This window comes from Lepidochelys kempii, chromosome 10, assembly GCF_965140285.1.
Source record: "Lepidochelys kempii isolate rLepKem1 chromosome 10, rLepKem1.hap1, whole genome shotgun sequence".
In the NCBI taxonomy this organism is placed as follows: domain Eukaryota; kingdom Metazoa; phylum Chordata; order Testudines; family Cheloniidae; genus Lepidochelys; species Lepidochelys kempii.
The window spans coordinates 68,928,226-69,195,411 of NC_136389.1; the positions used below are offsets into that span (position 1 = coordinate 68,928,226).

General features: G+C 42.7%; 3 protein-coding genes across 13 annotated transcripts; all 3 read right to left on the reverse strand.

Annotated features, from left to right (window-relative positions):
- Positions 1–2,874: 2,874 nt before the first annotated feature.
- On the reverse strand, positions 2,875–70,706 carry CEMIP (cell migration inducing hyaluronidase 1). 3 transcript variants are annotated; one of them, XM_073304101.2, is made up of 28 exons: positions 70,624–70,706; positions 67,390–67,542; positions 66,561–66,699; positions 64,215–64,451; positions 62,638–62,817; positions 56,913–56,983; positions 55,703–55,798; positions 54,938–55,059; positions 52,455–52,596; positions 51,191–51,382; positions 40,771–40,946; positions 39,792–40,001; positions 33,324–33,529; positions 31,520–31,589; positions 30,544–30,672; positions 29,173–29,258; positions 24,875–25,006; positions 22,775–22,810; positions 22,512–22,667; positions 20,870–21,050; positions 18,767–18,982; positions 17,851–18,062; positions 17,217–17,402; positions 15,958–16,162; positions 14,869–14,955; positions 14,383–14,540; positions 9,780–9,880; positions 2,875–7,667 (listed from the first exon to the last, which is right to left on the reverse strand). In XM_073304101.2, the coding sequence occupies exons 1-28, from the start codon at positions 70,679–70,681 to the stop codon at positions 7,540–7,542; spliced, it is 4,065 nt and encodes a 1,354-aa protein (XP_073160202.1). In that variant the 5' UTR covers positions 70,682–70,706; the 3' UTR covers positions 2,875–7,539. The 3 variants fall into 3 exon arrangements, with proteins under 3 accessions (XP_073160202.1, XP_073160203.1, XP_078710794.1); XM_073304102.2 differs by having other exon boundaries at positions 67,390–67,539; positions 70,624–70,705; XM_078854668.1 differs by lacking the exon at positions 70,624–70,706 and having other exon boundaries at positions 64,215–64,446; positions 67,390–67,479.
- LOC140895014 (cell surface hyaluronidase CEMIP2) lies at positions 70,671–155,212 on the reverse strand. 7 transcript variants are annotated; one of them, XM_073304091.2, is made up of 25 exons: positions 155,161–155,212; positions 154,309–154,592; positions 150,063–150,566; positions 144,290–144,430; positions 143,295–143,850; positions 142,333–142,502; positions 141,876–142,064; positions 141,338–141,507; positions 140,000–140,209; positions 135,859–136,064; positions 134,132–134,201; positions 133,300–133,428; positions 132,071–132,156; positions 130,526–130,657; positions 130,367–130,402; positions 129,303–129,455; positions 126,545–126,722; positions 120,251–120,466; positions 110,646–110,854; positions 96,804–96,986; positions 92,871–93,087; positions 89,872–89,973; positions 86,741–86,901; positions 84,710–84,819; positions 80,986–81,360 (listed from the first exon to the last, which is right to left on the reverse strand). In XM_073304091.2, the coding sequence occupies exons 2-25, from the start codon at positions 154,496–154,498 to the stop codon at positions 81,206–81,208; spliced, it is 4,473 nt and encodes a 1,490-aa protein (XP_073160192.1). In that variant the 5' UTR covers positions 154,499–154,592; positions 155,161–155,212; the 3' UTR covers positions 80,986–81,205. The 7 variants fall into 7 exon arrangements, with proteins under 7 accessions (XP_073160201.1, XP_073160192.1, XP_073160195.1 ...); XM_073304094.2 differs by lacking the exon at positions 154,309–154,592; XM_073304092.2 differs by lacking the exon at positions 96,804–96,986.
- A 3,200-nt stretch (positions 155,213–158,412) lies between these two features.
- ABHD17C (abhydrolase domain containing 17C, depalmitoylase) lies at positions 158,413–210,290 on the reverse strand. 3 transcript variants are annotated; one of them, XM_073304104.2, is made up of 4 exons: positions 209,289–210,288; positions 198,015–198,047; positions 165,521–165,700; positions 158,413–159,916 (listed from the first exon to the last, which is right to left on the reverse strand). In XM_073304104.2, the coding sequence occupies exons 1-4, from the start codon at positions 209,846–209,848 to the stop codon at positions 159,697–159,699; spliced, it is 993 nt and encodes a 330-aa protein (XP_073160205.1). In that variant the 5' UTR covers positions 209,849–210,288; the 3' UTR covers positions 158,413–159,696. The 3 variants fall into 3 exon arrangements, with proteins under 3 accessions (XP_073160205.1, XP_073160206.1, XP_073160207.1); XM_073304106.2 differs by lacking the exon at positions 158,413–159,916 and adding an exon at positions 159,928–164,667 and having other exon boundaries at positions 209,289–210,290; XM_073304105.2 differs by lacking the exon at positions 198,015–198,047 and having other exon boundaries at positions 209,289–210,286.
- Between the last annotated feature and the right edge of the window lie 56,896 nt (positions 210,291–267,186).

Genomic DNA, 267,186 nt, shown 5'->3' on the forward strand with positions numbered 1-267,186 from the left:
ACCGCAGGTGAGAGCGGGATTGCCTATGTGTTGATATGGCAACGCTACCGCACCCGAGGACCCACCTGCACTGGGGGAATTCTCCAATGGCTGGTTAACTTGGAGTTAGTGCTGCACGGTGACCCAGCTGGCTTCATCTGTGACCTTAAGTGATGGGCAGCTGCAGATATACCCCCAAAGCTGCTGCCAGAGGTAAGGCTTTCCATAGCCATTTCAAAACTAGGCCTAATGGCCCCGAGTCAGCAAAGCACATGCTTAATTTTAGCGGCACTGTGCACGGACTTAAAATAAATCACTTACCCAACTGTTAGGTAGTACTGGGGCCACTGAGCCGGCACCGGTGCGCCTGACCCAGGCTAGTCACCCATTGATTTCAGGGAGTAGATGCCAGAGTGCAGGACTGGGCCCAGTGTTTAGGCTGGACTGATGCATAAAGGTTAGCAAATTACAGAGGGTCCTACAAACCCAGCTGAGGAAGGGGCCGCATTGCCCCAGGGGCGGGGGCACAAGCATGTGAATGCTTCATCCTTGCACCAGGGTGAAGTACCAGCTCTTTCCCCAGTGCAGCGTACGCCCAGGCACGGAAGACTGCTGTCGGTCGCAGGGAAGAGGGGGTGACCCCGGGGTGCGGGGGCAGTGGCAGAAGGGCACAATAGGCCCTGAGACCTGTGGCAGAGCAGCAGCTCTAGCCAGAAAGCAGGACAGGGGCCCAGCGAGCCCCTGCTGCCTGCCAGGCACTTACCCTGACCCCACCCTCTCTGCAGGGAGCGTAGAGCAGCCAGCCCAGAATGCTCCTACCCATTACACAGGGATCCAGACACCTCCAGGTCCATGAGCCCACCGCCCTGCTGAGCCGCTGCTGCCTCCAGCCACCACCAACTGGGACAGGTGCTGCCCCCCGCTGCAGTCACCCGGAAAATGACCCCTGCCACTGCCTCCCCCTCCCCAGCCTCCCTTGGCTATCCTAGTGCTGTCCTCTGCCCCTTGCTCGCTCCCCGGCTCTCCCTCTGTGTGCTAGCAGAGCTTAGCATTCACCCTGCTCGTCCTCAGCCAGGCTTTGCAATCCAAAGGGCGAGAGAGATCTTGCCTCATTGGGGTTGGCTGTTGACTTTGGAAAGACGTTTGTGTCAGTTCCCACCCCCCTTTTGCCCTGGTTAAACCCTGTTGCAACCATTTGAGTTTTTCCTTTCCAAGCCCGAGGAGGAAAATCTCTCACTGTGCCTGCCCTGTTTGGTGTGTGCCATGCAAGTCACTGCATGTGAAAGGGAAAGCAAAGGGACTGCCACTCTAGCCCTCCTCCAGTTCTGATATTTGGTTCTCCCCGATCACTTGCTGCCAAGCCCGAGGGAATGTATTCTCCTCCCTCTCATTCGCCAGGGTATGCGTATGTACTTTGTAGCATCACATGATGAACATACCGTTTGCTATGTAGGCTTGGCAGAATTAATTTTCTTAAATATAATTTTGTCAGATAATGTCTGTGTGTTGGCAACACACCATACCATGCCACTCTCACTTTTGCACTGCTGCTGGGAGCAACGCTGCCTTCAGAGCTGCGGGCCTGGCTAGCAGCTGCCTCTCTCCAGCTGCCCCGCCTGTGCTTAATTTGTGCCACGGCTTGCCGGAGCAGAGCCACAGCCCCTCTTTCATTACTAAGTAAGCACAGCCCCCACTTCCCCTCTCTCTGAAATGGGCTTTTTTTGAAAGGCAGTGCTGGGTTTTTTTCCCCGCATGAGATGCGGGATGATGGTGGCACATGTTCGGGGGGGAGGGAGGATATGAGGGCAGGGACAGGAGCAGAGGGGCAGAAGACAGGGAGGGAGGGGACAGGAGCTGCAGAAGGGGGAGGATAGGAGCAGGATTTGGGGCATGAGCAGAAGCTGGGGACAGTGGTACAAGCAGCGAGAGGGGGATGGGGAAAGAAGGGTGTGTAGCCTACCGGACAAGAGACTCTCCCCCACCCGCCACACCTGGAATGGAACCCATTCTTCCAAAGTCTCAATGTTCCTTTGTTGTCCAGAAAATAGCTTTGAAACCCACTGGCAAGTTGCGTGGCTCCGTCTCTCTCTATGTGACAGGTCCACATAGAAGAGAACAGTCCTCTACTGCTACTCATTGCTCAGTTAGCTCACGTGGCAGAGGATAGTGCTGTAGCTTTAAAAAAGCCCATACCTGCTGGTGGCACATGTGGCAGTCAGTATCATTCTCCATGATGAATTTAAGTTTTTAAAAAAACATAGGGGATTACAATAGTCACCATCAAGTTTATCTTAACATGTTGCATTTTTTTCCTCAGCAGAAGTCTTATGGCTTCAGTGTTGCCTTTGATCTCATCTTCAATTTGTTGCATGTAACCGATTTGGAGATTTCACACAGATCATTGATTTCAACCAGGAGTGAGTTTGTAGCTGCCTTGCCTGAATCGCTTACGAGGATGATACCATGTCCTTTAAAATGCTAATTACTATCATGAGACTTGGATGTGTGCTTGGATGTTGGAAATACTGATTTCCTGCCACCAAAATCTCATTTTAGGAATGCTGCCTTTTAGAGAGACAGTTTGTTTGGCTCAACCCCACAATGGAAAATGTAACAAGCAAATATAATGATTGCCCTGATTATCAGAACCTCATAGGGATACATGGCTACTCATGAAAAAAATAAAACCAGGACTTTTTTTCTGCTGTATACTCACACACATTTCACGAATGTAAAAAATAATTGTCACCTAAAGTACTCTAGGTGCGGGTTAACAGCTCTTCTAGAACAAGCAAACAGCATGGTGTGAACAAACAGGCACACAGTCAAGAAGATATGTAAACAAATACCAGTTCACTGCCATAAAGTTATAATGAAGAGTACAAGAGACAGTAATAATTTGGCATTGAATATTTATTCTGATAAACCTTTTTGTATTCCAAACTACTACATATTAATTCTGTTGTAAGCAAAAACTTTTGGAATGAATCTTCCAAAAGCTTCTGTCAGCATAAACTAGACAGTCAATGCATTGCCACATTCTGTGGACATAACTTTCAAGTGCAAAGCAGATTATCTGAAAAGACATATTTCCAACCTCCTTAACAGCTTGGACAATGCTAAAATCCAGTAACAGGTCTTCAAATCTCTGCAAATTTAGTTCTCATAGTGCCTTTGTAATAAATAAATAGAAAATATATCTTTTTCATTTTGAAGTCTATAGGAAAATGTACAAAACACTATACATCTAATTCCGAAAAAGGACCAGCTATTTCGGCAACAGGTAAAACAAGCATTTGAACTGATGCACCCCCACCCCAAAATTGCCCTAATGACGACAACTGTATATGTAGGCTAATGTAAAAATATTTGCAGCAATTAAACCTTATAGACAGGATATTTGCAGTTTGTGAATGGACAGTTTAAAGAATGTACAAGCTACAAGGAGTCAGTCAACTCACTACTTGCAGAGGAACACATGTACAACTTCTAGAATCCACAAATATTTAAAAAATGATATATCAGAACTATTGGTTGGTGATATTAGGCCAAATTCTACCATCAGTTCCATGCACTTAACTCCCATTGAGTCAATGGGAGCTGCTTGCATTTCAGGAGAGAATCTGGCCTATTACGCCATGCCATGTTCTCTGTCTAGGCTTAACAAGTTGCAGTGATCCTATCCTAAGTATTTACAGAGTAAGATCCATCCCCTTCCCCCAGAATAGGCTCATGTGACTAATCCTTGCATGACCGAACAAAATGGACTTTTTTTTTCCTGGATAAGATGTGATTTAAAAAACAAGCATATTTCCTAGAGCCAAGTCTTATGATTTCACCCTGAGAATTCCAAAAATTTTGAAAATTAGAAGCTACACTTCAGTACAAATGCAACTTGCCTTTTTGTATTAGTTAAACAAAGTACTCAACTCCTGCTCCATTGGGTTTGATTGTACTGAGTCTACAGGTGCTTAGCTCCTCCAATATAAAGACCTAGTCGGCTAGAATAGCAAAGGGCAAAAACAGGATGTTTTTGAAAAACCAGATCCAAACCCAGAGGTGTTTTGATCCTGGTTCCTCTCCTAAAACCTTCAGATTTTTTTTTTCTGGTCTTGGCCCATTTCTAGTATTTTTCATTCATCGTATCGTACGTATGATCTGCTAATACAGAGCAATAGATGCAGTTGTACCTACAGGACAGCCTCGATTATGGGAATGTTGTGGAGGACACTGAATCCATTCAGATAGCCAGGGTTCTGACTAATCAAGGATTTTTAAATGTAATTACTAGACCTAAGGGATAGGATCCTGTTTTGGCTAACAGGGAGTTTCAGATAAATGAGATTTGTATAATCGAGGTTGAACTGTAAGTGAGACTAATCTTTTTTAAGGAATAGTTGTGATCTGGGGGGTGGAAAGGACCCAAATCATCATAAGACATTGGCAGAGAAATGTATATTGCTTGAGAGCTATGCCCTTTCACATTGCATCCAGTGGAATTGGCCCAAATGGCACGAATGGTTTAGAGAGGACATTCCTTTGCTTGAATGAGAAATCCTTCATTAATAGACTGTAAAGAAGCCAGGGAAAAGGAAAATAACCCTGGATCCTTTTAAAAAATGCAACACTTGAAATTCCGCTAATGGAAAACAGTATATAAAAACAGTATAGAAAAAAGCAATTCCAGTTTTAAAACCCAGGAAGGGCTGGAGAGGCACATACCTACAATAGAGCCTGAACATCACTCATAACTGACTCACACAGCAACCTGGTCTGAAAACAGTGCCAGAAAGGTCTTGTGGAATTCAACAGCTGCACAGTGACAGCATGTGCAATGACACACAGATTCATGGCTGCTTCATCCCAATCCAGAGCTGACACTTTAGATACAGTGAAAAAAAAGAGACACTCGGAAAAAAAGACGACGACCGATTTAAAAAGAAACCAACAATGGTTTTCCGGGGGGTAGTGGAGAGGAGGGAAACATAGCTGCTCTGGCATAGGGACAATTTGCCTATTTCAAGAAGCCACTTTTTTTCCGGAAAGTTACCCGAATAACAGAAGCCACTTGAGACACCTGCATGACATCTTTGGGAAACACACAGCAGTTCATCATGTGCATTTCTGAACAATATACAGTGTTTTTATAAGGTTAAGATAAATTTCCCAGCTTAATGAAGTGTGCTGGCAAGCAGCTCTGGTGTATGCTCAGCTTAGCTCATCATCCATTTTTTAAAACTTAGAATGTTATGTTTTGAAGGAAAGGGGGCAGAAAATGTGCAAGATTACATTATCTGGGGAGGAGGGGTGTCTTCTGGGAAGCACAATTGAATCCTCACCCTTGATTAGGGATGGAGTAAGATGACTCCCCAGCATTCCCTGCCTGGGAGCGAGAGACCCAAGTGTGGATCCTCTCGGTAGCGTGTCATGTAGGCACAACCAGTCCATTGGGCTGGCCCTGAAGATTTATATTTGAAGGAATGTATGGGAAAGTCTGAGTAAGTGTGTAGTCCTTGGCTGTCAGGTCTTTTCCACCAGTCTGTGGCTGCTTGCCTGGGAAAAAACACAGAATCATGACAACAGCTATTTAAAAGCATAACCATGGGAATGCCAGTTGTTGGTTATGGGATTGATCAGAAATAGCAGGTTTCATTATGACCATATTTGGTTTGTACATGTGACCTTAAGAGCACCCCAACGCCAGAAGACAAGGGGTGCCCTGGTTTCTAGTTGTGAGCCTCCACTGGCCTAACCAGATCAGTGTACCCCAATTTACTGTATCTACAAGGTGCCATGTAAGATGATATGGGCAAACTGGTAACAAGTTGGCCATTAATATTATTGCTGGTGCATGGATGCACGATGTATGAAAACGTATAAATGTGTGCTGGAAATATGTTCTTAAAACATGCTTGGCAGGTAGGGCATAAGTCATCCCACCCTTGACAAAGGAACATAGTCCCAGCCTGCACAAATGTGTCTCCAATGTCAATTGAGCCAAGAGAGACAATGGAAGTACATTTACAAAAAAGGTAAACAAAGCCATCAAACTAGTGAGTTGAGGAAATAGCCACTTAACTATCATGACAGGAGGAGGAGACTGCAAAAATGAACATGGTCTAAGCTCCTGAACATGGACACAGCAAGCTGAGCCCTCAAGCGGGCTTCCTGACTTTGAAAACAAAGATAAAACTTTGAGGAGATAAGCAGAGAGAAAAAGTCTTTTTGGCATCCTTCATCTGAAGAGACGAAGAAATGAAGTGCTTTGAGCTCTGTGTTGGTTCGGGGCTAAGAACTGGGCAGCCATGCTGGAAGAACAACCATGGTGAGAAAACTACTTTGAACAAGAGACTCTAGTTTAAGCTAGGTTTTAGTCTTAGAAGGGTATTTTTCCTTTTGTTTGTAGCCATTTCGGTCCCAGTTCTGTCTACTTGGTATCACTTCAATATCACTTCCTTGTTAATAAACTTAATCTTGTTTTAGTACACCACCATCTCAGTGCAGCGTTTCAAACTGACGAGTAAAATCCTCCACCACACTAACAGGCTGGTGCTGCATACGGTTTTGCCAAAGGAGTAACAAACTTGATAAGGTTTGGTGAATGCTACAGAGAGAGGGGCTGAGCACTGCAGGGGAGACTGTTTTGAGTAGGCTCAGGACAGAAGAGGCTGTTGGTGTCCCCCTGCAAGGAGTAATCAAGCAGGTGGAAGCCAGGGTGAGATCACTGAGCTCTGTGCAGGCTGCTGGTGTCAGAGTTCTGAGCCACAGCTGCATAGCACAGAAGCACCCAGGGTTACAGGGCAGGTGGTGACAACCCCTTCTTGGTCTGGGTGAACCCCAAAGCATCACAATGTGTTAAATCACTCTTATGCCATTTCTTTCCCCACTATGTACCATCAGCTGAAATGTGATAACTCCCCTGTGGTTCAGCATGTACAATTTAGTCTCAGGATTCTGCAGCAGTTTGACAGAATAGTGCAGAAGGTTTCAAATAAATTCTCATTGTTTGACCATGTTTTGTAGCTTTTAGATACTGACTATAATTTATGGATTTCTGATCCAAATTTTCAGCCAGCCTCTGAATTTGCATTCCTGGTTTTGTGCGAGCAGCTGATTGCACTCTCAAAAACAGCAGAGTGTGGAAGCAATCAGTCCCATGGGAAAATTCCGAGCCTTGTATGGCAATTAGATTTAACATTCATACTCGAGAGGCTCACAAGAGATGTAGAGGCAGAACATGACCAGGCCATGTAAAAGGCACTGACACCCTTCCCCCCACTATTTGAAAACAGTTTTGCCCCAGATATTAGCTTAGAAAATAAAGGTAAATCTGGTATCAGCAAGCAGATCAATAGGGCAGGATCAAACAAGATGTGCAGCACAAGGAATGCTGTTTGTCACATGTGGCCATCTACCCACTTGCAATAAAGCTTTCTTCATGTACAGCAACAAAGAAATGCTACATCTCTGGAGAGCTGTGGCATGGTGCCTATTGTGAGCAGTCAGTAGTCCTTTTCTATTGGGGCAGTGCTAACAGCAGGAAGGCAAAGCATGGTGTCCTCATAATTTCATTTTCTTCACCACAGGGATTGGCACAACTTGATAGATTTTAGCTGCATCCTCCTCGGTGATCAGTTTCACCCAAACTGGTCGAAAGCTGCCTTTGAATCCGACAAAAGCCATTTTATCTGAAAACCAACAGCAATAAATTGTAGTGTAGCTGACTGCAAACAAGTGGAAGTACTTTAGATTCCAAGGTCAGAGGAAACAATTGAGATCATTTAGTCTGGCCTCCTCTATAACACAGGCCATAGAACACCCCCAGAATAATTCCTACAGCAGATCTTGTAGGAAAACATCCAACCTTGATTTTAAAAATGTCAGTGATGGAGAATCCACCATGACCTTTGGTAAATTGTTCCAATGGTTAATTACTCTCATTAAATGTATGCCTTATTTCCAATTTGCATTTGTCTAGTTTCAACTTCCAGCCATTGGATAGTGTTATACCTTTCTCTGCTAGACTGAGGAGCTCATTGTTAAATATTTGTTCCCCATGTAGATACTTCTAGCCTGTAACCAAGTCACCCCTTAAACTTCTCTTTGTTTTCATGCCACTCACACACATGCAAACTTCATGGAGCTAACCACTACGCACTCTACTTGTGTTAAAGAGGGTGCTCTGGCTCTAAAATTTTCTGTTGTACTTGTTGGATGTTTGTAAGGTCATACTCTGCTGTGTGTCATGTGAGCTATTATCAGTTAATTAATTAATGCAGAGAAGAACACCACAGTGTTGAAAGGTCCTGTTTTTGACATTTTCCAAATAAAATGGTTCAACATTTAGCTTTGAAACAATCCTTTGTTTCACATTTTGTATGAAATTATGTGTTATAATCTAATACACATTTTGAAAGTCAGAATTAAAATGAATGGCCCAAAATATCACTTTTCAGAATTGTCCTTTGCAGAGAATTTTGAAATTTTTAGTTTTCATTCCTATCTTAAACAAAGGCAAATTTGAAAATCTTGAAATTCTTTGCAAAACAAAACTTCTGTCCTCCACACAGCTCTGCTCACAATGACTTGTTTTAGCCAAAACAACATGGTAAATTTGGTTCTTGATAAACTGGAACCTCACAATTAGGTCGAAACCAATTGGACTCTTCCTCGGTCTGCAGATGCACTCTGATCTTTTTGAACCATCTTGTATGTAATGGTTCTGGCTGGAGACTCCACTTTCAGCTCTTACTGGTTCCTTTATCTCAAAGAAAATACTTGCTAAAGTTACAGTAGCTTCCAATGGTAAACTGTCTGGGGTTGGTGCGCACCTTGATGCAATGTAAATAGGTGCAATTCCAGAGCAGATATCGATCAACAATTTTTCAATGACAATATTATATAGTCAGTTACAGACACATTGGATGCTGGGGCTAGGTGTGGTAGTTTGAATATATGATTTCTCTCTGAACCAATGGTCCTCTTAAAGGAAATCATTAGTGGAATCAGAGGACTAGAGAAGTTAGAGATGGCTCTGGCACCTCTTTTCCATCTCCCATGAAGTAAGTTCTCTACTTTCTCTAAAACTATGTCATTACTTTTGGGAACAGCCTTTAGCAATGGTCATTGCTGTGACAGTGTGCAGAGACATATTGCCTTAGAAAGGATGTACTTTCAGGAGGGAACTCAAAGCAATTCTGTGTTAATCGTAGCACTGTACGCACAGAATATTGTTAGGTAGATAGGGAAGGAGTAGGCACGCGCAAGCAAAGCAGGGGGAAGTTTGGAGGATTAAATAAGCCTTTGTTTAAAATAGTTGTTTAGTATTGCTGATACTTGGCACTCTGGTTTAACAGTTTGGATGTTTAGGAGACCCCTGGACACACTCAGATGGTCTTTAATTTGGTGTTTTCACTCCCCACCGCTTGGAAGGGTGCTATCTGGGCACTTTTTCCAAGAAGGGAACCAAAATGCACTGCCTTCTCTATAGCTGCTGTGGATGCCATCTTAGCATCCATGCAGCACCAGGATATTGTAAGAGTGTGGCTTCTCCTTATGCCATATCCCCCAATGATAGATATCACAGTGAGCCTGGGTGACAGGAATCCTGAGGTCTTTCCCAAACTGTCCTCAAGGAGGGAGGTCTGCATCTCTCTCACCAACACGAGTCCAGTTGAGAAGCACAGTGCCCACTCATTTGTGCAAGGTCAGTTTACTAGCAGGAGTTGATATATTAAAGGTTTTTAACTTGTCAGGTAAACAAATCAAAAGTTTGTATTTACGTTTTTAAAATTCCTTACCTTTTAACTTAAAACCCTTCTCAACTCCAAGTTTTTCCAGTACTTTAGTCCAAGGTCCTTTTGAAATGAATCTGCCTTTGGATGCCATCACCACTATAGAACTAAAGAAAACAAAGCCATTTATAAACATATGAATAGTTAAACCTTTATCACTTGTCTGATTTAAACATTGGTGTCTGCCATCAGTGTGACACCAATGCGAACCAGGTCATCAATGTTCTCCAATGTCTTAGCCACATATTCACTTTTCCATATATGAAAAATCAATTAGGAAGCATATTTAATTTGCTCATTTTACACTGAGTTTCTAGAGCGGTTTATATTTTCAAAATCAGCATTTCTATCACATGCCACTCAGTGAGTGGAATGTACTTCATCTGGGATGCACTAAGCAATTCTCAATTAACTCTTTGTTTTCATATCAGCAACAGACTAAATCTCAAATAAATTCACCTCCCTGGAATCTGTGCAGAGGGTCTGACAATTTTCCTTCTCTTTGACTGCACGTTTGATGCAAAGTGCATTATTAGTGTCCTTATAAATAGTATGTGTCTTCCAAAAGTCCTGGGGTGCTTTATAAACTCAGACTGAAGTACAAATGATGTATGGCTCAGGGATCAGATCATTTTATCTATCACAAATCTGCAGCGATCTCTGAGGTAAAATTCAGCAACTGTCTAAGCAACACTATAAAATAGGTTAGGGCAGAAGGTGAAGAAAAATCCCCTATCACATTGAACCTGGAAGGGGCATTCTGTAGACAGAACCATCCAAGCTGAAGTATAGGCAGGTTAATGAGATTAGCACCCCTATTCTTCTGCAAGGTGCCCAGACCTCTCCAGTGACTGCACCAAGAAATCCTGACCCGATTGAAGAAAATGGGAGTGACTTCAATGAGGCACAGATGCAGCCCCATTGTGTTACAGTAGTACAAACTGTCACTATAATTAGCCACCCAAGAATTCCTTGTTTTTCCAGATATTACTACATAGAATGCAACTGCTGTGCCGCTGAATGGACTAGCTACATCTTAACATAACAATTCCATTAAAATCCATTGTAATGGGATAATGGCAATATAGCAATTCCAAGGAAAAACCAGGAACAAAAGGGTTAATAGTCACTAAGGCCTGATCTCCACCTAAAACTTGAAAAATTCACACTATTGAGAGATGTAGTTAGGCCAACCTAAGCCCTGGTGTAGACACCGTTGGAAGAATTCTTCCATCAACCTAGCTACTATCTCTCAAGTGGGTGGATTAATTACAGCAATGTAAAAACCTCTTCCATCACTGTAGAAAGTGTCTACACTACAGTGCATCATACCTGTGCCATTGTAGTATAGACAAACCTTTAGTCTGTTTTTAGCTTAAACCTCAGATGTTACGTTTAATACTTGCACTGTTAGAAAACTAATTGGGTTTACAGCATGTATTTAGTTACATTCTTGATCGGATATTAGATTTTTTTTCTTTCACTTTACTAAAAAATCATTTATTTCAGCTAAGCCTTTCCTGTCTTGGAGCTTTCAAAAAATAGCTTCGACTTGTTCCATCTATTTGCTTTGGGAAACTCATCACAAAAGTATGAACATACACAAAATATGATACTTGACCTGCAGTAAATTCCCAGAGTGAACTAATAGGCTCTGTCATTCCAGGAAAAAAAAAACTATTAAAAATGTATAATTCAAACAGATTCATCACAGCAGACCCCATTTTTCTTTCCTGGATAAATGGTATGTTTAACAGCTATAGCTGAAATGTCTGGCCATTTCCAGAAAGCAGGTAGGAGAATGGAGTAAAGGGCTAAGAGAACATTTCAGAAGAGCAGGAGAATAATCCAAGGTTACTACCCTATGCAAAATTAGGATCTGTGAGGTGCTAGTTGCTCTTCACTCCTATTGACTTCCATGGGAATTGAGGGCTCAGCAGGTCCAAAGATCATGTTCATAGACCTTGCCCCCCCCCACAGTTGTACTGCTTTAATTTAATCCTGGGGGAATTCTGCACCACTGCACATGCACAGAATTCATGTCCCCTGCAGATTTCTTTGCTTCCCTGCAGAAAAATGACTTTGACAGAGAAGCAAAGGGAAGCTACAAAAACAGTCACACACAACTCCCTAGCAACCCAGGTACAACATTTCAGGCACCCAGAGCAGCTGGCAGAGAGGTAAATCACTGTGGGGCTGGGGATACTCCAGCCAGTGGCTCCTACCCTGAGCCAGGATTAGCTGCTAGTCCTGGCTGGGCTGAAGGCAGGAGAGGATGGGACTTCCTCTTCCCCTGCAAGGAGTGGCTTGGGCTGTGTCAGACCCACCCCCAGAAACCTCCCCCAGCTGCAGGAAGCTCAGCATCCTCCCCTGCTTCCTCCCCACATCACTCCTCAGCTGTGGGGAGAGGGGAGCTGCTCCCCCATCCACCCAACCTCCCATACTGAGAGACCCCTGACAAGCCTCACCCGGCACATCTACAACCCCCCTAGCCCTCCATACCCGAACCTCACGCCACTGAACCTCAACCCCTGCATCTGGAGCCCCCCTGAACCCAGACCCCTGCCCCCACACCCAAACCACCCCCACTGAGTTCCCTGTACTCAAACCCCAACACTGATACCCCACCCCCTGCATTACTCTGAGCCCCCACATCCAGACTCCCACCCCACTGACAGCCAACTAGCTGCACCCAGACCCCCATCCCACCGAGCCCCACTCCCCCAGAAGTCAGAAACTCCTGTTGAGACCCCCACACCCAGACCCCTCTGCTGAACCCCAACTACCTTCACCTGGAAGCCGCTGAAGAGTACCATTGCCCCTGCACTCGGAACCCCACAAACGAGCCTCTGTGGGGAAAACACCACAGTGGCCCAAAACAGTAGCCTTTAATTTCAGATACTACACAAAAACGAGGAGGTTAGTTAAACAGAAAATAAAAGGTAGAGCACCAAAAGTAAAATCCCTGCAAGCTGCATAGAAACATTTTAAAGACACCATAATAGAGGCTCAACTTAAATGTATACCCCAAATTAAAAAAAACAAAGCAAGAGAACCAAAAAAGAGCCACAGTCGCTAAACAAAGTAAGAGAAGCAGTGAGAGGCAAAAAGGCATCCTTTAAAAAGTGTAAGTTAAATCCTAGTGAGGAAAATAGAAAGGAGCATAAACTCTGGCAAATTAAGTATAAAAATATAATTAGGAAGGCCAAAAGAATTTGAAGAACAGCTATCTAAGGACTCAAAAAGTAATAGCAAAAAATTTTTAAGTACATCAGAAGCAGGAAGCCTGCTAAACAACCAGTGGGGCCACTGGATAATCAAGATGCTAAAAGAGCACTCAAGGACAATAAGGTCATTGTGGAGAAACTAAATTAATTCTTTGCATTGGTCTTCATGGTTGAGGATGTGAGGGAAATTCCCAAACCTGAGTCACTCTTTTTAGGTGACAGATCTGAGGAACTGTCCCATATTGTTCCAAAACCTCCTCTAAGGACACCTCAGATTCATAAACTAAACAGTAGTAAGTCACCAGGACTAGATGGTATTCATCCAAGAGTTCTGATGGCACTCAAATGTGAAACTGCAGAATTACTAACTGTAGTCTGTAACCTATCATTTAAATCAGCTTCTGTACCAAATGATTGGAGGATAGCTAATGTGACACCAATTTTTAAAAAGGGCTCCAGAGGTGATCCTGGCAATTACAGGCCAATAAGCTTGACTTCAGTACTGGCAAACTGGTTGAAACTATAGTAAAGAACAAAATTGTCAGACACATAGATGAACATAACTTGTTGGGGAAGAGACAACATGGTTTTTGTAAAGGGAAATCATGCCTCACCAATCTACTAGAATTCTTTGAGGGGGTCAAAAAGTATGTAAACAAGGGGGATCCAGTGGATACAGTGTACTTAGATTTTCAGACCTACTTTGACAAGATCCCTCACAAATGGCTCTTAAGCAAAGTAAGGTGTTATGGGATAAGAGGGAAGGTTCTCTCATGGATCAGTAACTTGATAAAAGGTAAGAATAAATGCCTCTGACAACAATTACATGTATTAATACTCTACAAACCAATATGAGCAGAGAAGACAATCCTTAATTTAAGAAGCACTGATATGGTTTCTATTAGTATTTCAGGCTGGCTAGACTACTGTGCTCCAGGATACAGCTGCTCAGAACATATGTTTGGTACTCAGTCTAGTTTCATTGCTCTGGATCTCTGGCTAGCATGCTTACAGAAATCAAAACACACTGCACATGTGTTTAGGGATGGAACACATGCACGTAGCATGCATATAGTTCTCATCAGATGCCACTGATAAAATAACAGATTACTCCGGCAATATGAAAACAGATTAGGAGCACTGTGGTGTAGGAACTGATCATGAATATTTTTTCACAGGTTTACCATGCATGCCTTAGAGCTACTTTGAAACTCAGCATTTGGATTCTGATGAGGTTGATACTGAACCATGTCATGGAACAGGACAATTAAGATTTTGTAACTCTAAGCCATATCACGTGACCTGGGCTAAGAAAAGGGGTCAGTGTTTCAGCAACACTCCTGTGTGCTAAAGTTTTATTACACACTGGATTACTCACTCACTTGTTTTTGATGTTGGTGACATAATTGTCTATCTGCGTTGGGATTCCCTGTAGAATAGGGTTTTTGAAACTTATTTGGTCAACAATTTTTCCATGCTTCCCATCAATCACAACTACTTGGATACCATCATCAGTGAGGAAAAACTTCTTACCATCAACCTGCAGAAAAGAAAAAACTCTTGATGTGCCAAAGAAATCCAAGTTCATAACAGTTAACTGTACAAAGCTTCATGATTGTGGCATGGCAGCATTGAACTGCCCTTTGCTTCAAGGAATAGGATTCCCTATCTCCTACCTTGGATCAACTTGAATCTTTGCCTATTATGTTGTAGTACTACTCATTTTCATAAGAGACATAGCCTGAATGAACCTAATTCCTAATAACCATCAGTGGTAGTTTTCTCCGTAAATTCTGGGTGAAACCCCAGAATCTTAACCTATGTATTTTTAAAAGTCCAACAAATGTGGTTGAGAAGGAACCGCTTACCTCAATGTATGCAAAGTCATCCCTGAGGTGGAAGTATCTGGTCTTGAAGGTTTCTACTTTCAGCTCTAGGAAATGGTCCTTATTCTTCTGCTCAAAAATAGAAAACTGTGTTTACCACTTTTGTACGTTCCCCAAATGCTATTTATTTTAAACCAAGAGCTTCCTAGCAGTTTAATCAACAATAAAAAAGTACCTAATATGTTGACACTTGCCAAATTACATTGTTTAAGAAAGCTGGGAAAAATCTTAACCTCTGAGCTGATCCTGTCAACATTTAAATGTTGCTAGTTTCACAACAAGGACATTTTTGTTTTGTGCAGTGATCTGTAGTTCATTGAGGCTTTGATCCTACATGCCTGATCCAAGTGAGAAAGGTCAAAAAGGGCTGGGTTGGGCACAGAACATGAATCTGTCTTTCAGCACAATCCTTGATGTGCAAATGTCCATGTCGCTATTTTCATCCCCGCAGCCTGAGCTCTGTGAGCCTGAGTCAATTGACCTGGGCTCTGAGACTTAGTGCCATGGGTTTTCCTTTGCAGAATAGGCATACCCTTAGCTATGCATTCCCCCCTCTGGCATGGCTTCTGCTATTAGGCAGGCATGGCTGGCAGCCATGCAGCAGAACTCTCATCAGAGCAGGATCAAGTTCTCCTGAGCAACCTGTTGCCCTGCTCATCGCTTTGTGTGTTATGTTTCTGTGCACAGCACTCCATGCTTGACCATTAGGAGATCAAATTCTTACTGTGAAATGCAGTCTTCAGTACCCCAGAGCTATCCCCATTGCCCCATGAGTATCCAGCACCTATCCCTAGAAGGAAGGCATATCGTATCGAAAAGTAACGGTTAGGGAACACCTGCTGCAGCTTTATGTTTCTCTTCCTTTTATGAATCTCGGTTTTCTGTACTAGCTGGTGGCTGGTTTAGGTTGCTTTACACTTCTGGACCATTCAGGAAGTTATGCCCAGGGTAGAGTAGTTCTTATAGAGAGGGTCTCCACAGCTACGTGGAAGGATGCATGATAAAGCTTGTAAATTTACAAGCAAACAGAACAGCGGTAATGGAAATGTAGTAGCAACCAAGGTACTTTACCAGTAGTGAGTTAGAGAGCTTCTTAGGCATTGGCACATCTACCACTGGAGTTTCTGTGTATTTTGGATAGGCCACGGCTTCACAGTCACTGATTCCGGCCTTCTTTGGGATCACAGCTTTGATCCTTATTCTCTCACAGCCTTGGACTGAGCAGAAGGCAAATTTCTCCTTCTCATTCTGGGCTTTGAGTTTCAGAAACAGCAGCCTGCAGACCGAGGGTGACAATGCACTAGTCATGGGATGTTACACACCAAAACGAATAGGTCCAGGTTATAATAGAGTACATCTCGGTGCTTCGTGATAACAAATATGTAAGACAGCCATCCTAGACTGATGCTAATAGAATATTTATACCACATCACACCTTGTCTACTTACATAGCTCTAGAGGTCCGTAATTTTTACATAAATCAGTGTGTGAATATATATTTTTATTCAGAGGGGGGAGGATATTCCCTGTGAATCAGGGGTGGAGGGATAGGAGGGAGAGCAAAAGGGAGTTACTGTAATGAGAATGGAAGTTGGGGGGCAGGGGAAGGTGGGCAGCCCATCCAGGCTGGGAAGGGCCTTCGCGGTAGCTCTGACGGCCATTCCTACAGCAGTTCCTCCATGTCTGGTGCCCTGCACTCCCCCCCAAGGAGTTCTTCCTGCTCCCCAGTGGTCAGTCCAATCTCATGCCCCACAGCCACTCCAGTCCCTCCTCCATGAGATATTGTGGGGATGGAAACATAGATCCACGTAGATATCCCGAACATATCCATTGAGGGAGCGCTAGCCTCCCTGTATTTATTATAAATATACATCACTTTCTCTCTCTCTATATATAAAAAGCAGCCTCAATTTCCTATAAGAAAGAGTCCTATCTCCCAAGGGGTAAATTCGCCCTGTTCAAATCCATTAGGCAGCTATGCATCAAATATTTTTGATGCTCATAAATGATTGTGGTTTAAGATTCCTAGATCAAATTTTTGAAATGAGAAGGGTTTTATGCTTTTTGTTTAGTGTAACTTCAGTGCTATGAACTGGGTCCTCGTTCTGCTTCTCCTTTTACCCTGCTGTGCATTCATTTGGCACTGGGAGCCATCGGAGGCAAGTGGCTGTGGCTGGGAGCACACGAATGAGTGGCAGCCACCATGAGTCAGAAGGAAACGAAAAGTTGATCAGGTCTCAAGGAATCTGTTTGTTGGTCTGGGCCAAACCACTTTCTGGTTCATATGGCTCTCTCATATCTGTCTAGTTGACCAAGAGCTATTTCCTTACCCAGTGTCCTCATCCCAGTAATAGTATCCCTTGTTAGGATATCGGTACTCCAATTTGTCCATCTGCAAGGTCCTATAGAAGGTCCCAGTTTTGTATGTTTTCTTCAAGAGACGATTGTGGATGTCTGAGAGAATGGAAAATGTTGTCCCTTTAGGATAACACAACCCTAGCTGGATCCAGTCATTCCTAAAATAGCAAAGAGCCACATTATAACAAATAATAGACACATGACTATGACTTTCCTGGGCACGTCATCAGCCAAGTTAAATAGTTCCCTCTGAAATGTAACAATTTTTTCCTGGCTGGTCAACATAATTTAGCCTTTAAGAGAACATCTATGTGCTACTTAAGCAATATGGGCTACACTCATCCCTGATCTAACACCATTGGCATCTATTCACCAGGGATTAATTTGATCCTAGGCATCTAAAAAAAAAATGTATCCGGGGGGACATAAGTAATCATGACAAATTAAAAGATGGGGCAGTTCAGAGTGGTCCTCATGGAATAATGATGTCAACCCGGAAAGAATGCCTCATGATTATTTCAGTAACATCACTCTTTAACCATTTACAGCTAACTTACTGGGTTGGGACACTACTTTCATGGGGTAGGGTTTGGAGGGATCACTCACTTGTTGAAGTTGATGAGCCATATAGCCAGTTCCTCAGGTGCGGTCTTGTCCCAATGGATAGTATAACCTTTCTGCAGCGTTATAACTGGTTGATACTGCTGGTAAGGAGAACTTTTGCTTAAAGCCCCCTCCAAGTAGAGTGGATGACTGTGGTAGTCATTTTTGATTATTTTCATTCTCAGGGTGGCTGACTTGTAGGCCTGGATGTATATCTAGATTAGGGAAACAGTCACAATCGGTTTAATAAGATAGATGGCTACAAATTGGCTTTAAGTATGTTACTCTGAGAACAGTTGCGGTACTTAAAATACTTAAAGCTAAAAAAAGTCACTGCACATAGAGAGTGAAGGACTGGTTCTAGGCAGTGGTACCAGGTGCTTTTGTGGGAGAAAGAATAGTTTTGTGGTTAAGTCACAGGAACGGAAGTTAGGAGATCCAGATTCTATCTGGCCTCTACAAGAGACTTCCTATGAGACTGTGGGTAAGTCACCTAACTCAGCTGTGACACAATTTCCTCCATAAAAATGGGGAAAATAACACTTCCCTACCTTAGAGTCAGTCTGTGAAACTTAATTTATGAATGCTTCTGACATGCTTGGAGATCTTTGGATGGAAGTTGCTACAGAAGTGCAGTGTTCTTTTCATTGTTTCATATTCATGGTCTAAATTTTTTAAGTGCCTCTGAAAATGTGCCATAATATTGACAGGCAAACTCATCTCTGCGTGTAAAACCATTCAGGCAGATGCACTGCCAAATGCTATGACACCCTGAGTGTCCTATAAAAGTGCATATTTCCGAGTTCAAGATGACGTTAAGCCCTACCTTACTGGGAAATTTAAAATAGCTATAAACCAATCACCTTCTATTCCTGTACTCCCAATGCAATGCCAGTGAAGTAATGTGAATTCTTTGTACCTGTGCATAGTGCCCACTGCAGATGGCACCTCTCCAGTCTGGCACATCAATACAGTCTGGGTGTTTGATCAACCAGTTATCTTCCTTTATAAGGTATGAGCCGGGATATTCTGACACAGAGCCATCTACATCATGAAAAACTGATGTTTTATCACCATCCATATTCAGGTCATTGAACCAGGGTCCAGGTTCACCAAAGAACACTCTTGAGGTAATCTAAACAGAACAGTGACATATATTTACATACCAGAGGAGCAATTCACTGCTTAGCATTTTAAGTGAAGGACAATTCTGTGGTTGTTGGAATGGCTTGAATTGTTTGATTTTAACAAGCACTGTAAAATAGTTTGGACAAGAAGCTGCATTTGGATTTGCTAGTCACTGTAGGGATGGGGAAACTTAATTGTACATTAGGGCCAATGTTTTTAAAAAATGGCCATTGATTTTGGGTGCCTCAGTTTTTGTGTCCTCAACTTGAGACATCTTAGATCTGGTTTTCAGAAGCTCTGAGCACCCACAACTCCAGCCGAAGTCAATGGAGCTTCTAGGTGCTCAGCACCTGTGGAAGGAAATCAGGCTCTGAATAAGTCAGGCTGGGTGCCCCCCAAAAAGGAGCACCCAAAATCCGTGGCCACTTTTGGCAGTGTTGGTCTTGTCATCTAGCAGGAATGTCAGTGACATTTGCTAGAATATTTGAGTTGCCCCTTCCTTGTCTACATACTGCATGCATGGTCAGTGCTTGAGGCTAAAGCAGAGCTAAATCATGCACAGCAAAAGTCTGCTTGGTCATAAGCCCTTTCCTGTTGACCATGAACGGAAAAGGTAGAGGACAAAACCACCAGCATGCTACTCCTGGCCTCCATCCTGGGGTGTGGGGTTCACATTTTGGAGGGAGGTTCAGGGAAGTTTTTATTTTATCTGACCCTGTTCATGTGTTCCTACTACTTCTTCATTTTTTTTAAATTTGTATGTTACATAAAGTTGCACTTACACTGGGAACAATCAGCGGACTCCCAGGGGACGTGGCTGCTTAAGTGACTTCTGACCAGTGGTTCTTATCCAAGTTAAATAAATTGAATGTCAAAAACCAGCCTGATGCAATGTGGCTGAGGCTGGGTTGGACACTTAGGGAGATTTTTTTTCTCCCTACCAGACAGTTGGCCAAGGATTTTTAATCAGCTTCTCTCATGAAATTTTAGCATATCTGGTATTTAGTAAACACGAGGCAATCAAAATCATTCGTTCAATACACAGATGTCGGTAAATAGAGTTGCAAGGCTTGTTAAGTGGATTACACAGCTGCTAGGTACATTTCATCAGGAAGAGGGACGCTCTCAGGAGCAGCAGGCATATATTTGTAAAAGCAGATGCAAAAATACCTGTCACACTCTTTCTCACCCGGGTTAGTTCTAACTAATTACTTGGTTAGGTTCAAACAAGCACTCAAAAGTTCACGTGCTTATTCAAAGCAGATCGGAAGCTTTTTAGCTCAATTCTGCTCTGATTTACATTTGGGGGAACTGATGTCAATGGAATTACCAGATGTAAATAAGAACAGAATTCAACCTTGATTCTGCTCACAGGCATGTTTCTTGGTATTTCTTCCTTCTGATTGGGCTGGAACTTTTATAAGAACAGCCTTTCTATTCACACAGGGCTGGCACTTCAACATCTTACCCCAGCTGGAACCAAAGGAGCCTTACTTTCTTTTCACCTATACTGGTTTTATTCTATTAATTTCAGTAGGATTACTCCTTGTACATGGGAATGGAATCAGGCCTATGGTAGTGCAGAGGCTCACAGCAATAGAAATGCTATTTATTTATATGTGAAACAAACTTTTGGGGAAATAGGTCTGGTTCTGGTTTGCTCTGAGTTTGTGAGAAAGTTGGGCTTGTTTATTTTTTTTTATCCAAACCAGTTTTCTTATCCCTAATTTATACCTAATTTGCTAAAAAGGTGGCAATCACTGGGACTAGGTTGTTAGGTTTCCAATTCTGATGTTGGTTTTTCCCAGTGGCCATTTCCCTGGATCACATTTTTCACCATCACACTCAAGTCCAAAACCAAATGACCAGGAGCCCATTTTAAGGAATAACTCACGGGAACGTCTTCAAATAGAATGTCTGTGACATTGTTATTGGGGCAGCTCTGCCAGGCGTTGTTGAGCCGGAATGCCAGGGCACTTGTGTGGCGACCATCCAGTGCAGCAAACTTGCGAAATGTACAGTTTTGGACATTGACTGGCCCATCATAGAACTGAATCCCTCGAATTGGAAAATTCCTAAAACATAGTTGAAAAATAGAGAGAGAGGGAGATCTGGTCAGATATGCCTACGGTAACTCATCAGTCTGTATCTTCAATAATGGATAGCTACATGATGCTTGCTGTGTAGCGGACATTATTGTGCCCAGCCAGCAGGATAACTCTGAGTTAGTGCTGCTTTTGTTTTAGCCTGTGTAATCCTTCAGTTCTTCGGTCAAGGTCTCTCGTGTCTAAGCGGATCATCTTTATCTGTACTCCTAAAGGCAAGGAACATTGGATAATGCCAAGGCATTGACCTAAAAAGAAAAAATTCATGCTGCAGTCACAAACAAGTTCTGCAGCAGCCGCAAAACCTGTAACCGATCAGATCTGCACTCCTCATTCTGAATCACTGCAGGGCTGAAATCCCAAGGCAGCTTTCATAGGAGCATGGAGATAAGCCGTCTGGCATAAATAAAATAAAAACTGGCTTTTAAAGAAGCAAAATACTGTTGCACTGTCTAGGATACAGTTTTAAGGTAGCTGGCACACTCGAGAGCACATTAAACCAGAGATCGTTTAGATACCAGTGGAAAGGTAGAGAAGACACATGCTTTTTCACATTCTGATTTGGGGGACTGTGATGTTTTAACCCTTTAACAGGCTTGGATAAAACATGTCAAAGATTGCTCATAATAAACAAGACCACAATCCCTTACTCACATGAGTGGTCCTTCCTCACACAAGAATTTCCCATTCAAGTGAGTGCTCCTTGCCTTTGGGAGCTCTTACACACAACTTCCACTGAAGACAAAGGACTGTAGAACAGGGTACTAAAAACATCATCTCACTGTTGGTGTAGAGGATAGGCCTACTGTGCCTCCATTGACAAGCAGAATTGGGGAATGCCATGCAGAAAGATATGGCATTCAAGCTCTTTGTGCACTGGAGGCTTCTCTTGGGGTGGTTACGTTTTTAAAAACAACAAGAATTTGCATTTGCAAAACCAACTCAGAGCACTAAGACCACGGACAAAGTCACCCGCAAAATTCACAGGCAGCTTGTAAAACATTTAACAAGGGCACAAAGATCATGCGAACCCAGCAGCAACTCTGCTTGGTCCAAAGCCTGGGCAGGGGTCCTGAAAGATTTCCTTGGTGACTGGCAGCTGATACGGGTGGAGATTGCTGCATTGCCCGATCCTTGCTGACTACATGTACACAGCTGAAAAGCCTGCCAAGTTAGCAAACTCTTCCTCTACTTTAGCCATCCCCCCAGCCCAGTTCACGAAGCGGGTATTGATGCTGTTCTGGCAGCCTGCAAGCACATGCCTGCCAGCAGCAGCTGCACAATGAGGACCTTGGGAACAAGAGACATGAAACAAAATCCTCTGTGTATAATTTCTTCAGTTTAAATTACACCAAATAGTGCTGAAAAAATATGTAAAATGAAACAAACAGAAGGGATGGGAACTGTTCACTTGTGCAGGGCAAAACTTACTGGCCTATGGGGAGAGTCCTTCCACTGTGATCCAGGCCTCCGGGCCCCCAAATGTGGTTGTCCATGGTCTCTGTCCCCACGTTTTTACTCTCACCGACAAACAGGCTGTTCTTTATTTCTTGCTTTGAACCATCGTCATGTGGGAAAGTTCCACCGCTAGGAGAGGCGAGACTGTATGTTAAAGGGGTTGCTTATGGCAAACTCTGTCTTGGAATCATAGGCAAAAGTAGGAGGATGGCAAACTAGGAATGAATAATGCTTACCTTGCCAAGGTCAGGCCAATGCCATTGTCAGCAAACCTGCAATGAGAGAAAAGAGTGGGGAGATGCTTCACAAGCAACAATACAGAGCCTTTGCTTTCCCAAAGATAGGCAATGCCAAACTGAGATATTAAAATCCTTACTGGTTTGGATACGGAAAAAGAGGGCTGGGGTTAATTAACAAAATTAAGCTCCCTTATGTTAAGTGGAGGGTGGGGCCAACTAAAAGCTTTAGCAATTTCATTCATATTGCAGTTTGTGAAAAAAAGTTTTCTAGCATGGCTCATAAGGTGTATAGCTCAAGTGTAGTGGTAGTTTGATAGATCCTTAACTGGGATTATATCCTGCCATTGTAGGGGGAAGGATTTACTTATTGGATAGTGATCAGTCTTTCCCCCCACCTCCATCTCTGTCTACCATGATCCTTTCAAAGTTATTTAAGGAGGTCCTGTTTGTCTCTCACAAACTATTTTCTGTTATTTAATAATCCTCTGCCTTACACACATTTCCCCCTCATGTAGCTCTGTGTTTATTACTCAAGTCATATAGCCTTTCTATGCAGTAGCTTAAAAAGGGGGTAGAAGGCTCTGGCTTCTGTTTCATCAGTGATCAGATCCAGATTAGAAAGAGACCTGAATCAAAACTTTGGATCAAAATGCTACTGAGCTTCGGTGAGATTCAAACTCCAAATCTGGACCTGGATCTTAATTTTACAAATGGTTCCTATTTTTATAACGGGTCAAACCAGAATGCCAGTTCCAAACACTCCCAAACTTTGAGGATGATGGAATCCAGACGCAGAGATTAATGTTATAGTCTGAGCCCGTCTCTACTGTATACTGACACAAACACCACAGTTACGACTTGGTGCTAGGATTTAAACAGTCATGCACAAGACAAAAATCAATGTAAAGCTAGGAACAGAACAAAAGCAATCTCCTTGACTGAGTCAGTAGGTGGTAGTATATTACATGCTATCTACTTTTCATTTATGATTCTTACAGCCCCATGAAACGTGCATTGTAGTTTATGTACTGCATGCCACATTAACGTTTGTTTTGTTAATGTAATGCATAGGTCTTACTGTAGCAACAGAAATGAAAATTAACTCTGTGATTATGGCAATGAAAACAAGTTACAGTTTGAAGATTGCAGCCTCAGATGCACTCAAAAGGACACTGCCAAAACCTGATAAGATGGAGAAATTTGTGCAGTATGTAGAAACTATGGTATCTCAGTAATGAATGCAAATGTCGAAATAACATGCAACTAATCTGAAAAGACAGGAATGTTAAACATTTCTGGCTAACACAGTCCATAAAGACAAATAAGAAGGCTTGATATTATATTTCTGTCCATTCTGACCTACTTTCATTCTTGCGAATCTCACTGAGTCACTAAGGCCAGTTTATAGCCAGTGGTCACTTTAAAAGGCTTGGATTATTCTAAAGTAAGGCAGTTTTTGCAGGCAAATGGATACCACATACGGATAGACAATTGTACTAGCGTACCCTGTAAACTAGCTTTTTACTTTTTTGCCTTGGTTAATTGAGGTTGCTATCAAGATACTGGATCAGAAGAGTATCCCAAGTTCCCAAGTGCAAAGAGAGAGTCTGTTCTGAGCAGCACAGGAAACTACTTTCAAAGAGCATACAATGTGCATTTTCCCAATTCCTCTCCCTTCCTCCTGTGATGCATAGTTTTGTGTCTGCTTCCTTGGTACTGGCTTATTCAGCACAACACTGAACCACATAAAACTGAACCATGACCTAAGCTTAGCCATGGAGGCTGGTTAAACTTATGGGTTTTTTTGTTTATTTTAAGCTCTTCATTTTTCACATAGAATGGTTTATTTGAGTCCATTTTTGCTGCCGCTTTGAAAATCTGGACAAAGTCACACTCAAAAACAATTCAACAGACTCTTTGCTTTGGACAAAACAGGGTTTGTTTGTGTAAAATAATGCCTGTGTTTTCTTAATGTTTCATTTTTATTTTAATCATGACCATATGCAAGGTGCAAAGCGATATAAATAGTCTAACCACAACTATGCTTGCCATAAACTAGGAGTTGAACTTCTAGGGTTGAAATAAGGCAAAACTCACTGGCAGCCATCCAGCCATACATCTCCACCCCTCAGCCAGGCCCCATGATCCTGGTTCTTGTACGCAATAAAGTGCTCAATTATCGCAGGTTCCCTAGGCTTTAAAGGGTCAGCGTCTTTGTGCGGACTGTATCTGTAAACACAAGAAGAGCAGAAACTTGTCAGTGGAAGGCAGTCTACCCCAGGGAGATTCGACTGCTGTACTGACTTGTTAAACATTTGGTGGGATTATTTCTGCTAAACACAGGAATTGCCAGGCTGGATCAGACCAATGGACCATCCAGTCCTGTAGCCTCTCTCTGACAGTGGCCAGTACCAGTTACCAGGAATGTGCAAGAAATGCTCCAATAGTCAGTCGTGAAATAACCTTGTCCCAGGAAAAGTTTTCTTCCTTGAGTTAAATGTTCGTTTATGTCCTGAAGCATGACATTGTATCCTTTCTAAAACTCTTGGGGTTATTTAAAATCCTCCCTACTATAACTCTAAATATTCTTATTATCCATACCAATGTCCAATTCTTTTCTTTTAATCTTGCTCAACTCTTGGCCACATGTATATATTGTGGCAGCGAGTTCCGCAGGCTAACTGCACATTGTGTGGAAGCATTTTGAGGAGACCATGATGACATCTTTGCTGCCCCTACCATATGTCACCCAGGCCACTAATAATGAGATTTATTAGCTCACAAGCTCTCACATATGATGAAATGATGGCCTGGTGAACACGGAGGAAAAAGGCAGAGATAAATGGAAACGGCAGTAAAGCATTTCCACAGTTGCTGTCTGTCAGCCTGCACTTGGGTGACAGCATCTGTGCAAGCCTGGATAGAAAGATGTTAAGTTGGGTGACAAGGTGGGTCAGGTAATATCTTTTACTGTACCAACTTCTGTGTAGCTGGAAAGCTCATCTCTCTCACCAACACAAGTTGGTCCAATAAGAGATATTACCTCCTCCACCTTGTCTTTCTAATATCTTGGGACTGACATGGCAACGACGACACTGCATGTTGGGGTGTCATTTATTCCTGCTCTTCGGGGGCAACTCTCCTTATCATTACTAAGTGTCTTCTGTCAAATACAATGCAGTTCAGAAAAACCTGGCAGATTAGCATCCCCGTCGGTGCCAGCAATGGGCAGCACCGAGATTAAAATTCATGGGTCAGAAATGGGGAGCGAGGCCAGGCTGTCAAATCATTAACAGATATTCAACAGCATTTTGTTTCACTTAATAAGCCATCACATCAACCTAAATTGAGCATAATGATCATAAGGTTCCAGCAAATGAACATCACTTCGCCAGCTTCATCATTATGAAGTCACTTGGTATTCATGATGAAAGCACAGATCCTGGTGAATTCATGAGACGCTAACAAACATTCACTTTGGGATGGATTTGGTCTCATTTACACCAGTGTATGTCATAAAAACATAAGAACGGCCATACTGGGTCAGACCAAAAGTCCATCCAGCCCCGTATCCTGTCTACCAACAGTGGCCAATGCCAGGTGCCCCAGAGGGAGTGAACCTAACAGGTAATGATCTCTCTCCTGCCATCCATCTCCACCCTCTGACAAACAGAGGCTAAGGATACCATTCCTTACCCATCCCAGCTAATAGCCATAAAAGGACTTAATCCCCATGAATTTATCCAGTTCTCTTTTAAACCCTGTTATAGTCCTAGCCTTCACAACCTCCTCAGGCAAGCAGTTCCACAGGTTGACTGTGCGCTGAGTGAAGAAGAACTTCCTTTTATTTGTTTTAAACCTGCTGCCCATTAATTTCATTTGGTGGCCCCTAGTTCTTATATTATGGGAACAAGTAAATAACTTTTCCTTATTCACTTTCTCCGCACCACTCATGATTTTATATACCTCTATCATATCCCTCCTTACTCTCCTCTTTTCCAAGCTGAAAAGGCCTAGCCTCTTTAATCTCTCCTCATATCGGACCCATTCCAAACCCCTAATCATTTTAGTTGCCCTTTTCTGAACCTTTTCTAATGCCAGTATATCTTTTTTGAGATGAGGGGACCACATCTGTACGCAGTATTCAAGATGTGGGCGTACCATGGATTTATATAAGGGCAATAAGATATTCTCTATCCCTTTCTTAATGATTCCTAACATCCCGTTTGCTTTTTTGACTGCTGCTGCACACTGCTTGGACGTCTTCAGAGAACTATCCACGATGACTCCAAGATCTTTCTCCTGATTAGTTGTAGCTAAATTAGCCCCCCATCATATTGTATGTATAGTTGGGGTTATTTTTTCCAAATGTGCATTACTTTACATTTATCCACATTAAATTTCATTTGCCATTTTGCTGCCCAATCACTTAGTTTTGTGAGATCTTTTTGAAACTCTTCACTGTCTGCTTTGGTCTTAACTATCTTGAGCAGTTCAATATCATCTGAAAACTTTGCCACCTCACTGTTTACCCCTTTCTCCAGATCATTTATGAACAAGTTGAATAGGATTGGTCCTAGGACTGACCCCTGGGGAACACCACTAGTTACCCCTCTCCATTCTGAAAATTTACCATTTCTTCCTACCCTTTGGAATAACTTTCTTGGAAGTGGGAGTTAGCATGGATTTATACTTCTGTAACCGAAAGCAGAATATGAAGTTAATGGAGTTATTCTCAATTTACAACAGTTCTACGCAGCACAGAATCTGTCCCAGGACATCTGATGGTCATTCAGCAACACTCTTTAATTGCTCAGCTTTTAGGGCTCATTCCAGCCTCCAAATTGGAAGGCACAAACTTTTTGGAATCAGCTCCTGTGCATATATGCCACAGCCAGTTTTCCAAGGCACATATTCTGGTATATGAAGAGGCAATATCAAACTCTCTGCTGTAGATGCTTACTGCAGCAATGGAGGGGGTTCTTCTGTCGTTATAGTAAATCCACCTCTCTGAGAGGCAGTAGTTAGGTCAACCAAGAATTATTCTGTAGACCTAGCACGGTCTACACTGGGGTTTAGGTCAGCTTTTCTCTCTTCCCCCCTCCTCAATTTTTTCACATCCCTGAGCGACATAACTCGGGTACCTTAACTTTCTAGTGTAGAACAGTTCTCAGTAGAATTCTGAGGTATTGTCAGGGGTTTTAAAACAATCATCCTAATGGGTTGAGCTTACACTCCTCACCAACGGTCTTGTAAAATCAACTACTCTGGTTGTACCTGGCTGTGTGGGAAGTAGGAGGAGTGGTAGATACGGTGGCAGGTAGGGATAGGATACAGAGGGACCTAGACAAATTGGAGGATTGGGCCAAAAGAAATCTGATGAAGTTCAACAAGGATAAGTGCAGGGTCCTGCACTTAGGATGGAAGAATCCAATGCACCGCTACAGACTAAGGACCAAATGGCTAGGCAGCAGTTCTGTGGAAAAGGACCTAGGGGTGACAGTGGACGAGAAGCTGGATATGAGTCAACAGTGTGCCCTTGTTGCCAAGAAGGCCAATGCCATTTTGGGATATATTAGTAGGGGCATAGCCAGCAGATTGAGGGACGTGATCGTTCCCCTCTATTTGACATTGGTGAGGCCTCATCTGGAGTACTGTGTCCAGTTTTGGGCCCCACACTACAAGAAGGATGTGGAAAAATTGGAGAGAGTCCAGCGAAGGGCAACAAAAATGATTAGGGGTCTGGAACACATGACTTATGAGGAGAGGCTGAGGGAACTGGGATTGTTTAGTCTGCAGAAGAGAAGAATGAGGGGGGATTTGATAGCTGCTTTCAACTACCTGAGAGGTGGTTCCAAAGAGGATGGTTCTAGACTATTCTCAGTGGTAGAAGAGGACAGGACAAGGAGTAATGGTCTCAAGTTGCAGTGGGGGAGATTTAGGTTGGATATTAGGAAAAACTTTTTCACTAGGAGGGTGGCGAAACACTGGAATGCGTTACCTAGGGAGGTGGTAGAATCTCCTTCCTTAGAAGTTTTTAAGGTCAGGCTTGACAAAGCCCTGGCTGGGATGATTTAATTGGGGATTGGTCCTGCTTTGAGCAGGGGATTGGACTAGATGACCTCCTGAGGTCCCTTCCAACCCTGATATTCTATGATTCTAAGTACCAAACCCACCAATGAGATTCATGGAGAGTGTCGGACTGCAACGGTACAGGTAGGCCACACCCCATCAATGGCAAGGAGAAAGTGGAGCCTTTTGCTCATTAAGAACTTTATACAACACCTACTGACAACAATGAAGACATTCCCATTGACTTCAGGGGGAGCAGGATCCAGCCCTCAAACTGCGTTATACACATAACTTTCCAAATAAAACCATGGACAGTGCATTACCTCCCAGAAATCAGTGTCAGGAAAGGTCTTTTGTCCTTAGCAGATGCTGGTGTGGTTTTGACTCCATTATCAATGATCATGCCAGCCTGAGGAGGAAAAGAAACTTTGTGATGTATTTATGCACTTTAAAATTATGACGTAGTTTAAAGTTTCTGAGCCAAATTTTCAGCTGTTGTAAAACACCAGGTTTTTTTTTTTTTGAAGTCAAAGGCATTATCCTAATTTACACCAGCTGAGGATCTAGCCTTCTACATTTAAAACACTACCTAGACCAAACACCAGTGAAAGATGGTGCAGCATTTAAAGTACATGGCAAAGATTTCTGAGACGGATCAGAATTTTTGTTAAACTTGTCCTGATCATTTAAGCAAAACGTCACTCTCTTCAAAGTCACTAGCTCTCTCTGACTTGGGTACCAATCCAGGTGCCTTATGCTTTTGGAGAATCTTTAGCTAACAACATGGCTCTCCAGAAAAATATTTGTATTTCTTTAGAGTTGTTACCACTCCAGTTGAAGATGAATTGAAATACCAGCCCCTTGCTAAGTAAAAATCCATTCCCATTGATACTCAAGAAACCTGGCTGCGAAATCCTGCCCAGAAGTGCTGCTCCTAGAAGACGTGCATCTGAAAATTGTGTCATAGTATCAGCCACTCGTTGTGTCCTATAATGCATCATTTCAGCATGGACCACTTTCAAGGTTACTGGTTCTGCAAGTGGCATGAGAAACAGGAGGACTGTCCACTCTACCACCTTCTGTCTGCAGCCCCTTAAAAAGCCCCTTGTGTTTTCCAGCACCTGTTCAGCTCATCTAACTAGCCAATTACATACATGCTGCAATCTAAAGACATTCAGTAATAGATGAACGCTCAGGAGCTCAGTGTACAGTTTCCCAGGGTAGTATGTTTGGGCTGAATAAGTAAACAGATTTAGGAAGTGATTAGACTGATCTTATATTATTTTATGTACCAGATGCTATTTGATCAATGGCTAATACAGGCAGCAGTGATCTATAATCAGGCAAGCTGCCAAAAGATGCGGCTAAGGGCACCATTTTAGAAGAGCGAAAACAGACAGATGACCTGGTAGAAAGGAGTGAAAGTAAGATCCTCTTATCTCCCAACGTCCCATGAGAAATTTTAGCCTTTAGCTCAAGAATAGTAAAGTGAATCCAATGTAAACAGAATCTGTAATTCTATTATCCCAGCAAACAAGCCACTTTGTTTGTAGATACAAATGCAGAAAATTAGTTTGCAATTGCTTATAGTGAATCAGAAATCACAGCACTTAATAGCTTGCAGACTCAGAAAGCTGGAGAGATCAAGTGGTGTTTTTAGACAGGAAGATAGTTTTCATTGCGTGCAGACTCACTCGGTAGTTGGAATGTGCCCGATTGTTGTAGAATTTTCCCATTGGAATGTGCTCAGTGTAGCCTGGAGAATACATTCCTTCTGAGGGGCCTGTAGGCACATGGTGAAAAACAAACCAAAACCCTGTTTCCTGCAAAAGGGAATACACAGCGTGAGCCTTCACTTGAACTTTACAGGTCTACATTAGTACGGGGGCTTACCAGGAAATAATGCAAGGTGAAAGCCAGCAGATTTCAGGACACATAACAGTAGCTGGTATTGCCCTGTATCTATATACAAAAGACCCCCCCCTCCCACACACACACATATATGAAAGCAGTTAGGGCCAGCATTTTCAGGGCACCTCAAGTTAGCCTCCAACATCCATACTGAGGCACCTAAATGTAAACTGGCCTGACTTTCAGATGTGCTGAGCACCCACAAACCCTACTTATATCATTGAGAGCTTCAGGTGCTCAGCACCTTTGAAAAATCAGGCCACTGATTTAGGTGCCCAAAATTGAGATAGATGCCTACATTTAAGCCTGGAGATTTGGAAACTTTGGGCCAAATACTTTAGTTTGTTTATTTTGTAATTGAAAAAAATAAAAGACAATTGAGCTGAGTTAGAATTTCTGTAGATTTGCCATTAGGATGGATTTAAATGTCACAGCCCTACATACCATTCATGTACTGGGCTTAGGACTGTGCCTGTCCCCATTGTGGTCAATAGGAGCTTCGCCATTGACCTAATGGAATAGGAGGGTTCGGTCTTTAATTTATACTGGCTCTGGTTTGGGAATTTTGTTAAAAGTAATCCAGATCTGCAAGCCTGAACTACAGCAAATGACCAGAAGTGGGGAAGTGAAGGCGAGGGAGATTGCATTTGAAACACTAGCTGCATCAATGGCCTGAGCAGTGGAAACAGCGAGAACCAAAAGTTGCAGGGCTACTACAGTTGCTCTGAATTTTCCCAAAGAAGAAACCTTTATACTCACTTCGGATCCTGCAGCTGCACAGTTTATAAGGTTGTTATGTGGATTGGCCATCCAGAAGGTGGACACAGCACTGCAGATGGGGAACAAAGATGACCATGAAAATGACACCTGAAGCGCACACAAAGGAGTTAGCATTCCAGTGCATACAGTACAGGCAGGTCAGATCACAGAGCAGATAAGCTCCTGCCCTACGGGGTGTAGCAACTGGGGTTTCTTTTTGTCTCATCATATCACAGCTGTTACCATCATCTGCAGATGCAGCAAAATGGTCTTAGCTTTAAAGACCTCAGGAATTAAATGAAGAATTTCTACTGAAATCCCAAACCTGGTGTGAAGCTGTTAGCTGTCAATTATATTTCATGATAAGGTGAATGTGTCATAGACAAGAAAAGCCCTACAATGGGGCTCCAGGTTCCCTGGAGACTGGTTTAGCCAGGGATTTGACAAAGTGTTTCTATGGGCTTTTCATAGCAACCCCCTAGCATCTGCTCTTTCCACATGCTACTGTGCTTCACTACCATCCCCCACTGGCTTCTCAATCCATGGCCAGATTCTCATATCCATCCTTAGGCTGAATATTCCCACTGAAATCAATAGGACTATTCACAGAGTAAGGTACAAGGAAACATGGGTAAAAGTGGACAGAATCTGGCCCTATAATTTTATTTTAAAAATTCAGTAAGAAGCTGGAAGGAAAAAAAAAAGAAAGAAAAAAAAAGAGAGTTAGCCCTCTGATGTCACAAGGCCTACAACTTGCTGTTAGCTAGTCGTAGTTACCAGTGAAACCCTAGCTCCAGACTGTGTGCATTGATTGTGGGGGGTTCATGTTTCTCCTATACTTCACCTAAGTCTGTCTTTACAGAGTAATGAGATAAACTGCAAAAAGAATGAGATAAACTGCAAAAAGAACTCTTGCTAAATCCTTTTCAACCACTACCGAGATCCATCCCATAAATCTGCCCCTGTTGAGGTTTTGTGGATCTGAAAAGACATATTAGAGGATTGGATCTTGCAAGATGGGAGATGAGGTTGCTTAGCACCTTCTAGTTGGCACTCAGCGGTTTGCCAGGCTGGGCTTAGAGTTTGCCTCAAATAGAAACGGGCTTTAAGAACTTTCATGCACTCACTTATGTACGGATTAGTAGTCGGGACTCTATGCTTAGGCAATCTTTGATATTCCATAGTCATGTTCAAAGGTCTTGCTGAACTACATTGAATTCAACTCTTTGGTTTGAGTTTACTCCCTGTACAGTATATGCCAAGTGGATGCAAAATACAACTGTTGGGACAGATTCTGCCACCCTTCCTCACGTTGAGTAGTACCCTTACTCCACAAGGAATTCCGTTGTAATCAATGGGAGTAGTTGCAGAATAAAGTACAACTCAATATGAATAAAGATGGCAGAGTCTGTCCCATTCTGAATTTAATAGCATTTTATACACACATATTGGTGGTATAAATGAGATGCAAGGCAATGCAGTGTCAGGGCCATTTGTCTTCATATTGCACTTTGAAAGGGATGCATGCAATAATATCTGTGATAACAAGCACTTTAGTTGACCTTACACTAAAAATACTAAGCAAAATTATACCCTGCATGTGTAAATGTATAAATAGCATGGAAACATCCTGCAGACACAGCCACCCTATCTTTTTGAGCACATGGCCCATATTCCTGAAAGCAGCGTACTTAACTATATACACCCAATCCTGTGTTTCATGGATAAAAAAAAAAAGTCAAATCCTACAAGGCAAGGGAAAAAAAAACAAACAAACAAAAAACAAAAAAGATTTCCCACTTACTTGCAATCCTGCCTGGGTTTGGGGATGTACCCAGGGTATGCCCCTTCTGTAATCATCTTGCACATTTTACTGTCTCGGTCAGATGGCAGGAGAGTGCTAGGTTTAACGAGCAGTCCAAGGCAGTGATCAAATGTGTTGCGTTCCTCTGGCCCATCCTCAGTAAAGAAGCAGTGTCCCAGGGTGTTGTAGCCCACAACATCCTTAATCTGCATGTACAAAAATGGAGCTGCATTCAGTTTTAGTTTTCTAGCCACTTAGAGATAATAAATAATAAATAATAATAATAATGCTATTAATTATTATTATTTTACTGTGGAGACTCAGTCAGAGGCCAGGACCCTATTGTATCAGGAGCTGTACAAACACATTCAGCATAAAGACGGTCCTTGCCCCAATGAATTTACATACTAAGTGACAGTGTAAGCTTTTAAGATTTAATTAGAATTTGCCATTTCATATGAAATGCTAATCACACTCTGCTGTAATCTGCATGTTGAGCAAGTGATAATATCATAATAAAAGACAAAAGACGAAGAGACAGGAATGGGGGGGACGGGGACATCATATGTTTAAGCCACATCTGGGCTTATTCATCTTTGTGCAGTTACACAAACAGCAAAGTTGATGGACTAAAATGTATCCCCTGAAGTGAAAAAAAAATATTTTTCTAGGCTATCAGAGATGCTGCTAGTTGTTTACTGGACAGGCTGGATTGTTTTAAGTCTGACCTGACCCTTTTTCCAACTGATGACAAGAGCTTTACTTGAAATTGAAACAAGCCAGCTGGTGTTAATCAGCGTAGCTCCATTGAAAACCCTGCAGTTCACATGTAGTTCACATTGCAGCCTTATTGTCTCTCACAAAGCTATTCTGATTTACCCCAGTTGAAGATCTGAGGTAAAATTTTCAGAAGCAAGTAAATGACTTAGGAGCCTAAAACCAGGCCAGGGTGGGAAACAACATTTCCGTTTCATGGAAAATGTTGAGGTTTCAGAAATGGTTTTTGTTCTGATGTGGAACAAACTTGAGACCTTTCAAAGTTCTTTGTGAACAGTGCAAGAGATTTCTAGAACACTCAACAACCAGGTGATTAGAAAACTCCCGTGGGATGTGGCAGACCCAAGGTCAAATCCCTGCTCTCAATCTCCGGCCCAATGAATACTCATTTGTCTACATAAAGTGGAGCAGCTCAAACAGAAGACACTGAAATGAATTCTGGAGAGTGGAATGGGAGACCCAGGCTCAAGTATCTGTTCTGCCAGATTTAGAGCAGGTATTCGAACATAGTTCTCCCACATGTCAGGTGAGTACCTTAACCCCTGGGCTATTGATTATTCTGGGGTTGCCATCTCTAGCCAGATATTCCACCCTGGATGTGAGAAACCTTCCTGATGAGATTTGTGTGGAAACCAAGACATTTCAACTAAAAAGTTCGGTTTAGACAAAACAGTTTTTCCAGTAGGAAGAAGTTTTGCAATCAGCAAAGAAAACAATCAGCAAAAAAACTTTGCAATCAGCTCTACCTAAGACCCATTTTCAGAACTGATTTAGGCTCTTGGAAGTCCAAGTTCCATTGGCTTGGAATGAGACTTGGGCTCCTAAATACCTATGTCACTTTTGATAATGGATGTAGGCACTTTTGAAGTGTTCTCTGATCTTTATCTCAGAGGTTACAGCCAAGGGGAATCAATTTCCAGGGCTGAACTTGAAATGGTTAAATATATACACTCAGACAGAATACTGCCAGATCTATTTCACACTGCCATCTGCAAACACATGTATTATGCATAAACCATGGTCCAGTGTAAATATTCAAGCCTCTGAACACAAATCATCACAGTAAATTAAACTGTTAAAATGACATGCAGTGCAATACATTCTATTAAATTACTTCTCCGAAATTTGCTGCTAACTCTCTCGATTCAATTAGATAGCCATGCAAGTCTGACACCATCAGTATTTCAGTGTAAAATGAGTGTGCTGCGCTATTTTAATAATCCCATCTTGAAAAGCATGAAATTTGCAAGCCTTGCAATTAGAAACACCTATTGGATACTAGAACATCTCTTGAAGATGGTTCATTTTCCTGAAGAGCATCACCACACCTTTACCTCAGCAAGGCCTTTAGTCACAGGGATGCCAAAACTGCAACTGACCAGCTGTGTAAATCTATTCTTTTCCCTGAGCACACTGGCAGTTCTTTAGAGATACATATACGTTGTTTCTGGACCGGTTAGCTGCTGAAAGCTGACAAGTGACATCTCAGACAATTCCTCAGCTACCTGCTGCACCAATTCATTATGCCAGTGAACTCTGGAACTAGATCTGTATTGGTGCAATACATCAGGACTGAAAAGCGAAAAATTGAGGTATTACTTAGAAAATGGCTAGGGAGCAAATCTCTGTATAGATTCAGTACCATTGTAGAAAACATCTGCCAGTAATGTAAGAGGGAAGCCAATATATTGGCACAGGTTGGAATGCTGTACTGTATCATCTCCTTTGGCAGATATCCTCATGTAGGATTGTGGCTCTGGGGCCAGATCCTCAGCTGGTGTAAGTCAGAATAGCTCCACTGAAGTCAAAAAGTAGCTACACTGATTTACACCAGCTGATTTACTTTCCACCCTTTACTTGATTAATTATCTTTCCTATTTCTGGCCCCTGGGATTACTCAGACTGGAAACGGACAAATGTGGAACTGTTTCGTTTTCAGATTCTCATGCACTATCACAGTGCTGAAAAGTTTGGGAACTGCTGGACAGGGTTTATTTGTTAAAAAAATGCATTGGGGGAAAAATTAAATTTCACAGAAACATTACAATTAGTCTATACGCTTATTTTAACTGTAATATGTGGCTAGATTTGACAGTGCCCTTTTAAATAAAGCAATTGCCCTGTAGCGCAGTTGGATTACTGAGAGCAGATATCACTATAGCAGTTAGAGAACACTGCTGCTTATCCCCAGCAGCACAGCTCTTTCAAGTTCTGGCAGACAGTTTAATCAGCCTTCATTTAATGTTCATCTTTGATAACAACTTCCATTTCAGCCTACACATTATGGGCCAGTTCAGGGGCTCTGACCAGGGTGTAAGTAGCAGCAGAATTTGATCAATGGGGTTGCAGTGGTATAATGGAGAGGGAAAGTTGGCCAGCGTATTGCAGCAATCATGGACATTTTCAATTACGTAATTACGGCAACAAGGCCATTTCAAGCAGTTTGGTTTGAGAAGGGCCATCTATGCCCTTAAAGTGAACATATGCTTGTGGACAAGCATAGAACATGTTTGGTTCGAGCCAACCATAGCTATTTATTTATTGTCCAGAGACAGGCTTTCAGCATCAGTGTGTAAATGCACAGGAAGACAACTCTGCCACCAGGAGCAAACAGTGACATCTGTTTATTTTTTACCTCTAATATTTTATAGCGTTAACATTTCTGAGCCTGCTGCCAAGAGTGCTAAAAGCAAAATAATTTGTGACACTAGTAACCTGAGAGCCCAGTGAGGAGCCTGTATAGCCCTTAGCTATAGGCCTGTGAGTTGTCCCGTTGAAACCAATGGAAATACTGGAAGTCAGTGGGACCACTCGCATACCTAAAGATAAGCATCTGATCAAGTGCTTTGCTGGTTTGAGGCCTAATATTCCAGCAAATTTTGTGTGTCTGTGTGTGTGTGTGTGTCTCTACTAAGAGGCTAGTTCACTCAAAGATCACCAAGGCAACTGGTCTCCTGGCAGGTTATTCCTTGGATCTATCTGCTCACAGAGGCATTGAATGATATGTGAGGAGAACTTAGCTAACTTAAATAAATGGTGCCCAGATACTACAGTGAAGACCATCTTAGAAGTACATGTAATAACAACAGTACTTTCCTCATTGGAGATTTGGCTTGTTTTTGCGACTTCACGTAGTATCTCAAGGGGGAAAGGAAACTAGATTTCATAGCAGAAGAACGTGCTGCAGGATCAGCTAAGGAGGAATTGCTCGGGGTATACGTCCAATTATAGGTAATAAGATTGAATGCATTTTTAATTGAAATGAACTACATCTGTGTAGTTTATCAAACTTTTAGAAATCCTCTTTTTGATGCAGTGGGCCAAACAGCTAGACTGCACAGCATGGAATTTATTTCACTGGGCATTTCATTTCAACAAAGGGCAACAAACATGCAGCTGAAATCAAATGTGTAAAATCAATTTTTTGGTGGTAATGAGTGTAGATTAGTAAATTATACATTTTTAAAAGTAAAACAATAAACGGATTAAATTATCAATGTAGTTTTTTTTTATTATTATAGTTGCATCTCTCTTTTAGTGGAGGTTTCTTTTAAATAACTTGCCATGGAACAAACTCCAAGGCCCCTCAAAGAATTGCAGTTGTTGAGTTACACCACCAGAATTAAGCAGTTTTCTTCAATCATATCAGCCTGTCTGCATTTCATCATTGCTGTCTTGGCTGGAAAAGCCTGAGAACAGGGATCCTTACAGTATTTTCTAGTCACAATGACATGGTTTTCATTTGGAAAAGGCACAAGGGACTGAAAATTTCCAAATACCCAGTATAAATCCACCCAGCTGACCCGTGAAATACCACTTTCTGGGTATTTGGTTTGGCAGTAAGAGCAAGCATCAATAAATCAAGACACAGGGTTTAAAATTAGAATCAGAGCTGAGGTTTTAGTCAGCCCTCCGCTAATCAACAGCTGTGCAACCGCCTCATAGCTAGAGGATGTGTTTAGGGTGCCATTATTAGGAACCTTCTCATTACTTGACAAAAAGACTCCTGGCAATTCTCCTCTTCCAGGCTGTTTTTTACTTACATTCTTAGCTACACTGAGCTGCTACATGGATGGCTTTAAATTGGAAAGCAGTCATACATCTCCGGATGCCTAATACAATTTAGATAAGGTAAAGAAGAACAGATTTTTCAGAAACCAAGTTGACAGCAGATTTTAGGATCCCTTTGAATACAAAATAAGGGATGAAAAATGTTGAGCTTGAACACTGCAAGCTCTTACAATGGTTCAATGAAAAGTTAGTGCAGGTGTTTTTAAAATACCAGTGATATACTGGGAGAATTCCTAGTGCTCAATTACCATCATTTGACACAGCCAGTGGCGTGGCATGCTGGTGGTCTCATATTAAAACACTGATCTCTTATGCACAGGGTTGAGATCTTGGCTGGTTAGAGACCTGTTAAAAACACTTTTGTATGTTGGCTCCAATTCTTTTTTTCACATGTGGTGCCAACACAGGAAAAATGTGGGATTTCCGAGGAGCTAACAGGCATGTTGAGGCCACTGTTTTGGATTGATGCTTGGGAAAAGTTGAGAAGTCAGTCCTGATGTTTGTTACATGCTTTTAAAAGCTTTGCTTTCAAAACACATTTCTGAACCTTTTCTGAACGTGGGCCAAGGTTTCTCTTTCTCACATTCACAAAAGGAATGTATATGGTGGTTAGTTATATGGTTTCAGTACTAACGTCCAAATTGGATATCTAGGCCCAAGGCCAAAAAGTACACAAGCACTTGGGTGGAGTGGACATGGGGTCCTAGCTCTAATTTCTAACATGCACGGCTTGCAAAATATTCTTAAAAACAACAGAACGTTAAAGTTGATGAACACACTAAAGGAAAATGTGATCAACAGAACCTGTGTCTATTTGAGAAGGCACTAAGATGACTAACATAACATAGCCATCGGAGCTAGCATAACAATGATACAGAATGTGTGCATTTGCTGATCAAAGCCTTTCTGAATTAAACTCAGCTCCAGTCCACATACTGTTCATGCCCCCAAGAAAGCAGAACCGATGGAGTCTTATGAAAATGTGAGAAGTTTTTCATTGTGTTCTTTATTCTGAAGTAGAGTGAGTGCCCAGGGGTGCAGGGAGTTTACTGCTGTCACTATGTGCTCTCCTGTATTGTAATTTACCTGATAAATAGCTGTTGTACTATAGGAAACCTACAGGATTACCTTAGTGTTCTGACAAACAGTTCGGTTAAATCAGAGGTCTCTGACTGCTTGTGTTGTGAATGGGAATTTCAAACAAAAGTTCTTATTAGCAAATTGAAGTAACCTTAGCTCTGGTGATTACCTTCTTTAGCAGTAAACTATTTGTTTATAGATAGATTCAACAACCCATTATAGATGGGATTGTCTGCAGGAATCTCTGAATACAATGGCATTGTGAAAGCCCTGTCAGCTCTGAGTCCCGTATAAAATTTGGCCCCTGGTTTTACATTCTTATGTTGGATTTGTGTTTTAGACACATGTTGAAATATATTCATATCACTCAATAAATCCGGGGCAAAAGAGAAGAGCATTTGGTCTAACTCTATAATTCTATCAGTAATCAGACTTGTTTCAGGGGCCTCAGAATCATTTTCATGATATTAGGGACAGCAAATGGGCTGGATCAAAAGACATCTTGATCAGGAAGGCAGTCATCAAACCGCTGTTTCTTACCAGCAAGCCATTGGAGCCGTGGACTGTGACACAGCGCGAGAAGGTGTGGTGAATGGAGACGCCCTTCACATAGGATGGAGGGTGGTAGCCTCCCTTCTCATCCACATCCCCAGCCAAGTGGAAGTGAATTGGATAGTGTCCCATTCTCTGCTGGCCCATGTGTTTCAATTCTAAACCTTCAATATGGGCAGCTTTAAAACCAAGACCAATCTGCAGAACAAATAAAACACTAGTCAAGTGGCCATAGGAACATCTGGTGGCTTGTTTCATATTATTCACTGTTGCATGCAGTGTTGTTGTAGCTGTGTCTGTCCCAGGATACTAGAGAGACAAGGGGGTGGTGGTGAGGTAATATCATTTATTGGACCAACTTCTGTTGGCGAGAGAGACAAGCTTTCGAGCTTACACAGACCTCTTCTTCAAGCACTGTGTAAGCTCAAAAGCTTGCCACTCTCCCCATCGGAAGTTGGTCCAATAAAATATATTACCTCACCCCTCTGGTCTCTCTGTTTTATATTAGTCAGGCAGAGCAAGTCTTAGACTATGATGGTTGACAGAGGGGGTAAACCATTGCACAGCAGATGCTTCCTAGTTTGCAAACTCAGGCAAAGCTGTTTGCATTTAATGCTTTTCATAAAGCAATTGTGCTAGATTTAATCCTGTGGGAAGATGGGCTTGAACTGAAGCCCCAGATCTGAGCACTACCAAACCCTAAGGAAGCTGGATTTTGGATCTAAACTCTGCAGCCTGTGAGTGCTGAGCCCCAGCCAGTCTAGCAAGGTAATGTTTGAATGGGTGTGGGGGAGCCCTGCGAAGAAAAGAGAAGCAGGAGGTGAATCCATGGTCTACTCTAGGAGGGACTTGTTTATGTTGCAGGCCTCGACTCACCGGATGTGCCCTGCCATGTCATGGCCCCCTTACTAGGTGAATGTTGTTTGGCTCTGTGTAGAAGGGTATCAGTAAAGGACTTATACAATACCTTGATGTGTCCGCCAAAGGTGTCAAAATCAAAGAAGGTGCATAAACCATTGCTATAGTCATAGCATTGCCTCTCCATCTCGCCCATCACCACTATGTTTTGGCTTAGCAGCCCTACTTCTGCCCTCATGTCCACTCCGTCGATCACTTCTCCTGTGTGAAGGTAGGCTGCTCTCCCTAAGGGAACAAGATACATTTCCATGTTTATTCTGTAAACACCGCATATACCAGCTGACTAACTGCTGGTGGGGGCTGGGGCAGTAACGAACTAAGCACCTGAGTCCACAAAAGCTGTCGGCAGGCACCTCAAGGCTGGGGAAGCCCAGAGCACAAGAGTCACAAAGGCCGATGGAGATATCCTCTACAGAGGATGTAGGGTTTGTGGGGTTTGTTTGAGTCACTTCAGTAGGCCTTAAAGTAACAGCTGCTGTTAACTGTGTCCCAATCTCGCCACCTTCAAGAGAGACTCTACAGTAACCTAAAAAGAAAAATTTTTACACTGCCTGGACCACAGCTAGGTTTGTATGTAGCCTGATGCATCGGGAAAAGTTTAGCTGCAAGCGACAAGGTGTCTATTGAATGCTGGGAATCCTTCCACTGTATCAGCACAGAATTAGTTTTTCATAGCTGTATCTATAATTATGGGACATGGGAAAGACTCGGGGTGTATGACATGGCTCCTGGGCCACGGCTGGCCAAATTCCACAGAAACCAGTAGGTGCTTTACGCTACCTTCATCAGGAGCAGACTGGGCCACTCTGTGCAGAAATCCTGAATAAACCGCAGCGTGTGAGCATCCCAGCTGCTAATCCAACGGATGGGCTAGAAGAACCCACATGTGGTTTCCAAGCCACTTGACCAATGTAAATGCTGATCTACTGGCCCTTCCCTCAGCCCACACTCAATGCTTCCTTCTGTGCCAGCTTCGTCCGAACTGGTGGGGAGCTCTGCACGCAGAAGTGCGGTGGCCCCCCTGCCGGGCCATGCTGCACCTAACTACCTTGAGGGTTCAAAAAATTAAAAGAAAGACTTGCGTGGGCTGGCCAGAAGGGGCTGAATTCCAGCCACCATGAACAACAAGAAAGCAAAATAATCTCAGCACTGTAATTTCATTAAAACATATGCATGATGCACTTCTTCCTGGCTCAGCTCGCTTGAAGAAAAAGCGGGAAAGGCTTATTTGACTGACTACATTTCACATTATTCCAGTAAAAATAGGGAATAAACTCGTTCAGTAAACACTGTGCTATAAAGAATGTTACACTGGCATATATTTCATTTCAGCAGAGACCTACACAGCAGTTAGTAGAAACAAAGGGCAGGCTTGATGCTGAGAGATCTCTGAGAGGCACTTTCTGTTTGAGCAGAACCATCATGCAGGAAGAGGAGTTTTAAAAAATATTGACATGGCCTCTTTTTAAATGAAACAGGATGTTCTCACTCAATAGTAAAGATAAATAGACACCAGTTTGATACAGGTTATCCTCCTTTGGCCTTCCAGTGGGAGGTAACGTGGTTTAGGGGATAAGGCACTGTGCTGGGAGCAAGGAGAGTTACATTCTTTTCTGGCTCTGACACTGGCTAAATTACTTGCATTTCTCTCTGCCCCAGTTTCCCCATCTGTAAAGCACCTTGAAGTCCTTGGATGAAAAGTGCTAAGCTATTACACAGAAGCATTAGAATGACAGACACAGGACAGGCTTCCTGACTATCAGAAGAAGGGCATCTTTTACCCACTATGTCTAGTAACTTTATTAATCTTCTAATGAAGAATGGGACCAACTACACACTGTTCAGAGGAAAAAGGAAGTGTAGACGAACACTGAGAGGGACTAATTCTTTGACGGGATGTTAGCCAAGAAAGAAAGGAACCACCTTCACCCTTCAGTTATTACCCCCTTCAAATCTGCATCATAGTGGTAGTCCTACATGTGGAACAGATTAGCCCATTTGTAGTGCTCCTTGAGTCAGCTGGAAGGGTTGCTCAATAATAAACTAAGGTAATTCCTCCACCCTTGTGATGAATGTGCTGCTTCTACAGTGTTCTCAGACTATATAGACCAGGATTAAGGGCCCAAGCTTGGACCCAAGCCTCAGTTCTCTTTTGTTGTCACAAGGCCATGGGCTGAGTGTTTTCTTGCATATGATCAGTCTGGGACCCACTAGCCTCACAAGATCACTCAGCTGGAGCAGGAACACCCTAACTGAAAAGGGGTGTTACTGCCCTTGTTTGTGCACATCAGACAATGCACAGACCTGTCACTGTCCCCTGCACAAGGAGACTATATGGTGGATGGTTGAGACCCTGCAAATCCATGGATCCCCTTGATTTCTTGAATTCTATTTTCAGTTATCTCCCATAATTGGCCTCTCCCTTACTCACTGAAACAAAGAAGTTCAGATAATCATAAGAACATCTGATTTTGAACAGCAGCTCTTGGATTTGCAGCACTGCAATTAAAACAGACAGTTTTATTATTTGAGAGAGCGTTGAGCTCTAGAATAATAAATGGCATGATTGCATGTATTTAATACCAGCACAGACATGCACAAAATTTAAGCACTGACAAGAATGTTAAATATTCACTAACCAGCTTCTAAATAGAACTTTGTTGGGTGTATGCTTTTGCTCACTTGACTTGATGTGAGATAAGAAAATTTCCTTGAGTCTCTCTTTTTAAAATGTAAGTGTATTTCACATAATAGTTCTAAAATGGTGCCTTTAATGGGCTGTTGAAAAACAACAACAAACCACTTCTTGTAACAGCAGCCAGAACTTCAAACTCCCCTTTAACAATGTAATAGTAGGGCTATACTGCAGGAAAGGTAGGCCTGCTTCATGGAGGAGACTACTGCTCCAAAGTCCTCATGTACTGTAAATTCTATGTGGAAAACAAAGCTAGGCACAGAGTAATTGGGGGGGAGGGATAGCTCAGTGGTTTGAGCATTGGCCTGCTAAACCCAGGGTTGTGAGTTCAATCCTTGAGGGGGCCATATAGGGATCTGGGGCAAAAATTGGAGATTGGTCCTGCTTTAAGCAGGGGCTTGGACTAGATGACCGCCTGAGGTCCCTTCCAACCCTGATATTCTATGATAATGGGGGCTTTACTGCTGGTTCCCATTAAATGCTTGGTATGCAAGCAGCTCATGGGGCACATTCAGAGACAGCTGTGAAAGAAATCTGCTTGAGAGTTCACAAGGAGACAAGAACGTCTCCCTCTATAGCACTGTAAATTGAGTTTGAAATTAAGTTGTTGCTTATAGCCGGCCTGCTGAGAGTTGCTAGCTAGAGGTAGGCAGATGGTGGACAAGTGACATGTGTGACACCTGCCATAGGAAAGCCCAGTGTCAGTGACTTGCAAACCAGTTCCACTGTCGTTTGGTAAGAAGAGAGAGAACTTTGCTGCTTTGAATATTATAGCATAGTCTTTATTGTTTGAACACCAGAGCTGTTTTTGTGATTGTCCAAAAATTAGCAAAGCCAGATGCAAAGCAGTTTACAATCAGTTTTCATGGGCTCCGTATTGCTGGCATCACTTACAGAGGGATGTCAAGTATCAGCTAGATGACTGTCACCAATAGCACTCAGCAGCTGAGCCGTATTATTTTCATAACCAGAGCGATGTGGTCAGTCACATTGCATCTCTATGTAATAGGCCAGTGTGGCAGAATAAAAAACTCGCTTGATTTATCATGTGCCATCATGCTAGAGAATTAAACTAACAAAATACAAATATACACAGAAATAAATCACTTTAGTCTGTGTGTCTATCTAACTGAGGCCCTCCCCGGTTTGGCAGAGCAGCTGCTTAAGTCCATCCCTACTCAGCAAAGCAATTAATCACAAACTTAAAATTAAATGTGTGCTTAAATTCCATTAAAGGATTTAAGCACATTCTTAAAGGCAAACATGTGCTTTGGTGAACAGGCATGGCTTGCTGTATCAGGGCCAGACAGAAGCCAAAGTAGAACTGCAAATCAGAACCACTCTAAATTCTATGGAGGTTCATATTCAGAGCTTCGTATCAGAACATAACCCTCAAGCTTTGATTCTGGGTTCGAATCAAAACCAGAAGGAACCTGGGGATCAGATTTTTTTAATGTATTTTTAGGCACCTAGTGGGATTTTCAAAAGTACCTTGGCACCTAACTCCCAATGGGATCTTTAGGGGCCTAGATATTATTGACAATCTGGCCCTAAGTCATTTTTGAAAACGGCATTTTTGGCTCCTACATCACGTAGGTGCTTTTGAAAATTGTACCCCTAATCTGATAGAAACACCGCAGCCTCAGACAGACAGTGTCTGATCTGTCTGCCTGTTTTTTCCATTTGGGTCTCTCCATCAACCTCTCTATTGGTAAAATCCATACTTCACTGATGTACATATTGCCATTTTTGGCTATTTAAATTAACCAATATTCAAATTAAATTCATTTTCATAGATTTTGTTTTTTGGGGGGGGATTAAAGTCTCCCTGGTTTTCAGTTTTTTGGGGAAAACCCCCCACCACTGGCACCATGGAATATTTAAATTCTCCATTTTTCTAGCATTCAAGCAAAGCATCTACAACCACAACATTAGCTACAGTCTGTTCTAATGTGGCTGAAAGCCTTTCCCCACTTATCACGTTTTATAATCATCCAGATGTGAAAGGATTGTCATTTCTTTCAGAACAATATTAAAAATTGACTTCCTCTAGATCTGCATTCTACGCCCTCCCAGAGATTTTAGTTCTCAAGGCTGCTCCTGGCCGTTTCTTCTCTCAGACAAAATATTTGTTTGTTTTTTTTAAACGTCTAAACTTGCACATATCCTGGGCCTGATCCAAAGCCAGGCTGAAGTCAGCGGAACAGCTCCCATTGATTGCTACGTCATTTAAGCTGTGCCTACACTTGGAGCAAGGGGTGCAGTTCCCAGCTCAAGCAGACATGCGCTCACCGAGCTAGAGTGCTACAAATAGTAACAGAGCTGTGTTAGCACAGGCAGTGGGGAGCGGTAGCACCCGTTAGCCGCCCCATTACGCGCCCAGGGGGTTCAGGCAGACTTGTACTCGGGGCAGCTAGCCTGGGCCGCTGCTTGCTGTGCCGTGGCTACACTACTATTTTTAGTTTGCTGGCTCAGTAGGAGCCAGTGTGAGTATGTCTACTTGAGCTGGGAAATCACACCCCTAGCTCCAAGGGTAGACACAGCCATAAAACAAATGCTGCCCACCATCTTGCCTATTGGATCCACATTTTCTTTATCTTGCTTATGTTTAATGGCAAACAAACGCTCTTTCCTGCTATCCATCTTCCTACAGAATCCTCATTGGTCTGCAATAGATTGATGGGGTTTCCCATTTTTATTCTGGCTGTAGCTGGCCAGCTGAGAATTCACCTGAACCACACACCCAGAATGCAGCCACTTAATTGGTTTTACGAGAGAGCCTGACAAATTTATGAGTGGGATTGTAGGATGGAATTGCCTGTGCTGGGAAGGGGCAGGGCTCAGTAGCCCTGCGGGTCTCTTACGGTTCATGTCTTATGTTCCTAAAATCTCAGGCTTCTGGGTTTCAGCTGTCCATGTGCATGGGTCAGAAAGGGATCCTCCCCTCCCCACACCCAGTGTATCTGTTCTGTTTTTTAAATCTCCTTCCTCTGAAGCATCCGAGATGGCCACAGCTGGCACTGGGACAGTGCTGCGAGGTCAGTGCTTAATTTGTAATGAGAGAGAGAGAGAGAGAGAGAGGGGTGCCTGGGCTCAAGCAATTTTTTTTTTTTTTTTTTTTTTTTACACTTTCATAACAGATGTGGCAAGCCCAGAGGTGCCAAGCCTAGAGACACTGGGGCTCAGCTGTGGCAAGCCCTCGCACCAATCAAGCGCTGTGTGAGGTGGTGCAGAGAATTCGCTCTCTCAGGTTCTGGATTGGATGGTTCTTCCTCAACCTGTTCAGGGTCTAATTGATCATCATATTCGGCGTTGGGGAGGAATTTTCCCCCTAGTCAGATTGGCAGTGACCTTGCATTTTTTCCCCCCATCCTCTGCAATGTGGGGCCTGGATCATCTGGGAATCTCTCACTTAATCAGTTCCCTGACATTGCAGGGGCCTCTGGCACTGGTGCACCTCAGAGCCTTCTATTCCCTGCCAGTGGCACACAATAATTTAGTCTCCTGAGGGTTGTAATAAATTGGATTAATTTCCATTGTTGGGTTAAGTGTGCAGGTGCTCATCTCATTGCCTGTAATTGTTCATTAGTACTTTCTGCTCTAGCTAATAAATCTGACAGGGTAGTTCTTCCTATAAATATTAGGATTTTTCCCCTGCACTTGTCCATGACCCAATATGCCTCCCTCTTGAGGGCAGCCTGCGTTTTTCTAATTCCCCTTGACACTTGCACCTGGCATTGGGAGTGTGCGGTGGAAAAGATAGAGTTTTGATTGAGAAATATTAAAGAATTTCTCCCTCTCCCCCATTTCTAAAAATCAAACCTTTCCCACCCTTTTTGAAATGCTGCGTTAACATTTATTTAGGGTGTTTTATTTACACATGCTGCCAGACAATGGCCAGGACTAGAGGAAGAAGCATTAAAAGAAGGCTGGAAAGGGCCTTTTTTGTGATGTTTCCTGCCTGACCCAAAGCAGACCATGCCAGAAATCCTACAAGAAACATGGTCTCCTGAGGTTTCCAAGCTAAACGGTGCACATCTGTAGAAGGTATGGAGAGTTTAAAATCAGCACCTAAACTTTTGGGTGCATATAATAAACCTGGACATCAACTCTCCATTGCCCTGCACTTTGTGCAGTCGTTCACAGGGCAAAGCTAGTACTAAGTGCTACCAAAACAAGAAAGGTAGCATTTTACACTCTTTGCCATGGTATAAATATTTGCAGTGGAGAATCCAGCTCAACACCTTTTGAGGAGATGGCTGAATCTGGCATATTTTAGAAGACAAGAGATCAAGAATTTTCCTACTAGCTTAGTGTAGAAGAGATCAATAAGCCAACTCACATGGAGGAGCTGGAATGGAGAAATTGTCCCCACATCTGTTCTTAGCTAAGTTCCTAATTCTAAAGCTTTTCTCACATATTTTAGCATTGCCAGGTAGCAAACTCAGTAACGCTCCACAATTATTCAGTCTCAGCAGCTGTACCAGTTGGATTCCAGATGTGTGTGTGATGCAGTTGTAATCACAGATTTACTAATGGGTGGGATAATTTGAATTATTAGGCCAACCACAAGTAGGGTATTTTTTTAAAATCATGCTTTATCAAGTACAGTATATGCACAAAAGGTTGTTTCATTATGTATATCCCATCCATGGTTAAACTTATCAGCATAGTTAGTAACTTCATATACAGCCACAAAAAGATACAGATAAGACTGGTTTCCTGGGGAAAACCACAAGAAATACTTGATCTTTCATCCTATCCTACTGTAATAACACAACCCTTCCTTCCTCCTTCTCTCCCTCCTCTGATTTGCACCATGTTCCCCCAGTTTTGCAGAGTCCAGAGATAAAACATCAAACAGTTTTAATCAATGCCCTCACAGAAAATAATCTAGACATAAAAATGACAAGTGAAGACAGTTAAAGGAGGAGGGAGGGGGAAGGAGTTCCATTTCAATAAATGACCATTTTACTGGGACTGGTGACCTCTGAGTTTGAGCCTCATGGAAGTAACAACTTTGAAATCAATACAACTACTCACCTGAGTAAGTAAGCGTTTGCAAGAATGGTTCCTTAGGTGCCTGCTTTAGCTATTTTGGCTGGAATTTTCAAAGGACCATAAGAGTTAGCCAACTCCCATTGGACTTCAATAGGATTTGGGTGCCTACCTAATTCCCTTAGGCTCTTTTAAAAATCTCAGCCTTAGTGCTCTAATATTCATCTTTTTACTGCTACTTAAGCCACTTCTAGTCAGTAAAGCAAGTGTGATTTCTCAGCAGGAAGTGTCAAATAGTCTATAAGTTGGCTAACTAGTTTAAATTATCTGGCAAAATATCCAAAGCTGTATCTGTTAAAACATTAGAACATTGATGATAATTAGACTTTTGCTCTGCCAAATGGATGTTCCACAAAAATCCTTACAGCATGAGGATTTTTTTTTTTGCCATATTGTTAAATGGACACTTGAGTAGTTTAGTCCTGTTTAGTTTATGTTTAGTTAAAAAAAGAAGAGAAAAATGAAACAACCCCAACAAACCAAACTGGTTAAAGAGGACAAAACCTATTATCAGTAAAACTATTTTTATAATCGTTTGTTATTTCCAATGGGCAGATTTTTGGAGCTCTCAACTTGATTGTATACAGGACACTCCCTTGACCTACTTGTCTTCTTGTGAGGATGGAGGAGATTTCAATCTTTCACATTATTCCCTTCAACTAGACTGAACTATGTCAGTCATGCAGGATTCTTCCATTTTATTTTTAGTGTGTGGGATTTTGCTACAAGAAAGTTGGATGCAGTTATTATTGGGTCAAATTGTGCCCTGACTTATATAACCAGTGAAATCCCATTGACGTCAATGGAGTTGCAGGGATGTAAGGGGGTGGGGGGGGGCGGACTTTGGCCCCAGTGTGTGTCATCTGTGGTAATAAAAAGGGATGTCCAAATTCTCCTAACAACTAATTGGAAACATAGAGCACAAATACTTTAAGTATTTCCACTTAGATCTCTACTTGAAATCACATGGCTTCTTTTTTTCCTGTCTGTTCACTTTCCTAATATTAAACTCAATGGAAATGGTTGTAGAAGATGAATCTAAATTATAAAAATTTTAGAGATCCAGGAAGATACAAGGAGAGTCTTAGAAATGTAGTAATCTATGGTCTTCATTTTTATTGACTATTTTCCAAGATTGTTCTCACAATGTACATTTGTACCATTGATGCAGTTTTTCCAATAGCTCAAGTGTTTCACGAGAATAATATTCGGTTGGTAGCTGTGTTCTCTGGGAGAGTGCTTGTCATCTTAAGTCATAAGACTATGATGAATTCAAAGTCAGAATAATATTTTTTTTGGCTTAACCAGTATCCCTCTTTTTCCTGGTTGAACAATGAATGACTAGAGTCCTTCCAAAAAACCAGTGCAGGAGGAAACACTTGTATCCTTCAGAAAGGGCTGCATCAAAGATAATGGTGCATGAAGTAGTTAATGTTGCAGAGCTAAGCAAACTGTCTGGTGCACTGATTGTTCTAAGTTGGAATATGTTTTCTCAAAATGAAGTTACATTAAGTGTATGTTAAAAATCTCTCCTCAGATTAATCTGACTCACCATTCTTATCTCTTATTTAAACGCTGGCAGTTCATTGGCAATGTAACATGTCTGAATTACCACCATAAGCAATCAGCTACGGTGCATATTTTATATGAATTTTTGTTGTTGTAAAGGACAGTACTGGAAAGTCCTCCACCTACTGACAGAATGGGTAGCTAATGCACTATTTCTCCATACTGCCCATCAATGTACCAAAACCAAGTTCTGGAAGGAAAAAAGAAGGACCTCACAGATTCAGGGGAAGATTTAAAAGCCATTTGTGGTTTTGGAAAAATCTCTCCCTGACATCTTTGCCTCTCTACTGAAATGGACAATAAAGGGGTCGCTTTGTGGTGGCTGTATTTTTTTAACTGGATTTAGAACAAAGACCATTGAAGAACAATTAGACAGCAATGATTTTTCACCGCCTGCAGCCTGTTCTAGATTTGAGCTAGTCCTCCTGAAGAGAGAAAAAACCAACAAAACTTTGTATCTTATTATCGCTACACCCATCTTCCTATTTCATCTGTCTCAGATCAATTCACTCAGCATTCTACAGCAACTCTGGTTTACTCAAGCATTGTGGTTTGAGATTCTATGGCTGGTCATGTGACTGTAGGGATCTATAGTTAACACATCTCCACTGTGGCATGTGCTCTATATATAGATACTAAAAACAGATGGTTTTAACAGAGTAGTATTTCATAAATGTGATGCTGTGTTTCTGCCTAAATATATCTGCATGGCATAAATAACCAGCTCTACAATAATACAGAACCCTAAAAATCTCATGACCTGCTCCTCTTCTCCTTTTGGTAAGAAAGGACTTCATCCTATGCTTTTCAGAAGGTGATCCTCTTGTAGAGTATGTGCATCCCTCAAATCCTACAAACTCAGGCCTGCCCTGCAAAGTGCTTGGGAGATAAGATCAAGAGCAGGATGCTAGGGAAGAAAGATGGAAAATCCACAGATAAACCAGAAGGCACTATCATCACTTACAGATGTCAGGTGATTTTCAGATAGCAAAAGGTACAGATTTCACAATAGCATCAACAAACTGAAGGCCAAATTCAGCTCTCATTCACATCTCTGCAACACCTTTGATTTAAATGGAGCTGCTTGGGTATGAAGGAGAGAAGAATGTGCCCATAGTAACATGTGAATGACAAGATAAATCCTCACCTGATACTTTGACCTCATTAGGCCCACAGGCTCTGCATGGCAAGACTTGGAATTCTTCCGCCTGGTACATGGAATAATCCGTACTGGCAACAACAAGTCTATCTCCAGCCTTCCATGATCGTGCATCATCTGCCAGCTTCAAGATTGTGCTGTTCACATTGGTATCAATGGTTACAGTAAGCTTTGGTCTCACTAGGAAGCAAAAAAGGGGATGGCAGAGAATTCAGCTCACTGAACCTTAAATTGTCCGCTAACTTTTCTGGGCATTTTTGTTACCAACAAAATTTAGCAGTTTACTGATCCAACACATATGATACAGCTATCCCAAGTATGGTCTTGGTTGGGTTTGATTTGTGAAATCAAAAACAAACAAAAAAGGCCTATTCATTAGTTATTGGCAAGTGTATTTTCACTAGCCATTTAACTAAATTTAAATGTAGCCCTTAGTGGCTCCAACTTACCACTCACTTAGCTCCAGGAGTTAGTGTTGCTCTGCACTGTTATTTACAGTAGCAATAAACCTCCCAAAAGTGGTCTTTAACATAATGACTGTTTTTCCCCCAACGAAGATAACTGCATTCCATCTTTATCTCCCTACTAAATGATTGTTAAAGAATCACATGTAATGACCAGTATGAGGGCAGGTTGCTAAATGAATAATTGTAAAAGAAAAAATTACTTTGAAAAACATGTTGCTTCCCAACAGCATTAGCAGGAAACAGTCTCCTCGCTTGCTGAAGGAATAATCCTGCCCCATCTTGAAATGCTTTAGAAAGCATGGAGATTGTTACAGGTCTTGCCAAGTATCTGTACAGTATTACTGGGTTTTGGTGACACCATCACATCATTCCACTTAGTGCTCAAGAATCTCTCTTGAGATACTCTACTGAAGACTTGTCTGGGCTCACCCCAATATCCTAGCCAAACCTCAGCTTGAGGAACTACACTGGACCAAATTCAGTTCTACAGTAAGTAGAGGTTACTCCCATTGACATTAGTAGGAGGTGCTCCACCAGGTCTGGTTTGGCCCATCCTGTCTACCTGTGGCTAAGTGCTCAGAGAGGGGAACTCAGGGGACCAAAGAATGCAACACAGAAAGCAAAGAATGCAACACAGAAATCAAAGGGTTTCCCAAGCGAATTATTGTGTTTGGTATCAGATTTCTGCTTCCTATAAAATAGCCAGCTCAGGAGGAGGAAAATTCAAAATGGGATTTCTGCTCTGAATGACATGGCAGATGGACATTAAAAAGTGAGTCACATACCAGGTTTGCCACACAGGAACCGCACTCGGTAATTTTGGCAGCCTTCGTCTGTCTGATCCTTACCATGGCACATAAACCTATAATCGTGTCCGCTTTTGTAGAAAACCTCAGTTGTTAAATTGGCTCCAGAAAGTGTAGCTGCCTAGGATGAGAATAGAAATGCACATGGGGTGGGCATTAAAACATGAATGGCGTTCACACCCTCTTACTCTCTCTGTGCATGGAATGAGGGTGATCACTTAGCATTAAGATGATGCACAATGATCATGTAATAAAACAGGATGAATGATCATGGGTAGAATCCATTTATACATTCTAGTTGGTTCATGCACAATAGCTTTTTATATGCAGACCACATGGATTTATCACTAAGTGAATCGTGTCACTCCCACATCTATATTAGGACTCAGAGTTGTTTTTTTTTTGGAAACAGTACTCTGAGCTTTGCTAACCCCGCCTTGTTTCCCTTGATTTTAGATCTCACTAGTTTGAGGTCAGATTCAAACTCTGAATGCAGATGGATGGGGCCAAACAAACTCATGGCTTTCAAGCATCTTAACTTTGCTCATTTCATTACCTGGGGCCTGATTGTGTCTGTTCCTTGCAGGAGAAATTGGTGGGAGTTTTCTCTCTCTCCCTTGCAAGGGCCCAGGATAGTTGCTATCTCTATACTCAGGGATCATGAGGAATCCTCCCCCATTCACTCTGAGGTCACAAATTGCCCCAAGGGGGCAAGAGGAGATGGGCCTCTGCTCTCCCACATGCAAACCAGCCTGTGGAGCTGGCTGGGCATGCTGGAAGGGGATCAAGTTACACCACCCCAAGGGTGGATTCAACATGTCCAGCATGCATTCCTCCTGGGGCAGTGCAGTCCATCCCATCCCCCTCGCAAGACTGGGATTCAGTACCACAGTCTAGACCTCAGGTTTGCAACCCTTCTTGCCACTGCATAAAAATGCTATGCATTGCATAGGACCAGCCAAATAACCTTCATTTTAAAAAGGCACTAGGCTCTTAAAGGAGTCACCATCTAAATTAGGGGTCTGATCCTGCAACTCCTACTCACTCATAGGCACGCTCACTGCAATCAATGGGAAATGTGCCCCTGGCTACAAAATTTCTTGTTCTATTTTGATTCTTCTTGTGCTTAGCATCGTTGGGGCAGGGTAGTTTGATTCTTCGATATCCTCAGTTGGCGTGAACTGATGAAGTCAATGGGCTACATGGATTTACATCAGCCGAGGATTTAGACGCTCATGATTTATAACTTTTCAGTAACAGAAAAATATTGCGTTTCTTGTTTCACTTTTAATACATATGAACATGAACAAAAGCAACTATTAGTTAAATTAGTATCTGGTCTAGTGGCTCTTGTGTTCTGAACTGAAATCCCTCTTCCAACGCATGAACAAAAGCTGAAACGCATGTGGAGTCAGTTTTACCATTGACCTGGCAAGTAATTATGGAACAGTTTTTCCCCCCCTCATTGTTCACTATGAGATTAAATTGAAGACTCAGTCCTGGAAGCCCTTGTTCATACAGGCAATCCTCATTGCATGAGTAGTTCAATTAAATTTAATGCAACTATTCTTGTGAGCAAGGGCTACCCAGGTGAGTAAGAGTTTGCTGGATCCATTCCTAGATGCCTTAATGCTCAAGTCAACCCTGTAAAAACCCCACAGTACCAATCATTTTATGGTCTTCTGTTAAGCAGCACTTGAGCTGCAGAATTTTATCCACTGGACATTTAAGTATGCAGCAGGAATTTGCCAATAAAAGCAATTTTTCCTTCACACATTAAGTAGCTTTTGCAGTCATAACAAGGTGTATGTTTTCCCCTCAACATGTGCATTCGAGGATTTGATTACATGTTTCACACTGAATGGAATTCAGACTTCTACAAAAGAAAAAACAATGGACTTGAAAAAAATGACTGCAAGCCCAAAGACATTTTCCCCCATAACCTAATGCAATCTGTGGTTTTAATGTTATGGTCACATTTTGTGCTTAATTTTTCAGACAGCTTCCATTCTAAGGCCCTTTTAGACCCTTGGAAAATTTACATCCCTCTCTTTCCCCCCAACCCCCTCTTAATCTTCCTATAGGAAACTACATATTTTGTGGACAGCATAAATGGTCCAATTCTACAAACCTTCCTCACACCAGTAGTCCTATTGACTGACCTGGGACTGGTTGTGTGAATAAGGATTGCAAGATCAGACTCAGAATGAGGAATATAGTTTCTCGGTCTTATAAGCCTCCCATTAGTGTTAAACATTTGCCAGCATTGTGGCCAGTCTATATGCAAGAGCATGAAGAGACGTCTAGAAACTAAATGCATTCACAGCTCACAACACTGTCACCAAGAAGGCCTAAGGTCTACTAGAACCTTCTTGACTTTGATGCTGCAGTTGGTTGCTTACTATACTGCTATTGCACATCAGGCAAGCTAATCTATAGGGAAAATGGGGAGTTTGTCCTACCTGGATAGCAAGGGGATGACTACAGATTTTGCCTGGGTTTGCTGCTCTGAGGTCAGAAAGTTTCTCCGTGTCTTTGGATCTTGCCTTTTTGGGCTTCTCAAACCACTCTGTCCATTCTATATCTGGAGACAAACAGGAAAGGCCATTTTATAGAAAGCCATGCTTAATGCAGCAAAAATGCACCTACCAGAATTTAGTCTCAAATACCATTAACAAATTTCTTCAATAACTGCCTAGTTCCTCGTTCTCCTTGCCAGTCTGGCAGCTGCTTTACTGATGCTATGAAGTGTAGCAAGGCAAGGGAGCATGGAGTTATTTAAAAACTACATGGTTTGAGTATGTAGCATGAGCATTTCTAACAGCTATGGAACTTGAATTGTGCCCTTCTCCCTCGAGCCCTCTGTATGTATTCAAGTCAGCTTGCAATCAGCTGCTGTTTGTTACAATGAATGAAACACCATTCTGACAAGCGGTGACCACATAATCAAAAGAAAAGGAGGACACATGTTGGTTTGATCTTAACACGTGGACGGTCACATTCAATGCAAAAAAGAAAGGATTCAAATTAGAGAGAGTCTTATAGGGCTTGGAAATAGAGAGGCTGCTTATGTTCTTGTTTGGATTAAAAGGCAACCTTAACAGATATCAGACCGTCTTTTTCTAAACAAAGGAATGGTGATTGGTGTGATAAAAAGGAATATTTCAAAAAGCGATCAGCACGGTTTAAGCTCTGTCACTCTGCTAGCACACAAACAGAGGTCTCACCTTGAACCCACTCACTGGTTGAAGACACATTAAAATGCTCTCCATTCTCAGCCTGGAATAGTTTGAATACTTTGGCCACAGCTGATCCTTTGTGTCCTGTAAAACAATTAATAACAATTTCATGGCTCGCAAGTGACAGAAGCTAAGACTTAATAGGCAATGGAGCAAGCCTGTGGTTGTGTCTCTTGGGAGACCAGAGCAGATTCAGTAATTGCCTGCAAAATGTCTAGCAAAATTGTTCTGTCTGCTCTTGGAATGATTTTTCAGACTCTTTCCTTCTGCTCAGACTTTGCCTTTGTAGAGGAGGAATTCTCAAAAAAAAGTGAATTAAGGAAATCATGGTTTTTGTTTTATTTTGCATTTTTTGTTTGCTAGTTTACATTGTGACAAACCAGGTCATTATCTTTATTTAGACAATATTGTACTATGGTATTCCACAGCAAATAGCCTCAAAAACTAGTATAGGTTGAAAGGTTTTGACTATCATGGTACAATATCATGTCTTAGATTTTCATCTCATGTTAATGGAGATAAATCAGGTGTCAGAGTAGCAGCCGTGTTCGTCTGTATCTGCAAAAAGAAAAGGAGGACTTGTGGCACCTTAGAGACTAACCCATTTATTTGAGCGTAAGCTTTCGTGAGCTATAGCTCACTTCATCGGATGCATTCAGCGGAAAATACAGTGGGGAGACTTATATACACAGAGAACATGAAACAATAGGTGTTACCATACAGACTGTAAGGAGAGTGATCAGGTAAGGTGAGCTATTACCAGCAGGAGAGCGGGGGCTGGGGGGGGGGAACCTTTTGTAGTGATTTAGATGGAGATAAATCAGTGGAACTATGTCAAAAAGGTGGATAGATAATTTGGCTTCAATGGAGCTATACTGGTATATACTAGCTGAGAATCTGGTCCTGTATGTCTGTGTACGAGTGGCCTGTGTCAGATCCCATCCAGCTGCATCACAGCATGGGGATAATGTAAGGGGGCAAGACTCCTGTTCACAGCTTCAATGTAGTGTAGTGTCAGACAGTACAAACGTCAAGGAACAAGTTTATCCCTTATGTAATTACACAGACTTCCATGGAATTATACCAGGGAGGAACTTGCCCAGGCAATTCCAAGCAAGTATTTGTTTCATTTAGGGGACTGGACTAGATGACCTCCTGAGGTCTCTTCCAACCCTGATAGTCTAGGATTCTGCATTACCTAGATATTCCATGTGGTCTTCAACCGAAGAGGAAGGGTTTCCTTTTACTGTAATAAAGCTCCAAGGATGCCTGAGAAATCAAAATGAGAAATGATCATATTATTTCATCTGGCACTTGTATGCATCATTTGTTTTCTCCTCCCTGGTGCACCATCTTCAAAACAGACAGATTTATGAGACACTGCAGTTTGTTTTACACTGACAATATCTTAACACTTTCTATTTCTTTGCTAAATATGCAACAAGAGAAATGAGGTTCAAAAGACAAATATCTCATTGAAATAATTAATCATAGCGTTGTATAAATGTCACCAGTGGACTTCACTTTTTATGGACTATCTAAAGAGGCTTTTGTGTGGTAGCAAAATGGGACACTGGCAATGTCTCTGGGTGGCTGCAAAGGCTCCCCCCTCCCCCCACAAAAGAACTTTAAAACAGCTAAATTTGGTTAAGCAAATTGAATGTGTGCTGAAATGTTGTAGGTCAGGTTTCAGCCTGTAGTGAGCTGTGGGGATTTATAAAGGACTCTGTTTTATTGATTTTCTGGCAAAAACTGCTATCAAAGGTGCATAGATATGCTACGAGAATATATTTTCTTCACTTCAAAACTGATCAGGAATGGGGGTTTATGAGCCACGATCACTGGTTCAGCTCCAGCCCCAGGTCAGCAATAAGTGGAGTTTGTTACTATCTGATGGTCACAGGTGGAATCCGTCCGTATCTACTAGAGAGTTATCAGCAAGGCTAGAAACACTAGCATGTGAACTGAACTGGTCTGGGGAATAGAGTAAATTGCCCTCTCACCTTTGGAGATGGACCCTCAAGAGAAGGGCACTAATGGGTCAGAGCAGGGAGTTTTGTCTTACTGCTGCCTGTGATTTAGTGTTATGTGACTAAATAGACATCAGCCATGAATGTTATTAATCACATGCATCACAACAGAACAACAAGGGCATTGTGGGACTCTCTCTATAGTTGAGAGGCCCCAACATTTAGCAAATAAAAACCCATTTAGAGAAATCCTCTGTCTCTTGGCAAAACTTCCACTGATTTCAGTAAAGTCAGGACTTTATGCTAGGAGTCCAAGCCAGTACCTCACACATTGCATTTGATGGTAACTGGAATGTAGGTGTCTTTAAAACCAGCCCTCAGGCTTCTATGGAAAATATATATGGACGCTAAGAGCCAATTATCAAAAACACACTAGGTATTACCAGCCATCTCACCTTTATTAGGGCTCAATCCTGTTCCCATTGAAGTCACTGACTAAATTCCCCTGAACTTCAGCAGGAGCAGACTCTTAGTAGGCATAGTCCCATGGTGAGAATAGGGGTGACATATACACCCTGTTAATCTAAAGAAAATGGCTTCTCACAAATCAAGGCAGCTCCAGCTGCTCATCAGTGGCCTGACCACAGGACAGACCCTGGGGAAGCTGCAAAGCTGCCAGCACAACTGCCTGAGGCATCTGCCAGGGAGCCAGATGCTCCTGCTGGAAACTTTCCTGCACACAGAGTGCCAAAGGCATTGGAGTGCTGTGATCTCCATCCAAAAGAGAAAGAGGGATGGGATGGTGGAAGAAATGACACTTGATCACTCAGCAGGCAGGACGGACTCCCCTCCCCACTTCCTTTTTTTTTTTTTTTTTTTTGGTTAAAAATAAAAATAAAAACAAATGACAAAAATATGATTAAAAAATAAACAAGGCCAAGAGCATTCAAAAATATATTTCAGAACAGTTCAGTTTGTTCTTAAACTAATATTTGCACCCGTTTCATTCTTTCCAGTATTTGGTTCCCCGCGTTCGTTTATGGTTAACAGCATGGTTAAGCCAGTTCATCCTAATGCATGTGGCCACACGTAACATGTCCTCATGGTGTGAAATGTGAGGACTGAATTTCACTCTTTTACACCTGTATGAGCCCAGAGTAGCACCTCCGATGCCAGTGTGAGGTTCTGATCAGAACAACTGTCAGCAGCTAGTGCTGAAAGACTGTCTTGATTGATTTTTTGTTTTTTTAAAAAGCTCAGTATTTAAAGGGCACATTCATTTCTCATTGAGACAAGGAAGGGGAAGCTCTTCTATTCATTCTGACTTTTCTGGATTCAGCAAATGGGCAACGGGAACAGACATTGTGAGCCAGATGCTCAGCTGGTGTAAGTCATCATTCCTTTGACTTTAATGGAGCAATGCTGATTTATGGCAGCTCAGGACCTGGTTTAGCGTGACAGAAGTGGGAGACAGATGGTTTCTTGCTATCTATCAATATCCCTGTGTAGCCCGCAGTACAAGAAAATTACCCAGGCAGTGACGGAGTAACCTGACTCATTTGGCACTTTCAAAAATGTGAAACAAATATATCTGACCCAAAAATTACTAGCTGGGGTTGCACCAGTTATTGTCTCAGCAACAGTCGCAAGCTGTCATCAGCAATGGACATGGTGCTGTGCAGATCTGGCACACAGGTGTTTGATTTAGTATTGTCAGCCCGTCATCAAGCCAACAGATGTTTTAGGGTGATCAGAAAGAGAGAGCAAATCAATCCACTGCCCATTGTCTGACTCCTCTTCTGCAGTGTAGTTTAGAGGGTGGATATATAATCTAGCAAATTGCCCAGAGTAATTTTTACAAAGCTACAGTTCTTTATAATGTCCAGAACGAGCAGGGACTTTTTAACCTTTGACAGGCCCTTACTTTAGCAGTACTAAAAATGTGCTTAAGTGTACAGTGCACTGAAAATCACTAACTCTACTACAGAGTAAAAACCCAACACAAGGCAGCGTGGCATTCAGACTTCCTTGATGATTATGTAGCTGTTGATATGCAGTATCCAGGCAGAGGTTCAAAAAGGACAACAAAAACAACATCCAGTCCCTTTCCCTCACTATCGACTGCACTGCAGAGGAGAAAGGGGTCAGATAGGATGATCTTGGTTATTATCGGATTCTGGTACAAATATATATTTGCAGTTGAGTTTCTGCTCAGAGTAGAGATGGGTCCAAGCTGTAGAATTCAGAACCAAATGAGGGTGTTCCAGTTCAGGCTGGTGTAGAGAAAAGAGCCAGTCACGCAGATTGGGATCTGGTTCTGAATAAAGCGTCAAGTTAACTCATTCCCTTCCTCCCCCTTTGGCCTCTTTGGCCTGCAAAAAAACCCTTTCACTCCCCACTCACACCTTTAACCCTTCCCACAATCCACTACATATACTAACTGCTTACGCAGGTGTTTTCCGGGGGTGGGGGTGGGGTGGGGAGGCCATTATATTGTAACAAAGGCATCCCCAGGCTTCAGGGTGTTTGTGGGTAATTTGTTATTTGTGGACCAAACCTTGCAATCCTTAACTCAGACAAAAAACTCAGAACAGTGGCCTCAGTAAATAATGACTTCAATTGGAATTTTGCCTGAGTAAGGATTTCAGGCTTTGCTAGTTTATAATTTGGAACAGAGAATCTTTGCTAGTTTGTTATCCTGATCTATTTTTAAAATAACATTTTCAAAAAAGTGCCTAAGTTAGGTGTTTAACTCCCATTGAAAAAGTGTGAGGTTTTTAAAGATGTAGACAGGTGCCTAGTGGGTTTTGTCTACCTCTTTAGACACCCAATACTTTTATAAATCTGACCCCAAGTGACACAGGAGACCAAAAAAAGTCATTGGGGACTTCAGAGGTGATGTTTTCAAAAGTGGCGGACGCACCTAACTAGTACACAGGGATGTGAGTATTTTTACAAACCTGTATGTTACACAGTGGTGGTCACTGTGTAACATACATAAAAGGGCCAACATTTGCCAAAAATTATTACATCATAATACCCAAGATGTCACCTTCATTTCCGGTCAAGAAGAAGAGGTGCATTCTCCCCACACACTCTCCAGATTTTTGCACTTGCTCAAAATTACATATGTAAATGGAACTGCGGGGGGACTGTGGCCAGACAACTTTTAGTGGTTCTATACTAAATCAGTAAGGCTGCTGCCTGAGTGGGCCGGAGCAGCACTCTGGCTGTGAGGTCACACCACCACTGAAATTTGACCTGGCTGCTCCTCTATACAGACAGAACTGTGGCCAGGCCAAATTTCAGTGAGTGGCATTGCAGGCGGGTGCACAGGGTCACAACGCCACTCAAATTTGGCTTGGCCACCCCCTTATCCAGATGGAAGGGCATCCATGCCAACTGATGTTGCAATGTGGTGCACGGGGAGTCTGTTCCTGTGGGGTGGAGTGCAGGGGAGCCTGCTGAGAACTTGACTCCTGGCAGCACTGACTCATGCAATGTGTGGGTAAGAGGGGGAGACTCCCCAGCCAAGGGAAATCCAGGGTCCCTGTGCAGGGGACAAGTGGGCACTGGAATGAGTTCCAGCCAGTGGGGCAGGGGGCTGGAGTGGGGAAAGGAGAAGTTGCCCTCTTACCCAAGAAATATCTGGGTTGGCACCACTGTTTCCTCTTCTAAAATATAGAAGAATGCTGCAGTAGCTCAAGTAGCAGCATGGCAAGTGTTAACTTTTTGATGGCAACTGCTAGTTCATGGCAGAGCTGAGTCATAACACGATGAATCAGATTCTCTAGGCATTCCCATTGTAAGTCCCTATTGTAAAGGAGCTGGAAATGAACATTAAAATGCCAGTGTTGGATAAAAATACTAGAAGCAGTTTCACAAAAGTATGAAAAAAAAATCTTTTCTCCCTGTTGCAGGACTGGAAAAAAGATGTAGGATTTTCAAAGTCTCTTTCTGTGTCTCAAAACTAGAATTACAGAACCAGAAATCTGGCAGGCCATTGGGCCATCACATGGACTCTGGGTATCTGGGAGGAAATACGGGGGTTTTTGTTTGTTCAGTTTGTCCTGTTTTTGCCGATGAGGTTATTTCATTCGGAATTCTCAACCCAGAGCATCCAAGTCCCTATAACAGATAAGGGACTCTCACGGCTAAGTTTCCTTATATACCACACTGAACATGTTCTCCATCTGCAGGTTCCTAATTGTCGCACACATGCTCACAACGATTGGCCTTTGGCTCCGTTTTTGAAGGATTTTTAAAAAATGGTCCACATTGACCCTTCCGGACTGGACATAGACCATGACCTATTGGGTAACAGGCACTTTTTAAAAAAGTGCCTAAATGCAGAGCAGCATGATAAACTAGGACTCCAACTGGGCAAATACGGATTTAGAGAATATGCATTGTGTGTGCCAACATATACTGTATAGTGGCCAAAGGAGTTTTACAGTCTACAGAGTAAATATAATGCATACTAAATTATGTGCTGCAGAAATCCCAAATATACATTTGCTTAGATAAAAAAAAAATATTTTCCAGAATGTCTATGTATTTAGCCAGGGCTATATGGCTGTTACATATCGTTCTCTTGGGTAAACAAACTTCAGGGCTAGTGTATCTACAGTACACTGGATATATTTTATACATACATCTTAAATCCCTAGGGTATGGCATGGAAACAAACAAGAATGGATAACTTATGGGGTTATCATGGAAAAATACATGCCTTTTAACGTGAATCATGTGTTACTCCTCAATCTCCTAATAAAAATGCCCAATATAGACACTGAATGCATCTTAGGCTATTTAATTAACTGCTAAAAGTTCGCACAGAAAAAAGGAAAACTTTTCACAGCGTGAAAGAATGCTGTGCCTTTGAGGGAGTGGAATTATCTGGGTACATGAAAAGCATAATAAGGGCTCTGTGCTGGCAGAACAGGCACATACCTAAACCCAAGATGGAGGAAATGCTTGCTGCCCAGTTTGGTCATTGCTTTCCTGGCCGAGTCATCCAAGTTTCTAGACCCTTCATCATTCACCGCTACTGACAGGATCATGCCATTGTCAATTGCTCTCAAATACTGGGCAAGACGGGCACTTTCCCCTTTCAGTTTGTAGGTATCGAACCTAAACGGAAAGAAAAGAAGCATTTACACCAGGGAGCAGCACACTACAGGTATTCTATAGGAGATCTACAGGTTTGTATTGCTAAAGATATCATCCCTTGCAAAAGTGCTACTTAATAGTATAGTGAAATGGAATGATGATTATACTGGTTTGGTTTAAAAGAATACATTATGGTTTTCCATAAAACTAATTCAGAGAATTGCTTAAGATCTAGATAATGAAACAGCAAAACTGTAACAATAATGGTCTCGTTTGAGAAATAGTGGCAGGTGAAAAAAGTAAGAAAATAGGTAAGTATGTAGGAAGAGAGAATAAACATTTTTTTCTTCCTTACGGATATAATTTCTAGGATGGTGTTTTGTTTTTGTTGGGTGCTTTTTGTTTGCTCGATTGTTTTTTATCCTAATTAAACAAACAAAGCGTGCCACTCTGAGTAATACATTATTTATTGTGCAGTCATTTCCTTTTGTGACACTGTATTAGAAATAAGATGCATGCCTGCATTTTAAAAAAAAAAACTAGCTCTCAGACAAAACCCCCGACAATCAGCAGTTCTTCATAAACATTTTTAAAGCTTCAAGTACTTAAAACTGTTAATTGTCTTAATTTGTGGTAACATTTTCGTAGAGAAGGGACCCAGTTTGATTGAAGTGAACACAATGAAAAATGCATCACTTATTTTTGGTGTAAGACTACAGTGCTGCTTCAGTTGGAATTCAGCCAACAACTCTGCATCCCCTTTGAAGTCAAAGAGAGGTTTGTCTGAGGCAATTCTTCAGGACCTGGTTTGGATACTAGTTAGCTTAGATTGTAAACTTGCTAGGTTCCAATCCATCTTTTTGTTCTGTGTTTTACAGCTCTCAGCACAATAGGGTCCTGGTTCACGACTAAGGTTCCTAGGAACTACCACAAAAAGAAATAAACAATGATTTTGTATGTAATAAATCTAGTACTTGCTAATGACCCATAAGAAAGGAAGTTTCTGGGTAAACTGCTGAGGGCTTTGGAGCTGTGCTCTGGCTCCATTCCAGCTCCAGGCAAAAACCTGCAGCTCCACTGTTCCAGAGCTGCTCTGCGCTCTAGCTCCGGGCTCCGCTCCAAAGCCCTGGGTATAACTGTCTTTGAACCACATTAAAGGCCCGATCCTGCAAGGTGCTGAGCACCATCTACTCTTGCTGACTTTGCAGGGAGTTGAAGTCAATCATCATCTTGAAGGATTGGGCCCTACTTTGGTTATGGAGCCTATGGAATTGAGAAGAGCTATAGTGAGGCATACAATGAGACCTACATAAATATGTCACTGGAAATTGCCTTTGCCAGTCTTGGATCTGATGGTGATGCTGCTTTCAAGGTAATGTCAAAAGTTCCCAGGTACTGATGGCTCTAAACTGACTCACCGATCTGAATGGATGACTGCCCCTGTCTTTGGGTCAATAACATGGACAATGACACCTCGATGGCCCCAGCTTCTCTCAAAGTAGTAGCCACCTTCTTCCATTCCACCAGGGTGAAGAGTCTTGTTTAAAAAAGTCCAGGACAACTTTTTCTCACCATGGATCTCAAGGGTTCCACCTCGACTGACCCCAATATATTTTTGGCCAAACTCAGCATCTGGCTGGATGTCTTCATCTGCTCTGTAGGGTAAAAAATACACACATATATGAATCAGAATATTTTACCATCAAGCCAACAAGAAGCCTCCCACCAAGTGCTGGTACTGCCCAACAGGAGAGGAAGCAACATGGTTTAGAATGTATTTCTTTCAAGAGATCCTAAGGAATGCAAAATGCTGGGACTCTATAGAAAATAAATTCTTTGTCTGAAATACCACTAACAACAGGGGTCAGAGACAATTTAGGACAGACATGGCAGCTGACTCATCATCACTACTTTGTTGTTCTTTTAGATTACTATCTACATTCCACTACTACATTTGGAGGCTTGTCGACACACAAAAGTTGTACTGGTAGGAAAGCAGTACAACACACCTCTTGTGGATACAGTTATATTGGTATAAATGGGCTTACACAAGGATAGCTTTTCCCATATGGGAAGGGGAATATGCTATGCTGGTATAGCTGCATGCATACTAGAGGTTGTAACTGTAGAACTTTTTTTTTAAAAAACGCAAACCACATCCCTAGCTGAAGTAGTTACATCAGTACAAAAGTGGTGTATCAACCAGGCCTGAGTGAATAGAAAGTAATATTGACCAACTTGAAACGTTAGAGCACTTTGCACAAAAGTGAAGAGTACTTCTTTGACCGAGTTACCTCTTGTGACACTATGCCCCATATTCTTCATCGAGATATTATATGACATGAATATGGCATAACTAAGATATGTTGTATGCGAGATGGATCATGTGAGGTATCATTGGAAAGGTTATGATGTACTGACTATGATTATCCTATTTGTATGCATGTATCATTTCTGTATCTGAAATTAAGAATATTGCCTATGTAACAACTACAACTGTGTTTACACCTGGGGAACGCCCACCAGACAGTAGGCAATCAGCCTGGATGTGCCATTAGGGAGAACAATAGGACTCTGAAGATCTCCCACCTTCCTGAGAAGCTTCCTGGGATGCTGCTTTGACACTGCAGGGTCATGTGATCATGTCACCTGGTACTGGACCCCATCTTGACCCACTAGTATTTTTCCACTAATAGTGGTGGGGACCTAACGGGGAAAACCAAAGGATTCCCACCATATGTGAGTCCCATTTAAGGTAGGGAAGTGAGTTAATCTAGGTTGGTTCTTCAGTAAAGACCTGCCTAAAAGAACTGCTGGAAAACTCCTAAAACTGATCTGGGGAAGAAAGGACTGGACTCAGGCTAGAAGGTGTCAGGCCTGTGAAAGGAATATCTGGAGTTCTAAACTGCAAGCAAGATCAGTCTGTCTGTAAGAAACTCTGCAACCTGCTTAAAACATTTAGGGTGAGAAATTACTACTTGAAGCGAGTTTCTTTAGTGTATTGAGCTTAGTTTGCGTGTTTGCTTTATTTGCTCAGTAATCTGCTTTGATCGGTTTGCTATGCCTTATAATCGCTTAAAATCTATCCTTTGTAGTTAGTAAATTTGTTTTTGGTTTCTATAAACCAGTTTGTGCAATTCATAACTGGGGGCAAAAAGCTGTGCAGATCTTCCTCCACACTGAGGGACGGAGACACTTTCACGAGCTTAAACTGTACAGTTTTCTGTGCAGCACAAGACAATACAAATTTGGGTTTACACTCCAGAGTGGGTGTGCACTTGAGTGCTGGGCAATTCCTGAGCTACATCAGGGTGTCTGTCTGTGTCTCTGCGTCTCTCCCTCCCTTCTCCCCCCGTCCCATTTAGGCATGAACATTTTCAGACCAAGGTAACTGCAAGAAAATAATGGAAATGTGGGGCCTTTTTCCTGGGACTTTAAAATATTTGAAAGAATGGATAGGCTACAAAAATCTCTTGAGCAAGACAGCTAATGAGATCAATTGATTGTGAAATATGTGGCAGTTTTGTGATGTGTCAAACAGGACTCAAAACCAGGTCCCAAAGTTTCTCTTTTGTTTTGTAAAGTTAATCATCTCAATAGGCTAAGAAGCCTCCCACAAAGCATTGTTTGCATGGGTGATTTATGTTTAATGTCAGTGAAATTTTAATTGCGATTATTATTTTGTATCTCTGCATTGTGAAATGGAACATGTAATATAGAGATCTAGCACTAAATTAGGGGATTCATGTTCTTTAGGTACATACCGCCCATATAAGATGACCACCACGTTACTTTGGTATGGACATAGCTCACTGCCAATATGTAGTTCTCCTCCATTTTCAATCAATATATGTCGAGTTCGCAAAACTATAGGCTGTGTATTGTCCTTAATTACCAGCTTTCCTAAGGAAAAAATAATGGTATGAAGTTTTAAAACACAGCAAGTCATCAGAGTTAGTGGTGCGACTGTGCAAAAAGCAGGGCCAGCTTTCCCAGTTACATGAGAGAGAAATGCCAAACATATTCCCCAAAACTGCTTTAGGGCCAGATCCTAAAGTATTTATTTGGCTTTTACTCAGGCAAACTCACTGAAGTCAGTGGAGTTTTGCATGGAGAAGGACTGAATAGGAGACTGCATGAGGATTTATGAGTTAATGCTCAATAAAAGCGGTTAATGCTAGCAGTCATCAGCAACAAAATAGGATACCGTCCTTCCAGACAAAGAGTAAACACATATCTGACTTGTCCTGAGATCCTAAGACTAGCGTTGCTTCATTAGGACATTATCTGTACAGCAAATTACTAGGATAGGGTTTACAAAGGAAACTGCAGGACTAGAACTACTAAGCAAGTTGATGTACTTTTGTCAATTCTCCAGAGAGGACAAACAAGCTACTCTTAGTTGCCCAGAGTGGATATCATCCCTACCACCACCCACCCTGGTATGAAACTGAACTGGCATTATCCAATATTTGCTCTAACTCAGAGCACCCTGCAGGAAGCTGTCCCTGTACCAATATGTGCTGATCTAAGTAGACCTAATGGAGAGTCCTCATCCCCTGCCTTGGGTCTCAGGCTGGCAGAAGGATTTACCTCCATCTGTAATGTGGATAGAGTGGACGGTTGCAGAGGAAGAGAGAAGGAGCTTCCTCCCTTTGCAGATTTCAATGTGTTGATCTTCATCGTGACCAGCATTCCAGGGTTCCAGCTCAGGATCCTGATCAGGACATGCTGAGGCTGCTTCTGCTGATAGAGATGAAGGGAGATAAAATTATCTTGGCTTCACTCAAGAAAGAAAATGCCACATCTATGCCCTTGACACTGTCATGCTCGATAAGTTACATTCGAAGAGGATGCCTCTTCCCTGAAATGCAAAGATGTTCCACCTTGATTGGGCTGTATTTGGGTTATGATAAAGGGAAAATGAACGATATCTTTGGGAACATGCTATGCTGGACTCAAAGCACAAAAAACACCTTACTACCCTGCACAGCAAAACATCACTGGTCCCACCGCATCAAGACAGTGGTAGAGAAAAGGGGAGGATTTTGCCCTTAATGTTACAGCTCTGCCTGTCAATGTCCAGCTATAATGTGGGCAGTCTGTCACGAGCTGCACAAAGGTGTCTGCTCTAGGGAGCAAATGAAAAAGGAGAAAAGACCCAACCTGAACAGTCACCTAAACACAAGCTAATGCCAAAACAGTACCTGTGAGTTCTGGTAAACTTAAAGGGGAAAAAAGCCATACATTTCTACAGTCTTTGCTCCTCAGCTGGGACGGGAAGCATGAGTGGTTTAAATACCATAACAAGATAGTTCTCAGGGAGATTCAAGTCTGGCCAAAGCCAGGAAGAGCTAGAAATCTCATGAGAGAATGGTTGGCTTCATTATATCTTTCAGAAAAAAAGAGAAGGATCCACCCACTCAAGAGTTGCACATCATTGGTCTCCACACACATACCTCTCAACTGTGCTCATGTACCAAATCCAAGGGCATCTCATCTTACAAGATAAAATATTTCTCTGCTTTAATCTTACCCAACACATTAGCCCCACATCTACTCTAGTTCAACAAGAGAGGGGTGTGTGTGAGAATATTTCATGACTGTTACAAACTTCCTAATTAAAGAAGATTGAGGACAACGGGGAGTTTGAACAATGAACCCTTTCCCATCAATGGGAGTTGCAGGTTCTCATCAGCTCTTGGTACTTTGCCCAGTGCGATTCACATGTTGTTCTTTCCCTTTTAAAAAAAAAAATGCAACTCTGTTGGGGTAATAGGTCAATCTGCAAGACCACAGAATATCTAGGACAATGGGTATGGGGTGAAATCCTAGTCCCACTGAAGTCAATGGCAAATCTCAAGGGGTTCAGGACTTCTTGCAAGGCATCTAGACCAATGAGAAGGTCTTTGTTTTTGTAATGGATACAAATACATTCCAACTGATGGACAAAGCAGCCAGTGTGGATCAGTTTTAAGACTCTCTCACTGTCAAGATGTTTTAGTGCTGACATCAAGAAATATTGTCACAATTAGGGAGCTATATATTCTGTATTCTTTTGCCACTAGAAAACCAGAAGGACAATTAGAATTTTGTAACATCCTGAACAAAATCTGTCCATCTGCATTCAGTTTCCTGTTAGATTCCAAATCAACTCCAACTCTTAATTAAAACAATAGAAGTAGATCAGCCATTGGTTTGGTGTCTCTTAAGGACATCCTCTATTGAGATTCCAAAGGGCCAGTTACCCAGGGTAGCAAGTGACATTTCATGTGTGCAACATGTGTCCTGGATCTACAGGAGTTCTTTGACTTGATCACTGCATTTCTATGTAAAGAATGCCAATAATTGTTGAGCAGTGATTCAAATACTGAAAAATATCCAGGGCTCAAATCAGTTATGTGCACCAGTTTCAAACTGGAGTGATATCAATGGTATTCCTCCTGATTTACACTGGAGAAGAAAAGATCAGAATCAGGCTCCCGATCTCTACTGGCAGACATGTAGAATCAATAAGAGTAGACTGAAAAAGATAAATAATTCAGGTGGTAAATGGAACTTGCATTGTAACCAGATGCCTGAAAACAACACTAATTTGAATAGACAACAGTCAAAAGAAATGATCAAGGATTCTACGAAGGACAAGAATTGGAAGTGTGCTCACATCAAGATTATAAAAATCAGTCACAGACACTGACATTTGAGTCAAATTTAAAAGGTATAAACTTCCAAACAGGCTAAGTTGGATGGGTAGAAGTCAGCTCATTATTATTTGTTTATCGTGGGTGTTTTTCCAACATTCAAGAAAAGATGACGCCAGACCTGAGGAATTCATAGTCTAACGACAGGCAGAGAAGTAGACAGAAGTTAGGGGGAGGGGATTTACTCTTATGACTTGGATTTAAATTAGCAAAAGCCAGGATCATTCAGAGTTAAAGGTCCAAGCTCCTTTCTTAACCCATTCATTCCAGGAGCAGTGCAGAAACTCTACAGTCCAATCCTAGTTTGTGTTCTCCAGCAAGACATCCATTGTCAGCCACAGAAGGACTGAAACAGCTAAAGAGTTAACTGGCTCTCTAGTACCCATTTACTGCATCACAGATGAAATTTCAGACTTATCTATGAATCTCCTGGTCTTTTTGCACTCAGATGCCAGCTCCCCTTCAGGGCACTCTGCAGAATTAGCTAAGTTTTCTTTTGTGCCTAAAATTCCCTAAGCACAGCAATGACAGTGTACCTCATGTTGTTGCTTAATGATAGCTTTGGGGGTTAAATTGGGGGGTGGGGGGGACTAAAAAAAGTCAAACAAATCCACCATACATAGAATAGAGAGAAAAGTACAGTGAGGAGAGAAGTAGCTTGGAGAGGCTGAACATAATGCATGAAATGCTTTTGCTTTTACCAGCAAGACCCAGAGAAGGACTGAGGAAGCATCATGGGACAGGATGGCTTTTTAGCTCTCCCCATAATTTCTGGTGTTCTATCTGTGAGGGCAGAGCTAGGACAATGCAATAAAAGGCTCAAAGCACGTCTCAGAACAACAGCTCTTGGGCTATTTTATAAACTTGTCTTATTCAGCTTCTTCACTTCACATAGCATTTTCAACTGCTTAGTAGTTTCCCCCTTTGCCTTTAACAAAGCTGCTCTAAATTAGGGAGGCTGGGGAACTTGGGAAATGGATTCTGTTATGTATTTCCGCACATTGCTCGTGCTAGAAACTCCCTGCAGACACTGGATTAAGGGCTGAAAAGACACCTGACCTACAGCTGCACTTTCCCGAGTTACAAATACTGTTATTTATATACTGTCTGTTGGGTGGAAACTTACCTGTGCGTACAAGAGAGATCACAAATAGAAGAGAAAAAAAACTGATGACCAGGTCCATCCTGGGAAGGGAGGCTGCTTTCGATATTCTTAGTTCTGTGGAGACCTGTGACAAAGAACGCCACGGCAGGAATTAGATCGTTGTCAACTCAAGTATATTTTATGCAAAAAGTTACACATGACACAGAGAAAGGGTTACATCCAGTTTTCTGACTAAGCAGGCCTTCACTTTTAACCCTTCCTGACTTGTTAGAGAAGAAAAGAACACACACACCCCCAACCCCACCCCCACCCCCCCAACATATTCCCCTTTGTTAGGTTTAATATTCAGATATTCAAACATGTACACAGAAGGAAATCACAACATGGGACAGGAAACTTCTTAGGAATGCAGTATAAAACACATATGGTATCAGGACAGTGGATGACCGCATACTCACATGTGCAAACAAAAAAACAAAAAGCCAACCCTCTCCTCCCTCCCAAATAAAAACACTTAGGATCAAATTCAGAGTGGCCTCAACGTGAGTACCCCAAACTGTATGCCTGTGTTCTGGGTGTGAACTTTTGGCAATCATGTTCTGTGCATCCCAAAATTCTGACCTGTGCTCAGTTGCTGTTTTGAATCTGCACCTTCTGGACTTTTGGGTGCTCAGTCACTCCAAATTGCAGTTCTGGGAGCAAAGCTAAAGGCTGCTTTTAGAGATTTCTCCCCTGAAGACCTAGCTTCAGTGTCATGAAATTTAGATTTGGAGTGGGCTGGAGCGCTGTCCTTAAGTAATCCCACTGTGTCTAGGATTACTGTGATTACAGCCCATATGCGAACGGGTCTGATTATGCAACTCTGCTTCATGGTGGTGAGAGTTCATGGATATGAATATTCCCCTGGAGGTCAAGGGTTATGTACTTCTGTGTATACGAATGTAAAATGTTCACTCGTGTGTATTTGTAAATTTGTTTAAAATTCGTATTATTTATCCAGTACAGTATTTGGAGCCGTTACATTTCATTATGCAATTCTGTAGTGATGGACTTTTAAAGAAACTTGTTTTTAATCCATATGGCCATATAATGGTTATAACATAATACGGAGTCAGCATATGATGAGACAGATTGTTATATCCATAGGGTCTTCTACATGTCAACACACACCAGTTTAGGCTCCTCTTTGTATTTACAGATGTTTGCTTTTAAAGTCACTGATAGCTGTGAGAGCATCTTGAGGGCAGTCTCTTCAAACACAATGTTTGGTTGCAAATAAGACCATTAGGTTCTTTTCCAAATTAAATAAACCTCCCTATGCAGACACAAGGAACCTGTTCATATTGCAAAGTAATGGAGTGTCAAATGTTTGTTTAGAAAAATTGCATTGGTTTGGAGTTAAACAGGTAAAAGCAATAAAAGAAAAAAACTCCGGGGAGCTCCAATTTCTTACCTAAGAAAACTTCAATTATTGTATTTATCCTCTTATAATTAAAAAACCCAAGATTTAGTCTGGAACAAATTCCACAGCAGAAATAAATACAGGAGGTGTCCGCGCCGTGCATGTAAATGGTACAATTTTAATTAAAACTATTTACCCAAAATGTATTGCCATGAAATTTAGGGCATTTTATTAAAAAGTAGCATTACAACCAAATTTGTCAAGAAACATCAACAGAAAATACGTTTGCTTGTACAGTTGTAGAGCACAGTGGCATTAGGATTGCTGGTCACATGGCTCATGCCCACTGCGTGAAAGCAACATTCTATCCATGTGACAATACAGACAGCATGCCACATGATACTCAGTGCTAAAAAGGATATTGCAGGATAGTAGAGAAAAAGCAATATACATAGTAATAGTAAACCTTCCTCCATGCCCCCCCCCAAAAAATAAATGCCATTTTCATCAAAATGCTTTGAAGAACATGCCAACTTTGACAAAATTTTGTTAAAAAGATTAGATGAAGCATTTCAATAATGTTGAAACATCCTGTTTAGGTATTTTCAGTATCAAACACACACTTTGATTTCTCATTTCAAAATGACTTTTCCAAACGAAATAGTGTTTTTATATAAAAACAGTTTGAAGAAAGTTAAATAGTCAGAATTAAAGTGCAATGTTTCCGTTTTATCAAAACGATGCCCCAGGTGTCTAAAAAACCATGACATTTTTCAGAATTTCATTTTTCTGGAAATTAAAAAAAATTCACTCTGTTTTGGAACTGGTGAAATTTCAAAATCATGGAATTTGCTGCAAAATGGGAAATCTATTATCTGCCTAGCTCTACTCAGTAATGGCTTAATCTCTGAATGATGTACATTTTCAGCGAGTAGTAACCATTCAAGGATTGGGGTCAGAACTAAGCAGCACGTGTCTGACCATTTAACAGTGTCAACATTTTATAAGCCAACAATGTCATAGTAAGTGTTATTGAAGTACAACAGCAACCATTAAAAAGTCAACATTTGCCCACTGTTATGACACAATCGGATTTGAAGTAGGGTAGTTATTCTCTATTTTAAGTAGAGGCACAAACTGTGCTGCTGGGATACCGCGGTAGAGCAGTACATGGGAAAGCTGTTTTGTAATGATGACAGACACAGTTTTGTTTGAAGGCATATACTTTCTAAAATGAATGGTTTGGTCTTTCATTTATAGCACATTGGTTAGGTACAAAAAGGTATGAATTTTGACAGTGATAGGGTGCACTTTCTATCTCATTATTGGGTAGTAAAGAAACTTCTTTGCTAGAATGCAGGGACAGTTGTCACTTCCTGTGACCATTGCTTCCTTTGGAGACAACAGCTATGGGTTACTGCCAGCCAGTGCCAAATGGCTTTGTCCTCAAGCTTGTGCAACATGGTGTAGACTAAAAAAAAAACAAAACCCCAACATAGATATTTTTGGAAGGTGCCACTTTTGTATTGGACCCAAATAATTTCTACAGAATCTAAACTGCGGTGGTTAAAACAAGCTCTTTCCTGTTTTCTGGCTAAATGGAAGGGGGGGGGGCTCAGTTCAGGTCCCCGTGTTCACTATCACGGTTAGTATGAAAGGGCATCCTTGTTGGATGTCTCAGAGAGGCCAAGGAGAACGAATTCTGCTCCCACTACGAGGAGTACCTCTGCTGGGCCAGATTTGAGTTATACTGACAGAGCCATGTGGGAAAAATACAGTTCCTGTTCTGGGGATACACAGAAGATCTCAGGTTCTGTGGGTGTCAGTTCAACACCCTTCACAAGTGCTAGAGTCAAACAATACAAAAAAAAAATTTAAGAAGAGGAAAAATGTCTCTTTTCATGACCTTCCGTGATGGAGGGTTTCAGAATAGTGCCTGCTACAAAACAGGTTGTTTTGTTAGCTTAGAGTCATGTGGGGATAAAGCAATCAAGCTACATCTTACTTGAACAGATGCCATATTATTAAGTTCAACTATGATGTAATAATTTCTGTCAACAAATGGCCATATATATTGAAATGCTCTGTGTGTAAGGGCTGTGAAAGAATCCTAAATAAATCTTTAATGTTTCTCAAACTCCATCCGCAAATTCTCTGCTGGGTGAGAAAAGCTTTTTTGCTTAGCTGTTAAAAGCCACCTGGCAATTGAGAGTGGGATTCATATCCCTAAGTCTGGCAAGACACACTCTTTGGAAGGCTCCAACAGCCGGGAATCATTTCAAAAAGAGTGAATATTAGCAGACAATGCTAAAAGTAGATACAGGAAGCCATTAGTCAGTCCTTAGACGGCTGCTACTGCAGGTGTCAATGGTCATAATGCACTAGAAAGCATTAAAGGATTCTGTAAAAAGCAGCCCCCTGATCTAGCTAGTTCCTTGTAGTTTTATGCTGAAGCAGACAGAGAACAGATGGTGCTGGGGGAAAAATGTAAACATACATTTAAAGACAGCTTGAGATTTTAAAAATTTCATAATGAAATCATAAGTGTGGGCTCCCTAAAGTTCCTCAGTCAGTGGGGTGGGGGTAGGGGAGGGAAGAATTACTCTTCTCCTCACTGGTACATCTCGTGGTTGTCACGGTAATAGCCCAATCTGACTGATGACTGCAAATAACATTGCAAGCCATTTCACATTAGAGGTCTTTAGTGCTATTAAATGGGTAACAATGTAGAGGGACATGCTCAGTTGAAAGAAGCCTGTAATCTCCACAGTGACTGGAAAGTGGAAAATGGGCAGAAATGGCAAGCATTTAAACAGGAGAGCTCCATTTCTTTTCTGTCCTCTCACAGTATAAGGGATAGGATGCTGGACTGGGACTCAGGAGATTGGGGTTAAATTTCTGACTCAGTAACGGATTTCCTACATGATCCTGGGCAAGTCACTTGGTCTCTCTGTATCTCAGTTCCCCTCTGTAAAATGGGGATAAAGGACAGTTCCCTTCCCCATTGGGGTATTGTGAGGATAGTATTCATTACTGATTATGAGATATTCAGATTATTACTGAAGTGCTGAAGCCACAGAAGTACCAAGACAGGTAGATCGTTATTTAGTAGCCTAGACACCATAGCCAAGATTTTCCAAAGTGACTCATGATTATGGATACCTCAGATTCTGGGAGCCAATACAATACACCTTGAATGGGGCTGACCTTTAGAATGTGAGCCCTCAACACTTTCTGAAAATGAAGCTCCTTTAGGGTGTCTCAAGTTAGGCATCCAAAAATGGCTGGGGACACCTGAAGTCACTAGTAGTCACTGATGGAAATGTTGGCCTATGGGCCAGAGCCTTCTCACACTGAAGTCGAGGAAGAACCTTTATAAACTAGAATGGAAAATGGACATGGGAAAGTAGATAGCTATTCTGAAAACTTGAGCTTTCATTATACTTAGGAAAGATTAGTCTGAGCCCATATTTAGATTTCAGTGCTGTTGGTGACCAGTTCAAAAGTGCATTGGAAGCGTCCTTGTTCCTATGCAAAGTGCTATGGGCTGATGAGGAAACTGATTTCTGAGGAAGGAATGGGAGGTTTAATTAGCGCCCATGCAGTCCTTTTATTCCCATCACACTTGTGATGAGTTCACATTCCCTATGCTGAGAGAATATTGCTCTGTGCCTGTAACAGGCCATTTCACATCTTAACTCAAGCTGGGAAAACTGACTTGACAAGTATATTTGGCTTTCTTCACCTTGGATGTGTCCACCTTTCTTTACACTGACGTTCCTGAACTAGGGTGAACCATTGCACACCTGGCTGCTAGTACATTTCTGTAGTTATTTAAAAGCCTTGATCCAGCCCTGTCACCATGCAAACAGATATCCAGGGATTTCCAATTCAAATGTTTGCACAACCTTAGCCCCAGTGACATAAATGCATCATTAAATCTTAAATGGTACTGTACATGCATTTGATGTTGTTTTTGCCATCTGCACATTAGCCAGATTTTTGTGGTGAGGCAAGGGAAAAGGGAACCAAGAAAGATGATGCTCTGGAAGTAGAATAGTTGAAGTAATCATTCTTTACAATGGTCTTAATACTGGAGCCTGAAACAGAACCTGACCGCTCTCTCTGAGCCTGGATTCCCTATCAATTTATCTAACATTTTCCTCTACTGGGAAGGGGATTTAGTCAAGTTCCTCTCTATGCAATACTTGCTGCAAGTTTTCATTCTTATTCCTCCAGGCAGATCCTGGGGAGGTGCTGAGTGCTTTTATCTCCTACCAATTTCAGTGGAAGTTGAAGGAGCTCAGCACTTCGTAGACTCAGACCTGCAGGCCTCAAAAGTTTTGGGTAGCATTTTTCAAAACACCTAGGTCATTTAGAAGCCTAAGTGATTTAGGCATGAAGGAGGCTACATCTCAAAAAGTCAACGAGACTTTGGTGATTTAAAATTTGTTATCCTTTGCCAGTAAAGGAGAAGGAAAAGCCTTTGTGGATTACTCAGGAAGATGGCCAGTTGTCTCAGACTGGCAACGGGTGGCATCCTGTAACGTGCATATTGGCTGCATTTGGAGGTGGGTGCATTTACCCATTTGCTAAGATGCAGCCTAGCATTTTTTGCAAACACTGCTAAGTGCCCTGGACCAAATGGGGCCAAGATTTGAAGAGCTCTAAGCCAGTGTCTCCATTTGCACCTGCACACTCATCTACGCAGTTTTTAGCACCTGCGTCACTGACATTCAGAAGCAGCTTTTGAAACATTGGTCTCTAGTATCCTGAGTGTCCAGGTAGAAATAGTGTTCTTTGTTGAATGGTCATTGTTTTGGGGGTCTCTTTTACCCTGACTAGAAGGAAAGTGTTTCCAGCAGCCCAATGGGATGGTCACACACCACTACCCAGGGTTCTGCACTGGGACACATTTTTCTTTTGTGGCACTTTACTCTGTGTGTCTGGCTCACCTTAACTTCTCGCCCATTTCTCTTGGACACTTGCCACTTGGCTTAATTTTGGGAGGAAAGGTATTCTTCAGAAGGCTGGGTACACGACTCTTTTCCCCAGCTTCTCCTTCACCAGTTGTTAGCCTCAGACTGGGTTTAGGACTCAATAAATCATAGAATATCGGGGTTAGAAGGGACCTCAGGAGGTCATCTAATCCAACCCCCTGCTCAAAACAGGACCAATCACCAGTTTTTGCCCCATATCCCTAAATGGCCCCCTCAAGGATTGAACTCACAACCCTGGGTTTAGCAGGCCAAAGCTCAAACCACTGAGCTATCCCTCCCCCCGACTCTGCGTTATACTACTAGGATTCAGGATCTGGACCCGTCTGATATGATCAAATACATCTCCAGGACAATAAAGAGCACAAACCATCAGTGATTTGCTCCAGTGTGGGGGCTCAAACTCATAGCCAATTAGCTCTTGCTCTTATGGCCTCAGAAAACAGAATTATGTTATAACGGGAGGTTCAAAAGGACTTAACAGTGCTGCTTGGAGGGTTCAGTCCCCATCTTATTTCGGTTTTTATAGAACAAGCACCCCGTCATATAGAGCTTGATCCTGCTTCCTTTTTCTCCAGTGGCCCATAAAGTTCATCACTTCACTTTGTACATTATCTTTTGAACCTCACTGAGGTCTTCCTCAGTCTGGCTAATGATCCAGAAAAAAAAAAACAAAAAACAAAACACCAGAACAAAACACGGTTACCTGTTTTGGCAACAAATCCACATTCCACTCCTCTCCTCAGGCAGTTTCTCTCTGATCACCTCAGGTCTCCTACCTCATAGGCTCAAGGGATCAAGTCACTCAGAGTGCTCTGAATCACATCAGCTCTGTAGCACAATGGCTTGGTCCCATGTCAGTGGCATGGTGTTACTGGACAGCGAGCGGGCAAGCCATTCATCAGAGAGCAAGAATCTAGCCAACAAAACACTCACCTCAACATGTAAAAACCTTTTTGGTTGTTTCAGCTGTGAGGTCTTCAAAGCACAGAATAGATATTAGTAATGCAGCCCTCACCTCCCTGGCCAAAATAACTTGTGCACATGTATCAAAAATTCAAAAAGGAGAAACAAAGCTGTAGTGTGGAATATGGGTCTACCCAGTGAAATAAGGCTTAGCGTTAATATGCAAGACTCCCATTACTTAATATACTGAGGAAAGAAGTGGAGTTAATTCTATAGAAGGACTAGTAAAAACTTAGCCTCATAGAATTTATTTTGGATAAATTGGTATCTATTGACATGGATTTATACACACACTTTATAGACATTACATTCACATATATGTATAAAATTTTTATACATGTAGTATAAAAACAATGTCAACATCTATGCATTAACATTTCTGATAAGACTGACTCCATGTGAGTCAGAATTTCACTCACCTCCTTCAGTCTCAGTCAAGGGAGATGCCAAAGCAAGACGAAGTCATGATCACCACATAAGGGAAGAGTTTGAAGTCCCTTGGTCTGGCCTTTCATTCTGAACTATCTTCCCTTCCATTCAGTCTGTTAGACCCCCTCATTGAAGCTGAAATTGTCACACAGCTAGACAGACAATTAACTGTTTCAATGGGGCTGAGAAACATGCTGCATCTTTGCTAAGTCTTTCTATCCAACCTAGGCATCATCTGGGCCAACAGGACAGGAGCTTGTATACCATGGTGATGAAGATAATATAAACAGATAAACAACCTATACTTCAACTGTGTGTCACTAATAAGACAAAAATTACTGTTCATTGACAAACACCTGCTGATACAGCAAGTCCCATTTTCCCCACTGAATTATGGGAAAGCTCTTGCTGCTCTCACTCAATGCACTCATTCTGCTCCACAACAGATCAAGTGCTTCATTCATACCACTGAACCACATCATATGCGTTTAAAAAACCCCACCCATGCTGAGTGCATCTTCACATCTCTAGAAAACACCTAAATTGTGTCCATCAACTGCAGTGACAGAGCTTCATTTGGAAAAGATCAAATGGGAATGAGAAGCGATTCTGCTGCTTGCACCTAGGATGCATTTAAGTTCTTACTACAGTATTTAGGCCACTGGATGTCAGTTCTCTGATCTGAGCTGAGGATCACAGGATCTTTAATTCACAATAAGGACATATTACTCGAACAGTTTTATCTGTAATTGAAATTTTTCCATATATCTATTTATCTATCTTTCCTGGGAATTTAGTGTTGATTGACAGCTGAGGAGACCAGCACTCTCTATCCATACAGCAAAGATAACAGTATTGCAACCTTCCCCATCACTGACCTGCCAATGATCTGGAACTAGAAGGATAACCCCCAGGGATGAGAAAATATTCTGGATGATGACACAATCCATTAGTTCTTGGCCTCAGCCAAAACTGCTAACAAAGTTGTTAATTAGTGCTAGTTGTATTGCTGATTGTTCTACGAACAACTGCCTCCTAGAAAACGCACGGAGGAACAAATCATTTTATAAACAAAGAAAAAGAAATCAAATAAAAGTTATTGATTTATTTTTTGGGGTGCAAAGGTTATCAAAAGAATCCCCTGGCACCTAACTCTCCATGCACTCTGCGGTACGTAGACACAGGAAACACTAACTTCAGTTTAAAATGATAAAAGCCCTTGTCCAGCTTTTGACATCCAGTACAGTGTAAAAATCTCAGATAAGTCCATTCCCTCAACCCCTCAGTAATAACACGAACAAAATCATCATGTCATTTGTTTACACTGCACGTTTACTCTAGTCAGTAGCTGACCCAGGAGTCTTTAGGTGAAGTCCTAGGCCCCCTGACGTTAATGGGTGTTTTGCCATTGACTTCAAATGGGAGCAGGATTTTACCTTTTCCCCTTCTCCCAAATAATATCCTTTCCTTGTTGCATCCACACACCTGCTGTTCAAATCAGGCCCATCACCAAGATCAGTGAAGCACCTAGAATGTGTCCTTAATTAGAGGTCTAATATCCTGAAGGATTTTGGAGAACATTTTACAGACAATCCTGTCATTATTAGCAGTCAACCAAATCTAAATATGTTTCACATTTTAGTCCAATGTTTTTTTAAAATTCTCAGCATTTTGGATTGCTGCAACTGTCAAAACCAGATATTTACCTCCATGGTTTCAAAATGACCTCTCCTTTATTGTTATTATCGATAGCATAATGTTAACCAAAATTTCAGTGCAGCCACTACAGGATAAGTCAATAGCTGGTTGTCAATACCAGTTGTTCCCCACTTTCCAGTCAATGCTATTATGTCTTAATTACTGCAAGAAGCAGCAATTTAAAGAAAAAACACAGAGAAAGAGCCTGTATGTGCCAGCAGTGGCCCAGATACTCTGCCTTACTCAACCAAACTGCTATTGACATCAGCAGGAGAAAAGTCCATGTGAGTATCACCTGAGGAAGTTACCTTACCACACCAGGACAACTTCTCGATTCATATACTTGGGAGTCTTTAATCAAATTTTCTTACCAGTAGAGTAGACATGATTTTACCAGTCATTAGCTACAGATAGAAACAATTGCACAACAGTTGTATATAATAAGCCTGATGAGAAAGATGATATTATTAGAAGATTATTGGGAGTTTATCTGTTGATGTGCGTTGATTTTATTAACTTCAGTTCATCCAAGGAGCTGCGGGAGATGTTTTTTCTTGTTTGTTTTGAGTTGTGTTTTTAAAGCAGACCTAGATTTGAATGGAAGTCATTGGATTCTTGAGTACAAATTAAAGGCAGAATGAAGGGTAAGGGTTGCCTACCTCTGATGGGGTTCACTTCCTTCCCTGGATACTGTGAACTTTTCTTTGCCAAATTTCATTCCTGGCTTATATGCTTTTGAGGAGAAAATTTTCCCCTTTGGAATGCACCAGATTGTACCAAATGGCAGGTATGTTCTGGTTTCCTTGGGAAAAAGTAGCCTTTAACCATCTCCCAACCCAGCAAAACTATTCCATCCACACATTGCTTGAAAAAACAAAGCTTTACCCACAGTTTGTAAGATCAGAATATATTTATTAGTTGTATTTTTTACAAGTGAAAAAACATCAGCCCGATACAAACCCACAAAAACACCACCATCCAAAATTACACTGTGAGTTGTAGGATTTTCCTGGCTGATGTTAAGCCAACAACAATGTAGCAAGATTAAATTGTCTGATTTCCCTAGCCTTTCTGGAGTTGTTTTGGAAGTGGTTCAGATACAGAAAGAATCCTAAAACTCTGCAGAGTTAGCTGAACATTTGTATTCTCTCAACATCAAGGGAACATAATGCTGTAGAAAAGCAGCTTTCTGATTAGCAGCTTGGTTAAGGATTTTAATCCAGGAGGGTCTGGCCTGTCCTTTATATCCAAGCATAGCAAAACTCCCTGAAAAGGAGAGACAAAAGAGTGACCATCTGTATCACCGGGTTAAGGGAATAACCATTGTCATGACACACACTGCACAGATCAAGGAAACATTCTGGCCATTTCTTTGCTTGGATTACAGTAACATAATGTTTTATAAAACATAAGGAAGGATGAAGTAGGGTAACAATGCCTGAGATAAGCCACACTGAAGCAGGATTTTGATTGCACTGTCCTCAGGAATTTCAATTAACTGTGACGGAGGTCCCAGGTTTGAGGTAGTGGGACTATTGTTCTGTTTGTTTTTAAATGCTGTTATTTTTTCATATCTGACTGGATGAAAATGGCTAGGGAATTTTGAATCCTTATTTTATTAGGTTAGATCAGTTTTCTTGGCTATGCCTAAACTGTTGTTCCCTGTGTTGACTTCCCATAGGACTGTGCTGCACAGTCATATGTGGCTTTTTATTTTAATAATAGATTACATTTGTATGATACCTTCTGTTGTAAATGATCTCAAGGCTATTTGCCAACTATGGGCTCAATCCTACTCATGCAACAGGACTATTAATGTAAACACTTTTCATGTGAGTAAGAGTTGCAGTTCCAGGCAACAAGGTCCCAATCCGGTTCCTACTAAGGTGAATGGCAGTTTTGACAGTGGCTTCTGTGCCATCAGGATCAAACCACGTACATTTAGAGGAAATGTTTCAACCCTCATTCCCATATAATCACCTCTGGAGTGGATTGTGCACTGTTAAAATAGGGACCAGACATCATCAGAGTTGTTGAGTCAAATTCTGCATACAACTGAAGCATCGGGGGAATTTTAATAGAATTACCCAGATTCAACTTTGTCATGGACATCTGGTCAAACACCCTGGTGCTTCTGAAAAGCCAGTTCTTTGGTTTCTTATTTCATCCAAAAGAGAGCAGCAGCACACTGTCGCCTAGCATCATGCTAAAGTATCAGTTCATTACTGGCTCAAAGAATGCTACCAACCAAACTACCAGCACCTTCTGCTTCCTGCAGCAACATGGATTTTCATTAAGATAGGGGTATTCTGTGTGAGGCATTTCCCACTTCTTTCTACACCAAAGTAGTGATGCCAAGAGCCATGGTGGAGGACAGAATCATGCATGTAAAGTATGCTGAATGCAGCTGATCAGGAAGGGTTTTTAGATCCTAAGAAGACTACAAAAAGTTTTCAACTTTCTTCAAAAATGTCTGTTTTCATCAAAACACTGAAAACATTTGGTTTCTGCCAAAGACTGATTTTTTCAGTGTTTCAATGGCTAAAAAATGAAAATTACTTTCTGCAAAGTCAAAAAAAGAAAAAAACCACCAACGAAAAACAGCACAGCTGCTCAGTAACTAAAATGAGCACAAAGGCAAACCTGCCCTCCTTGATCTGAAGTGTATGCTCTCCACTCATTTTCAGGAGTAATATGAATGAGCTAACATGGCCACTTAAACCAGGCAGAATAAGTTTAAAATATTTTTTTTCTGGATAAGTTACTTCACTGCTGTAAACAGATGCCAAAAGAAAGAAGCGTGACTGAAAATACAGCCAACTCCACTTCTGACCTCTGCTTAAGAGGTATCAAACTGAATCACAGATGGCTGGCTGATTTTCTTATCAACTAAAGGAATTACTCCACAAAAGTGGTACTTAGCCAACCTTCTATTTTCCAGCAGGATTACTGTATGGAAATATGGCACAGCCAGTACAGTGTGCACATGGCTGCTACATTCACACTAAACCTTTGACAAGAATTTCAGCTAAAAGCAACAAGAGACAGGAAATTCAAGATTAAGTCTGTTGGTCTGGGGCACTACAGCATAATCAAGTACCTCTGATGTTCTTGGAGCTATGCAGTTCCTCAGCACTCGGTAGTGCTGGTAGGTACTCTGTTTCAAATTCCGTCCTTAGGTGAGTACGTGCAACTCCCTTTGAAGGGAAATTGTATGCACTTGAGGGCAGAATTTGATCTGGAGGACGGAAGTGCAGATGTAAATCTGGATGTCCCTTCATTTGATTGTTCTGCTCCCATGGAAGTCAATGGGAGTTTTATCTGCAGCAGCAGCAGGGTCCGGCATTAGCGCACTTTAAGAAGTTCTGACCTTGCTATGTTTTCTCAGTCTGAAGACAGCGGGTGTTTCGCCCGCCTAAGGACCAATTAATGGTATTAGGATTGTGCCACAGTTTTGTATCACTACATTCCCTCCCTCTCTTGTTTTAAAATCAATAAAGATCTTTGTAAAGGAGCAAAAAGGAAACTGTAGATGGGCCTGATTAAACCACAGATGCCAATGGAAAAAAAAATCCATTGACTGCAGTGAGCTTTGGATGAGGTCCCATCCCGGGAGGGCAACAAACTCTGGACAACCAACCAAAAGGCACTTCACCTTCTTTGCAGAAGAAGTCAATCCACTGACTGGAAACTGAAGTGGTAATGAGGGTGGAATAGGTACCCCAGCAAAGACAGTGCTAGCAACCACCATTACAGGGAATGATGGACAAACCCCTACTCCAGATTGCAATCTAGTTCAACCAAAATTATCTCAAGTTTTTTGGTCTGGAAATAAGCCTGGAAAAAAAAAAAACTTTTGAGATCTGGGTTTCTTTATCTCCCAGTCGGGTTGCGACTACAGTGAGAAAAGCCCTTCTTATGGTATTTTGGAATGTCTGCTTCTAGTCTTGGAAAGTGCAGAGCTGCAAGCACACACTAAAACCAATGAGCTCATTTCAGTTTTGAGAAAAAGGTTCAGCTTCTTATTTTTATCTGAACTGAAGGGGCACTTTATTATAGATTAGTTGATCACTGTAAAATTTCTTGCTACTGCAAATGATCTTGCAGGAAAAATCAAGTATAAGTAAGGTCATCCAAAACTGGTGATTCTCCCCCCCTCCCCCATCATGATCCACATTTTGCTCTCATCTGAATTTCATTTCAGGGTATTTTTCTTTTTATTAAACTTAACTTCATGGCTGTTTTTCCTCTGGAAAATGTTTGAATTTTAATGTTGGAGTCTATCCTTTTTCCAGTGGAAATGAATCTGTTTCTGAACAAATGGGGCTTCTTTTTGTTTTGTTTTTTGGAGTGAAAAGCGGACAAAATGTGGCTATTTATTGGTGAGATGGGTTCAGTTTTAGATTTGTAACAAGGGTAAAAATTCCTCAAATTTCCGCCTAGCTCTGAGGCTCAAGCTTTTCAACAATTTTCCTGAGATCATATTGGTATCTTTTATAGCACAGTATGTATTTATAAACTCAGAAGGTGGTGCTTGCACATTTTTGCTAGACAAATGCACTTTCAGTTTTAGTCAAAAAAGGCATGGCAGTGTAATTCACATAAATATAGTCACCTTTTTTGTGGAAGACAATAGGCTTTGCAGAACCTAACCTTGTAAAAACAGACATTTCGGAGCTTCCCATCATTTCTGAACCGTCTTTAGAGCACACAAGAACAACTGAGCTGAAAAGAAGGACAATTATTATAGCACAATATTCTTGCTAAGTGTCTGTTGGATCTTTATGCCCCAATTCAGGAAAGCACTTAAGCATATACTTAAGTCCCATTGACTTCAATCTCACATAACAAGGCTTAAAAGTTAAGCATATGCTCCAACGCTTTCCTGAATCAAGGCTTTACCTTGTCAATGTCACCTTCATTTCATTCTGAGCCAAAACAAAGCAAAAATGATTGAAAAAGCATACCCTACATAGGGTGTTGATATTTATCCCCAGGAAAAAATTCACTTGAAATAAAATATAGTCCCAAACTCACACACATTCATACCACCTGCATACTGCATCTGATTCTCAGTCAAGCCAGAGGCTGGCTTCTAACCTCACAGATGCAATTCTGAGCCCACAATGAATTGCACCTGCAATGAATTATCGGCACAGTTGGTAGCATTCAAGTGACTGACTAACTGTTTGTGCCTGTGAAATATGAACCCAGACCATGCATGTATCTATGTGGGTATGTGTGCGTAGATTATTTCATATATTCACATATAGATATGATGGGGTATCCACCCCACACAAGCTCTGGAGTGGTTATGGTGGCTACCTGGGCCAATTAACTCCTCAGTTAATTGGAGGAGCAGCCTGGGAGCAAGGATTAATTAGATAAGGCTCAGCTTGATGGGAAAAAGAGGGCATTTATAAAGCCTAATAGCTGACAGCAGCAGTCTGCAGTTGCTCCCTGGGAAAAGAGAGATGTGAGGGGCTGGCAAACCCAGAAAAGGAGGGAAAGCCAGAAGAGGCTTAGGGAGAGGCAGTAAGGTCCAGGAGGGACCAGATCCTGGCTGCTGAGTAGAGGGTCCGAGTTGGAACCTACTGTTCTACTCCTGAGGGTGGATCAGGGTTCTCCTACCAGCCACTGGGGAAGTGGCTCAGAGCAGGCAGTGGAGAACAGACTGCCTTGGACAGTTTGCATGGGAAGACTTTGATATCCCAGAAGGGAGGACCATAGTGACCTGGCCAGAGGGCCAAGTCGCAAAGAGGAAGCTGGAGTGAGTGGGGCTGCAGGGTGAGAGAGAATGATGGTACAGAGACCTTTAGAGGAGGGCACAGCACCTGGAAAGAGCTAATCCCCCGAAGGACCAGGAGGTGGCACCCCTAGCAGTGAGTGGCTCCTGTGACAACACACATGGGATAGCTCAGCAGCGTTTGTATCCATGGTCATGAACTGCTCAGAAATGCCTTGGAGTGAAAGTCTGTTTTCTGGTTATTTGACCTGCCTTTACCAGCAGCCAAGAATTTTTCTATAAATCTCTGCTGTTCCATGTTTATGTGGTGACACAGAAAACCACAAGGAATGTGGAACAGACACAGAGATGGTCCAGCTCCTTGCTGAAGCACATCTAAGGTAACAGAGCCGGCAGGTCAATTAACTGGCTTGCCCAAGAAAAGTCCTGCGGGAGAGTCTGGCACACCTCTGATTCTTCTCCATCAAAAAAAGCAAACAGCCAGCCACCAGCAAGAATAAACAAACTCTCCCCCTTTTCAGCAATGGAAAAAAAAAAAAAAATGAGTCATCCCCTGCCAGGAAATTGCTGCCGTTTCAGTTGGACACCAGAGTAAATGAATAAAACTGCAAATGTCATTGCAAAAGGCCTTATGTATCTCAGGGTGGAAAACAAACTGTTAACTTAAATGGAAGTGCCAGTTTTCCAGAAAATGTGTCTCCGTCTGCAGTCTGTGTAACCCTCTAAGAGAGCATAGTGGGTTTTTTTTTTAATTTTCTGGAGAAAATCTGATTTTTGGAAAAGCCTCAATTGGTCAGATTTCACCAGGCACAAGATCAGCTATGAAAAGTAGGTCGTTTTCCTCTTTGTCTATCACCCACATGTTGCTACATGAACTTAAAACTTTAACACCCTGCTTACCTCTCTTCTATAGATGTTTGAACATAATCAGTTATTGCACTGGCAGCATCTATAGCACTCACTGTGTCAAAGTGCCGCCTACTCACGACTGCTCCTGAACATGCGTCTAGCACCAAGAAGAATATCCCCTGGCTATTGAACAGGAAAATTTCATCATTTATCTGCAACCAAAATACAGGATAGGATTAGCTGAAACAGTCTGTGGACTAACAGGACCAGAGTTTAAAGCTGCCTATCTCCTGTGTTTTGTAATTCCCTTCTCACAGACAGGCGAGATCAAGCATTTATACTCCATAACACATTTATAATTAATATGTAAGAGGTACCAGCTCCTGAAGAGGTTTTTCATCACTGGAGATAATGAATAATAGTTTAACTTAAGTCTGGTGAGCTGTGTGCTATATGAAAATAGAGGTAGTCAGGGTCTGTGCCTCAAAGAGCCTCATTTCTAAATTAAAACAGTAGGAGTTGTGAAACACAATCCACTGGTGGTCATGTTTTCAGCCTACTTTTAATCAAGCCTCTGTTCACACAGGTGCATTTAAGGTCAGTTAGATGTCTCAGTACCTGGCTTTAAAAAATGATTCTCTCTCTGGACAAATGCAATTTTTTCAGTGGAAATTTGATTACTAAGAAATTTGTCAAACTGAAGTATTTTGATTGGGAAATGCTGCCGCCAGGCCTCATGGGAGTTGTAGTTCAGGTATCTCATGCTCCCGTTCTCCTCAATTAAATTCAGAACTAAGACTACTCCATATCATGGCGTGGTACTGAAGCTCATGTAGTTCTCCATCAGGGAGCTGTATAAACTATGGGTAAGGCTAAGATTTCGTCATGGGTATTTTTAGTAAAAGTCACGGACAGGTTGCAGGCAATAAACAACAATCCATGGAGGCCTGTGACCTGTCTGACTTTCACTAAGACTACTCTGGGGGAATGCTGCCAGGGCTTGCAATTGCTCCAGCCCAACGGGCTGCTCCAGCCCCAGCTGCTGTTCTGGAGGCCCTGGGGCTGGTCGCCAGTCCGCTATTCTGGCGGCTGCTGTTGCAACAGCCTCAGGGCTGACACCTCCCGCAGAAGGTCACAGAATCTGTGACCTCAGTGACAGAATTGTAACCTTAACTATGGGTGACCTTCGGTACTAATACCTTATGGAATTAGATACCTAGGCACACTGATGAAATGGAAGCATTAACTCTAAATTTCTTTGCTCCTTCAATGTTATTCTTAAAGTCAGGTTTAAAAACAATACAGCAAGTGCCTGATAGCTTTTATTAGGATTTCTGCATAAGAGGCATAACGTGGCATGAGGTGACTCTAGTGCTCAGATGGTTCAAAACCTTCTGGATGCTTATCACCATTATAGGGTTGCCAGTTTTGGTTGGACGTATTCCCGGAGATTTAACAACATGACAATATTTAATTAAAGATTAATCTTTGGTCTGGAGTCTCCAGGAATTAATCCTGCAGGGTTGGCAACCCTAATCACCAATGAGTTCAAATCTCATGCTTCTGATGTGTGCTCTCCAGGGAATACAGGCCCAAGGTGGATGCGCCTGGATATACATTGGCCAAAACCCAGCACAAAGACTGCTAGGGCTGCTTTTCCCTGCAACAGGATATTCGAAGTTAAGAGCACAGAGAGATTTCAGGGGTAGAAGGAGGAGGGAGTTCCAACAGGAAAAAAGAATTGGGAAAGGGCCACTGCAGGGTCACAGAATAAAAGGAAAGGCAAGGATAACACAGGGTCAAGGGTAGGAATTAATTGTGGGTCATGGAATGGTGGAGAGAAGCTGTTTAGGATGCTAATATGAACTGGGACTCTTCTGACACAAATCACAGATGAATGTGTCAGCTTCCTAGACCTGGGAGAGTTCATTTTGCCAAATTTGGAAACAGCAGGTTATAAATTAAGAACCACACTTGAGGGTTGAGTTTTGTTTGGTAAAACAAGAGTTCTGGACTGTTGCATAGCTTGTTCTTTTGGGTGTTTTCCCCCAATTCTCTAGGCCTTTAGAGAAGCAGGGCAAACAGGAATCCGTACTGTTTGCACAGCACTGCTTTCCATATACACGTTTTCACAATTAAATTTCCTTTGAAAAGTAATGGTTTGAATTAAAGCTTTGGAAAACTCTAAAGTTTTACGAAATGCCATTGGCTTCTCCCATCATCTCTAAGTAGGTCTGTGTGGGAACACCTGATACATACATACGTGCATTTTACAGTTCAGTACAGCTGGTGATGCAGCCTCAGTTAACTCATCCTTGCTTTTTTGGGGCAGGGGGACAGAGGAACCAATGCAGCGGACAATAAATCCCAGCTACTTTGAATCCATAAGAATGCCACACTGCCTGAGCTGGCATTCATTAGCAGTAACAGCATCTCAAATGCACAGGTACACTCTGACAGTACATACGCAAGCATACTGTCTAATGAGGAAAACTTTACAGCTATGCAGTCATATCTGTACATCTTTCAATCCCCAGAGTACTAAATAGAGCTGGGCATAATAGTTATACAATAATAATTTTGGGTCATAATGGAAAATTAAATTTTGAAAAATTTCTAGTAAAAAGTGAATTCAGTCTGGGTCAATTTTATTTTCATTTTCAATCATTTTAAAATGTTTAAAAATAAATTCAAAGTTAATTTTTAAATTTCAAGCTACATCAAAAGATTTCAGTTAAGAAATGTCAAAACATTTCCAATTAAACAATTCAGCAAAAACATGATTTTGTTAAGTGAATCTGCATTTAAAAAACAACCACTGAAAATGTGTGAAAATTTGCCCAGCTCTAAATGGTAATCTGCTTTATATTAGCTACAAAAGAGTGACCTGGGTTTTTGTTTTTACTTTCTCAAAAACAGAATGGTGGATTTTAATCCAATAAAAGTCTTCTTTATTAAGGCCCCCCAATACTGGTCCTATTACAGTCAGAACTCCCACTGATTTTATTTAGAGCCAAATGCTAGTCCCCATAATTATAAATAAGAGAAACAATGCATATGAATCTTCTAGTCTAGCTTCCCATTTCTATTGCTTTCACGGTCTTAAAGATTTTGCAGTAACTTTTACAGGAAAGGGAGTTTCCCTATTTAAATCACTAATTCAAGTCTGGTAGAAAGCATACCTTAATGAAAGCTGACTTCAAGTGACTCTGTATGTCAGCTCTACTGGGAGACTGGATCTGGATTCTTACATATTTGATTGAGGGTTTACTAGTGATAGCAACCTGTAATTATATGAAGGGAAGAAGCTTGGGGTGGGGGGGAAAAATAGCTCACAAACAATTGTTCATTAACAAAAAAAATTGTATCAACTGCCCATTCCATCCCCCACGCACCCCTGGAAAGCTATCCTACAAATACTCCAAAGTGTATATTTTTGCAGGTTATGAACCTTAATCACAAACAATGTAAAGCTCATTAAACATAATGACATAACAATGGCCATACTGGGTCAGACCAAAGGTCCATCCAGCCCAGTATCCTGTCTGCCTACAGCGGCCAATGCCCGGTGTCCTAGAGGGAGTGAACCTAACAAGTGATTTCTCTCCTGCCATCCATCTCCACTCTCTGACAAACAGAGGCTAGGGACACCATTCCTTACCCATCCTGGCTAATAGCCATTAATGGACTTAACCTGCATGAATTTATCCATTTAGCTAGATAAGAAGAGATTAGGATAAAAATGATAAGAGTTACTCAAAATCAATCTAAATTGAGAGCAAATACCTCCAAATACAGGATTGTCAGTGCCTAGATACCATGGTTATACTTGCCTAAACTCCAGTTCTTTCTTACCCTCTCATCCTCCTGTATGGAAACTTGGTGCAGAATAAGAATGCATTTAGAAAACTGATCATTTGTTGCTGAAGGATATGCAAAGGGGAGTGGACTGATTCAATAATCTAACCCTCCGCTGTTTTATTTGTTTTTCATTCTGATTCATCTCTTATGTCCAGCACCATATGTGTCTGACTTTTATTGACAAGAGGCCTGATTCCACCATTCTCATACCTATTAATTAGTGCAATTCTGTAAGCAGCCCCACTGATTTCAATGGCACTCATTGCAGAGTAAGCATAAGAGCACATGCTTAATTTTACTTATGTGAGTAAAAGGTACTAAAACTGAATGGAAAAATGGGACAATTTTCAAACATTTTGAATGCCAATGGGGGGGGGGCAACTCTGGTAAAAGGAAGGGCAAAAAACAACTCAATCACTATTGTAAAAATGTCATCCTTTGTTAATTTTCAGTGTTGATAATGTCATTACCTTTGAATTTTGCAAATTCTAGATCCATTTAAAAAGATAAGCACATGCATAGGTGTTTGCAGGGTCATGGTATGAGGAACTACTTAGTGTGAACCTAAAGATGCCACAGAAAGTAGAATTGAGTTACTGTACATTTTTTGGCTACACTATTAAATGTTTAAGTAAGGCATAGCCATCCAGATTGCATCTTATGTTTAGATCACATATTGAGCCTCTGAATGTTTCATTAGAAACAGTCAGTTCTACAGGTACCATTCACGAACGGAAGAGGTTTTTCCAGGAATCAGATCACGTAACAATGATTAGCCAACATGGTGATTAGTGTCCTGGAATTACCACCTTCTGGAAGGGATATTTCCAAAAGATCTAGAAAACCACAATGTCCTCTGATCTGCGTGGAGTGCCCCTGCATTAATTAATTCAGGGAAGTCCTACGGACTGTTATACAGGCGATCAGACTAGATTGTGACAATGGGCCCTTCTGGCTTCATAATCTATGAACTGGTCTGCTTGGCTGATTCTGAAATTAATTGCATTGTATTTTTGAATCAGGATACTTGATTCATGTATACTAGAATCATATACTTCTCTTGGGCAATAGTCATTTTTCAAAAGACTTTCATCACATTAGCTAATAACTGACTACATGACATTGTCTTCATCTTAGTGTTAAGGATGCACATGCCTTGTTTGTGCATTATAGACTAGATTCTGCTCTCAGTTACACTAGTGTGAATCTGGGATGACTTCACAGGATGTACAGTGGTGTAAATCCAAAGTAAGTGAGATCAGAATTTGCATGGCTATTAATTTATTTAAAATACAGATAGACTATGATCATCATGCCTCAGCTTGAAGAACAGCAAAAATATATATTGTACATTTAAATTCAAAGCTAAAATACAACTCAACAATCCCAGTGACAACTTGAGTTGCTACAAATATATGCTTCAGCTTCCAGTTAACGGACCTCAAAGAAGTTGTCTGTCTCTGCAGCATACTATAAAATGCTGTAGAAAACCAGACCCTCATACTATGCTATCCTACCTTCTGGTCATGTTCAGGAGCAGAGGGAATTGCCTAAGGGCCTTCCGCATACCTTGTGTAAATTACCTTCTTATAAAGATGCTGTAATGGTGCAGACTCACCCCTGCAGCGCCTCCTGCTGGTAGTCATCGGGAATTAGCTCCTCCAGCTACCAGAGCATCCTCTGCAGGCCAGTGATGTGCCTTACCGCCGGCCCCCGTGTCCCTTCCAGGGCCCAGTGCCCCTTTCTCTGGGGTGCTGCCTCCTTGGCAGTACCCCCACCTCTCAGGTTCTGGGTCTCCCCACCCAGGGGAACCCCCACCCTCTAACCCCACCTTGCCTCAGTCTGGGCTACTGCCAGACCCAACTTAGCCCCTTGTATCCGGGGCAGACTGTAGTATATACATCACTCATCGCAGGCAAGGGGGTTTTGGACCTGCTGCCTCTGCCTACCCATGGGCTGCCCCTCTGCAACCCTGCACCTATTCAGCCTGAGGCTTTCCAGGTCGGAGCTCCCAGCTCCTCTGGCCTTTCCTCAGCCCTGCTCTAATCTAGGTGTCCTGCTCAGCACCTTGCAGCCAAGCCCTTCTCCCTCTATTGGCAGAGAGAGACTGAGGGGCCAGCTGGGCCGGATTGAGCCACAGCTGCAGCTGCTCCCTTAATCAGCCTGGCTTTTTCCCCACAGCCCTGCCCTCTCCCAGGACTAGCCTCATCCTTGTCAGGGTCAGGGCCAGGGCCAGAGCAGGTAACTACCCTGCTACAGATGCTTACATTCTACAGAGGAAGTTCTGATTAGCATTGCAAAGTAGTAGTCAGTTCTGTACCTGTGGGGCCCCACACTGGCTGCAAGGCACAGTCAGTCGCTGAGACATTGAGTGCTGTGTAGCTGGTCTCCTGTTCTCCAAAAAAGGGTTAAGGGCACAACTCCAGGAATCCTTCGAGGACATACGTGTGACGATTTTAATGCGTTCACAGCCTCGCTGAGAGCAATAACTGTGCCCTCTTCGAGCTTCATGAGCTTGGAGGACGACAAATAGGTACCTAACAAATGAGACCATTACAAAACGAATGAAAGGATCAGAGCTACCCGGGGAGCCATCAGAGGAGTATCTGGCAAGAGACAGGATCTGTACTGCATGAAACTCCCCCTTGTAATGTTTTTCTGAGGAAAGTTACTTCAGCAACACCTTCATCCTCTTTAGTAACCCATAATACAGCACACACTATGGACAAACCAGCAAGTCAGGTTTTGCCTGGTCCCAGGGTGCTGGAACAGTTTGTTTAGTGGGGGCGCCGAGAGCCATTGAACCAAACTGTAAACCCTGCATATAATGGAAACCACTTCAAGCCAGGGGAGTGCAGTAGCACCGTAAGCACCCCTAGTTCCAGCACCTATGCCTGGTTCTGCACGAGGGTGCAAACAGCTCCTCGTCATGGGGACTTGGTGTGGAGGCCTGGAACAACTGCTGTCCTTATACTTGTGTAGAATTTGTACTCCAAGTGCATTACCACCAGACTGCCTAGAGGGAGCCAGCCACCACCCTTCCAAAGGGCTACCGGAGCTGGGCTGCATCTGGCCAGAGAATGGAGTAGCAGCCATGCTCTCGCTATAGTCCTGGAGGTATTGTGCCTGGCAGAGGACTCCAGCAGCTCCCACTGGGGCTCTCTGCCTGTGCATTGCCTCATACCAGACCATCCCTTCCAGGCAAAATTCATCTCAAAGTGGGCAGAAACAACACTTGGAGCAGCCACTGTACCAATTCTCTGACCCTTAGGCTCATTTTTCTAGCAGTTCTAAGTATGTTTTCCACTTTGTCTATTCTGTAGTTTAGGCTGGATTAAAATGACAAACAGCTCAGCTACAGTATCAGGAAAATACCTAAGCTTTATTGAAAAGGGTTCATTTTAATACTCCTTCTAGGCAAATGAAAACAAATAAGTACACTTGGTTCATCTCCAGAGATCTAGCACACATGGCTGAAAAGAGAAGGGGGAGCATCCCACAGATTATGAAATAAAAGCTAATAAAGCCTCCAAAAACTCAATGTCTATTTTCAGTCAGTCTAAAAAAAGCAAAGCTTCGCTAAATAAAAAACAAACAGCCCTATAGTTCCAGAACCAAGTCAGGTCAGGGCCCATCAATCTGCGTGTTCAAAGTTGAAAAGAACAGCAGGCAGCTCATGGCTGTCCCCTGAACACCCTCATGAGTAACTATTTTAGCATGCACTTCCCTGGTAAATAAACTGTTTGCATCATTTGGGTAACATGTTGTACAGATTGAAAGGGAGAACAAATGAGCAAATAATTATTTCACAGTTCCTATCATGAGAACACATTTATAGCATTGCTGAGTCCCACATGGCACAATATACACTCCAGGATTTGACTGGTTACATACAGTGTTTGAATGAATGACTATTTTCTGCTTTTATTTTAAAATCTGACATGTCTGACCTGACTTCAGTGTTCGTTGCATTGGTAGGTTAGGCACAATGGGCGATGCGTATGGCACACATTGTACCTTTTTTGCAAATATTTTAGCAGAACACTAAGCTGTGGTTTCTCTATTTTTCTTTAATGGAAGGTATTTAGGTCTTATTAATATTACTACTATGCATTATTTGTATGACAGTAGAACCCACAGGTCTTGAAAATCGCAGCCCCATTGTGCTGGTCATTATACCTGCACAGTAAGAGAGAGGTCTTGCCCGAAAGAGCTTACAATCTAAATAGACAAGACAAAGGATTATTTTCCCCATTTAATAGAGGGGCAACTGCATCAGAGCATAAATGACTTGTCCAAAGTCACACAGGAAGTCAGTGGCAGAGCTGGGCTTAGAATCTAGATCATCTGAGTCCCCCATCCAGTGTCTTAAGCACAAGACATGTCTATCCCAAGGATATTAGTTTAGCGGCTCGGAAGAGTTTCAGCAAAGTGGAGAAGGGTAAGGGAGGTTATAACATTTGGACTTGTGGAGATCCTGCATTTCCCTGTGATTCTTAATGCTGTTTCTGTTCACTGTTTTGTTTTTAATTCACTTTTTTTTTTGTTTTTGTTTCCCACAAGCACTGCTCTGCAAAATTCAATACTGGGGGCCTAATTCTGCTCTCACACATCTGTGAAACCTCTCACATACCTGTGAAACCCCACTGCCAGCCATGGGAGCCACACAGTTATAAACAGATGGGAGGATTTGGGCTCAGGAACACATTTCGACTGCCCCTAGATTTTCTTTTGAAAAAGATACCTGAGGGGCAACTCTGCCTCTTCTTTAAGGCTTGCCTCACACTATCAAAATGTGAGAATTATCCAGGGCTTCCCCTTTTTAACCAGCTCAGGCACACAGACTGTGAAAGGTAGTTCTAAGTCTCTCAGACACACTGCACTGGAATCACCACCCTATGATGGTCACCCACTCCAGATAGTCAGTTTGTTGAGGTGTGATGGCTTTTAATATGTATATCAACACAGTGACCACCACTCTAGTGATGTGGACACCAGTGTGGGGGATGTAGTCCACAGCATTTTCAAGGAGTCTGAAGCTTAGGGGAGAAAGAAGCAACTTTCTCAATGGGGGGGGGGGAAATCATTGAGCAGTAGAATTTCAGCACAATTTTTGTGTTCATGTTTTCCCTTTAATTTTGCTTTCATGAATGACAGTTCAAGGTCTCCCAGCCTGTCACAAAGATGCTCTTAATAACCCTGCATTTTATATACCTTTAATACAGACAATGGGCCAAACTGTGCTCTCTCTGACACAAGTGTAAATCTGGAACAACTCTTGACTTCCAAGAGGTTATTCCAAATTTACACCAGAGCATAGCTTGACCCCCAGTTTTAAATTTTCTTTTGGAAGAAGCACAAAAGGTTTGCAGAGTGAAGATGGAACAGGTATGGTGTCAGGCAGAGATATATACACTACTAGTGTCTGTCTTGTATCAGTCTGAGTAACCATTTAAAAATCACAATGATAATATTTATGTTTTGAGATCACTTGACTGTCAATTCCAGCAAAAGGCTAAAATATATTGCTTCTGCAGATAGCACCACAATAAATACAACTTGCAGACCTGGGCATTGGAGGTCAGATAAAATAAGACACCCACACACACCCTGAAACTTTGCCCAAAAGTCTAATCAAGATTAACTAGTTTAGAAGTTTGTAAATGCTTGGTTATCTTCTCTCCTTAATTTATATTTTCTGCACCCAGAATTCCCTTTTCCAACTGGAAGTGGGAGAGCCAAAATAGCACAAGACAGACTGTGCTGGCAGGATATAAGCTCAGAGAATGCAGATAAGCTTGTAAAATTTCTGGCTTGGGATTTGGTTCTTATTGGAATCAATGCCAAATTTTGAGAATCAAACGGCAGTAACTTAGTGCTGCCAAGTTCCGCCCAGAAGCTTGAGGAAGTTTTTTTGGAGGGTGATGGATGGCTGACAGGACTGATGCCATTCCCCCCCCCCCCGCCCCCATTTCAGTTTCCTACTCTTATTAACGATCCAACTTCCCGCTTCCTCACCCTAGTGATGCCCAGCTGCTCATCACCAATACATTCTTTACTCTCAGAAACATGATTGAAAGACATTAGAGTGAGGAGCCAAGCACTGAACACAGAGGGAGCAGGCCGCAATGGGAGATAAGGGAAGGCAGATGAGGGAGCAGGGTCCCTAATGTGGGATGCTCTTTCCTTAAGATGGCTGTCCTGGCAAGTCTTGGGGCCTGTGGTTAGGAGTCAGTTATACAGTCCCACTCACCCCAATGCACTGTCAAAGTAGAAGAGCCGCTCGCCTGTCCTGTTGAGCACGCTTGGCCAGGAAGGGGCTGCTAGGTAGTGTTTTACACTGTGCACTCTCCCCGTCTGCCGCTGGTAGACGTCTGCCACAATGGTGAAAACCGCCTCCTTGGGATAACATAATGCAACGTGCAGCCAGTCTCCTCTGTTGGCAAAATGGTACAAGGGAGAGGGGAAAGAAATAAAATATATGCTTGTAAGTGTTCAAGGACTTGAAAAGAAATGAGAAAAGGTCTCCTGCTGCAAGCCCGATATTCAAGGGGTAGAAAGTGTCTTTGTTTTCAACACCCCCTCCCCTTTTGAAAAAGCCCAGCCAAACTAACTTGTGCATTCACTTTGTTTGGAAGCAACTGCTTCTTTTCACTATGGGCCCAAGCCGAAGATCGCTATCTCCACAGGAAAGACTCCCATTGACTTCACTGGACTTTGAATTGGTCTCCAGAACTGCTTAAAAAATTTTTTTTTTTGCTCTCATCATCCAACATGGCCTGGAGACAGCAATTCTCCAAGGCTTTATTGGAGAACAGAATTTCTTTTCATGATGTCCAATTTCATCTCCTGAAGGGCCATTAGGCTTGGTTTTGTTCATCTAGCAGGAGGAGCCGGTTTCAAGCAGACATTTCAACAAGGGCATGGATACAGGAATTATATAGAAATCTCTGAGCTGAACCAGAGCCATCCTTTAAAGAGACTTGCTTCTTCCACTTTATAGCAAAGTTTATTATTGTGGTTTCCATTAAAATCCCTCTCTCCAATACTAAACTTATAATAAATAGGGCTGTAGTCAGAGGGTCTTTTAACTCCTGTCTTCCAGAATTTCAGCAATGTGCTGATGACAGCCAATTGAGAAGAATGCGAGTTGACATTACACCCTGGCTCTACCAGGGCTATTTCCACCGCCACTGTTGCTGAGAGGAAAACTGGTTCAAACCTGTAAACCTATGCTACAAGTAGCAGGGCCATGCAAAGTATTACAGTACAGTTCAGAAACTGACTGGGGAGAATTTTCCAGCAAATCATAACAAAGCTTGGTTTCCAGATGCATTTAGCCTAGAGAATTTTTTGTAGAACAAGAGAAAGAAGCTGAAAGTCACAGAAAGGTTACAGAAGAGGGGGCGGGGGAGACAGAAAAAAAAAAGTGTAGCTTTCATTGTTTCTGGTTCTCCTATTCAGTGTGCCACAAATAGGCATCTGAACCATTTCTGTGGTTAACTTTACTGATTGTCCCAAAGAGAAGATGGGATTCTGGGATTTCTGTCTGTTGATGTTTTAAATATTTTTAAGAATACTTGGATTCCTGTTTACAAGGTGGGATGTGGTTCAGAGACAGAGAAAACTCTGCATATCCTCCAGTGTCTTTTCAAGCACTAAATACAACTTTGGAGTAGAAACAAATTTATTATTCCACTCAGCTGCTCTTTGAGGGCCCTATGGCTTATACAGTGTAGAGTTGCCAGCTAGCCATGCAAATGTAACAGTAAATGGAGGCAAATGGATTTGGGTTGTGGAGTTCTGGGAATCTAAAAGCCAAGACTTTTGCTAAGTGTATCTGCATTAGCTGCACTGAAGGCAAAAGCCAATCCCATTGGCTCTGTTCAAGCTCCTCCTGGTTTTTCCATCTTGCTCTATGGGTTTAAAACGAACACACACCACACATTACAAGGTGGAATAGAGGGCAAGCTGTTCTAGAATAATAAACCACATTCCTATACACGAGCCCCATCAACCTGAGCCAAATACTGCCCTCTAGATTTTAAGCAACTCCAGCTGTGTCACAACTCAGCAAAACTGGAGACCAGAGATATTTTCAGACATATTGGCCTCCAACTAGAGGAGCTACACTAAAGCCATGTTCATGGAATATTTTTACGATAGTGTCCCAAGACACATAGCTGTTTCTTAAGGGTGATTCCCCCTCTCACCCCCCGTTGCATTGCTTTGGCACATTGGGTTCCCTGGAGATGCTGCCACAGAAATATCCTGACACCTCCTTGAAAGGCTGGGAACTGACTCTTGTGCAGTGTTACAGTCCCATGGGGAAGAAAAGCACTAAATACAAACAAGAAAGCGAAGGGGGAAGGAAGACACATGAGAGAACAGCTGAGACGGTTGAGTGTCCCCGGGCACATTGGAATATAATTGCTAAAGTCGTTTGCCAACATGACGGGGCTGACTGGATTTTGGGAAGAAATTTATTGAGGGCGAGATATCTTCATGAAAACAAACCTCTCTTTTGGAATGTTCTCACAGGCATACATAAGCCTTAAGGATATTACCACAACAAAGCATTGGAACAGGGAGAGGGAGAGGAAGAAAAGTCTGGAGTCGTCCGTCAAATATAAAAAACAAAAACAACTGATTAAATACATTTAAACAGCATGCAATAAAACAGCCTCTTATTTAATCCTAGTTTTGTTTTGTTTTTAATTCTCATGTTAGCTACTTGGGCTATTCTGTAAAGGGGGTGGGGTGGTTGTTTTGTAGGAGTCATTGGCAACTATCACCCAGACATTTTGCTTTGCTTGTCTGTGGCACCCAGGACAAGCAAAGCAGTGATAACAAGGGTATCAGAAGAGGATATGTAGGACCCTGCATTGCATTTGGTGAGCAGAAATTTACACTTTGATTTACAAGGTTAGAGCCCCCCTGCAACCATTGTCTGAACTGCAAGGGAAATGCAGCCTCCTGATACAGTGGCTGTAAACAATCAGACAAGATAGCTTAACGGGTCAGCAGAAGATTTAGGCTGTGATGACTGCACGCAAAAGAAAAGATGGGAGCTATTCCTACTCACTGTGGAGTGTTGAATGTAGGGAACCTTGTGGCTGGAACTTTAGCTGCAGGAAACCTTACTCTCTCCCCCCTTGTTTTTTGAGAGAGAGAGAAAGCAGTTAAATTATGGCTCCTCAGTGTTTCTGAACTTAAACCTCTCTGTTTGGACTCTCGTTTTCAGCTGGAGAAGTAACAGCTAGAACTCACAGATGGATCAAGCTAAATTTAGACTGGCATATATCTCTGAGCCAAACGGGCCATGTTCCACCTTTCCTAACATGTAAGCAATATCAGCTGGGATTTTCCAAAGCCACTAAGTGACCACTGAAAGCCAATATGGCTTGTGTTCCTCCATCACTTTTCTGATCTGCTCTGGTTATCATAAAGGGAAACATTTACAAATATTATCTTTTTATATCTGTAAAGGGATGCCACTGATTTTAATTCATCTTTTGGTACTTCACCTGCGAGAATTTGCAGTTTTAGACTCCCTCATGTTGAATGAAAGATCAAAATAAAAGGGGATGGTGATTAACAGACTGTACAAAAGGAAGTAGTGAAACCTGTACAAAAGGAAGTAGTGAAACTAACTGTAGATAAAATGCTGTCAAATGTAGAAAGTAAACAGATTTTTTTTTCTTTCAGTTATGGGGATTTACTTGTAACAATGGGTTAACAATTTTCAAGCAGAAAGTCTGATTTTTTTGGAGTTGACCCTTTAAAATGAAATTAAAATCAAATTCATATTTTAGAAGCTTTAATGAAAGAGAAAATAGCTGTGTTTACAACATTTACTAGTGACATTATTCCATTCATTCTCATAGTAGGGGATTTAAAAAAAAAAAACAAACTTTTTGGGAGGTCAGTTTCCTCTGTTTTTTCCCCAGACTTTTGGCACCTGAAGAAGCAAAGCTAAATAAGAACTGGTACAAAGTCAAGGTTTACTGAGTCCTACCAAATATTTTCAAATATTAAACTGAATATTTAAAATGTCTACTGGCACAGGCATATCTCAACACTGCAGCTTCTGCTCCTGTGTTACTGTCATTCAACAGTCCACACAGTGTGTTTCATGGGTTTTTTTTTAAATGAGTTTGCTTAGCACTGTTTATTTTCTCTTGGAAATGGCGGTCTTGTGACCCTTTTTTATTGCAATATTGACATTTGCTGTTCTGACTCCCCAAGTGAAGCAAAAATACCAAAATGTTTAAAAAGTTCTCTTCGCTGTTGCCAGCTGCTGAATTTTTTGATCAAATTTACAGGAAGCAACAAGGGGGAAATGGAAGAAGGAAAGAGAAGCGATTCAGAGATTTCCTGTTATTGGACACATGATAGATCTATAGTTTACTACTGTTGAGTCCCATAGTAATTCCAGCAAAAGCTGAACCTCCCTCTACAGCTGAGTCCAAAGCACAGCTCCAGAAGACCCAGAGGACTGCCTAAGGCCCCAAATGAAATACACAGAGGAAAAAGTTTGAAATATTCCCTTAGTACACACAAAGTATCTTATATTCACAGTTTCTAGATTTTGCATAACTGATGCCAGTAGTTTTTAGGAATAAACAAGGAAATACAGTAATGCCTGATTTTTGTGGCATGATGATAAATCTGCCTCTGAAGTGAGAATGGTATAACTTGGAGTGGTACAGACAAGAGGTTCGGCTAAAGTAAGTTTAACAGGAGCGTACATCTGCTTGCTGCCCCTCTCTTTGGGGGGAGGGATAGCTCAGGGGTTGGGGGGATGGATAGCTCAGGGGTTTGAGCACTGGCCTGCTAAACCCAGGGTTGTGAGTTCAATCCTTGAGGGGGCCATTAAGAGATCTGGGGCAAACATTGGGGACTGGTCCTGCTCTGAGCAGGGGGTTGGACTAGATGACCTCCTGAGGTCCCTTCCAACTCTGATATTCTATGATTCTCCTACAAAGCTCTTGCACCATATAGGTTTAGGTGGAACATTGCCCTCTAGAGGATGGAATGTCAGATCTGACCAACATGTGTTTGAACATGTCCCTGGGGCTATGTCTACAGTGCCCTTTCATCAGGAAAGCTTTGGTCGCTATGTCTACAGTGCACTTTCATCAGGAAAGCTTTGGTCGCTCAAGGGTGGCGGGAGTGGGGGGAGGGAGGGGAAAAAAAAACAACCCCCACACACGCACACCCCCTCGCCCCGCCTGACCAAAAAAAAAGTTTTACCCTCAAAAAGCACTGGTGTGGACAGTGCTTTGTCTGCGGGACAGCGTCTCCCACAGACAAAGCTACAGCCCCTCGTTAGGAGTGGTTTTATTTTGTCGGCAGGAGAACTCTGTCCTGCCAACAAAGAGTGGCTACACTGCATATCTTACAGCAGCATGGCATTAGCGGCAGAGCTGTGCCACTATAAGCTGCTCAGTGCAGACACAGCCATAGTTGTTGGCCTAAAGAGAACATAAGGAGCCCTGATACTGTCCTAGCTACTGGAGGTTCTAAAGGTGCAGAGTTCTGCCCCTGAAAACCACCATGAAGATTTTGTTGACATGACTTGTTCTATGGCTGACGACTATGAAATCTAGAAATCAAATCCTGATGTCACTGGTTTAAATCTGGAGTAACTCTACACCAGTGCAGAACAGAATGTGGCTAGAGAATTAGGCTATGTCTACACTTTTACTGATAAAAGTACTACTTTTGTCAGTCAGGCCTGTGGGAAAAAAAAAACAAAACACAAAACACACCCCTGACCGACATAAGTTTCACCGACAAAAGCACCGGTGTTGACAGCACTATGTCAGCAGGAGACGCTCTTCCGCAACATAGCTACCACCACTCGTTGGGGGTGGTTTAATTATGCTGGTGGGAGGGCTCTCTCCTGGCAACATAGAACAGCTATACGGGAGATCTTACAGCGGTGCAGCTGCAGCTATACTGCTGTAGGGTCTGTAGTGTAGACATAGCCTAAATATCAGAGGGAAAAAAATCCAATGGTTAGAGCTGCCTGCAGCACATGCTGGGAATTAATAAAGATTAACTGATTTCCAAAATATGAAAGTTAGGAGAATGGGAGATTTTTGCTCACTAGGTCAGTTTTCCCCAGTTTTCTTCAGTTCCAGTCCATTAAGCTACTCTGATTTAAAAATGGCCCTCTAATTCCCCACTCCCCCAAACCTATACAAGCACAATTAAATGTATTTTCAAAGCGTGTGGAAGGGCTTAGCAATTTGATTCCTATTCACATCAATAGGAAAATTTCAAATATAAATCCTCACGCACTCCTGTGAAAGTTAATATCCCAATGGGTAATACCAATCTCACAGAGAGAATTCTGAAGTGAATAAGACGAAAAAATGATCATACTCAAAGTTTTCATTCCATTTTAGCAGCAAATCCCAAGAGGTGCTCAGCATCTGCATTTCCCATTGACCTCAGTGAGAAGGCAGTTTGAGTGACCAGTTCACGTCTCCTAGGAGTCTTCAGATACAGTGAACTGTCTGGCTGCAGGCTCATTATCTGTCCACCAAAAGCTCACATTCAGCCAAGTTAACAACACAGCAGCCATCTCCTGAAGGCTAACTCCACTCCAGTGCTTGACTTGGAAAGGGGAGTGTGATGTATTCCCCACTCTCATGACTGGAAAAAAGGCTGAGAACAAACTGGAGAGTATCTTCACTGCCCCCCCTCCACCCCTCTCCCAGTTCAAACCCCTTACATTTCAGCAGACTGGCCTTGAGTCCCACTGGCTCACTAAAGCGGTCCATCCCACTCCTCTCAAATTTCTTTTTCAGGCTTTTTCTTCAGTTCCAGTCCATTAAGCACATTCAAGTCAAGTCCTCACAGGGACAAGACAGCTACCAGGCAAACAGCCAGCAATTTTCCTTTTCAAGGCCTTGTTAAGACTAGCCACTTCTGAAAACAACTCACTACAGTTCTAGTGACAAAGGGAGAGCATGTTACGTTACCAGAGCGGTGTGAACCAAACTTAAAATGGCCTTTCTGGAGGCTAAGAGAGCCTAAATTTGTGCATTATCTATGCAGAGATCGTTAATATTCACACACACAGTGTCATTTTCACATTTATGCCACTTTAGGCAAAGGGGGTTATATTTGAGGTCCAACAAATTAAAGCTCCAACCCTACTGGTGATAGCTAGTATGCATGGAGGAGGAGTTAGCACAGTATTTGGCTCATAGAACCTTACATTCAGACTAAAAAGAAATCCTGTAATATTAGGAGTTTCACTGACATCATATTTTTTCCTTAACACACTGGCTTTCTTGACAGTAACAATTTTTTTTCCCAATTTTCTCTCCTTAATTGGTTTATCCAGTACTGTATTACTATTTTTTCTGTGAACATGTCACATACACATATGGTGAGAACTAATCTGTGGGCCCTGTGAAATTCACAGTCACAAGACCCGCTGGTTTGGGGGAAGGGGAGAAAAGAAAAATCTCAGCTTCCAGTGGGTGAGAAAAGAAAAGTAACATGTCTAGCCCTTTTCCTCCTGGAGACAGCCTTGAAAATGAAACCCAAACTAAATCACTTGCTAGGATAGAAAAGAACAAGCAGCTGGGTTCTGCATCTGCAGTGGAAGGCTGGGGGTGGGGATGGATCTACAGATTGCCTGAGCCACACATTCTTTCCATAGGGTTATTACGTAAAATGGAGTCAGTCAAGAGTCACCTCGCGAACCTTCCCCAATATCTTCAGGCCAGCCCTGAGCATAGAAGTGGACAGGTTCGGGGACAGAGGGTGACAAAAGCTGTTTCACAGCTACTACAGCTTCACAGATGCTACTACAGTCGTATGTAACTACAGCTAAGCAACTCGCATTCCGAAGTTCCAGTAAACATCTCCGCTCCTTTCTTAACAGTAAAACAGCTCACTACAGCGCCAATCTATTTGTTTAGCCTAATGGATCAAAGATAAGTAAGAAAAATTATTTTTGAGACACAGGGAGTTTAAATATATTTACTAATGTTTATGTTATTTGGATAATTGAATTTGAGCTGGGATATAATCAGCATATTTAGGGCCAGATTTAGGATACCCTAACTCACATTTAATAGCACATTATTATTTATTATTTGTATCCTGGCTGCACTAGAGGCCCCAACCAGCCATCAGAGACTCATCGTGCTAATTACTGTATATATATATAAAAACAAAAAGATGGTTGCAGCCCTCAGGCTGCCAGTAGCAATTTGATTTGCAGAAAAGTTGTTTTCATCTGCCTGTATATTTATCAGTCCAGGTAATAATGGTAGAAGAAAAGTGTTGCTCATATACTAGTTAATATATAAAAGAATAAAACCACAACTTAAAAAAAGTCTCCATCAGCTTGGATGTTTGCAACAGGCTCATTCTAGCCTGGTCTTATTTTCTTTGTTTTCCTCCAGGTTGCATCACTGGTAAAGAATTTAATTGTACACAAGATAAGTAGCTACAAGCATGAATCATATTAAAAAAAAAAAAGCCGCTGTAGACAATAATCCCCTCAAAGTTGAAACCAGCTCATACAAAGCCAAATATTATTAGTGCCTTGGATTTTCATTTGGGGAACTGGAGAATATAGATAGTTTGCTTATACAGAAGGGCACATGATGATAATTGAGGTCATTTAGATCAAAACACTCATCCAGATCTCACTTTGCTAAACATGGAGAAAGTGGTAAAGTGCCACCTTTTCATCTAGAAGTTAGTAATGGGCCCAAATCAGAACCTCAAATTTGGGGCATGGAGAATGGTGGTGGGGGGGGGGGGTGTAGAGGAGATTTGAACCTACCTCTGTGGTTTGAGTTCTGGGTCAGATTCAAAATAACTCTTTTATCCCTGGTTTCTGTTCAGAAGATTTCAACGTTATTGAATATGATCACAAACCCTAGCTCTGGTACAGCCTGGAACCCGACCTTCAGACCCCAGTCTAATACAAATGAGAATCCTAACACGGCCGCCTGTGCCCATTTCTATAGAAATGTAAATATTCAGCCCTTCCCTATGCCAGTGTATGAGTGCAAAGAAAACATGAATACATCCAATTTCATTCACTTCCAATCAGAATAGTACAAAACCAAAGCTCTCCAGTCCTTCCCCACCACTAAAACCTTTGCAGAGGTGCAACGAAGTTCTGAGCACCTCCTGTGAAGTGCTGAGTACATCAGCTTCTATTGATTTCAGTGGGCACTTAGCAGCAGGCCATAAGACAGTACCGGTGAATAAAGCATTATGAAGACTGCCATGCGTGTTTCCACAGTCTGTGGCAGTAAGGCAGATCAGAGCATCTGCAGGGAGGTTTTGTGGGGGATTGTGATGATTTGACTATAAATGACCTCATCAATTTATTATGTCTGTCTTTTATTCAGATACACCCTGGTATTTCTCTCAGTCAGCTGAATCACAGCGGATGGGGGAAAAGTGTTTCTCTCTAAGCGTTAACAGACCAAGTACAGTGGTATTAGCTGGTGCTCATTAGTAATGCTGAAGTATAGCCTAATTGCTCTTGCTTTTCAGGCTATTTCCAGAGTACAATTTACCACATGATGCTTTAGACATTTACTTTGAGGTGATTTGAGCCCTCTTTAGATTTTCCTGATAACACAAATAAACCCTACTGATTTACTGCACTGCACCATGCATTTGATAATCATCTTTGCTTTAGCCTCTTCCAAGATTAGAGATTCTGCACACAGACAAAGGCTAGGTCATTAAATTGAAGGACTTTGACTACTGTATGAAGTGCCAATCTTTGGACCATTTCTCCAGAGTCTGAGAGGAGACACTTACCAAAGACACACAATGTTCCCTATAATCTCCACCTAGCTTTCCAGTTTCTCTCCCCCTCCCTTTCCCTCACCTAACAAGCTTCTCTATGGTTCTTTGTGCTTCACAAATGGATATTCATAATGAGCAGAGCCCTTAACCTAGTTTTTAATTTCCATCCCTCCATGAAGGACAAAAAAACCAAGGGAACATTGAAACAGCCTCGATGAAGAACATCGGCCAACAGTGAGATGAGACACATTGTGGAGGGGTCTTAGGTCTCCGTTCATGAAACTTTCACACACAATTTATGCTTGACAAGAACAGGCTTCAGAATATTTTGATAGGTTCTACAGGACTTTATTCCCTATAATTAAAATTCCAGTTGGTATTCTCTTTCTGTTCGTTGCCAAAATGTTTACAAGTTACCAGGTCCTATGTTAACAGTTTCAAGAGACCTCAATAGCACACCTTCATCTTATCCTTATAATAAAACTCACATCCATCTGACAACCCAATGCACTAGAAAAACAAACAAACAAACAAGTTCCTTTCTGAGCCAACCTGGACATGCGCACCACTAATTTAAAGCTCAGTCTGCAGACCTTAATGACTTGGTTTTCTATATCAAATCAACTGCCATACCCAATAAGTCACATGTACTTCTCACTGGAAAGGAAATCAGTTTTCTTCATGCAAAATGCCCGTACAAGAGTTTCCACAGCAGAGCCATAAATGCAGCAAGTGGTGGTTCGAGAGGTCAAGTTCGTGTTTGATTTCCTTAATCCCATTTTATTTCTTTTAGTGGAAACTGAAGGAATTTTGAGGGTGTGTGGGGGGTCACAATTACTGTAATCCTCACGTAACCATTGAAATCAGCACTGAATAGGTACATCCATGATATGCCTTCAGTTAGTCACAGATAAAAGGAAGGGCTCCTCTTAAATGCTTTTGCTCCAAATCGCATCCTAGATACATGCTTGTGCAGTGCTGCTAGACACACTGGGTTAGAGTCTCACCTGGAGTAAATTCACATTGACTCCAACTGAGGCATGTCAATTTACCCCTCTGGACCACCTAGTGAATTTCAGTGCTCCAGTCTTTTAAACCAGTGATACTTAGACTGAGGCTCAGGAGCTGCAAGTGGCTCTTTACTGTGTTTCCTGCCACTCACTGTGTGATTTAATTATTAGCCAATTGTAGAATACCTGGTCAGTCATTTTGCTCTGAGTACATTCATTCATTCATTCATTCATTCACACACACAAAATGAAACTATGAATCCACACTACTGTGGCTCTTTTGGGCAGTGTTGATCACTAATTTGGCTCCTGAACCACCGAGGTCTAAGTATCACTGTTTTAAACAGATGTTTGAATTAAATTTAAATTACCGCTGTTGGGATCTAACAGAACTTCTGGTGGCAATACAAGTATTCAGCATCACTATTAATCCAAATCCTGATACACATCCCACTGTCAAATTCTTTATTTCCCCCCTGACCTTCTTTTAGCCAACTCAAAATAGTTATTCCAGAAACACCAGTGCTGCCTAGCTGAAATATCAGTATCCCTGATATAGCTATCCACTGTTCTACCAATGCCAGGTAAAAATAATTTAATGATTTAATAAAGCTGCACTGCAATTATTACTCCCAAGACACTGCTATTAAGCTTATCAATCATTCTTCTTGGTTTTGCTCAATATGCAGTTTGTACATTCTTCACTACATCAAGAGTGTTCATTTTCTGGTTGATTATTCACAGTGCTGTGTGTTTAAAAAACACACACAAACAGGAAGACCTGTTAAGGCAGGTAGAAACTTCCCAAGGGGTCTAACTTGGATTGTCTCTATCTTGGTAATTTGTTGTTTCTTCCATTCCAAAAATAATAAGAATGCTGTGCTGAAGTAACTGTCACTTTGGAAATGCTTAAGAGACAATGTTTTTAATCAAAATTCTCTTTTCCCCTCAGTTACTTTGCCCTTCCATGAGAGCCTCTTTTCTCAGTGCTTCTCCTGTGCAGCCTAAACTCTTCATCATTCCCATTACATCATTTGAGTTCTTGCCCTACTTAGAGAATCTAATCTACTCAGAACAAACAGGGACTTGCTGCACTTGTTTCTTTCTAGACTCTTGCTAGTAAGTTTTATATGAAGCAAAATTGTGGTTTTCTTTCTATGTATTTCTTCAAACCAGACAGCTTTCCCCCATTCAAATGATTTGATTGTGGTTTTCTTGTTGTCTTTTGTGAAACCAACCACACTCTGTAGGGTTTTGATTATGTGATGCATTTATGTCCTGCCAGAATAAAGGCCCAGATCTCTGGCTGGGTTTTGTCAGAGACCCAGGGGCTGCTTATAAATTTGAATCTGTTTTAATACTGTGGGCCAGAGCCTGAGCTGGAGTAAAAACTGGCATGGCTTCCCTAGAGTCACAAGTTACACCAGCGGAGGATTTAGCTCTATAATTGCAAGGAAAATTACTTTTAAAATAGGAAAATAAATGACAGAACTAGGGCTTGTGTCCGCAGATGACATACTGACTTTTCTTCTCTGTGAAAGTACAAGACCTTGAAAACTCTTAGACATATTAATAGCTCCTCCATGGCAAGAGAGTGTGCAAGGTGTGACATGCATATACCCCCACCCCCCCAAGACCTATACCTTCACCTTCTCAGCACAGTCATGGGGGGAGGCTGCTGGGATTACAATGGAGCAGTTCATGCTGGGATACATGATCTCTATGAGCAGCATCTCCATGCTGGAGATTGGGAACGTCCTTCTCTGGCAGCAGCAATGAGCCATTTGGACAAAGCTACCAGCAGGTATTCAAAATGGATGTTGTTTGGGCAAAAGGATAAACACCTCTGCTGTATATGCATTGCCCCCCAAAGAAAAAAAAAGAAAATCTCACCCGTACCCAGGAGTTCCAAGGAACCAAAGCAGAGGCATGAAACAGATCTGCTTCAGAATGTCTGTCTGGTGGAATACCCACTGTACAGCGTCATATACATTTCCAGTGCTATCCACTGCATCAGGAATAAAAAAAAGATATAATCCTCCCCCTCGTACAATTCCATGGACATCAGTGGGGTTTCACATGTGTAACGAAGGGCAGAATTTGACCCACAAAATTTTCAGCACAAAAATTAAAGGAAACCAAACACCATTCAAAACGGAGCCAAAAGTGCTACCTTCAGCTAAAACTTTGCAATTTAACTGTCTTGGAAGAGCTGAGTTAGATATTCTCTATGGGCTCGATTTGCATAGGTATTTAGGCACCCCCTAAAGATGCAAAGACTGCTAACCTGCTTATGGACTTTTGAAAATCCCACTACATGCCTACCTACATCTTTGGCACCTAAATACTTTGGGACTCTTGCCCTATGTGATTAGGCAACATGTAATAATGCAAGGGTTTGTTTGCACAACTCTGCTCTTATCATCGTAACAGGACTCAAGAAGTCATGTGTGCTAAAGAACCTGTGTGTCAACTATAGGGTTTTCTATGCTGCTTATCACTATAGTACCTAAATATCTATTTTGACAATGTAAATAATGGGTATGCCTCACATATTGTGAGGCTCTCTCTCCTCTCAGTTACACCAGTGCCAATCAGGTGTAACTGCACTGAAGTGGATGGAAGCATGCCAATGTAAAACCCATATACATGTGATAAGAATCAGTCCCTTTACCCAATAGTCAAAACAGGAAAGATCTATTAAAAAAAAGGAACAACCTGCAGGGGAAAAATAAGTCTAAAGTGCATATGTCCCAGTTTTATATAGAGGAAGTGCAAGAAAAAATGGAAACTGGATCAGAATAGAGTTTTATCACCTTTGAAATATTTCAGCAGACTCCTGGTATTTTTAAACTTGATACAAATAAAGAATGAAATTGCAGTGTTTAGGACAGAGAAAATGCGACTCTCCATTCAAATACATTTCTACACTTTATATTTATGGGAAACAAATTGGGTGTGCAGCAACTAGAGTAAACAAATGAGAGAGCACATGAGGGCTCCTTTGGATCCGATTTCAGGGTCAGCAGGCCCGTTGTAAACTGGATTTTATTTCAGAACTTACTGGAAGGAGAAAAGTCTCTGCACATCAGAAAGGCTGCAGTAAAGTGAACACAGAGGCATTTGTTTGTAATTGTGTCCGTCATAAACAACTTACTGGAGCTTTCTCAGAAGTTGCTTATATTGTGCCAAAAGAAAATCAGCAGGACCCTGGAAAAGCATCGTAGTAATACTCATGTCAGAGACAGAACACTCTCAAAAGAAATCTTGGGTGGTACCTGTTGAAGTTGATTGGGTACAGAATGACATCCTCAGGTGCTCTCCCATCCCAATGAATGGTATAGGCCTGCTCCAGCATCACTACAGGTTGGTACTGTTGATATGGTACTCCTTTATTCACTCCCTGCAGCCTCAGGGGATGAGAGTGGTATGTTGCTCTGGCAATTGATAAGGTCAGATTCTCCGGACGTCTGGCCTGAATATAAAGCTGGGGGTGAAAAAAACAAACATACATTCATTAAGCCATCCGGGTCTCACCTTAACATGTGTGTTTGATCATCATTTCCTTTAAATGGCTTTTCTGAACGTTCCATCAGCACTTTCTGCAAGCCACTGAAGCATTTCTGACTCAAATAATGCAGTACATCAAAACCAGATTTTGTAGCTCTCTGCATGTCATTTCATGGTGTACAAAAGGACCAGAGCAGCAATGTTTACAACTCAAACTCTAAACGAAAAGGGGTGATTCAGAAAATATTACTAGGTGCTTATTTCCTTATAAATGCAAAACAATTACATTTTAAATGAAGGGCCACAGGCCTGATCCAAAGCCCACTGAGGTCCTTGGAAGTCTTTCATTGACTTCAATGAACTTTGGATCAGACCCACAATCTGTTGTGGAATCCACATCTCTATTCCACTCTTTTCACATTTCAAATTGTGTGTTGATCCACAGCACTATTCTTCTGCACTGAGCCTAACAGGTGTGCCCCTCCCTCACAGGGATCAGGATGTGGATTGCCTCAGCACACTCCTAAGAATGATACCTTAGAGACTAACAAATTTATTTGAGCCTAAGCTTTCATGAGCTACAGCTCACTTCATCGGCTCACGAAAGCTTAGGCTCAAATAAATTGGTTAGTTTCTAAGATGCCACAAGTCCTCCTTTTCTTTTTGCAAATACAGACTAACACGGCTGCTACTCTGAAACAACTCCTAAGAATGAATTTTTGCCCTGACACTAGCTTCAAGTGAAGGCCAATTTTTGTTGAAAAGCTATTTTAGCCTTTAGGTGGAACTCCTAATGTACAGCAGCCTTCCCATATCGGGAATACCAAGGTAGTAGCTGGATAGATGTATATTCAGATCTGCTAATGTAATGTTAGCACTTTAAAACATTGTGTAGTGCAGCCACACTCCCTGGAAGATTTAAAATAAATTGGGAGCAGCTTAGGACACATACAATCTTGCTTCACTATCTCATATACCAGTCAAAAGGAAAGTGCACCCATCTTCAGCTGACGAGCACTTTAAAATGTTAAAAAAAAAAAGCACACATGAATACGCTTCTGTTTCTACAAGAAAATTCATTTAGTACTACCTTTTCTAAAACAAAGATTTCACACTTTTAAGAAGAGCAAAATGGAGGCAGTCTTCTGTCAATAGCTTTTACTATCACTGGGGAGAATGTGAGGGGGCCAACAAAGACTAGTAGACAGAGCACTGGACTGGGAGTCAGAGACCTGGATACTGATCAAAGCTCTGCCATTAACCAACTGTGAGACCCGAGGTTCTTCACCTTTCTGTGCCTCTTTTCCCCTCCCATCTGTTCTCTGCTTTGTCTATTTAGACTGTAAGCTCTTCAAGGAAGGCAGGGACTGTCTCTTACTAGGAATATGTACATCATCAAGCACATCAAGGTCCTTATCTTATCTCTAGGTCCTAACAGAACAACAATAAAAATAATAATAATAATAATAATAATAATTCTTCAACAGAGAACCTAGTGTATTTAAAAGGAGTTGCTCCATGGACATGACACAGGCTACGTGAAGAACCATAGCCAAGAAGCTGGCTGTGGCCTGCACCTCACTTTTCTGTCTGGCATAACATACAGCTCAATATGTTGCAACCAGTTGCTGCTTCCGTCTTGGAATCTAACTTCTTGGTGACAACAAAATTGATTTGACAAGAGACAGTGGTGGGGTGTCCGGCACAGGGGTTATGTAACCTCTGGTCTGCTTTGTGGCATGATATTTTTGGAAGTGTCTCAGCTTGAGATTTCATGCCTGAGTGTCTATAGATAGACTCTGAGCTCCACAACAACAACAAAAAAGTGGCCTGATTTTCACTTGCAGGTCCTCTTGACTTCAATGAAGCTGAGGATACCCAGTGCCCCCGAAAATAAGACCACATTTGGTTAAGTGTATAACTATGGGTTTAGCAGCCTCACTGTAGGCACCTAAGTTTGAAAAAATTGGCCTAAAGTCACAAGAGATCATTCAAAAAAAAATTGATCCATAATTTTTAGACATTTGTCAAATCCTGCTCTCACTTACATTGACTTGGATAGGATTGCTCCAGAGTAATAGTAATTACACCCCTGGTCCTGGCGGTACATGACGTACCACTGGGGGCCGAGCACCTTTTAGGATCAGACCAAATATTAGAATTAACTCGTTCTCCCTCCCCCTCACTGTTGAAACCATAAATCGTATCATTTAGTAAAATAATTTCCCAAGTGAAGCACATTTGCTCACTCCTCTACGGCCCAAGGAAAAATGAATGGTTTTTAAATTCAAATGAAAGACTTCTTTTTAATTTATGAAACCAAAGAAAATCCACTTTCCCTTTACATACAAGCCCCAGATCAGGAGGTCAAAACAGTATTGATCACAGTCACTGCCACCAGATTGAAATTCTGTAGAACCCACACCACAGGAGGTCAGATTAGATTATCATAATGGGCCCTTCTAGCCTTAGAGTCTTTGAATTTGTGTATTATTCTTGAACTGAATGGTGTTTTTTCTGAAAAGGAATGTTGGAATCATGTCTGACGCTGCAAAATAATACTAGTCTAGACCTCTTTCTGCATGAAAGTCAGTAGTATTCATCATGTCATTCTAATCTTTATATTCCATGCTCTTTCCCCCTATCAAATACATGTCTCAGGCAATCAGATAATATTTAGGTAGTAGCTGAAGTGCACATATTGGAAAAATCAAAAATTAAGGTAACAAAATAAGCCTTCCAAACAATGAAATACATTCAAGGATAGGCAGAAAATCCTTACATTCCAGGACGGAAAAGAAAAGCATCCTAAATTCTTTAACTGCTGAAAAGAAGTCGTCAAGGGTTGTGAACTAGGCTGTCCACTGCACTTACTGTTAATGGGTTCAAGAAAGGATAGAAGAGTTTATAATATGTTCCAAAATACGTTCTTTATCATCTTGTGTCAGATAAGTTATCTGGCAGTAAAATTTTCTTAAATGTCTTGGGACAAAGTTATAGGCTTAACTAAAAGTATAATAATTACAGTTGCTTTATAAACACTGTATCATTCTCAAATAAAAATGCAAGCCTTGTGGTTAGCTACAAATATTTGTAAACTTACTTCATTTCCCATTCCAGCCAACACATGCAGGATTTCCAGAATTGTAATCAATTAACTTTTTAGCTACACAGGACAGAGTTTATATATGCTGGATACTTTGAAACTTGCCTGTTCATTTTTATTATTTAATTATCAAACGCTGAAAGTCCTCATCCAGCAATGAAATCCATGCAGACCGACCCTGGCACTAATGTGCAGTCCCACTGATGCCAACGGGGTTCAACACAGGTGTAGGGGACAGTCCATGGGGAGTTTATTGCAGCACGGGAGTTAAAGTCTCAGACTCTCAGTTGAGTCCTCTTTTTATCCACAAGACTGAATAAGAAGCCTCAAGGTAAGTTTCCCCATGCCACCCTGTCTGTGGACTTCATCCCTGACCTGGAGGGATAGATCACACCTAGGGAAAAGACGGGAGCTAAGGCTATGTCTACACTAGCACTTTTGTTGGTCAAGGGTGTGAACCCCCCCGGACTGACATAAGTTTCACCAACAAAAGTGCTGGTGTGGACAGTACTATGTCAGTGGGAGAAGCTCTCCTGCCAACACAGCTACTGCCGCTTGTGGGGGTGGTTTAATGATGCCGCTGGGAGAGCTCTCTCCCATCAGCATAGAGTGGCTAGATGGAAGACCTTACAGCGGTACAGCTGTGCTACTCAAAGGTCTGTAATGTAGACGTAACCTAAGTCTCTGCCTATTCAATCCCTGACTTTGCCGAGTCTGCCATCCAGGATGCTGATGAGCACTAGTTCCAGCGGTGATTTCATGATTTGGAAGCCTGCTCTCTGTGGACTGAACTTAGTCCATTTTATATAGCCCCAAAATAGCCAACAACAACTACTGCTACTTTTGGTTACTACTGAGCTGGCTGAAGTCAAAAGTCTACACAGCAACTAGACAGCCACTGCTGGGCCGTGCCAGCTGACTCACACTGCTGGAGTGGGGCTGTTTCCTTGCTGTGTAGGCTTCTGGGCTCAGGTTGGAGCTCAAGCCCCGGAACCCCGCCGCACCTCAAAAGGTTCTAGAGCCCAGGTTCCAGCTTGAGCCCGGAAGCCTACACAGCAAGGAAACAGCCCCACAGCCTGAGCTCTGCGAGGCGGAGTCAGCCGACATGGGCCAGCCCTGGGTTCTTCTTTGCCGTGTAGACATATCTGTAGACTGCATATCATTACCCAATGCAGCCAGTCTCCTGAAAACATGACACAGACACAGATATCTGCCTACTCTTCTTATAGTGTCATGACAGAGTCCCTTTCCTTTTCTTCAGTTCTTTATTCCAGGATATCTTTACTCTCAACTCTTGAAACTGAAAAAAAAATTTCCATACATTTCTGGAACAAGAACTTTGGTATATGTGAACTAATCATCTCTCTCCAAGGAGGAAGAAGAGACATAGCAAGAGAACTTTGTTCTAGAATAAAAGAAACCCAGCTTCCCTTTGCTCCAGCATATATGTTTACAGCTAACAAAAAAAACTAAAACAAACAAAAAAATCCAACAGCAGGAAGTGAAGTGGGCAAAATATTCTAAAATGTGAGGAGTGATGAGAGCCTGGTCTAGCACAAGGGGAAGAGGCAGCTATTTTGTAAGAAGAATCCTAAAGAGAATCTTATAATGACTCATTTAGCTGTGATTAACAGTCTAATCCAGAAGGATTTAGTCCCATCTCAATATACATTGAGAGATTATTGAGAAATTCTCTTTACAGCTCACGTTATTTATTATCCATCTGGGTAAAGAGTGTGAAGATAAGCAACATTCAAGGTGCACGTGCACACACACACACACACACACTAAATTCTTGACTTCTGGACTGAGGCAAGATCTGTTTCCTTTCTAATGATCTAATTCAGCCACTGTTTTTATTCCTGGTATAGTGCTGACTGATGGGTTTGGGCATCAAACCTCAATCCAAAGTTCAAAATTAAGGGCAAAACCTTGGGTCAGATCTAAGGTGCAGTTTTTCTTCAGACCCCATACACACCAGCTTTCCAGGATCATGCAACTTCCAAATGAAGGGCTATTTCCCTTGACAAGAATTTTAGTCTACGGAGGGAGTTATACAGCTTGCAATGGCCAGTGATACTGAAGACCTCAATATTCCTTTGGAAGATCTCTTTTTAGTTCCATAAAACATGCTGGGACAGATTCTGATACCTATTACACCAGCATGACTCCAGAGGTGCTTTGCTGAAGTCAGCAGAGTTATTCTGCATTTACACTGGTGTGTAACTGAGATCAGAATGGGATCCCTTAATTGAACCTTAAGACACAAACTAGCTTAGAAAGAGCTTGTTGGCTTTTCATTCCAAGGACTCAACCGTGGGCGGTTTTAAGCCTCCTCAAATCCCAATGATTCATATTGAGCCCTAATGGATTCTACAGACTTCTCTATCTCCTCAAAAAGCATCCTTTCCTAGCTTGGTTTAGAAAAATTCTGAGAGCAGCTACCTGCAATATTTCTTGGCTGCTTTATAGTGTATGCATTCAGGAATGATGATGGAAATATCAAAGTCATAACTGGATAACTAGGTTTTGAATAGGTCAGCAGATGCCAGTGGAAAAATATATATATAACTAATCAGAGGATGCAATAGCAAATATCCACTCTAGAATTGTGTTTGACAAAATAAAAGCATTAAGAGAGATGGAACGACTTCCTGCCTCTATTAGATGAGTACCCCAACAGAATGAAGAAAAATGTACCAAGTGAGGTGAATTTGTTAAAAATAAATAATTGCTCTAAATTTTTATAACAGGACATCTATTTTAGTGTAACCCATAAATTATACTGCCTCAACTCTGCTGCATTCCCCTATCTTTTAGTGCTTACATCAGAAAATAGCTTATTCTGCCAATTAGTAGTTTAAAAAAAAGGTTTCCCAGCTTCTTCTGATTAACTCCTCAGGTGCTGCTTGGAAGGCATGTGAGAAGAGAATAAAAACCTGGATTAAACTGCTCAGCTGAAGTCAGCGTGGCACTGGGCAGGCAGAACGTCTAACAATTTTAAAGCGCCCAAGTCACTCTTGGACCAACAGAATTTGAGTGTGTCCTAGAGACTCTGTAGGAAACTCAGAGTTGCCAACACTCATGATTTTATTGAGAGTCTTGTTAGGTTTGGTAGTTTTCTTAAACCCCTAGCTCATGGAATCATATTATTGGAGAAGCTTAGTTTTCATTAAAAACAGAAAGGAGGTTTCCAGCAGAGTAAAGCATGAAAACATTGACTCCGAAAGGCTCAAAACTTAGAAAGCAAATAAAAGACTCCAGCATTTTTTTTAATCTCATGATTTTTGAGCATGTGAAGTTGGCAATATTGGAAATGAAAGTGCTGGTGCTCCTCAGGGACCCCTGCTGGCAGCCCTCTCCAGGCAGCAATCTGAAACCAGGCCAAGGAAGGGGTTGTGATGCTGGCTGCTTACAGGTGGGAGTAAGGGAATCTAGGAACAAAGACAGCTCTGGAATTCACACAGCGATGCGTCAGGTAGGCTAGAGAAAAGCAACATGAGGGGAGAGAATCAGACCAGAGAACTCTCAGGAATGAAAAGCTTCCAGGTTGTCCTCAAAATCGGGTGAGTTAGAAATACTGCAGAAGGAATGGACTTTTCTATAGTATTTCCACTTCGGGTGCTCATCAAAGCCAAGGGGGGAAAAGCCAAACAAAAAAGCAGTGAACTGAACTATCAAAACTTTCTCAAAAAAATATTTGGCTTAAGCTCTGAAGGAAGGGTTTGGTTCATATTTCATATGACCTAGTTTGCCCGTCCCTAAGCTAAATACCTTCATCTCAGTTCAGCTGTGACTGAAATGGCACTTTCACCTGCTTATGCCATGGATGAATAGGATGTCCTGTCTTTGAGAGCTACGTGGGAGGGGAAAGAAAAGCACATTTTGTAATGGCGTTTCTAAGATTAAAGTAAACCAAAGGCCTCCTCATCTTTCTCCATGATTGGGTTCATTCTTTTACTCTTTTGCACTGAAATATATAGTGCCAGATTTAGCACACACAAATCATCAGACCCAGCAACTCTGGTGTTGCAGTAAAGTACTCAAATGGACTATTCTGCAAATTAAATCAGTTCCTATTATGTAGAACCAATGATCTTCGCTGCTTTCATTTCAGATTCATATCGATTTCCCCACCTAAGGGCTCATGAAGTGAAGCTTTTAGTATGTACTTTATTCACCCAACTGGATGCTGATTGGGTGAAAGGAGCTGGTAAAGGGACAGATCCCAGGGAAGTGAATGTTTATTATTGCCTGAACTCAGCCAAGGAAGGTTTCTATGGTGGAAAAACCACCTCACCCTGTAGAGTGCCATAATGGGAAGAAAAGTTCTCCTTTTCTTTTTGCGAATACAGACTAACACGGCTGCTACTCTGAAACCTGTCATAATGGGAAGAGTATAAATAGAAATAAAAATATAGATTCCAACTTGTTTATCATTCTGAATTTAACCCTGGAGTTACCAGAGATGGGGATGCCACTCACACACACACACAGAGTAAATCTGATTTATGGGGTTAATACATATGAGCCCAATCCTATTTCCACTGCAGTCAGCAACAAAAACTCACTGGACTTCAATGGGGCAAGATCAGGCTTATCCTTTGAAATAGCTCTGCTCCCCACTGACAAAACAAACCTGATTAATCAGTGCTGTATGGGGGCACCTCTAACACTGCACAGTCTTGAATAACTTCGGCAGATTTTGTTCTGGGCTACTGTACTTTGGCTGTCATCGTGATGACTAATGAATGCATGAGGAGACGTGCATGTGCAGTATTCTCCATCAGACATACAAGAATCTTCTTAAAGAAACATGTCCCCTCACAGTACATACTGTGGCCTGTAAGACCTTATTCCCAGCTCCCAAATATACTTTCCTGTCTTTTATATCCATCAGTTTATTTTGGGAGAGGGGAACACTAGGGGAGGCAGTCTTGATCACATTTTTTGATAATTCAAAATGAAGATATTCTGTCTGAAGAACAGGTCACTTTAATGAATGGCTCAGGCATTTTCAGTATAACTCTTCTTACGTATGGCATGTCTCTTTTGCCCTGTGCCACTGCAGAAATGAAGTGCCCATCTCCCCATAAGTACAGAGGAGAATATTACAGCTCCTTTCGAGAGCCACATCTCATCTTACGGGCTCAGATACCAGCTGTATAAACACAACCCACATCATGCCAGGTACATCTGCTGCCTCATGGTTCCATTTCTCATGTGATTGCAGAGCATCTAATAGTTGCCATGTAAATAATAAATATGACAACATTTGGGGTGACTAATGTGTTTTTAGTCAAAAGGGCCTAGGAATGCAAGAAACTAGTGATTTTCTCTCATAACCCATACATTTGTATTCACTGAAATGGCAATATAAAGCAAATTGCATTCTCTCATTTTCTCTTTAGGTCAAATATGATTAATACTACTACTTATCACAAAGACAGGCCTTCTTGTTTTCAGGGCTCTTTACAAATACTAACTAAATGAGCGTTTTAATCTTCCTATTATAGAAGCAAATAAGTACTACTAAGCCTCCGTTTATAGATAGGGAAATTGAAGTCAAGGGCCTAATTCTGGAGCCCCATTCACAAGGAGCAAGGGCTCCAGGATTGGGCATCATGTGAGACTAAGTGATTAAGTCAAGGCCTCTTAGACAGCTGGCTTCCAGTCCAAACCTGGCTTCCAACCTGGCTTCCAGTCCAAATCTAAACAAGTTTTACACATTATTAATGCCATGCTTTCCCTTAGTACCCTAGCTGGGTGTCACAGGACATACCAGGGTGTATATGCTCAGCATGAGGGCCCGGGCAAGATTTTCTACTAACTTTAAAGCAGGTTATATACTTTGCTGTATGGCTGTAAAAATATTCTCTAGAGGCGACAGAGGGGCATGGAGAGGTGGATAGAGAGTCTGCTTTCTTTTTCCCCAGATATTAAACAAAGCCCTGGTCTACATTACAGAATTACTACTGTATAACCAACATCACTCAGGGGTGTGAATAATCCACAGCCCTGAGTGACGTACTTATGCCAACCTAAGAGCTGGTGTAGATAGCGGGAGAGCTAATCTCCCGCTGACATAGCTACCTCCTCTCGCTACCTAAACCAGATCCACGGTACTAATGCTTGCAGCAAGACTGATCTGAAATATTGCACTGGGGACGGTAAAATGCTTCATTGCCACTAGTGCCCTGATTCAGACCATTAGTAAAAACACCCTCTCCCAACCGCTCCAGATCCATTACAATCTCCCAGTGTTACCTGTGCATATTTCCCACGGCATATCATTCCATTCCACCGTGGGACAGTAAGACATCCTGGATGACGAAGCAGGTAGTTGTCTGCCCTCCCTATGAAGGTGTCTGGATATCCCGTCACTGAACCATCCAGGTCATGGAAAATAGAAACTTTGTCACCATCATTATCGTTGTCTCCAAACCACTGGCCTGATCTGCCAAAAAACACCCTGAGTCCTACCTATAAGAGAGAGAGCCAAAAAAGAAGTTACTGGTGTAGCCATAACTGATTATTGGGGATAGATGGGACATACGTTAATATAGCTCAGTCAGGAACACTTTTAAACTAGAAAGTCCTATGGGTTCAAATCACCACACCTAGACTTAAGCTACTGAGGCATCCTGGATTTAGAAACAATTTTGACAGTATAAAGTTTATTTACTGGGATTTTTGTCTTCCCTTGTTTCTTAATGCTGAGGGATGTTTTCATGAAAACAGGATCTTTAGTTCTTAGAAGTTCATCTGCTCCTGCTGCTTACTCCTTGAAGTAATAAACAGAAGAATGTGACTGTAAGGGGATAAAGCGGCACTGGAAGCCTATGAAATGATTAAGGAACAACCATCCTCTACATGGAAATGTCAGGAAAGTACATTTTTAAAATGTTCCCACTTAATCTCATAAAACTGTGTGAAATAGCAGCTCTTTTCAAAATTCCCTTTTGTAGATATTCCAATATATTATTTGGACACGTCTTTTTGGAAAGCAGACAAAACAAAACAGAAGTTAAAACCTCAATTGCGCTCCCTATGCGTAACCCCAGTTTTTGAAATGGCTAAACAAAGCAAGAGCGTAAGGCCGGTTACAAAAATACAACAAAGCAGGGAACCTGCGGATGTTAAGCAAAAAGGCGTTGACTATTTTCGTGTCTGTAGAAAAAGCAAATTAATAGGTCACAAGGCGACAGTGAAGGTAAGTGTTTTAGGTCACGTATTTTTTGCTGAATCCCTGAGTAATAATGTGCGCTACACAAGACAATAGCGGCTTGATCATGCAGACCCAAGGAAGTAATCTTACTTCCATTAGTCCCATTGACTTTAATGGGACTACTCACATGAGTAAGAAATAATTACTCATTGAGCTAGGGTTTGCAGGTAAGGCAGCAAACCTACTATGGTCTTTGAAAGCTCAATTTTATAATGCCCACTGGATAAGAGCTTGCCAGTATCCTTACTCACATGAGAAGTCCTATTGTTTAAATGGGACTACTCAAAGGGGTAACAACTACTTGTATGAGTAAAGATTGCAGGAATGGGCCCTTAAACTATGTTTTATTTAGTCTAGGTTTTTCCTATTACTTTACAATCAAATCAGATCCTATAACCACTTTTCTTTCCTTCTCCTAGTCTAACTCCTAGCCTCTTACTGAATCAGTCCTTTAAAAAAACCCACCACCAACCAATCAAAACATACTGAATTTTAATCTTTGTTTTTGAGCAGTTTCAACTTTTTTCTTGTTTCCCCGCTGGAAACCTCTGCCAAAGGAGCTATTTGGCAAAGGAGAAGGATCCCGATGGGTACTTTTTTTGTAATATCTAAAAGAGGCAACATTAGTAAAATGTAAACATTATCCTGCAGTTCAAAGCTCTACTATAAATACCTTGCACCAATGCATTCCTGGGTTTAAATATGGACACTCCAATGGTAAGAGAAAAGAGGCCTCAAAACAAAGTACAGTGTGTACAGCTTCCATTTAATTAGCACACTAAGTTTTTCCAGACACAACACAGAAGGTTTTATTGTTTAAACCCTAATCTTTCTCAAAGTTTACAGGAGAATGAGAAATAAAATGGCTATTCTAAAAATTCAAATTAAAGGTTACACTAATGTTGACAAAAGAATCACTGCTAAACTTGTAAACTGGGAAATGGTCAGTATTAATTTATGACCCAACACTGGGAAATACCTTCTTTTGTACTGTAAAAAGATGTAGACACAGAAAGGCATCAGCTTCCAGATATAAAGTTTTGGGAACAGGGATAAAGGGCACAAGACTGATTTATCTCTAGCTGTCATGACTCTTACAGACTTTAGTGGGAACTCTGTCTAAGTGAAGACTATAGAAGTTGGACATCATTTTGAAGATCTTCACATACATATTTACTATTTAGAGTGATAAATTATATGGAATACATGGTGGGTGATAGGTATAAAGATCTCTTTACTCAGGGGTTTGGAATATTAGAATAGCAACTATAGGGAGATGGATTAGTAGGCGGAGGATGCAGTCACAGATATGTGACAAATTTAATCATCAAATGCCTCTCCAATTTATCACATGGATATCACCTCCACATATACAGTATACACACACACACACGAATGAACGAACATGCACCTACACACCCTTATAGAAAAGCCCTATAGGCTTCAACAGAAAATTGTATCTTTTCTATAGATTTTTGTTAAATTAACCAGTGGAATTGAAAAGGAATAGCATCTTTTCAACAGAATTCTATGGGATGGTGCAAAACACCTAGAAATAATATCCCTGTCTACTACGATCATCATCATCGTTGTCATAATCATTAATATTTTTACAGAAGTGGGTTGCCAGGGTACTAGGGAAATTTGTCAACCAGTGTGGACCTACCCCTGTTTTACAGTCACAACTCCAAACTCTCATTTTGAAGCAGAGATTAAAGGTCCTCATTCTGCAAACTGATCAGTGCAGGCAGACCCTGATACCCATGCAGAGCCCCCCTGAATTTACTGTAGCTTTAGAGGGTGGGGGTCCACCTGCATGGAGCAGCTTGCAGGACTGGGACCCAAATCAGGTAAGAAGGAACAATCTCTCTCGTATTACAGAAAAATGTGGCTGACAACATAAGGGATCAGTTTCTATGGGGTCTGATCCAAAGCCCATTGAACTCAGTGGAGTTGAGGGCTCAGTTCTGCTTCCTTTGGAGTCAACATAAAGATCCCACTGAAGTAAAGAGGCAACACATTTATCTTCCTGGTTTTTGTCTGGTTTTTTTGGATCTGGATTTGTCTGCTTGGATCCACCCTATCAGAATTGCGATTTTTAAAGTGCATGAAAACTTCTGTTTTGCCTGGCACTCAGGAAACACCATGGTAAGACGGAATAGTCTAAATATAAAGGCAACTGCTTATATTACGAAGTGCTCCCCTCTTATCTACATGAATTTTGCCAGCGTAAACTCCCTTTCAGCAATTGTGCGCAATAATGGGGAGTCATTAGGCTGGATCCAGGCCCCTCCTCCAAATATGACTCATCTGTGCACTTCCAGCAATGCAAAGAGACATAAAGCTGCCCTGAACAGGGAGCTGGGGATTCGCCTAGCATGGGCAAATCCATAGATGGTAAAGAGCTGACAGCCTGCTGTAAATGGGCCCAGCTCCATCTCTAAACTTCAGCTATTCCTGGGAGCTGGAAAAACCACCACAGGAGCCATTAACAGTCAAAATTAGAACATGCTCAGGGGACTGAACCAGTCCTGGGCTACCGAACGATCATTTGAGCTCAAATGGTGACATACCACCATCTGTCTCCCCCAGGAGCTGGCACAGCTCAGACAGACCCAAAGTCTGGGGCTGACATTTTTATTATTAATTAAAAAATTTTCCCTCATTTATGAATAGTCCAATGTAAAGCTTTCCTAGGAAACTATGCACAAACTCTGCATATGACCTAAAGATGATATTTCCTCCTACCGGTCTAGATTCTAGCTATGGGACATGGAGGGTATGTCTACACTGCAGCTGGGAGCAAATGTCCCAGCTGGGGAGTCACTTGCACTAGCAGGACCCAAGCTACTGTGCTAAAGACAGCAGCATGGATGTTCCAACTTGGGCTGGAACTCAGCCTCTCAGGCTTCAGTGTCCAGGTTGAAACATCCACATGGATATTTTTAGTCCACTAGTTCAAGTCCCACTAAAGCAAGTCTGTCTACTTGGGCAGGGAGGCTTGGTCCCAGCTGCAGTATAGATATGTCCACACAAACTAGGATGACCAGACAGCAAGTGTGAAAAATCGGGACACGGGGTGTGGGGTAATAGGAAAAAGACCCTAAAATCGGGACATCTGGTCACCCTAACACAAACCCATGGCACTACATGACCATCTGAATCTTGTGTAGGCAGAGGACCAATGACTGTTTTGAGGACTGCTTACAAAGTGCTATTAAAAGGCTTTGTTATTCATTTTATTATCTGTAAATGCACACATTTTCCTTCCCTCATATGCAAGCTTTGTGTTTGTCAACAGAAATGTAAATAAAATACTTTTGTAGAGTGTAATGTTTAGCTCTTCTGTTCCACTTAACAATTGTTTTTATATTGTAATTAAGCAAGACCTGACTAGTTTTATTATTTAGTCATCTAATCAGTGAGCTGATTAGCTTGAACAGTCAATATGATTATGCACCCAGCATGACTAATAGCTTTAATATCACTATGCAACTTGCATCTTCTGAAGTGACTGTAAAAATAAGCCATCCTTTAGGGAACTTTTCAAAATTAATAAAAAGAAGCCTAAATATGAAAATTAATAAACAGTTTAGGGGCGCTATGTTAATTATATGTTATCCAATAAAGCAATTGGCCACATAGCAATATGCAAGAAGCCCTTACAGTTTTACTTCAGGATCAGATGATCTGGATTCAATCTGGATAAAGCAGAATCGAAGTGAAAGGTGTTTTTATTGTTTACTGCTATGGCAGAGGTGGTTAACTTTTTCAATTTAATTTTATTTTTTTTAAAGCAAAGAGTTGGCAAAATATTAGAATAGTAAAGAGACATTTGTTGGGAATGGATAAACAGGAAGTAATTACTTGGATAATGTAACCAAATGTTTTATAATACACTTAGCATGTGTTATTTAAGCATGTTTGTCTTTAATTCAGATTGCAGCAGCATTTAATAACTCCTCTGAGAGGTTCTGCCTTGCAGACCTCAGATCTTAAAGGTGTTCCTGTAATAAACTGTCTCCCAGACCTGAAAAGGTGCAGTGACATTAAACAGGCTCAGAGACCTCAAAAGGTGCTACAACTTTACACATCTGCATTTTCAAATTTTTCCACAGGTAATGATTCACTAACGTGCCTGCAAACACATGCATTTGGAGTTAAAAAAAAAAAAAAAAAAAACCATCTGACAGCCCTTACTCAGGTTACATTCCCACTCTCCTCAGATCCACTGCAAGATCAGACCTGTGCATTTTATGTTTCCCTCTAAGCACACTCCTCACTCCATGCTGAATGTTGCATCCTCATTGTGGCTAGTTCTCCAGAGGGATGAAAAGAATGTACAACTAAATTATCCCTTACCCTCGTTCTGGCTTCAGGTGTGACATACATGGGTAAATACAGAGGTCTGATTTATTTAAATGCACAAGGATGAAGTGCACTATATTTTCACAAGAGCAACCACAGGAGTGACTGTGCTAACACAACCTTTACATAAAATATGCTCCTGTTGTGTGGATAAGGCGTGATGGAGGAAAGGCAGAAAACCTGCCTACTAAGCCAAAGAAAATGAGGTCTGTCAATATTAGAGCCGTGGAAACTTCCCTACAAACAAACCCAAACCTTGAGCTAAGGTTATAGAGGTTCATGAATCACACAGAGGGCCTGGGCCTTGTTATGGGCAGGCCTGGGCCTTGTTACGATCCCCGGAAGGAAGCCACCTGGAAGTCAGTAATTTTTCTTCATGGTTTCAGCCCAACCCAGGCAACTTGTAGTGATTTTGTGTGAGAGTTCGGTTCTGAGTTTTACGGGCTCAGATGAACCAAAAACCTCAAAAGCCAAACTTGAAGAGACGTGACTGCCACATGAATCCAAGAGAAAGGCTAGAACAGGTAAACCATTTTACAACTCCTGTCAGCACAAAAATATTGGAACTTATTCATCAGTCCTTACTCTGGCTCAATCATCATTGTGATCCACAGAACTTTCAGTGAAGACCCCAGGATCAGGCCCAAGGTTCTCTCTATGTATCTAAGAATTGTACTACAACTTTCTGGCACTCATGCTTGTTGAAGTTTGATTTGTGTGGCTCCCAAACACTGGGCCAGATCCTCAACTAGAGTAAATCAGCATAGCTCCGTTAAGGTGAATAGTGCTATGAATGACTTACGTCAGCTGAGATCTGGGCCTCTATGTTAACGACCAATGTAGATTTTGCATCTCTGGTCACCCAGAAGTAAGATGTCTCTTGAGTAAACCTCTCAGCACTGTTAAAGACTTTTGCAAGTCAGACAAGCTCAGACAAAACCCGCACTCCTATTTTTCTCACTTACGTTTCTCTCCATCTTGATCTGGGACACATTGTTCTGAGGGCTTATCTGCCAGGAATTCTTCATGAAGAAGCCGATGGCGCTTGAGTATCGGTCCGCAGTGGGAGTAAACTTTCTGAAAGTGCATTTCACCAACCTAACAGGCCCGTCATAAATCTGGAAGCCACGGATAGGGAACGTCCTATGGAAGTTTCAAAATGAACAGAAATCCATTTTAGACATGTGGGCTAGATCAGTGCTTTCCTCCAAAAGCACAGAAAGACACTACATTTGTATCTAGCAGTTACACCCTCTTCACGCTCCCTAAATCAAGATCACGCTGCTCTAGGCCATGAGGTGCTGAACAGCCTCATCCCCTTGTAAGAGGCACCCAGCTCTCCCCAGCTAAGGCTCAGAAGAGGAGCAGTGGTTAAGTGAGTGATCACAGAAACAAAATCCCAGTCCAGGGCAGGATCTGGCCTCACCCCACCTTATTGCCCCTTACAGCCAGTCAGCAGGGGCAAAACACCTTCAACAGCTTCGGTCAGAGAAATCCCAGGGACTGTAGGGTCAGTGTAGTGTCTCCTTTGCTACTTCTCCAGCCCAGCCATAGGCATAGCTGGGGGACTGTTATATCAGTCTGATCCCCCACCACTGTAATGGCCGCCACCAGCTGATTCGACTTAGAACAACTTGGATTTTCCTCTCCCCACAAGCTGCTTCAGGAATCACATGGTCATCCCCAAGAATATGGCCCATAACATTTTATAGTTGTAAGATTACATCTTCAGGGTTGGCCTGTGGAATATGGTCATGTTGCACAGGATGTCAAAAATCTAGAAGATGCCATTGGGGTCTCAAGTAAGTCTTGATCCCCCTTTTTTCCTGTTTACAGTACTGAATTCTGTGTTTGAATTCTGTACCCAGGTGCTGTTTGATTAATGAATGGCCTAAAGTACCTTCATAAAAGAGAACGAAGGGGGCCAGTAGATACATGTTTGCAATTAATTTGTTCAGAAACTTAGGTAAAGCTGGATTGCTCAAGCATCAGAAACAGGACGCACACGTGTACCCTCTTATCGATTATGGACTCCACAGCTGCATGCAGTGTTGTATTATATACAGGGAGATGCAAGAGTGAGATTCTCTCTCTTTGAATTTGACTGTAAGTGTCTAAAGCACCTACAGCCTGGGATAACCCACTAAATTAAAACATAAAAAAAAATAGCACCCTAGCATATAGTGCAATGGGAAATCAGAGGTACATGTGGTGGCCATGTGGGAAACCCTAGTCCTTGATCCAGAGCTTACTGAAACCAATGGGCTTTGGGTCAGGCCTTTACAATGCCAGTGCCTGTGCTGTAGCTATTCAGCAGATGGGACTAAATACGCTTTAGGGTTAGAATTGTATTTTATTTAAAGATGAGACATTGTGTCCGGTAGCAATAGTCCTTCTTTCCAGCTTCGCAGTTCCTACCAGTAAACACAGGTTATTAAAAGGTGAACTCTGAAATGCAATGGAGCATTCCAAAGAGTTGCCTGATAATAATAGTGGCTCTAATTATTCAGGGTGTTCTGCAGAGATTCAATTTCATAATAATAAGAGATTCCTGGCTATACAGGTCTAAGGGCTAATTGCATGCAAGGCATGTTATAACCAACCAGCAAATACTCCATCTATTGTTACTTGTTGCTTTTCTAAAACATTCCTTAATAGAGGTTTGTCATGAATGACAATTGTTTTGGAGTTTCTATTTGCTCAAGGTGTGAGAAATTGTAGAAATATGGGGGGGGGGGTGCACTGACTGTTGAAGGGGGGGCTGTTTGCCTGTAAAGGGAGCTAACTTACAGTCCCAGAAAGAGAAGAGAGATCCTGAGTGACTTTTCTTTGTCAAACTGGGTCATATGTTGTTTGGACAGAAAGGAAGTAAACATACACCCACTAGAAAAGGAAAATCAAGGAACTGGATACTATTTTTCTTTTGTTTGGGGACTTCAGTGGGAGCTTTGCCTGTGTCAGGAATGAAGAATCAGATGCTGACTCAGGAAAGGGTATGTCTATACTGCAATTAAATGCCTGCGTCTGGCCCACGTCAGCTGACTCCGGCTCAAGCTGCAGGGCTATAAAATTGCACTATAGATGGTTGGGCTTGGGCCTCCTCATGAGGTCCCAGAGCCCAAACATCTACACCAGACTTTTAGAGCCCCATAGTCTAAGCCCCATGAACCCAAGTTACCTGACACAGGCCAGCCACGGGTGTTTAATTGCAATGTAGACATACCCTAAGGGAGATCAAATATGCGCGCTAAAGTCTCTTTGGAGTTGGATGCGAAGGTGTACAGGCAGCCTTGTCTCCCCACCTCTTCACTTCAAATGGAAATTATCCAGCTTTGCCTCTGATGCCACACTGGCATGTCTGGGTGCAGAACAATATTTACAATTGAGTTAGTGTCCCACCAAGACAGCCAATCAGCCCGGACACTAGCTGTGATTGTAGCCCTAAAAAATAGTTCTTGGTTTCTTTCAAACTTTCTAATCCACTCTCCAGTGACTGATAAATTAGGCAGAAAAATTACATCAAAGACATCCAGTTGTTAAAGCTTTCACCGCATTTGTCTGGAGAATGGGTTTTATTTGGATATTCATTGGTTATGGCCTGTATAATAAATTTAAACAGGCATTTACATTACCCTTTAGTAGCCACATTCATTTCAAAGGCTTTTATTCTATCACATTTTTCTTATGCTAATATCAAGGGTAAATGCTAGATGAATAACCTACTTGTTTCTGGGTAGTGTTCTATATTCTCCATTTGCCCCTCTACCCCAGTAGCTGTTTTGTCCTCCCTGGGAGCCAATGTTGTTGCTTTCTCCGACAAAGATGGAATGTGCAACTTCCAGGCTGGAACCCTCATCTGTTGGGAAAGTTCCATCACTAGAATCAGACAAAGAAAAATGGAAGGTAACTATGTGACATAGTTCAAAAGAATAATTAAGGAATAATTTGAAAGAACTTTTTAATTGCACTTCTGAAACAGTCATTTTTAATCTGAAGAGATGCATCTGCAGGAATTAAAAAATAGTCTTTAGAAATCAGCAAGTTAGTATTAAACACCCGTAATAATGCTAATTCAGTGGTTCAGGCAACTACAGTTAGGTCTGATTTTTATATAGCCTCCTCCATCCTAAAGCATTTTACAAATCATGAGCCAAACTCTAGTTCAGAATTAGAAAGTTACAAATTCTTTGACAAGAGAAAAAAACAAAAAAAACCCCAGAGCCAGGGTCTGATCCAAAGCTCACAGAAGTCAATGGAAAGATTCCCATTGTCTGCGACTGGCTTTGGATTAGGCTCTTAAATCACATTTAATCTTGGAGAGGTTTCTGGTTTACAACAGAACAAACCTTTCCATTACCTGAAAGTAGTAGGAATGTGGTCAGAAGAACCACTCTACAACCACACCAAGGGCCTTTTCCTGCTACTTCTGCATGAAAATATACCAAAGGTATGGACATTTTTGGTCTTGCCTTGACTAGAATGAATACAAATCTCCTTAGCATACACCAGAATGTTTAGTCTAAGGGTTTAGAATCTACAGCCCAAAAGGAAATCAGACATTATGACATATTTCCCAGACATGATAAGGCAAAGAAATTGAAATGCCTTATTGCCATTTTCATTAATGGCTATTATGGGAGAGACCTGATGTGGTTTTGGAAGGACATGTGAGATTTTCTTGCATCTTAATGTGATCAGCAGGGAAGCTCTCCTCACCTTCCATTCTTTAACGTTTTAAATTGTGGAGAACCCTGAAAAACACAGCATATTGAGAGAAATGAAATTACCTAGCTAGAGTGAGTCCAATTCCATTGTCTGAAAACCTAGAAAAGAAGAAACACGAATGTGCAAATTACTAGGAATGTCTGATGTTAATTTGTCCTACAGATCCACTTATTATGTCAGTAACGAGCACAATGATATAAACTGTAATTACATTCACCTACCCACAGTTGCGGAAAATAATGTCACCACCTCTGGCCCAGGCCCCATGGTCGTTATTTTTAAAAGCGATGAGGCCATCAATTAAGGCAGGAACTCGTGGTTTTACAGGGTCAGCATCCTGATGTGGGCGGAACCTGAAGCAAGGAATCTAGTTATTATACCAGAGCAATGGGAAATAACCTTAAACACAGGAGGTCCTGTCAGTCACCGCTAATGGTTTCCACATACTGAACTGATGGGTTTAAAAGAAGTCATTTTGTTTCTATTTTCAGCTGAACTTATGTATTCTGGATCACATTCAAAACAATAGCTTCATTTTGGTACTGCATCTTATTGCAAGGCTAACACAGAATAAACATTAAGAGTGAAATTCTGGCTCCAGTGAAGTCAATGGAAAAGCACCCATTGATTTCAATGGAGCCAGGACTTCTCTCTCAGGATGGATTTTCAGAAGGATCTACTAGACTTAAGAGCACACAGTAACATTTTCAAAAGCACCTGTCACTTAGCTGCTTTTAGAAATTCTACCCACAAGCCCCATTGACTTTCAATGGGACTTATGTGCCTAAATCACTTTGGCACTTTGAAACTCCCACCCTGCAAGAACAAGATGCCAACTGAAGATAATTAAGTGATATACATGAGCTATCATTTCAGTCTTAAAGTGGGACTCCCATGTCTGAAAGCTTCACTAAGCATGAATCTATACGTTTTCCAATCACTTTCAGAATATTTCTTGCCACACTTGCTGATTACTGAACACTGCTGAGTTTGGGAGAAACAAAACAAAGCCCCTTATTCTTCCCCAGTCCATCTTCATATTCGGTTTCATCCTTCTGCAAACTCATTGGGCTGTATTGTCTCTTTTGCTTCCAGAATAAGGGGACCGAAGGAAGCCACAGAAAGGGGAAGTGTCACTTCTCCTGCATTGTGGTCCCTATCCTTCAACTCCATGGGAGACTATCAGTGCTCTGTGTAGCTCACAATGTACGCGTGAGGTGGGACTAGCCAGGACACAGCAGATGTCTCTGCAGCAGATGATCTCTGCAGCATTGCTCCGCATAAGCCCACAGGATTCTAGTGGTTAGCCAATGACATTAAGTACTCACTTTCCCTCTCTGTGACATGAATCCCTGGAAGTTTTTTTCCCCCTCATAAATGTATAGGCAAAAGGAGACACCCACGTGTGAAGATTATTGCAAATAGATTATGTAACCGATGGCGGAGATAGTGCCTATGATTTTGGGTACAAATTATGTTGTGAAATGGATTTTATCATCTAGATTTCAACTCAGTCATTGAGAAAAATAGTTAATTCCATTCTTTTCACGGACTCCTCTGCCAACATCTCAGAGCTCCAAGTACACGTTTAGTATTGTTAAGCAATCCTACAAATGATCAGCACACAGTTCTGAAATATTTGCCTCTTTATATCCCAGGTTGTGCGTCTATATTCCTAGGATGTTCCATCCATAACAAGGTCCAGCAACCTGCTGAGTATACTGCAGGGTTCTGAAAATACTTTTATCCATTCAGTATTTACTCACCTGGCATTATCTACAGTAAGATACTCTCGAGGATTTTCAGCACTAGCTTTTGTCGTCTTTACTCCTTTTCCTATAAACAAGCCAGCCTGAAAAATACGTAGGAGTTCAATTATTTGAACAAGGAGACCACACAGCACAAGCTAAAGAAGATCAAAGGGTATTATAAATGGAACACAAACATGGTGGCTGCCCATGCTAAAGGGACTGTAAGCCCTCTGCATGCCTGTGCTTTCCATCCCAAGTATTGGCCTCGGTGACATTTGGATGTTGTCATATTATTACAGTGGCCTTCGTGTAATACGTCAAAGTCAGGGCAGAATGCTACAGTGCTATGCCCTTTACATAGTCATTTAAGTTGGCTTCTGAGCCAGAGCAAAGAATTTAAACTGCCTCACGCCAGGAAATAAAGCATTCCTGCTGGCCCCGGGGAGACAATTTGAAAGAATAATGTTGCAGAGAGGGAACAGTGCTCCTGCTGAGAGGTAAGGCCTTAATTCCTCTTGGACTTGTAATTTCTCTACAATCAAAGAAGAACGTGACCCAGTGTAGTGAACTTAAAGATTGCAATGCAGTGTTATTGCAGAGATGAGCCAGCACATACGTGGATAGAGTAAGTTAAAGTTGTATGAAGTTCTCTTTATCTACTAAAGTATATCCTAATAAAACAAAAACGTCCCCAAGTTGATACAGTAATTTTTGCCTCCTCTCCATCTGGAATCCTGAGCAATAATGAAAAAAGGATTCTTATTTGTAGATTCAGTCTTTATGCCTACATTTAGGGAAAATATTTTCATGGAATTACCTTAAAGTGAGATTAAAGTTATCGCAATTATTTTGAAAAAAAAAAGTGGCAGATCAGGATTTGGCCCTACTCCAGCTATTTTGCAGGGCTCTGGCCACACCCCTCCAAACCCACCCACCCACTATTGCAGTAGAGAGTAACACTACATCTACTGCTATGTGCCCTATGTCTGTACAACATCTACTGCTGCATGCATTCCTCCATGCTGTGTGGCACAGAGCAGCATACTGCCCACAGTCTCAGTTTGTCCATCTGTACAATAGGAATAATATCACCCATGTACACTGCAGAGATGTTGAGACAACTGTTTAGTCAATGTTAAAACAGCACTATGAAAGTGTTTCTAGCCCATGCGATCTGAGAGCTACCTACAGTAAGTGCTAAATCTTATTACATTTGTGCAAATGTATGAAAATCTTTTACATGCCTTGAAATTAGAATGGACTCGGTTATTGTAAAATATCCCCAAGGGAGTGAACTCCGCCTGTGCCTCTGGGTATTGTCCCTCAGACTGTCCGGTTGGAACCCGGTGGAAGATGTACCATATCCCAACATCCTAAAACACAATAAACAGGTTGAGACTATGGGGCAGTTCAATAAATTCTCAGACTCTATAGTATTTAGCTTTGCCAGTGGCACCAACAAATTTTCAAAGAAACTTCTTACACAGCCTGCAAAATGAGCATGCACCACTTTGTGCATACAAAACCAACACATCTGTCTACACAAGCTTACTCCACTTGCATGTACAAGTGCTCGTCTGGGCACACACCTGTGGATTTTGCATGCACATAGATTGGGGGTATGAAGGAGAAGGGTAGATGAAATTTTGGCTTAGGGAACATGCCATTAATCATACACATGATTTGCATGTATAGCTGGGGTTCCAGTTTTATAAGAAACATTATTATTAAATACAGTGGTCACCACTAGAGTCAACATTTGCCAAAAAAAAAAAAAAAACACCCCCCCCCACACACACACTTTTTTCCTGTTTTACATAAGTGGAAACTCTGGTATGACATATCAATTCTGTGCACATGGATGATCTCTGGACACAAACAGAACGTTCCAGTTCACAAGCAGTCTTATTGTACCAGGCCAATAACTACCTAATTGCCTTTGGCCTTATGCAGCAATAGGCACCCAGATTCTATGATACATAAAAACGTGATGCCTTCCACACCAATGGCATCAGTAAGTGGTGCATGCATGTGGATTGAAGGTGATATATGGTCCTTGCTGTTTAATGATATTACCTGAGCACCAGCTGCTGCATTCTCTATCAAATTGTTGTTTGGGTTAGCAATCCAGAATGTGCTGACAGCCCTGAAAATGAAAAATAAAATAAAATTTAAAAAAGAAAACGATCCTAAGGAGTAACAAAACAGGAAGGGCTAAGCTTTTATAGCATTGCATTACATTTTAGCCACCACACTCCCTTTGATTTTAAAACTCCACAGGTACTTTTCATGAAAAATAAAAGCAATGATGTCAGACATGTTCATTTATGGAGCTACATACTGGAAGCTATATGAGACTATTCACAAAAATCTGTGCTCTGTTAAAAGCAAGTTAAGTAAACCTGAGGTCATTTTTTCAAGAATTTGCTAGGGTCAGAATTAAATAGCTATGGAAAATGTCTAAAAAATGACCTTCTGTTCCTCTATAGAACTTGGAGTGAGGGAGGAAGGTCTAACTCCCTACAGCTTTATGATCAGAAGGATACCAGAATAAGTATCCTGTGCAAGCTGCTAACAGATTATTAATGGGATTAAAGAGTGATACGAATTCCTTTGCTCAGATTAAGGACACTATCAAGCAGGAGGATTTATGGTGGCACAGACAAAAGCTAGTTATATTTATGCAATTATTGTTTAAGAAAATAACTTGCGATGGACAATATATACCACATGTAAGAGTTCTGTTAATTTTTTCCCCTATTTACTCATAGCATCTAATTTGATAATTTTTAATCAGAAAATTCTAACATACATTTATTTCTAAACCATCCTATTACATTTGTAGTGTATTCATGCTCATGGGAACAATCCTAAATCAACATGAATATCCTATTGGATCTGATGGTTTGCAGGAATGGCCCAGATACCTGCAATATAACTGTGCTAATCACAAAAGCAGCCTTAGTATACTCACAGGAGTAATCCCAATGAAGTCAATGGGATTACTTGTGTGAGTAAAAATTAGCAAGATGTGGTCCTTAAATTCTATCCTGGAAAAGTACCGGGTTCCTGGGCTAAACTACACTCTCATGAGCAACCCTAGCTGAGTCAATGGGATCATATTAGTACCCATATTACAATGGACCGTTTCTTCAGTTTGGAGGTGTACTCCAGCCACCAATAATAATGATTTTTTCCCCTCTGAGCAAAGTGCAACTAAACATGGCTAATTATAATTTATGCTAATCTTTACATTTGATCCCCTAATGTACTCATGTGCTAATGGCTAATTTACTCTAGACGCTATGATCCAAAGTCATCCATGGAGTCAAAAAAACTCCCTTTGAAGTAAATGGGATTTATGTCTGCTTATGCCAGGCTGAAGTGAGCCCGATTTATCAGACAGATTTCATGGAGCCTTGATTATCCCAATTAAAAAGGATTCAGAGACGAGCAAGATACTATATTGTGTTTTTCTCTCTCTCACACTAGAAAACTGTGACAGAAATGGAATTCAATAAATATTAATTGACTGAGATTCAGGTCTCTATTAGCAGAGACCTCCATGAGCCTTCACCCTCAACACACTTTACCTAGTAGCCAATATTTATTTAAAAAATAGAAAGTTACAGTAGAAGCTAAAATTTGTCACGATCCCAATAGCAGCATGTGTCAAACTTGGGAAAACAAACCCACTCTGTAAACACCTTAGTTTCACCTCAGTATCATAATTCAGTACTTTCAAGACCAGATGCAAGATGCTATATAAAAGTGAAGACCTATTATACTCATTTAGGGCTTACATGCAGTCGGTGCTTGGTATAGGTACATAATTCCCATAGACATTGCTACGCATTGCGAGGCACATGGCTTCATTGCGGTCTGAAGGCAAGATTGTTCCAGGCTTGGTAAGGAGACCCAAATTGTGGTAAAATGTATTGCGTTGCTCCAGCCCATCTTCAAGGAAAAAACAGTGACCCAAAGTATCATAGCCAATAGTATCTTTCACCTGAATCAATTATACAAAATGTGGGTTACATGTTAACTACGAACAAAGATGTGGTTTTTAATATTGATAAACTTCAAAAACCTTAAGGACCAATTTTGCCACCCTCACTCACACTGAACGGTACTTTCATCTGAGAGTAGTTCTGGAACTAAATCCAGAGTAAGGTATACTCAGTAAGGGTGAGCTAATTTGGCCCTTACTACATTCAGGGCCTGCTCTTCCTCACATTGCAGTCAACAGCAAAACTCCCATTAAACTTTAATTTGAGTAGGATCACATGCATAATTAATAGAAAATAATACAATTTTGATTTGAAACTGTACTGAAGTATATGTGAGAATATTTGATACAGAATTGTGGTATTTATCAGCATGACTGTGTTATTCATAGATACTCTAGATTTCTTTGAGATACTTCTCAATTTGGAGGGAGGAAAAGAGATTCAGTGTTTTACTGCAGAATAATTTACACTACTAAATTCAATAAGATGTTTTGCCTATATTCTCTGGTTATTAATTCTCTTAATATTTGCAGAAGTTGCAATCCATCTTCTCCACCTTCTTAAGATTAAGTGGACACGTGCACAAAAATATTTCATTAAAACATACTTTGACCGAAGGGACTTAGCATAATAAGCCTGCTTTGATGTACAGCATTAGTGAGGATTTCTAAAATTTGTCTTCATAACTGAAAATACTAAATCAGACCAGTTAAAATACGGAGTCTTTTTTGCCAAATCTTATTTGACAGGTTTCAATAAAACTTAAGCTAACGCTATACTTTAAATGGTGTCAGCACATTCGCTTGCTCCTTATACAAGCAAAAATTCCCACTGACATCAATTTGAGTAATGTCCATGTAAAGACTGCAAGACTAAATAATATGAACCTACTTGGTTTCCTTTAGGTACAGAGGGCTAGTTAAACCAGATACAGTATGTGAATCTGGGAAAAAAGGATGATTATCATTGTAAGTATACTTGTATTCAGTATTCATCTACTGTATACAAGTATACTTACAGTATATGAATCTGGAAAGTAATATGATAATTGTATGTTACACACGTATAACAATCTGTATGGGTATCGTATTGCCAATTCCCACTGGCATTCATTTTCCCCTGATAACTCTCTAAATTGGAATCAGCAGCTTTTGTATCTGTTTCAATGAGATGTCTAGAGAGCACTTAATATACAGGCAAACAAACAACAAAAAACCCCACTCATCTACTGGCTTCCAAAAACTGCAGTCCACTGAAAATATTCCCACTTAGAATTCAGGAACACATGCTCAGACTGAGAGGGTCAATTGCCACAAGCCTGACCAATCTAGAAGCAGTGGCACTGAGGAGTGTGCTGGTCAGTTCAGCCTTGCTAATAGAGACAGCTAAACCCATTTCTGAGCTAACAGCGTCACATGTCTTTGCCAACCTCCTAAGAATGGTAATGCTCTATCTAAATATGTCCTTTAGTGTGATGGGCAGGAGCAGTGCTGAGGATGCTTTCAATCAGCAGTGGGCTAAGGAATAAACACATAAGACCAAATACTCCTCTTTGGAAGAAAATAATGATCAACACTAAATCTCTCCATGCCAGAAAGACAGAATTTCAATTACATCCTTGGATTCTCATGGATCTGGCTAAGGGTTGCAAACCTGGATTTTAGAAACATGGTGAATGAGGAGCCAAAAGCTGGCCCTGGGTCTTATTTTATTTTTAATCCAGGTGCTGGCTTTAAAAAAAAAAAAAGAGAGAGAGAGAGAGAGAGAGAGAGAGAGAGACAGACAGACAGGAGCTCCCTAGTAACTTTCATATCTGAAAGGACACTGACCACCCACCTAACTGGGAATAGCACTGTTTAAAGATCATTTATATTTGCACTGAAAAAAAAATCAGGGTCAAAAGAAAATAGGCCAAAATTATGATTGCAGGACTGATTACCCTGGTGTAGCCATTAACATATATTACAGAGAGAAGCCAAAGGTTTGGAAAAGAAGTACTACCTATCACACTGTGATATTAGGGGTAGCAGACTGTTGTATGCTTAGGAATGAAACTCTGTCCACTCAGCAGCCTTGTGCTCCAGTAGTGTTTCCAATATCAGATAATTAGGATGCCTCCAAACACTGAATTATATATAGCTCAGCAATACAATATAAGTGACCTTCATGTACTGCAACTTTATACAGTAATGACTACAGGGTTCGGTGGCATGTGTCGTGCATGTCAGTGAAGCAGCAGGCATGTCACAACCTGCTTTTCAGCTGTGATAAGTAACCAAAACTGTGCTGCAAGGCTGCTGACTTGTGACATGGCACACACAAAGGCAGATATCTGAAGTGCCTTTCATCTCATTGACAAGTACACAGTTGTGCCACAAAATGCTGCATCCCACCTCATATTTTGTTAAGTGATCCAGTTTGTTCATTCACAGTAGCATAAAACTGGGGAAAAACCCTGTATCAAAGTTTCTCTGCTCTGAACTCTAAAGCATCACAACATAAGGCCAAATTAACATGCATATTATATAAACATATTACTCAGTTGTTCATACACTGAGATATATGTTCCCTGCTGAAATCTCAGATTGGTCTGAGAGGACTGGCTACAGATTTATTTTTAATTACTGCACTGCAACAAAATGATTTCATTCACAGATTCAGCTAGTACATTTATCTACTCATTGATTTGTGGACTCATTGCCTTTGCAAACCCATATGCTATCCCCTGCAGGACTAGATTTTGCATTTGAGTTTCTAATTTAGTTGACATATGTGGAATCTCATAGTCAGTAGGGAGCTGTCGGACTACACTTTTGACAAGTCTCAAGAGCACAAGTTGTTCCAGTTAGGTCAACATTAATTTATTCTCTGATTGTTCACCTGATTCAAAAGGTCTAATATAAATAAGTGATCATTTTGTGAGGAAGGAAAAGGAAGACACTACTTATTCCATCAACTTTTGGAGGTTCTGCCAACACAAACACTTAAGATATCAGGAAGTGACAATCAGCCCTTTTTGAAGGAGATCTGGACAATGCAAACAGATCCTCAGGCCCACAGAGGGTGCCTTCAGCCCCTTCCACACTTACAAGTACAGTACCAAACGGGCACATACTACAAAAGCAGTATGAATATATACCTGTGTTCTAGCTGGCAGCAGCTTTATGTACAGGGGCAAGAATAACGTTTCATGAAGAGTGCATATGGGTCATGGATAGATCAGGGTGGGGGAGGATTATGACTAAACACAGGTAACATGACCCATAAGTACTTCCCTGCCAGTGGGGCCTCACTTCAGCACACCATACCATTTCATGGGTGGGATACGGAGAACATGGAGATGCAGTGGAGAGGTTTCCTGAACAAATCTTGGCACTTTCTTTGTTGGGCACACATTTTCTGGTGAGCCCCTTTCCACAATGACCTCTGCCAGAGAGTTTGACCCAAAGCCAAAATTACCAAGCTTTGCTGGCTTTGCAGCGGGCATTTGGGCCCTTATTGCTCACATGTCTTTCCCCTTGACTTTATGAATATCTTTGGATTAGTCTAACATTGTTCCTGGTTTTAACTATAGCTCTTGATTGTATCTCTGTTGCAAATTCCAAGGTTGGTAACTTCACCATGTGTTTGATGAAGACAACAGTTACCTGGTGAAAGTTCCACGCTATCACAGATTGCTCAGAACAATCTCATCATGCTTAATTATAAACATAATATACAGAACTTGACATTTCTTTCGACTCGTAGGGCCACTACAATGTCAATTCTAAACTTGAATTATTTCAAGGTATCCACCCAACAGATGCACTAGAAAAAAGAGTCATGCTTCAAAATACTTAATTGTATGGTGTTCAAGCATCGCAGGACATATTACACATTTTTTAACATTCAGCAAAATAAAGGTAGTAGTTTGTCAGTAAAATGTATCTCTTACCAGAAGGCCATGTGTTCCATGTATGGCAACACACCTAGAGAAACAGTGGTGTATAGCCAGATTATCAAGGTAAGTAGGCGATTCATATCCTCCTTTCTCATCTACGTCTCCAGTCAAGTGAAAATGAACAGGATAGCTGCCTAGTATTTGCTGCCCCATGTTTTTTAATTCCACTCCTGCCATGTGAACGGAGGTAAAATTCCTTTGTATCTATTGAGACAAACATAGACCTAAGGAAAAAAAATTTGCAGTACAAGAGTGTGACAGCAAAAAAGAAACAAATTTTCAAACAAGTAACAAAGTGCTTGATCCTGCAAAGTGCTAATCTGCTCCATTGACTTCAGTATAGGATTAGGCCCAAAGGTTGCATCTTTCTACATATGACTCAACTTCCCAAATACCGAATGGGTAGTGGTGTCCAAAAGGAACAGTAATGAACCATTTATTCCTGGCAATATACACACTTATGCAATAGCTATAGAGAAAAAAAAATACTACTGCCAGCTAGCAAAGAGTCATATTTAACATCTTTATGGTGCCACTGAAAGTCTATATTTCCTGGTAGCTACATCTCGATCTAGCCCAGTAGCATTTCATTTTCTGCTTAGCCCCATTAATTTCACCACCTGACCTCACTGAGGCTACTCTGATTTACATCAGCTGGGGGTCCAGCCAGTTATTTTTAGGGGAGGGGGAAGAGAAAAACCTCTCCAAAAACCACAGTGGCCCAGACTGTGAGTGGGACCTGCGTGGCTGCACAGAGGTAAAGCTCTAGCATGATCCTTGTTCCCTTGAACAGCTGCCCAGGGGTCGCTCACAATAGTAGGCCTTGTGTTCTGGGAAACACAGGGAATGCTTGCTCCTGCTATCCTATAGAGATTAGGACACTGAAAATGAAGAGGGATATGAAGGTGGGGTCATGACCCACCTCACCACCACATGGGCCTGTGAAGCAGGGTTGATGCCCTGGGGGAAAGCAGTGAATAAAGCAAATTGTGCCTCTGGAGGGAGTAAAGTCTCCTTTTTGGGTAGTGTAACTTCATAATGACCCCTATGACTTACAAAAAACAAACTAACCCAGGGGAGGATAGAAGTGTATATTCAACCTTTATATTAGAGGTGAGCAAGAGGGTGTAATTTCATTGTGGATCAAGTTTTGCAAATAGCTCAATAACCTTTGTAGTATTCTCTCTCATTACACACAAATACATACTTGCTGTACCTGGGGAAAATATGTAACTGTCATTTTACATTACTCATGTATAAAGTTGGATAGTAAATAGATATCTGAAGTTGAGAGAGAGAGAGAGAGAGAGAGAGCGCGCGCAAGCCACTTACTTTAATCTGTCCTCCAAATGTGTCATAGGAGAAAAACTGGCATTGATTTTGTCCATAACAAGAGTCCTCCATTTCTCCTTGAATAAGTATATTTCTAGTCAGGAGACCAACTTCTGCCCTCATGTCTATGCCATCTACAACTTCCCCAATATGAAGATAAAGTGGGCTGCCTGTGAAAAAAAAATATTTAAATGTAACTAAGTTTATGACCCTCATTCACCACACAGTTCTAAACACATACACAAGTTTCTAACAAGATTCATTCAGTCATTTTACTTATAATGAATTTCCTGTGTGTTTCACAACTGTGAAGGGTCTGATTCTGCAAGTGCTGAGCACTTCTGTTGAAATCAATGAGCAACCAGCCAGCAAACACAGTTGAGTAGTCTCATTGCCTTCAGTGGGCAACACTCTTTTGTTTAAACTTATATGCCTAAAATATTTGCAGGACTGGGCCCCAATTTTGCAAACTTCAGCTAAAGAGGAGTTAAAAAGTGAAAATTTTTGCACAGAAATAGCTTAAGAACATATTTCATACCATCAATCTTCACTTGATTACTTTTACATTCAGGGCAAGGAAGGAGATTAAATTCTTCAGCTTGATGCATGGAATAGTCAGTGCTAGCAATGACTATCCTATCACCAGGTAACCAACTTGTAACCTCATCCACTAAGTTAAGAATTATGCCTCTGGACACTTTCACTCTAAATCCATTATGAGGAATCCCTAGGGAGAAGAGAAAAAAAAAACTAAGACAGTCAGAAGTTCTTTATGTTGTGTACCAGTGCATTTTGGATAATTGCAAAGAGTACCTACTCAACCAATTTTAATGAATTCAAGGTCTATATCCTTTTATGGGACATAAAGACTGTCCCCAATTGTTATTTCATGACAATGTTGGTCTATGATCCCCATGCATCTGACCAAGTTCTATAATATTAGTCTAAATTAGTTCAGATTTTAATGGCAAAAGAAAAAAAAGAATACACTACACCTTTTTCCCATCCACTGAAAGCAGTGACTCTAAAATGGATTCCTTCATAAGTTTGAAAATCTCTTCCTGCTGTTGCTAGCTCAGTTGTTCCATTCCCTGGATACGGTTTTGTATCTTCTGTTGTTGAAAACTGACCACCTCCAAGGATCCCAACCAGAGCCCAGGGCTGCCTGAGTAAGATCAAGAAGCGTCTGATCATATTGACAGAAATATACCCTGTACCCTACAACCTTGAAAGATCCTTTGTATGCAGAGTCCCTGTTACAGAAAGTATTCTTAAAATAAAGCAAGCCTGGATTCTATAATAGTCTCTTATACAGCTCCCTTAATGATGGTTTAATTTTATACACTAGTGGCTTGAAAAATATGAATGTTTCTATTTACAGAAGTTTGCTTGCTTTGATCTTATTAGTACACTAAGCACATGGGTATGAGTTTATATATAGTTTGATGATCATGCTTTTTAAAAGTAATGTTGAATTAGAAAACCCCTTTAGATGATAGGGAGTTACTATTACACTCTGGAGCTGACAGCTGTCAGCTGTTAGGAAAGAGGCCCAGGAGCTGTCCATGGTGGTGCTACAGGTTTCCAACGCCTTCCTGCCACATGTCCAATAATAAAAGCTCAGCCCTGGAACACATACACTCTCCACAAGGACATGAACACGGCGTCTGTCCGGACTGGAAAAGCCTGATCCGGGCACTAGAAAAGTTAGTTCTAGCCCGGTGTCCCCCCTCTCTTTGGCTGTCACACACTAGTGCAGACTGCCCGCAGAATCAGCAAACCTGGGGCTAGTTTGCGCTTAGCTTGTGTTGTGATCCCATGTGGGCACGTGGACTAGGCTACAGCAGATTAAATATTCTCTGCCCAGAGGGCGAGGAGTGAAGGTTTTGGGCTCGTGCAGGATTTCTGCACGGGACTGGAGCAAATCCCCACGCGAATACCCCCCCCCCCGTCTCACCTGTACCCCAGATGCAGGATGTGTTTGCTATGAAGAAGCTCCTTGAGGAGGAGTCGGGTCTCCAGAGTCAAACTCTTCGCTGCCGAGTCTCCTACTGCGGCTGCCACCACCTTGCCCGGAGCTTGGGTGGCCAGAAACTCCCGCAGCCGCCTGCTCTCATCGGCCAGCAGGTGCGTGTCAAAGCGACCAGCGGCCACCACCTGGGCGGTGTCCGCATCAATGATCCGGATGTTGAGGCCTCGGCTGCTCCAGCGCTTCTCGGACTGGTAGGATCCATAACGGAGCCCGCCCGCGTACAAGGTTTTGTCCAGCAGCGTCCAGGAGCGAGGTTTTCTGCCGTGTAACTCCAGGGTCCCCCCTCTGTCCACCCCGAGGAATTTCTCTCCGTAGCTCTCCACCTCCGGCCCCTCCTTGGCCTTCCCGTACAGCGAGATGGTGGCCCGGGAGCCGTAGGGGCACTGCTGGGAGCCAATGTGCAACGCCCCGCCATCCTGAATGAGGATGTAGCGGGCCCTTAAGGCGATGGGCTGCTGCCGATCTGCAAACACCAGCACCCCTGAAAGGGAAGTGGGGAGACTCGCACGTAACGCCAGAGACTCGTGCCCCGCCTTCCTGGCCACAGGGCAGCCTGGCTAGTAGGGCGCAAGCCCCCTTTGGCCACCGGCAGGCCCGGCGTGGCACACAGGATCATGGAGGCTGCAAGCGGACAGGACCATTACAGATCTCCCCGACATGCCAGGACATTGCTCTGATCCCCACCCCCCACATACAGACTACGGGAGACCTCGGGTTAGGCTCCGAGCCGGGGGGCGCCCAGGTTTAGCGTCCAGTGACCCACCCCCTTCCTGGAGGGGATCATCCCAGCGGGTCAGGCCCCTGCGATTCCCTGGGGGTGCCTGCTCCCTTCCCAGGCTCTGGCCATGCCCGGCTGCAGCTCTCCCCCCAGACAGGGCTCTGAGCGGCCGGCCAGGCTCGGGGGGAAGGCGCCTCCTTACCTCCGTCCTGAATGCGCAGCGAGTGGAGAGTCGCGGAGCTCTCCAGCCTCAGGGCCGCCCCGCTGCCGATGACCACGGAGCGGCTGCTGTTGTGCCCGGGACGCCAGGGAGCCAGGTGCGGGGCGCGCTCGGGACACCGGCCTGCAACACACAGGCGCACACGCCGGTTCAGTGCAGCCCGCCGCGCTCTGCCCGCAGCCCAGCTCCCAGCCCCGAGGATACGCACCTGTTGCGCTGGAGCTCGCAGGGGGCTCCGGTTCCCGAGGGGGCCGGGCCCAGGCGAGGAGGCGGGCCGGGAGCAGAGCCCTCGGCAGCAGGATGCCGCAGCACTGGCGAGACGCCCCCGGAGGCTCCTTGGTCGCTCTCGGACTCGTGCGCCCCGGGAGAGCAGCGGCTCCATCCGCCACAGCGGCCGGTCCTGGAGCCCTGCCCGGCTCGCGGCGGGGCTTTGCCGGCCCGAGCCCGGAGCAGCAGCAGCTGCTGCTGCTGCCCAGGACCGAGCATCCCCCAGGCGAAGGGGACGCCGGCCGGGATGGCCCCGCACGTGGCGATGGACGCTCCGAGCCCCGGAGAGAGACACACACACGCCGAGACACGTCATTCAAAGCCTTTTATTCCCACCGGGCCCCGCTCTCCGCCCCCCCCCCTCCCCCAAGGCGGCGCGCGCGCCTCTGCAGCCACCTGCGGAGTAAAGCGGCGCTGGGTAAACGCTTCCCCGCCCCGCAGGCACGTGGGCTCCGGCGCAGACACAGCGACGTCCCCCGGCAAAACCCGGCGCCGGCCCGAACCCGGCTCCGGCCCGGCCGCCGCGGGGCAGAGCCGCCAGAGGAACAACGGGCTCCGAGCCGCTTACCTATCCCCGGGTGCTATAGCCACAGCGGCTCGGCAGGGCTCCCTTCGCCGCTCTAAGGCGCGGGCAGTCCCCCCTCGGAGGCGCGGGGCTCGGCACCGGACCAGGGAGAGCCCGCGGGCGCTAAGGTGAAAGCTGCTCCTGAGCGCCGGGCTGCTTCTCCACTCCCCAGCCTCCCTATTTATAGCCCATCTCCCGGCCTCCGGCGCTGCCCCCTCTGTTTACAGCCGCGGAGCCGCTGGCTCCGCCCACCCCGGTGACGCCGTCTCCTCCTGGACCCGCCGTGCGGCTCCCCAGCTGCTGGCGCCCAGATGCAAGGAGCCGAGCCGAGCTCCCGCCGGCGAGCATCCATCCCCGCCTGGCCCGCCGGGGCCTCGAGGGGGCGCGCGCCGGGCATTCGCCGCGCACGTGGCTGGACCTGTCAGGCGGCTGGAAGGAAATCCCTGAAATCCCGGGGAGTGGGAGAGGGGTGCACAGTCCCTGTTAACCTCAGACTGTCCCCTACGGGTTGCAGCTGCAGCCTCTGCTACCTTCTGTGAGGTTCACACAGGTCTGGAGATCAACAGAGGGAACGGGGGACTTGGACTGCCTCTGTCCTTTGCAAAGTACAGTCTTCCCCTTACTGGGGGCATGAGCTATCTGGGGCCCCAGATCCTCGGCAGGGAGCTAAACTTTCTGCTGGGAAATTGGTAGAGGAGGTGAGCAGTAAAGGGAAAGCTGTTGCCAGGCACACAGGCTGGGAAATCCCAGTGCCCCAGACTACACGCTTAAGGAGTGAGGTGTGTTCCCCTTTCTACCCTAAGCAAAGGTTGTGGGCAAAGTAGCTGGAAATGCCTAGGACCAGATTTGGATGCCTAAGGATAATTTAGAGAGACAAGGTGGTGAGGTTATATCTTTTATTGGACCAATTTCTGTTGGTGAGAGAAAAGTTTTGGAGCTTACAGAAAGCTCTTCATTTGTCAATCTTGCAAAATCAGTCTAATTAAATCAGCCTCACCCTTTTCTCTGGGATGTGTAGCCGGAGGGCAGCTGGGAACAAGTATTTGTTTAAAGAACTCTGATGGGGAGGACTGAGAACAAGAATGCATGAAAATCACAGGAGGTAGGATACCACTGCTCTGAGGCTGAGACACCCATGGAGAGGTCATCTGTCCCACAACAGTCACTGTAATGCTATAAAAGTACCTTCAGGGGGTATTCCAACAAGTCTTGGGCCTGATCCAATGGGCTTTGGATCAGGTCCCTTGCTCTTAAATGGTCTGCTCCAGCTCCCATTGATTGCAGTAGTCTTTAGACTGGAGTAAAAAGTCCATTTCAGATTCCAATTTTTTTCTGAATCAAAGTTATCAGTATTTCTTATGCTGTTAAATGCAGCATGAAAGACCAGAGATTCTGCCAGGTGATGGATAAATATATTAAAGCACAGATTTGTGGCCACTGAGCTGATTCATTCCCTCATCAAATCCCACACTACCCATTTAAAAACTCTCACTCCAGAGGAGAGGGACAGCTGGAAGTGAGGAGGCAAATATACCAGCCACAGATACCACACAGAGCCTAGGCTAAAGGGGAGCCCACTGTGCAAAGCCATAAGTGCTGCTGATCACAAACAGCAAGGGAAGGGAGATACATTCATGTGCCATCATCCGGTCACACTGTTTCAATCTGTTGCCTCAATTTTATTCTGGGGCAAGATTTCTTCTGAGGGAGGGGTCAGGGCCAATTAAATTGTTTGTAGATCTCTGGAGTCTGAGTTCACCTGTTGTAAATGTGCAGAATTTCAGGTATAAGAGAACTAGAACTTATTTTCCATAGGCATTTATCCAAATGTCCGTTGCATCCCCGACTGTCTTATTCACCTTCAACTAAAATGTTCATTCTAGAGGAAAATAAAGGTTAATAGACTGGACCAAAATAAAAATAACAGGTTGAGAAATTATATTCAAGCTGTATGTATTATGCTAATACATCAATACTGGAACTAAATGTATTCAAGGCTTGGGTTATCACTAAATGAGACCCCCCCCCAGCCTGCACTTGCCTTTCGGTCCTATGCAACAGGATTTCAGTGGGACTGTTGCCAGAGGAAGAACTGCAGGCTCAGCCTTTAAATCTTTATCCGTATGCTTGCGGAGATCTCCAGATTCTTATATTATTTAAGTAATTTCCAAAAGCCCCCTCTCTCTCTCTCTCTCCCTCTCTCTCTGTGGTGTTAGTAGAAGCACAGCTATCGTGATTTGATCCTATTCCTGAGGAAAAGGTTGCCTTGAGGTGAGCAATTTAGAGGTAATTTTCTCCCAGCATTGAAAAGGTCCTAACTGGCATATGGGCAAAACTGTGGAACAAATTAGACTAGAAACATCTCTATGCTTTTCTAAGAATCCACTTCAGGCATATTTAGGAAAATGAGCTGAGGCGTATTACTATGCGAGAGCTGACACTGAAGAGGTGAAATGGGGCTGATTTCACCCTTGACAAACCTCATTTTCAGGATTATTTTTCTTTTTCAAATAAACTCCAATTAAAGTTTACACAATACTCTTCAACTACTCAAGATGCTTTCTCAACACAAGAACATTTCCAACCATGTGAACATCCTCACATCTGTCTCATCAGCCTTTCCTAGCGAAAGGACCTCATTTTGCTGTTACTGTTACACTTTTTTTTTTTAGGCTAATCAAAAACAAAATGGGTCATGCCGCTCTTTCCTAATGGACTCCCTGATATTAGGAAACTTTAATATTTCAAGCCCCAACATGTTGCAATAAATGTAATATTTTGCATGAAAATTTTATTTGGATTGACTGGGATCTAGTGAGGTCTCATTTAAAGGGAATGACAAAAAATAGCTGATTCATGACACAGACAATTTGACTAATAGTTTGTTCCCACAATGACCCTGACTTTCTTCTGGCAGTAGACACAAAATTCACACAGGAATAAAGGGATGGTACTTCCTGTGTAAGTGCTTTCCTCCCTGGTAAACTCCCTCTGTGAATGATATCCTGTTTCCTTAATACTGTGCAGAGGGTGGAAGGAAAAGCAGGGTCAGTTTTCACTAAGTAGTTCCCATGGCATAGTTTGAACAAAAGTACCCTACGTAAAGCAGTCCCTGTTTCTACAACACAACCCAGTCTGTCTACTTCAAATAAAAACTGGATGCTCAGGACTGTTTTCAAATGCATACACTACAGATACATATTAGCATAAATTATGTAAATAGTTTGGGCGATATATGTGTATGTATCTATGCATACACATTACATATATACATAGACACACATACATACAGAGAGAGAGGGAGAGGAGAGAGAGAGAGAATTAGTGTTTTGATCTCTATGTTGTTTTGAGATTCTTTTTTAATATTTCTTAATTACGTAGATATATAATTAGAAGCTACAGAAAAGCCAATAGACTGGTTTACCAGATAGGGATGGTAATTGAGATTTGTCCACATCTGGTTTTAAATTCTACCAACAGGGGTCACCCTTGCACATGATTAGCATACTCAGGTCCTAATATCTTTCAGATCATCTCTCAAGGGTCCTTTTCATGAACAATACTGAGTAAGTCTTATTCCAGGATTTGTACTGAATTAACTGCTTGCAAGGATCACTTAAACGACTATACTTGCTATGACTGCCAGTTTAGGCTGGAATGGATCAAAGCAGGAATCCGTTTCATATGAATTCATATATAATGTGACACTTTATCCTGAAAATGGATAACATGAGGCTCCGACTTATACGCCACCATTAAAACACAACATATTTTCAATAACTAAATATAAAACTTGCCTCTTCCCAACTGCAAATGCTACTGAGTATTCTGTGTTGATATTTGTTTTCTCAACAAAAGTTATATTACTTGCATCTCTCTGTAGGCAAATACATTCAGTTCAGTCTTGAGAAAATCAGAATACATCAAAGTATTTCAAATTTGTTCTAACGGCTTAAAACCTTTAGTACAACCTCCTCCAGAAATGCTTTGTATAATATACAACAAATTATTGTTAATTATTTGTATTAAAGTAGCACTCTGAGACCCGCAACAGAATTGGGGAGGTATTGTGCTGGACACTGCACAGCCAAAACATTCCCTTTAATGGTTCTTGACTTTCAGAGGTGGTCTTCTAACAGAATGGTACTCAACCTTTCCAGGCAACTGTACCAGTTAACCTGTCAGCCATTGACCTCTACATTCTGCATCCAGAATCTTTCTAGCATCCCTTACTCTGCAGCCAGCAAATTCTCCTTTCTCCTACCTACCTTAATAGGATCTCTTCCTACTAGATTTTGAACACCTTCATCTCCCTCTAAAGTCAATATGGAAATTCAGGTGATCAGCATTTCGCAGGAGATGCTTCGCAATGCACTTTGCAGGTTTGGGCATTTAGTGATGAACACTGGGTCAAGGCTTTGCAGGGCCGCAGTGAGACTCCTATAACCCTCTCCTACTGGATTCTGCACGATCCTGTCTGCTTGTAGCAAACTATCAGCACAGCAGGCCAGATTGCAGGAGGCTGGTTTACAGCAGCCCATGCTCCACTGTGGGTTATAGGTCAGACAAGGGAATGAGAAGCGGGCAGCAGTGCCAGAACAGAGGCAGAACGTCAAGCCTTTCATTGAGGGGCTGATCCTATAACCCCTGCCATTAACCCCACTGAAGCCGGTGAGTAAGCATTGCAGGATCTGGCCTTATGGTGCGGGAGTAAATGGAAAGAGGGGAGGAAGATGGGCAACCAAGTACTAATCAATGGCAAAAGTTGGAAGCACCAGCACTTAGAAGCCACCATTCTAACATGAATCCTTAAGCTCATCGGTGAAACAATTAAACATCATTGGTCACATGAGGCTGGTAAACATAGATGCAAGCAGAAAATGTCAAGAACACAGGAAACGTGCATTCTCCTTATATACCTACCGCTTTGTTTCACTTCCGACTTAAACAACAGTCTCCTTCTTTTAAGCATTTGCTTCTTTAGCAGCGAGAAGGCTTTGGATTGCTGGGCTTCAGCCAGTACTCCCATGTCGCTGAGGAGCTTAAGCACGCAGTATAGCAACAGTGGCTTCCGTTTGGATTGCAGCAGCTTGAGAGGGTTGATCTGAATTTTGGGTGGGTTGACTTCCTTATCACAGTTATGAAATCGAAAGATTCTCCAAGCATGTTTACGTCCAAAGGCATCCATAAAAACATATCTGTAAAGCTTAAGGAGCATGTCACAGGATACCTGCTCTTCTTTTGATTTCTGGGTCAGGTTCCGATTTGTTACCAACCTTCTTCTTTCCTCATGACTTACAAGAGCATTACTTCTAAGAAGGCTGGAGAGTTTATATGAACCAGGAGTCCCAGGGAGAATTTTCTTACTGTGAAATAGTCCTTCATAATCCATATCCCATAAAGAACAGTTGGGATTCAGGCTATTTTCTGAAATAATCATAAATACAGTAAAAACCTATTAGGCATAACGAGGGAGGAACATTTTTCCTCCTACCAGATTTATAAAAGTATACATTTAAGAATGTTTCACTGTATTACTGAATATATTTTGGTTTACTGCACCATAAATGTATTTTGTTAGGCTTACAGTATGTTTTAATAGCCAAATTAACAGACTTCAATGATGACTCATGTATTTTAGCTATTGGTGCTTTACTCTGGTCAAAGATTGTAATCTAAGAACCCATTTTGGGTATTTTCTGGTCTAAATTAGTATCTTACTTACGAACAAGAACTAGTGACCATGACAATGCATTCCGTTCTGTATAATGTCTGCAAGCAAACACCGTGGTATCTACTACAGACCCACAATTTGACCCACATCCACCACCCCCCGTTCCCTGTCCCCTGACCACCCCTGGACCCCTCACCCCTGACTGTCCCCTGCTGCCCCATCCAACCCCCACATGCATTGAGTGGCTTTGTGGTAGACTGGCCCTTTTTTTGACTTGGCTGAGAGGGGGGAAAGGCCCCTTTCACTCCCCCTGCTTAGCCTACTCAGCTCTTGGGCCCAGATCTGGGGCCTGATTCAACTCTCATTCAAGTAAATGGGAATCTTTACACAGACTTGAATGAGAGCTGGATAGGGCCCCTGCTGTAGAGTTCGCCCTTGCACTCTAGAACAGGGGTGGGCAAACTTTTTGGCCTGAGGGCCACATCTGGTTTCCAAAATTGTATGGAGGGCCAGTTAGGGGAGGCTGTGTCTCCCCAAACAGCCAGGCGTGGCGTGGCCTGGCCCCCACCTCCTATCTGACCCCTCCACTTCTCGCCCCCTGACAGCTCCCCTGGGACTTCTGCCCCATCCAAACCCCCTGTTCTCTGTCCCCTGATGGCTCCCCCCCCCCGGGACTCCTGCCCCATCCACCACCCTCTGTTCCCTGTCCCCTGACCACCCCTGGACGCCTCACCCCTGATTGTCCCCGGCCACCCCATCCAACCCCCACTCTCATTCCTGACTGCCCCCCTATCCACACCCCCAAGCTCCCCTGCCCTCTATCCAACCCCCCCTGCCCCCTTACCACGCTGCCTGGAGCACCGGGTCAGAACATGGCTCTGCAACTGCGCTGCCCGGCCCCCCAGAGCCTTGTGCCAGTGGCGTGGCATACTGAGGCTGCGGGGGAGGGAGATTAGTGGGGGAGCGGCTGGGGGCTAGCCTCCAGGGCCAGGAGCTCAGGGGCAGGACAGGAGGGTCCTGCGGGCTGGATGTGGCCCGCGGGCCATAGTTTGCCCAACTCTGCTCCAGAACGTTTTCCCAGTGCGTAAGTGGGCAGCATTCTGGCTCCACCCCACTATCCTCCACTTGCCAGATGCAAGGATCCAGCTTCACCTTTTCAAGAGCTGCAATCACTTAGGTCCAGATCCTCAATGGTATTTAGGTGCCCAATTCCCATTGAAATCTGTGGGAGTTTGGAGCATAAATACCTTTGAGAATCTGTGCACTACTTTCTCCCTGGAGCAATAGAGAGACAGTTGAGGAATCATGACTCCCTGAAACTTTCCAGGTTTGCTCCTGAGGCAGAGCAAGTTACATACCACCCTGTACTCCAGGCTGGGCCTAAAGGCTCAATCTAGCCCCCTAACAATAATAAATACAACAATTAAATGTAATTAAATTCCCCCTATACAATAAATAATACATCTTATCAGACTGAAAATCTCAGACACGATCACTGAAATAATTAAAAGGAATAAGAAAACTAAACCAACCAGCTGTGCCACCCCAAAGGCCTTTGAAATAGGATTTTAAATAATATCAAGATATAAACATGGAGCCTTCCTGATCCACAGTTTCCTTTCTGTTATGCTTTTGAAGGAAATGACAAGATTTTAAGGGGTTTTATGTTTACCAAAATGGTTCTGTCCTCTTGCATGTTTTAGAAGCTTCAAATGTGTTTGATTTGAAGATAATGGTTAACAGCTCATTGCTGGATGGATGGGTGGATGGCAACATTAAACTCAGCCAATCATCAGAAGGTTGACTTGCATGTAGTAATCCTATTAGTAAAAATTCTATAAAATTGTTGGGTTTTTTAAACTTCAAAAAAGCATATCCAGGGCCATAATTTCATAGCTGTGCTGAATAACCCTTTACTACACCATAGCTGTGATATGACTGTTTTATTAGGTGGTGGTGGGAATGTATAACTATCTCAGAATTATTATGTCATAATAGTAAACAACAATACTTTGCATTTCTATAGAATCTTTCATCTGGAGGATCTCAAAGCACTTAAAAACTTTGTTAAATTAAAGCTCACTACACCCCTGTGACATAGATGACTACTATGCCCATTTTACAGATGGGCAAACTGAAGTACAGGGAGGTTTGCCAAAGATTAGATGATAAAGTCAGTCACAGAGCCAGGAACAAAGAATTCAGCTGGGGCCTAACTATCCTATTAACTGTGTGCACAGCTCCCCCTGAAATCAAATGACTAGACAGTTAGTCCCTATGAGTCCTGAATCCAGCTTCCTGTTCTAACCAGTATGGCCTTGATCCAAAACTCACAGATGTAAATGGAAAGCCTCCCATTAACTTTAATGGGCTTTGGATCAAAACCTCTGGGACACTATCTAAATAGGTTGCATTCTGCAGCCATGACATCACACTTTGTAAACTTAAAATATTTCTGGTTTGGAGTTTTTTTAATGAAAACCCAAAAAGTGTTGGTAGAAAATGTTAGTCATTTTTCCCCATGGAAAACTCAAAACATTTCCTAACTATATGTACTAATAATAAGCAATATTTTGTTTTAAACAATACATATATCTGCTATCTTTTTCAAATGAACCTTGCACTATGTCATGTGTCTAAGCATCGGAGTTAAAGATAAAGTATTTACAACTGTGACTTTATCTTTATATTATAATTATTACCAGCAATCATCTGAAAGATAAACTAAAGATCCTATTAGGGGCCTGCTTGTAACTCAAAAAGGGAAGAAGCACCAACAGGGTTCGCTGTCTCCACTCAACAGAGATCCAGGACTGGAAGTGGAGGGGCAGAGGCGCATCGAGGGGCAGAGCTGTGTAATGGAAACTTGCACATGGCCTGTGTGTACACGCTTGAACCCAGCTAGTGCTCACTTTTGGGCTGGGGAGGGAAAAATGCAACTCAGATTCTGGAGAGAATAAAGGAGATAAATGTAAGCCAATACCAGCAAGAGAAACATCAAATAATAGTATTATATGTATTGGTCCTTCTCCCAGGGGCTACAGTAGTATGTGTTAAGGAGGTGGTATGGAATCAAACCACAACATTCTGATCTAGATGCTGATTTTGGACCCCCGGTGGCCCCGAATTGCAGGGGAAATGTGGATCTGAGGAAGTCCAGAAGAATTTCCAAACAGCAGGAAAGATGGGAGCGTGTACTCAACATGCTGGGGCAAAATGGACAGAACTCTGGGTTCTCTTGTTTTAAATGCCCAAGAACTGCTGATTCAGCACTTTTACAGGCCTCCGCTTGAAAGCCAGATAAAGCAAGCAGCTTTGCTGCTAGCACTGCCCATTGGAAAGCTTCTGCACCGTCCACGGCATTTGTAATTTGAGCTGCAAACTACTGGTCCTCATGTCACTCTAGCCAACCTCACGCGTCAGCTGCACCCAAATGCTACATTAACCAACCCACTGCGGAGCGCTTGCGGGAGCCCCAGACAACGTTTTACTAACTGTTTAAACTTGTCGCTTGAGAACCTGGGCAACGAGACAGGAGCAGCAGCAGGTTGGCAAGTACCAGGGCACGGGGGCTGGGTGCTGAGAGACGCACACCGCTGCTAGCTTTCTTCTTCGGGCGACGCTCAGATGCCCGCAGCCCCTCTGATCTGCTCTCCGGCTGCAGGGGGGCTGACCTTGAAGCCATGGCGGCAGGCGAGCTGGCAGTTCTGCTAATGGGAGGCGCTGCTGCATGAAGGGACGTGGAGGCGGGAGGGGCGCAGAGGCCTGGGATTTTAAACCTGCAACGAAGGGGAGATGGGTCTCCACCCGTTCGCGCTCTCCCCCACACAGCACAGCCGCTGTCCTCCCCTGCAGCCCCGCTCCCCCCTGCCGGGACTCCGCGCAGCACAAGCCCGGGCGGTGTTTGCGAGCGAGCACCGAGCGGGGGAACCAGAGAGCTCCGACGACCCCCAACGCACCAGCCCGGCCCGCAACCCACCAGCCTCCCGGGACTGCCCGGGGCCTTTGGGTGGCTGAGCCTCGCTCCTCTCCTCCGCCCAGCCGGGCACTCCGCTCTGCACCAAGACCCCTGGCTCGAGGAGGCGCTCTCCGCAGCGCCGGGCGCCGGGCTGGGGCGCGCACGATGCCCTCTGCAGTCCGCTTGGCACCTCCAGGCCACGTCTCAGCCCCGCAGCCCCAGCTGCGCTTAGCTCCCCTCTCCCGGCGGCGCCTAGGGGGACGGGGCTGCAGGGGGCAGCAGCCCGGTTCCTTGCCGCCGCGGCCCAGGGTAGGACTGGGAGCGCACGGAGCCGGGGCGAGCTCGGTGCTTGCCTGGTTTCCCCCCGGCCGCTGCTCTGCGCTTCTTACCTGGCAGCCCGGCTCCCGGGGACTCCCTTCCGCCCCCAGCCGCCTTCCCTGCCAACGCCTTCCCTGTCCAGAGCGCACGGGGCACAGTAGCCAATGCAAACCACTCACCCCCTGCCGAAAGCCACCCACCCCGCCAGGGCCCCTGCTGCGCCCCGAGCCGGCCCTGATGCAGCGGGCCGGCGCAGAGTGGCTGAAGCGAGGCGCAGAGAGGATGCACCACCAGGCACTTCAGGCCGGCCCTGGAGGTCCTATTCCCATCCCCCCCAAAAGTCTTCGGGAACGTGGAGTTGCCAGGCAGCAGCATAGGACCTCCCCCAGCCCCGGGCCTAGGTAGATCAAGAGCAAAGGTGCCTCGAGCTGTTATTTTCTAAGCTACGGCTGTTCAGAAAAGAGGCAGCAAGAAGCAGCGGAAGGAAGATGCTCCTAAAGCTGCCTTCAAGGGAAATCCAAAATGAAGGAGTTAGGTTCTCACTGAGACTGGCCAGTCCCCCACACCACACCTGGCTGGTAGAGAGACACCTCCACCTCCAAAATAAGGAATAGAAAGTGTTGCAGATCCAAAGCACTAATCTGAAAACAGAGTTTGGTGCTTATTTAGGGGGCTAACAAGTCAGTACCCCATGTAAGATTGCCCCGATTTAGGGGAAGGGCCTGGACAAATTCCAGCAGAAAGTAACAATCTCCCTAAGAGTAGAAGGTAAGTAATTAGCCTATAGCACAGTAGGTAATTAAGCAGTGGAAGGGGTATAACATAACAGATATACAGGGAAGAGTCTGAAAATTAAGGGATAGGGTACCAACATTAGAACCACAATGACTACATTAGAAATGTAAACAGTGTGTATCAGATTCCCAAATGCTGCCATACCAGCTGTAACTGAGAAGTCAAGAAAAAAAAATTTAGATGTACAGTCGTGCTCCATGCCATCTTTCTACCCCCAAAATTTCTACTACATAAAGCTTTCACAGCTGTCCCAAGTGAAAAATAAATGGAAGCAACACACACACCTAAGAAAAAAAAAGTTAGGAAACATTACACCCTAAAAGACCGTCTAAGTACTCCAGCAACACGGTTTACAAAACAGCATATAGACAGCAATTAATTTTCAGAGACATCGTGATAGCTCTAAAACATGCTTACACTATGGTAAGGGCGTATCTAAATTTAAGAACAAAATTATATTACAAATTTTTTGTTTTGTCAGCTGGAGTTTAGCAAAAGTCCCATTGATTATATTTTTTGCAAACCCAGAGCATTTTAAACAATAGTTCAAAGCCCCTCTCCCATAGTTTCACTCCATTACGCCTCTTGATACAAAAAGGTCCTATGCTAATACTATTCTCTTTCAATATAGAGTGTCCTGGATTTGCGCTTGGTTAAGCTGTTCCATGAGTCAGTCATGGATTTTTAATTAAAATTTAGTTCTGACATCCCATAAATCAATTTTTTAAACAGGTGGGAGATTTTTAAATGTATGAATTAGAAATATTCAAATGCCCAAAGTCAGGGAATGATCATTACAAAATTACTGGAATGAAGAGAGAGGTCAATATATTTTATATATGCTTTTTCACCGAAGAGTTTGATAGCATCACACAACTCACAGAACTGATTCAAGCATGCTTGGATAGGAATATTGTTGAATGCACTGAAAATTCTTTGAGGGTAAATTTATTGAATTGAAGGGAGAAGGCAACATCATAGAGGGTCATGGCAAGGATCATTATTTAATGTTTTCATTGATGACAGGGAAAGTTTAAAACATGTTAATGAAATTCAGATTATATGGAATTGTAAGGAGTTACTGACATTGACCAGAACAGAGAAATATCAAGGGACCTATACATATTAAAAATTGGCAGAAAGTTTGGGTAAATGGAAAAAATCTGAAGGAAGTGTTAGACAAAGATCTGGAAAACAGTCATGCTGAAAGAAATCTAGTGGTGAGGGTACCCAGGACATGTCTGCAATGCAATAGCAAATATCAGTGAAAAATACTATTGCAAGGTTGGGCTGAATAGGTACACATCATTTCAAGGAGCAGCAAAGAGATAGTAAGTAGTTCCAACCCTATATGGGGCTGATGTGACCACATCTGGAGAACTATATTCAGCTATGGGCACCTCACTACTAAGATACTGACAAATTTGACCAAATTCAATGACTACTGTATCAAGTGATTGAGGAAGCTAGGGGAAGTGATTTATAAAGGAAAGATTAAAAGAGCTAAGTGGAACATGTCTAAGCAATATTTAAAAGTGACTGCATTATGCAGGGGAGGGGAAGAGATAATCTGGCCTAAATTTTCAGAAGTGACAAAGTGGTAAGCATTTCCTGAAAAACCAGGCCTCTAAATTGTCTCAAGTTGGACACTCAGAACTGGAGAAACTGAAAGTCCCTCGTCACTTTTGAATGCATAGGCCTATATCTACAAACAGAGTATGCACAGCAGGGGCCCCACTCTTTCATCACAGGGTCAGAACAACTCCCACAGATGTTAATAATGGGAGCTGCTGTCCTCGGAGATGGAAAGGAATTCTTAGGGATTGTATAAAAGGGATATGATGAAAAGATGACACGAAACACACCTCATTTAGTTACAAAGCTCAGTCATCTGAAACAAAAAGGGTAATTTAAGATGAAAATGAAGCAAAAACTCACTTGACAGCATGTGGAATAGTCACCAAGCGAACTGCTGGAAGCCCCATTGCTTGGGCTATTTAAAATCTGACTGCACAAGGTCGATTGCAAAGAACCAGCCTGGACTGACGAGAGGGACTGGATGATCTAACTGACCTTTTCTAGCTTTAATTTCTAGGATTCAGGGATAAACATGAAAATTTCAATTTTACTTTAATTCCTAGGGCACTACCGCTCTAAATCAATCTCCGAGATAGCATGCACACTTGCTGTGCTCACGTTAGTTAACTGCATCCTTGTCACAAGATCTCGCGATGACCATATTTTCAAACATTGTTCCCAGCCATGATTTTCAATATTTAAACAGTAAGTCAAGAATCCTTACCAAACAACACCAGTTTACATTCCGTTTACATAAAATATTGAGCAGAATGGCAGGTTTGCTCTTTAGGATTATTTTGTGCCTTTTTGTAAATATTTAACATTAAAATGCAAGGTTAGGCCACCAGATTATTTGGTATTTTCTCCTCCTTCCAAAATATAATTTTTCCATACCTCATGTTTGCTGCTTTTGTATGAAAACGACAGTACAAATGACATTCACAATTCAATATGCTCTAATCCATGCATCCTTTATTCCATTACAACCACTGTGTTGCATTCTAGCAACAGTACACAAACTGCAATCAACCGCAATCAATGTTTACAACAATCTGAGGCTTACAGTACATTTAAGGCCTTTAAATTTGGAAAAAATTAGACCTATGGTAGTAGTGTAACAATTGTAAGTGTCTTGCATTTCTGATGCATATTTTGTGTGATTCCAGTGTCAAAGAATCAAATTACTTCTAAACTAAAAAGATTAGTTCAATGAAAATTTAGTTACATAAATTCATCAAAAACATAAAATGTTAATTTTTTTGTCCTGGAAATCTTATAAAATTTTAATAGCAAAATAATATAGGGATAAAAACATATTTTAACAAAATGTATTCAATCATATACAAACCAGAATTCTGCAGTTTATTGTAATTAGACTTAAATTAAAACTACCAATTAAGAATCTATGCACAATGTAAATTCAAATATGTACAGTACTTTTAAAAAGTCTACAGGAATGCTTTACAGAAGGAAATGTTATGGCTCTTATTCAGACCCTCTGAATATTAAAAGGAGTTTTCTATTAATGAATTTACACATTTATTTTTATTAAACAAAAACAATTCAGTTAATTTTTCCTTAAGAATATTCTAGTTATGTTTATACAGATGGCTGAGAGGTTGTTACAGAATTTAGCCCCATGTAGTAAATTTTTTTTTTTCCAGGAAAGAGTAGGACATCTTAAATAAATTTACTTGGGAAGATTAGTAAGTTAAATAAAGATCACTAAGAGGAAAGACCTCGTCACAACAACTTGCCAGTTACATTACCACAGCTAGAAATTTACAAAGAAAGTACTCCCTTAGACTGAACCCATGAATCGATTGTTAAGAACAAGCTGTAGTTCACAACAGTTGTGTTCCAAATACTGAGAACATTGAAAAAAAGTCTCATAGGACAGAATTATAAATGATCAGACAGTAGAGAAAACTGACTTTAGAATATTAATACAGCACTAGATTAAAAGTGTCCCCATATTCAGCTAGTATCCCCTTGTCCTCCAGAGTAATGAAACTAAAAATCATTGGAGTTACAGTAGTTGACCATATTGTGTGCATTAGTAGAATAATTTCCAGATATAAAAGACAAGTTTCATCAGATGTTTGATTAGAACACCCTCAAGACAGGTATTTCTTCATAGTATAAAGCTATTACAGCTATCCAGTTAAAGCATGTGCAAAAAACAGGTAGTTTCTTCCATTCACAGTAACTGAGGTAAAATCAAGTAGGCTTCTTCAGGAGTTGGGGAGTTCATGAGATATGAACTGTTTTAGTCTTTCTAGATATTGTGCATAAAGCTCTATGTCATTATGCCCAGCCCCTTCCACCCAGAGGGGCTCCACTGCTCGTGGACATCGCTCATACATTGCCAGGCCATGGGAGAAATCTATTACCTCATCTTCAGTACCATGAATTACCAACACAGGAGAGGTTACTTTAGATATCTTGTCAATGCTGGGCGGGGGGATGGAAAAGAAAAAGAAGTTACTCAGGCTTTTAGTTTTTACATTTGTAGTACCAAAGAAAACGAAGTTGAATTAATTACTAAACACATTTAAGGAATATTGTATTTTTTTTAAATGGATGCCCCCCCCCCCCCTTGATGCCCCACTGACTTATCCACAAAACAGGCAAAGATAACGGTCAGTGCAAGCTCCCCTTTTATTGCCATCATGCTACCAATCTCTTCAATGGCAAGAAGTCTGTCCACTCTCCTGCCTGGTCAAATCTTTGGCTTATTAGTGCCCATCATACCAGCTAGGATGTGGACATCTGTCTACCTCAGAACCAACCTGAGCCCACCAATGCATTCCCACAGAGGATGAAACTTAAGTCACCACATCTGAATTTGAACTAGTGACCAATGTAGCCTAGAGCCATTCAGTTCCCTAATTCATTATGGCCCTTTGACTGAAAAATCATTTAGAAAGCATTCTTATCTATGTTATTGACCTCAGAGGTTAATACAGATTATTTTAAAGGATTAATTCATTTTAAGATTAATTTTAAAATATAATTTTCTCTATTTAAATTGGCTGTTTTCATTTTGCATTTCTGCTCGCACCATGAAAAAAATAATAGGGTTATGTTACAATTATACTATACTTTTGGTCGGTCATTTTCACTTCCAGGTTCTCATATGCACTAGCACAATATTGCAATGTGAGGATTGAAAACACGAAAGGGACATATTTAACGGCAAATCAACAACAACAACAACAAAAACATAGACAGGATTTGTTTCATGGAAACATTTATGTGCATCTTGGGCTTGGAAAAGGCTTATTTTTCACCACCTAAATTTGGGGAAATTTTGACCTTAAAGTAAACATTCAGCTTAGATGCAAGTTTCCTTTAGCAGTATAGTATTTCTATTGGACTTTTTGTTTTTGGGAGAGTAGGGTGGGAGGAAAGGACAATGATTAAGCTACTACAGTATCTGTAGTTCTCACGACTCTATTTTCTAAGCTCCAATATACCATATTTAGCCAACAGTTTACATATAGAATTATTTGTTGCTTCCCCGTCAAGTACTAGAATGAACTAAACATACTATTCTTTTCATAATAGGTAAATACATCTCAATCTACAAATATTTGATGGGTGTGAACACCAAGGAAAGAAAGGAACTATTTAGGGTGGTACAAGGGGATAGGACTAGAAATAAGGAGATGAAATTAGGAAAAGGCTTGCTTGTTAGCAAGTTTTCTTAACAGTGATATCTATTACACTGTGGAACAGTTCCCCAAGTAGTGAGAACTCCATCGCTTTGGACATCTGAAATAAGACATCAGAAGATCTATTGTAGTGAACAATCTTGAACTGACAGAACAACTAGACTAGACAACTTTTTCCCACCTCTAATTTCTATGATTTGTTAAATAAAGTTGAACAATAATTAAAGGGAGTCAGGATTTTGATACTCTCAGAGGAAGTGAAAGAAGTGAAACATCTAGATGTGAAAGTGACAACACAAAAGTGAAACCATCTATCCAGTCACTCAAAATGAGTAAAAAAAACAAAAAGGCAAGCCAATGTGACAATTTACAAATAAATACAACATTTTGAAAATACTGATAATTCCATTCAAAAATTTAAATGTGAACTGGAACAAAGAATTTCACGCGTGTAAAAGCTCAGCATTTGGTGTACTGTGGAATTCTAGGTAACAGCTATTGCTAAACAAACGTTCTGGTCTCTCTACATCCCAGTATCTCTTCAAAACAGACTGTACAAGCTTAAAACAGTAAAAAGTTAAGACTTGATTTTAAAATTAGATTCTGGCAGGAAAACATTAAATATGGACTAGTCAGGTTTAGCTTTTTCCATGTGGAATACAGATAAGGACTTTAAGAGAGACTGTCAGTATAAGATGTACAATTGTAGTTTTTATTTGCATCCCCAGGTGAAGAATACCAATAATTAATGGCAATGTGAAATAAGCAAAATATTGACTAATTTAGTTTAAAGTCTTAAAACCCAATGGACTGCCTGCTACTGAGTAAAGATTTCATAATAGGCATGTCAGCTATGTGCAGTTATGTACACAAAAGTCTTTTTATATATCACTCTTATTAGCTAGCTACTGTTTTTAATATATTTTAGAAAATTGGGAAATCCCCATCATTGCAGCATTCAGGTAACTAGCTTAATAGTCTGTGAATACAGATGAAGAATTGTCATTAAAGAAAAAAATATTTGTATTTTGCAAAAAATTGGACAGCATCCCATTGCCAACTCAGCTACTTGTAAAGCAGTATTTAAACTGCACATTAGCCTACTTGGTATTCTCAGCCACACCACTCTGCATCTAGGAAATCTACAGAGACTACATTCTCATGAGGTCCCAACATAAAACACATACAACCGCCATTCTCCAAAAGTGTATATAAACATTGTTTCCTACAGTGAAGGCAGACAGATGTGCTGTACACATTAATGAAAATGCACAAATGTTTATTTCCCTTGTTTTAAGTGAAGTCAGTCAGAGCAATGAACAGATCAGTAGAAGAGTAATAAAAAAATACCGTACAACATCCTGCTGTCAAGCTTTAAACACCCCTTCCCCCATACACACTTATTTATTTTTTAAACTGTTTGACTTGGCTCGTTCAATCTAATCACTGCTACACAATCCTGTAAATAAAGTAATTAAAAACCTTAGCTTTTTCTCCTCTAGAAGTATTAATTTTAATCATAAATATTAGATATTTAAAAACTCCAATAGAAGAACGATGCACAAGTTTAAGAGCAAGAGCTTTTAAACTACTAAATATCCCCTCAGTGAATTCGTATTTTAATTTTCTGAGAAGTGTACTAAGGATGACAACTTCACAAAAAAATTGTAGTACTATAAGCTTGAAGATCATAGATTTTAAGAAGCAGCTGTCTCACTAGCTACAGACGGTCTTCCTAAAACCCTCTCTTTAAATGTTAGCTCTTTCAATCAAGTTAAGATAAAACATAATGAATAGAATGAATTCCACTGCTATATCCTAGCTGCAAAAGGTCTGCCTACGTGGTGAACCCTCCTCCCACCATCCCCGCAGCGAGCCCAGGTCAATACTACAGGCCTAAAAACAGCAACGTAGACATTCTCGTTGAGGCTGGAGCCTGAGCTCTGAGACCCACCCCCTTTGCCAGGTCTCAGAGCCTGAGTGAGAACGTGCGTGTACACGGCCAATTCAGCATCATAGTGGGAGCCCCCAAGTCCAAGTCACTTGACCTGGCTCTGAGACTCACTGTGCCATTTTTTTTTTTTTTTTTTTTGCAGTGTAGATGTACCCAAAGTCTGCAGCAGATCACAGAGCTCAACTCTGCACAAGCCTTTACGGAGCTTGCTCGTCTTCTCCCTTCCCTGGCTGCAGGAAACTACTTGGGGTATTTTTTCCTCTCAGACTTTTGCATGCATCATTGTCAGAAGATCAGTATCACAAGCACTTCATGACAGTCTCAGAAGACAATGCTACTATATATGACTTCTAAGCTCAAATGAGGAACCTTTTTCTGGAGAAAGTTGCACGGAATACTTAATAGCAAACACTCAAGTAACAAGAGAATCAGGGATGGCTTCTGTAGCTGCAAAGTACACTCTGCAGCATAGCATCATAGTAGTAAAATGTTAAATAATACCGCTTCCACCACATGGCCTTGTACAGCTCAGATTTAGACAAGGATTAGAACTATTTGTACTGGAGAGATGCCTCCCAGAGAAGTCAAACAAGAATCTGGTGCTTATTAGTCAAAGCAAATTTGACTTCTCACTTAACAGTCACTGCAATAAGCAGCAGGGGTTTAAGACAGTAGTTCTCAACCTGGGGTAAGCATACCCCGGGGTACGTACAGGTCTTCCATGGGGTACATCAACGTATCTAGATATTTGCCTAGTTTTTGCAACAGGCTACATAAAAAGCACTAGTGACGTCAGTACAAATGAACATTTCATACAATGACTTGTTTATTCTGCTCTATATACTATACACTGAAATACAAGTAAAATATTTATATTCCAATTCATTTATTTTATAATTATGTGGTAAAAATGAGAAAGCAAGCAATTTTTCAGTAACATGTATTTTTATGTCTGATTTTGTAAGCAAGTAGTTTTTAAGTAAGATGAAATTTGGGGTCCGCAGGATAAATCAGACTCCTAAAGGGATACAGTAGTCTGGAAAGGTTGAGAGCCACTAGTTTAAGATATTTTCTTACACTTACATCTTTAAAAGTGTAGTAAAACTATATCAAAATGTTGTAATATGTACTGGTTTATTAAAGCAATTTTCAGATGCAAATTAGATAAAGTGTGTTCATTAGTATGAAGTTTTAATTATTCAAGCAGTAGGAGTTAAAATACATCTGGCTTCCTTGTCACAGTAGCCCCACAAAATTGATTCTTTGAGGTTCCAATGTGTGGAATTTGGGCCTCCACCTTTCTCCCCCACTCAGGAAAAAAAAAGAATGATTGTGCTCTGGAAGATGCAGTTTCTGCTCTGAACATGGAATCCTTGTGGACATCCCACCTACAAACATTTGTAAGTGTTGCAAAAACAACTGCAACACTGAAGGGTGCTCTCTGGTCACTGATTTTCACTCTTAGAATGTAAATTTCACTTGCTTTTACAACTCAGTGTTTGATACAGTTTAGGATTCCTGGAACAGCTGTTAGCATCCAAATGTTTTGGTCTCTCTTTATATCTTCGTACCTCCTAAAACAGAATGTAAAAGCCCAACAATATAGACAAGCGTATTCGTTATCCAGAAACTAATCACGTTAAACTTTCAATGCGGCATTTTAAAGATTTTAAGCTCATTTTAAAGACGACAACTGAAGTGTACCACATATCTCATCAATTGATCTTAGGTGCCCCCCATTATGGTGGTATCCGAGCACCTCAATCTTAATGCCTTTATCCTCACAACACCTTTGTGAGACAAGGAAGTATTTTACAGATGGGGACCTGAGGCAGACACACTCACAGGAAGCCTGTGGCAGAGCAGGTCACAGAGTACTAGGCTAGCGCCCTAACCACTGTGCCACCCTTCCTCTCTTCCTTTATGCAGTAGCAGACATTATCCAGCACTTTCAGTCTATTGTTTTTGTACAGCAGTATCAGCAGTTAACAAGAAGCCTAAAATTCTTTCACATATATTTGTTGATACCACGTACCTTTTAAATCAGAATTGGCTAAACAATGTACACTTCTAAAGGAGTGTTACTTTTTAGCTAAAAGCACTTGACAGCGCAACCGTAGCTAACAGTTACCAGTCTAAATTTAACATACACAGGATCGGTGGACTGTGTACAAGCACTAAAAATTGAAATGATAAATAGCTGTGAAGATTGTAGGGTTTTCTTTATTTGCTTATTTAGAAAACTAGCATCCCAGTTTGAGACTACAAGCTACTCAGTGGCAAATGAATATATTTATTATCTGTTTTGATTTATAAGATATGCCTGTCCAAAGCTCAAGATGCACATCACAATACAAATAAAAGAACACACTATAGAAAAGTTTAAGGTGACCATAGAGCAATCCCTCTAGCAATATTTGCACATACCTTGGGAAAGCATCAAAGCAATATGTTTTCCTGGTGTCAGGAAAAGCTACCCGTAATCCAGACATCAAAGGAGAATGAAGGATTACAGCTGCACACTCATACCGAGATGCCAGGTCCACTGTTGGGACAGTTCCAATACTCTGACCATAGAGAATTATGTTCTCGGGACTCACACCATACCTGCAAAGAGAATTAGAAAATATATCGTTTAATTTTTTTTTTTTTTTTTTTTTACAACCTAGATCAAATGAAGAACAGCGACAGAAACAAAACACACATTCTACCCACTGCAGTTCTTCAAAATCTACTCCCAGTATATAGGAAAGTATCAAGTCTGTATGTAATAGAGTAAATCATTATCGAAGTATTATGTAGTAATTAGAACACTTTCAGGATTATCGGCATGCTTGTTACTCCCAACCATACTTGTGAATGTTCAGGAATCTAAGTTATCTTCCACAACACAGTGCAGTAAACTATGTTTGACACTGACAAAAAGCTATCTTAATGCTGACCCTCAGTCTCCTGTTTAAAAAAAAAAACTTTGTTTTATAAAAAGAGTCAGATTCAACCCAAGAGGAGATATAATCACGATCATACGAACTGGAAATTAAGTACAATTGCCTCATTTACATATTTAGTAAATGTAAGATGCATGGATCTTAATTATTCCCATCCATTCTGTTAGCATCCTAGTTGGTGTGCTGTATAGTTTTCAGATAGTTACTTATAGCTCAAGTTACAGACTGATGTATAGTAATCTGCTGCTACAAAGTATCACTAATATCACAATCTTAGTTAGATACTCAGAAATATCAAAAAGTTAGTTTAAAATATGAAATTTCCAGGGTAATCTAAAGTTTTTAGGATAAACAATATTTGATAACCACAATATTGAAAACACAAATTACAGCTGCAGTTCTGAGAGTCACAGGATATTACCCACAGATCTTCAATGTCACTTTATTACAAGAGGCACAAAGAAATAATTCACTGCAGAGGAATGCACGCTTCTGGTAGGAAATATTTTTAATTGGTTTGTAAGAGTGCATTTTTCCAATGATGATGGGCCCCATTGTCACTAATACAGCAATTGCCATGACACTGGAAGTCAGAACCTACAGCTGGGATTCCACCAGGTGGTATGGGGCAGGTTTTCAGTCCCTTTGGATATGAAATGGACAGCAGCCTGGTGCACACGTGACTGGCTGCTTTACCAGAAACCCACCAGCAAGCAATCAGCTGCTCCTATGGCAGCAGCAAAAGGGATAGGGAAGAAAAGTTACTGAGAAGGGGAAACACAGTACTAATCATCCTAGGACACATCACAGTAGGATATTTAATTTTATAATGGAGCAAGATTTATTTGGATTGTAGTCTCTTTGAGACAGGGACTGCGCCTTCCCAGATGTTTGTGCAATGCTTAACACAGTGTAACATTACTGAAACATGAGTAAGCAACTATAATAAAAATTTGCCTTGGAGTGAACTCTATCCTCTTAGTGGTCTGTCACAGCCAGAGTCTGATGTCTTTCAAGATGTAAAGCTCATTTAGGGCAAATTTTCCCTGGCTGGCAGAGAGGGTCCTGGATGCAGTGAAACCCTGTATGGTTGTTGCACAGGAAGAGACTCCGAGGAGTGAAATCCTGGCCCCACCGACTTAAAGGAGGGCAGGATTTCTCTCCAGAAGTCATTTGAAAATAATCTGCACTCACTTCATGGTACAGTGTAGCCGAGAGATTTGGGAGCAGTGCACCTAACTATGCTGATCCATCTACCAGCCATTTCACCCTGTTACTCAGAGATAGGTGCAGTAGGAGCAGAGACCACCACAACCTAAAAGTTGTAGCCGCAGTCACTATGTGGTGTGGGTGTGTGTGGAGCATTCCACAGATTATTAATATTACAGTAGGGCCTAGAGGCACGAGTCAGGCATCCACTGTGCTAGACAACGTACAAACATACAGTGAAGAGATGTCCCTCTTCCAAAGAGTTTACAATCTAAGCATATGTGACGACAACAGCAGGTAGATGAAGGAGAAGCACAATGCAACAGTGATCTGCTCCCTAGAGTGTGAGCTTTGCAACCCTGTCTTTGCCCAGAGACTAGGATTTTCCCCATTCGCTCATTTTCACCACTTTTGGTTTTATTTTGTTTCTGTAAGTGGTTTATGTAATTTGTGTTGTCAGCAAAGCACATAGCTACCACAGTGATAGGCTCTCTAGAAACAAAAAAGTTAAGGTACAATCTGCATTTCGCAGGAAGCAAATCAGTTAAAGTAGGATGCCGTGTGAAGTGCTATAAACATTGGGGATCTCTACATTGCAATCAGCCCTGTTTCACTGACTAAGTATCAGAGCCATTAAAAGTTTAGTTCTGATTATATCATAGCTGTGAAGTGGCATTTTTGCTATATTTGTCTTTAAAGAATTAAGACTAATATTGTCCTTTAAGGTATACAGTGAAACATGCTGAAACATGCACTGAGTCAAGTGACAAGGGTGTAACTGGTACCAGAATTAACAGTGACACAAAGCAGGAAGGGCAACTAAAGATTGTTTTAGTTACGTAGTTGTCATTTCTACATCACTTCTAGCTAATCAGCATCAAGCAATGAGATAGTGGAAGTTCCTACAACTAGTTTAAGTTATCTTTCCCTTTGCCCTTGCTCCTTTTGATCAGAAGAGTGCCACATCTCTCAGACAAATTCACCTCCGAACAGCTGAACAAAACACTCGTGCTTATATTTTGCACATTTACTGCGGGGCCAAAGGGCGTTTGATGATTCAAGAGCAAGGTCCAAGGTGAAACAGAATCTAAACACCTGCAGTTTTAAGTTTTGATTTAATAGACTCATAGAATATCAGGGTTGGAAGGGACCTCAGGAGATCATCTAGTCCAACCCCCTGCTCAAAGCAGGACCAATTCCCAATTTTTGCCCCAGATCCCTAAATGGCCCCCTCAAGGATTGAACTCACAACCCTGGGTTTAGCGTGATGTCTCCACTCCTTAAAATATTAAACATTTTATAAGAAGGGAGTAGTCAGGTGGAAAGTGAAACACAGGAGAGGACATGCATGGGTGGAAAGAGGGCAGACGGAGTAGAACCTGGAGTCATGAAGAGAAGAAAGGAAGAGTGAGGAAAACAACCTGGCAAGAAAGAGTGCAGCGGGGGAGGGGAGCTTAAAAAAATCATATTTTGAAAAGACTAATTCTTTTCCTCAGGATTCTGTCACCACTCATTTTCCTTTTTAAAGGAAGAATGTTAGTCCACCACCTAAAGAATGGCTCTTAAAAATATCCTCCATGAAATAAGTGAGCTTTGGTCTCTGTGGAAACAGAAGTCCATGTGACTGAATGGAAGACCCAAGTTAAAATTTGTGGATATGCAACTGTGTTGCTCCTACGGAGGTCATCTTAGCTGCCTGTAAGTCTCAAAACCGTTGGGGTGAAGAGTGCGGCACAGGAGAACAGTGCAATTTGGAGAAAGGAGCAAATCTTGAAGCATCTACAAAAGTTACATAGGCACAAGAAAGACTACATGTAGCCTCACATACAAAAAAAGAGACCACATCTTTTACTTTAAAAATGGTTGACAGCTGCAAAACATAGCATCTTTCTGCACGAGAATAACCAAACACTTATTTTTTTTATTGATGCCACTCATAGGTGGAAAGGTTCACAAGTATTTGCAATCACAATACACCCACCAGAGCATGGTTTCTCAACCCATGGGTCGGGACCCAAAATTGAGTCAGTTTTTTTTCAAAGGGTTGCATGGCAGCTCCAGTCCCACGGGGCTGGCTGGGCTTGCCTCCCTTCTCCAGGGACTGAAACCTCTGGGGTTCCAGCGTCACTCAGGTTTGACCCAGCCGTCATGACGCCAGGAGTCCAGGTAGGCCAAATTTGACTGAGTGGCAATGCCACTCTCACAAATTTGGTCCAGTTGGGGGATGGGGCCAAAACTGAGTGGAGGGCCCACAGTGGAGGGCAATCCCCTAGGTCACAATGCCCACAGTGGAGGGCCAAGCCGAGCCAGGCCCACAGCACAGGAGCTGCCACTGTGGGGTGAATGCCGTGCAGGATCCAACACCCTCAGGGGGAAGGACCCACCTGAAACCACCCCAGGGTCTCCACCACCAAACTATTTACTGGGTCATGACAGGCCATAAACATTTACAAATGGGTCCTGAGCCCAACAAGGTTGAGAACCACTACTGAGAGGACATAGTTGCTGGCTACAAACAGACTGAACTTGGTGACTACTCTGCTTGTTCCCAGACACATCAATAGGTCAAACTCTGAAACAGAGACTCAGGCCATCTCAACATGTCTATTTTTAGGTGGGGTCAGTCTGTTTGAAAAACCAGTTTTGGTTAGTCCCTCCCCACCGTTTTCATACCCAACATTTAGCTTTCATATTTACTATATCTAGGGATAGTTTGAAATGGAAGTGCCTGAATTGTAAGCAGAGGCTGCCCTGTTTTTTTTCCAGAGCCTCAGAAGTATAGAACAGTAAGTCCCTTTCAAAAGGAACAATTTTGGAATTTGATAGCATTATGTGTCCATCTCTCACGGGGAGCTCCAGTAAACCGTTTTCAAGTAACACTAAATAATTTAGTCTGCAAATATGTAAAATAAATCCAGCACATTTCAACTAAATAGACAAACCGGCCATATTTAGAGATGCTTACAGATTTCTAGAACATTTTTATTAGAGCACATCTCCTAACCTACGAAACATCTCATAACCTACTTCCTTTTTTAAAGTCTTTATTGCTCCCCTTTATATAAAAAACAAACCTTTGGCATGGATCCTTTCAAGGCACCTACTTTTCAAGGTAACTGCTATGCCTACTCAAAATCCTTGTGGAATTCTGCGCCACTGCGCATGTGAAGAATTTATGTCCCCTGCATATTTCTTTGCTTCCCCACAGAAAAATAACTTTCTGACAGGGAAGCAAAGGGAAGTCACAAGAGCAGTCATGCAATCCTCTCCAGCAGTATGTTTCGGGTGTCCAGGGCTGCCGGCAGAGAGGTAAATCACTGTGGGAGAGGGGGCAGGACTGGGGAAGACCTGACTGGTGGCTCCTACCCTGTGCTGGGCTCAGCTGCTGGTCTTGGCTGGGCTGGGGAGTGATAGGACTTCCTCTTCCCCTGCACGGCATCTGGGGCCGGGTCAGACCCACCCCTAGATTTCTCCTGCAGCTGCAGGAAGTTCTGCAAACTCCCATCCCCCTGGCATCCTGCATCCATCGTTCCTCAGCTGCAGAGGGAGAGATCCCTGTATAAGGAGCAGCTCCCACATTCGCCCAACCCCCATGCATCCAGACCCCCTCATACCCAAACCCTCCCGCCAAGCCTCACCCCCCCGCACTCAGAACCCCCCCCCCGATGAGCCCCACTCCCCCTGCACCTGGACCACCCTGATGAGCCACCCGCACCCTGATCCCCCCCCCACCAATCCCCAACCAGCTGCACCTGGATCCCCATCCCACTGAACCCTACTCTCCCAGCATCTGAACACCCCATTGAGCCCCTCACACTCAGCCCCCCTTCTGAGCTCTATCCCACACACACCCAGACCCCCCCCCAGCTGATCCCAAATCAACTTCACCTAGACTCCCCTGCAGAGTCCCATTACCATTGCACCAAGAACCCCACAAACAGCTCCTGTGCATCCAGATCCCTGAGCCACCTGCACCCAGATTGCTTCTCAACCCACACAAAACCCTCTCAAACTCTCACTTGGATCCTGCCGTGCTGAGCCTGCCTGCCCACGCTTGGTGCACCTGGTATGGAGGGGCAGGGCTGGCCCTTGTGCTGTGTCAGGGTGGCTGCAGCCTCACCACTGAGTCTGTGGGGGATGGGGTGAAGGAGGGGGGACTTCACAGTGATCCTCCACTCTGTGCAGTCAGTAGTCTGTGCTCCCCAATGCCATGCTGGAGTTTCCACATTTGACACATACATTTTGCAGAATTTTAAAACATTATGCACAGAATTTTTAAGTTTTTGAAACAGAATGCCCGCAGGAGCATATGTCTCATGTTACCAAGTTAGAACAAAGTTATCCTGCATATTTGTTTTTAAATTTCTGAGTTTTTGTAGAAGCATCTAGGATCTTTAGACAATACAAACTAGTATAAAGACCTAGGGTCAATAGATAGCATGGAATTCAAAACTCAGATGATTTGGATCAGCTCTAAATTTCAGAATCTGGAAGTACTTAGGTAATGTTTCCATTTCTTATAAAAAAAATTAAATTGGTGGCTAGAGTTATCCTTTATAGAACTGCCTCACCAGTCTATAGAGAAATCCAGAGGAAGTCAGTTATTTTTACAATGGGGGAAGAGATAGACCTTTGACTTCTGTTTCAGAATTGGGCTGACTCGTGATTAGTCCCACTGATTTTATTTTATTTTTTAAGTCAGAGAACTTCAATAAGAGGACTCATACCACTAAATAAATACTACGCCAGGCAGTGTGTTTGGGGTTGGGAAGTTTTCCCTGAGGTCAGAGTGGCAGAGGCAAGTGGGGGGGAAGAAGTTTCGCCTTCCTCTGCAGCATGGGGCAAGGATCACTTCCTGGTTTGAACTAGAGAAGATAGTGAATTCTCTGTAACGTGATATCTTCCAAACAAGATCTGAGGACCTCAGTAACACAGCCAGAGGCTATGGGCCTACTACAGGAGTGGGTGGATGAGATTCTGTGGCCTGCAGCATGCAGGAGGTCAGACTAGATGATCACAATGGTCCCTTCTGGCCTTGAAGTCTGTGAGTGTTTGCAGGATTGGACACAAAAAGACTGCATTTCAGGTCATGCCTCAGCAGATCTCTCTCTTGCATTTAGACCAGAATACCACAGGTTTAAGTCCCTCACTAGATGCCAACAGCAACACTGCAAGGAATCTCTGGCTTGGAAGGGGTGGGATGCCACACTATAAAGGTATCAATCTTCAAATGAGAAAATTAAAATATTTTGAGCACTACAGAAAACCTGAAACTGCAGTACATAAGCAATATCCTTATTGCCAGTCACTGGTGGAAGATTCCTCGACTTCACTTTAAAAAGCCTTAACATGCATAGTAATGCATGGAAATTGATTCTCATTATGCTATTCTATTTTTTTTCACTGTAATGGAAAGTGTATGCTACCATAGAACCTAGGGCTGCACTAATTCATCACTTTTACTGTTCCACTGCAGTAAGAGCAAAAAAATGTTTGCACAATAGCCTGGTTTATGAAGTTATATGAAAAATGACCAAACGGTGGTGGTTGGGTTAGGGGTTTTTTTTTGGCATATAGCCTAACATACTGAAACAGAGGCAGACAAAAAGTAGACAACAGTTGAAACAAAATACAAGACGTTGCTATGTGAATGTGTTCACACTTGGAAAAATTCAAACAGAGGCCAGAAATATTTAAATCAAGGGATCTTACACAGTTTGACTTCACTAAGCCTAGATTATTTCTGATGATTTGATAAAATTGCCATTTATCATTAACTTATGGTGCTGGGAAATCCCGATGCTAATTAACATTAACACACACTGTAACTGTAGTATTAGTTAATACATGTTAGCCTTTTACAGACCGTTTCAAAATGCTATTTTGGAAGCTCTCTTATTTCTAAGATTTCTTAGAAGCTTAAAAATTTTTAATTCTCTTCCATTTGAAAAGTTGATCTTTACCCTTGTGTTCCCAATGGAGTAGGAAATAAATGTCGTTCCCTTTATTATGCCCCTGAAAAGAGAATAATTAATTGCTGCTAGCTTGTCTTTATATATTCACTGCCTTCCCTTCATTATATTTAGCTACTTCTATTCTATTCATCAGTAATGCAAGGAACCTATGGGTTTGTATCCTGTAAGACATTAGCTTCACCAAGTTAGCATAAGTTAGCTTCACCAAGTTAGCAAATAAACTTTGAACAGATAAAACAGCCCAAACCCCAAGTATTGGAGAGCTGACAATAAAGTGTTTAAGGGGAATTTTTGACCACAGGAACAACCAACCACAGTGTCCAAGAGTCCAGCCACAAGAATGTCATGATGTACATAACGGGTACATGAGCTACACCCACAGATACCCAACCACAAGAGGGTCATGGTAATGAATTGACGTATATGATAAGTTGAAACCATTCATGTACTAACCTATAGGAGAAGCACATGCTTCTTAGTAAGTGACATTTACTAACCTTAGTAACATTAGTAAGGTGAGGCTATATAAATAAGGAAAAGGGGAAATACCCCTACTGAATATGCAAGCGTAGTGGCTTCAGCATATCATATTATAAAAGTTACATCCCAGCCTCGGGTCAGTAGGAGAAGGAAATATAGTCCTCGGGAGGTGCCAGAATGATGGCCACTGGTGAGGAGGGGGAAGGTGATGGTGATGAGGAAGATGACTGCTAACATTTCAGGTTGTTCTACAAGGGATGGTGTGAATATATGGGTGTGCAGATGTACATTATGTAGTATCTTTATCTACCTTACTGAGTTGAGGTGTTTGTGATTATGCTAAATGTATTAATAAACTATTTGTAAATACAGAAAAGTTCCTATAGTGTGAGTGTGCAGCTGTGCACATCAGGGTTCCCAACTATATAATAATTTGAATAATACTGGGCCTGATCTCGGATCAAGACCTTGTCAATCCTCAAAGTGATAACTGGGAATTCTTAAGTAATCGACAATATATGATAGATCTTGCTACATGCTGGAGAAACAGAATAAAATACTGACTGTTTATATCCCAAGGGCTAGTTTTGTCCAATCCTAATGCAGTTAGGCAGCATAGCAGAGAAGGGAGCGAGGCCCCACACCAGATCATATGGTCTTGTTAGGGCTGCCTGGATTATGGCACTAGTCCCCTGTGATACACCCAGTTACTTCCCTCCACAAGGCAATGGACAAGAAGTGGGAGGAGCCATGGCTCTACCAGCCCACTGGGTAGGAAGAAAAGAGCACTCTTTTCAGTATTGCAGCAACTCACTCTTCCTCAGGACAAGAGGAGTCAACTCCTTGTGGTAGTAAAGCAACACGTCCTCAGATCCTCAGGGCGGAGTTCATCAATCTCACCCCAACTGCGACAATGGATTCTATTTCTTATTTATTTTGTTAAATCAACAATGAAGAACTTCAGGTGATCTATGGAGTGGTGAGTAACTAAGCAGTGTAGAGCTTGCCCTACCCAGCCCGGCTAGGTAAGAAAAGGACATTTTACGGCGTTTTTGGTGTAATCTTGCAGTACATTACATTTAAAGTTAGATTTATATCCTATTTATGTAAAAGAGAATATTATTCTTCCAAAGTTGATGGAACTTTTACTTGTATTTGCAGGTCTTTTAACCACATTCAGAATCCAGTGGATAGTCCACACTAACATAAGAATGTTTAATTTTTGTAAGGCTGGTCAAAATTTGTGACCTAAGAATAATAAAGCTACTTTTAATAACAACATCTGCTTGTTTAGTCTTTGAAGCAGCTATGGCATAGGTACTCAATAGTTTTTATAATTACATAAATATATTTTCAGAGACCATCCCATATTAGTCTAAAATTTAGTTCTAAAAAAGCATGTATGTACCAGTGATTTCCATTAGAAAGTAATATATTTCAAGACTATATTCACTGCTCATCATCTTCCCCTGCAAAAAGATAAAGAGAAAGCATGCACAAGTATCAAATATTTCACTCTAACTGTAGGTAAGATTACACACAGCATTAAGAAAGGTCTTTGTAATGTGTGTAAGAATTAGGACTGTCAATTTCTGAAGCCAGTATTTTTGCAAATTTAGAGTCCAATCCTGCAAAAGCATAATACTGGGCATAATGCTAACTACTGTAAATAGGGTTTGGAAACAGCGTGTACATGCCCATATACCATCCTGGAATTTCTCTGAAGCTACTACCTTGCTGTCCGGAATTTGAACTTTCATTTAAAAATCTAAGGCCTGGTCTACACTTAAAATGTAGGTTGACACAGCTATGGTGCTTAGAGATGTGAAAAATCCAAACCCTCTAGTTCCGTAGCTATGCCAACCTGTGTTAGATACACAGCCACGTTTATGAAAGAATGCTTCTGTTGACCAAGCTACTGTCACTCCGGGAAATAGTGTTCCTACAGCAATGGAAAAATCCCTTTTGTCGCTGTAGATTGCATTCACACAAAGGCCACGTCTACACTACCACTTATGTCAGCAAACTTATGCCGCTCAGGGGTGTAAAAAAAACCATCCTGAGTAACAGAAGTTTCGTTGGCATAAGCGCTTGTTTGCACGGCACTATGTCAGCAGGAGAGCTTCTCCCACCGACACAGCTACCGCTGCTCACTGAAGTGGTTTTATTATGTTGATGGGAGAGCTCTCTCCCCTCAGCATAGAGTGGCTACATGAACAATCTTATTGCAGGACAGCTGCATCAGTACAGCTGTGCATTCACAAGTGTAGACATGGCCTAAGTGATGATGCTATCCTAACTCCAGTGCTGTAGCCATGCTGCTATAATCCCGGTAGCATAGTTGTGATTTAAGAGTCACTCTCTGGCTGTTAATAGTTCTGACGAAAACCTCAGAAATACAAACAAACAGAGCACGACCAATGCAGAAAGGTCTGCAAACAGCCTGGAACAATGGAGGTGTGACTTGCCCATTACCTTACTGCAAAGCAGCTGGAGGCAGAGCAGACATACACAGGCTAGCTTGACTGAACTAACAGGCTAAAAATAACAGTGCAGTCACAGCAGCAAGGACAGTGGCTCAGGCTAGCTGAGTAAAATTCCACCTGACCCTTGGGTACGTCCTTGGGCAGCTAGCCATGCTGCTGCAGTCACACTGCTGTTTTTAGCCCAGCTGGAAATCACACCTCCCAGCTGCTGTGTAGACAGACAAACCCTCAGGGAGATGTTACCATCACTGGGCAGCAGAGTTAATTTTATTGTTACCTATCTCATCCCTCATTTAAGAGCAGACGGGGAGGATCACAGCACTATACAACTGACTCTGGGTGAAGTCTAATTTTGGAGTCGCAAAGTGGGTGCTGCTTGGGAGATATGACCATTTTCTCCCCACCTCACCCCCTTCCTGCATACAAGAGAAGCCAACTCAAAAGAGATGAGCAGAACCCATGAGCATATAAAAGCTGCACCAATGGGGAGAGTACCCACGTAGCCCAGCAGAGACAAGCGGCACATATACTATGAATGTTTTCACAATTTACTGTAAGTGGTGTCTTATTTTGGCAAGTCATGTGAGTGAAGCTTGGAATCACCTCCACCAATAGATGACCCAGACCTGCTGATGGGGGGGGGCACAATTTAAAGGTTCTGCTGCCCCCAGAACAGCTCAAGTCATCCCCCACCCCCAACAGGCCCCTCCCTTACCCTCAGTGTCTCCTCCCCAAAAGCAGCGGCCCCCTCCCTGCAGCTCCCAGTTGTTGCTCCTGCCTCTCCTCCCGGGGTGTAGCTCGCTGGCTCAGGCAGCTGGCACACAGGGAGGGGGCCCAGCTGCACCATGTGACTGAGTGGGGCATGCAGAGCCTGGCAGAAATCTGGGGGGGCTCATGATCCTGCATGCCCACCCCACGTGTTGCCTCTGCCTGTACCCCACCCCCAATTTAACCCAACTGCAAGCAGTGCAGTTGGCTACTCCATTCAAATACCAGGATGATAAATCCCCATACACAACACATTAGGAAGTATTATACTCATTAGTAAACAAACATTTGCAGGATTAGACTCTTAAAGAGAAAAATCCGGCTGTTTTAAGATGAAATTAAGTACCCTGAATTTTGAAATCTGGTGAGGAAATGCCCTCCAGATTCTAATTGTGCATGCACATGATGAAATAAACCGTCCTTTTAAATATTAATTTTGAAGGACTCACAATGCGGCATCACTGTCCTCCTAGTGGAAATTCCATCTAGGTACCTATATGCTGTCTCACCATCACAGTACCTGAGCATCTGCCATTTCTCTTGGCTCAAGGGTGTTATCAGGGCAAGATGAAACTATGACCTAGATTTCAAGTGTTTCATTTCTGCACTGCAAAGCTGGACTTCGCTAGAGTTTTGAAGTACTCCTAGCCTCAAGAGAGAGGTGATGTTGAGACATGAACAGAAATCTCATTTGTTACACAGCTAGTAGGTGAGAGGTTGCTTCTCTCAGTTGACAGTTTTTGGTTTCTTACATTTTAAGACTGTACTGAAGTATTTTCTTAATTAAGGGTCTCAACCTACAAACACTTACTACTGGGGCAGTGCTCGCACACTTTGGCAAACTATAAAGAACGTGAAGTTATAAATTCTATGCACGTACCCTGAGCTATATATGTAATTCCTAAAAATACCTGGCACAAAATTTCTAGATCCAAGAGCAAAAATTAAATAATTCACTTCTTCTAAAACTTAGAAGGGAACAGAACTAAAACTCTAGCTCGTTCTTCACAAATCATTCATGGCTTATTCTATACTTATCTGCCTTTCAGAATCAGGATCAGGCTACTGCAAAAAACATTTACCACCTCTAAACATAACATCCTTAAACCAGACTGGGAGAAGAATAACCTCCAATTCTTGGTCTCAAACAAACAAACAAACCAATCACATACCTGTTTCCCCAGCATCAATGGATACCCTGAGTTATCTTCACATACATGTGGTTTTCTTCCCTCCCCTCCCCCAGCAAACTTCATTACGCTGGGATTCAGATCACATACAGACTGCATGTCTGGCATTCTTGTCTTTCCTGTAGGGATTTTTATGATTTTCCAAATATTTTAAGTAACATTCTATTGCCAGGCTAATAGGCCATCCCAAGCAGCCTTAGGCAGTGTGTTCTGTTCTAAAAACTGTCTTCTATTACTTGTGCTCTAGGTTCTACCCATCCCAGTGTTTTATCCATTTTCAAAAAGTTTATAATATATTTATTCTCAACCGAGAGCACACTATGCTTTCTCTCAGACTGCATTTATCTGCACCCATTTTCCCAAGCATTCTGTACAGTACAGGCAGAGAGGGAAGGGTTACAGAACATGAGCACAGAAATACAAAGTAGTGAGTCCAACTCAGTGGAAAAGAGGTCTGAACACTGATTTTCTGGAAGGAGACAACTGAAAACTGGCTTCTGAAGAAAACTGAAGTGCTGCTATGACAGCTCCTCAGAAGCCAACAGAAGTGGCAAGTTGAACTAGCAGTAAATACACACTACTTCTGGAATACTCGTTGCGTTTATGAACCTATAGAGTAAAAAGTCCTTTTGTCTTCTTTTGCAATACAAGCTTGATTAGCATTTGTTTTAGAAGAATATGACACTTTCTGGACTTAATATAGGAAGACTAACAATGAGATAGCCAGATTCCACCTTCTATCTGTTCTGTACCGGTTTGTTTAAAACTACAGCTTTGGAGTTACTTTTTGCATTTAAGTAACTCCAAATTAATTAAGGTGCTCTGTAGTACACAAGCATATGACAGAAATCTTACGTTTTATTTATCATAGACAGGAAGCCTTTATTGGCAGCTAAAAATTATCTTCACTGACCACAGCATTAATAACTCACAAAAACCCAGCCAGCTACATTCCATTAGATATGCTTTATTGTAACCAGTGTACAAAATCTATACAACCCAGTCTCTGGAGTATATTTAAATAATCTGAGACATCAGAGGAGATGATGTTACTTTCACAGGGAACAAAGCCTACAGTGCTTTCTGGAATGAGGAATTCATTACTTCCCTTCCCAGTTTAATACTCTTATCCTTACCCTGTTTTATTTCTATTCGAGCTGCACACATTGCACTGAACGTTGTGTAATACAAAACAGTTGAGTAATATTCTGGTACACGCCTCACAAGGTGTCTGATTACAATGCCAGACAATTAGAAATCTGACAGTGCTTTTGTTGTTGCAGAAAGCCTTCACTTTAATACTCTGAATCCTAAACTCAGCAGCAGGAACCAAGAGAAAATGAGATGAACTACTGTCTCCAAAAAACTAGCTCTTATAAAAAGTTTGTTAGGCTATTAAGGAAAACAAAGGGAGTTTTATATATTTCAATGATCTTTTAATGCCACGATATAAAATGCTGTATATTATAAAAACAGATTTTAGACAACGTCAAAACAAGTCTATGCATCCCAGAACACTGTTACAAGAAAAGCAAGTGGGCCGTATCCCTCCAACAACATTAGAAGGTAATCGTAACAAACTAAATATAAGGCTTTACATTGCATGTGCAATCCGAGATGTACTCTTTCATAGCCATTTCTAAAATTTCAGTCACTTCAAAGTGGGAGAACCCTACCCTACTTCAAAGGCTGGAAGTCTTTATGCTGAGCCAGGGTATTTACAACATTCTTGCTCAGTTTCTCAAAGTTAGGCTGCCTTGGTCATTCAGGGTATCCCCTTGCATACCACCCTCAGCTCAGTAGTGGGAGATTGAAGGCTCGTAGGCCAGCAGGAATAAAGGTCTCCCCTCTCCCTGAAATCCCAATGCTCCTTTGCACCTTTACAGAGGAGCACTACATTATTCAATAAGTAATCTTATTCCACTCTCATTATCAGGGTATCTGGGTGCTTAGAGAATTAACTGAACAAGGGGATTAACATCTGTCAAGTGGGGTTTCCCTCTTCACTGTTCTGCTAAGGTAAAACAATGCATTTTCCTTCTCAAGAATACAGATACACTACACGTTTTAAGAGAAAGCAAGGCAGAAGTGCATTTTGAATTTATATTGGAAGCCTAAAAGCTTGAAAAATTAAGGCCAAGGCTAAGTCTGACAAGACTCAATAGGGAGCCGGCAGAGCACAGCAGTAGTATGCACTCAGCAACCTGTGTTGCTGATGAGGCAAGCTGCACCATTCTGTACCACATGTAATTCCCCCCTCTCCCCCCCACAGCTGATGGTTTCAAAGCAAAGTAAATTGCATTACAATAATCCAATCTGGAGTTGATCTACCCTTGATCATGCATATTTTTGTCTTCACTGCCAAGAATGGGATGCAGTTTCTAGCATTTGGAGGGAGCAAAATGGGTTCCTTGCAGATACTGCTATGTGAGAATCCAGCATCAGCCAGAAGTCTAAAGCAGAGTTTCTCAAACTGGGGTCCCCAGACACTACTCCAGGGGGTCCGTGGGCCCTGCTGATCAACTCCTCCCCCTGTTCCCCAGCGTGCAGGAGGCATTGGGAGGAAGGAAGAGGGAGGAGTGGGGATGAGGCCCACTCAGGGGAGGGGGCAGAATCATGTCCAGGGCCGCTAGCCCCACTGACCAACTCCTCCCCCTCCCTCCCAGTGCTTCCTGCACACCATGGAACAGCTGTTCCCTGGTGTGCAAGAGGTGCTGGGAGGTAGGGGGAGGCGCGGGGACGGAAAGAGGCAGGGGAAGAGGAAGGGCAAGGGTGGAGCGGGGGCAGGGCCTGGGGCTGAGCGGGTGGATTGGGGGGTCCGCAAACATTTTTAAAATCAAAATGGGGGTCCTCAGGTTGCTAAAGTTTGAGAGCCGCTGGTCTAAAAAGTGACCCCTAAACTATAGCCTGGCTTCCTGTGTGGAGACAGATCCTCTGCTGGTGGAGCCAGCACTGTAGCAACAAATTCTTCCAAGGGTTTCCCCTCTGTGCCAACAACCAACCTTTACCTCCTCATTTGTGGAAAGATCTCAGCCAGGCCCAGACAGGTGGGTGACTCTGCACAGCTCACTATAAGTACAATCACTAGGTGGGGACTGAAGTAGGCCCTGCCCAACATTTCACTATCCTATTGATGTCCCAGCAGTGCACAACTCCAGAAATCCTGATCACTTTTTGTGTCTACATTTCTTCTGCCTGGGGTTACCCTACAGACAGGAAACTATGCCACAGAACACGGAGACCCTCCCAGAGAAAGAAACACCTGGGATAGTCTTGGTCCCACCTAGTCCAGCAGCTGCAGCCCTCTCCCCAGTGAGGAGAGTGGAAACCTGAGGCAAGGTTAAGGCTAGAACATATGGGGGGAGGGGCAAATGACAAGAAAGGATAACATTTTGAAATATTCACGTCAAAAGTTATATCCGTTCCAAGTTTCTTTTCTCAGTTCCTCTCCCACTGCCCACCTGCAAGATTGGGTGGAGGAAAGCAGAGCTCCCTATTCCAAGAAATAAAATTAAAGACCTGCAAGATACGTGATACTGTGAAACGACTAATGAGACAATAATCATGGGCACGAGAGTCATTTCTCTAGGATTTCCAGCTCTAGTCAATTTCTTAAGTGCATTTTTTTTATTTTGTGCTCACAAAAAAAAGATTAACAGCCTTGGAGACTATAATCTTCAGATGTGTCTACAAAACAGGCACTGAACGCTTCACTTACTCAGTGTACCTCAACTCTGATCTAGGCATGAGTTGTAACTCAGTCTCCTTGCTCATTGAATTCTTAATTTCTGTTGAAGGCTTCAGTGAGTGATAATTGTGGAAGTGTTTTTTGTACTGTGTACATTGTCCACTGGGATCAGAATGTGATCACCAAACCTATTGTATACAGAGCAAGAGAATTTTTGGTCAAAGCCATCAGATTAGACCCCTGCTCTTACGTAACACAGTAGGTCATCTTTAATGTCCAGGAAAGATGGACAGGACTTTGAATCTTTTAAGTTTTCACCTGAAAAAAGTCACCCATTAAACTGCACTGAATGCAGTTTAAATTGCTCAAGAAGAACGTAGGTTTACATAAATCTGGCTAAAAGAAAAGGAGGACTTGTGGCACCTTAGAGACTAACCAATTTATTTGAGCATAAGCTTTCGCGAGCTACAGGTGCCACAAGTCCTCCTTTTCTTTTTGCGAATACAGACTAACACGGCTGCTACTCTGAAACCTGTAAATTTGGCTGCAATTTCAACCTATGGTCCCAGGGTATTTAGACATTTCAAATTGGGTGCTTAAATTAATTATTCACTCTGGCAAGGTGCTGGGCTTTCAGAAGCTTTTATCTAGGCTACCATTAGGCCTGTCTTGGTAGGCCTAAAGATTGTGGGTTTTTCAACTGCATTAGCTCAACCGAGTTAGCTTAGCACAACAGAAAGACCCTGCCAAGGTACAGGTTTAGGCTATGTCTACACCACAGATGTTACAACAGCACAGCTATAGAAAGAGAAGAGGTTTTTCCATTGTTGTAGTTAATCCACCCTTCTGAGAGGTGGTTAGGTCAAGAGAAGACTTCTAAGCCCTGTTGCAGAGATCACTGGTGCAGGTTGACTTAACTGTTTCTCAGGGTTGTGAATTTTTCAAACCCTTGAGCCACATAACTAGATTGACCCAAGTTTTAGGTGTAGACCAGGCCTAAGGGCTTCTCTTCACTGAAAAGTTAACTCGCGTGTTGACTCTAACTTGACTCCTTGTATCTAACTTGACACACACAAAAAATCTTTAACTAAAGCATTGTTGTGCTTTTTACTCAAATTGGCCAGCCCGAGAGGGAGCACAGGCCAGTGCTCAAGTGAGCACCACTTGTCAGCAGCTAACATGACCACTTTGCAGTGTGGACACAGAGTAATGCCTACTCACAATTCCCCCACATGTGAGCAGAAAGGACAGACAAGTTCTCCCACAATACAATGCAAAATAATTCAGAGTGCAACTCATCCTACCGCAGCACCAAGAATCCTGGGGTCTGGCCTCTGCCATCTTAGTGCTACACATGAGTGAGGCAGCATCAGTATGGACACAGCAGCTCGAGTGTTATTTCACAGTGTAGCCAAGAAAGGCTAACTCAAGATGTATAATCTGAGTTAGACCTGAGAAAACACATACCCTAACACACAGCTAACAGAACTTCCAACATGTCAGCCTGCATTTTGACAGGGCTTTTCATATGTTATGCTGACTCAACTGGGAAAAAAAACCCACGACAACCTTTTTTGCCAGTCAAGGCGGGGCGTAAGTGGCCAAGTCATGAAGTTAGCTAGCCAAAGCACACTAGTCACCTACTCCTTGTGAACTGTAGTGCTAGGCTTTAATGTTAACGTATATGGAATTAAACAGTGAAATTCAACCGTCACAGTGGACGGAAGTTTCAACTAAACTGTGAAATGTATTTGAAATTTCAAGCCTGTAGGTTTGTACAGCTAGTGTGTGTGTGTTAAATTTCAATGAACTAAAAGCGTATGAGCACTTCATGGAGCAAGGGACAGAAACAAAAATAAACTTAAAATCCTTCCTTGGATGACTGACTATCTCCTGCCAAGTAAAAACTGTAAATGAAGGGTGTGAAATGTTAAAGACTGTCAGAAGCCCAGCTCAGCAGCAGAGAGCTGTTCCACCTTCCAGACATAAAAAGTTAAATGGTTTGCCTAACTGGAACTAACCCTTTAGGGGCTGACATTACAAAGTTATTTTTATTTCCCATCTCCACCTATTATACGACAATTATAAGGCCCACAATCTGGAATGTATCATTCCACAGGACACAGAAGATGTAGACTGAAATCTGTAAAATGAGTGTGTACAACCAGTACATCATTTCTAGTAATGAATAACCAGTTTTATTTAAATTCTCCAAAAACACTTAACTTGAGACCCATCAAGTTGAGCATATTACTCTTTGATCCTGCACAGATTTATGCATGTGCTAAACTTTATGCAGATAAGCAGTCTCCATTGAACTCAAAAGCAACCACAGTCGTTTGGAACTCTTTCCTTCCTTTCACTCTTCATTTTTCTTTCTACCTGTTTGTTACGTCAGGCCTTTATTTTGGTTATAAAGTCTTAAAGGCAGGGATGTTTCTTCTAAACGTTCTACAAATCACATAATGAACTTTAGGATGCAATGAAAGAAATAGTGATAAATAATGCTAACTGATTATTTTAGCAAGATTTTATCAGTGACATTCGCAGGCTATTGAACTTGAAATATTTAGCACTTATGCAGCACTTTAACTTAAAAGTCCTTTATAAACATTAATAAACTAAGTGAAGTAGGTCTTTATGCACTAATGTAATAATAAATATGCAGCTGGAGAAACTGAATAAGATGGGTCTATGTCAGAGCCAGAATCAGAAAAAGTTCTACAAGTAGGTGGACAAATAGGCTACACGGCCTCCTTCCATCCAAAAGCATCAATGCAGCTCTGACAGGTTTCAGAGTAACAGCCGTGTTAGTCTGTATTCGCAAAAAGAAAAGGAGTACTTGTGGCACCTTAGAGACTAACACATTTATTTGAGCATAAGCATAAGCATCGGATGCATCCGATGAAGTGAGCTGTAGCTCACGAAAGCTTATGCTCAAATAAATTGGTTAGTCTCTAAAATGCAGCTCTGTCAGCTCATGATTTGTGGTTCACCAACAGTTAAAGATTTTAAAATTAAGGGTACTTAATATACTATAAATCAGTAGGGCCTGAGCTTGTGGATCCTTATGTGACATCGGTGCCTATGTATACAGCATTTAGCCTAACCATTCATCTCTTAATTGTTAAGAGATGCATGCACTTAATATATTAATATATTGGGGATTGATTAATCAGCCAACACTGGTTGTTGAACATGGTGAGCCAACTAGAAGCAAGTTTTTAATTAGGTTTTCACAAGATTATACATACACATGAATACAAGATCAAATAAAGTTACTAAATAAGATTAGATCTCTTTCTAAAAGATACGTTGGAGCTGAAACAAGTTTAGGGGCTTGATGCAGAAGCCACTTGGTGAAATGTTATGACCTGGGTTAGGTCATTCTTGCTAATCATAATAGTGCCTTCTGACCTTAAAATCTATAACCAAGTTATAGAAAAAAATCAAAGGAATGCGCAAGGTATCCCAAGAACTGGAGTGGGAAGGTACTGTCGTCTCGTGATTAAAGTGAGGAACCAAATCTGCCTCAGTGATGATCTGTCATATGAACCATGGGCAACTCACTTAACCTACATCTGCCTCCATTTCCCCACTCGTAAAATAATGTTTCACCACACCCCAGGGTTGAGGCATAATCACTTGCATCTAAAGTGCTTTGGTATCACTAGTTGAAAGGCACTCCACAATCTCCTTATAGTAAATTGGGTTTTTCTATCCAGGTACATTACTACTCACGTGCGGTTTAAAAGTGAAAAAGAACAAACTTTAGTAAGTACCGCAACACAATGAGCTTCGTTACAGTGAGGAGCTGTTCACACAAGTGTTTGCTTTGGAAGAGGTGGAAAATATTCGGAGCCTAACAGGGGAACACAGCCACTCTCCTTATGATTCTTTCCTGCCTTTTCTTGGCTATCCTTTCCCAGCTTGTTCCTTTTAGGGCATTGATTACATTCAAACAGAACATGTAAATGATACTGCCAAAGGAAGAAGATAGCCAGATGAATTCACAACTCTGGGAAAACAAGCTTTCAGGATTGGGGAGAACTAGAAAGGATTTTCCTATACCTTTATGGTAGCAAGGAAGTTTCCTAAGGCTGTGACTTCTTTGTTTCTGTCTCTCTCTTCCCTCCTTCCATTTTTATGTTGACATTTAAGTCCAAGCTATCTCACTTAGGAATCTTTTGTTTTGATGCTAAAATCCTTATATACAGAATTTCACCCAGAGTGAGTTTTTATAGCCATGTTATAATAAAAATGAAGCATTAAAATGGAAAGGTGATACAAATAGTGGATTAAAGTGTCTTTACAAACAAATGGACAGATAAGCATTCATCTTATTTTGATGCAAAACCTACCACTGATAGATCTTAACCACCCTATACGAGGTCAACTGCAGAAGAGCCCTTCCTTTGTATTAACTGTAGGTGAGGTGCTTATCTACAACTGAAGCACAAAGCAGGTAACAAGCATAGCTTCAGCAAAAATTGGGACATGAAGGCCTTCTGGATCACTTTTATCAATGTAAAATATTATTAAATGTAAAATATTTCATCTTTAAGCATCCCAAAATTCTTAATATTCTCTCTACATACACCTATGGTGGAAGGCAGCAATCAACTAAGTGCCTGCTACACAACAGAAGCAGGAGGGGAAATTTTGGAAAAGGACAGCGGGACAAATTCTTGCTCGTATGGAGTGGACAGTCGGATCTTTAATTCTCATGGAAAAGAGAGAGGTCTTTGGTTTTTAAGTTCTCATCTGATAGAATGAAAACTACACAGCACTCAGTTTATCACAGAACTGGAGTCAGGATTCCTGGGTGGTGGTCCCAACTCTGCCACCAGTGCACCATATGATCTTTAGCAAGTCATTTAACGTTTGGGTTATTTCCCCAACTATAAAATGGGGACAATATTTACCTAGCTCACAGGGAAGTTGAAAGGATTAATTCACTAGTATTTGTAAAGAGCTTTAACACTCCTGATAGTAAGCAGCTATAGCATTTTCTATCAAATATGAGCAACACTTCTTTTGAGGTGGGAAATCTACACTTATGTAATAGGTTGTTAGAAAAAGGAGAGTGATATATTGTTCTCCTTATCCACTGAGGACAGGGGGAAAATATGGGCTTAAATTGCAGCAAGGGAGATTTAGGTTAGACATTAGGAAAATTTTCTAACTGTAAGGGTAGCTAAGCACAGGAACAAGTTACCTAGAGAGGTTGTGGAACTGCCATGATGGGAGGTTTTTAAGAACAGGTTAGACAAACACCTATGAGGGATGGTCTAGATCAGTGATTCTCAAAGCTGGTCAGCTGCTTGTTCAGGGAAAGCCCCAGGCGGGCTGAGCCAGTTTGTTTACCTGCCGCATCCGCAGGTTCGGCCGATTGCGGCTCCCACTGGCCACGGTTCGCCGCTCCAGGCCAACGGGGGCTGCAGGAAGTTGCGCGGGCCAAGGAATGTGCTGGCTGCCCTTCCTGCAGCCCCCACTGGCCTGGAGCGGCGAACCACGGCCAGTGGGAGCCATGATCGGCTGAACCTGCGGACGCAGCAGGTAAACAAACCGGCCCGGCCCGCCAGGGGCTTTTTTTGAACCAGCAGCGGACTGGCTTTGAGAACCACTGGTCTAGATAACACTTCATCCTGCCTCAGTGCAGGAGACTGGACTAGATGACCTATTGAGATCCCTTCTGGCCCTACATTTCTGTTATTAAAACTGTCCAAGCCATACTAAATGAAACCCTCACCCAACAGCAACCAGCTGGAAAAAACCCAATTTCTTAGCTTGCTTAGGAAAAGTAGGCAACTGAGAATAGCACTTGGAGACAAGACAGTACGGGGGTTGACAATGTGAAGATCAAGGCACAGGAATGAACAGAAATCTTCCAGGTCTTTCTTCTCAGACAGTAGCCAAGCTGTTCTGGGAAACCATTCTTCCACCTCCAGGACCCTCACATTGGTGTCTTTCAAAGCTCAACTCAGGTGAAGGAGGTTGGGACTCAGCAGGGAGGGTCTGGGTGCGGGGGACTCAGTGGGGGATCAAGATGCTGGGGGAATGGGGGCTCAGTGGGATGGGGATCCAGGTGCAGCTGGTTGGGGGTCAGTAGGGTGCAGATCCGGGTGCTCATCAGGGTGCTCCAGGTGTAGGGGGATGGGGCTCATCAGGGGGGTTCTGAGTGCGAGGGAGGGGTGAGGCTCGGTGGGAGGATCTGAGTATTAGGGGGTCTGGATGCACGGGGGTTGGGCAGATAGGGGGACAGTACCCTGTACAGGGATCCTTCCCCCTGCAGCTGAGGAGCGATAGATGCAGGAAACTGGGGGGAGGGGAGTTTGCAGAGCAGCTGCGGGAGAAATCTGGGGGTGGGTCTGACCCCACACCGGATGCCATGCAGGGGAAAGAGGAAGTCCTGTCCTCCCCAGCCCAGCCAGGACCAGCAGCTGAGCCCAGCACAGGGTAGGAGTCACCAACTGTGTCTTCCCCAGTTCCGCCCTCTGCCCCACAGTGATTTACCTCTGCCGGCTGCCCTGGGCACCCAAAACATATTGCTGGGGACGGTCGCATAACCACTCTTGTGGCTTCCCTTTGCTTCCCAGTCAGAAAGTCACTTTTTTCTGTGGGGAAGCAAAGAAATTTGTGGGGGACAAACTCTGTGCATGTGCACTGGTGCAGAATTCCCCCATGAGTAATAAAATCTCCAGGGAATTTAGCTGAGCAGGTGCGATCTGCAGTTTTTCAAAGGCTTATTCTTTGGCTACATATGGCAAAAGGCACACCCTTGACACAAAGGCCCTCTCAACCCTGCAAAATATCAAGGCACTGCTCCAAATCATGGAGGTGCCAGAGCTTCTAAAACAAAAAAATGCCATGGGTATTTAACATAGGCAATATAATATTTTCCCAAGCCTCATTCTCAGAAATGTGGGAATCATTTTGGTTGAAGTTTTCCAAGAAATTCAGCTTCAGGCATACACCGGAATAGAAAATTTCAGCCCAAACAGTTAAGTTTGGACAAGTTATAAGCAACTGAAAACAAGGAACATGAATGGAAAATGTTGGACAACCTTTATTATAGTCCATGCTACCAGCCCCAGCTATAATACACAACCATACTAACAATCTAAACCTGTTTCTTGCCAGCAGGAAATTAAACATATTTGTTGCTCGAATATACTCATGGGAGATGTTCAACTACTATAGTGATGGGAACCAACATAAAAACCTGCATATATGGAATTGCAAAATATTCTATTCTTACTATCTTGGAAGGATGATGGGTTATCTTGCCTGTGCCAGAATATGAATCCATGGCCTCAGGGAGCCTAAGCATATGAAGCCATGCTTTAGACTACTAAGCTAATCCATGCAGCATTCTTTCCTACACTGGTTCTTTTAATGACCTCTTGGCATCTTAAATGTTTAGGCCCCAGTTACACTCACATACAAAAGTGAGACAGATTAAAAATTAGATTAAGAATCAGCAGGATTAGCAGCACCAGATGTTCTAGCAACAAACAGCAGGCTTTGGATAACTGGTTCAGAGCTTAAATCAAGTTTTCCAGCCAAAATGTTTTATCTTCACATACCCAGGAACTGATCTGTTTCTTTCAGTTAATATTTGGAATTGTGAATATTAGGAAGTTAACATCAAGTTGCTTGGCTCAAATGAAAGTGTTCCTGAAAACCGCTTTGTGATCTCCAGGCGCATGACAGCTTAACACTGGACAGAACAAATCAGTTACTAAAAGGCCAACAGGATTAGCATTTGCATTTGGTTGCTGGGCAAACAAGTTTTATACCACAAGTTTAATAATATAATTACATTACAATATCAGATACTAAACTAAGTATTAAACTAAATATAAGTTTAATTAAGAAAAGAAGTGATCAACAGAGCATTTCTTTTTGGCATGGAGCAGGTTTGGGGGGCGGGGTGTTGGGCGTTTTGCTGGAACATGCTGGTCTATAAATTTAGAAAGCGACTATGTTTCTTGGTAAGAAAATTCAGTCCTAAAACAAAATCCATGCACATTTGTTCTCTGTCCCCAGTTACAGCTCCTTTTCACTGTTTGAGCTATTACTGAGTAAAAGGTATTTTGCCAGTATAACTTAAAAATAAAGGGGTTTAAATGGTCAAGTAGCTATGCTGCCTACCATGTACTACTCCTGCAGCTACTGTATCTAGGTAACAGGACTGCCCTTAGTTCTGAAAGCAACTGGTGAAAGGTTTCACTGGTCAAATTTCTGATAATAGCATGTCTACCAATTATCATGCAGCTACTCCAGTAGCAACAGCACTGTCTGGCTCTAGCTCAAGGATTATTAATATATTTGCTTAAGTGGTGCACTCCAACAGATACTAGTCAGGAGGGCTGGAGGGCATAACATCAAAGGCTCTCCGTTTAAAGATACACTAGCATGGAACAGAAGGAATGGCAGCAGTTTTCTGCAGCTTCAAGTTGTTTGGTGTTCCCTCTAGTCCTATATGCCTGCCCTGTGCGGCCACCGAGGGGAGGATCTCCTCATGGACCCCCTGCTACACAACCCCCAGCTCCATGTGCAGGTGGCGAAGTCCCGCTCGGTGTGACAAAGGCTGGTCCTGGCAGAAGTCACCAGACTCAAAGACCTCCTGGACTACGACCGAGGAGACTGGCTGGATCCCCTGACGCTCGCTTAGCACATGGGGCTCTCTGGCCCTCATACTCCCTGGCGCATACTTCAGGAGGTGAGGGCCGCTTTACTGGCCACTGCTTGGGCCTACCTCAACCGGGTCCTGCAGAGGGCACCCCCCGCCCACCCTACACCCCAGGACCTCCGGACCTTTTCATCGGGCCCCTGCCCTGGGGACCCACCCAGCCATCCCACCCCTTCACCCTTCCGGACCACGCCAAGGAAACACCTGTACATGCTCATGCTCCACTCCCTTCACATCCTCACCCTCGTAAAGGTGGCGGGACCTCCTACCACTTCTGGAGGGTGAGGAACCCCAGTGGGCCAGCCTATATTCCACCCTGGTCCTAAAGCCCGCCAGGGATATCAGTTGGTGGCTCCTTCACGGAGCCGTGAGCACAGGCATGTTCTTGGCGCGATTCACCCCCATCCCAGACACCTGCCCCTTCTGAGGCGTGAGGGAGACCCTGGTGCATGTGTATCTGCAGCCCCTATTCTAGCTCCTCCAGAGCCTCCTGCTGAGGTTCTGGCTGCACTTCTCCCCACACTTGTTTATATTTGCACGCCCTATTGGTGGCCCCACTAAATCGTGAGACCTCCTCATCAACCTCCTCCTGGTCCTAGCCAAAGTAGCCATCTACAACACCAGAAGGAGGATGTTAGACAAAGGGGTGCTCTGCAACTTTGGGGCCTATTTCCACTCCTCCCTGGTCTCATGCATCTGGGCAGAGTTCCTCTGCGCGGCATCCGCTGGCTCCCTTGATGCTCGGTGTCCTCGCCAGGTTACTTTCATTTAGCCCTGTCACCTCACTCCTGTCCCTGTAATATCTTTAGTTATCCCCCGTAATTCATTGAGATCTCAGACCTTGTGGATCCTCCCCTTAGGTTGGGGAAGGTCCTTTAGCAGTGGGTGGGCTCCACCCACCCATTTCTAGGATCCCAGCAGGCTGTGATTCTAACAATCTAAACAGGCCTAGTACTTGGGTGGGGCATCTCTGTGCAACAACGGGATGTTACAAGAAGCTAGCATTAGCAGTTCTATTCAAGTACCACTCATTTACACCAGCATGTCATTAAGCAGCCTTGTGCTGTTAGAAGTTACCAACTCTTGAATAAGAACTAAAATTGAAATCTTGATAATTTTTTAAAAGTGAAATATACCATGTCACTTTTTGAAAGAGTATATGCACTAATGTCCACAAAATAGCCACATTCCACCTTGGGGAAATACACTCTCCCTATGCATATTCTCTGTGGTTTCAATTAAATAATGGACTCACTTCTAGAGCCAAGCTGTTGCTGTGCACACATTTAACCCCAGAGGTGGCTGAATTTCAGTGGTGGGTGAAGAACTGTTTCTTTCCTCCCTTAGCACAATGGGCGCCTTCAGGGTGAAAGGCACAATGGAAGTGTTGCAACAGCATCTCCTTGTACAGACACCATGAGTGGCAGAGATGTATACAGTGTGCCTATGCTTTACCACAAAACTCAGAAAGAAGAGGGGAGAATAGCTGGTTAATTCCAGTAGGGAAAGGAAAAGAGCTAAATTTAACTTAACAGATTCCTTTCCCTGAATTAGCACTGTTTTCAGAATAAAACCCATTAGTGAGAATTACTGTGACTGTCCCATTAGAGAGACAGAACATCCTGGGTTAAGTCCCTGCAGCTGCTGACCCATGACTGATTTAGAACTGGATCCAGAGGAAAAGCATCCCAGATGCATACCCAAAAGTCCTCGATTCATTGTGAAAGTTGTTAAATTGAAGCATATTTAAGAAGAGTTTTCTGGGAGGAGAGGAAAGATTAAGTGGGACAGAGAGCTGGACAGTTCCAATCTAGGTCAGTAGTGTGCACTCAGTGGCCTATGTGAAATGGATTTGAGGTCTCAGGTCCGCTCTGGTGGAAAGGTGCCCAATTAAATTTGTATTTGGCACAAGCTGGTGTCCTTGTTGGCATTTTCTGCACAGAAGTAAAGGACCACAGAGACTGAACAACAGTCTCAGCTCCTAAAGGCGGTCTCTCTTTTACCATTTTCAAAAGTGCTCAGTGGTGGCGTAACTCTGAACTCACTGAAGTCAATGGTAAAATGCCCACCCTCTTCAATGGGAGCAGGAGCTCGGCCAATACTGAGTGCTTGTGAAAATGCTACCACTGACCATAAAACTTCAGATAAGTGACATTCGAAAGAAGGCCACATTTTTCTTTTAAGCCACCTCTCATTTGGCTTTCAAGCCAAGAAACAATTCTGATGGAATTTTATTTAAGAGGAAGCAATTGTATTTGATTCTGTATTCCTTCAAAGTGAGGATCCTCTATATTTGTACTACATTTTAGTAGAGATCTTAAGAAGAGGCTGTAGAACTCCTATATTATTGGTTTTGCAGGTCAGGGGCTTTTCAAATGAACATTTTTCAAATAATTGTCCAGAGGGAGCTCAGGGAAGGGGTCAGAGGGTTACCATATTAGAAACTGTAACAAGTGGCTACAGGTTTACTGTAAATGTAAACCTTACAGTATACTGGCCAAATTCCAGACAAGCCACAACTTGCTATTTTAACTACCTTACTGACATCTCAAAGGGTGATTCTAGTGTCAGTAGTTTCCTGCAACGTATGAAGAGTCACAATGTAATTATTAACCAGTCTGAGGCAAAGGTCATATGCACGTAACTAGTGTACATAAAAATAGCAGAACTGGTGTTGAAACAAAGGGACCTCTCCATGTAACAACTTAGAGAGCTATTCATGAAGTTAAACTTGAAATAGAACATTCATACCTAGATTGCTACAACAGTAGAGTTCTGCTACGAGTTTAGCAACATTAAGGCTCTGACTTCAGTACAAAAAATAAGTGAGTTTTTATATCACGACAACTAACTTGATGTAAAATAGTTATTCACACAAGGAACAGATAGATTTTACCATGGTGTAGCTAGTTGAGTTCAACTCAGAATCCCCACCTACCTGGGGTTTACCCCTATTAGTTATACTGAGCTAAAAGCTACCTCTGCCTAGTCTCAAGGATTTTACATCAAGTTACCCATCTCAATGTAAAGCCACACTTTTGGCAGTGAAGACATAGCCATAGTGAATGAAGAGTATGCCGAAGCAGAATTTTCCAAATAAGCCCTCTAAAGTCACGCTTGAGAAACAAGAGAAAGAATTTAGAAAGCAGCCATTCATCTCAAGCTTTTTTTGCGCTTCATATTACATTATCTGCAATGGATTGCGCAATCTAGTACTCCAAGAGAGACATATTCCACTTGAGAGAAAGAAGTTTTTATTTCTTTCTGAAACTTTTGTACCCATTCTTTCTGTAAGTAACTTCTGAGATACTATAAAAAGAAAAGGAGTACTTGTGGCACCTTAGAGACTAACCAATTGGTTATTGGTTAGTCTCTAAGGTGCCACAAGTACTCCTTTTCTTTTTGCGAATACAGACTAACACGGCTGTTACTCTGAAACCTGAGATTACTATAACTCCCTAGTTAGTGGATGGGTCATTACACAAAGCAAAACTATTTCCCCATGTTTATTCACCCCCTCCACCCCCACTGTTCCTCAGACGTTCTCGTCAACTGCTAAAAATGGCCCACCTTGATTATCACTACAGAAGGTTTCTCCCGCCCCCGTGCTGGTAATAGCTCACCTTAAGTGATCACTCTCTTGTTACAGTGTGTATGGTAACACCCATTATTTCATGTTCTCTATATACATAAATCTCCCCACTGTATTTTCCACTGAATGCATCTGATGAAGTGAGCTGTAGCTCACGAAAGCTTATGCTCAAATAAATCTGTTAGTCTCTAAGGTGCCACAAGTCCTCCTTTTCTTTTTGAGTATTTTCAAAGTGTCTATTTCCAGGCTGTGCACTGGACAGGATTTTGTACACAGTTTCACTGTTTGTTGCTGGCGGACTCCCTCCCTCCCCCAGGCTCTTCAAGAAGGTGTTTACCACCAATAGCTAAACAGAACCTGATCCAGAAGCAGGCACTTGTGTGCAGAGAGAAAGGGAAGGTGGAGGAAAGTCTTATGATGTGAGCAAAACCCCTTCAACCAATCCTATTTAAAATTAAAAAGGAATTTTTAAAAAAACCTCAGAACATGCCATTTAAAGGGTGCTCTGTCAGAAAAAAAAGATTTTGGAAGTTAGTTTCAAAAGATTCAAGTTGAGTGTCCCATTACACAGCAATCCAAATTATTTTTTATTTTGTTGCAAATACAAATAAAATGGATCTACCATGTAACAGTGAATTTGATTTAGCAGTCATAACATGTTAACATCTGAAGTAGTTTTCTGTTAAAGTCATCACTGGAGAGTTCCTAGGTGACTATGCATGCCTTGCAAAGGGAAGCTTGCCTGACACAGATGCATGCAGCAAGGGGGTCAAAGTTTCTAATGCAGAATTTCAACAAGTAAAGCTCAAACATTCTGCTGGCCCAAAGTCTTCCTGGAAACAGAAGCCCCCTCACAAATAAACCAAGGTGTCTGAAGAAAATCCAATGGATTTCACAGAGGAAAGTGAAAAACCAAGCTTATAACAAACTGAACAGTAAGATTTCAGAGTAGCAGTCTGTATCCGCAAGAAGAAAAGGAGGACTTGTGGCACCTTAGAGACTAACCAATTTATTTGAGCATAAGCTTTCATGAGCTACAGCTCACTTCATCGGATGCCTGTAGCTCACGAAAGCTTATGCTCAAATAAATTGGTTAGTCTCTAAGGTACCACAAGTCCTCCTTTTCTTTTTGAACAGTAAGAATTTACCAGAGAAAATGCATTGAGATTAAGGATACTCTAAATTCTTCCCTCTGCAGTCTGAGGTATTCTTAATTAATGAACTCATCTGGACTCAAACCCATGTGGGAGTTTCCTAATTTGCAAATAATTATTTTGTTGAACGGTTACAAAAACACTTCATGAACTGCAAGGATTCTCCCACATTCAAATGCTCATCTCAGCTAACTGCTACGGTACTAGCAGGAATAAAGTTATTGGGCCAGATTTTGCCATTTTAGTACAACTACTTTCTGCCTTTGCATGATCTGGTCTTAAAGCCCACATATTCAGCCCTAGGAGCCATATTCAGCCCTAGGAGGCTCACTCCAGTGCAAAGGGAAGACCTTCTGGTGCTATAAAGCCAATTTAGAATCTCTTATGCCACTCTTCTCCCACCCCCTGCCCCTTCCCGCCACCATATACTACTGCCTACATAGCTGGGAACAGGGCTTATTTGTGCCAAGGCTTGCCAGGGCTGAGCCCCAGCACTTCTAGACTTGGCAGTTCATAGCCCTGGTACCTCTGGGTTTGCCGCATCAATTATGAAAGGGATAAATTGCTTGAGCCCCAGCACCTTTCATTACAAATTAAGCATTGGATGTGAAAGAGGGACATCACCAGGACACCACTGCGCTACACAAACTCATCTGTTTGTGTGCACCTTTCTGGGATTGTTTGTGGCCAGCCAAAACTAGGGCAGCTTAACTTAATGCCCAAGGGACCTGCTTGGCCAACAGCAGCAGGAGGAACAGGGTAATACAAGCTTTACGCTCCTTCCCAGCACCTAAAACTTGCATTGTGTTCCGCTCCTCCCACTGGGCAATTCTATATTGAAAAGCAACTTTCTTGTCCCTCAAATTACATCTGAAAACTGAGCAAACTTGACAGAAATCCTGCATTTCAACTGCTAGCCCTGCAAACAACCTGGAAGCTGAAAATCAAGCTGGGTTCTTTGCATGCAAGAACAACAAAACCCCAGTTTGACTATCAGATGCCAGGTTGAGAAGGACAGACTGGCAGTCAGGGGAAACATTTCTCTTGCTAACTGAACAAATCTGATATGGCTGTAATTGATCCAAGGACATACAGACCCTGCCCCATACCCCTTTTTTACAAGCAATTTTCAGAATAGGCATGTACTTAAGAAAACTGATGCCACATTGTATCACTTACAATTGTTAATTTGCCTCAAAGTCTCTGGTCATTAATCTAAAAAGGAAAGAGCAACAGTTAACACAGGAGATGAAAGAACCACCATCTGCTCCTGAAAATTGCTTATTCACAAACAGTTCCCATTCAGCACAACAATTAATCACAACTGGAATGCTAAACTTGCTACTCTCTCCTCCACTCTCACATCAAGTTCAAGTTCTCATCCTCACGTCAAGGCCCTGCACTTGTCCACCTGGTCTCCATCTCCATTGATTCCCTCTGCCTGAACTCCTCCCAAATTCTTCTTGTTTCTTTCTACTGCTCCCTTCTATCCCTCCAACCATCCTCTCCATTCAAATCCCTCCTTTTAATTAATATGTAAATTCCACAATTCTAGCACTGGAGATTTTTCCAGACACTGGACCTGATCATCTTGTGCATCATGCTAGTGTTCTGCAACCTGTGCAAGCTCCATAGGCAAAGGACTGTACACTGACAGCACTCAACTAATGAGCTTTTTACAGCAGTCACTCAATATTTTGCATCATACAGCAGGATGTTGAAGTTGCCATGAGACGGATAGTTGTACTATCTTAAGTACAATTCCCCACATAATGCCTAATGAAGAGCTTTAGCTCAGCTATGTATCAGATATGTATTAGATACCTGTAAGCTGCTCCAGGGATTCAGCAGTTTGATTTTAACTGATTGACAAATTTGGGGAAAAATTTTTTCCCATGGAGTAGCATGATATTTTTCCAAAATGCATAAAACACACATATATGCTATAAGTCTAGATCTTCCATCCTTTCTTATTCAGAACATCCTAAAGATAAAATCAGCAGTCAATATTTCAAGAAGTTAATGTAAAGTGGCCACAGATACACACTGTACTCAATTGTGAGAGCTGTACATGCCACACTAAAGAGATTCTGTCAAACATATGGGGCCTAATCTTGCAAATTGATGAGTGCCTTCAACATCTCTGGACTCAATGGCAGTTAAGGATATTCGCAAGAGTTAGGTTTCAGAGTAGCAACCGTGTTAGTCTGTATTTGCAAAAAGAAAAAGGAGTACTAGTGGCACCTTAGAGACTAACCAATTTATTTGAGCATAAGCTTTCAGCTGTAGCTCACGAAAGCTTATGCTCAAATAAATTGGTTAGCCTCTAAGGTGCCACTAGTACTCCTTTTCTTTTATCGCAAGAGTTACTCAACATCCAGAAAGAAAAAAAAAGGCAGTTTTTTTTGTGACTCAGAGGCCAAACAATGCTGAGTATGGGCACTGGTATGTTAATTTAAACTGGCACAAGAATCACTTCATTCATGAGCTCTCTCAACTTCTCCCAAACACTGCCTTGAAACGATTCATCTTTACCTGTGGAGGAAGTGCTGGTTACTCATTAAATGGATCACTGGCTTGAGAAAAACAATGTTCTTTAACCACCCATTTATTAGTGTTTGCACAGTTCTGAGATAGGTACATTCTTTGCTGGGTGTAACTCAAACTTTACAGACTAATTTTCTGCTGATCCTCTTAAAACAAACTTGCAAAAGGGTTTAAGGTGAAAATTACCGTAACCACACGTCCCGGCTTTCCTGTGGCAATCTAAAATAGAATTTAAAACAAAACAAATTAAAGCAAGCTGGACTCCACAAGGCAGGTGCCATCAACATCTCCTTTAAACTACTGTATACTTAAGCAAGGAAGTCATTAAAAGAATCTTAGAATTGAAATGGACTTAGCTAGGGAAAAAAATAAACTTGTTTCCTTTAGTCTACTCAGTCTTTTAAAGTCCATTTACTCAAACAGTGTCAAAGTTTGCCCACAAAGTTTGCTGACAGTTGACCCATATTTCTGTTGTAGTTGTAACATTTTCCCCCATATAATTTATTCATGACATGTATACCCTTGGTTCCCTGAAGTCCCAGATAACATTACTAATTGTGTTTTACTTGACTGCACAAGTAACGAGCTACTGGAAACTTAGCCTAGCACTTAAAGACACACCATGGTAACTTGGAGTGCTGGGGGGTGCACTTTTATATTTAAAAAAAAACAAAAAAAAACACCCAATTGTGCCTACTTCACACTGATCTAAATGCTTCCCGTAGTATGCACTCATCAGATCTTGCAAGCCAGCATCTTTAAGGCAGGTAATGGGCAGGTAGAAAAGTATCCAGAGAGATCACGTACCTCCGAAAAGGAGAAAGAATGGTTTTAGCCTTTCCCTTTCTCAAATATCTCATGGTACTTAATCTACTACATGGCACTGAAAGCAGAAGAATACCTTGAGTTCCTAAACACGGATGTGGGCACACTTCATGACCACTTAGGGTATGTCTACACTGCACCTGGAAGTGAGCACCCATCCTGAGTAAACAAACACACTTGCTCCGCTCGACCTAGTATGCTAAAAATAGCAGTATGGACATTGTGCCACGAGCAGCAGCACTGGCTAGCCGCTCTAGCATAAACCCACCTGACCACTGGGTTTGTACTTGGGCAGCTAGCTCATGCCATCACCCATGCCACAATAACCACACTGCTATTTTTACCATGCCAACTTGAGAAGAGCATTCGCCCAGCCTGCACTGTAGAGTTCTTTATATCCAGTGCTGTAATTAAGTCAGAACTATACCCCAGAACCTTTTATGATGAGAGGGTAAACAAAAAACTGATATGTCCAAGTTTGGACAGCTGAATTTTAAGACTGTTTACACCCAAGACAACTAAAAAACAAAAATCAAATTTTATTTTGTTGTCCATATCAACAAGAGTAGCTAAAAACAAAGCTAATTTAAAACTATTCTTGGCAATGAAATATATGGAAATTTAGCTTCCAAGTCTGCTTTGGTCTTACAGTCCTGACATCAGTGACAATTTTTGCTAAATGTTACAATTTTACTAAAGACAAAAAGCAATCTACATAACGTGACACCTAAATCTGATGCACAAAGTTATTAAAAATGTTTACCAGAATACCAGGGGCAGCTATCTATTTGTCTGTGGCATGCTAATCATTTGCATTAACATATGTTCGTTGTGCAGTTAGCTGTATAATACATTCCTGCACAAAGTAACATTACCCTATTTTGCAATCATATTTTTGATCAAATTTGCGTTCCATGTGATTCTAGTTGCACTGTTCACCAGGATATATGGGCATACTTTCAAAATTTTAGGGGGAAAAAACCCCCCACCATTTCTCCAAAAATAAAGAGTGTACATTACATAACCGCTTGCAGCCCTCATACCATAATCTCCTTAAAAGGGCCAAAGATAGGAAATACCACCCAGTAAAATCCAAGAGTCACGCTGAGAATGCTTGGGAAAAATTCCAAATCCAAACAAATTTATGAAGACTCCAGTTTATGAAGTCAGATTCCAAGGAAGTGTATGTAGAGCAGGTAGATGCCAAAAGAGCCAGCAAAAAATAGTTTTTGAACTTTTGCAAACCATATTAAGGAATGAAGGAACATCATACTAATATGGAATCTTTTTCTGAGTCTCTCTCTTCCTATGCTATTTTGAAAAACCACAATATCTGCAGCTTAAACGGAACTAGAACTAAAATTGCCTATCAGGTGAAACAGCAAAAATGAGGAAGTACTGTACAGTAAACGCATTCTTTTATTATACTGAATAGATTTACACTGGTAGCGAACAAAATCGGCAATAGCTACTTAACATTATTAACTGGTCCATTTTTCTTACATTATGCACATCTAATTAAGTCTAGGATACAAACAGGTACAATGTGATTTGTAGCAAGTACTAAAACTATTACACAAAAAAATTAATGGAAACATGCTGATAAATTATACCAATTAGTAGGTCACACCTGGATCATACTGTTTGAGCATGTGTGTGTATCTGGGGTGGGAGTTTACTCCGGACATAAATTATTCCGGAGAGAGATACATTTGGGAGAAGGTTTGAGGAGTTTCAAGAATCTTAACTCCCTTCACCTCAAATGTACATAATATAAATTGCTTAACTAACTGGTTGTACTGATGAAAGTACAAGGCTGATGCTCTTGAAGTCCTTTCTTTTAGAGACTATGCTAATTAAACAAACCTCAAGTCAGTTGTTCAAATATTCAACTCAACTGAATGATTTGATCTGAATGCTTTGGAACAAGATTTTATGCTAGAGGGCTGCGCAAGCAAGATTATGTCAAAGAAAATTAAAGTGGCAGTTTAAATATGTTGATAAAAATAGTAACTACTATTTTCATCTCTGAAAAAATATACTAATTAATGTGAGCTATACCTTTCTACTCAGACAGTCACCACTCTGATTTAGAAAAGTGCTAGGACGTCCTCAGGTAACTAGTTACCCTCCCTGCAAGAATTCAAGCAGTTATGCGCTCTGACTTTAATGAAAACTAGTTGTAATTTTTTTTTTTTTTTTGGGACAAGTTTGGCAAAGAAAATTGTACTGGATGGGAATGGGGTATGGGCAGAAAACACCAACAAAACAGATACCTCTATTCCTTCCCCTCCCCTTAATGTAGCTTGCATAAAGTGACAATTCAGAATAGAAGAGACATCTTTAAAATCCCCATGGTTTGGGGAAAAATAGTTCCTGGATTGATTCATCATGAATCCTAAATCAATGGAAAATAATCTCCCACCAGAAACGCTTGGATCCTATTGTGTAATATCGAAGTCTGACTCCTTCAGTGGTGGTGAATCAATGGAGAGAACTAGCAGATCTCTACTGACTATGAAGTATAAATCAAAGCTGAACTGTTCTGATGCTCTGTTATGCGTTGAGAGGTCATACCTAAATAAATTACTCCGTAGATCTTTTGATATTCAAGTCTTTCAAGGATTCAGACATAACCAGCTACAACTTCTTCATCCATTTCACAGCATCCAGATAGCAGACTGAGGAGTTGCACTTTGATACTGTATTTCAGAGTCAAAGAGTTAGTGAAGTGATGCCTTCTTTCATCCATTTAGGATTTTTAAAATCACTTCACAAATCTTTCCTGGAGAGTTTAGGGAATGCATACATTGATTTTATCACTCCTACATGTCTGAAGCACATCAGCACACCAGTGTAAGCTAAAAAATATGAAGGGGGGGGAGGGGCTCTGATTTATCCATCACTCACTCCCATCAACTCCAATCAATAACTGCACACAGCCCAGGAGATCAGTTTACGATTTTATCTAATTTATTTTCTATTGAGTGAAACTGTATGTAGAATTTAACTCAGATTTAACAAAGACATTTAATTAAATATCATGATGACAGTAAGAGAATACTATACCCATTACCAGAGTCTTCCAAGCATTACACAATCTGCAATTGACTCAAGTGTAAGGAACATAGAAGTAGGAAAAATATCAAAGAATAATGATGGGAAAAATGTTTGTGGTCATGCTCAAGAGTTTAAACAGAATACGCAAACTGGATGATTGGAAATGTGTATCCTATTCATAAGGCTAACAGAATTCACCTTAATATAGGATTGTTGAAATGTTTTTAATCTTGCACAAGTAGTTCGGGGGGGGGGGGGGGCGAGCTATAGGAATCCTACAAATCAGCCACTGTCTCAGTCAATCAAATATTAGGATAAAAGTTAATTATATCACCGCAAAGAGCATTGACCCCAATTAGATCTTGACATAAAAGACACAGGGTCTCAAATACTTTCTATTATGCCCAGTTCTATTTGTAGAACAAATTAAAGCAAAATAGAGGGACCAAACTGAAACAAAGAATCTAACTCACAGAAAGTCACCTAGACCTATAAATCCAAGAATTACCAACAGAAAATGATTAGGCACTTGATGGGTGTGTGTTAATTAACTAGAAGCAGATTGATCTCAGCCTGAACTCCTCAGTTTATGAGGACACAGTAATTATAAGGGCTCTAGCAAACAACTGTTTGTTAAAGTGCTGAACTAGCTTTGGACAGAAGTAGTCTTTTCTACAGATGCAGAGAGAATATTTTCTTCATTTCAGCTTATTCAATTAGTTCAGATCAATCACTGGTTTATTCAAAGTTAACAAACCAGTTGGGAGTAGAAAAAGCAGGAAGACTTGTTTTTTTTCTCCAATCTATAAATAAAAACTAGGTGAGAGAGGATGAGATCCATTAGTTCTAATAGGACAACAGAGACCAGAAAACAATCTGTTCAATTCACTTAGTATGGATAATACTTTGTTTAATAAATCAGTTAATTTAAAATGCAAAATATGTTTTCATGTACAGTACTTTTTGATAAACTTCTTTTATGTATCCAGCACATATGAAGTAGTTTTATTCAATAAACAATCTTAAAATGCCATTTTTGTGCATTATTTGTTGAATTCAAATTTCCAAAACGATCTTGACACAAATCACAAGTAAAAAAAAAAATCAGTCATCTAGTAAGAATTGCATCGTTCACCATTTTTTAACATAATAAAAAACGTAAAAATTAAGAATCTATACAAATTTCAGTTAAGCTATATAGTTGATTAAATAAATGTGCATCAAGATAGTGTATCCTTATTAGCAAAAAAGCACCAAGTTTAGTGTAAAGCCTATATTTAGTTGCAAATCAACATGTTTTAATGGTTACCAACCAGGGAGAAACAGCCTCTCTTTAGGAAAATACCTAAAAAGTACAAATACAAAACAAGATTAAAACTGATTATTAAAATCAAGGTTTCCTGTCTGCTTATTTAAATCATGATTAAAAATCAGTGATTTAAATTGCTTTCATTTAAACCAGTCCACCCTGAAGCAAAATAATTGGAAATACTGATCAATTTTTCTCCATTTATAAACTTACAAACAGCAAACCCCATGCTTCAGCCTCTGCAGATGTTTAAAAATAAATTAATCCCTTAAAATGAGTTTGTAATAGAAATCCTTTCAGATCTTTAATTGTAACAATAGTTAGAGGTGCTTAGCCACTGACTTCCAAAAGTTCAGTGCTTTGACTTTCTTTAAAACTTCAGCAAACATGTACAGCTTAATATGATTATTTTAATATAAATTATTTTAATAGATTATAATAAGATTAGGACAAACATAGGTTGTTGTAATTTCTAATTTAATTTTAAATAGGTTTATTTTTTAAAAACCTGTATTTAATTTAAACAAAAAAAATCCACTTCCTAATTTTTATCCACCATATTTTGCTTACCTCCAACTCAGAGACAGACCATTTCATATCATAGAAACATAGAATATCAGGGTTGGAAGGGACCTCAGGAGGTCATCTAGTCCAACCCCCTACTCAAAGCAGGACCAATCCCCAATTAAATCATCCCAGCCAGGGCTTTGTCAAGCCTGACCTTAAAAACTTCTAAGGAAGGAGATTCTACCACCTCCCTAGGTAACGCATTCCAGTGTTTCACCACCCTCCTAGTGAAAAAGTTTTTCCTAATATCCAACCTAAACCTCCCCCACTGCAACTTGAGACCATTACTCCTTGTCCTGTCATCTTCTACCACTGAGAATAGTCTAGAACCATCCTCTCTGGAACCACCTCTCAGGTAGTTGAAAGCAGCTATCAAATCCCCCCTCATTCTTCTCTTCCGCAGACTAAACAATCCCAGTTCCCTCAGCCTCTCCTCATAAGTCATGTGTTCCAGACCCCTAATCATTTTTGTTGCCCTTTGCTGGACTCTTTCCAATTTATCCACATCCTTCTTGTAACGTGGGGCCCAAAACTGGACACAGTACTCCAGATGAGGCCTCACCAATGTACCAATAGAGGGGGACGATCACGTCCCTCGATCTGCTGGCTATGCCCCTACTTATACATCCCAAAATGCCATTGGCCTTCTTAGCAACACGGACACACTGTTGACTCATATCTAGCTTCTCGTCCACTGTCACCCCTAGGTCCTTTTCCACAGAACTGCTGCCTCGCCATTCAGTCCCTAGTCCTGCACTGGGTTCTTCCATCCTAAGTGCAGGACCCTGCACTTATCCTTATTGAACCTCATCAGATTTCTTTTGGCCCAATCCTCCAATTTGTCTAGGTCCCTCTGTATCCTATCTCTGCCCTCCAGCGTATCTACCACGCCTCCCAGTTTAGTATCATCCGCAAATTTGCTGAGAGTGCAATCCACACCATCCTCCAGATCATTTATGAAGATATTGAACAAAACCGGCCCCAGGACCGACCCCTGGGGCACTCCACTGGACACCGGCTGCCAACTAGACATGGAGCCATTGATCACTACCCGTTGAGCCCGACAATCTAGCCAACTTTCTACCCATCTTATAGTGCATTCATCCAGCCCATACTTCTTTAACTTGCTGACAAGAATACTGTGGGAGATCGTGTCAAAAGCTTTGCTAAAGTCAAGAAACAATACATCCACTGCTTTCCCCTCATCCACAGAACCAGTAATCTCATCATAGAAGGCGATTAGATTAGTCAGGCATGACCTTCCCTTGGTGAATCCATGCTGGCTGTTCCTGATCACTTTCCTCTCATGTAAGTGCTTCAGGATTGATTCTTTGAGGACCTGCTCCATGATTTTTCCGGGGACTGAGGTGAGGCTGACTGGCCTGTAGTTCCCAGGATCCTCCTCCTTCCCTTTTTTAAAGATTGGCACTACATTAGCCTTTTTCCAGTCATCCGGGACTTCCCCTGTTCGCCACGAGTTTTCAAAGATAATGGCCAATGGCTCTGCAATCACAGCCGCCAATTCCTTTAGTATTCTCGGATGCAACTCGTCCGGCTCCATGGACTTGTGCACGTCCAGCTTTTCTAAATAGTCCCTAACCACCTCTTTCTCCTCAGAGGGCTGGCCATCTATTCCCCATGTTGTGATGCCCAGCGCAGCAGTCTGGGAGCTAGCCTTGTTCGTGAAGAGAGAGGCAAAAAAAGCATTGAGTACATTAGCTTTTTCCACATCCTCAGTCACTAGGTTGCCTCCCTCATTCATTAAGGGGCCCACACTTTCCTTGGCTTTCTTCTTTTAAAAATGACAGATTAATATATTTTCTAGTTCAGCGGTTCTCAAACTTTACCAACCTGAGGCTCCCCCCCATTTTTGATTAAAAATGTTGGGGACCCCTGCCCTGCCCCTTCACCAAGGCCCCGTCCCTGCCCTGACCATTCTCCAAGACCCCTCCTCCCACTCACTCCATCCCCCCCCCCCCCGTTGCTCGCTCTCCCTCACTCACTTTCACTGGGCTGGGGAAGAGGCTTGGGGTGGGGGCTCCGGATGGGGATATGGGCTCTGGGGTGGGGCCAAGGATGAGGGGTTTGGAATATAGGAGGGAGTTCAGGGTGTGCAGGCTCTGGAAGGGAGTTGGGGTGCGGGAGGAGACTCAGGACTGGGGCAGGGGATTAGGGTATGGGGGTGAGGGCCCCAACAGGGGGTGCAGGCTCTGGGCTGGGGATGAGGGGTTTGGGGCCCAGAAAGGGGCTCTGGGCTGGGGGTTGGGGCAGAGGGGGGCTGAGGGCTCCAGCTGGGGGTATGTTCTCTGGGGTGTGGCTGGAGATGAGGGATTTGGGGTGCAGGAGCGGGCTCAGGGCTGGAGGTTGAGGGGGGTGCAAGCTCCGGGAGAGCGTTTGGGTGTGGAAGGGGACTCTGGGCTGGGTCAGGGGATTGGGGTGCAGAATGGGAGGTGCAGAGCCGGCACTTGGGCAGCGCATGGAGACTCCCTGGCCACCCATGCGCCTAGGAGCTGCAGGACATGGCAGCCGCTTCCGAGAGCGGTGCGGAACCAGGGCAGATAGGGAGGCACTGGGAGAGAGGGGGAGGAGTTGATCAGCGGGGCCTGCAGACCCCGAGAAGTCACAGAACCCAGTTTGAGAGACACTGTTCTAGTTCACATATGGAGTAAAGAATTAATAAAAGCTGAGGTGCTTATGTAGCCTGATCTATAGATTAATTATATTGATTACTTAAGAATTCCCAGTTATCACTTTCAGAATTGACAGGTTTGTGTTCCAAGATCAGGCCCAGTATTATTCAAATTATTATATAGTTGGGAACCCCAATGGGCACAGTTGCAACACTCACTATAGGAACTCCTGTATATTTACAAATAGCAGCTAGTGAACACATATTAAAACTACTTTTTATATGGTTTATTTTCCATCCATTGCCTATTACAGACAAAATATTAAAAAACCATTTGTTAACATAAATTCATTGTATACACGTTCAACAGCTCAATGAACACGGTACAAATACATAGGGGTAAAGAGAACCGTTCCCCCACACTCCAATTAAGAATTAATGCCAGTCTTGCCTGACTACTGATGGTAATATTAAATATATATTGATAAAAATCAGTATTAACTTTACTAAAATTAGTAGTTCTTTACAGGGGAACTGTGCAACTAAGATGGAGTAAAATTCAGAAATGTTCTGAACATTCCCCTCTTGCAGCAAAGCAGGGGCCTGAGTGATTAAGCAAAAATGTTTGGTTTTGTCATCAAAATCATCTTTGGGTTTCACGTCTACCCTTTCAGGCTAATTAGAGACATCCTGAATACTTTCTTGGATGCCACCAACACTGGTAGTCATAGACAACAAATGACTCTTCAACATTTCAAGCTGAAGATTCTAAGGGTGTCTTTGGTGAACTCAGAAGAACCTATAGGGACACCTAAATGCTTCCCGGGGCCTCGTTAGCATGAGGCACTTTTCATATATTTCAGGACATGACTTAAGTTAGCATTGCACTTCATTACAATATGTCTAAGTATTGTGAATTTGAGGTGGAAATCACAGATTCCATTGCAGCAGTTTTACTGACACAAAACCAGGTCCAAATGAGCCTTAATTATTACTGTAATGGTATAGTGCACAAGTATAACACATGTATTTTAACATATTACGGGTCAGGCTTGCATTTTTATAATGAAAGCTCTTACAGATAGTGTGTCTCAGTTGTAATGCTGCCTGAAATTCTAAATAGTGGCTGTGAAACTGACCAGAATCTTGTTAATTTTGATATGCTGCTTAGAAAATATATGAGGAAATGTCTGCAGGCTCAGGAAGACACTTTTGTGCTGGTTCATATTTAAAAGATTTTCTTTACATCTAGGAAGCCAGAGATTTTTTTAAAAAGATAAAAGCTTACATTCTGTAGCAACTGATCCCTTAGCTGGCATCAATACTGTACATACATTTATTACAGAAAACTTCCTCCTCACCAGCAGTGCTCAATGTACACACATGCACACACATTTAAGCACACATATCTCTGTCAGAATCATGTAAATCTCCATGGCCAGAATCAACATGTCAATAAGGCACCAAATTCATTGATTATAATTGTCACGGCTCTCAGGAGTCAAAATAAATGTTATAAAGTCTGAATCTGTTAATGTAATGTTAAGAATTGAAACATACACACACACACAACAAGGAGCGTCCTCCTTCACTGAACAAGTATCACCTTGTCTGCCTTAGGAAATAAAGTAAGAAAGCAGCACTTTTACCTGTGGGTAAAATAAAGCCACAAAACAGGTTTAGATCAGTCTTGTAAAATTCTAGTCACTTGAACCAAATCATTTTTAAGTGGCAAGTAAAATATTTAGTCTTACGATCTAAAAGAATGGACAAAGAGAATGTGTCCCTAGATTGGTAAGTTTTCATGGCAATTTTTCAAGTCTGATTTAGACAATATTAAAGGTGGGGCTAGAGAGGGGAAAACAAACCACAGTCACCTTAACACTTGGCTCTTATATAGCACTTCTCCTCCCTTAGATCTTATCCACCATGTGCCTAAGTATTACAACACATTTGATCCATTCTTTCATTACACTAGGCAACATCACATGCCCTAGTAGTTCTTTACAAATTAACTAACTCAGTTTTTCAAGCAGTTTCAGTATTCTCAAGAGTTGCCCGAGAGAACTCAACTCAGTTAACACACCAAACAACAGCTACAGTACATACAGCAAAAGAGTATGCTTTCCTACACCTACTTTCCCACCCAACAGCATGCTTAAAACTTGACCAAGACAGGTCACTGGCAGAGGCAAGAGGATAGTTTGGACTCTATGCCTATTTAATCCCTGGATGCTCCATTGCAAACAGGGAGATCCAATCAGTAGCAATTCTGGTGATGGTTTGTGAGGTGGACACCTGCCCCCAGGGAAATAGGCTGAAACCACCTACTCATTTCACACTGGCCAGGTTGCTCTGGCAGGCTGTAAGACCTCAGGATGCCAGGCAGGGAATTCAGCTACAAGTTGTCCTCTCCTCTTCTCTCCTGCCCTACTGCTAAAGAGGAAGGTCTGTGTTATAGAGTTTGCATGGAACATGGGGCTCCAACCTCGAATTCCCATCAGATGGTTACTGTTTTTTTGGTCATCACTAACCTGATCTACATTCAAACTTGTTACCCAAACTTTGTCTATATGTGGGATTAGCCCCAATTCAGCCACTGCTGGCCAACAAATGTTGTAAGTGCACCAATGCAAACCCCAATCATAGACAAAGTTGTGATTTGCAGCCACTAAGCTCAACCTGGTGTCAAGGTGAGAAAAGCTCAACCAATGCACATCACAGCTTCCTTTATCAATGGACATAGGCAGTGGTGTGGCGACATTGGTTGTTGGCTACTGATGACTGAATCTCACATATAGAGAAGACCCAATAAGCAAAATCTCATTACCAATCCAAGCCATGCAGTTCCTCATGTAACTGTTACTGATGCCCCTGAAAAGGCCATCAAAAACAACCAGACACCTCTTAGCAGATTAAGAAGTGTATACAGACTTCTTCCTCCCACCCCTTAGCAGGTTAAGTATACAGATGTTGAGTTTAACAGGGTGAGAGCTGTATGCAGAAATACCCATATTCCTTAGCAGGCCAAGAGCCATGCCCTGGTACCTTGTCCCCAACAGCAATTTACCTTGTCCTGAGGGCCTGCCAGGCTGCGTCTATGTCTGCATACAGGTTTTTCTCAGAGGGTTTGCCTGAGCTCACCCCGTAGCCAGAGTAGTCGTAGGAGAAGACGTTGCAGTTGATGCGAGAGCCAAGGCCAATGTAGAAGCTGCACATCTGGCCCAGATCCACAGCATTGCCATGTGAGAAGAGCAGCGTATACCGGCTGGCAGGGGCACAGCGCACAAACATGCACCCCAGCCTGTTATCCCGTGATGTGCGAGAAAAGAAAACCTCTACGGCATCCAACTCCCGCTGTGAATACTGCCAGTCCGCCCGCTCACTCAAATGCAGACTGCAGCTGCCCATTCCTGTTGGGGTCCCAGACCCTGTTGCAGTCCCAGACCCTGTTGCTGCAGCCCCAGCCTCCTGCTGCTGCTGCTGCTCAGACTGCAGCACGGTATACGTGGGCTCCGGGGGCAAGAAAGCCAACTTGGCAGCAATGCGGCTAGGGCAAGGTGGGCAGCAGAACAGCCAGCACAGCTCGCCCAAAGAGAAACCGTTCATTCTGGGGCCTTGTTCTGGCATCAGTGACGCTGGATAAAAATTTACTCACACTGGGAGGGGAAGGGGGGGGGATTCAGAGTCCACCCACAGCAACCCACTCTCAGCCTTGTGAGAGCAATACCCCCAAAACACAACTGTCCCCTCAAAACTGTAAGCCACCAAAACCAATCCAGCCCTCCAAATCTAAGAAATCCACCTAGTGTGTGGGGAAAGGAATACAAAATATATCTCAAGTGCAAGAAACTCTCCTTCAAAATCTACTACTAATCCTACAATAAATCCAACCCCATCAAATGGGCTGAAATCACTTAGTCATTTTCACACAGCCCAGGTTACTCTGGAGCACCTAAAAAAAAAAATAAATAAATAAGCAAGCCCCCCAAATCTACATCTGACTCAGTGCCCCAAAACCAAAGATTAAAAACTAATCCCCCTGAAATAAGATCTGTCCCCCCATACACCTCCCCCAGACACCACTAAATGCAAGATCCCCCCCCTCGCAAAAGCAATAATAATAATAATAATAATAATAATAGAGACACCAAACGCAACTCCTCACAATCACCCCAAGCCCAGTGCACCCGCCCAGCTCTGCACCCAGTGCCTGGCCCAATCCTGCAACCCCTCAGCGGAGCCCCACCCCCAAACACCGACCCACTGCAACCGGTCGCCAGACCGGCCCCCCCCCCACACAGCCCCGAGCGGATCCGCCCCCCCGCCCCAGGCAGACCCTCGCTGAAGGGGCCCGCCCCCCCCGGCCCGCGCTGGGAGGCGGCGCCCGGCCGTGGAGCGGGCTCAGCCTCGGCTCCCCCCGGGCAGGGCCACGCCGGCTGCGGCGCGGAGACAGTAGCGGGCAGCGGCCATGTCCCGGCTCCCCTCACCGCTTCCGGGTTAGGCAGGGGCCGCCCGGCCCGCCCCGGTACCTGCGGAGCGGCGCACACCAGCGGGGCACGGCGCCCGGCCCCGGCCGCCCACAGGCCCCGCCGCGCGGCTCGCTGCCGCCCCCTAACCTAGCGCGAGGGCACAGACGCGGGGGGGGGGGAGGGGAGCAGCAGCCGCCGCAGCGCTAGAGAGAACCCGGAGCCTCCGCGTGGGGAGCGTCGGACCCGCCTCCTGGCCCTTTAAGAGAACCCCACGAGAGCCTCCGTCACGTGCGAGTCGTCCCCCCCCATCTCTCTCTCTCTCGCGCGCGCGCCCCCGGCCCATCCGTTCTGCGCATGCGCGGCAAGGCTGGCGTGTGACCCCCCCCACCCCGGCTGGAGAAAGGGTGCTTCGGGCAGCAGCTCTGCCCCAGTCCGGGCGGCGGCTCCCCTCCCCCCCGCTGGGATTCTTCATGGAGAGGGCTGACTTGCTTCGCCCGGATCCTGCTGCCCCTGCTCAGGGCTCTTGCCTGGTCTCCTACTTGTAGAGTTTGCCCCATCCCCCTAAATGAAGCTGCGGCCTCTGGACTCTCTCACCAGGGCCCACAAGCCCAGTAATAAATACATGCATAGGTGCTGGAACTGGCTTGAAGTGGTTTCCAGCATATGCACAGTATACAGTTGGGTTCGATAGCTCTCAGCACGCCCACTATAGATATTGTTCCAGCTTCCCTGCATACGTGCCATTAAGGGTGAGACACTGAAAAGGAAAAGAAAATACTGTAGGTTACAGGCCCTTAAATCATCTCTAAAAGCTCCCCACAAATATTACACACATGCTCAACTTTTAAGTACATGAGTCCTGTGGCAGAAGTCAATGGCATACACCTCTGAACCCTTCAAGTGGCTAACTGGGCTGCAGACACCTATCTATGGAGAGGTGGATGGGCCAAACCTCTGGGCCACCCTGAATACCTGAAATGTTCTGCTTCAACCTGGATGGGGGTTTGTGGGTCGAAGCAGGACAGTCTTGTGAAAAATGGGACTATTGGGAAGTCTGCAGTGTTGGGGGAAGGGGGGTGTGTTTTGTTTTATTTCCATTAAGAAATGTAATTAAAACATGTAAACAAAGGTGTCTTGCCTTTAGAATGAAAGAACCACAAACGACAAATACCAAAAAAAGGAGTACTTGTGGCACCTTAGAGACTAACAAATTTATTTGAGCATAAGCTTTATTTGTTAGTCTCTAAGGTGCCACAAGTCCTCCTTTTCTTTTTGCGGATACAGACTAACACAGCTGCTACTCTGAAACTGATAAATACCAAATAATCTTTAGTGTAATCTTGCAGACAATGAGAGATTCAAGCAGCATATGAGTCCAGGCTCCAGCTTCATCACAGGAGCCCAGGCTCCAGACTCAGAACAGCTATTAAATGATAGTATAAAAAGCAACTCCTGCTCTGAAGAATGTATATAGCTGGTACTGTATGGGTTTAGCAAATTCAGAATAACTAAATGCACCTATCCTGTGCAATTCCTTGAAGTCCATAAGCAGCATCTCATAATACAAAGCCCTATAAAAAAACAATGCAGATATTCTTGTGCAGAGATGGTATGGTGGGCTCATCAGACCCTGATAAGTAACCTGGCTGCTGAGTTCTGAATAAGGTGAAATCTGTCCAGCAATGCCTTTTTGTGTCACATCTAGAGTGACACCGAAACTAGGGTAAAAGTTGGAAGTTTGGATTCCAACTAAGCTGTAGGCATGCTACATGGGATAAGTCAGTGTAAAATTTCTTGGACCACGTCATATCACTAAAACATCTAAAAGGGGCTATGACATGCGAGGAACTGGGCAGCAAAGACTGAGCACTTACATTATAAATAGATTACTACTGCAAACAGAAGAAAATTAAAGAGACAACATTTCCCATATGCACTGTTGTTGTAGCCGTGTTGATTCCAGGAAATTAGAGAGACAAAGTGAGTGAAGTAATGTCTTTTATTGGACCAAATTCTGTTGGTCCAGTAAAAGATATTACCTCACCAACCTTCTCTAACATTTCCCACACTCCACCCTGAGTCCTTCCTTAGGTCATATTTATAAAAGTGAAAGTCAAGTGTCCTCTTTTAAATGGGAAGTGTCATGTAATTTGCTCCTCCACTGAACTTGTCTGTGTACATGGAATTAATTAGTAGTTCTTCATTGTTCTTCTTGTAAATTCTCTACCATTTAGGATAATCCCACTCTATCTCTTGTACAAAAAAAAGTAGTTCCTACACTGTGGGTGTCTCCGAGAGAAAAACAACAATTGCATAGGGCTGGGCGAGTGAAGGAACTAGTAAAAAGGAGCTAAAAAAGGAAATCACCTTGAAAAGGGAAGGGTGGAGAATAAGCAGCAGAAAGCAATTCTGAAGGCAAACAGTAATACTATACTGCTGATATCACATCAAGCTGTATGCACAGGATAAAGTTAATATAATATTCAATGTAATAAAATGATTGGGACTTAAACTGATCACTCACTTGGCAAATAACCAATATTCCTGAGTTTCTAAAAGAGACTTGTAGCTTCTCTTGCATGCATGTACAATGGTGGTGTGAAGACCAAGGGACACCCTAATCCACACCTTTGTGCACCCGTTCACCTGGCCAAAATGTGGCTATGACCCTAATCTTCCCAGAATAGCAGTCAATGCTGAGAGGGTTGTGCAGCACCCTGCATAATTGAGGCTCACACACATACCCCTACCTAATCCTAGGGCCAACTGCGGCTTGGTTAGGCCTCCAGCACAACTTAGAGCAGTCTCAAAGCTCCTCTAAGTTGTGCCAGGCTGCAACAGGCCCCGAAGGACCAGTCTAGCAGTTTGGGATTGCCAGAGTACAATGGTGCTGTGGCCATGCTCCCTCACCCCAAGCTATGCCTATGATACACCCTCTGTTAAGAGCCAACATAAAGAGCTGCACAGAGAAAACCATTTGCAGGCCCAAGAAAAAGTTTTATTGGTCCTACAAAATCCAGATGACACTACATATTCATGAGCACCATCTACCGGCACCTTATCCATTAACTATTTCCAGATACACAGATATAGAGCTCTCTTGTAAAAACCCCTACACTGACTCTACTGGGATTCCCCATCTGGGGTTGTGTGGGCGTTAAAGTTGCTTCATGACACCAGAGCTCAGGCAATGCAAAGGGAGCAGAAACTATCTGCATCTCCCATGCTGGAGACTCCCTCGTGCAAGGGAGTCCCCAGAAAGCATACAGCGGGTGGGCTACACCAGTTCCTGCACTTCCACCTTGGTGTCAGGGGCAGAAGGGTGATGGGCAGGGGGTGCCCTGCTAACATGTACAATTCTCAAAAGCTGAAATTGTGATTTGAAGAGCTGCTTTACTGGATCTTTCCTCTGTGTATTCCTCTTAGTACTATTAGCTCAGCAGTTTGCCTCTTGTGCTTTCTCTCTCTTTTTCCCTCAGCATTTCCTTTGCCCTGGTTTGTTTCTTTTCTCTTTCATATTCCACCCAGCAGGCATCTGCATAATTTTTACTTGACCAAATACTGTGGAAAACACTCAAGAAAAACAAATATTTCTGCTTGTTACTGCAGAGCTTGTCTTTATAATGATCTGTAAATAAAGATGTTCCCACTGCTGCGCATTGTAACGAGCACGACACTAAGATTCACTGAACAAAGAGCACAGCTTCATTGCTGAACTTTAATAATTGACCTGCAGCAGTGATATGTCCTGGGGTTTAATAACTGGGTAGCTGTTTAAATCCCCTAGAGATGGGATGTAGCCCACTGGAAAATTTGTGTCTGCGGAACTTCTGTCAGATTTATTTACTGGTGAAGGTGGCAGTAAAAGGCCACAGGAAGAGTGGAGGTGAGCCCCCGCAAACAGCTGTCAACAGGACAGTTACATTACTTCCCTTAGTAACAAATAGAACACATCATTCTTATCTAGATATTTATTATTTCTTTTGTGTTCCTCTGGTCCTGTCCTGCCAGCTACAAAGGCAGAATACCTGCCATTCCCGTTCCTCTTTCTTGTAACATCAGATATAAGAAAGATCAGGCAAAGAAACAGTGAACATGAGGTCAGAGAAGATGCCTGGCAGCAGTAATGTGTAGAATATTTATCGTACACAATAATCACACCTGGTTTGTCCCAGCAAAAGAATGTAATTGTTAGAGGTGGGCAAACAGTTCACATCAAACACCCAAAACTGTGTCACATACATAAGAACAGCCAGAGTAGGTCAGACCATGCATGGTCCATCTAAGCCAGCATCCTGTCTTCCGATAGGGGCCAATGCCAGGTGCCCTAAAGGGAATGAACATAACAGGGCAATCATTGAGTGATCCAGCCTCTGTTATCCTCTCCCAGCTTCTGGCTGTCAAAGGCTAAGGATACCCAGAGCATGGGGTTGCATCCCTGATCATCTTAGCTAATACCCATTGATGGAACTATACTTTATCAATTTATCTAACTCTTTTTTGAACCCAGTTATAGTTTTAGCCTTCACAATATCCCCTGGCAGCAAGTTCCACTGATTGACTGTGCATTGTGTGAAGGAGTACTTCCTTTTGTTTGTTTTAAACTTGCTGCCCATTTATTTCATTGTGTGACCCTTGGTTCTTGTGTTATGTGAAGGAATAAATAACACTTCCTCATTCACTTTCTCCATGCCATTCATGACTTTATAGACCTCTATTATATCCCCCTTAGTCATCTCTTTTCCAAGATGAAAAGTCCCAGTCTTGTTAATCTCTCCTCATATGGAAGCTGTTCCATAACCCTAATCATTTTTGTTGCCCTTTTCTGTACCTTTTCCAATTCTAATTTCTCTCTTTTGAGATGGGGAAGCCAGAACTGCATGCAGTTTTCAAGGTGTGGGTCTACCATGGATTTAACTGTTGACATTGTGATACTTATTGTCTTATTTATAGTATCTTAATGGCTCCTAACATTCTGTTAGATTTTTTGACTGCTGCTGCACATTGAGCAGATGTTTTCAGAGAACTATCCATAGTGACTCCAAGATGTCTTTTTTGAGTGGTAACAGCTGATTTCAATTATTACGAACTTGAAATGCGGATTAGGTGCTTTCTGAAATTTGAGAACCTTATGCGTGAACTTTGGCCAATTTATGGTGAAAAGACTGTAATTGTATTACACAAATGGGAAGCACAGGTATCCAATGAGCTTCATTTTAAGAGTTTGAGGATTCAACTAATCCCCAAAACAAAACTCAGGCTGCATGAACCCATGCAAACTGAAACCAAAGAAAACACTCTTCTAACCTCAAACCTTTAAGTTAAACCAATGTGTATAACACAACTTTAGTTGCTAGATTCCATGGTACTGGACACATTACAAAGACAGAACTAAAATGAGTTAACCATTAAAAGGGTCTGATTTTTCCAGTGTGGGTGCTCAACACTTTCTAATAATCCATTTCCTTTAAAGCGTATCAAATTGGGCACCCAAAATTGAGGCACCTGAAATGTAGTCACTTCTGGAAATGTAGGCCACATAGACTAGATCTGAATGAAATGTAGGAAGTCAATATCTTCCCTGAAGAAGGAAAGTGAAAGACATGAACTGGACAGTTTTAAAAGCTCTGCTATAAAATAGAAATGGACACATCCAGAATGCTGGATGCGAACCCCTAAAATCTGTGAAAGGCGCAATCTGGATCAGAACTTTATGGGGCAAAGTTATCTTGAAGGATCTGAGCTATAATCCCAACTCTGGACCTTCATGAACATTTGTGTCCAATTCAGATCTGGACCCAAACTTCATGATTCAAGCCCATCTGATAAAAAGAGGGATGTAAGTTAGACCAGACAGAAATGCACTGCACTGATAGAATCGTGTGAAACCTCGTGGAGGTTTGCCTTGGTGTGTGATTCTCTTGAATCTGCTGATTTCTTATGAGAAAGAAAGAAAGCATTATGAAAGAAAACAAGCATATTAAAATAAACAATAATGACAGACATTAAAAATAGATCCCCTTCTGTACAGCTTCCACTGCCATCCAAGAATGAGTTAAGTAATCTGTTCTCTTTTAAAGTGCTTCCCATCACCATAACGTCTGAGCTCCTGGCTCAGGCTTACAAGCAACTTGGTACCACTCCTGAGTCAGTTGCCTAAAAATGCCAGTATTCCCACTGTGTAGTGTTCTGCAAGTTATTTTGCCAGAGCAAAAACCTAAAGCCGGGATGCAGTGAAGTGATAGAAAACACAGGACCAGTACTATATTCATGCACTAAGTCAGTGGGAATAGAATGCAGAGATGCAATTTAAATGTGTCTGGAGAGGCAAGATCACCCTATAATGCAAAAGAAATATTGCTGAGCAACCGCTAGAGAGAGATGCTTAGTTAGTTTGGGGGATGCCACCATTTCTCTGAACCAAATTCACCCATGATGTAATGCTAGATGAGTTTCAATGCAATCACCCTAGGGATGAGTTTGACTTTATGTGGTTTTAAAACATAGCCACTCTTTAGAAATTTTAGTGGTTGTCCTTAGAGTATATACTGTAGGTCAGTGGTTCTCAAACTTTTGTACTGGTGACCCCTTTCACATAGCAAGCCTCAGAGTGCGATCCTCCCTTATAAATTAAAAACACTTTTTAATATATTTAACACCATTATAAATGCTGGAAACAAAGCGGGGTTTGGGATGGAGGCTGACAGCTCACGACCCCCCCATGTAATAACCTCGTGACCCCCTGAGGGGTCCCGACTCCCAGTTTGAGAATCCCTGCTATAGGTGGATTGTGGCAGGAGGGGGCATCTGCATCTCCTGCTTCTCCTTCATGGACTCTTAAAAAAATCACAGAGATTTATCTTCAGATGCAATGTAAATACATGTAACACTAAGGTCAAGCATCTACTTGGAAAGAAGTGCATAGCACACTTTATCTGAATGAGTTAAATAGGAAAAAATACCAGAAAAACTATTTAGAAAACTTGTATAACTGTTTTCTTTTAAGGGTAGAAGTCCAAGATAAAGTACACTGTTCAGGGTTTAAAAGAGCTTTCTCTGAGGTTTGCAAGAGCTTAATCAAAACCCAGCTATCCTCAAACTTGCTGTGAATACAGTAGGAGAAGAATGTCAACAGGAAAACAAAGATGTGCAAACATTAGAACTTGTAGTGAGAGGTGGAGGAGGGGGGGAAAGACCAGCTGTGTGATCTACAATAGGATTTAGATCTTGATTTGCAGTGACTTCATTTCGTGCTTGTCACAGACAAACTGGCATTTTTAAAGATGGGCTCTTGATTGCTTTTTTCATGTCAATATCTTTTTTCAGGTTATCTGTACTGATGACAGGAATTTCAATTGAAGCAAAATCCTCTCCTTGCTCTACTGAGCTGCACAGGGTGGGGGTAGGAGGAGCAGGACTAGCTCTGTAGAGAGGTCTTCTTAAGGCATCTTGCTGACACAGGACAAGATAGCTTAGGAGGGCCTGGGGCAATGCACTCTGCTTGCAGTATAGCTTATTGCGCCTTTAAAAATGGGCAGCATGCCTTAGTACCTATAGCCTATGGCCACATACCGTAACAGGCAGGGGAGCTAAGAGTTTAATAAGCCCCAGTCTAGCAAAGCAGTTGCTCTCTTGGCTTAGTGCTCAAGAGAACAGCAGTCTGGAGTCATGCCCTGGTTCTACACAATTGTAATTCAGGGGTGGTAAGAGAGGATGGCCATGCATCCTAGCAACAAAGGACAGACCTAAGAATGTAAGCAATGCTGTTGGAAATGAAACTTAAGGGACTACAAATCTATAAGGCTAGATTGAGAAGAATTGGGATGAAGTGTTTGTGAAAATCTCAAGAACAAGAGAAGTGAGAAATAAATAGATCTGAATGTAGAATGTAGATTCAGGAGAGATAGAATGCACAGTCTATGTCTTCACTGCATGTTAAGCATGGGCTAAGCAACCACAGGGTACGTCAACCCATGGTAGCCTAACCTGCAATAACACAACCATATTACCGTGCTGTCCTGCCCTGCATCCTCACTGGTGCTGTATCTGGCCGGGACAAGCAGTGCAGCTACCCGGGCACATATTCCAAGATTCATAGCAGCACAACACATTCTTCAATCTCAGGGTGTCGTGAGACAATGTGTCTGCCCACTTGAACGTGTGGCCAGGTGGCTGCATGCTGATACGTGGCTTGTTAGTGGATATTGTTCTGCTGTATCAAACACTGGGGATGTGTGAAGCAAGAAAAACTGCAAGCAGGAAGTGGAGCAGAGAGGAGGGGGGAGCTAAATGGAGGCAGATTGATAGTCCATGTCCAGGGCCCTAACAGAGTCACAGTCCATTTCAGTCAATTTCATGGTCATAGGATTTCAAAAAATGTAAATTTCATTATTTTCACCTATTTAAATCTGAAATTTCATGGGGTTGTAATTTCAGAGGTCCTGACCGAAAAAGGAGTTGTGGGGGATCGCTGAGTTATTGTGTGTGGGGGGGGGGGGTTGCAGTACTGATACCCTTACTTCTATGCTGCTGCTGCTGGTAGCGCAGGGCAGCTGGAAAGAGGCAGCTGCTGGCTGGGATACCAGCTGGGAGCCACCGCCAGCAGCAGTGCAGAAGTAAAGAGGGCCTGGTATGGTTTTGCCACCCTTACTTCTAGGCTGTTGCCTGCAGAGCTGGGCCCTTAGTAAGCAGCCACCACTTTCCGGCTGCCCTGCTCTGAAGGCAGCAGCGCAGAAGTAAGGATGGCATGGTTGCTACTGCCAGGCTTACTTCTGTGCTGCAGCTGACGGGGCTCTGCCTTCAGAGCTGGGCACCTGGCCAACAGTCGCTGCTCTCCAGCTGCCCAGCTCTGAAAGCAGCTCAGAAGTAAGGGTGGCAATGCCATGACTCCCCTAAAATAATCTGACAACCCCCCTGCAACTCCCTTTTGGGTCAGGACCCCCAGTTTGAGAAACGCTGGTCTCCCCCCCCGTGAAATAGTAGAGGGTAAAAGCACACAGAAGACCAGATTTCACGAGGAGAGACCAGATTTCACAGTCCGTGATGCATTTTGCTGACCATGAATTTGGTAGGGCCCTATCCAGGTCCAATCAGAAGGCCTAGGGAAGGAACTGGAGGACCATCATGTCTCAATTGTTGTGAGTGCCTGTGGCTACAAGTCTTTAGTTCAGTTACCATGGGGTTAATAGCATTAATAGCTACCTCTGCTCCTGCTCCACAGCTCAGGAGTGGTGGCAATGAAGCAGTGTAACACTGATAGAGGCGCATGGATGTGTGAACACAGAGCACATTAAGCGGAAACCTGTGGCTGTGACTAAGGCCAGGTCTACACTCAGACCTATATCAGTATAACTATGTTGTTTAGGAGAATGAAAAATCCACACCCCTGAGTGACGTAGTTATACTGACCTCACCCCCAATATAGACAGCACTATGTCAACAGGAGGGTTTCCTCCCCTTGGCATAGCTACTGCCTCTTGGGGAGATGAATTAACTATGCTGATGGGAGAAGTTAGACTCATCGACTTTAAGGTCAGAAGGGACTATTATGATCGTCTCGTCTGACCTCCTGCACAATGCAGGTCACAGAATCTCACCCACCCACTCCTGTAATAAACCCCTAACCCATATCTGAGCTATTGAAGTCCCCAGAATCATGGTTTAAAGACTTCAGGTTCTCCCAATGGCATAACGTCTTCACTAAAGTGTTCCAGTGACATCGCTGTACCCATGCACCTGTGCTGCTGTAGCACTGTACGTGAAGACAAGTCCTGAGTTAAGTCCCTAGAGAATACAAACCCACAGTGAAAACGAAAAGCGCTCTTAGATCTAGCTGTCAGCTCGTTATCGGGGATGGCCTGATTTGTCAACAACAGCCAGAATTGTTGTTAGTGTAGCTTGCGCACATAAAAATAGGGAAACCTTTTTCTGTTAGATATATGTGGTGGATCTCAATGACCAGATTCCGATCTCTGTACCTGCATGTAACAGCCAACACCCTACCTGTTGAGAGCACAAAACTAGGAGAATGGGTTGTTTTATTGCTTAGAACTGTGGAAGTCACATTCATATGTCACATTGTTTTTATGAGAAAATCGAGACAATTGACTTACTTCTTTTTTTGCACCATTTCATTTCCCCCACTTCTTGGAAAATGCTGAATAACTCTGTTTCATTTCATCATTAAATCAGCTCCAGGAGGTTTTTACGGTCAGTGGAGATGAGTCTTGGGCTTCCATTCATATGTTACAGTCATGTAATTTAAACAGAAGTGTGCATTTAGGCTTACGCAGACTCCCGTTTATCAAGATTCAACAAAGCTTTGCTGACTCTTGTGGAAACAGCCACACTGACATTTAGATGCTTAAAAGCAAGGAAAATTAGACTCCACATTTGAACTTTAGGCCAAATTCTGCTAGGTGTAAATCTACTGTCATCAACTCAAGTTTTATTCTAAAAAGTGTGTGCAAAAAAAAAAAGTAGACTTGGGGGTTTTCTAGTCTAAAAAATGTGTATATTTTCTTCCCAAAATAACTGAAAACCTGGTGACTAGAGATTCCTCAAATAAGAAACAGAAAATCACCAATTACTAATAATAAAAAGACAATTGCTCGACTCATTGAAACATAAGTAAATCTGAGATGCAAATTCACCAGATTCACACTAAAGACGTGTGCTGCCAGACAGACTTCCATCACCAACTCTCGTTCTGACCTGTGATAGTCTCATCAGAACATAAGAACGGCCATACTGGGTCAGACCAAAGGTCCATCTAGCCCAGTCCTGTCTTCTGACAGTGGCCAGTGCCAGGTGCCCCAGAGGGAATGAACAGAACAGGTCATCATCAAGTGATCCACCCATGTCGCCCATTCCCAGCTTCTGTCTCCCCTCCCTTTCCCCCTTCCTCCTCAGCCTTTTCTGTGGCAGGCTACAAGAGGGGCCTCAGTGGGAGTCATGACCTGCTGTCCTTCCTGTTGAGTCTCCATTTTAGTGCTCAAGGGGAGCAGATAAAGGAAGGCCATTAATGCTCTTTTGGGCAAAAAGAGTCTGAAGGGAAGGGACAGACTGCCCAAGAGAGAAAAGTTGCTGCAGGAAATCTCCCCATCCCCAGAGGGAAGACAGGCTTGGGGAGGATTGAGAGACTGGAGAGCTACTCAAGAGCAGCCTGGCCCCAATGAGAGAAGCAGCTGCTGAGGGGTGGGAGGAGCAGAGAGCTGCTGAACATTTGAACAATTCCCCTCTGGCCCCAGTGACAGAAGTTGTGGCAGCCGTAGGTGAGAGAGAGAGGAAGTTCTGGCAGTAATGGGAATGATTTTGGGTGAGTTCTGAACAACTGAGAGCAGTTTACAGTGGATGCTGAGCTGCACTGTCTCACCATTTGTTTTGCTGTAGAAGTTTGAATTCCCAGCCGCTATCTTTGCAATAGTGCATTCTGTGCAGGGCTAAATCCTGAAGTCCTTACTCAGTCCTGGGAGATTTGCCTGAGTAAGGGCCTCCAGCTATGCTCCCTAATGTCTAGAGGAGCAACTCAATATGGTTTACACATGTAGCACATGCAGAGTTGCAAACAGATACAGCACTGATTGCAGGGACTTTTATCAGCTCTGTGCTTTTATCAAGCACTTAGTATGCTCATTATTCAACACCCTCCCACACATGCACACACACACCTCTGTAGACACAACTCACATCACCATGGCTGTCTGCCACGCACTAGGGCTGAACTGTGTTTTCTGAGACCTCCAATAAGGTGTTCCCAGGCAGTCAGCAGGTGTCACTATTGAACAACAAAATGTCAACCCTCCTGAACTCCTCCCCCCAATTTTCAGGAGCTGATTTGATTACAGAAAGAATGGCAGAAGTTGATACTGATGCTCTCCTAAAGGGATAAAAGGTTTCTCTTCTTTCTGACTCATCTCAGCACACACAAAAATAAAATAAAATAAACAAATATTACTTACCATCAGATGGGAAAGTAGTGGGAAAATTATTTTTCCCCCCCTCCAGAGCGTGCTGTACAACATCTGCTATTGTATGTGCGGTAATTTAGGGGAAATGGGCTTACTTACAAGAATTGGCTTTTGAAGAGCACAAAAAATTTCACAGAATTGCCCCAGACCTCGGAAAGCCTTGAGTCCTTCCTAGCATTTTGCATACAATTCGCTAAGTCCTCAGCAGGTCTGCAAACCGTTACAGAATATGGAATTGTTTGACGTGAAGGAACTTGGGAGTTCATCCTACTGTTGTTTGAATGACACAGACAGTTAAAGGGTTTTGCTCAAATGATAGTGCCAGCCTTTTTTTCTCTTTTATATGGGGAAACCACAACTAAACACATGCTAGGGTGAAAGTCTTTGCTCCAATCTGCACTGTGTATCTCTGATGCTGTTCTGCGCTGTATGGGAATATTGAACTAAAGAAGAATCGTTTGCCATCAGCAATTATATGGCTTTTAGCCCATTTGCAGATAAGGCAACGGAGGGTTCTGTGTTTCACAGAAACTTGAGTCACCTGACATTCTATCCTGTAGTGTGTGGTGTTTTGAAAACTGTGTTACAATTGTAGGCTGTCCCTTTAAATTTCAGGGGTTTTCCCCTGACCTTGCTTGCAGGTTAGGATCTGGGCCCAGCAGCAGTCAGTCTGAAGTAAGGTGGGGTGAGTTGTGCCTCTCTTTTAGGGAGTACCCTGCTTTGTCTCTTTTTTTGGGGGGGGGAGGTGTCTTGTGTGTTATTCTTCTGAATTCTAAGAAATAAAGTTGTGTTACGTTGCAACCTTCCAGCAAGAGTATGTTACGTTTTTATCTAACTTCTCTGAGTGTATGTCATGAACATAACATAGAGGACAGTGGTGACAAGTACACACCCGCACTGGCTAGTGCAAGACCACCCAATTTACACTAGGGGCAGCCCCACACATAGAACAAGGGAACCTGCATTACAGTTTCTCTGCAGAATCCCTATAAGTCTTGAGCCTGACTAGCTCAATGAGTCTGCCTGAGATGTGGGAGGAGAAAAATGGAAAATGTCTTACACTGTTGTGTAATGCCTCCAGGCTGGTCTGTTTATGCCCCATTTAACATTTCATTAGATGGATGGAATTTGAGACTTGCCCAAGTTTTTGTAGCTGGCTGACCCTAGAAACAGGCCTACAAACAGGATGCTCTATAAGCCCTATTACTTCACTGTACTGGGGATTCTTCTTTAGCTCAAATGGTAGAGACCAGTGTTTCAAGTAGTAACGTCATACATTCTGTTCTGTATTGTGCTATTTAGTTCAGAGATGGAGCTAGACCAAAATCCCTTAATCCAAACATCCTCTGACTCTCATCTTTATATAATAATAGGTCAAACTAAAATCCAGATGTGAAGATCCCTTAATTATGGGGATGTTTGTATCTGGAGACAAACTTTGCAGCTTTTGGTGGCTTTCTAGTTTAATTAACAACTATGAGGTATGTGCAAACATCTCCTGCCTCTCTTTTTCTTCCTCCACCAAATGACCAGCAAAACAGATCGAGGGCAGATCTTCAGTTAGTGTAAATTGTCATAGTTCCATTGACTTCAGCAGATCCTATAACTTCAGTGGAGCTGTGACAGTTCAAACCGGCTGAGGAGCTGCACCCCAGAGCTGTCATAAAGCACAAGAGCTTACTGTAGGGTTTACATGTGGAGGCAGCCACAGAGTGAGTATTAGACACTTGGTTGCATCTACTCCAGCCACAATATTTGTTATACAGTTACATAACAGTATCTGAGTTGGCTCACACTCAGGGAAGATTGTTTATGTCTTTAAATGCTAGACAACTTCCCAGTGAATGAATGGATTTTTCACCTCCTCCTCCTCATTCTCTACCCGCTCTCTATATTTTTCTCTGGTTAGCATTACCATTTGCTAAATATACCACAACACACTTTTTGCTTTTGACTGCAGTTTTAAGTCCCTAGTGTAGCTTCCTCCATCCTAGGAATTTCACAGATCATTGATGAGTGGGATGAGTGGGTTGAATAACAGCTTCTTTGGCTCAAGCATTGCGGCTGCTATAGCAGAGAATTAGCACTGACGGATGGCATTTTCTCTCTGTGCCACAGCTCAGGAGGATCCTATGAATTCACAGATCCATAGATCTATGAAACATCAAGGGAGTAATAATATTTTACCTTTAAATAGCACCTTTTACCTGAAAGATCTCCAGTGCTTTACAAATTATGTACATCTAGTAACAAGTTTAAAACTGATAAGAAGGAATGCTTTCTATAGGACACAATTAGCCTGTGAAACTCATTTCCACAAAATATCGTTACCCCCTTTTTGACGTGAATGATTAACCAAAATTCAAAGACCTGCAGGTTGTTTCTGTTAGGAGAAATTGATGAGGAGGTCAGGTATTTATTTGATGTAATCCTATTTATGAAGGATGTACGAAGTCCTGTTCCCTTGAATAAAGGAGGAATCAAACAACAGGAGATAGTTTCTTCATTCACTGTTCCAAGCCTCTTTCAGCCAGTACTTAACCCAAAAGCTCTCTCTCTTTTTCAGCATCTTGCTATCAGTGCCTCTGTGACTGTGGCCTGATTCCACAAAGGGATTTAGGTGTTGTGTCAGCATCACAACTCCTAACTTTTAGGTGCCTAGAAAATCACAGGAATAACAATGTGATTCATAAAGCCTGAGTTGGGCTCCTAGGCTTCCTACAGAATAAACAGGGAAAGACAGACACCTTACAATGTTAGCCACAAAAACCAGCACACTAGGTGGAGAGTTTCACCTAAACTAGTCAATCGGAGATAAGGGTGCATAGGGTGTGTCCTCAGCACCTCCTCTCTCTTGGAGATAGACACCTAAGTATGGGTTGCTGGGAGGTGCCTAGCTCTGCTTGTGCTTCACAGCCAGGAACCCCCCTCCCAGAGCCAGGGGGCTTAGGCTTCTAAGTTGTTTCTTGTGAGAACGAGTTAGTCACCTGCATCACTCTGCACAAGAGGGCCAGAGGAGGAGGTGGGGCTGCTTCTATCATCCTTATAACTTGTAGCCCAATGGTTGGGATGTGGAGACTGAGACTCAATTCCCCCCTCTGCCTGGTGGAGAGAAAGGATTTGAACAGGGGCCTTCCACCACTCAGAAGCATGCGCTAACCATTTAGCTATGGAATATTCTGCTGTGGGGCTCCACCAGTCTCTTCTGTTGAAGCTGTTCCACTTTGGCTAACTACTAAGAGTCACTAGGCAAGAGCAAGGATGACTCTGTAGCCTGGTGGCTAGGGCACTCACCTGGAAGGTTGGAGACCCAGGGTCCCATTAGGGTGACCAGGTGTCTGGTTTTTGACTGGAACACCCTGTTGAAAAGAGATCATGGTGGCTCTGGTCAGCTCTGCTGACCGAGCTGTTGACTGTCCAGTTGGTGGCGCTGTGCAGCGGGGCTGGCAGGCTCTCTGCTAGCCTCCGTGCCGCATGGCTCCCAGGAAGCAGCTGGCATGTCCCCTCTCCGGCTCCTGGGCATAGGGGCAGCCAGAGGGCTCTCCATGCTGCCCTTGCACCAAACACCACCCCCGCAGCTCCCATTGGCTGGGAACTGCGGCCAATGGGACCTGCAGGTGTGGTGCCTGCAGACAGGGCAGCGCACAGAGCGGCCTGGCCACACCTCCATGTAGGAGCCAGAGCGAGGACATGCCGCTGCTGCCAGGAGCCTCCTGAAGTAAGCGCCTCCAGGAATCTACACCCCTGACCCCCTACCATCCCCCAACCCCTTGTGCCACTTGAGAAATTAGGAGCCTCTTGAATGGTAGGACCCCCTACCATCCCCCCGCCACCCTTGAAACCCCTCAGTCCCAGACTGGAGCACCCTCCTAGCCCAAACCCCTCATCTCCAGCCCCATCCCAGAGCCCGCACCCCCCAGCTGGAGCCCTCACTCCCCCCCACGCCCCAGCCCCCTGCCCCAGCCCTGATCCTCCTCCCGCCCTCCCAACCCCTTGGTCCCAGCTGGGAGCATCCTCATACACTCCAAACCTCTCATTCTCGGCACCACATCAGAGCCCGCACCCCAGCTGGAGCCCTCACCCCCCCATCCCGCACCCAACCCACTGCCTCAGCCTGGAGCCTCCTCCCTCACTCTGAACTCCTCATTTCTGTCATTTCTGTCCCCACTCCAGAGCCCACACCCCCAGCCAGCATCTTTACCCCCTCCTGCACCCCAGCCCCCTGAGCCAGCCCGATGAAAATGAGTAAGTGAGTGAGGGTGAGGAGAGCGAGCGTTCGGGGCGGAGGGGAGAATGGACTGAGTGGGGACAGGGCCTCGGAAGAGGGGCGGGGCATGGGGTGGGGCTCAGGTGTTTGGTTTTGTGCAAGTAGAAAGTTGGTAACCCTAGGTCCCTTCATCCTGCTCCAGTGACTCTTTGCTCTAGCCAGATTTTGAATGAGACCTGATCCAGTATGGGCCGCTGAGCTTGCCTTCCAGATTGGGCCCCATCGGCAAGTTATGTGCTCCTCTATCTTCCCTCTGTCAGGTTCCTGGATCGCTCTGGGCCTGAGGGAAGACAGTCACCTGGCTATCTAAAGTGAGGCAGCAGTGTGCATGCCCGGGGCAGAAACTTAGGCCCCTTTAGAACTTTTACAGCACATTTTAGGCACTAAGTGAATTTAGGTGCCTACAGAATTAGACAGCAGCCGAGCAGGAATTTTATGGTTCTCAGTGGAGCCTAAACGTGGATTTAGGTGCCAAAGTACTTATATGTATCTGTTGCTTCCGCCTCTGTCTCCATGTGTGATCTTTCTTCTACAGGAACATAAACCTTCACAAACCAATATCTAGAAAAAACCCTCTGCTCACATGTGCCTTGCATGTGTTTGGGGTGGAGGCTGCTATTGTTTCAGAGTCCATAAAGAAACTTAACTGTTTCTTAAATTTATCAGTAACAAGGGGCGGTTACACCCACTGTTTTCAGCAAGGTTTAACCCAGCCTATAACAATATAAGTGAGGCCAGGAGCTTAGAATGATTTTTTTTTTAAAAGTTAGACATTTATAGGGATATTGGAAACTGCCACTATTGAATCAGATAGGATACAAACCCTCTAGAACTTTTAAATTGTCTGGGTAGAAACTAGTAGAAACTTCCTATGTGGGTAAACTAGTCAATAAATTGTTCATTACAAGGTTTTTTTGCACCTTCTTCTGAAGCATTTGCTACTGGTCCCTGTCAGAGACTGCACACTGGACAAGGTGGGCCACTGGTTTGACTGGGTAGTCCTGTGTCCTTATTTGAAAGGACTTCTAACCTGGTACAACTGTGACTGTTCTGTTGACTTGCTGGAAAAGCTGAACAAATTATCCCAATCTAGTGTAAAGTGGTAGGAGGTGCCAGTAGCTTTTCTATTTTCTGAACCTACTGTCTCTTGAGGGCTGAAAACAATGAAAGGCCTTGCTAAAACACGTAAGCAAACTGGTTCCCTTGCTTAAGCTTGTAATAAGACTTGTGTCTCTTACAGAGAGTGAGCCTGATTCTCTTCTGCTATTAAAACAAAGGTATAATAGTACCATATTGAGGCTGCTATAATCATGGAAGGATAGGGAGTCTGTCATTATTTCTGTTATTACATGAAAATCTTGGGAGGAAAAGTATGTCCACCTAGAAGATGTTAGGGCCAAATTTAACCCTTGGGTAACTCTGTTGGATTGTCTTTTGGAGTTTGTGCAGTTGAATGAAGTGTAAAATACAGTGTGGTATTCAGTGTTCTGAGTCACATTATTATCATGTGAGTGGATATGCTAACATAGAGATGTTCACAGTCATTTGCTGGTGAAGTAACGTTAATGAAATTAAACAGCAGCAATGTGGAAGATAACAAACAACCACAAAAATCATCCGAGTTTGGGGTGATAATGGATTAATGTTAAATACATAACCAGACAAGGCAAAATGAGCGAAAGAGGAAATAGAGAAAAATCATCTTAATAGTTATTCTGCATCTTCATGCCAGAGGGGTGTTATTAAAGGGTTTGCTATTGCTTCTTTGAAATCACTGTTTACTGAAACGCATCAGATAAGGAGTGTGATTATTTTTTCATCAAGTACTTAGAACCCACAGATTCTGCCAAACGAAACTAATTCTGATAACCTGCCAGCATGCTAAATAAAGGAGTAACAACAAATACAGAAATACAAATAGAAATAACCATCTTCAGTTCAGAGTCTTGAGGTTTTTAAGACTAATGCCAAGTTACCGATAAACTACTCGGTAATTTACTGAGAAGAGATTAGGGATTTGTACAAGTAGATAAAATCCAAAGCATGTATCTGTCTGCTATTGACCTTCACCCATGAATCCAGAGTAATTGCAAGAATTTTGTGAGGATTACACTGTGTTTGAGGGCAATTAACAGATAGATTGCACTGGCACTTAAAGTCACAACCAGTAGGTAACAGGGGACCAGATCCTATAAGCTCCATGGGAGATGAGGTCTCTCAGCATCTTGCAGAACGGACTTTCTGGGACCAATTCTTCTTTTTGGTCAGGTTAACAAGATGAGTTACCTCCTTCTCACAGGTAATCTGACTGATCTGAGTCAAGTTGGGCATTTGGTGTCTGAAGTAATTGGCAAAAATGAATTCTGGTCTAATGGCAATATGTTGCGGTATCATGGGGAGATGTAAGTTTGGCAGCGAAGACACTGCTGGAAAGAGGCTGGAGGATACTAATGGTACTTTCCCCTGAGCACCCTTTGCTTGGTCAATCCAAACAACATTATTAATGTGAGACGAGCGGCGAACAGCAGAGACGCTAACAGAGGGAGTTTGCCTGGGATCTGTCTGAGAGGAGGTACTCTAAGGACTGCATTAGGGAGGCTGTGTTGGTGAGTATCTGAATGTCTGTTGTGGGGACACTTTGACAGTGTGCTTGATTGGTTGTTTGTTTGAAAAGTGTGAATTGGGAGTGCTTTGTTCCAGGTGAACCCTGAGTGGGCCTGACTGTTATAAAAAGCCAGTCAGCTACGAACCAGCTGAGCGGTGAACAGCAGAGAGGCTAACAGAGGGAGTTTGCCTGGGAGTTCACCCAGGGAGAGCCCGCTGAGGCTTACATCTTGTCAGCTTCTCTGAGTAGTTACTACAACTCCTGAGGAAGCTCGTAGAAGGAAGGTAATATGGATGGGGAGTGTTGTGACCTGCACTGGATGTGCCATGTTTGTCTTTCTTCCACAGGACAGAAGCGACTTTGTGTGTACAAAGTGCAAGTTGGTCTCCATATTGGAAGAGAAGGTTCAAGGTCTGGAGAAACAAGTATTGACCCTGCGTTGCATGAGAGAAACTGAAGATTTCCTGGACAGACGTCAGGATATGCTTCTACGGGCACAATGTTCTGAAGATTCAGAGCAGGCTGGGCAGCAGGGACAGGAGGACGGTGAAGAAATTTGGCAGCATGTGACCGCCAGAAGAAGAAAGGGGAGTGTCCATGTACCAGCAACGCAGACACAGGTAAGCAACTGTTTTCATCTTCTCTCCACAGGTACTAATGCGGAGAGTGGACTAGATGATACATCTGAGGAAGGGAACAGAAGGATACTCCGCCGAATGGAAGGCATGAGATGCACTGTCCTAGGGATGGGGGTTCCATGACCACCGCTCCGAAGAGGAGGAGGTGGGTGGTGGTGGTCAAGGACTCTCTCCTCGGGGGGGACTGAGTCATCTATCTGCCGCCCCCACCGGGAAAACAGAGAAATCTGCTGCTTGCCAGGAGCTAGGATTCATGTTGTGACAGAGAGACTGCTGAGACTCATCAAGCCCTCGGATCACTACCCCTTCGTGCTTCTCCATGTAGGCACCAATGCCACTGCCAAGAATGACCTTGAGCGGATCACTGCAGACTACGTGGCTCTGGGAAGAAGGATAAGGGAGTTTGAGACGCAAGTGGTTTTCTTGTCCATCCCCCCTGTAAAAGGAAAAGGCCTGGGTGGAGACCGTCGAATTGTGGAAGTCAACGAATGGCTACGGAGGTGGTGTTGGAGAGAAGGCTTTGGATTTTTTGACCATGGGATGGTGTTCCAAGAAGGAGGAGTGCTAGGCAGAGACGGGCTCCATCTAACGAAGAGAGCGAAGAGCATTTTCGCAAGCAGGCTGGCTAACCTAGTGAGGAAGGCTTTAAACTAGGTTCACCGGGGGAAGGAGACCAAAGCCCTGAGGTAAGTGGGGACGTGGGATACCAGGAGGAAGCACGAGTAGGAGAATGTAAAAGGGGAGGGCTCCTGCCTCATACTAAGAAAGCAGGACAAACAGCAAGTCATCTCAAGTGCCTATACACAAATGCAAGAAGCCTGGGAAACAAGCAGGGAAAACTGGAAGTCCTGGCACAGTCAAGGCATTATGATGTGATTGGAACAACAGAGATTTGGTGGGTTAATTCACATGACTGGAGTACTGTCATGGATGGATATAAACTGTTCAGGAGGGACAGGCAGGGCAGAAAAGGAGGGGGAGTTGCATTGTATGTAAGAGAGCAATATGACTGCTCAGAGCTCCGACTGCAGAAAAACCTAAGAGTCTCTGGGTTAAGTTTAGAAGTGTGAGCAACAATGGTGATGTCGTGGTGGGAGTCTGCTATAGACCACCGGACCAGGGGGATGAGGTGGACGAGGCTTTCTTCCGGCAACTAACGGAAGTTACTAGATCGCAGGCTCTGGTTCTTATGGGAGACTTCAATCACCCTGATATCTGCTGGGAGAGCAATACAGCAGTGCACAGACAATCCAGGAAGTTTTTGGAAAGTGTAGGGGACAATTTCCTGGTGCAAGTGCTGGAGGAACCAACTAGGGGCAGAGCTCTTCTTGACCTGCTGCTCAAAAACCGGGAAGAATTAGTAGGGGAAGCAAAAGTGGATGGGAACCTGGGAGGCAGTGACCATGAGATGGTTGAGTTCAGGATCCTGACACAAGGAAGAAAGGAGAGCAGCAGACTACGGACCCTGGACTTCAGAAAAGCAGACTTTGACAACCTCAGGGAACTGATGGGCAGGATCTCCTGAGAGAATAACATGAAGGGGAAAGGAGTCCAGGAGAGCTGGCTGTATTTTAAAGAATCCTTATTGAGGTTACAAGGACAAACCATCCCGATGTGTAGAAAGGATAGTAAATATGGCAGGCAACCAACTTGGCTTAACAGTGAAATCTTTGCTGATCTTAAACACAAAAAAGTAGCTTACAAGAAGTGGAAGATTGGACAAATGACCAGGGAAGAGTATAAAAATATTGCTCAGGCATGCAGGAGTGAAATCAGGAAGGCCAAATCACACCTGGAGTTGCAGCTAGCAAGAGATGTTAAGAGTAACAAGAAGGGTTTCTTCAGGTATGTTAGCAACAAGAACAAAGTCAAGGAAAGTGTGGGCCCCTTACTGAATGAGGGAGGCAACCTAGTGACAGAGGATGTGGAAAAAGATAATGTACTCAATGCTTTTTTTGCCTCTGTCTTCAAGAACAAGGTCAGCTCCCAGACTACTGCACTGGGCAGCACAGCATGAGAGGAGGTGACCAGCCCTCTGTGAAGAAAGAAGTGGTTCGGGACTATTTAGAAAAGCTAGAGGAGCACAAGTCCATGGGGCCGGATGCGCTGCATCCGAGAGTGCTAAAGGAGTTGGTGGATGTGATTGCAGAGCCATTGGCCATTATCTTTGAAAATTCATGGTGATCGGGGGAGGACCTGGATGACTGGAAAAAGGCTAATATAGTGCCCATCTTTAAAAAAGGGAAGAAGGAGAACCCTGGAACCACAGGCCAATCAGTCTCACCTCAGTCCCTGGAAAAATCATGGAGCAGGTCCTCAAGGAATCAATTCTGAAGCACTTAGAGGAGAGAAAAGTGATCAGGAACAGTCAGCATGGATTCACCAAGGGCAAGTCATGCCTGACTAATCTAATTGCCTTCTATGACGAGATACCTGGCTCTGTGGATGAGGGGAAAGCAGTGGACATGTTGTTCCTTGACTTTAGCAAATCTTTTGACACGGTCTCCCACAGTATTCTTGCCAGTAAGTTAAAGAAGTATGGGCTGGATGAATGGACTATAAGGTGGATAGAAAGCTGGCTAGATTGTCAGGGTCAATGGGTAGTGCTCAATGGCTCCATGTCTAGTTGGCAGCTGGTATCAAGTGGAGTACCCTCGGGCCGGTTTTGTTCAATATCTTCATTAATGATCTGGAGGATGGTGTGGATTGCACCCTCAGCAAGTTTGCAGATGACACTAACCTGGGAGGAGAGGTAAATACGTTGGAGGGTAGGGATAGGATACAGAGGACCCTAGACAAATTAGAGGATTGGGCCAAAAGAAATCTGATGAGGTTCAACAAGGACATGTGCAGAGTCCTGCCTTTAGGATGGAAGAATCCCATGCACTGCTACAGACTAGGGACCGAATGGCTAGGCAGCAGTTCTACAGAAAAGGACCTAAGGGTTACAGTGGACAAGAAGCTGGATATGAGTCAACAGTGTGCTCTTGTTGCTAAAAAGGCTAATGGCATTTTGGGCTTTATAAGTAGGGGCATTGCCAGCAGATCAAGGGACGTGATCGTTCCCCTCTATTCGACATTGGTGAGGTGTCATCTGGAGTACTGTGTCCAGTTTTGGGCCCCAAACTACAAGAAGGATGTGGAAAAATTGGAAAACGTCCAGCGGAGGGCAACAAAAATGATAACACATGACTTATGAGGAGAGGCTGAGGGAACTGGGATTGTTTAGTCTGCGGAAGAGAAGAATGAGGGGGGATTTGATAGCTGCTTTCAACTACCTGAAAGGTGGTTCCAAAGAGGATGGATCTAGACTGTTCTCAGTGGTAGCAGATGACAGAACAAGAACTAATGGTCTCAAGTTGCAGTGGGGGAGGTTTAGATTGGATATTAGGAAAAACTTTTTCTCTAGGAGGGTGGTGAAACACTGGAATGTATTACCTAGGGAGGTGGTGGAATCTCCTTCCTTAGAAGTTTTTAAGGTCAGGCTTGACAAAGCCCTAGTGGGATGATTTAGTTGAGGATTGGTCCTGCTTTGAGCAGGACGTTGGACTAGATGACCTTCTGAGGTCCCTTCCAACCCTGATATTCTAGGATTCTATGACTTGGCTGCACTTACTGTACATTCCTCCCTTCCAGCTGGAGGGGAAAGTACCACAAAAGTGGGAAGCAGAGAAAAAGAGGTCAGACAAAATCAGGAGGACACATAAAAGAGGCAGGATTCCACTCATTGAATAGTGAAGACAAATGTAAACATTGTACAGGTCTTGAACTGCACATCATTGGGCCTGTGCACTGAGGCTAAGACTCTGCAAACACTTACATATGTGAGGCCTGATTCTGCTCCAGACATATCAGTACTTCACTTTACATGTGAGTAGTCCCAATGAACTCTTCTGAGCCCCCAAACTCTTTAAAGCAGGGACTGTATGGCTATATGTATGAACAGCTAGCACAATGTCACCCTGATTTCTTAAATAAAATAATAAGATCCTTTACAGAATATTGTTTAAGAAGAATTTGTAATCTTCTTTGAATACTATATTATAACTCTGGGGATGGATGGTGAAAACATGTTAATTCCACTAAGATTTCCACTTTCTTTTAGCTCACCCATCTTCTCCCTTGTAGAATCAAAATTCAATATGTTAGAGAGAAAAGAAAAGATCACTACCCAAAGAATTTCAGTACTACAATTGATTTGCTGCATGCCTCCAAATGCACTTATTGGTTGCACTAAGTGATGATAAAATTAAATCAATCCATGGAACAGATCTTGAAATGTCACCATAGACAATTCTCTTTCCATTATTTTAAAACTGCCTAGTTTCAATATTAATTTACACAATGCTCTGGCCTGTTATCACCTCACTTCTCTCCCCACTCCTCCCCCAAACAATTCAGTACATTAGGATAGTACAAATGCCCAAACAAAATAGCTGTGAAATATATCTTGAACACAAATAATTCTAAATTACAAATTATAGTCCTTATCACGCAAATCCATGTTCGTGTTAAAAGGCCTACTGAAATCAAAGTACAGGCCTGCAGGATAAAGCCAAATTTCCTTCCTTGCATTCTAATAATCATTATCTTCCCAATGTGGGAAAAAAACCCACTACTGCGTTCCCAGCATTTTCAGGACTGCTTCTTCCTGTACAGTTGAACACACCCCTGTGTACCATGTCAACTCACTGTTTTCCTCCCAGTAAACTCTGCTGGACATGGGTTGGTCTTCAAACGGAAATGGAGAAAGCCCACTTGCTTGAGTCATTTACACTGGATTGAACAAAGCACTGGAGAATATACTGTAGAGATTAATCCTGCACTGGAAAGGGAATGGACTAAATATTGTGTGTGTTTACTCTGTTCAGTTTCTGTGACTGACCCTCATCATTCAAGTTCAAGTCCCCTGTGTCCCTTCCACAGAAGGATCTTTCTTCACAAATCACTGTTACTTCCCATACTTCAAATGAGGAAATGGCTTACAATTTATACATATGCTTCTACACCATTACAATGTTGAAACTGGGGATAGTTGGGCATTTTACTTGCAGAAATTGGCCAGATTTTGGCTCTGAGTCAGCAAAGTACTTAAGCATGTGCTTAACTGTAAATATTTAAGTAGTTCCATTGACGTGAAGAGGATTGTTTACAGAGTTAGAGTTGCACAAGCGCTTTACTGGATCAGGACTTTGAGACCTAGTCACATGACAGCGATCACAACTCTGAGCAAAACTTTAGCCATTCTGAAGGGAAAGTGGTTTGAGAATGGAAATGTTTGCAAAACATGAACTTGGTTATGAGGCACAAGCCAGCAAACAAGCAAGCAAATAGAATTTGGCAGGAAGGCAAATTTTATGGGGTGGGAATTCCATGATTTCACACAGTTCAAATTTCCATCGCTTTGGCATAATCTGCAGCTGTTTTGTTCTTAGTAATTTTCAAGACTATTTTTGCATCTTGGCCACATTGGTGTATCATGAAAGCTTGATGCAGCCAACATGTGACCATCTTTACAGGGCTATGACATGCTGTTTTCATCTACTCCAAAAGCTTTTCAAACAAAAAATCTGAGTTAAAGCAGCATGGGGCAAATTCACAGGGCCTGATCCTATTTCATTTACACTAGGAGTTCGCATGGATGTAACTCCATTGAGCCTTCCTTATCCTTCCAGCAAGTAATTCTCATTTAAGTCAACCATAACCTGGGGTGAAAGATTCAGACCCACTGACCTCAGTGTAAGAAGAACATCAAGCCCATCTGTGACCTAAATGGTGCGTAAATTACACACAGGAGGCCAGAATTTCAACCGGCATTAAAGTCAGTGAAGCTTTGATGATTTATACCTGCTAAGGATCAGGTCAAGAGTGTAAAGAAGGTGGGAAATGGGTGTAAGTGGTAAAGGAATGAAATGTCCACCAATCCGATATGCAGTGGGTGTGCAAAATGGATGTGATTTATATACAAGCGGGAAGGTGTGGTGTATCAGGAAAACAACAGCAGCATGTAAATTAGTGGGATGGGAAGGGTTGTTTCATTGTACATACCCCTATCCCGTCAGGGGTTTTTTCTGCAATACCCACTGAATGCCAGATTGGTAAAAGATTTGCTGCTTTGCTACTCACTAGTCTTCCCTAACCCCTGCATGTGTACCGTACAGCACTAGTTATATCCCCTCTGAATTTTGACCCAAAGACTTTAATGGGAGCTATAGCGGCTTCCACCTAAATGTGTTTGGCCCATTCTGATCTGTCTTTTACCACTAACTTCATTTGAGTGAAGTGGAGATACTTCAGATTTACACTGGCGTAACTGAGGCCAGAATTTGATCCATAGTGTCTGATGGTGGGTATCACTCAAGAAAGTCTAAAATAAGCCTGACAGCTCAGTTTATGGAGTATGGTAACCTCACAGGGTGTGGCTATTGGTGTGTTACTGAGGCTTCTTCTAGTGGCTGAATGAAACAGAAATGAAGATCAAAATCCATACACACTGTTTTCAAATAGAAACCTCTGATATCACAGTGAATTTACTTGGGCCGTATCATGCTCTTGGTCCATGTGTGCAACTCACAATGACATCACTGGCAGTGCTGTGTGCCCCCAACCCCTGCCAGTCCCTTATTAACAAGGTCGTGTTGAGATAATGCCATTCTTAGGTCATGAGGGAGGCTATCAGCTTCTCCTGACAGCCTCACAAAATCCTGAGGCATGAGATGATCCTATGCACCTGGCACCGCCTGTCATATTTTACAGCTTAAATATTAAAGGAAACATATTCTTGAAACACAAAGATGATTAAAATGCTAATTGCTTCTAGGAGGATGTCAGCTCAGCATTTGCCTGACCTGGGGTTGGGGGGGACCCAAAGGTAGTTATTCTGGGGAACATTTGGATCCCAGTTACACTGGTGTAAATCCAGTCCACTGACTTCAGAAGAGTTACTTTGGTTTGACTCTGGTGTAAATGAGCCCAGAATCTGTTCCACATTCATTAGTACAGCCTGATGTGAAGAAATCAACATACCTAGACAAGAAGACAGCCATGAACTATACAAATTAATGGTAGGGAAGTAGCCACAGTCATCAACATTAATGCTGCCATATTTATATTTTGGAGGATGGCAGAATTCCAGCAGATCATTAACAGGGGGCATAATCTCATAATCCCACAGCCAGAATCCTGTGGGCTAAATCTTGCTGTTGCTCCTTGTGACTACCTTTTAGGTAACTGGGAATTTATTAGCGAAAAGACTGCAGAACCAGTGCCAAAATTTGATGTCAAGAGACATTCTGAACATCCATCAGGGGCATGCTGTGACCCTAAATATACATTGCTTTGCCAACAGTAATAGAACAATACATCTTTTATCATTTACTTTTCCCTAATTTCACCCTAGTGCTTGTACCCAGTAAATTTACAGATCATGCTAGATTATTGCAGAGATATTTTCCTTTTACACAGAAGTTATCAGAAAGTCTATACTGTATATGAAATCTGTAAATAAACAATGAACTATTATATGTGCAATACTGACAGGAAGGACAGCATATGCTGCGGCTGGAAAACAATATGATTACATGCGTAAACAGAATGCATCCTGCTATTATAAAGAATAAGCTTTTAGTGGAAGAGATTTTCATTACAGCCTCATACAAATCACAACAGATTTTTTTTTTTAAAAAAGGTTAATTTATGAACTTCTGTGCAACAGTTGTCAGCACATTTCTTTATGGAAGACACTGATGTCTCCAACTATTACTCAACCACTAGCATTAGAGACATAAAGGGTGCAGGAAACGCAGTAGATCTTTTGCGTAGTTTGGAAGGAGTTGTTTCCCGATTACCTCTGGAAATTGGATTTACTGCTGGGCAAAAAACCACAATTCACAAAGGAAGAGAATAGTTGATACATGAATACCCACCTAAAGGCTACTCATCAAAACAAACAATGTGTAAGAAAAACAGCTACTTGATGTCATAGCTTGAGGAAATTACTCACCAGTGTACTGTATTTTTTTAAAAAGTAACACACAAAACACTAGAACTTTGTTGATAATGGGTTCTTGTATTTTGATATTAAGTCACTTTACAGTAAGACAGACTGCATTTCAGTATATTATTTGATTTTAACTAGCGTGATGATACTTTGTTTCCAGATGTTACCAGACCTTGCACAAGACTATAGGTCAAAGTATACTTGATTGTTAGCACAGTCAACATCGGATACAAAAGAAAGGAAGGTGATACAGAAAACTGGGGCACGCATACGTTATGCATGGCACAGCACATCATTTAAAAGTCTCCTGGGGCAGTAGCTTCCTTTTGATGTTCATCAGGCCATTTATTAGAACACAGTGAGATCTTCCTTTCTTTTTCCACCCACTGAGTTAATTATCATTATTACTGTGTGGCATGGTTATTTGGGGCCAAATATTGTTGTGAGATAAACCCATATAAATCCAGAGTAACTCCATTCGCTCTATTGGAATTAAGCTAATGTACACTGTTGTACTCAAAAGCCAAATTTGTCACTATACATACACTGTGGGCTACAAGTACCAGACCACACAGCGTACAAACTCCTCCTGAAGATACACTTGTACATTGGAGAACAACGTGTAGTATGATCCAGGATGTGAATTTTTTCCCAACAAACGAGGTCCACTGGGTGAAAAGCTGGCCCCATTGAGGTGAATGGAAGTTTTGCCACTGGAGGAGGAACATATGCAATGATTTTGAATGATTGAATTGGGATTTTCAAAGGTCTTATTTATTTTTCCACTAACGTGGTTGTTTTTTGAATAATTCTAAAAAAGCAGAGCACACTTAACACACCATGTTGCACATTTTTACTGCACTGAACGGCACATTTCTTGGCCCGGTTTCTGACATGGCTCCTTGTTTCTTTTGTTACTTATGATTATACACTAAGGTCTAGTAAATTGGCATCATTGCAGACTTCTAATTTTACCACCAAAGATCATGGTTCAAATGTTTTATTCTCAGCTTTTCATCTGTAGCTCAGAGATAAAGAGCTCCAATCTTCTAGTTACCAGAACCCTTCCCAAGATCAATGACATTCAGGCATTGGGGCACATAGCCAGTATTGCCCACAGTACACCACACTGTAACTGCATGCAGCTTAGTAAATTAGCAATTGCTGCCAAACAGTTTGTGTGTAAACGAGGCAAAAGGCCAGTGCATTGGCAAGCACACAGGCATGTCTCACTGATACAAGTGACGTCTAGAAGCTGGAAAACATATCAGTCTGCCTGTGTAACTACAGTGAAAATGCAATCAGCATTTAATGCTTTGGCGGGTATTACAACTTTCTCTGCAAGTTTGCATAGGCCACCTAATATGGGCACCTGTTTATATGATCAAAGAGGGAATCCAGAGGAAGCTTGCAGTTTGGAAATCTCTTGATTTTTAATTTTTTTTTTAAATGTGGATATTTCATTATAAAAACACTGGGGGGGGGACCCCTATTTTTCTCCCCAATGAAATGACTCAATACAGCAGAAACATATTTGTAAAATAAATAGATGTTAATTGTTTGTGAGGAGTAAAATAAAGAAAATACGGTTTTGGATTTACAACTGGTTTGGCTGGATCTCCCAACCCTGGCTCTTCTTTGTCTTATGTTTCTCTTCTCTGAGCCTCATCCTCTCCTCCAGACTTCCTCTTTCTCTCTTACTGCTGCATTTTTTTAAAAGGTTGTTTAATTCAGGAAAACTAATCAATTGGTACAAAAAGTTCTGAAAGGGGGGGGGGGCTGCCTAGAATTTGATCAGTTTCAAGCCTTCTCAGGATACAGGAAACTCCCATTGAGCTTGCATCCTCTGGAGGGAGAATAGGGCTCCAGGGTTTATATGCCCTGATAAACATGAATAATTGCCATCATCTTCTACTGCCCTTGTGAACATTGGCAACTGCATTATAATATCCTTTAGGGAAAAAACCCCTGTAAAAAGTGTATTGATATTAAGTACTGTCCTTTCGTCAGCCAATCTGCAAACTTGTTCCTACTCCAACTAAGGGAAAGATTCCAACCTCACTGAAGTGAGCAGTGAAATAAATGGGCCATCAGGTTCCTCTATAATTTATACTATACTTGACATCCAGTGTGTGATGACTTTTGTAATGTCTGTTACCAACAATCACTCATGAGCAAGAAATGGCTTGAGATCGAAAAGGGGCATTCACACTTTTTGGAACTTACCAGCTCTTTGCAAAACTAGACAACTTTAGGGCTACTGCAGTTTAAGATCAGGACACGGGGCTGTCAGATGGTAATGAGGTCTGAACAAAGTCTGAATGAACAACTTTTCAGGGAATGTATTCAATTTCCTTCCTGGGCCATGCCATTTTATCCTTTTTTTTTTTTTTGTGCGCCTTTCTTATGGAGTCACCACCTAGTTTCCTGAGGCTGAGACAGCAGATAGTAATTATTTCAATGAAATAAAACTTCATGTCTGTATTATTTTCTCTTAGGAGTCCCCAGCTCTCCTTCACTGTATCCAGACTTTAGTAAATAATGGGAGATGCTTTACTATACATGTTGCTTATATGCCTACCTGAGTTACAGTTACAGGTTGTAACCAGTAAAATAAACAGACATTACCCACTCTTTACCTTAGAGAGAAAGAAATCAAATCTGCCTTGATTTATGTGAGAGATGGCCCCAAATCAAAATCCCAGGGCAAAATAAGCCTGAACTTTGGGGACATCCAGATCTGAAGCCAAATGTTGCCGCTGTCCCTCACTTCCATAAGGAGCTGAACTGATGACATGGCTCTGAATATCCTTGGAATTTTGGAGATGTAAAGCCAGACCCGGATCTGGATCAAAATGGTGGCTTAGGACCATTTTTCATGTTTGGCCAGCGTGGCAAGCTGCAGGTGACCATGCAGAGCTCATCAGCAGAGGTGACCATGATGGAGTCCCAGAATCGCAAAAGAGCTCCAGCATGGACTGAACGGGAGGTATGGGATCCGATCGCTGTATGGGGAGAGGAATCCGTGCTATCAGAACTCCGTTCCAGTTTTCGAAATGCCAAAACCTTTGTCAAAATCTCCCAGGGCATGAAGGACAGAGGCCATAACAGGGACCCGAAGCAGTGCTGCGTGAAACTTAAGGAGCTGAGGCAAGCCTACCAGAAAACCAGAGAGGCGAACGGCCGCTCTGGGTCAGAGCCTCAAACATGCCACTTCTATGATGAGCTGCATTCCATTTTAGGGGGTTCAGCCACCACTACCCCAGCCGTGTTGTTTGACTCCTTCAATGGAGATGGAGGCAACATGGAAGCAGGTTTTGGAGACGGAGAAGATGATGATGATGAGGAGGTTGTAGATAGCTCACAGCAAGCAAGCGGAGAAACCGGTTTTCCCGACAGCCAGGAACTGTTTCTCACCCTGGACCTGGAGCCAGTACCCCCCTAACCCACCCAAGGCTGCTTCCTGGACCCGGCAGGTGGAGAAGGGACTTCCGGTGAGTGTACCTTTTAAAATACTATACATGGTTTAAAAGCAAGCATGTGAAAGGATTACTTTGCCCTGGCATTCGCGGCTCTCCTGGATGTACTCCCAAAGCCTTTGCAAAAGGTTTCTGGAGAGGGCAGCCTTATTGCGTCCTCCATGGTAGGACACTTTACCACTCCAGGCCAGTAACACGTACTCGGGAATCATTGTACAACAAAGCATTGCAGTGTATGTTTGCTGGCGTTCAAACAACATCCATTCTTTATCTCTCTGTGTTATCCTCAGGAGAGTGAGATATCATTCATGGTCACCTGGTTGAAATAGGGTGCTTTTCTTCAGGGGACACTCAGAGGAGCCCGTTCCTGCTGGGCTGCTTACCTGTGGCTGAACAGAAAATGTTCCCCGCTGTTAGCCACAAGGAGGGGGGAGGGTTGAGGGGGTAGCCACGCAGTAGGGGGAGGCAAAATGCGACCTTGTAATGAAAGCACATGTGCTATGTATGTAATGTTAACAGCAAGGTTTACCCTGAAAGAGTGTAGCCACTGTTTTATAAAATGTGTCTTTTTAAATACCGCTGTCCCTTTTTTTTTCTCTCCACCAGCTGCATGTATTTCAATGATCACAGGATCTTCTCCTTCCCAGAGGCTAGTGAAGATTAGAAAGAAAAAAAATGCACTCGTGATGAAATGTTCTCTGAGCTCATGCTGTCCTCCCACACTGACAGAGCACAGACGAATGCGTGGAGGCAAATAATGTCAGAGTGCAGGAAAGCACAAAATGACCGGGAGGAGAGGTGGTGGGCTGAAGAGAGTAAGTGGAGGGCTGAAGACAGGGCTGAAGCTCAAATGTGGTGGCAGCGTGATGAGAGGAGGCAGGATTCAATACTGAGGCTGCTGGAGGACCAAACCAGTATGCTCCAGTGTATGGTTGAGCTGTAGCAAAGGCAGCTGGAGCACAGACTGCCACTACAGCCCCTGTGTAACCAACTGCCCTCCTCCCCAAGTTCCATAGCCTCCACACCCAGACGCCCAAGAACGTGGTGGGGGGGCCACCGGCCAACCAGCCACTCCGCCACAGAGGATTGCCCAAAAAAAAGAAGGCTGGCATTCAATAAATTTTAAAGTTGTAAACTTTTAAAGTGCTGTGTGGCATTTTCCTTCCCTCCTCCACCACCCCTCCTGAGCTACCTTTGTAGTCATCCCCCTATTTGTGTGATGAATAAAGAATGCATGAATGTGAAGCAACAATGACTTTATTGCCTCTGCAAGCAATGATTAAAGGGAGGAGGGGCGGGTGGTTAGCTTGCAGGGAAGTAGAGTGAACCAAGGGGCGGGGGGTTTCATCAAGGAGAAACAAAGAGAACTTTCACACCGTAGCCTGGCCAGTCATGAAACTGGTTTTCAAAGCTTCTCTGATGCGTACCGCGCCCTCCTGTGCTCTTCTAACCGCCCTGGTGTCTGGCTGCGCATAACCAGCAGCCAGGCGATTTGCCTCAACCTCCCACCCTGCCATAAACGTCTCCCCCTTACTCTCACAGATATTGTGGAGCACACAGCAAGCAGTAATAACAGTGGGAATATTGGTTTCGCTGAGGTCTAAGCGAGTCAGTAAACTGCGCCAGCGCGCCTTTAAACGTTCAAATGCACATTCTACCACCATTCTGCACTTGCTCAGCCTGTAGTTGAACAGCTCCTGACTACTGTCCAGGCTGCCTGTGTACGGCTTCATGAGCCATGGCATTAAGGAGTAGGCTGGGTCCCCAAGGATAACTATAGGCATTTCAACATCCCCAACAGTTATTTTCTGGTCTGGGAATAAAGTCCCTTCCCTGCAGCTTTTGAAACAGACCAGAGTTCCTGAAGATGCGAGCGTCATGTACCTTTCCCGGCCATCCCACGTTGATGTTGGTGAAACGTCCCTTGTGATCCACCAGAGCTTGCAGCACTATTGAAAAGTACCCCTTGCGGTTTATGTACTCGCCAGCTTGGTGCTCCAGTGCCAAGATAGGGATATGGGTTCCGTCTATGGTCCCACCACAGTTAGGGAATCCCATTGCAGCAAAGCCATCCACTAGGACCTGCACATTTCCCAGGGTCACTACCCTTGATATCAGCAGATCTTTGATTGTGTGGGCTACTTGCATCACAGCAGCTCCAACAGTAGATTTGCCCACTCCAAATTGATTCCCAACTGACCGATAGCTGTCTGGTGTTACAAGCTTCCACAGGGCTATCGCCACTCGCTTCTCAACTGTGAGGGCTGCTCTCATCTTGGTATTCATGCACTTCAGGGCAGGGGAAAGCAAGTCACAAAGTTCCATGAAAGTGCCCCTACGCATGCGAAAGTTTCGCAGCCACTGGGAATCATCCCAGACCTGCAACACTATGCGGTCCCACCAGTCTGTGCTTGTTTCCCGAGCCCAGAATCGGCGTTCCACAGCATGAACCTGCCCCATTAGCACCATGATGCATGCACTGGCAGGGCCCATGCTTTGAGAGAAATCTGTGTCCATGTCCTGATCACTCACGTGACCGCGCTGACATCGCCTCCTCGCCCGGTATCGCTTTGCCAGGTTCTGGTGCTGCATATACTGCTGGATAATGCATGTGGTGTTTAATGTGCTCCTAATTGCCAAAGTGAGCTGAGCGGCCTCCACGCTTGCCTTGGTATGGCGTCCGCACAGAAAAAAGGCGCGGAACGATTGTCTGCCATTGCTCTGACGGAGGGAGGGGCGACTGAAGACCTGGCTTACAGGGTTGGCTTCAGGGAGCTAAAATCAACAAAGGGGTGGCTTTACATCAATGAGTATTTCAGGCAGGATTTCACGGAGGGTTCCAATAAGAAATGGTGCACCTAAGTTATTGTTCTTATTGGAACAATGAGGTTAGTCTTGCCTCTGATTGATACATGGCTAGATTTACCTTGCTGCACCTTCTCTGTGAGTGACTGCAGTGTGACCTAGAGGAATGAGTCCCCTAGACAGGGGAGGGGGGGAAGCAAATGAGTACAAAACAAATCTGGTCTATTTCTTGTTTTGATCCACTCCATCTACCTTTTACATCTTTGGCTGGCAGCAGACGGTGCAGAAGGACTGCAAGCCATCCCCATCTCTTGCCTGCCCGGCAGAAGATGGTACAGTACGACTGCTAGCAATCCGTATTGCCTGCCTGCTCACCATAAAACAGTTCAATAGGACTGACTGCAGGACTAAAGAGAATGACCTGGTCAAGTCACTCCAAACTTAGTCCCTGCGCCCATGTCTGTCCAGGTGCTCCCGGCCGACGTGGCCAGGAGCACCTCAGACATGATGATGACGGCTACCAGTCATATTGCACCGTCTGCTGCCAGAAGGCAATGGGTTGCTGCTACTGTGTAGCAATGCAGTACCGTGTCTGCCAGCACCCAAGAGACATAGGGTGATGGTTACCCGAGCAGGCTCCATGCTTGCCGTGGTATGGCGTCTGCACAGGTAACTCAGGAAAAAAGGCGCAAAACGATTGTCTGCCCTTGCTTTCATGGAGGGAGGGAGGGAAAGGGGGCCTGATGATATGTACCCAGAACCACCCGCGACAATGTTTTAGCCCCATCAGGCATTGGGATCTCAATCCAGAATTCCAATGGGCAGCGGAGACTGCGGGAACTGTGGGATAGCCACCCACAGTGCAACGCTCCAGAAGTCGACTCTAGCCTCGGTACTGTGGAAGCACTCTGCCGAGTTAATGCACTTAAGGCACTTAGAGCATTTTCTGTGGGGACACACACACTCAAATATATAAAACTGATTTCTAAAAAAACGACTTCTATAAATTTGACCTGATTTCGTAGTGTAGACATACCCTTAGTTAGGGAAGTGGACTGGACTGAAGAACTCAAGGATCTGAATGTGGGGGAGGCTTGGAATTACTTTAAGTCAAAGTTGCAGAAACTATCTGAAGCCTGCATCCCAAGCAAGGGGGGAAAAAAATGTAGGGAAGGGCTGCAGGCCAGATTGAATGAGCAAGCATCTCAAACAGGTGATTAAGAGAAAGCAGAAAGTCTGCAAGGAATGGAAGATGGGAGAGATCAGCAAGGCGAGGTCCCTGTTGGATGTCAGAAAGTGTAAGGATAAAGTGAGAACTGCCAAAAGCAAAGCAGAGTTGGACCTTGCAAAGGGAATTAAAACCAATAGTAAAAGGTTCTACAGCCATATAAATAAAAAGAAAACAAGGAAACAAGTGGCATCTAAGCACCGAGGATGGAGTACAGATTAAAGATAATATAGGCAAGGCCCAACACCCAAACAAATACTTTGCCTCAGTTTTTAATAAGGCTAATGAAGAGCTTTGAGGTATTGGCAGGGCGGTTCATGGGAACAAAAATATGGAGGTAGAATTAATGACCACATCTGAGGTGGAAATTAAACTCAAACAGCTTAATGTGACTAAATCGGGGGCCCCAGATAATCTCCAACCAAGAATATTAAAGGAACTGGCACATGAAATTGCAAGCCCAATAGCAAAGATTTTTAAATGAGTGTGTAAACTTGGGAGTCATACCCTATGACTGAAGAATTGCTAATATAGTCCCTATTTTTAAGAAAGGGTGGGGGGGGGAGTTGATCCAAGAAACTACAGGCCTTATAGTTTGACATCAATTGTATGCAAGGACTTGGAAAAAATTTTTGAAAGAGAAAGAAGTTAAGGACATGCAGGTGAATGGTCATTGGGATAACATACAGACATGGTTTTACAAAATGTAGATGATGCCAGACCAACCTGATCTCCTCCTTTGAGAAGATACCTGATTTTTTAGACAAAGGAAGTGCAGTAGATCTAATCTACTTGGATTTCAGTAAGGCATTTGATACAGTCTCACATGGGAAATTATTAAATTGGAGAAGATGGGGATTAATATGATAATTGAAAGGCAGATAAGAAACTGGTTAAAGGAGAGACTACAATGAGTCAGATGGAAAGGTGAAATGTCAGGCTGGAGGGAAGTTACTAGTGGAGTTCCTCAGGGATTGGTTTTGGGACCAGTCTTATGTCACATTTTTATTTCTCACCGTGGCACAAAAAGTGGGAGTGTGCAAATCAAATTTGTGGGTTACACAAAGTTGGGAGGTATTTCCAATGAGGAGACCAGAATAGCATACAAGATGAGCTGGACGACCTTGTAAACTGGCGTAATAGAAATGGGATGCAATTTAATAGTGCAAAATCATACATTTAGAGACTAACAACAAGATTTTTTTGCTATAAGCTGGAGACCTATCAGCTGGAAGTGACTGAGGAGGAGAAAGACCTGCATGTATTGGTTGATCACAGGATGACTATGAGCTGCCAATGTGATATGGTTATGAAAAAGGCGAATGCAGTCCTAGGATGCATCAGGTGAGATATTTCCAATAGAGATAGGGAAGCGTTGTTACCATTATACAAGGCACTGGTGAGACCTCATCTGGAATACTGTATGCAATTCTGGTCTACCATGTTTAAGAAAGATGAATTCAAACTGGAACACACGCAGAGAAGGGCTATTAGGATGATCTCAAGAATGGAAAACCTATTTTATGAGAAGAGACTCAAAGAGATTGGCTTGTTTAGTCTAACCAATAGAAGGCTGAAGAGAGATATGATTACTCTGTATAAACACATCAGAAGGATAAAGGTCAGGTAAGGAGAGGAGTTATTTAAGTTAAGCACCAATGTGAATCCCAGAACAAATGGATATAAACTGGCCATCAACAAGTTTAGGCTTGAAATTAGATGAACGTTTCTAACCATCAGAGGAGTGAAGTTCTGGAACAGCCTTCTCAGGGGAGCAGTGGGGGCAAAAAAAAAAAAAAAAACCCAACTGGCTTCAAGACTGAGCTTGATAAATGTATGGATGGGATGGTGTGATGAAACTGCCTACAATGGCACGTAACTGATCTTCAACTGCTAGCAGAAAATATCTCCAATGGCTGGTGATGGGACACTAGATGGGGCGGGCTCTGAGTTACTACACAGAATTATCTCTCAGGTGACTGGCTGGTGGCTCTTGCCACATGTTCAGGGTCTATCTGATTGCCATGTTTGGGGTCAGGAAGGAGTTTTCTCCCAGGTCACATTGGCAGAGACCGTGGTGGTTTTTTGCCTTTCTGTGAAGCATGGGGCATGGGTCACTTGCAGATTTAAACTAGAGTAAATGGTGGATTCTCTGTAACTTTAAGTCTTTAAATCATGATTTGAGGACTTAAGTAATGCAGCCAGGGGTTAGAGGTCTATTACTGGAGTGGGTGGGTGAGGTTCTGTGCCCTGTAATGTGCAGGAGGTCAGACTAGATGATTGTGATGGTCATGGTCCCTTCTGACCTTAAAGTCTATGAGTTATTACTAATTATGCTGAGGTCTCCCACCACTTGGCCTGCTAGAGGGGACTTGGCCACTGACCAGGAAGAAGAATGTGAGCAACACCACTCTTTGAACATCCTCTGATAGGTAAGGCAGTCTTTGGGGGCATCCCCTCTTCACAAAGGACTAATATGGAGTAGATCTAATCTACTTGGGGGACTGTGCAGCTGACACTCTGGGCAGGAGGCACAGTATCTCCGCACTTCTTCATGTACTCCGGGCCAGAAAAATCTTCATAGGACCCTTGTCAGGGTCTTCTCTACCCCTAAATGCCCGCCAAAAAGATGGCTATGCGCGAGGCTTAATATGGCCTTCTGGCGTTTGTGAGGCACTAGGAGCTGCTCTACCTTCTGTCCTTGTACTGGTGCAACCTGGTACAGGAGATCCTTTTTTTATAATGAAGTAGGGGCTGGGTCCCTGGGTTTTTCCTTCCACGGGGACCCCATCTATCTCTGTTACCTCCTTCCTAATGTTGTCGTACCTTGGATCTTCAGCTTGGTCCCGTCCGAAATGTTCCCTCCCGGGGCTGGTCTGCCCGAGTTCTAGGGGATGGGTCTCTGCTTCTGCCGGTTCGGAGGCATTAGGGTTGGGGTCTGGCTCAGGTGCTTCTCCCTCCTGGACGGCCTCCTTTTCAACTGCCCAGGTCTGCCTACCTATGAGAGCAACCCTCTGGCTTTGGGTCAGTATTTGGGTTCCCAAGGCCTTAGCTGCTCTTCTGTCTTTTTTTGGTCTTTCTGCCCCACCTGGAAGTGGAGAAAATGTCTGGGGAAATTTTGGAGAAAATTGGGAGTTGACAGTCTACTGTGGACGCCTCACTAGCTTCAGGGTCCTCCCCTTTCTCCAATCCCCCTACTGGGAGTAAATCAGCGAATCCTGAGAAGTCCCTCCCTATGAGCACTGGGTAACGGAGTTTCAGCACTACACCTGCTTCTACCTCTGTAGCTTTCCCTTGGATTTTCAATATTTACCGGGATGGTGGGGTAGTAACTAACTGTCCCATGGACGCACGTCACCCCTGTGCGTTTTGCCTGTAGTAACTGACTGCATTTCACAAGCTTTCCTGAGATGAGCGTGATGGCGCTCCCCGAATCTATCAGTGTTGTGGTCTCTACTCCATTTAACCTCAATGGCCTGGTATATTTGTGTGGGGTTAGTGCAAGCCCCACAGTGTGAATTAGGGAGCATGGGTTTTCCTGGTTGCCTAGGTTATGTTGCATAGACTCCTCAGCATTGGGGCACTGTGCAGCTATGTGTCCCCACTCCCCGCAAGCGTAACATCTACATGGGGCCCTAGGCGTTCCCCGGTCTCTCAGTTTGGTCAGTCTAACATCACTATCCTCTTCGCCCTCAGTGCTTTGACTTTTGGTGGCCTCCGGTGGGCCTTCAGTCCCTCTCTTTTTCCACCTGGGCCTTCCTTGGGGCTCAGTTGCCTGAGATCTGGGAGGTCGGTGCCACTAGTTTAACCCGGGGCACCTCTTCCTTAACTGTTCGGGTTAGTTCCCTTGCCGTCCTTTGCCTCTCTACCAGTGCAACACCTCATCATAGGTGGAGGGGTTGTTCTGGCTTACCCAGGTGCGAAGGTCTGGCGGTAGTCCTCGCATGTACTGGTCAATGACCAAAATCTCTAGTATCTCTTCTGGACTCCGAGACTCGGTTCATAACCACTTTCGTGTGAGATGGATGAGGTCATATAATTGGGAACGCAGGGTTCTATTGTCCTGGTACCTCCACTCATGATACCATTGGGCCCATTACCCCAGATCTGGCCAGGATCTCTGTTTTCAGCTGGGGGTAGTCTGCCACAGCCTCTTCGGACATATCATAATAGGCCTTCTGGGCCTCCCCACACAGGAATGGGGAGAGGATGCCAGACCACTGTTCTCGGGTCCAAGACTCCCATATGGCTGTCCTCTCAAAGGCCAGGAGGTATGCCTCTATGTCATCCTCCCTCATCATTTTCTGTAGCCAATTGCTGGCCCGTATGACCCGCATCCCATCATGGCTGTGGTTTAGCTCTGTAAGACCTTTCACCTGGTTTACCAGTTCCTGCAACATAGCCCAGTCTTGAGTGGCCTGGTCCATTAACAAGTGATTGGTCTCCTGCTGCAGCCGCACTGCCTCCTATTGGGCATCTGCCTGGACACGGGTAGCCTCCTGCTGGGCAGCCGTGGCTTGTATCAGTGCCCGCACTACGTCCTCCATTGTGGTGAAAAAAATAAAATAAACCCTCTCCCTCTTTTTTTTTTTAAAAACACCCTCCTTCTTCCGCCACGCGGTACACCCAATCCCACTTCTCACACCAGTGTGACAAAGTCCCTCCTCTGCCTTGGTGGGTCCTGAGCTTATTGGAGGATTTGCTCGCCGCAGAGATTCACCGCAGCCCTCAGTTTGGCCACTCTTGCTAGTGGCTCAAACCTGCCGTTCACTCAGCTAACCTCACCACTGGCCAGCATAGGGGGAACGGAGAACAATCTCCGCAGTCTCTGTGTCCCACCTAGTGGGTTGGGGACAAGGAGATCCCTTTCCAATTTAGACTTTCCCTTCTGGTGTTTCTCACAGACCAGGTTCAACTCCTCCGGTGTCTGATCAGGAGTTGGGGGGGATGGGGACCCGGACCCACCCTCTACACCAGATTCTAGCCCAGGGCCCTGTGGATAGCAGCTGTCCACAATGTTCCCTGTATCAGCTGCATGACAGCTACAACTCCCTGGGCTACTTCCCCATTGCCTTCCCCCCAGCACCTTCTTTATTCTCACTGCAGGATCTTCCTCCTAAAGCCTGATCACGCTTGAACTCTTCACTCCTCCAGCAGCACACCTTCTCACTTCCTGCTCCTGGTGCGCCCCCTACTAACTGATGGGAGATCGTTTTTAAACCAGGTGTCCTGATTAGCCTGCCTGCCATAATTGAATCTAGAAAGTTCTTAATTGGCTCCAGGTGTCTTGATTAGCTTGCCTGTCTTAATTGGTTCTGGCAAGTTCCTGATTGTTCTGGTCACTCAGGGAACAGAAAATTGTTCATCCAGTGGCCAATATATTTGCCTTCTACCAGACTCCTGTATACCACTGGTCTGGGTCTGTCACAGTGGATATTTTAGCCTCCTCTAATTAGAACTCAAGTGCTTTTGTACAAATATGTAATAAAGAAAGCTTAAATCTAGTGGCTCCCTAGTGTCTATGCATGTGGTTGTCCCAGCCGTATCACCGATGACAAGGATTGGCTCCACAGCATCTCACAAGGACTCTTTCCAAAGCTGGAGGAAGCTAATGTACGTAGGATCCATTTCAGCTGGAGAAAGCCTCAGCATAGCTGCTACCGGCTTGATTGTGGAGGCTTCTTTTGAAAAAAGAAAAGGAGGACTTGTGGCACCTTAGAGACTAACCACTTTATTTGAGCATGAGCTTTCGTGAGCTACAGCTCACTTCATCGGATGCATACCGTGGAAACTGCAGCAGACTTTATATATATACAGAGAATATGAAACAATACCTCCTTCCACCCCACTGTCCTGCTGGTAATAGCTTATCTAAAGTGATCATCAGGTGGGCCATTTCCAGCACAAATCCAGGTTTTCTCACCCTCCACCCCCCCACAGAAATTCACTCTCCTGCTGGTGATAGCCCATCCAAAGTGACAACTCTTTACACAATGTGCATGATAATCAGGTCTGGCTATTTCCTGCACAAATCCAGGTTTTCTCACATCCCCCCCACCCCCATACACACACAAACTCACTCTCCTGCTGGTAATAGCTTATCCAAACTGACCACTCTCCAAGTTTAAATCCAAGTTAAACCAGAACATCTGGGGGCGGGGGGGTAGGAAAAAACAAGAGGAAACAGGCTACCCTGCATAATGACTTAGCCAGTTCTGGCTAAAATCTTTGCTGTGGTCCAAGTCCAGCCATAGGACTGGGAATTCCACTAACTGGTTTAATATACTCATAGTAAGTTGCCACTGGTCTACAAAATTAATGAGGGACAGGGATAGAGAATGATTTATAGCCAGTTTCTGTTTTTAATTAAATCAAATGAGCCTTTAACATCACACCAGGGACTTTGTATTTGTTCACTTGTCGCTAGAACATGCACAGCCCCCAGGCTGTGACACCACATGAAGGCAACAGATGGTCAAACTCATCCTTCTTGGAACTCCACTAACTTGGCCCACATAATTTCTCAAAAGCTGTAGAAAGACAATATTACCTATTACGGCTGATTATTATTTGTATTACAGAAGTGCCCTGAGGCTGCTCTAACTTGTACATGTTGGGCCAATGGAATGATCTTAAGATTATTGGAACACACACAGCACCCGGAAATCACCTCCTCGCTTCCTGACTCTTTCCACCCTAGAAAGGACCATATGCCTGGGGTCCAGAAGAGGGTGGCCTGGGGCTGTTTGAGGGATACCAAGCTAGCTGTTCAAGCCAGCCTTTCATCCCCTTTCTGCCACTGGATCTGGGCCAAGAATCAGGCCCTCAGTAGCATTTGTTGCTCTACTACAGTAGCCAAGTTTTAGTTTGGGGATTTTTTTTTTTAAACGTCATGCTTTGAAAAAAGCACTGTGATTTTTTTAGTTTTCCCATCCCATCTAGTCCTTCAGGAAGTCACATTTTCAAAACAAACACACACTGGAGTCATTGGCCCAAAGCCTCCTCTTCTCAGGCCCAAGTTCAATAAGTCAACTTCAGTGGGACTTTAGTGTTGCTTGCAGTTAAACACACACTAAGTACTTTGTTAAATGGGAGCTTGTCAAGGGGTCCATTCACCTCAGGTGCGCCTCCTTGTGGCCAGGTCTGGAAATTAGATTTTGCCTTAGCTGGCATTACCTTCCATCAGTTGTTGGCACTGTGGTCCCTCTCCCCCTCTCTCTCTGTGACTCAAGGTGCTCCCTCTTTGTGACTCAGCCCTCCAATCACATCACTATGTTGTCCCCCTAGACAAACTGTCCAAATGCTGCCTCAGACAGTCTTCTGTTCCACATCTCCAGGTCCCATGCAACTTTCCCAGTGGCTAGCAGGAGTACCCAGGCCCTCCCTCTACACTGAGGGACCCAGGGACCTTATAACCAGGAGCTAAGGTCTGCCCAGTCCCACTCATCACTGCTGTTTCCCTGGGCTTCTTCCTAATCTGCCTTCTCAGGCTTTCTCCCCCATAACTTCTCTGAGTTGACCATTCTTTCAGGGCTAGGAGCCCAGGGTTTAGTATCCCCCCCCCCAATACCTTCCTTACCACCATTCTACTCCCAGAGTGTGACTGACAACTCCCTCTCTATAGCTTCTTCCTGGCTCATAATCCTAGCCTAGCTCCTCCCCCCGGTGCGCTTCATCTGCCATTAGATCCTATCAAGCCCTAGTTCCCCTCCAGGTGGCCATCTAAGGTTAACTGGCCCTTTCAGGCCCACATCAACCTGCTCATGGCTTGTGTGGGGTGGACTCCCCATCACAGAGCTTCACAGAGTTACTCGGCTAACGTCAGAGGACCAGCTCCTCAGCCAGCATAAATCAGCATAGCTCCAGCTGAAGATCTGGCCCAATGCACTTCCTCTGGATTTATACCAGAATAACTGAGAGCAGAATATGGTCTCTTATTTCGACTATTCAGATATTATAGCAAATTAAAAAAAAGTCTATACACTATGTGGAGGGCAGTTATATGCATGAGTGTCATTCAACAGCTAAAACCATCAATAAATATCCATTTGTTATGGAGTCATTTTGGGAATCAAACACTTTGCAATTTCCTTAGCCCCCATCTGTGACTTCTGTCTACTTCCCTCTACACTTGTGCAGTATCTATACGCTAGGGATCCTATCCTACTTGCCTGACTCAGCTGAACAACCCTCCTGCTATCCACTGGGCTGCTCTGCTGGGTAAGGGGAGCAAAGAATTTGTCCAGTCTCAGTGGTAATACTGTTTGGCATTATAGTTCCATTTCCCCTTTCAACTCCCTGTAAACAGAGATTATTAGCTCATTAATCCTCACAGCACTCCAGTGGGGTGTATTCTATATCCGTTGCGTTTATAGATTCATAAGGCAAGGGACCATTGTAATAATCTAGGCTGACCTCTTGTGTAACACATACCACAGGACTTCCCGGAATTAACTCCTGTTTGAATTAGAGTTGGGCAATGAGAAATCAGAAAAAGGGGCATGAGGGAGGTAAACCATGAGTAAGTGATGGGATGACCCAAGCAGGCAACCCAGATACAAAGTAATTAGCCACATGATTTCCCTAACTGTGCCTTGCTCTGTGAGAAAACAATCTGCTCTCAGGTCTGGCACTTTTTATTTTTACTTTCACTATATTATACCCCAATGTGTTTCCCTTGAGCATCAGGTTTTGCTGCTTTGCTTACACACCTGCCATTCTGGACACCATTTATTTTATTATGAATCAGCACCGTTTGCACTCTTGTGTTGCTTGGACTTGACTCCTTTTTCACCTGGTTCTTTCTCACTCTCTGACTGCAGACTGAAAAAAAATCCCTAGTGAGCACTGAGAATCTCATGTTGACAAATACTGATCAGTTGTAAATTACATGGAGGAAGATTGTTACTTATTTTTATCTTCCAATCAACAGCATAGAAACTGAACACAAATGGAAACTAAGCCACTCATAAGTAGAGGGGGACCTCAACATCATATTTAGGTGAACTATGCTACATTGATAAACAACATAAAAAACAACATGACTGCTAGCAAAATCCAAAAGCTGAAATGTGCGGTGGCAATCTGCTCCTGTGGATAATGTACTTACCTATCTTAGGTGAGCCAGAATACACATAGCACAATCACTGAAACTCAATTACTTGTTAACTGCATTGATAATATATGCTGAATCCCATACATTTAGTGATTATAAATTCTACTTCGTTGCAAGACAGTAATGCCTACTGGTAGGAGCAAAAGATGGCAACCTTGGTTCTAATTTGCAGTATGGCCGAGGCCAAGCCATTCAAAGATGAACTAAGAACATAAGAATAGCCATATTGGGTCAGACCAATGGTCCATCTAGCCAAGTATCCTGTCTCTGAAGTGGCTAGTGCCAGGTGCTTCAGAAGGAAAGAACAGGGCAATTTTGAGTGATCCATCCCCTATTGCCCAGTCCCAGCTTCTGGCTGTCAGAGGTTTATGGACATCCGGAGCATGGGATCGCATTCCTGACTATCTTGGCTAATAGTCATTGACAGACCTATCCTTCATAAACTTAATCTTTTTGGGCCCAGCTATACTTTTGAGCTTCACAACTTCCCCTAGCAATGAGTTCCACAGGATTACTGTGCTTCCTTTTGTTTGTTTAAACCTGCTGCCTGCTTATTTCGTCAGTTGATTCCTAGTTCTAGTGTTCTGTGAAGTCACGTTCTCCACACCAGTTTAACACGCTTCAATCACATCCCCCCTTCGTGGTCTCTTTTCTAAGTTGAACAGTCCCTGTCTTTTTCATCTCTCCTCGTATAGAAGCTGTTCCACACTCCTTGTCATTTGCACTGCCTTTCCCTGCACCTTTCCCAATTCTAATATACTTTTTTGAGCTCAAGCAATCAGAACTACACGTAGTATTCAAGGTGTGGGCATACCATGAATTTGTATAGGGGCATTATGATAGTTTCTGTTTATTATGTATATCTTTCCTAATGGTTCCTAACCTTCTGTTAAGGGTCATGGGTTTTTTTGACTGCTGCTGTATAGTGAACTGTTGTTTTCAGGGAGCTATCCACAGTGATTCTAAGATCTCTTTCTTGAGTGGTAACACTTAGTTTAGATCAGTGGTTCTCAACCTTTGCAGACTACTGTACCCCTTTCAGGAGGCTGATTTGTCATGCATACCCCCAAGTTTCACCTCACTTAAAAACTTCTTGCTTACAAAATCAGACATAAAAATACAAAGGTGTCACAAAAAGAAAAGGAGTACTTGTGGCACCTTAGAGACTAACCAATTTATTTGAGCATGAGCTTTCATGAGCTACAGCTCACTTCATCGGTTCAAATAAATTGGTTAGTCTCTAAGGTGCCACAAGTACTCCTTTTCTTTTTGCGAATACAGACTAACACGGCTGTTACTCTGAAAGGTGTCACAGCACACTAGTACTGAAAAATTGCTGACTTTCTCATTTTTACCATATAATTATAAAATAAAATCAATTGGATCAAATCAATCAATTCTGTTTCCCAGAAGCTGGGAATGGGCGACGGGATGGATCACTTGATGATGACCTGTTCTGTTCATTCCCTCTGGGGCACCTGGCATTGGTCACTGTCAGAAGACAGGATACTGGGCTAGGTTGCCCTTTGGTTTGATCCAGTATGGCTGTTCTGATGTTCTTAAATATTGTACTTACATTACAGGGTATAGTATTCAGACCAGTATAAGGAAATCATTGTTTGTATGAAATTTTAGTTTGCACTGACTTCACTAATGCTTTTTATGTAGTCTGTTGTAAAACTAGGCAAATATCTAGATGAGCTGATGTACACCCTGGAAGACCTCTGCACATGTCCCAGGGGTACACGTACCCCTGGTTGAGAACCACTGGTTTAGATCCCTCATTTTGTATATATAGTTGGGATTATTCTTTCCAACATACATTACTTTGCACTTATCAACATTGAATTTTGTCTGCCACTTTGATGCCCAGTCATCCAGTTTTGTGAGAGCCTTTTATAAATCTTTGCAGGTATAGCATTGGGCTTAACTAACTTGAGTAATTTATGTTGTCTGCAAATTTTGCCACCTCACTGTTCACTCCTTTTTGCAGCTCATTTATGAATATATGGCACAGCCTGAGTCCCTCTTTTTATGTCACTCCAGTGTGAAAACTGACCATTTATTCCTACCCTTGGTTTCCTATCTTTTAACCCGTTATTGAGCATGAGAGGACCTTCCCTCTTATCCCATGACTGCCTACTTTGCTTAAGAAAGCAAAAGCTTTCTGAAAGTCCAAGTATACTGTATTGATTGGGTTACCCTTGTCTGCCTGTTTGTTGACTCCCTCAAAGAATTCTCGTAGATTGGCGAAGCACGACTTTCCTTTACAAAAGTCATGTTGACTCTTCTCCAACATATCATGTTCATCTCCATATCTGATAATTTTGTTCTTTACTACAGTTTCAACCAGTAATTAGTATATAGTTAGTCAATAATTAGTATATAGTTAGTAGTTAGACTTCTAGCATTTGTACATAAGCACTTGTACGTGTTGTCAATCTGCACTTGCTTGCCTTCATGTATTATATTTTAATTTGAATTTAAAGCAAAAATAGTGCTGCTCTTTTCTTTGTTGCTTTTAAACCACTTACCATGAAGAACGTGCTTAAATCTCATTGAAAACTTAAGCACATTCTTAAGAGGTATTTTGCTGACTAGGGATGGATTTCAGCATGTGCCGAAGTGCTTTGCTGAATCAAGGTCTGTAACATGTTGCTAGGGCTCACTATGCCTCTAGCTGAGCCAGCTTTCTGATGCGTTTAAATTCACTGAGTTGGATTATTCACTGGGCCAGAAGAGAGATCATATCCAAAATAAGGAAAGTGAAGCACCCAAAGGACACGGAGGTAAACCCTAAATAGCTGTAAGTTTCTTTTTTATTTCTTATCTAAAAACCAACGCTTTTGGTACTCTTGTAATAGCCACAGCCCACCCCAGAAGTGGCTGCACCTTCCTCGAGGATGAAAGGGTCTCTCCCTATATATGAATAGTTTGAAATTGAGAAATGAGCTTTAATGCTCATAAAAGGCATCAAATAAAACAAGAAAACACCAAATTAAGAATATCAATATCCATTTCTCCCCCATTCAGTTATAATATGTAATGTGTGTACATTATAGCACTGTACTCATGACACTGGCTGTACTTCCTGTTATTATTATTACTACTACTAGAAAACAGCAGCAATTCATTATAAAAACCATGTTGCAATAGTATTAGGGTCTGATTTAAATCAAGAATAGGAATGCAATTCAAAGCTAAAACTCTGGCCTGAGTTTACCTCCCAGTGCTGTGGTGTTACTGTACATATGGCTTGTATTATACATGATTATTGTTGTACATATGGAATGGGTCACCTGGGTGCCACATACAATACATATGGATAAGATGACATGCTGTTTGCAATGCATAGGCAGAACAAGGTGACTTAAGGGTACAGCTACACTGCAAACAAACAACCACCCAAGACTTGCGGCAGCAAGTCCCAGAGCCTGGGTCAGCTGACTCAGTCTTGAGCTACAGGACTAAAAATAGCGAAGTAGGACTTCCTATTGGGTTTGAAGCCTGGGCTGTGAGCCCCCCACCCCTTCACTGGGTCTCAGAACAGGACCCTTCCCTTGTTTTGGAGGATTTGCCACATGGTGGATGTTCCAGAGTTTTGTATTTCTAGAGTGTAAGCAAAGCACAGAAATATGATATCAGAATGACTCAAATTTGACCACTAAGTTGAAGTTTAAAAAGCTTCCGAAAAGTGTACTGCTTTAATTTTCATGGTGAGCGATTTTAAATGAATGGGATTTCTTTATTTGACCACGCCTGAACCCCTGTAAAGAAGTGGAAACAGAGGGCTCTTAGGCACTATAAAATAGAAAGGAAAAAATGGATTAGCCTTGAATTTTTTTTTCCTGAAATGGAACTAATGAGCCCCGATCACCATTGAATGAGTCAGTGAGTACAATTCCGTTGAAGTCAGCTGAGCTGTGTTTTCTCAACACCAACAGTGAATACGTCACGAAGCTTTGAGAAGACGGAGACCGTCTGTTTTTTCAAAGGCACTGCTTTTCTGCCTTCCTAACCTCAGTTCATCCATCACTGGAAATAATCCATGAATATAAAGCCAGTCCAGAAAGTTCAGTCTGGTAGGACTGATGTGGATCACTGATGAAGGGAATTTAACTTGGGGAGGTCACTGTTAGCCCTGAATACCAAAGAGGTATTTTTTTGTTTTTCCTTTCTTTACTTCTCTACTCTGTTTTTTAATTTTTGCCTGGGATGTATTTGCAAAATCATTGTGTAGGGGGGAGAAGGGATTTTTGGCTAAAAACAAAATGGGCTGTGACTCATGTGAAGCAACCTTCACAGCTTTAGCAGTTTGGCATTCGAGTTTGTCTCTCAACATGTTTACGCAGCTGGTTACCTCCTATGGATCCTGGCCACTATGGATGTAGAAGCCCTCTACACCAACATTCCACACAAAGATGGACTACAAGCCATCAGGAATAGCATCCCCGATACTATCATGGCAAACCTGGTGGCTGAACTTTGTGACTGTCCTCACCCACAACTATTTCAGATTTGGGGACAATTTATACCTTCAAGTCAGTGGGACTGCTATGGGTACCCGCATGGCCCCTCAGTATGCCAACATTTTTATGGCTGACTTAGAACAACGCTTCCTCAGCTCTCGTCCCCTAACGCCCCTACTCTACTTGAACTACATTGATGACATCTTCATCATCTGGACCCATGGGAAGGAGGCCCTTGAGGAATTCCACCATGATTTCAACAATTTCCATCCCACCATCAACCTCAGCCTGGACCAGTCCACACAAGAGGTCCACTTCCTAGACACTACAGTGCTAATAAACGATGGTAACATAAACACCACCCTATACTGGAAACCTACGGACCACTATATTTACCTACATGCGTCCAGCTTTCATCCAGACCACATCACATCACATGATCCACACAACAAAAACACCAACCCAGGAACCAAACCCTGCTACAAACCCCAGTGCCAACTCAGTCCACATATCTATTCAAGGGACACGATCATAGAACCTAACCACATCAGCCACACCATCAAGGGCTCGTTCACCTGCACATCTACCAATGTGATATATGACATCATGTGCCAGCAATGCCCCTCTGCCACGTACATTGGCCAAACTGGACAGTCTCTATGCAAAAGAATAAATGGACACAATCCTGACATCAGGAATCATAACATTCAAAAATCAGTAAAAGAACACTTCAATCTCTCTGGTCACTCAATAACAGACCTAAAAGTGGCAATTCTTCAACAAAAACTTAAAAAAAACAGACTCCAACATGAAGCTGCAGAACTGGAATTAATTTGCAAACTGGACACCATTAGATTAGGCCTGGATAGAGACTGGGAGTGGTTGGATCATTACAAAACCTAAACTTCATTTCCGCAATACAAATTTCTCCCAACTGTTACTCACACCTTCTTGTCAACTGTCTGTAATGGGCCACTCTCTTACCACTTCAAAAGTTATTTTTCCTCCCTTGGTATCCTGTTGTTGATTGATTTATCTCGTTAGACTGACCTCACACTTGGTAAAGCAACCCCCCATCCTTTCATGTATTTGTACCTGCGTGGGCTGTTGTAGCAGGGATAAAGGAGAGACAAAACAGAACTGGGGGGGTGCGGGGGGGGATCAAATCAGTATCTTAGATGTCTGTATACTAATGAAAGAAGTATGGGGAATAAGCAGGAGGAACTCGAAATGCTAGTAAACAAACACATCTATGACATAGTTGGCATCACAAAGACCTGGTGGGATAATACACGACTGGAATATTGGTATGGAAGGGTACAGCTCGCTCAGGAAGGACTGGCAGGGAAAAAAAGGAGGAGGTATTGCCTTATATATTAAAAATGTACACACTTGGACTGAGATTGAGATGGAAATAAGAGACAGGTCTCTGGGTAAGGATAAAAAGGGTAAAAACAAGAGTGATGTCATGGCAGGGGGTCTACTACAGACCACCTCACCAGGAAGAAGAGGTGTGAGGCTTTTTTTAAACAGCTAACAAAATCATCCAAAGCCCAGGACTTGTTGGTGATGGGGGACTTCAGCTACCCAGACGTCTGCTGGGAAAATAACACAGCAGGGCACAGATTATCCAACAAGTTCTTGGAATTTTTTATTTCAGAAGGTGGAGACAGCTACCAGGGGAGAGGCTGTTCTAGATTTGAGTTTGATAAATAGGGAGGAACTGGTTGAGAATTTGAAAGTGGAAGGCAGCTTGGGTGAAAGTGATCGTGAAATGACAGAGTTCATGATTCTAAGGAATGGTAGGAGGGAAACCAGCAAAATAAAGACAATGGATTTCAAGAAGGCAGACTTTAGCAAATTCAGGGAGTTGGTAGGTAAGATCCCATGGGAAGCAAGTCTAAAGGGAAAAACAGTAGAAGACAGCTGGCAGTTTTTCAAAGAGACATTATTAAAGGCACAAGAGCAAACTATCCCACTGTGTAGGAAAGATAGGAAGTATGGCAAGAGACTACCCTGGCTTAACCAGGAGATCTTCAATGATCTAAAAATAAAAAAAGAGTCCTACAAAAAGTGGAAACTAGGTGAAATTACAAAGGATGAATACAAACAAATAACAAAAGTATGCAGGGACAAAATTAGAAAGGCCAAGGCACAAAACGAGATCAAATGAGCTAGAGACATAAAGGGTAACAAGAAAACATTCTACAAACACATTAGAAGCAAGAGGAAGACCAGGACAGGGTAGGCCCATTGCTCAATGAGGAGGAAAAAATAACAGAAAATGTGGACATGGCAGAAGTGATTAATGAATTCTTTGTTTTGGTTTTCACCAAGGAGGTTGATGGTGACTGGACGTCTAACATAGTGAATGCCAGTGAAAATGAGGTAGGATCAGAAGAGGCTAAAATAGGGAAATCTAAAATTACTTGGACAAATTAGATGTCTTCAAATCACGAGGGCCTGATGAAATGCATCCTAGAATACTCAAGGAGCTGACTGAGGAGATATCTGAGCCATTAGCAATTATCTTTGAGAAGTCATGGAAGACGGGAGAGATTCCAGAAGACTAGAAAACAGCAAATATAGTGTCCATCTATAAAAAGGGAAATAAGGACAACCCAGGGAATTACAAACCAGTCATCTTAACTTCTGTTAACTTCTGGAAAGATAATGGAGCAAATAATTAAGCAATTAATTTGCAAACATCAAGAAGATAATAAGGTGATTAGTAAGAGTCAGCATGGATTTGTCAAAAACAAATAGTGTCAAACCAACCTGATACTCTGTCAAAGAAAGCTAACAAGCCTTGTGGATAGTGGGGAAGTGGTAGGCGTGGTATATCTTGATTTTAGTAAAGCTTTTGATACTGTCCTGCATTACCTTCTCATAAATAAGCTAGGAAAATGCAACCTAAATGGAGCTACTATAAGGTGGGTGCAAAACTGGTTGGAAAACTGTTCCCAGAGAGGTTTCAGAGTAACAGCCATGTTAGTCTGTATTCGCAAAAAGAAAAGGAGTACTTGTGGCACCTTAGAGACTAACCAATTTATCTGAGCATGAGCTTTCGTGAGCTACAGCTCACTTCATCGGATCAGTAGTTCACAGTCATGCTGGAAGGGCATAACGAGTGGGGTCCCACAGGGATCCATTCTGGGTCTGGTTCTGTTCAATATCTTCATCAATGATTTAGATACTGGCTTACAGAGTACATTTATAAAGTTTGCAGACGATACCAAACGGGGAGGGGTTACAAGTGCTTTGGAGGATAGGATTATAATTCAAAATGATCTGGAGAAACTGGAGAAATGGTCTGAAGTAAATAAGATGAAATTCAATAAGGACAAATGCAAAGTACTCCACTTAGGAAGGAACAATCAATCAGTTGCACATATACAAAATGGGAAATGACTGCCTAGGAAGGAGTACTGCAGAAAGGGATCTGGGGGTCATAGTGGACCACAGCGTAATGCTATTGCAAAAAAAGCAGCTATCATTCTGGGATGCATTAGCAGGAGTGTTGTAAACAAGCCACGAGAAGTAATTCTTCCGCTCTACTCCGCGCTGATTAGGCCTCAACCGGAGTATTGTGGCCAGTTCTGGGCACCACATTTCAGGAAGGATGTGGACAAATTGGAGAGAGTCCAGAGAAGAGTGACAAAAATTATTAAAGGTCTGGAAAACATAACCTATGAGGGAAGACTGAAAAAATTGGGTTTGTTTAGTTTGGAAAAGAGAAGACTGAGAGGGGACATGATAACAGTTTTCAAGTATGTAAAAAGTTGCTAGAAGAAGGAGGAAGAAAAATTGTTTTTCTTAACCTCTGAGGATAGGACAAGAAGCAATGGGCTTAAATTGCAGCAAGGGGGTTTGTGGTTGGACATTAGGAAAAAAGTTCCTAACTGTCAGGGTGGTTAAGCACTGGGATAAACTGCTCAGGGAGGTTGTGGAATCTCCATCAGTGGAGATTTTTAAGAGCAGGTTAGACAAACACCTGTCAGGAATGGTCTAGACAATTAGTCCTGCCATGAATGCAGGGGACTAGACTTGATGACCTCTTAAGGTCCCTGTCCAGTTCTATGATTCTCTGAGGCAGTTGGCCTAGTAGAATGAATATACATCTAGGAGTCAGGAACTTCCAAGTTGTAATTCCAGTCAGCTACTGATTTGCTTTGTAGCCTTGGCCCAGTTACTTATCCCGCTGCATGTCAATTTCCCTATCAGTAAAATAGGGTTAATGATACTTACCTACTTAGCTCACAGGGATGTTGTGAAGATTAATGTCTGCAATGTGCTTTGAAGATGCAAAGTGCTGTAGAAATAGGTAACTTTCTGGAGTGGATTTACTTAGTGGGGCCCGTGTGTGGTTCAGAGGGTAAGAAATATATCCCTAAATCTGTACAGTGAAGGACAGCTGTGGCTCCATTTAATTCTTTTCCACACTCACCTCTCATAGGCTGGACTCAGCTGAACAGGGACTTTAAAATAATGTATATATGACCAATCACAGCCAACCAACCCAGCCCCAAATTTAAATAATTGATTGGATATTTGCCACACTATGCCTGCATTCCTCTTCACAGCAAAAGAATATAAAAATCACTGCAGTTTTGCAAAGTTCTTGTGAACTGTAAAGCCAGCCCATTTCAGTGACAACGTTTAGCCTAGATATGCACATGATACAAAAAGAAAGCAAAAGGAACAGGGAAAAAAGCGCAAATGCACACTAAGGGGCTAGAAATTTTAATTCTCAAGCTAGTAAACTCTTGTCAGGCAATGGAAGTGCAGAAGCCACAGAGTGACCACAGATGTCTACCCTGGACTGTTCCAATTCCGATTTTTACCAAGTGTGATTCTCTTTATTCATTCCCGAGCTGTGCTCTCTGTAGAATGACTGTCTCTAGCTGGTATGTCAGATGCCCAGTGCATTGCTTACTCAGTGACTCTGAGTTGTGGTTATATTGAGCCCCCATCTCATTTATAAATAATTACGGCTCAGATTCAGAAAAGCATTTAAACAGATGCCTAAATCCTATTGAGGTCAATGGGATCTAAGCTTTCCTGAATTGGGCCTCTATAATGACATTGGCTGAGGTTGTATGCTCCCATCCTGACAGTGTTATTCTGAGTCTCGTAACTTTGAATCAGGTGTTCCATTTTGCATAGCACAGCATGGAGATTATTCATTAGGCTTCATTTTTGAGCCAGAAAGACAGTATTATATAATTGTGTGGAAACCAATCCACATAGCTTCTGGGTACAGCTGATCAAACTAATCCAACTGTAGGAGGCATTTGCTGGCAGCTAAATTGTTCTCTAACCCACTAATCACCTTCATTGTTTACTTCTTCTCCCACTCGTTAGGGCTGGTAACTGCTAAACTTGTGTTTTAGTGTGCAGTGAAAATGGTTTTATTTGATGGATTATTGGACAATACCCAGGAAAAATACTTAATTCAAGCTACAGCTGGTTTGTTTCTTCTTCGTAAGCATTCTCTTCTCTGGGAGAGTAATAAAAAAGCAGAGCCACTCAAACAGATTGGGGTGGATCGGCCTTGACTGTTAAATGCAGATCTGGATTAGAAACCCCCCTACAACTCCAGGGGATTTTGTTTGGGGCCATTTTAAGGATTTGGGGCCTGATCATCTACCCCCGTAAGGTCACTTTGCTTCAGAGGATTGCCCTGCTGTGAGCGAACACTTGGATGGTATAAAGCCAGCATAGCCAGCCTTATGCCACCCATGCCCCAACTTCAGACTACCAGGAGAGTCAGGGACACCTGGGCATGGGAAAGGGACATGACAGTGACTAGAGGGAGCAGAGCTGGAATGTGATGTGCTCAGCTGTTCCCTGCCCATCAGAACAGTCCTTTGGGGTCCACTCCAATCAGTGTATGCTTAAGCAGCCCTGGATTTGTGCAGGAAATAGCCCAACTTGATTATCATGCACATTGTGTAAAGAGGTGTCACTTTGGATGGGCTATCACCAGCAGGAGAGTGAATTTGTGTGGGGGGGGTGGAGGGTGAGAAAACCTGGATTTGTGCTGGAAATGGCCCACCTGATGATCACTTTAGATAAGCTATTACCAGCAGGACAGTGGGGTGGGAGGAGGTATTGTTTCATATTCTCTGTGTGTATATAAAGTCTGCTGCAGTTTCCACGGTATGCATCCGATGAAGTGAGCTGTAGCTCACGAAAGCTCATGCTCAAATAAATTGGTTAGTCTCTAAGGTGCCACAAGTACTCCTTTTCTTTTTGGGACAAGGGGGTTTCCCATATGCTGGGACACCGTTCTAAACAGCAGCTTAATTTTTTTATTTGCACATGCAAACTGTGGCTGCATTGTGGGCACAATCAGATACTTAGACCTCTACATTTTGCCACAGCAATAATAGCTATGGCACTCCTGCACTTGTGCACTTTGTGTGTGTGGGCTCTTGGCTGACAATTTAAAAAACTGGCACATTTTGTATATTACCAGTGTTTAGTGTCAGTCCACAATTAGATAGTTAATTTTTCCATAGAGTTAATGAAAGGATGCCCTATCAACCTGTGGGTTTGATAGAAAGTCCATTAATACAGTTCAAATGATTCCATTTTATTTGACACAGGACAGAATCAGAGGCTTGTAGAAAGATGCTGCCACATAATTCCTACCAGGAAGGTGCTCAGACTACTGGAGCATACAGGATGGAGGAATTCACCCTTTATTTGTCCCAATTACACCCAGTTCGGAGAAGAGAATGAGGAACCCGATGGACTAATATTTCCTGAAACATGACACCAATCTTGATGGAACTGTGAACATCAGGTCACTCGTATCTAGGTGTCTAAATATGAGTCTGGGAGTCAGGTTTGAAAGCTTTGGTAGTATTCTGACCAACTAATCTGACTAAACCAACAAGAACGTGGATTATATTACCCCTTCAAACGAATATCATTTAAAACCAAATCAGTGCTACTGCGGTACTATAGGAAAATCGAACCACACCAGAATCCGCTTGCTTACCCATTCATTCCAAGTACTCCATTCATCATGCCTCTGCTCGAAAATGATTAATAGTGGAATGTTCAAAAGCACTTAAGGGGCTTTGGGTTCCAACTCCCGTTGGTGCCTAATTCTCTTAGATGCTTTCAAAAATTCCACCCTAAATCCATTACTAACACTTCCTGAGCAAACAGTCCTCACATGCATAAATAAAAGTCCTGACGGAGGGAAGCCAAGAACACAAGCAAAGAACTTCTACTAACAGGAAAATACCTGTTGCAAGTTTCCTTTTCAGGCACTTCTATTTGTTAAGAATTATGTAACCCCATTAAGAAATGACAGTAGGTGATGTAATGCACTGAGCAAACATTTTTTGATGTGTGAATTTCGCACTCATGAGAGGTCCCCTATTGACACTTCTTCCCCAGAACAGCTATAAACCGGCAGTGGCAATGCAAGCTTCCCCTTCTCTATGCTGACTCACCAACATGCCCCAGCCCTCGCATGGGATGACCACCCAAGTGGTGAGAGGGTAATTCAGTCTGTATCCACTTCTTGTTTTCTCTGGTGGGCCAAAGGGCCAGGCAATGACAGTTGTGGTTGAGATGTTTGGACACTGGCTCACTGGGTACTGTACTGAGATCACCAAACTCATTTCACAAAGCCCGCTGAACAGCCATTTGATGGTCACGACTTTTGCTCATTATAATGCTGACCTGAACTGCTATAGCACTAGTGACTCAGAGATAGATATAAGTTTCTGTAACCCGCGATTACCAATCTCCCGAGCCATCTCATCCTCTTAGACAAAAATGAGCATCAAATGATTTTCGAAAAGTTCATGACTGCATTAACTCACTGCTCAGCTCCCTCGTGCCATCAATGCACAAACAAACTCTGAGCCTTGCTTAACCAATCTGTTCATAAAGAAAGT

What these genes read in the sequence shown, in the direction of transcription:
- CEMIP (XM_073304101.2), bottom strand. Translation starts at nt 70,681, where the DNA reads ATGGACCTGGTCATCAGTTTTTTTTCTCTTCTATTTGTGATCTCTCTT. An exon ending in TTCCTCCATCTTGGGTTTAG is followed by an intron (nt 56,984 to 62,637) that starts GTATGTGCCTGT and finishes TTGATTTCTCAG; the next exon opens with GCATCCTTGGAGCTTTATTA. An exon ending in GTATGGCTGGATGGCTGCCA is followed by an intron (nt 22,811 to 24,874) that starts GTGAGTTTTGCC and finishes CTCTCATTGCAG; the next exon opens with GTTTGCTGACAATGGCATTG.
- LOC140895014 (XM_073304091.2), bottom strand. Translation starts at nt 154,498, where the DNA reads ATGGCTTCAAGGTCAGCCCCCCTGCAGCCGGAGAGCAGATCAGAGGGG. An exon ending in GTCGGAAGTGAAACAAAGCG is followed by an intron (nt 144,431 to 150,062) that starts GTAGGTATATAA and finishes TGTGTGTTGCAG; the next exon opens with GCCGGTGTCCCGAGCGCGCC. An exon ending in GAGTCCATTCTAATTTCAAG is followed by an intron (nt 132,157 to 133,299) that starts GCATGTAAAAGA and finishes CGTATTTTTCAG; the next exon opens with GCTGGCTTGTTTATAGGAAA.
- ABHD17C (XM_073304104.2), bottom strand. Translation starts at nt 209,848, where the DNA reads ATGCCAGAACAAGGCCCCAGAATGAACGGTTTCTCTTTGGGCGAGCTG. An exon ending in TGGCAGGCCCTCAGGACAAG is followed by an intron (nt 198,048 to 209,288) that starts GTAAATTGCTGT and finishes ATTCTATTTTAG; the next exon opens with ATTGCCACAGGAAAGCCGGG. An exon ending in TGCTTTGATGCTTTCCCAAG is followed by an intron (nt 159,917 to 165,520) that starts GTATGTGCAAAT and finishes CCCCCCGCCCAG; the next exon opens with CATTGACAAGATATCTAAAG.